Source organism: Rattus rattus, chromosome 7 (genome assembly GCF_011064425.1).
Source record: "Rattus rattus isolate New Zealand chromosome 7, Rrattus_CSIRO_v1, whole genome shotgun sequence".
Taxonomy (NCBI): Eukaryota; Metazoa; Chordata; class Mammalia; order Rodentia; family Muridae; genus Rattus; species Rattus rattus.
Genome location: NC_046160.1, coordinates 20,814,917 through 21,103,274, shown reverse-complemented (window position 1 = coordinate 21,103,274; position 288,358 = coordinate 20,814,917). Strand labels below are relative to the sequence as shown.

Here is a 288,358-nt window from a genome sequence, read left to right as displayed (position 1 = left end):
CTACATAGTCTTTAGCTCAACAAACATTTGAACATGAAGCTTAATTAAAGTGTTGGAGCTTTAGTCCTACTCATATGGCTAGATGGTGTTTCTGCCCCATCTTCCTACCTATACCCAGCTGACCTTCAGAAGCAAGTCAGAAGGGTATGCTAGAGGAGTATGGAGGAGCTCTGTAATTGATTGGAAGCCGGCTTCTACAAAAGAGTTCCAGAATGCTTTTCTAAATCCTTGCTCTCAGTGTTTCAGTGGTCTCTGCATATGGACAGCCTAGAAAACTCTTCCAAAGAGCCCAGTTTTTGTTGGTTACATTTTTGTCAACTTGACACAGCTAGGGTCATTAGGAAGAGGGAACCCCAGTCAAGAAAATACCTCCATCAGACTGGTCTGTAGGCAAGTCTCTGAGACATTTTCCTGATTAATGATTGATGTGGGAAAGCCTTGCTCACCATGGATATTGCAATCCAGGGGCTGGGTAAGTAGTCCAGGATTGTATAAGGCAGGCTAAGCAAGACATAGAGAGGAAGTCAAATAAACAGCATTCCTCCATGGTCTCTGCTTCAGTTTCTACCTTTAGGATCCTACCTTGAGTCCCTGCCCTGACCTCTCTACATTGTTTTGGGTCATGGTGCTTGTTACAGGAATAGAAAGAAAATTAGGACTCAAGGTCTTATTCTTACAAACCCCTGTCTAGTCAGGCTGGAACCAGGTCAATTTCCAGATTCTTTCTCAGATAGAAGATATTTTAAACACTATGCAATGGTAAGATTGGACGCAAATAACTGCTGTGAACCCATCATATCTGAGTACAGAAGGAAACAAAAGCAAAATTAAAAGTAAGTGAGTTATTGATGGCATGTCGTATGTCAGACTTTGGGAACTTTATTTCATTCAACCTCCATAATAATTCTTTGAAGTTGGTTTTATAGTTCCAGTCTTACAGATAGGATACAGAACCAAAGATTAATGAGGCCATGTCCAAGATAAAGAAAAACTTTCATGCACTTTCTCCCTGCCCAACCAGAAACTCTGAGTATCGCTAAGGTATTTTTTTTAACAGTGTAAGTTTGATAAGCTCTCATATGCTGCTCTCACCAAAAGCCTGTGTGGAAACCTAGCAGTATGCTTTGCTCATAGAAAATTTAATTTTTAAGCCCATAACCACATTGAATGTTGGTTCTCACAATGTTTATGTATGCACACACATGTGTGTGCATGTGTGCACACACACAGACACATACACTCACAACTTAGATTATGTCTAAATATATACATATAATGCTCTATCTATCTATCTATCTATCTATCTATCTATCTATCTATCTGTCTGTCTGTCTGTCTGTCTATCTATGCATTTGATGTCCAGAAGCAGCCTGGTAAGATCATCAATAATTTGATTAATTTGTTTTAAATTATCCCAGGAAAACATCTGCTCAATCACTTCCAGTACTTAACTTCACACATGCTATGCTGTTATCAGACACAGGAATTTTAAGCATTCTGTTAAGGGTGGAGTCGTTTATCATGTGTCCTTCCCAACATGCTGGGATAAGGATAACCACAAACCACTGCTTCTTGAATTTGCTGTTTTCTTCCAAGGAACTCTATATCCTTTATAGATACTGTATCAATCTTGCAAATGCCTTTGAAACAATCTTGAGGCATGAAATTTTCCTTGACCTCCAGAATGCATTGGAAAAAGCATACTGTTCCTGGCAGATTGAGCTGGGAGACTTCAGTAGTGTCTTCTGCAAGCAGACGTGGGTGACAGTGACTTCATTTCACAGATTGTGACCAAACAACTGAACCATAGCTGAAGCATCCATTAAGGTCGGGGCCTCCTGGTGCTGGAGAAAATCGCCAATAATAATAAAAGTTGCCAACAGTACTGACTGCTTACATTGTATGAGAGGCTGTGCTAAACTGAAAGTACAGTTACTACTCGGCCATCTTCTTTTATTAGCATCCCTCCTCTTAAGGAATAAAGTATCCACTGAAGCTGCACATCACCCCAGAATACCAGCTCTACCTCACTGAATTATCACCAGTCACGAGAAGCTATGGTTTTCCATTTTGATGGAAAGGAGAGTCACTTAGAAAATGCCTCCAAATATAAGTTCCATAATTTCATTTTTGATAGGTGTGAACTTCTGTCTAAAATCACGAGCATCTGCGAAACCTCCCAAAGGAGGCATTGTGAGTTCAGATTTTAATCGTCACCAATGCCAATGAACCAATGAACATTATTTTATCATTCTCAGTTGCACGCATGTGTGCCTTTATGGGGAGGATGTGCGCATAAGTGCAGGTGCTCTCAGAGGCTAGAGTTGTCATTGCCCCTGGAGCTGGAGTTAAAGTGGTTGTGAGACACCTGTTGAGAGTGATGGGGATTGAACTCTCATTCTCTGGGAGAACCACTGAGCCATGTCTTCAGTCCCATGAAGTCCATTCTTATTCTCTATTAGAACTTTCCCCTTTATTCACTCCTTACTCCCTCCTAACAAGATTTCAGGTTAAAGTCTCCAATTCCTTCACAAACACTCATACCTGAGGCATGTAACAGTCATCCCTCAGCAGGGATGTGAACAGTCATAGAGCCAGCCAAACTCACCCGATGTTTCCAGACTTCCAATAACACTATTCTGATACGTTTGGGGTGGGGGTAGCTAGAGATCCCATACTCTTAAAAGCATGAGTTCCTACCTCATCCTTAGAAGAAGAAGAAGAAAAAACTGCTGACTGGTCCAAAATGATTTCTTTAACAACATTTTGGCTAAAGTTGGCCATGGTCAGCTAATATGATACAAAACAAATGGTGTAGGAAGACAATTTCCTTTAAAATTTCAGAAGTTCCAGGTTGGGGATTTAGCTCAGTGGTAGAGCGCTTGCCTAGCAAGTGTAAGGCCCTGGGTTCGGTCCCCAGCTCCGAAAAAAAAAAAGAAAAAAAATTTCAGAAGTTCTGAGTTAAATTTCTGGAGATGGGAACTCTTGGGCATCCTTTCTGGAATTGCTATCTTGTAACAACTTTGAAACAGTACATATGAATGAATAAAATTACTAAATGGTAAACACGGAAAGTGGCCAACATGGAATGGCAGAAAGAAGAAATATATTGAATATGTTATAGCACATTTAAGCTAATGCATGTAGTATTTCCTCATGGTTTGTTTTGTACTTAAAAAAACAAAAAAACCAACCAAACAAAAAACTTGACACAGATTAGAGTTACCTGGGAAGATGAACCTCACTGGAGAGATCGCCTCCCTCAGATTGCTTTTAGGTGAGTCTAGCGCATTTTCTTTACTCATGTTTAACGTGGAAGGGTCCAGCTCACTGTGGGTGGTGTCAGCTCTGGGCAGATGGTTGTGAATTGTATAAAAAAGCAAGCTGAACAAGCCATGAGCAGCAAGCCAGTAAGCAGTGCTCCTCCATGGCCTCTGCTTGGGTGACGGCCTCCAGGTTCCTGTCCCACTTGAGTTCCTGTTCTGCCTTTCATCGTGATGGACTGGAAGCTGTGAGGTAAATAAACCCTCTCCTTTACAACTTGCTTTTGTTTGTTATCCCATCAGTGGAACCCTCACTGGAGAAGCATATAATCAAAGCAGATGAAAAGGGCTGACATTTACCCAAGTAGCAAACCTTTGGAAAAAGAAAAATACTTCAACAACTGTAAACACTTAAGCTTTTAAAAGTATTTATTTGGTTTTTTCTGGGTTGTTGGGAATTGAACTCAGGGTGTTGTATATGTGAGTAGTGTGCCACTGAGCTATACCTCCAACTCTGAACTTTCAAAACAAATAACTTTTATTTTCATATGTGTGGGTGTTTTGCCTGAAGGAGGGTACCATTTTCCATGGAACTGGAGTTACAGATGGTTGTGAGCTGCCATGAGGTTAGAACATTCTGCGACTCAAACCCAAGTCCTCTGGGAGAACAGCCAGTGCTCATAACCAAGCCTTCTCTAGCCCCTTGCAGTTGTTTTGAATCAAGAAAAAAGTTTCTTTTATCTCAATCACTATTATTTAGGCTTTAACAGCATTCATAACCGACAGAGAAGTGTAATCACTAAAACCCTTCGTGGTTTTGCAGAAGACAGTCTCAAAGAGAGTGCCCTGGTCAATGTTTTCCAGCAAGCAGCCGATGGTCCTGGAATTAGACTCAGACTGGCTGCCTCCAGATGCTGAGTCCGATCTGGTAATAAGGGCTGTGGTGACTGGCGTGCAGGAAAGCTGGAAGACCGTGAGTAGGGGTCAGGGACTCTTCTCTTTCTTCAACTAGAAGAACTCTTACTAGTCTACTTTTCAAGTTTGGCTTTCTTATGAGATAGGATTTAAAGACAATGCTCTAATGACTGATGAAAAGAACATTGTGTTCTACTGCTTTCTTCTTTTGTGGAAGGCAGAGCCAACAGAAATGACACAACAGTTGATCATTGTTCTTAGCATATGCCCGAGCTCAGGCCTCAAGGCCTAACACGAGCCATATGGAGAGGACATATTAGAGATGAACTAGAGCCTTTTAAAAGGAATGGCTACTGTATGCTACAATATGTCCCTAAAAAACACTGTTATAAAAGCAAATCATTATAAAATGATTCCTATTTCCCTGTGGGAATTATTTCATAAAAAGGGCTGTGCTCTTAGCCCAAAACTTAGGATCCAATTAATTATAACTATAGCCAGTAACAAGGCACAAACGCAAAATATAATATCATTTGAAATAGTAAAATTATGAACCAAGTCCTATAAATGGGAATAAATAGACTGAACATATTATAGCACATTTGGGCCTAGTGTAGAATCGAAGTAGTCATATAACATTATAAGCATGACATTCTCTGCCATAAATCTGACCTAAAACTAACATGCTAGCCATAATAAACCCAAAGCATGCAATGAGTGATAATTTTATTTGCTTTAGACCTTAGGTTGATTTTCAGAGGATAATTTAGATGTCCATTTCTCTTATCCACCTGGAATATCCAAAGAGTTAATAATAATAATTATTATTATTTGCTTCCTTGTTGTGGAATGATTCCTGCAGCAGGCTGATATATTTCAGATGCTCCATTACTCAAAATAGTAGGGAAAGTAATGTCCGTTGTGAAAGGACGCACAGTAGAAGGTATATTTGTTTTCTATACTTTTGAGATTGTAATTTAATTACGACAGTTCCTGCCTTCCCTCTCTCCCTGCTGATCCCTCTCACTCACCCCTCCCTGCTCTCCCTCAAACTCACTGCCTCTTGGCTCATCAGTTATTACTGATTGTGAAAGCCATCTGCCGCCTAATTCATTAGAAGATCCTCATGGAAGCTTCTAGATCACCCCACGGGGATCAAAAGCTAGAGGGACTTATCTCCTGATAAACACTAGAGAACTGGACATTTATGTAACTTACAAAGGTTAAGCCATTGGACAACAATTAAGTAGGGCCTTAGCTCTTAAAAGGACAAAAATAAAAGTGAGCCTTAAAATTTTCCTAAATTAGTGTCTGGGAGGAATTTCTAGGCGACATTATAATGAAAATAAAGCATGGGTATAGTGGATCCACCTCTCGTAGATGTCTCGGGAGGAAGACAGCTCTGCAGAGGAGTAGCCTGAAGTGTTCTCCTGAGCTTAAGTTATTACAGTCAAGGCTCTGAGTAATCTGCACCCCAGCTAGTCAGAGAGCAGACAGACCTATTAGTTGAGGGGTCGTTCAGTGAGCTATTGTGAGAGTCACGCTTTAAGAGTGGTAGGGTTAAATCAGTCACAGATTAAAGACCTACTGCAAACCTGGCAACAGTACACTTAAAAGCGAGTCACTCAGCATGTCAGAACGAAGTCAGCACTTTATGAGAACATAGCAGAAAGCTATGTTATATATATTCCTATATATAAAACCGTGGGATCTAGTAACCAACCAGAAATTACCAGGCATTTGAAGATCTGACATCAAATCAGAGGAAAAATCTGTCTGGAAACAGAACAAGAAGGGATAGAGAGATGAGAATTATTAGAACACTGTCCTAAGATGCCTATTTAAATATAGTCAACAGAATTGTATCAGCATCAGCGATGTGGGTCTACAAAGAGATAGAGTAAAAATATATAACTATTTTAGGGATTTTGCATTGTTTTCAGCAACTTAGTTCTTCTGTTATAGCATGGAAGCAGACACAGTAACTTACTGGCGAATGGCATAGTTCAAACAACAGTTTATTCATGTGAAGAGGTATCAGATTAAATAGCCCGCATATTGTTCTTTGCTGATCTGTGTATACCGGAAGATACAAACTTATCAAGGTAGAAATAAAAGACTTACAAAGCTCCAATAGACATTTGGTCATGTTTGCGTGTGATTTTCCTCGTAACTACTGGGAAAAAGTTACGGTTGGCCTCTAGCAGGTGGAGACACCATCTAAACCTCTGAATGTCGACAGAACCGTTCCCCTGACAAACACGTTATCTAACTCTGGATGCTCATGGTATCATTGTTGAGAAATTATGCTGCAGGGGAAATGATCAGATCTGAAGACAGAGTAATGGAAACTATTCTACCTGCAGCTGGAAGGAAAAGGACCGAAAACCTAATAGCATTCCACCATTAATACTAAACAATAGGATCCACAATACGCGCAACTGGAGTCTCAGAAACGGGATAGTGTCTGAAAAAAGTAACAAATTTATAAATTTGTTGAAAACTATAAATCAGGAAAAAACCTAAAAACAGAGATTGAATCCTATAAAAATCGATTTAAGATAAGGAAAGGGATATTAAAGTGTTCAAAGAAGTAAGATAAATAAGAATAAACATGGGCAGAGCAGCAGACTGCCAGAAACCACGCAAGCAGGAAGCAGTGGAGATGGAGAACTAAGGGAAAATACCAAGTTCAGATTCTATATGCATCGATATATCCTTTAAAATAATAATAAAAAAAGGGTTTCGTGAGAAATAGAAAACTTACAGAAACTTTCATTCTAAGAAATGGAGAAGGAAGTTCTTCAGAGAGAAGGAAAATATTCCAGATAGATATTGGGGTCTCCACAAAGGAATGGAATATGTTACTAATGGAAAATACCTAAGTAAATATTAAAAATATAATTTTGTCTCATTTAAAAATCCATTAAAAAGGCTTGACTGCTTAAAGCAAAAATAGTGGCCATGTAGTATTATGGGTCTCATGTAAAATTAAAAATATATGACGGCAGAAAGACCAAGGCTGGGAGAGATAGGAAATGTACTAATACTAGGATCCCATTACTATGTATGAAGTAATATTAGTTAAATGTAGATCGTAAGACATTGAAGATGAATACTAACATCCTTAGAACACCCAGTAAGGAACAAGAAAGAGAGAGAGAGAGAGAGAGAGAGAGAGAGAGAGAGAGAGAGAGAGAGAGACTTACAGGTGAATTTATAATTTAATTAGAAAACAAATCTTTAGTAATTAGTAATTCTATGATCCTGAGTCTCCTGGACATTATGTGGACATTGTTCTTTATTCTTCTCTAGGAATCCAAGCAAACACTGCCACAGACCTGGGGAAAATTATCTCCCCAAAGTGATTACATACTGACATGATAGTTTCAACTATCCTTTGTCTCTCACAGTTCACAACAAAACACACACCATCATATATACATATACTCACAATGGCACACATAAACACACTCATATTCATATACGCATATAATGACACATACCCACTCACTCATACGTACACATAGACACTCATGACATCACACACATTCACATGCATATGCAGGCGCACAGTCATATACAAGCACACAGTCACACAAGTGCATAATCTCTCTCACACACACACTCTTATACACACTCATAACACAGTCATACACATATCATCACATACATTCACCATGCACACACTCAGATGCTCAACACACTTTATTGGGACAATAAGTTCCTAACACATCTCATAAATGTCTGTGCAATTTTCAAAGAAATGTCAATATGGGTCATGGTACAAATCTATTTCGAAGTCTCATTTTAGAAAACTCACACAGTGTTTGTGATGAACACTTAACTTCTACTGTGTGGAGTCATTAAAGAGATCCTCTACTATTTTTCTCTATTTGTACCTATGATTCCATTTGCCTTAGGGCACTGTTTTCTTTCTTTTGATACAACTTTGCTCCAGGCCATCTATTTTGTTGTATTGTTATGAAACACGTTTCTACATGTTTGTTCTAAGGCTCACCCCCCCAAAACTTTATCAATTAATCACAAGTCAGTCACTCGATGCCTGGCTTGCAGACAGCTCCTCTCTGTTTGGATTACTGAAGCCACTAGACCGTATATTTTATAATATAATTTGAGTTTACACTTGATTGGAGAGTCATTTTTGATAGGTTATTGTGACGGCTTTAGTGGACATCTATAATTTTGTGTGATGTGTGGTGATCAACGCTCTTATCTTTTGGGGGAAGGGTTTCACATCTCCATTTAACTAGACTCTTGTAGAGCTGTGAACAGATTCTCCCCCTCAGTGTCTAAGCCTGGCAGCTCTCATTGCCCTCCCATACAATACTGAGTCATCTGTGCTCATGAACCAAGATGGGATGCTTACTTTTCTTTTAGCAGATGACCTGGATGCTGGTGGACCTCCTACCCCTACCTCTGGGGTTGTACATGACAAGAGCCACACTTAATGAGCTTCTAAGAACCATAGTTCTATAAAGAGTCTAAAAAGAGGTTCTTATAGGAGAGAGAGTTGAAGAATGGCAACAGAGGCCTCTTAATAGTAACTAACATATAGTTAATTTAAGATACATCACATACTTACTATGTATCTATGTAAAATATATTACATACTTACTATATATCTATGTAAAATATATCACATGCTTACAATGTATCTATATAAAATACATCACATACTTAATATGTATCTATGTAAAATATATCACATGCTTATTATGTATGCATGTGACAGATACTATATGCTGTTGAAGCCTTGGGCATATGACAGTGAAACACATTCTTTGGCTCATAACTTAGGGAATTCTTGAGCTCCATGGTATGGAAGACCATGAACTCCATTTCACAAGTTTAGGGTGTATGTTTTGAACCTGAGTGTCTCACAGAGGCCAATGTTTTAACTATTTGGCCCCTGGCTTATGGCACTATTTTAGGAGACTCTGGAATCTGTAGGAGATGAGGCAGAGTTGGCAGCAGTAGGCCCCAGCAGGTGAGCCTTCAAACTGTACACCCACCTCTACACGTCTGTGTCCCGTCCTCCACCGTGGAGGAACATATGCCATGACACATGACATGAATTCAGACATGCCTTTCCTCCCATGATGACCTAAAATCCTCCTGAAATAAGGAGCCAGAACTAAGTGTAAAGGGAATGAACAAACACGCAGGTTTTTCAGTTACGTGAGCCAACTGATTTTTTTTTAAACTTAAGTATTGCCGTCTCTTTACAACGATACCATTGGAAAGAGGCTGTTAACTCTAGATCAAAAAGCTAGAAGTCTGACTGAAAAGATGTGCCTCGATATCTCCATGTTCTTTCTGGTTTAAAACTTCCAAGTCCAGCTGGAGCAGTGCTTCCCAAAGTGTGGGACATGTAGGAGTTCAGAGAGCCTGTCAGGGCTTCTTCAAGGTCAAAGATATTTCCACCAAGACATCAATTAACCCTTTTAATATACATTCTTGCAAAAATATATAGTAGAATTTTCCAGAAGCTCTATAACTTCTATTTGGCCAGACATTAGGGAATTTCTAAAAAATGAACAAGTTGACATTCTAAGTTTGTTTTAGTTTGGGTACACATGACTGGTTTTCATTAAAACATATCATCCACATGAGCATATTCTATAAGAGATTTGTTACTATTTGTAAATAAATGGATATGCTTCAAACTTTCTCAATTTAACATCTAGTATAACAAAATCAATAGCCATGACTCACATTGGCAAAACTCTCTGGGATCCTCAGTAATTCTTCTTAGGATTGGAAAGAAGATGAAAAACTGTGAGACCTGCTGCCCTAGACCAATGCTAAGCACACAGGGGTGACAGGGGTCACAAGACCCAGAGTAGGACATTTGCTTGCAGGAGAAATGAGCACAATATAAGTTCATGAACAGAAATGTCTGAATGCTATTCTTTTAAATGACAAGTTCCTGCCTCTGATAGAGTTGGCATGAAACAAAGCACCATTTGTGTTAGGATGATGTCAGGTACCCATGTGGCTCAGAAGCTGCCAGTCCTAGTGAGGCCCTACGGGGTAGAAATGAGCATGTATGATTCTCGTCAGGAAGCCGCTCCTGCTGTCAAACCTGAGTGAAGGAGTGGATAGCTGGTCAATGAGGTAATGCAGCGATGGGTGCTCTGACCCAGGCCACATTGGCGTATACATCAGACCAACTTAAAGGATTAGTGCTATCAGTGATCGATAGCTATTGTCTCGTGCCAGATAGATTCTCAATGCAGAGCCCCAGATGTGACAGCTCCTGGGGAAGAACCAGTGGACCCAATAGTAAAGCAGCAGGTGGGTTTCAGATATTACAGTTTATATTACCCCGATACTCTGAGAGGGTTATCTCACTTTAACGTTGAGACCTGTGCTCAATTTCTTCCCTGTCAGAAATGTAGAGCTACTGGGCTTACTTAGTCCTTGTATGCTTTTACAAACTCTCCGTCTCCATGACAACCAAACTTCTCCTTACTCTTTCCCAATGCTGGTCCCCTTTCCGGCTCTATTAAAAACATTGTCCTTTTCTGCATTGAGTGTCCAGGGGCTTAGAGCGTTTGGGTCCTGTCTCGCCAACCATCACAGAAATGTTCTACTCCCCACTAGGTTCCCATAAGTTTCTCTTTCCTTCCAATCTTTCACTGAGGCTCCACAGTCATGTGTCACTCATTCATCACTGGATCAGAAGAAAGCATAGCTTCTCTGGGAAGATCACCATCCATAGTTTATAGAATTCAATGTAGTCTTACCCGAAAGCAGGCCCATGTGGCTGAAAAAACCAAGATTTCAAGAAAATAACAACAGGAAAATTATCCGGAACGTAAAGTCCATGTATTTAAAGAGTCAGTAAATCTAATTCCCAGTCTTAAGAGAAAACATTAAATAAGATTTTCTATGTTGATGGATGTTGTACAACTTTGAGAACAAAGGCTAACAGGACAGACAAGAAGGAAAACTGTGACTATTAGAAATAGCACACACAAAATAAGATCATTATTTTTTATACATTCATATAAGGATATATTAGTCAAGGAAACATACAAGAAATCTATTAAAAAAATTGTGGATTAAAAATGCCCGAATGAACCTGTCTAGAAGGATTACAGAGAGGTCCAAGGTGAGGGACCACTAGGAAATAGTTGGGATGAATCTCCTGCGGTGAGTGAACCTGTTTCCAAATGACTCCTGTCTACTTCAAGTTGTACAGTGGAGGCTACACACATTGTGAACCTGGACAAGCTTTCTCTACCATACTCTGTCCAGATTCCCAGCTCACATTATAGTGTGTGTGTGTGTGTGTGTGTGTGTGTGTGTGTGTGTGTGTGTGCATGTATCTGTGCATGTGTGTGTGTGTGCATGTATCTGTGCATGTGTGTGTGTGTGCATGTATCTGTGCATGCGTGTGTGTGTGTGTGTGTCTGTGTGCATGTGTGTGTGTGCATGTGTCTGTGCATGCGTGTGTGTGTGTGTGTGTGTGTGTGTGTGTGTGTGTGTGTGTATGATCCTTGCAAGTCCTACACTACAATAGTCAAAGCTATCTATGGAGTGGGATGGAAGTGCTAACAATTACCACTTATGTACACCCAACCCTGTCCTTGCCCAGTAGTTAGCTAAGGAAAGAAGAAAAGAAATAGCATTTGGAAAAGAAACATAAAACGAACAGAATGGAAAGTCCAAAGAAATCTATCAGCTTTTAGAATCAGTAAAGTCATTAACAGTCTAGTATGATCTTTGAGTTACAGTAAACCCATACCAAAGAAATATGTACTTTCAATGTGAGTCTCAAAGGAAAAACACATTTGGCAACTAATTTTCACAACTTTCTAATGTGTAACATTGTAGGAAAACCATGATGGTTTATATGATCCAGTACAATTACATTTTAAAATAATATTTCCACTTACTATTTAAAAACTTCAATATGATACATCTACCGCATAGAGAGGGGTTGTAAAATAAACCTGCATAAATCTTTGTGTTCTTATTCCCCCATTACTTATGAAATAAAAAGGTGTGTACTGTGAAAAAATAAATAACTTTTAGAAAATAATAACATACATAAAGAAGTCTACCAAAAATATGAGCAAAAACCTAAAAAAACCCACAAAATATCACGGTGAGGAGTGAAGGAATCTACATCTTTGACGTGCTGTATGAATCCTGTGCCGAGAAACCCCGAGACTCAGAACTGAGGAGAGCCACTTCTCCCAATTAATGTGTGTATAATACGGTCCAAAGAAAGAGCCCAGCAGAGTTTTTTTTTTTAACATAATTTATATGGTAATTACAAAAATATATACATAAATGCAAAGGCTATGCATGGCAGAGACAGTCTTGAAGATGAATGAATTTTGTGTAGTGACAGAACCAGATGTCAAGACATATTATAAAGCTACATTAATTAAGACAGAGGATTCGTTATAAATACAGACAAGAGCCACCTACTGAATTGAAGCCATAAAGAAAGCCACATTCGTCACCACCTCCTCACAGCACCCAGTGGGGACAGGATCATCTTTCCTACACTGTGCTGTGTCACTGGGGCCTCTCTAGTCTGAGCATCAGGGAACTGTGGACCCGAGCGTGGAAGAAACAGCGATAATCCTTCCAGAAACTAACATGAGAGAATCCATGTATGACAGAGAGGTTTCTTAGAGAGGCCACCAACCACATGAGACACACTGGGAAGTTCAAACGACAACAAATGACAGCAAACCAAGGACAAGCGGCAGCCAAGGAAAAACCATGTGCAACATCTACAGTGCAAGCATCTGGAATTGGACTTTTGTCCAGACGTGTGAGGAACCCATAGCATCAGTAAGAGAAATATAAAAACACCTTTAGCAAATGGTGAAAATCTATGTTTTACAAAAGAATTGCACAGTACAAAGGTGAGGAGTCCCGGAACATTACTCACCTGGGAATGGTAGATCAAAACCACAAGGAAAAACTATTTCACACATAAGCCTATAAAATCCATTAATTCTTTCCCTCCCTCCCTCCCCTATTCTCTCTCTCTCTCTCTCTCTGGTTCTATATATGTGTCACACTTTTCCCTTTTTCTTCCTCCCTTCCTCCCCCCGCCTCTCTCTCTCTCTCTCTCTCTCTCTCTCTCTCTCTCTCTCTCTCTCTCTCTCTCTCTCTCTCTCATTGAACCCAAGGCTTTTTATATGTCAGGTAAGTGCTCTCCCATTGACCTTTATTGCCAGAAGAGACGCATTCTCAGTGTGATGCCACAGGAAGTACCAGCTGGCCCAATCATTTTGACAGACTCCTTAGAAATAATTTCTAAAGATGACTAAATAGATATTTTCCTGTTTGTCCTCCTGTGCAAATATCCCAAGTAAGTACACCAAACATGCTCAGAACAACCCAATTCACCAGACAAATTGTAGTATTTTATACAATGGGATATTCTGCAACAAAAATACAAACAACATGCGATTGAATAGAAATCTCTCACAAAAATTGTTCAAGAGTGAGGGATGGCTTGGTAGTTTATAGAGGTTGCTGCCTGTCCAGAGGATCTGAGTTCAGCTCCCAACACCCATGTAGGGTGGCTCAGAACCACTTATAACTCCAGCTCCATGGGATCCAATTTCCCCTTTTCTGGCCTCTGTGGGCACTTACACACATGTGGCACACACACACACACACACACACACACACACACACACACACACAGAGTCTATATTTAATATCTATATATCCTTATATCTATGAATATCATCTATATATAAGTAAATGTAAAAACAATGTTCATGTTTATTTACATGGATTTATATGAAAATTTAAAATCAGAACAACTTTCTAGTGAGAACAGCTGAATAATGACTCTCCTTAAGGGCTATAACGGTGAAGGAGAGTACAGGACAGAATCCTAGATGCTGGAACGTTCCATATTTTGATCTTGGTAGCAGTTGTGTGAGTGATTTCATTCCGGGATAATTTGCCCAGTGAACTGTGCCTGTTAGTAGATGAGCTTTTAGTTTATGAAATGAGTTAGATGATGGAAAATGGAAACATCAAGGCAGACTGGTGCTTTTGGTGACAGTGATGACTCTGATTCAAGCATCACTCATGCATCTCAAGTTTATCAAATGCCTGAATGGCGGGTTCTATGCAAGAACGAAACATGAACCAGGTATGGAGGTGCATGCCTGCCATCCCAGCTCCTGGAAGAGAGCATGAAAAGAAAAAGAATCAAGGGGAAACATCTAGCCTCCCCACGGTGACCAAGTCTACAGTGACTAACTATATAGGACTATTTTTTTTCTTTGCCTCTGAAACACAATTGTGGATTCAAGAATACACTCTCCCTTCACAAGAGAGAACAGGAAGACATATACTCGCTTCGGAATTAATATTGGATTCCTTTGGATTTTGGGAAGTTTGGCTCAAGATAGGTTTCTGGTGGAGTGGAGTGGGCTGGTAGGGTCTTGATTCATCAGATGAAGCCGAAAGGCAAAGATCATAGAGCACGAAGCCGGAACTGATTATTTTATTTTATGTATGTGACTATACTGTATCTGTCTTTAGACACACCAGAAGGGGGCATCAGATCCCATTACAGATGGTTGTGAGCCACCCTGTGGGTGCTGGGAGTTGAACTCAGGACCTCTGGAAGAGCAGTCAGTGCTACTAACCACTGAGCCATCTCTCCAGCCCCCGGAACTGATTATTTACTCAAAGTGCATTGTCACTTGGTCCTGTCCACCAGGCCTGCCACTCACTTGTCAAGATGAGCTCTAAGAGCATTTTGAGGAGACACCATAGGGGACCCCTTGACGTTTCTGAAGAAGCTGCTGAGGGTTTTATGTCTGATCTGGAGTCTTCGCTCCTATGTTACTTCTTCTTATCTCCCTGACTTAGCCACTAGCTCTTCCTCTCTGGGGTCTGATCCTTCAACTTGCTTCCTGGACAAGCTTTACATGGTAACAGCCAGAGGAGATGAACAGGAGGCCAGAGGTCAACAGCCAGTCTCCATGCAGAACCAAGGTCATGTATCTGAGACACCCTAGGCCTCTGGAGCTTAAAGAAGGCATGGCAGATGCCTTCCCTTCATGGAACCATTATAGTAATATTACCCTCATCTGAGTGACAAGCAGAGGCAGGAAGAGGCTGCTGCTGAAGCACAGAGTGTGTTGGTGGCCGGTCTTCATCTCCCTCTCCCTCTGATTACTCTTTCCAAGGGGGTCTCCAATGAGCATACGGGCAACCACATAGGGGCATTCCTGGTCTTGTCTGTAGTTAGCTGAGTAAAGCTATGTGGGTCTAGTTCCTCCAAAATGGTACTAGCAGGCTTGGACAACCTGCAGCCTGTTGGTTGGTTGCATATAACCTAAGGTAGCTAGAACTGCAGCCCAACACAAAATCCCACTTACCTAAGGTATTATGAGATGTGGGTGGGTGGGGGAGTTGTGGGTATGTGAGCATTTCTGTGTGGGTGTAGGCCAAAGGTCAACATTAAGTATTGTCCTTGATTTCATTCTCTCTCTTAATTAATACAGAGGTCCTAGATTTGGATAGACTGTCTCTGTCTTAGCTAGGGTTTCTATTGCTCTAATGAAAAACCACAATTAATAGGTACTTGTAGAGAAGCTGGGGCAGGAACTCAAAGCAGGAACCTGGAAGCAAAAGCTGATGCAGAGGCCATGAAGGGATGCTGCTTGCTGGCTTGCTCCTCATGGCTTGCTCAGCCTGCTTCCTTATATCATCCAGTACCACCCACCAAGGAGTGGCACCACCCTATCAAATTGTCCCATACATACCAATTATCAGTCAAGAAAATACATCCCAGGCTTGCCCACAGGGCAGCCATTCTGGTGGGAGCATTTTCTCAATTGAGGTTCCCTCTTCCAAAATGACTCTAGCTTATGTCAAGTAGAAACAAAAACTAGCCCGTTACAGTGACCACATCTCCAGGGATTTGCTTGTCTCTGCCCTCAACTAGTGTTGGGATTACAGGTACACAGCGAAGTGTCTGGCTCTTTCTCCACTTTTTAATGTGGGTGCTGGGAGTCTGAGTGAACATCTTAAACACTTTACTCACTGAGCCATTTCCTTAACTCAAGTTGTGAGGTGAGAGAGAGAGAGAGAGAGAGAGAGAGAGAGAGAGAGAGAGAGACAGAGAGAGAGAGGAGAGAGAAGAGAGACAGAGAGAGACAGAGAGGGACAGAGACATCCTCTCTCTCTCCTCCCTCTCTCTCTCTCTCTCTCTCTCTCTCTCTCTCTCTGTCTGTCTCCCATAGTTTGTGCAGTTCTCCATAGTGAAGTTGTGAGATGACAATGTCACATCCTGTTGTCAAAAGCTTGGACACACCTGCTACAAAGAAGGCAGCTGCCACCGCGGTTACTTCACCTCAGGGAGACTGGGTAAATGTCGCTCTCTCTCTCTCCCTACAGTTATAAAGAAACCTCTCCCGGACCACTTTCTGCCTGGCCTAGCCTTTCAGTCAAAGGTCTGGGAAAAAAATGTGTCTGGAAATTTAAAAACCGCTGAAGGCACCGCTGGCTTCCATGGAGTAAAGGAGCACAGAGCTCCGGATAAAGACTCATTCATCTCAAGGAGCTTCACGCTTGAAAGGCGCTGAGCGCCTGAAGAGAAATTGTGCAAACTGACATCACAATAAACAGGGGAAGCATGTCTATAAAACCCCAGACAGGCGGCAGTGCAGCCGGTGACATCGAGTCCCACAACGGCTGTGAAATGAGTCTCAGTCATCCTGTGTAGGGACGCTTCAGACAGATGGGTAGACCCAGAGGCAACAGACCCGAGACAAGGAGCAAGCTCAGCCCAGCAGGGGTCGTTGTCCTGGGGGATGAGGAGAGATGGTCACAAGCCTCCCAGGGAGCACAGACAAGTTTGCTACCTGCCTTTCAGATTTGCTGAGTGAACCCAGGACCGAGTCTTTTGTTCCTTCCCGAAATCATTGGCTCCCCCACTCACTCATCCGATGCACAGTGAATGCTTCCTCGGTTCCCAGCTTAATATTGGAATCTGGATATAAACCAAAAACCAGACCTGTTTTCTGGTTTAATCCTAAAAGATCTACTATCAATTTTTTTTTCTCATTTGTAGAAGAAATTTTAGAAAGGTTATATTATAGGAATCGCATGAGAGCATCAAGAAGGAGATTTTGAAGACCACACAAAACCTCACTTCCCACCAGCAGTCACTGAATATTTATGACACCTTGGGTAGAGTGTCATGTGCCCATGTACCCGGTGCAGAGGGGGTGAGGGTGAGGAGACTGGAAGTACCAGGGGACTGGAGGATGAAGGAATTTGCCCCGAGATGAAGGGGCTCTTGGTGGCGGGTGAGGTGGGACTCCCCAGGAGAGAATACAGGAAGGAGTAGGAAAGCCTGGAGACAGAGGTTCAGGGTACCTAAAAGCACCCCGGGGCAGGAGAGCAGACAATAAGGCAGTCACAGAGCTCCCAGCTGGCAGCCATCTTGGATTCCACCCTGCGGCATTTCTCACAGCAGAAATGAACTGAGGTGTGCCAGCGATGTGTTGCTAATGACTTCTCGAGCATGACTGAATTGTTTTTTAACTGTGAACCACATCGGAGCAGACTCAGGTGGCTACTGTGATGCGCTTTAGTCTCAGCTACAATGCATTTGGATAAGCTTCACAGGAAGGTGAGAAGAAGCAGGACAAGGCAAGCAAGAATGGGTCTTTAACGCAGGGAAATGTCCACCACCCTTTCGCTGGCCTGACGAATTGCAAGTCCAACGGAGACTGAGCCCATCCAGTCTTGATGCCTGCCATAGCTCAAGCATAGCATTTGCATAGGAGAGTGCATGGGATTTGCGCATGCACGTAAGCAGTACTTACGGAACGCATACATATGTCTTGACAACCAACACACTTTGGTGAACAAACTTCCCTGTTGTCACAGTACTGCTAGGCCAGTCAAGGTGAGAGGGGCAGCTTCTAGACAAACAAAACGCACCCACAAATGCTCTGTGACAAATGGTCACAAATAAGGAAAGGGTAGTAGCCAAGGTCCTGCCATGAGGTTGGTTAATTAGACCACGAGCTGGGAGGAGATCCTTGGGGATTATATTCCCTTCCTTCCCAGAGGTACTAGAGGATACCAGACACCAAACCATCACCGAGTGGAAGCCATACTGTGCTTGTGCCCTTGCATGTGTGTCCTGCATGGGACTGACATTTGCTGGGGCAGAGCCTAGTTAGTGTGGCCAACAGCACTAACTTTAGAGATAAGATGGATATGATCTGACCTGTGTTCTAAGAAGACAGCGGCTGCCACTTTTGTGATCTTTTGAGGTGCTTTCTATAGTACCCAGAATGGGTCTAGATGGTCCATGAGAGCTCTCTAATTATCCCACTTAAAACTCTTGCCCAAACAACTACCCTGTCTTTAGGCAAAAGCAGCTAGTCACTATTGGTCTTCTTCATGCATATGGAGGCTAGAGGACAACTTTGATCATTCTACTACAGGTGCTGGCCATTTGGTTTCTGTGGAGGATCTCTCCCTGGCCTGGAGCTTGCTACATAGACTGGGCTGATTTGGCCAACAAGTCCCAAGGATCTGCTCATCTCTGCTTCCCCAGCGCCATGATTAAAATGATTATAAGCATGTGCTAACATGGTAGCTATTCCTTTTAGCTGGGTTCTGGGGATTAAACTCAGTTCGTCGTGCTTCATGCTTAAGCAAAAAGCCCTTTATAGACAGGCAGCACCATCTCCCCATCCCCAATGGCTACTCTTTCAGTTGTCCCTGAACAATTTCCAAGGGCCTCACCCTGATTCTTCTTGTGATCGAAGTGGTTTCCATAAAGTGAAATCGAAGAACAGTGTGACAGCTAATAAGGCACAATGCCATTGCTAGTCTGTCGATTAGTAAGGAGAAATAGTTAGGCCAAATAAATAAATGGCAGATGAGTGTCAGACAAGCAGAGGGGCCCAAGGCTGTAATGGGGTTCCATGAGTAAAGTTTCTTCTGGATCCTGTCTTCTGCCTATAGGAATTTACTTGGCTATGTGCTAGGGAGATGGGCTCTGTGTCAGTGGGATAGAGACTATAGGGAAGCCTTTGTTGGCCAGTATAGATTTGACACTACAAAGAACTATAAAGACTACCAGGGCTGAGGTGGTCATAGGCATGATGCCTGGAATGGAGAAGGGAACTGAGCAGAACAGTGTACATTGCCTTAGGGTTGCGTGTGACATACAGGGAGATGACTCCTGGTATAGAGAACATGAGAGGGTCACCGATGCTGGAATGAGCCAGGCAGTCTGAAGAAGAGATCCCTTTGTTAATAAGATGAGAGCCTTGGATCCACCTCCTTCCCCTACTAAGCAGCATCATCAGCTATGAGACGGATATCTGGGGCACTTTTATTTAGCCTTTCTGAGATTCCATTGTAAACAATGCCCTGCAATGCCTGGCTCTCTTGCTGGGACATTGTGAGATTGAAGCCTTGAGTCTGCCAGTCAAGTGCTCAGTGCGCTCAAGTGGACTTTCCTCTCCCAAAGAAGCAGGCCAGTGAGCCCTCACCTGCAGGTTTAGGCCTTTTGAGCCAACCCTTGACTGTAGTCTATGATCCTTCGTAAGTTCAAAGGCTCCAGGATTTTGAAGGTCACAGACCAAACCGAGTCCCAGTTTTGCTTGGTTGGGGACCACAGCTGTGCTGAATTGACAGATGGGTAACTGGCTGCCAGTTTCAGAGGTGCAATGGTGGCAGGCATCGGGTCTGGTGGAGTCAGAGGCATCAGGCCACATGGGCACTCTGGCCCTGGCTAGATGACCTAGGTCAGGCTGCTAACCTTGCGAACAATTGACAGGCAGGCAGAAAATGTGGGCTGACTGCTATTAAGAACCTGAAGACATGGGTCCTAGCTAGAGCTGCTGTGTGGAAACACATTGAAGAGGTGAGGCTAGCTGGCAGAATATTGATACTAAAAAGGCAACAACAACAACAAACCAAAAAAAAGAAGAGAGAGAGAGAGAGAAGAGAGAGAGAAAGCAAGAGCGAAGTACTATCTCCCAAGTCTTAGTTCAATATTGATAAGCTCTACAAAGTACTGTTCCTCTTGATACATGTTTCTGTATCCATAAAGATGAAGAAGAGACTCTCTCTTTCAGCTTCTTAGAACTCTCCAGGTTTCCTGCTTTGGGCTCCAGACCCAAAGGAAAGAAATATGAATATTAATCAAATCACCAATAGAATATGAATATAAACTATGCATGTGATTATAGAGATATGTATGAATACAGCCCTTGTCTCCCTCCTCCAGACTCCGGGAGGGGATAATTCATTCCATGTTCTGTTTAGAGTCAACATGTCCTCTTTTATGTATATATCATACGTGTATGTACAAAACAGCTTTCTCAGCTGTTATCTGCCGTGAGCCACAGGAAAGATAGTTAAATGCTGCCACCAGTGAGTGGGGGACAGAGGGTCTCTTCTTGTGGCCACTGTCTTCTCTCTACTCCATGGGCTGACCTTTAGGAAAACCCTGAAATAAAGGAGCACCCTTTCTCTGAGTTCCCTGCAGACCGATTGGGAAGTCCTGAATACCAGCAGAGGAAGTTCTTTAGGACAGATGCTCAGTGCGTATTTATGAAGAGCACTGAGAGTGTTCAAAAAAAGGGTCATTCAAGGTCAAGTGGCAGGAGAGGAGGCTTTAGAAGTGTCTAGGGATTTAAGATGGCTGCCGAAGGGACGGTTGGATCTGGAAAGATAAAGGTGGGAGTCCCAGCTTGCTGGAAGGACATGGGCAAGTGCATCTAGTCTGTGCACTTGGCTGTTACTCAGGCATTCCCCTAGAGACAGATCTGATATTAGAGCACTCATGAGAACTTTAGTTTCTGGACCTGAAACATACAGGATCCGAGACCAAGATGTTTGCGTAGGTGGACACCATCCAGCGAAGCTCTGCCCATAGCTCCCTGCCTCTTTAACAGAGTGTTAATGTCCTAGGCTGGTCTCTAAGAAAGGATGCTTAGCTAGTACGAATTTACCTAATCACATTACATTAACAGTACCATAGTGGAGAAGAAGGTGGTTTGTGAGAAAGCATGCTAAAACCTACGCTAACCCTGGGCTCCCTGCATATATCCCTGCAGCACACTCATCCTACTGCAGGCATGTCCACAGTTCTCTGGAGAAAGCTCCCACTCCGAGCGTCCTAGGCTTGCAGTTGGAGCAATCCATAGGTTCTGAGCTCTTAACCCTAGCTGAGCCCTTGGAACCCAGCTCAGTGACCAAGACCAAGGAGGAAGGAGGTTAGCAAGCTGGCTCAGGAACGCTTGAACATGGGGGGTCCAAATTCATTCCTTACCCATTCAGTGATTTTGGAATTAATTAAATATCCCATTTTACCCAAGCTTTAGGGTATTTTTGCTCTAGAAAGCATCTTTTCTCTTAACTAAATTGAGGCCCATAAATGAGAAATACAGTGCATGAAATCTCTGTGTGTCACGCCATAAATCTCGGGCATAGGCCTTTGCAAATCTCCCGTAGGATAAATTGTAGCAATAAAATGTTTGCATTTTCTCCTTGTAGTTGCTGGGTACATGGAGTTGAGACTTTCCCAGCCATGGGCACTTTGATTGAAGATCACGAGGCTATACAAGGGGATATGAGGCAGCTAGACGGTGGGCCCTGAGGGTGGCCAGTCCTCTGCTCCCTTGCCACCATTCAAAAAGTATAGACGCTCTGCTCTGGCAGTGACCTTGGAAGAAGTTAGGAAAATCTGGAGGAGAGGTTCATATCAGGTGGAAGAAGAGATAGGTTTAAAACTGGAAAGGGATACCGCGTTTCTAGGAATCTGATAACGATTTTTGATCCAAACTATTTTTAATCTATAACTAAAATTTGCTTGTGTGTGTATAAATACACATATGCACACACACATATATGTATATATACACACTATATATGCCCACACATATATATGCACTGTGTGTGTGTGTGTGTGTGTGTGTGTGTGTGTGTGTGTAGATGGATGGAGGAATTCATTTTTCATCCTAGTTTTTAAGATGGGGTCTCACACTGAACCTGGAATTCCCCAATTTGGCTCACCTGGCTGGACAGCAAGCACCATGGCTGCACTCATTCCTGCTCCCCGCCCAGGTCTGGAACTGCAGGTGTAAGTGTCACGCCGGGCTCTTCACATGGCTGCTGTGGATCTGAACTCGGGTCTTCAGGCTTGCGCAGTGAGCACATCATCAAACTGAGCCATTCCTCCAACCCCTCAAAATATTCTTTCTTACCAGTCTTCTTTGTTCCTTTCAACCTGTCTTCCAGTATTGTATTCATTCAATTAAAAATTAAAGAATAGTTTTTTAAAAAATGAATTAACAAAGTCTTATATCTCCGCACAAAAAATCAAAATGTAGAGTGAAAACAGAAGTTCCCCAAGCTATCTACATTATGAAAGCATGTGTGTGTGTGTGTGTGTGTGTGTGTGTGTGTGTGTGTGTGTGTGTGTGTGCGTGCTGTCCAGCAACATGTTCACGGACAGGAAAGGTATGACGTCATCGGTTGTGGAACAGCAACCAGAAATCTCAGAGGAGGGTGATGAAAGATGAAAGATGGGTGAAGACATATCTCAATCTATTAAGACAAGAAAAAGTCCAAAATATTTAGTGTAAAATATTAATGTTTACTAATTCTAGCAAATGAGTATGTGGGTACTTGTCATAGTATATTACCTTATAATCATAATATTTCATAAATAAATATATCTTTAAGGAATTACTATTATAACCCACTCCTTTTGGAGAGGTACTAAAAGGCATCGCTTCAGATTTCTAAGGGACTTGTTTATTCCAATCCGGATGGTCCTAGGAGACTGTGTTTATTGTGTCCCCTGGACCTTGAAGCATGTCGATGTTTCTTTCTATATCCACCCAACCTCGACACTTACTTTACCCAGCAACTGAGAGAAGAGGTTGGCTAGATATAGGAAGGGAAGAGCAGGGGCTGGTCTTGTTGGCCTGAGCCTGGTAGGCATTACTATCAGTACCTGGACAGATGCAAACACAAGAACTGGGAGAGCTCCAGGAAAAACTATTTAGCGTTAGAGAAACTGGATGGGGTGTTACACGTCAGTCATCTCAAACCTTAATGTGAGATTTCTGGATACTTTGTGTGGTGGTGTGAATGAGAATGCACCCCCCCATAGTGGCTCACAGAATTGAATGCTGGGTCACCAGGGAGTGCCATTATTTGAAGAGATTAGGAGGTGAGGCTTTGTTGGAGTAGGTGTGTTCTTGTTGGAAGAAGTGTGTCGGGGTTGGGGATTTAGCTCAGTGGTAGAGCGCTTGCCTAGCAAGCACAAGGCCCTGGGTTCGGTCCCCAGCTCCCAAAAAAAAAAAAAAAAAAAAAAAAAAAAAAGAAGTGTGTCACTGGGTATAGACTTTTAAGTTTCAATGGCCAAAACTAAGCCCTGTTTCTTCCTTTTTCCCACTGCCTGTGGATCCAGATAAAGAACTCTCACCTTCTCCAACGCCATGTCTGTGTGCTGCTGTGTACCCTGCTATGGCCACAATGGACCAAACCTCTGAAACTGTAAGCCAGCCCTAATCTTTTATAAGAGCTGCCACAGTTATGGTGTCTATTCACAGCAACAGAACACTGACTAAGTCACCTTGCAGATTCTGCCCAAGAAGGGTGAAACCTAAGACAAAACACCCAAGACAATCAGCGTGATATCACTGCTGTTGGTCCAGGGACTACACTTTGAGCAGAAAGATCCTAAAGAAGGGACAGGTGTGGAATATGTTTCTTTGCATTACCCTGTATATCTCATGGCATATTTCTCTAACAGGAGTTCATTCGCCTGTGCCTGAGGACCAGCTCAATGTAAAGGAGGAGAGGCCATGGTGAAGAACAGTGTAGCATATGGTCGTAGGGTTCCAGGCATTCTCCCAAGCCATAAAGCTACTCTGGGGCAGATCTGGACCTGTGTTTGGATTCTTGATCTACATACAATTCAATGGTTTAAATGAAAATAAATGCAATAGATAGGATTTACTAAATAGCCCGTGACTGTAACTTACAGCAACTTCTCACGGACTTATTCAGATTTAAACCAGAAAAGCAATGGAGACGGGAAGAAAATTATTATTCTTTCATTGTTAAATCATAGTGTTGCTACAAACTGTGAGCCCCTGTAACCGACTTCACATATAATTTGATTTTATCTGCATACTTTATTAGCACAGGTTGCACAAATAAAGGCTCACCTTGGCTGATTAATATGTCCCTGCCAGACTCCCAGTCTCTTTCTTGAGCTTCCTAGAATATCTGACTTTGACAATGTCCCTTCTCTAGGCTTCATTTTTTTGTCACCTAAAAATGGTGTTGGTCCCACTGTCTGTAAGGTCTTTTCAGTTTTAATAGTTTTCAAGTCCAAAGTTTTCTTCTTTGCAGACCTTAAATATGATTTTTCTGGACTCCTCTCTTCAGCTGTCATTTTCTCTTTACATGGTTCACAGCTTTCTTGCCCAGGAAAGTGATAAGTGAACAGAAGGACTATTGATATCATAGTTACTTTATATTCTGCAAAGAGGGTCAAGGTACTATTTAAAACTCAGCAACAGAATGGCTTTCTGTGTCATTCTCAAAGGCTCCCAAGCCCCAATTCTATGCACAAAGAAAGAAAGTAATTAATAGTCCCATGTCTTGCCTGCCTTAAAAGAAAGAACATGATCAAGTGTAGGGGCCTATCAGAGAGCAGAATCAAGTCAGTCTGTTTTTCCCCCTTTCTGCCCATGACCACAGACTTCAAATGGACAAAGCAGATTCCTCTAGTTTAACCCTGCAGGGTCCTTTCTGCCCAGGGACTTCATTCTTCCCTAGAGACAGGCTTGGTTTGAGACCAGTGCTGGAAATGAGAACCCTGCTAGCAATGGGTTCATAAAGACCCTCTCTTGGTTTGTGAGAGTATTGCTAGGGGTACGTGAGAGTGGGACCTACTATTGGGCAGCATGCCCGAGCTAATGAAAGTATTTTTGCCTTTCAGGCTCATGGTTTTACAAAGCGGAGTTGTTTGTCTATAAGATTTGTTGTCTCTTGAATTCTCTCATCATCGCAGGTTCTAGGACTCTGCATGGGGAAGTGAAACTGGAATACAACTACACTGATGGTTGGCAGAGCCAGGTTAAGTACATAGACGCTAACTAAACTATTCTATGTGCTTCTGTGTGGTAAAAATGTTTTTCAATAACAATCAAAATACTTAGGGTTCAGTAATCTTACAATTTCTCACATTTGTGTAGCAGTATAGTTTGCTATTTAGTAGTGTCTGGGCCAGAGATTCTCCATTTATGCAAAGCTCCAAGCTATTGTTACTGGTGCCCAGACTACACCTTGAGGAAGAGAGTTTCTTAAGCCTGAACACATGCTAGAGTTATCTTTAAAGAATTCCTGATGTCTGTGACCCTGAGGGATTCTGGGTTCATTCAGTCTGATGCACCTATTCCCCAAGCGATGCTTATGTGGAAATAGAGTTTGAAGTCACTGGACCAAAGCATTCTCTCAAAAGCATTCTTCTGCAGCTAAATCCCTGGGGAAGCAGATACTTTTCCAGGTCACACACCTTCAGGATGAGAACCTATTCTTATAACTCCTAACAACTCCTACCCCTTGACGCATATCTATCCAAGTACAAGTTCTACTAGCTTTTTCATGCCCGTACTGTGGTGGTTTGAATAAGAATGGCCTCCATAGCCTCAGGTATTTGAATGCTTGGTCATTAGGGAGTGGCATTACTTGAGAAGGATTAGGAGGTGTGGCCTTGTTTGAGTGGGTATAGCTTTATTAGAGGAAGTGTGTCACTAGGGGCGGGCTTTGGGGTTCCAAAAGCTCAAGCCAGGCCCTGAAGGCTCTTCCTTCAGCCTGTGGATCCAGAGGTAGAACTCTCAACTACTTTTCCAGCACTATGTCAGCCTTCAAGCTGCCATGCTCTCCTCCATGATGATTATGAGCTAAACCTCTGAAACTATAAGCCAGACCCAATTAAATGCTTCCTTTATAAAAGTCTCTCTGGTCATAGTGCCTCTTCATAGCAATAGATCAGTGACTAAGACACCTATCTTCTGGATTTCCTAGCCCAGAGCACAAGTTGCTCATTCACTCACCTTAACAACTGTACAAATGTATTCTGGTGAGAGAGACTGGACAGATCCTCAGCAGGCCTGTAAATGAAGGAAGGTTACCACTGACACTCTCCCATCACCCCCTTCCCTTCCAGAGCTCCTTCATGAACACACAGAAACTCTCTTGGGGGTTATTCCACAGATCTGAACAAACCATGAAGTCTTCATGGAAGACTCTAGACATGTTCCTTCTCTTCTCTCCCCTCCTGTCCCTCCCCTCCACCCTCTTCCCTCCCCTCCACTCTCTTCATTTCATCTTCTTTTGAAAGGATCTTATTATGTAGGTTAACCTGGCCTGGAACTCATGACCTTTCTGCCTCAGCCTCTCAAGCGCTCAGATTATAGGAACGTACAGGTATGTGTGCTCCGTCACTTTTGGCTAATGTTTTCTTTAGGGCTACATTTTTTGTAGCGTATGTCAAATCTGACAATTTAAAAAAAGTTGATCAAAGTTAAAATAAGAAAATAAATTTGACCTCTAAGTATATTTAGCTACACGTCACAAGTTGTGATTAGTGCTTTTATTGTGTCTTTCAATTCTATTTCCATTGCAACTGTCTCTTTGATGCATTAGTAATTTAAAAGGGCATTTTTATGTTCCCAAACATATGCCTTTATTGTTTTTAGCCATTTAAAAACACTATTAGTACTTTTGATTTAATTGCACTGTGGTCAGAGGACACTATTTCGAATAATTGGCCCTGGGAAGTACGACGTCCCTGGAATATAGAATGTGAGCGTGTTTTGTAAGTCTTGCACGTGATTATGGACTCACTGGGTTCATAGTAAATGCTGCATGCTGATTTTGTTTACATCTTCTGTAGCCTTGATAACCAATTTTCTGTTTAATCTTTACATTTTTTGATAGGGTTGCTTTATCAGTAACTGTGTTTTCTGTCAGCATCTATGCTACACACAACCAGTCTAAATCATTAAGTCTGTGAAAGCTTGCTGTCGCTAGACTTCCTACTAGATTTTTGCTCCTTTTTTCCTTCTTACTTTGTTGTAGCTCTTCCTTCATTAAAATTATAAATCTTTTTCTGTGGGGAGGGTGCCTTTTTTTCTTGGTATTGCTGGGAATAGAATTGGAGCCTATGCATGCATTCTAACACTAGACATATTACTAGCACCAATGCACGGTATTAAGGGACAGAGAATGCATCTGAGGTTTGCCTAAAATTCAAGATGACCTTGAACTCCTGAGCCTCCTGCCTTAGCCTGTTAAGTAACAAGTGCTGGGGTTACAGGCAGGAGTAACCACGACCAACACTATGCACTTTTAAGAAGGTCTATCAGAAGATATAAAAATCTCCTTTTAATCTGAAGAAACTTGATGCATGGACAATTTGATTCTTCAGCTTTCTTTCTTGGCCTATTTTTATATTTTAGGGTTTTGTACATGAAAGTTCGGCTTCCTCTGAGTGACAGGTAGTTGCTTATGTCTCCTTTCCTTTCCCAGGTGGGGTCCTGCCCAGTTGCACACACACACACACACACACACACACACATATTATACAAAAATATACATATATGCATATATACATATACAAATATACATATAACACACACACACACACACACACACACACACACACACACACACACGTTCTGCTTGCTCCTTTCTTAAGACTATAACTGTATTTAACCCATTGGGCATTTTGGTTTAGTTCCTGATCACAAACCATTGTCTCTAGGACTATGGCTTGTTACAAAATGGTAGCCTCATTGACAAGTTTTAGGCCCCATTTTTATGGTGACTGCATCCCATAAGCTGGCTATAAACACTAAGCTAGCTTCAGCCCTTCATCTTGACTGGTCACGTTTAAAACCCTTTACCACATGGAACATGAGCTCCAGTGCATCCACAGCTCAATGTGACCCTCCCTGGGCCTTTCCACGTCGTTCCCGTCTGGAGAGGTGGAGCCCGGATGTGCCTGTACTACTGAGCTCAACTGTGTCATTCCACGTTTGTCATTGTTCCCAATGGTAAAAATATACATTTTATACATGTAGAGCAGGATACCATGCACATATAGATGCCAGGGCAATAATGGAGGATGTTATTTCCTCAGAAGATGAAGGTTGGTATATATTATGACACATACACTCTTCCAGAACAGTAGCATTGAAAGGACAGGTACCATAGTTCTATTCTCACCCTGTGCAATTTCAGGACCCAGGAGACTCCCAAGATATGAGCACAGAGAAAGGGAAATGGATGTCTGAGCATTTTCAATCCCTCCTGATGATGTTCTTAGACTCCACTCCAAACACCTACCCCCTGGATCATAATATCAGTGGTGCGATAAAGTCAGCACATTTTCAGGATCAGGGACGACTTGAAGTTAGTGCACGTTTGAGCTGCTTAAGTGAGATATGAGTATGTCCTGCTTTATCACAAAGCAGCAACATGGGAAAACTATTCACCAAGAAATATGCCAACCACTAAATTAAAGGTGTTGTGTAAGTGCCTTCAAACTGCCGCCATGGTGTTTGTGTATCTTCCCCCTTTCATGCTATTTATGAGGGATAATTTGCTGATATTGTTGTTACCCTCAAATTATATACCAAAGGAAATTAAAAACCACCACAGAGGAGGAAATAATGAATAGTAGCATTTAATTAAATCCAAAGTGGGTCCAATCAATGACTGCCTAATACAATAATGAGCTTAATTTAATTTTCATTTAATGGAAAAAGTAAAGCTTTAATCAACTGCCTATGGAATTAAATGACAGCAACTTTTAAAATGTAAGGTTCTCCAAAGTAGAGTCCTAAAAGAATAACAGTGACAAACGACAAAAAACAAAGTCAGCCTCACTGGCCTATATTCACTTTCCAGGAGCGTAGAGGGAAGAGCTCCCCGACAGTAAGCGGAACTGAAGTTTGCACTTGTGGAAAGATGAATTAATTAAAAACCAATACACTAACTTCATGAACTTTAGAGTCATCAAAAAAGCAAAAGACAAAAATTGGATTTCTAAGAATTGCTGGTCTAGGGTTGTTGCTCAAAAAGAACTGAAATAAACAGATTTCCACATTGGGACTTTGGCTGGATATTTCCTTGAGGATCCTGACTGCTGGAAGGCCAGCAGCAGAGCGTAAGGAGAAAGCATGGTGTGGGAGAGACCTCCAGGACCTCCAGTTACCTGATCCGTGGCTCTGTGGCTCAGCACAGGATTTGGTTTAGACAGTGATGTGAAGCTACTTTCTCAATACCTCACTTTAAAAGCTTAATTTTTATTTATGGTTTTCTTATTGTGTGTGTGCATGTGCATGCAGACACACAGGCATGCATCTTCATGTGTTGCTTGTGGAGGTCAGAGCTCGACCTCAGGTGTCATTCCTTAGACGCCATTCACCTTGTCTTTTGAGACAGGATCTCTAACTGCAGCTTGAGGCTTGGTGATTAGGCTGGGCTGCTAAGCCCGTTTGCTCCGTGGCTCTGGATGGCTCTTTTACTCCAGGCTGGGTCTGAAAGCACCCGCCACCATTCCTGGCTTCTACGTGGGTTCTGAGAATCAAAGTGAATCTAGTGTGCCAAGCCCTTGACTGGCTGAGCTACCTCCCATCCTGACCCCAAGGCCCCAGTCTGTGAGAATACGCTATCGTATTTGTTAAGATTGAACTATTTGAGACCTCACACTTCCATGGAGGAAAAGACTGTACTTGAACTGGTTTATCCACGAAGATATAAAATGTGTGGCAATCCACCATAACATCCAGGCGGCAGACAGTGGCCAGTTCAGGGCCTGCAGCTTAGCAGCTCCATGGCATTGGGCCATTGGTTGGAGGCTCAAGTTCTCCACCTGAAAAACAGGTGCTGTCCATCTTGCCATTCCGAATCACACGATTTGGGGATGCTTCAGCTGATGGTGAAGAAACACTTTCTCAACATCCACCACATTCCAGTCAGCTTGTTCAATACTGCTTCATGAACCACATGACATTGTTCTGGGACATAATCAGAGCCACAAATACAGGGCCAGACCCAGCACTTACAGCTCCTGTATCTCTCCCATCCTCTGTCACCTTGTGTTTGTTTGTGGGGCTCATCCCATGGCTAAGGTGAAGGCTCTGAGTGGTTGGGAGTATTTCATCTTCTTTGTTCTGTTCATTTGCTTTTTACCTGTTGGTCTCTATAAAAGTTACGCATCATCTGCACACACAGACAAATACATACAGAGACATAGACATACACACACACACACACACACACACACACACACACACACACACACACACACTGACCCTTCACATTCTGCCTGCCTTATGGATGTCACCCCTACAGCAGCAACTATAACCAACCCATGAACAATCCTAGGTAACTCCAGGACAGGTCTTTGGAACAAAGCAGGTGCTATCAATATGGGCTACGTGAACAGTTACATTATCCCCTATCTCTTAGGCTGCTTTTCAGGCAACTGAAAAGTTCCTGGTTCTTGCTCTTTAATAGTCTGTCACTTGCTCCACTGGGTGCCTGGTTCCTGTTATATAAGTAGTATTTCATCAGCTACTGTATTCAGCAGGATGCTGGGGTCAATCCCTAACCCCCAAACTGAGACTGGAACACGAATGACTCACTAGCTCTCCTAAAAGTCTAATTAATCACAGCAGCGCCGGAGCAGAACAGCATTAGTTCAGGGTATGTCAAGCAGTTTCCTTGGTACGACTGATGACTTTGAAGCAGTGGGGTTGGCTTGGGCAAGACACTATTGGGAAGATTCCAGATAGCCTTCATGATCATATATCATATATTTCACTGAGGTTGCTTGGAAAGCCAAGAATGGAAAAACAATGATGTCTAACAATCTAACCCTCCATAATTTCCTCCACCTTAGCTTTGCTAACAGTGGTCTGTCGGAAGAACATTAAAGTGTTCAGTCACAGGAGAACTTTATAACTAGAGAGTAGCTTCGAAGGGAGCTTCGGATGCTGCAAATAGGAAGATTCGATAGATTCTGCAGAAGATAGAGTTGGTGGTGCACTTTAATCTCAGCCTGGCCTCCCTCTGTGTGAGAAGGCTGTTGTCTATGTAGGCCCATTAGTTTGATTGACTGAACAGAGCAGAGTAGAGGGTGCCACTTTAGCCAACTCAGCATTGATGATCTCTAGAATAGAAAGTGGGGCCCAGAACAGAAAACAGCAAAGGGGCTAAGGTTGATAAAAGAGAGCCCCAGACTGACCATCATTATTAGGTTTTGTAAAGGCTCTACTGAAGCAAAATTCAAGATGCCCTATTAACTGAAGCAGAACTATGTGAATGGATAGGCAAAAAGTAAAATAAATGGAGATGGAAATTATTTATTTATACATTTATATCATATTAGCGTGAGCATTTTAAAAACAAGGTCTGTTTTTTCGTTGGCTTTTGTTCTATTCTTGAAGCTTAGCATGATGCCTTGTGCTTAATAGATATGCAATGAATGATTAATTGAGTTCAACAGTCTCCAAGTGTATAAGCTTTTCCAAAGATGATATATTAATCTGATGCTTGTTCATATTCCAAATAGCCAAGCATGAAAAATGCGCTATCTTGAATGTAATAGGTTATGCCACAGTGAACTCTCTCCAGTAGGCTAACCAAGATGAGCTGAAACTTGGACCTCAGGTATTTACTCTAATATATAGGGCTGTCTTTGGTACCAAAACCGTGTGGAGTCTAATGAGAAAGATGTGGTATCTCAGGAACATTCAATAGATGGGTAGATGTGTGTTTACTCTGAAGGGAAAGCAGTCCTCAGAGAGGGGAAATAGATCAAAGAGAAGACATCAGCAAGCCATTCTCATAAACATACCAAGGTGGGAATTCTGTGAGTACTGGGACATGGTCATCGTCAAAGGTCCTCAGGGGTTGATTGTTGTCTAGTAGAAACTAGATTGGTTACAAACTCATCTACTTTGCAAAAGCAGGTATCCTCTGTGGGTGCACAGGAAAAGGGTTTGGAATTAAAAGGCACCGTGTGTGCCTAGATGCTAAATCACAGAATTGCCACTGTCAATTACTGGAGCTGTGGGTAGAGGGTTGGGGCTCAGCCTGCAGGCAGTAGGGTCGCATGACCTCGGTCAGGGTAGAAGAAGAGCTAAAACTCAGCAGGCACAGTTAGCACACTCAAATGGAATGGTAATGTGCCATTCCAGGTCCTCTGGGAGTATCCTCATGACATGTAAGTGCTCATGTGTCCAGCCCACAGAGAGAAGGACATTCAAAGACTTATTACTAAGTTCTCTGGTGAATGGCTCTGAGAGCTCTCAATCAGTAGCATCAGGCTCACCTGGAGACTGGCAGGGGTGCAAGGTATCAGGCCGTAATCCGATCTGCTGAATCAGAAATTTGGGAGGTGGAAAAGGGGCCAAGGAGCCAAAAATTTCTTCCCACAAACCCCTCAAGGGACCCTCAAATATGGTCAGGTGTGAAAAACACCAGAGAGGAACTGTGTCAGGCTTTCTTTTCTTTTGTGGATATCATGAACCAATTGGGCAGTCTAATGAGGCTGTAGGCTCTGTCTTAGATGAACATTTTTCAAGTATAGGGAATCACAAAGGAAACCAATCATACTGAAATACACTTATCCGAGAAGATGCTGAAATATGGCTATAAAAATGTTATGATGCGATAATATATATGATTCTTTATTAATGCATTAAATATCACCATCTCATGGAAGATCTAATAACATTTGTAATTTTGAAGTAGCAATGAAGTTAAGCAGTATTTCAAGATGCCTGTAACACCTGTCGTGTGATTTCCATTAATGACAAAAGCCACAGCTCTCTGCTGTTCAATAGCAGGTTTGCTGTCCACATTCACAATTGGAGAAGTGCTAACTTTGAATTAGAGAGGAAGCAATGCTGCATTTTTATCAATTAAGTTGATGGACTCCTCAATTCTATTCAGGCTCCTTTGAGGCTCTATGGGTGTGGGCTTAAGGCATTTGTCATAAGCATTTGACAACCATTAGTTTACATTGCTCTTTTGATAATGTTATTCTTCATGTGCCCATTGTATGGGTGAGGAAGTTAAGGCCCAGTGAATTGAGAAGACATATCCAGTGTGTTTTGCTGCTAGGATAAAGGCTCAGATCACATGTAGAATCATGGTTTGGGGTGGCGTGTGTGTGTGTGTGTGTGTGTGTGTGTGTGTGTGTGTATGTGTGTCTGTGTGTGTGTGTGTGTCTGTGTTCCATTGGTGTCTCCTCAGTGTCTAGAACAGTGGGGATCATGGTATGTGTCCACTTACTTGTTGAATAAGTAAATGAATGGGCTGAACTGGATGGAACAGAATGAGTTGTGATCACATATTCAGCAAGAAGTAACCAAAGAGAAGGTTTTGTGCCCCCATTAAGAAGTGTTGGTCTTTTGTGCCAGGGAAGATGTGGCTGTGTAGCATGATGCAGCTAGTCATGTGTCATGGTCAGTAAGGCATCAGAGAAGGAACACGAAGGGGGGCCTGGCTCTTATACCTACCCCTACCCTCTGCGACCTATTTCGTTCAGGGGAAGCAGCATTTTCTAAAAGGTTCCATGGTCATTTAAAACAGGGCAACCAGATGCAGATCTGGTATAAACATGATCCCACGGTGGGACTTACACATTCAAAGCACCACAAAGATAAGCCTGTCATTTCCTGTGTGTGCATGCGTGTGCATGTACACGTGCATGCGTGCATGCATGTGTGCGTTCCTGTATGTGTGTGTGCATGTGCGTGCATGTACACGTGCATGCATGCATGCATGCATGTGTGTGTTCCTGTATGTGTGTGTGCATGTGCGTGCGAGTGTGGGTGGGTAGACACCATGGGGTGTGTGCTGAGGTGATAGGACCACCTCAGGTATCCGTCTTCACTTTCCACTGAGTTTGAGACGATCTCTTCGTTGTTTTTCTGCTTTATTCACAGATCGCTGGCCCTTGAGCTTTAGATAATTCTCCTGTCTCTGCCTCTCATTTTGCTGTAGAAACACTAGGGTTACAGATATTCCTCCTACACTGTCTGACTCCTGGGTTCTTGGGATTTGAACTCAGGCCCTTATCCTTGTATAGCAAGCACGTTTGCTCACCATGCCATCTCCCAGCCCTATGCCGCTGAGAAACATAGAAATGGCCCTTATCCATCCTGCAGGCAGGGGAAGGAAACTTCACCCCTTTGATCTTCCAGAGCTGACAGCTGAGCTTTGATTTTAAATTTATGTTGAATATACATATCATAAACAACATTATTCCACCTGAATCAGGACGCAATTCAACAAATTGAGGAGTGGAACATCTCAGCATGGAGTGCAGGTCCCTCTGGCTTCCCTCAGAAGCAGTTGGGTTTGTTTATGAAACAGATTGTTACCTCACTCAACATGAGCCCTTCTTTAGCTGACTTAGTGCCAGCAGGAGAGGAAAGAAGATAGTGGCTAACTGGATGTGTGCAGGGAACCTAGAGAGAGCAGCACAGAAAGCCTCCTCCACTTCTGAATGATGCATACTCGTCTCAGGGGCTTTTCATAGGTGTCTAATGCCCTTCACGAACTACACTTAATTTAATTATCTTAAAGGTGAGTTGAATGCTGAAATTCATTTACATAACAGCAACGTTAATGCTTGTAAAATATACCATCAATTAAACCCTTAAGAAGAAATGTATAGGCTGTAAATGAAATATATAACCAGTAGGATTAATCAAAAGCTAATCATGTAAAAATATCACTCTTGGTCTAAGCGGAAGAATATGCTATTGTCGCCATTCCAAATTACAGTCTTGCAGAGCATGCTTAAATACTTAATCATATTAATCAGCAATCCTATATTTAATGTGTTTCCATAATTTCTTCCTTCTGACTCTGAAATTGTTTAGCTCTAGGCTGTTTCTTTTGGCAGCAACCTGTGATCAACGTTGTTATCATTGCAAAAAATATGTATTTGAGAATGTTTTCCATGGAAGACATGGGGCCAGCCAGTGGGAACACTATGAAAAAAAATAAATACATATAGTCCTTGTCTTTGAGGAGAGAAGAGATGTCAGGTTTGGACCAGAGTTTTTCAGTGAGAGAGAAAGAGGGAGAGAGGAGAGAGAGAGAGGGGGGGGAGGGGAGGGGAGGGGGGGGGAGGGGAGGGGAGAGGGGAGAGAGAGAGAGAGAGAGAGAGAGAGAGAGAGAGAGAGAGAGAGAGGTATTAGGGAGAGAAAAAAAAAGGGAGAAAAAAGAAAAAAAAAAGAAATAGGGTTCAAGGTAAAATCTATTGATCTACACTGGGCATTTCCAGTGCTTAGCACATAGTAGGCATTTAACCCAAATGTAATGATTTCGTTTGGAACAGTATTCTGCCTAAGAATGAACCCAAGAACATAGGAAGGAAATTGCTGTCAGTGAAGGTTCTTAAAGATGACATTCAAGAGCAGGTGTCCCATGAAGGCGTGCTTGCTTAAGCTAGGGAAATAACCTGCAGCTGTCTGACTATGTTAGTGTTGGCTGCAGAGCCCAGGTAGGTAAGTTCCTGATTTAAAACATCAACTTCACAGTGGGAACATTGGCATGGATCCTTGACCAAATTTAAATGCAGACTTCTAGCCAGATGGTTGGTGAACTTTTTTTTTTTTTTTCAAAGCATGCGGGGATCCCTGGAAAGCCAGGGCCAGTAAATGCAGACCCATCCTGTTCTCTATTCTAATACGCCTGGCACTTGGCAGGTTGGGGAATACAGTTGAGAGCATGCATCTCATTTCAGCTTTCGATGAAATCTCTCCTGCTCTCTGTTTGAGTAATAAGATAGATGGGGGCTAGTTGATAACGTTATTGAGTGGATTTGCAGTTACTGATCATTAACAGCGAGGAGTGTGGATTAATGTCTTTGTGTTTCCTTGCCCCTGTCCTGTCATACATACTTATCAGACAAAGCGACATGGCCAGGCAGTCTGACCCATCAAATTTTCACATGGCTCCCACTCAGTAGCTTAACTCAGAGGCTCTGGCATCTCCAGTTGCCTTGACAACTCTTTTGTTCCAAGCCTGGGTTTCCCTTCATCCTCTAACTCTGCTTCCCAATGCAGCCCCAGGCAAAGGCCTAAACATTAAACATCAGGCCATGCGGGTCCCATAACCCTATGAATTGTCTTGGGATGACAGCCCAAGTCCAAGGCCTTGCTGGAATGTTTCCAGGTCTCTGCATCAGAGAGAGGTTGAGACTGGTGATCTCCAAAGTTCCTCTGTGTTCTCTGACTGTCAGGGAGACATATGTAGCAAAAGAACAAAAGCTTTAAAAGTAGGACTGACTTCATTTCTACTCCCTGGATCAGCCTCAGTTTTCTAATCTGTATAATAGGAACAATTCCTACTTCTCAAACTATTGGGAAGAATTGATGTTCATTCCCTTCTAGACTCACAGCAACTATATCTAGAGTGGCACTTTCCAAATAGGCTGAAGGCTCTTTGGTAGGTACCATGGAAAGACCCAGGGATGTGGTTAGACATGGTCCACTAAGGGTCACAAGGCCATCATCAATAGGATAAACAGCACCAACCATGGCATAGGGGTTGTGTGCGGTCCTTCTACCCTTGAAAGTCCTAGTTTCTGACAGAGCAGAAAGGAGACAGAAGGACACATGGAGCCTCCCATTAACTTTTCCTGGACACTTAGGCAAGTGACCCAGTGTTCAGGGGAAGTGCTTCAGTGTCTTTCTGTGAGCCACAGACAGACTTTCCAACTTGGTGAACTGGGAGAAACTGGATGGAATGATTTGAGGTTTCCTGGGTCAGAGCTTGTCCTCAGAAGGTGCTGTCTTAAGAGTACACTCACCTTTGTCACCTCTGTAGCAATAGCCGTATCCAAGGATAACCTTGAGGTCTCCAGAGCTGGCATCAAGTCATGCCAGGGTCTCTGCTACAGGGGATGGGGGCAGGGGTTCAAAAAGGTCTTTGACAGAAACTCCAGGTAAAATCAGTAATGAAAAATTTGAGAATCTGAGAGTCTTTGATAAGTACTACAGTTATTGGTATAGCGTTTGTACTGAGTGGTATAGTACTTGTTGGCGTGTACTTGCTGTCTGAAAGGAGAGCCAAGACAGTGCTAGACAGGAGCAGGGGTCTAGAGGGAAGGCCAGTGTAGACATGGCTCCTACACATTCTCTTTTGTCATCACAGGCGCGGCACCTGGACTGTCAGGCCCCACTGCAGCTGCAGGTGACCCAGCCTGGAACATCGATCTTTGATTGACCCAGCTTCTCCTTCCAGGACAACCCAAACTTTAGTTTCCAGGTCTGCTTGGCTTTCAAGATGGCATTACAATGGGCCACTGTGGGAGGCTCAAGGACTTTTGTCTAGGGCTGAAGTCCTAGGGTTGACTCCCTACTGTTGCAAGAACACCGAAGCTGTCTAGAGACTACATGCGTGCACGTGCCTGCATTCTCAGGGCTCCGTGTTATTAGACCTCAGTCGGAACTATTTTTGCTCATGCATGTATTCATTCCACAAATATAATTTGCTCTCCTGCTATGATAGAGTGTTCTACATGCTGTGTTCCTCCAGGTTACTAGCATCTACCCCGAAACTAAGCCGAAAGTCCTATAGTCTATCTAACGCTTGACACTCTGAGAATTTTAATCAACCTTAATTAAGTCCACAGCACTGGTACAAAATTGGGGGTGTGCTCACTACTTCCTGCTTACCTCCCCCCAGCCCCCAATCTGCTGCTCTCTCACTGCTCTTCCCTTTGATGCAGGAGACCAGCTGCCTGTACAGAATGCATCATGGCTTTCTTATTTTCTGATTTCTAGCTAGGGATGGCCGAAGTGTGTGTGGTTGGGAATGAGAGGCGAGAGTGACGTTGGGGTATCATTTCCCCAGTCTCTTTACTGTGACCTTGTTTGGTGTGTCCCTGACCAAATGTCAGTGCTCCTCCTCAGGTAGCCACTTCTAAACACATCTCTCTCTCTCTTGGTTCTTATAAGCACGCTTGTCTCTCCAGGCCTGACCTAGTGATGGTCTATCCTAGGCTACCAGCCCTGGACAACTGCTCTCTGTTGGCAGTTTTCTCACCCAGCCCACACTATTCCTTTCAAAACCTCACCTTAAATTATTCCATCTGCCTGTGACATTTCTGTTCTCCTGGGTCCTCGAGTGATGAGGGTCATGCGGTCCAACTTCACCTTGACAGTAGAGAAATTCAAGAAGCTGCTCGCCCCATGTTACTCGGCTAGAGAGAAATCAGGGCTCTAATCAACAGAGCCTGTGATGACAGTATGGGAAATTGACCCAGTTTTTCCTGTTTTCTTGTGTTTAGCTTGTTTTTTTCTCCTCCAGTCCCAGGAAAATGCTGTCAGGGGGTTGCACGGTATAATTAATTATGCGGGCACATCCAATGAATGGAGCTATGATTTAGGATGCCTGCTGGAGAGGCTGATAAATTAAATAATGAAATGCACATTTCAGGTTCAGTTAAGAGAATCTAAGCCTAGCTGAGTAAAAGTGTATCAGCTCACGTTCTTTTTCAAAGGATGGAACTTTGTGTGATTCCCACACTGGGGTCTCTTCTCTCTGCCCAACTCTTCTTCCTCATGTCAGGTTTTGCTCCAGTTCTACATGTAGGAGTGAGGTAAAATAACATATGTGAAGGGTTTGAAGAGCGGAATGTACTTTGTAAAATATAAAACATTATAGTGACTCAATAGAGAGCCCATCTCTGATTTCAGGACATCATATATTCATTAACAGCCTTTCTGACCGTTACTTACTATATCAAATATAAATGCTTTTAGCAAAATTGTAAGATCTTGTAGACACTTACTTTTCTCTGAGACTTAATTTTTTTTTCATTAGGAATATACTGTGTAGACTGCCTGGTCTGGCCTTAGTGAGAGAAGACACACCTAACCCTTGAGAGACTTGAGGCTCAGGGAATGGGGGAACCTGGCAGGGTGGGGTGGGGACTTCCTATTGGAGACAGACAGTGGCGGGGGTGCGGGGGGAGAAAAATGGAATAAGGAATTGTTAGAGGTCGGACCAGGAGGGGGTAACTACTGGACTGAAAAAAAGATTAAAGTAATAATAATAATAATAATAATAAGATGATGATGATGATGATGATGATAATAATAATAATAATAGAGTATACTGTATGATACAATAGAGATTCAAAACCAGCTCTAAGCTTACCATGTATTCGAAGCCTGCACAGTGGTGCCGCATTTAAGGGATTTTCTTCTGAGTGACTGCAGATTTCGTGGCATTGAGACTGTTTTCCAGGATATGGTAGAAGGGTGGTTTGTTCTATTAAACTAAGTTAAGAACAACTTTACAACAAATGAAAGCCTTGCGTCTTGAAGAAGGACTACGTTCCCTAATACCGCAGGCCTTCTCTTAACTTTGTTTGTCTTTATAGACACGTCGGGGGTTTATCAGAAGCAAGTGTGTGGCTTACGAAAATTCTCTAACTGTAGTTTTCTGGTTGAGTCTCTAGGCATCCTTAAGGTAGAGATGGTAAGTCCTTGCCAGGGATCTTGCAATATACTCTGCTCATGGAAGACTTCAATAACCAACCCAGGAGCCTTTCCTGCCAAGTCTGGTGGCAATGCATCCTGTGTCGTGGCGTGATGGTCTCCATCAGCTAACACTGCCCAGAAGGGATGCCATGGGACCTGAGGGTTTCATTGTAAGATCAGTTTGCAAGATTTTCAAGGGATGGTGTAGGCTGAGATGGTCCGACTGTAAGGATGTGAAGCGTCCATGAGAGCTTCCTGCATCCCCTCCGTGTCACTATAAACCGTTTCCCTCGCTGCAGTACACAGCTCCCTCCTCTCCATCAACCTACGCTCCATCTTGATTCCTTGTAAAACATGAGCCTTGGTCTGTGCCAGGCACAGCACTCATCACAGCAGCTAAGCCTGGAGCTCCACTGACCTCAGCTCACTGGCCTTACTTCTCTATGAGCTCTGCACAGACCCAAGCTCTAATGCTTTCCACGAACCAGTCCTTGACAGCAATTCGTACATCTGTAAAACTCATCTTAATTCTTTTGTGTGTTAAGGCCCTGGACTCCTATCAAGAGAGAAAATCCCTTCAAAAGGGAATCTTTCTCTTCATTTTAAGTTCAATCGTCTGTTTGTGTAGGAAATCCACAAACCATATTGTTTTGGTCATGCAGGGGGCCTTGGAAAACAAGGCATGATCATTTGTTAGAACTAGTCCCTGGTCACCTTTCTCACCAGAGGCTAAGAAAATGAATATAGTCGTAAAATGATTATTGCTCTCTTGGTCCAGAAAGTGAATTTATTTTTTTTTCTTTCTTCCTAAGTCCAAAAACACAAAACTAATTGAGAGCTTCTTAAATCTCTATAATACTATCACTTATAATAAGTAATAATATTGAGTCAAAATGCAATTTCTTATGCTATTACTATTACCTTCTTTGGGATTCATTTCCCACCCACCCACCTCCTCATGTGGCCGAATGTATTTCAGTAAGTGCATATGAGAGCAGAGATGATGAAAAAGAATGATGGGTTTTGGCATTTATTCCATGCCTTCCTAATATTACAGCCATATTCTTTCCACATGAAATGGCATTTTGGCTGTGGGTGAAATGATTAATGTCCAAATATGGTTTGAGAAGCAAGAGAAGGAGGCACTGTGATAGAATTGGGTAGAGGGGAAGACATCCTTGGGGGAGACATCCTTCATTAAGTGTTAAGCTTTTGGGGCAGGAAGCACATTTAGGGATATAAATGGACAGAAATGAAAACAGAAGAGTTGAAATATGGCCTTTTCCAGGAATTGGAGCATATTGGATATGTGGCAGTGGGAGGGAGAACAGGGAACCTACTGAAGCTTTAGTGCTCTGGTTTCCACATCTGTAAAATGGGAACAGTATGCTGCTGTCTGTCAATCATCTTTCTGTAGTCATGAAGGCTGACATGAGACGCAGAGGCACCCGTGTGCAGCTTGGGTCCCACACAAGGACCCTCTGCAGGAGGAAGAAGGGCCCCAAATCAAGCCACCTAAACTCACCAAGTCAGGGACTCTTGATCATTTGTCTTTGCTCTTGACTGTTAAGAACTGGAGGATTTCTTTCCTAATTTGTAAGAAGGAGCTGTTTGCGCTCCCAGCTGCCCTGATTGAGATGAGTACATAGTGACATTATTATTCAGCTAAGTGCTTTTGCTTTTTCCTAATGAGTGCCTTTCCTCCCACCAACAGAGAGAATGCAGCTTTGGATCATCATTCTAATTGAACACGGGCAGAAACAGTTGCAGGACAAGGCTTTGGATGCAGATTCACCAGAGCGCGGATAGTTAGGAAGATCCCTTGTTTCAACCACTCCCATTCTGTAGCAAATGAGCCCAAGTCACAGGGTGAGATTCTCCTCCTCTGAGTAAAGAAAAGGCTCACTGCTGACTAACCAAGGCTCTGAAGCTGGCTGACAGAAGAGGACCATGGTATTCTGGCTGGCAGCTGTGCACGTCAGGAGCTCTCCCTCTGAGACATGAGCTAGTGACCCTGGTACCATGGCATTTGAGCATTCAACACTCAGGTGTCTTCCTAGCATCCTTGAGGGGCTTCTGAGTTCAGGCTAAGGCCAACTTGCTTCACAGACACCAAGTTCCGGTGAGTTTTGTCTCCACAAATGCTATTTTGATTCCAACCAGATCCTGACTCGTACCCCCAAGCAGCCATGCCACCAGGCTCTTCTGCACTGTTATTGTTCAGATCCCGAATGCTGGCTTCCCATTCCACCCTACGTTCCTCCATGGCTGTCTGTACTGTGCTCCACAGTGAACCCTCTTCTGGGAAAGTCCATTTCCCCTCCTTCTCTCCCTCCCTTCCTCCCCCCTCTCTCCCCCTCCCTCCTTCCCTCTCTCCCTTAGTCCCTCCACGTCCTGGTGCTTCATCCTGTCTTACCAACCATACCCTACCCACACTCTAGCTCCCTGCAAGCTCTTTCTCCTTTCTATGCAGACAAGTAAACATTCTTCTGACAGTCTCCACAGTTGCTGCTCTGAGTCATCTAACATCTGTCTCCACATCATCAGCTCTTGTTCTTGTCAGAAACAACTCAACCACCCTCAAAAGCAGAGGTCCTAGCAGTCCCTTGACTTAGCTCTGGATGGTGCTCCTTCCTCCCATCATGTCTTTGGACCTTGCCTCTGCCCAGAACCACTTTTCACACTGACTCTGAAGTAACTCCCTGCCTAGTGGTCCTCTCTTTCTTCTGGATCTAGTGCCTCACCCTCATCATGACTCGAGTCTGATTGCTTCAGACTTCAAGCTGTCTTGAATCCCAAGTTTCTGGGCATCCACCCAGACTTCATGTATGATGGTGTTATCTGTGTGGAAGCTTGTACCTTTCACCTGTGACTGACCTGCCTCACCCCCAATCAGGTAGATATTCCGTCTGTTCTCTTCCTCCTGGGCATTGGAAACCAAGCACTCCTTGTCTCAAGGCCTACTGCTCTTCTTACATAAGTGTTGTAACCTCAGAGGAGCCAGGGTTCCACTGACCTCTGATTCTTGTCCAGTGTACCCCATGTCCCTATCGCTAGGCACTCCAGACATTCTCTAGGACATCCTCCTTAGCATCAGGATTTAACCCTGATTCTCCCCATCCAGAGAGATGTCTATCCACTTGGAGTCCTTCAAGCCCTCCTATACACTTGACCTTCCCAGAAACCTCCTTCAGATGCAAAGGGACAGGACATTTAACCCTTCACATCTATGCCTTAAATGACCCTGCTGCTTTTGCGAGATGCGGCCATGCTTCCCTCCTTCTCCTTTGCTTGGAGGACACCCAAGAGGATGTCCACAGCTTTCCCCCACGCTTGCTTCTTCCTTTCCAAGGAAAGTTCAAGTTTCTTCAGTGCACTATGTCACAACAGCTAACAGTAAATACGTTCACATGGCCGTGTAACCATCACCACCACCCACTTCCCCTTCCAAGCCTGGACAGCCAACATTCTGATCTATTTCCTGGACTCTGAGTATAAGTACTTTTCAGAAGCAAAACCTCTCTCTCTCTCTCTCTCTCTCTCTCTCTCTCTCTCTCTCTCTCTCTCTCTCTCTCTCTCTCTCTCTCTCTCTCTCTCTCTGTCTCTGTCTCTGTGTGTGTGTGTGTGTGCATGTGTGTGTCTGTCTGTCTGTCTGTGGCCTATTTCTTAGTGTCTTCAAGGTTAATCCATATTACAGCTCCCATTACATATTTTTCCATGTTTTCTTCCTCCTTCCTAAGTTATTTTTTCCCTTTTAGAAGTTAAATAATGTTTGTATATTTGTATATTCCGTCTGTTCTCTTCCTCCTGGGCATTGGAAACCAAGCACTCCTTGTCTCAAGGCCTACTGCTCTTCTTACATAAGTGTTGTAACCTCAGAGGAGCCAGGGTTCCACTGACCTCTGATTCTTGTCCAGTGTACCCCATGTCCCTATCGCTAGGCACTCCAGACATTCTCTAGGACATCCTCCTTAGCATCAGGATTTAACCCTGATTCTCCCCAGGGTTTCTGTTTATCCATTTCTCTGTCAATAGACACCACTGAATAATTTTAATAACTTTTTGGCTAGTACTTATGATTATCATAGGTACAATATGAATATAATATGCAATGTGATATAATAAAATGTAATTCTCAATGCGATAATAAAACACTGAGTAGACTTTCTGCCTAAGTACTCAACAGCCTTGTCCCTAGCTCCCAAACAAGTCCTCGGAGGTATAGACCTTCCATGGATTTTTTTGGTAGCTTCCAAAACCCAAGCTCTTGGAACACCATTGTCCAGTAAAAAAATAATCATTAATGAGCAGATGAATGACTTCAGTAAGTAGTCACAGACAGATCAGCTTTATAAAGATATCACTGGAAATCCCACTCGGAGTTTTGTCCCCAGAGAGTGTTTGTGTAGGAGCAACCTCCAAAGTGTGGCTCACTTAAGTTTTTATTACTGAGAGGTTCCCATTACTCCATAAATCGTGAGCTCCCCCAATGTAAATCGCCATTGAACAAGCAGAACAATGACATGGGCATTCTTTTTATCAAAGACCTGGTATTAAGACAGATTAACTCCAAGGGAACGACACCAGCCTGGGTATTTGCCCCATCCCTCATTCTTATTGTGATTAATGAGATGGAGCACGTTTTTTTTTTCCCAACTCTGCCTGAAAACATATTGAGTTTATGCCTCATCCTACAATGTTAAATATTGTCTTAGAATTACATTATCTCTTACACAGATGGATGGCTGGGTGCTGTGTAGATTGCTGACAGCTCTCTTGAAGCGGGTCTAGAATGGCTGAGAGAACCACTCAGCCATGATCACAACTGGAAAGTAAGCTAAGAACTCCAGCAAAAACAGAACATGGTGGTACGAAGTGAATTCAACAGTAATGCATTTATCCAGAACCGCGTAGACTCTGCCCTCCAAGAACCAGGGCACTGAGAGGCAGGCATGTGGTCATGGTGGGCAACTGATTAGAAGTCAGGTTGAATCTAAGTAGAACCCCCATCTAAGTAGACACAGAGAACTGTGTCTTCAGATGTGTAACCTGCCTACCCTGTTACTTAATAATGACCCAAGACATAATTCTCAAGTGAGTACGTTCACATTTTTCCAACTACATTTTTCATTTACCATTTTATTATTGAACTCATCTTAGGAGATAGATATACACTAATTATTATTCCCATTTCAAAGATGAAGAAACTAAGACACGAATGGCATGAGTCAGGAGCCTTCTGCACTGGTTCATGGAATATATACCCAAGGGATTCTTTTCTACCTGTTCCTGTTAAGTCCTCTTTCTTCTTCTTTGGGGAGATGGGGTAGGGCAGGGCTCTAGTCTATCACAGAAAGCCTGACCCCGAATTTCTGCCAATTCATCTACTTGCCTCAGCCCGATGGAGTTGTAGGAGTTTGTTGGGCTAGCCTGTCCCAGTAGATTGTGTCCCGTTGGGTTGTGAGTGAAGGAGAGTGGGGAAGGGCAAAACATGGCCTCTTCCCTCATAGCTCACAGAAGATATGGATATGGTAACAATCTAGGAGCGGAATGAGGGTCTGGCTATTGGACCATGGCCCATTGTGCCCTGGGGACTATGGTTACTTAGGGAAGTACTTAATGACTAATATCTTTAGTTTCTAAGTACTGATACTACTCAAGGGAGCTTTGAAAAGAGATGACATTTCCATGGAAAGAGGAATATTTTTATAACAAGAAATAGTGGCTTCCACGTCAGGTGGCACACGCCTTTAACTCCAGCACTCCGGAGGCAGAGGCAGGCAGATCTCTGCAAGTTCGAGGCCAGCCTCGTCTATAGAGCTATTTTCAGGATAGCCAGGGCTATAGAGAAACCCTGTCTCAAAAGAGAAAGGAAGGAAGGAAGGAAAGAAAGAAAGAAGGAAGGGAGGGAGGGAGGGGGGGAGGGAGGGAAGAACAGGACAGGAAAGAAAAGTTTCAAGGCTCAGCCATAAAGTAAGTTGGCTCTCTAGAGCATTTCAGTGTCAGGCAATGAGCTGCACTGGATGCTCACAATCCTGTGGGTGTGATGAGATAGATAAGACCCTTGTTTGTCTGCCGCTTCTTTGTATCACGGGGATTCAGACACTAAACATGGAACGAAATATCCGTTAATTACAGACTGCTAGTAGCATTAAAAGGAGCCAAACGAAATGCTGAGGCAGAAAAACCAGGCGCAGCAAGCATTCCCGGGGTGGTGATCTTTCTTAGCTGAGATCCAAGTGACGGTCTACAGATGTCAGCATCAGGCTCCGTGTTGGGGAACAGTAAGTACAGAGGAACCGCCACTTAAAGATGGGCAGTTGGGAAGTGGAGGGAGGGACGTGGTCTGAGAGAGGAGCAGGGTAAGTGAAGCAGGGCTTAGGCTGAGATTTTCCTCTGAGACTAATAGAAAAGCACTGAGAGGTCCGATGGTAGAGTGGTGTGCTGACACATATCAATGACCTGATATTTCTTTCGTACCTCCCCGTAAGAGCCTTGTTGTCCCTCATATTTTAACAGGGCAGGACACCTGGATTGTCAGTAGGACACAGGCAGTCTGGGCTGTCTGCCTCATTTCTAGGCCATCACCTCTGCGAAGCATCGAGGTCATCCTGGCTGTTACTCTCTGGCCCCATGCTCCCTGCCTGGCTGTCAAAATGGCTATCTATAACACAGCCTAGCACATTACTCTATCACCACTCTGTGACTCCCCACTTCCCACAGGATCAAACCCATGAGTGCTGAGGAGCCTGAAGCTCTCCACTCTTAGCTGCCTTCCACACCATTTGACCATTATGAAAGGCTCTAATTCTCTTCTGTTTCCTCCTTAATTCCGCCATACACTGAGAAAACCATGTGCATTTCCTTTCTGAAGTATATACTCACTGATTACCTGCTGTACTAGCTGGTTTTCTTATCACCATAGCAAAAAAGAAAATCGAAGAGAAATGCACCAATAATGACTGCTTTGGACTCACAAGTTGTCTGTCCCCATGTGTCTATGGCAGAACATAACAGAGGAAGTATGTGGTAGGGAAGCTTCCTCCCCTCATGTCAGACAGGAAGTGGGGAGGGAAGCCATGGAAAAGATACCTGGAAAGACCTAACTATGGTGACTTATTTCCCAGAGCTAGGCTCTTCTTCTTATAGTTTCTAGGGCCTCCCAAAATAACACCATCAGCTGCAGACCGAGGCTCTAACACATAAGCTCATAGAAGACATTTCATATCATGTCATAATATCCGGTTTGTTCCCACCACTTGGTACAAGCCAGTGTCATGTTTCATTTGGTACAGCAGAAGCCTCCGAATTGGTCTCCCCGTATCCACTTTAGCTCTCTTCCAATTCATTCTTTACATAGCACCCACAGTAAATGCTAAACATTCTGGGGCCATTTTTTGTTCACTAAGGCCTCACTGGCATTAACTGCTTTGTACTTGAACCCTGAGGCCAGAGAGCCAAGGCCTTCTTTACTGAGTGAGGGTACCGCAATGGCAGTTCTCTGACCCCATGGATCACCCAGGCACCAAACAACTCTTTAGTGTGCCTTCCCAAGTTCCCTCGAGAGGGAAGACAGACTAGAGTTTTGCTCGTCCACCAATTCTGGGACATCTGCAGCAATAATCGAGCTCACCGAACTGTCTTTGATGACAATATTCATCCTATTTTTGTTATTACATTTTTATTGAATATTTTATGTATTTCTATTTCAAATGTTATCCCCTTCCTCCCCTCTCCTATCCCCTTCTCCCTGCTTCTATGAAGATGCTCCCACTCCCACCCACCCACTCCTACCTCAACACTCTGGCATTCCCCTACACTGGGGAAATGAGCCTTCCCAGGACCAAGGGCTTCTCTTCCTACTGATACCAGACAATGTCATCCTCTGCTCCACATGCGGCTGAAGCCACGGGTCCCTCCATGTGTATTCTTTGATTGATGGTTTAGTCCCTGGGAGCTCTGGGGTATCTGGTTGGTTAATATTGTTGTTCTTCCCATGGGGTTGCAAACCCCTTTGGCTCCTTCAGTCCTTTCTCTAACTCCTCCATTGGGGGTCCCCATGCTCAGTCTGATGGTTAGCTGCAAGCATCCTCATCTGCAAGCATCCTCATTAGTAAGACTCTGGCAGAACCTCTCAGGAGACATCCATATGTTCACATAGACCAAGAAATGCTAGACGAGGCCCTGCACACCAGACAGGAAGTTGTACTAAGACTCATAAGTATACCTTTCTGTTCCAAGCTTCCAGTTGCTCCTGGGGGTCCAGTGACTGCAGTGACATCATATCAATCCCAACTAGGGTGAAAGGGTTCAGAGGGCAAAGGCTGGTGGGCCTTAGGCTCTTTTAGACCCTGTGTGTGTGGTTGTAGGCTCCAGAGCTGTTCTATGCCAATCAGTGGGGACAAAGCAGCTTAGGAACCACAGTGGAAACTTATTCATCTGCACATTTGAGGACTGACAGAGACTCTGAGAGGCCAGTCCTGAGCAGTTGTTTCTGTAACATAAGGCAGCTGAGTGGTACCATAGCATCCCCAAAGAAAAGACAATGGGAAGAGGCTGACCAAATAAAGGGCAGTTTCATTTAGCTTGCACTCAGCAGCCGAAGGCTTCCCCACAGGGCCTCTGCAGGACATTCTCCACAGCAGGAAGGGGTGTAGAAGAAAGCTCAGCCTCATCTGCTCTGTGAGTGGCTGCAGAGTTGGAATAAAACCCACAAGGGCTGCAACAGCAATTCCCCGAACTAATGAATTCTGTTCTGCTGAAGGCTGTGTCTCACTCTCAAAGAGCATGTTCTCCCTAAGGAGGTATCCTTCCTTTCCAGATAATCTTCAGGGTCAGGGCTTTCCAAGGTGACTGTAGTCATGGGGATGACTACCAGCAGGCAGAGGTATTGTTCTAGGACAACAGGACTCCGTGTTTTCTCCACATACAATTTTCAGAATAGGGATCAGCCTTTAGTTATCGAATCCTTTAGCACATAATTCTCCATGCTTCTTGTTTTCCCTTATCTGATTCCACCCAAAAAGTCACAACAAACGCCAGTTGCTTTTACTGCTAGGGAAAGTACTGGTGGTTCCCAGGGTCAAGATACAGTCAGTGAGCTTCTCAGTGGCTGATGCATCCAACTTTTAGAAACGGTGGCTCTTCGGTTTGCAAGTTGAGATTTGGAAGGGGCAAAGAAGGCTAGAATGGTGTTTCCGGAGAGACCCGGGGACAATGGCCTAAGGTACAGAGTGAGGATGTGGAGATGTTGGAATCCATCCCTTCTGTTGCTAGAGGAAGCACGAATGATGGAGCAGCTTTTAAAACAATATGGCAGTGCCTTAAAAAGTTCAAAATAGAATCACCATTTGAGCCAGAAAGTTCTCTTCTGGGTACATATCCAAGAACATGGAAAACAGGATCTTAGAGGGATAATGTAGTTATGCTCATAGTCGCACATTATTCAAACCAATGAAAGGGTAGAAGGAACCTAAATGGTCAATATCCGAGTGGATAAAGCAAACAGTGTATCATTAAGAGATTCCTCTTAGTCATAAAATGGAAGGAAATTATGGCACACCCTACAATGTTATTGAGTTTATGCTAAACTAAATCAGCCAATCATAAAAGGGCACATAGTACATGACTCCACTGATGTGAGGCACTTAGAATAGTTTAATTTACATAGACAGAAATTAGAGTGGTTGCCAAGGGCCAGGGGAACAGGACCCAGGAATTATTATTTAATAGCTATGGAGTTTCAGTTTGGAATGCTGCGAAAGTTCTGGATACAGTGCTGATGGTTGCATAGAAGATAGATATGCTCAATGTCTCTGGACTATATATTTAAAAATGGCTGAGATAATAACTTTATTATGTACATTGAATCATTAAAAAATCAGTAAAAATATGGGAGGACACCTGAGTTTGTAGACTGGTGGCCTTGCTTGCACAAGTCCTAGGTTCGATCCCCAGCTCTGTGTAAACTGGCCATGGTAGCTCACACTTGTGTGCACTCCTCATGCACTCAGGAGGTAGAGGCAGGGGCATCAGGACCAGCTACATAGTGAGCTTGAGTCCAGCTTGGGATACAGGATACTGGAGACCTTGTATCAGAACAATAGCAATAAAATATAAAGGAATACAAAAAAATGATAAGGAAGAAGAAGAAGAAGAGGAGGAGGAAGAGAAAGGATGCTCTCTATACCCACTGGGCAGCAGGGTCAGACTTTCATGGTCTTTTCTGTGGACAGTGATCAGGGCTTTAGAGGACTTAGTGTTTGAAAGACCTGGTAGTGAGTTGACTCCAAGCATCGAGAGAGGCAGGATCTCCTCAGGCCTGCAGCAGGAATGGGCTGTCTTACAAGTCTTCACTTCAGTTAAGCCAGTGAGGCCACTTCAATGGCCAAGGAGGGCCACTCAGGTCACTTCTGGAACTCTGCTGGCTACTGATCGTTGTGACCTATTTTGGCTGTCCAGTGGCTCTCCTAAGCAACCAACAATAGGATTTCCAACAATTGTTCTGTCCTATTGAACATTTAAAAATCACATTCAAAAGCTTACCTGTCTTTCGTGGGTGTGTTTAGAGTGAGTCCTGAGCATGTCTGGGCCTGCAGAAACAGGAGGTCTGAAGTAGAATGTGCTGAGGTAAGTGCTCTGAGAAATAGCCACTGTGCAGCACCTCGCTAGCTTTTGGATGAGACTATCCTACCATCATCCAGCCAATGGCAAAAATGAAGGAAATTACATTCAACTCTTAGTTGTTCTGGTGTCTAACCTCAGCTAACTTCTGTGTGTACTGAGATGGTGTTTTCCCATGTAATGCTTGAGGCTGGGAGCTTGTTAGAAATCTAAAGTGCCAGCCCCATCCCTGACCCCCTCAATCGGGATGTGTATCCTGACTGATTCATAAGCACCGCAGACACTGCGCATCCCTGCCCGGTGTTATCTAAGTGTGCCACTCATGTGTGTCATCTGTGGTACTGTTCAGAGCACTGTTCAAGCTCCCCGTGTGGGTCTCAACTCGAGAGAACTTTTTCACTCGAATGAAAGGAGAAAGGAAGAGAAATGAGACATAAGTAAAGTAGTGACCCTGCCACCTGTGGACAGGCTGGGAAGTGGGAAACTCAAGGTCACTTGTTTCTGAGACACAAGGATACACATACACACATACACACACTCCACACACTCACACACATACATACTACATACTTACACACACACTACACATACACATCACCCACACACAGACACACACTACATACACACACACATCATATACTTACACACACCATATACTCACACATACACACACATACACACATACCACACACCACACACACACATATACACATACACACACACCACACACTCACACACACACACACCCACACACACACACACACACACACACACACACACACCCACATACACACACACACACACACACACACACACACACACCCACACTACACACACACACCTACACACACACACACACACATACACACACACACACACACACACACACACACACACACACACACACACACACACACACACGAGCATGGCCACATTGCTCAGACCTCCCCACATGGAAGCCTGTAGACTTAAAAGGCATGGATGCTGTGGATGTGTCTACGTAACCTGTAGTAGAGTGTGTGCACACTCAGTATTTAATCGTTTAGCTTTGACCTTTGAGCATCACTGGCTCGCTCATCTCCCATGGGAACATCTCTCACATAGTCCTGCTTTTTTACATTAAAAGAAGCTTATTTAAAAGGAAAAAAAATAATCCAGTCAAGGTAGAAAGGCTTAAGGAGAACAAGGTTCCCTCAAGCATGGAGGAGGCTGTTTTAAGACTAAATTAGATCCGTGAAAGCTCTTTGTACTCGCTTGTACAATTGCATTCCGTCTCTCCTTCCCTCGTGCTTTTTAATGAATATAAAGTCTGAAATCCGGGAGGAAAGAGCCTTTTTTTCTCTTCCACATAAGTATTTCAGTCTTGGTTTCTTGGAAACCCTTGACGGCCTTGATTCATCAATGAATCTTAGTCCCTCTCTCCTCCTGTTTGTGAAAAGACAGTGATTCACCTCAAATTATGCAAAAAATCAGGAACATGTAAACTGGAAGTCGAATTTCTTAGTACGCGTTTCTCTCCTTTTGTTCTCATTTATGCGTGGTAGAATGTTATTTCACAACAACTCAAAAGGGCTTTTAGGCACACTCTTAAAATGCAGACTTTGGGAACTTAAAGTGCTAGAAGAACCACACAGAGGTTTCTTAAAGGCAGCAATAGAGAGAGAGAGAGAGAGAGAGAGAGAGAGAGAGAGAGAGAGAGAGAGAGAGAGAGAGAGAGCGCCTTGCTAGCCAGATGGTGTAGTGGTGGTGGTATTTCTGCATAGCAATTGCTCTATGGATCAGGCCTGAGGCCTGCCTCATCACAATAAGGAGAAAGGCCAAACAGTGGTTCCAGGCTCTATTCCCCACCCCGGGGATCCTTCTTGGGTCATGGCTGTGATAGAAGGTCACGCACTGGGTCTGGACCAAGGTGACAGGCGAGATCGTCCAGAATGCCCCCACATTGTCATAGCTCCTTTTACAGGGAAGGGGAAGTGATGTCAGGAGATAAGGAAGGACAGCTAGGTGAGCGGAGACTAGGAAGCAAAGGCATCTCTCTTCCCATTTGGGTGCTGAGGAAAGCTTAAGGCTCCCGTTAATCCCTTCTGATCCAGCAAGGATGAAATGTCCTTAGTAACTGATATTTTTAAAGCCCCTTAAGAGTCCCTGGTGGCAGGTGATTGGTATTTTAAAGCACAGAATTTTAGTTAAGGGAATCAATCAATGAGTGAATCAATATTTGTCTAGGGTCTGCAATGTGCTTCACAGTATACTAGTTTGCCGTGGTGCACAAAGATTAAGTAGAACACATAGCTGCAAACAGGAAGAGGTTTTTTCCTGCAGTGCTTGTAAATAGCCCTTAGTGATCAAAGGATCTGAGTTCAAAACTACTTTGCCTTATTTCTCTAAGCCCTAGTTTTATTCCCTACATGTAAGTGTCAATCATATTTCATGGGGTTTTTTTCAAGTATTCAATACGTATGGTGTTTGTAACAAGTTTTGCTCATACAGAAAGCTTAATAGATAGCAGTAAAGAACACATCGTCTTAGGAAAAAGAGAAATCCTTATCAAATTTTAAATAAGGACAGCCCCGGAAGTTGACGGAACAACCAACAGTGTAGGCTAGAACCTTCAAAACACCGGGGTTATTTTTTCTGTCTAGATAGGTTTTGTTTTCGTGTATTCGTTAGTTTGGAATAGGGTCTCACTATGCACAGAGAAGAGGGCATGGGATCTCCTGGAACCACACAGTCAGCTGTGACCCTCCATGAGTTGGTTCTGAGGACCAAACTCAGGTTCTCTGAGAGAACATGTGCTCTTCATGCTGAATCTCCCCTCCAGCCTCTCTAGTTCTGAAGTTGAACCCGGGGTGAGCTACCATATTCTGGGAAGTCTTTCTGAGGGACATTACTCGTGAAGCAGGGACCTAAAAACCCCTGCTCTACCTTGTCTAGCCACACAGGTCAGACCGAAGGAGGGGAGTTGGGGGTTGTGGTGGGAGTGGGGGATCTGAGCTCTTCCCTACTCTAGCTGTCAGCTATTCCTTATCAGATCCTCCTCTTTAAACTCTTAAAACACCCACACACACCCTACCTCCTCCTCAGCTTCTGACTCCTCTCTTGGCTCTTAGTTCTTCCCACTTCATTCTGAGTACTTTTAAAATCACCTTCGTGAACTGCATAATTTATCTGCAACTGGTGCCGTCCATTTAAAGTGCAGAACTCGCTGGGAAGAAGGGACCAGCAGGAGACAGAAGAGGGCAGAAGACAAGGCCATGGGAGGATAATTGTAATCAAAGCTCATTATACGCACAAATTATAATATCATAACAAAACCCAATTATTTCGCACAATTAATAGACGCTAGCAATTTTTTTTGTTTAAAGGAAAAAGTGCATAATTTGATCATTTACCATAATCTTTTACAGTAGGAAACCACAAAATGCATTCGAAATGCAGGACCCTTCCATTATGTGCAGCCCTCCTGCTGTGTAACGCAAAGGCTCTCTTGTCTCTTTGCAGTCCACCTTCCTTCCCCATTTTCTGAAGAACCACTGTCCAGCTTCCTATGCGCTTAGCATGCCAGGTCGCATTTTCTGGCATTAATATACATTGAAGCATATTAAATGGCTTCTTTCTCTTGCCTGCGACTTGTAGCTTCATCTAGTTGTAGATTCAGTAAACAATGTACTCTCATTTATTTCATGTGCATGTGTGCAGCTATGTCTGTAGGGAGATGTGTGCTATAGCTCATGTGTGAAGGCCATCAAAGGTAGGGTAAATGGTTCTCTCTACCCTATGAGTGTCAGGGATTAATCTCAGGTCATCAGCTTGGAGGAACACTCATTAAATCATGCCCTTTTGTTTTGGACAGTGCTCTATAATCACGCAAACTAAAGTTCCCTTATCCACCTGTCCACAGAGGGACCGCTGGGTCATTTTCAGTTCTGGACTCTCATGAATAAAACTGCTCTACGTTTTAAAGTACAGGTTTGTGTGAACATTCGCTTTTATTTTCTCACATAAACACACAGCAGTGGACTAGCTGGTTGGTTCCACTATAGTTTTAAGAGAGATATTCAAAGTGTTTTCCAAAATGGAGACCCTATCTTCTCTTTGAAGCGGAAGTAATAACAGCTTTAGTTCTTTGTATACATGCCAGCATAGACTACAGTCTGCAGTGTGGTCCATCTTCCTAATTTAAGTAATGCCTCCAGCATCTTCCTGAGCTTCCTGGGCATTTGTCTATCTTCTTTCTTACTGAATCTATAAGAAATCTCTTCCCATTTCTTAACTCAATGGATAAAAGAACTTTATCGTATACAGCAAAGCTTTCTTCCATTTTGGAGTTTGGGTTTTCATGCTTTATTTTTTTTTTAATTTAAAATTTTTATTTTCTTCAAACTCATTGTCTAGCTGAGGATGGCCTTGAACTTGTGAGCCTCATGTCTGTACCTCGTTGAGTGCTGGACACACATCTCAGTGTGATATATTACAGGGGATTGAACCCAGAGCTTAGTGTGCGCTGGACAAACACTCTTAGCTGAGCTCTACAGGAATCCGATGTTATTTTTAAATGGAATCTTGTGGTGAAAAAAATTTTAAACTTTTGATAAATATTTAATGGTCAATATTAGTTTTCAGTGTTGTTTAAGATCTTTGTAGCGCTGAGAAAAATTTTGCTCACACAAATGTTCAAGGATTTTCTTTTAGAAATTTCCAGGGCTGAAGAGGTAGCTCAATGGTTAAGAAAGCTTACTGTTCTTGTGGAGGATGGCGGGTCAGTTTCCGGTACCTCAAAGTTGCTCCAGTTCCAGGATATTCTTTTTCTAGCCTTTGAATACACACACAGGAGAGAGAGAGAGAGAGAGAGAGAGAGAGAGAGAGAGACAGAGAGACAGAGAGACAGAGAGACAGAGAGACAGAGAGACAGAGAGACAGACAGAGACAGAGACAGAGAGAGACAGAGAGACAGAGAGACAGAGAGACAGAGAGACAGAGAGACAGAAAGAGACAGAGATAGATAGATGGATAGATAGACGGATGGACAGGTAGAGACAAACAGGCTGACGGAGACAGACACAGATAGACAGACAGACATATATAAATAGATAATCTTTACAGAAATACTTTCTTCTTGGAATGTTGAGCTCTGGAGTTTATGTTAGCTCTATGCCTCAGTGCGTTTGAGAGGAATCCTGTGTGCGCCTACAGCTGCAAAGCTATTCCCACACGCTAACAGCTCCTCGTTTCTTCCGGTGCAGATCTTTCCTCCAAAGTCCAGATTCATGTCTGCTTGGAAGCGTCTACACTCTGGAAACCTTAGCACTTCCAGAGAGAACTTTGTACTTTCTTTCCATACCTGAATCTCCCTTACCTGGCTTGCTTCAGTGAATGGCTCCATCTACTAAGCTCATCAAGAAGGAGAAGAGAAGAGAAGAGAAGAGAAGAGAGAGAGAGAAGTACACTCTGCTCATCTGAATCCAGATGTGCACATCCTTGATCGCCTTGACAAGATCCCCACATCTTTCCTTTCTGTGACTTCATGTGCCCTCTCCATCTCCTTGGGAGATTCTTGAACTAATCCCTCCTACTGGTCTTTGGTTCAAATATCACCTTCTTGGCAAAGGCTACCCTGATCCTTTGGCCTATGTCAGGCCCTTGTTATAAGAGTCCTATCCCGCTGGGCATCATTACAGTTCTTACAGGATGGTGTGTAGCATTACATCGTAATAGTCATTTCCCTCTCTAAAAGGCAGGCTCCATGAGGACCGCCTCCACTCGTTCCTGGCTCTGCCTCCATCCTTGGGTACATTTCTCTGCATGTAGGGGGGAATGAGCATCTAGTATATCAATACATGAATGCGTAAATGAAGACAAAGAGGGCTAACCCTGGGAAAGAGGTGGGGGTAGACCTTGGGGCAAGATCTGGGAAGACAGATAAGTCAAAATGACACCATGGGGTTGTGGGAAACAATTGTTGATTTTCTTTTTGAATTGAGAATCAATACACAATTTTCTCTCTCCCATCATGTAAGCAGACTATTAATTATAGCAAGCCTGGTGGGACTTACATTATTCTCATCAAAACCAACCTGTTTGTAACCAGCTTTCAAAGCATGTGGTAAAGCCGTTTCAGCACAAAAGATGCAGATGTAACTCTGAATTCCCTGACTGTAACTACTCCTGGTTTAAAAGCAATTATGTGCAGGCATCAAAGGGCACAAGCAAATGGAAAAAGTTCGATTAGAGGGAAACATTTTCATGAGCCAGTGGGAAAAAAAGAACTGTTTTCCCTTTTGCTCCGAAGGATCTGGAAGCACCCCCACCCCTTCCCACATGCAGCTGTGGAAGGGCCACCTCTGGCTTGGCTCCCTGGGGTTGGATGAGATCAGTGTCCTCAGATTTCAGAGACTTTAGTGAGGGCTCAGCCAGAGAGAAACATGGAGCCTGACTCGACATACAGAGGCGAGCATATGACTTGGTCATTTCTATAGCATCTCAGTTTATCCGATAATACATTATGTATGCAGTCGTCCTCTTAGTGGCTTGTTATTTAATTCTGACTATGAATAAAAATAAAGCAGCCTCTTTACTAAGTGCTCAGCTGGGGACAGTGGTGTGTAGATCAGACTCTGACTCCCGATCCTTATTCATCCATGTCCCGGGGATGCAGGGCTGGGTGAGTGGGAAACATCTTTCCTGACCACACTCAAAGCCTCTCATAGCTCTGCTTCTCTTTTTCTTTCCCCCAGATGGATGATGTGTCATCATTGTCCCTCCTGGAACTAGTGGTGGCTAAATGAAGGAGGCACAATGGCTAGGTGGCAGGGATGATATTGCACGGGGACATAGAGGAGATCTTTGGAATTTGCCTCTGCTACAGGACATGCCATCTGATTTTGATTGGGCAAATGCAGACTGCTTTCCTGGAGCTGGGGCACACTCCCCTGGGGACTGAACTCAGAGCTTTTCTTGGTTTAGGCAAGCACGTTACAATGGGGCCACATGCCTAGACCATGGTTTCTTATCTGCAGAGGTCACAGCGCATGCAGGGATCATGGACTCTGAGTCTGTGAGACCCCGTAGATTCAAATTCTACTTTTGGTCATTGCTAGCCTTGTGACTGAGGAAGTTCAGTTCTTCATCTACTAAGTGGGACTGGTGTGATGTGACATCACAGGACCATTGTGAAGACGAAATGGATAAACCTAGGTCAAGGCATGGAGAACAATGCCTGGTGGAGAGTAAGCATCGTACAGCAGGGATTCAGCCTTGTTTCCTGCCCCTGGACAAGGACCCACTGCTTTAGGCTTGTGGATAAGTGAAGCATGATGTCACTCTCATCATCAGTGTCAGCTCAGCTCACAAACCAGCATAGCACTCTGTCTATCTGCCTGCTGGCCTGGCTATCATCTATATCCATCCATCTATCTATCTATCTATCTATCTATCTATCTATCTATCTATCTATCCATCCATCCATCATCCATCCATCCATCCATCCATCCATCCATCCATCCATCTATCATCTTTTTGTCCTTTCTCACTTTATTTTGAGACAGAGTCTGTTTCTGGGACTATGGGGTCACTGATGCCCTTGGCCAGCGATCTCCACAGGTCTTCCCATTTCTTTCTCCCTTGGGATGATAAACATCTCTCTTCACACCTGGGTTTTTATGCGGGCTTTGAATTCAGGCCCTCACACTTACATACCAGGTCCTTTACCGACTGAGCCGTCTCTCCAGCCTGTTGATACCATTTGAAAGTTTTAGATTTTCAAAATTTATGGAATACCTTGTCTATGGCAGGTGCTGTTTTGGACTTGGGGCCCTGACATGAAAATGTAAGATATGCATGTCTTGACGAAGCTAAAGTACCAAAGAAAAACAGCAATGTGCAAGGCTGGTGAGCTAATGTAAACCTGGGGTACTTCAGAGGGCATAAAGAAGACACAACTGAGGCAAAGGAATGTTCTGGTGTACCTTCCTGAGAAAACACTTGTACACTGCTAATAGTTGTACACTTCAGGGCTGTAGGGTCTCTATCACACAACTGATCTTTATTTCTCTTGTGTATGTGTATAATGTATCACGATATCTGAAGCATATAATTAAAATGGACCAAATAGATTCCTCCAGCTTTTACTGAGGCACTGTGCTAAGAGCTTTCCCACACATTAAATCATTTAACCAATTCTCTGTGAGGACATCCAGATTTCTTCAGAAGCCTGCTTGCCAGATAGAATAATTTTTTGATGGATAGAGTCCATTACCAGTTTAGGCCATGAGCCCAGGTGATTGAAAAAGCATAAATCAGGCAATTGTTCTGGTGTTGCCCCTCGCTCCCATCTTTAAACCTCTTGCTACTAATGGAGATATTATCTGACTCTCCTGATGACAGAAGAATGAACCCACTGAATCACCACACGGCCCTCAGCTGTGCAGCATAGCTTCGCGCTCACACCAGTCCTAGAACACTGTTTAATTTTGAAATCAGAGCGATGACAGGTGCTATTTGCTGCTCGTGTTTGCTTTGTTTTACAGCCAAAGACTTCTGACTGTATGATCTCTACTTAAACGGGGTTTTGTATGTACATGAGGAATGACGAGGAAGAAAGTGAAGGCGGCATAGAATCTCTTCTCCCCTTCGTCTATGCTACCTACCTTTATTTTCGCTGTGAGCTCACCAAGTCAAACACAGTTTTGTCCATCAGACCCTTAAATCTGAGCTCTTCAAAGATATCACCTAGTTTAATTCTTCCAGAGAGAGAGAGAGAGAGAGAGAGAGAGAGAGAGAGAGAGAGAGAGAGAGAGAGAGAGCGAAGAGAGGGCTCCCAAGCCCCCATCTCTAGAGTCCAGCAGCAGGGAATGAGTCAGAATAGTGATGAGGTTGTCTCTCTGGCACTAACCTGGACCCATTTAAATAGCTCATCTGAATGTTAACGCACACTTGAGACAAGAGTGCAGCTTATATCCTTCTCAAATTGATTCATTTTGCATTGAGCCTGATGCAATTGACTCAGTATAAAAATGTCTTCGGCAATTAGGGGAACAAAGGGGCAGAGCTGGCAGGCCTGAGGGATGACAAATGAAGTGAGGTGACGTGCACATGGAGGCTGGAATTACATTTCTTTTTGAATCAGATGTTTCTGAGGAACGGGGATGGCAAACAAGAAAATCCTTCTTTTCCTGTGAGAGAAACTTGGGGAGTCTCCCCCTGGAAAGAAAAGATGCAATTGTCTAAGAAATGGTCCCTGTGAGATGCTCAGAAGCCTTCATTGCTCCTCACGGTGTCAACGTCAGTGTTGGCTGGGGCTCTGGGGCCAAGGCACAGCCAAGAAAACAGTGAGCTAAGCTTGGGCTACCTCAGTGGGAAGGGGTTCATTGGAAAAATCCTATCTGAGGGGAGGATGGAACTCTGGAAATGAGTTATAGAAAAAACTTAGACTACTGCAGAAGTCGGGGAGGCAAGATATGAAAGGTATTCTCAAAGGGATGACGAAGTCTGGTAGTAGGAGAAGTGGGCTTGCTTTACTTGATTCCAGGGGGCAAACAAAAGATCGATAAAACAGTAGGAGAACACAGGGAATTAATAGATACTGGTATTATCTTGGGGATTTTACATATATCACTATGGCACTCATTTATAGAAAAATCAAACTATTAAATGCAACCATATGCCTTGGTACCATGAATATGGTAAACAGCAAGTATGTGCTGGCTGTCATTGTTGGCAGTGATCTTATGAGATATTACCACTGCTGTATGGAAAAACACTGGAAGCTTAGAGGTATAGAAGCACTGGATGACCACGATCAAGCTTTTCCAAGGAGCTACAGCTGATCTGCAAAGAGGTGATCCATTTTACAACACGATTAGCAATCCACTGGCTGGGGCAAGTCAAAGCTGAACTTGGATAAGCACACTACTGGTTGAGGCCAGGTAAGTCAGAGCCTGGTTCTCGAAAAGGCTCTTCCAAGGTGGAATTCAATTACTTTCCTTCATGCCTCAAGATGCCACAACTGAAATACTCTTCAGGTTCTACTGTGCCTTGAACTCATATATAGTTACAAGAGAATGTGAGCTTGGAGAAGCTGCTGCAAGGTCAGGACCCAAGGGTTATGGAGATATATATATATATATATATATATATTCTGTATATACCATCAGTATTCTGGTTTGCCACTCACTGACTTTCTTGAATCACATGTCATAGACAGTTGCACTTGTTGCTGCCAGCTGTCCAAACTCTAGAGACCATCACCAAGCTGGAGCAGGTGACAGACAGTTGACCAAGAAAGATGACTGAGAAGTATGAATTTCTTCTCCTCTCCTCTCCTCCTCCCCCCCTCTCCCCTCCCCGCCCCTCCCCTCTCCTCTCCTCTCCTCCTCTCCTCTCCCCTCCCCTCCCCTCTCCTCTCCTTTCTTCCTTTTTGACATATAAACAACCCAGGTCTCTGAAGAGGATGACTAGGTAGGTATGGGGAGAGTCCTTGGGGAGGGTGAGTAAGTCAGCACAAAGAAGACCAGAAACTCAATACAGGGAAGACAGTCTGAGGTCTGTAGGTAAACATTTAATAGAATACTGATTATAATTTTATGCAGCCAGGGAGGAATTTTAGTCCTGGGAGAGAAAAACAAAATAATGAAGGGAATATTTAAGGAACAGCTGGAGAGAAGGTAATTGGAATTCAGCTTAGCTTGTCTGAAAAAAAAAGAAACCACTCAACAAGAGTTGGTGTGGTTAGATGGTTATGTAAAGACTAGTACAGTCAGGAACAGGAGAGAGGATGAGGGAGGGGAAGACTATCATGGAGATATGCCATTCCTGAACGGGAGAGTAGAAAATATACAGGAAATAACCCAGAGAACCGGAGGATGGAAGTGAGCACAGTGTAGTCGATTAGAGAGCACCCAGGGGATGTTAAGGATCCATTTCCACAGCTTACACAGGCCAGCATTGGCTTGCAGAGTGATATGGCCATGGTTACGGGCAGAGGTGATGCCGGAGAGCAGTCACCATGTTCACATCTGCCAACGCAATGTCTTGTCTCTGAGACAGAAGGAACTGAGTTTTCTTTTGTTCTGTTTTGTCCTTTGGTTTTTTGGTATTTTCTTAGAGAATAGAGACAAGATTTTGGTACATTCTATTTTCCTTAAAACCATGTTTTTATTCTCAAAGAGTTTCTGGTCCAATTAACTTAGGAATTTGTTGATTTAATAAGCGTTTTCTGAACACACACTGGGTTGAGCGCTGCACTAGAAGGATAAAGAGAAATAATGACCATCCTTTTCTGAAGGAGCCTAATGGATAAGGATAAATGTGGCCCAGTGCTGTGGGAACACTAAAAGAGATGTGGAATAGCTGGGAAATGTTCTCATAAAGGAAAGCACAATCAGTTCTACAGCTCTACAACTCTACAGCTACGTGCCATGTTTGGGTCTGAGGTCTCTAAAGAAGCTTTGCGGGAGAGGGGCTAAAATAGGTCTACTCGATGCAGGAGAAAGATTGCTCTCCTGAAGCTTTCTGTGCTTTCTGTGGGCAACACAGAGTGGTTTGATCTGGATGAACAGAGTCCAAGGACATGGGCTGAGCCAGGCTGGAGAGATGGGCGGCAGCCAGACCAAGGCTTTGGGTGCTGTGTTGATGAGAAGCTTGGATATGAGGCTGTGTTGGGCAGGTGTCCCCTGAGCAGTTGGGGGTAGATGAACGGGCAGCACCATTCACCTGCTCGGGTCCCACAACCTCCATTTGGTCCATTTAGAGACTTCCTGCAGGAGGAGTCTCTCAAGGTACGCTCAAGGACTTCAATTCTTGCCCTTTAGAGTTAACAGCAGGAGAGAATTCAGTCTGCTGTGACTTCCTTCTAGGGAACCTTTTAGGCAAAGAATTTATCTCAGCATCGGGAGGACCTGATTTGGATACCCACAGCCATGTAAATCTCTGAGCATGGCAGTATGTGCTTGTGATCCCAGCACAGTGGAGATAGAGACAGCCTGAATCTTAGGATTCACTGGCTGCCAAGCCTAGCCTAATTAATCGGTAGGTCACAGGCCATATTGTGAGGAGACTCTATCTTAAAAACAAACAAAACAAGGTGGATGGCTCCTGAGGAAAAATATTTGAGATTGACTTCTAGCCTTCGTATACATATGTGTACCTGCACACAGGAAAGTGGGCACACGGAGGGGGCAGAATGCAGACTGCTTTCCCTGGAGCAATTATACAGTGTGCATCTGAGCTGTGGCGCAGGAGGACCCAGCTCTTCCACAGCTTCTGACTCTCAGGAAGTCAGTTGATTGTAGTGACTCTCATGTCTGGAACCCAACCTAATCTCAAGAAGTCGTGACCTTCCCTGAGTGTCCTCCTGTCTCCGACCAAACCAAACCAAACCAAACCATCAAACAACAACCTTAGCGACAAGGAAGCCTTACCCACTGGCAAAGGCAGAAGATCAGTAATTTGAAAGCTGTAGGGATGCTCATTCACTGAGCTCAGTGATGTAAAATTCTCTCAGGAGTAAACACTGCACCAAATCTGTTTGCAGACTTTGTGAAGCCTTTTAAATTTGAAATCCCATGGTGGCTACAGCTTTTAACTAAGGCTCTGAACCATAAGAGAACGCATTTCTGCCAAAGCCTGGGGTTTAGTGAGGCATGCAGGCACAGGGCTCTAAACAAAGCAGAAGGGGAAAGAGCACCCAGGAGCAGGCCAGGCAATAAGAAACTGAGGTTTGCTTTGAGGCTGGGAATGAATGGTAAGGCCAGCCGGGCTACCATGTGGGCTGCGTCACTTTTTTTTTCAAACCCTGGAGCAATCACTACCAGTTGTCCAGACAGTTTGTTTCAAATCAAGAGAAGCCTGTGAGTCCATCATGCCATTTTGACAGGCTTGGCTTCTGAGAGATGAGGGCAACTACCCCAGTAGGAGCAAGGGAGCGGGGACCTGGTGTTGGCCCCACCTTGCCTCCAGAAGTACAGGCACCATGCTTGACAGTTTCTGTTCCTCAGTTTCCTGGCTCTCCCAAATCAGTTTCTGGTATGAGACAACTCTTGAATTTTGCCCTTTGCTTTGAAGAGAAAGGTTTGCATTTATACCATAGGGAGTATGCAAATAGTTTATTGTTGGTTATTGGGTGGTGTTGGGGGGGACACATAGGGTTGGGGCGTAAGCTCTTGCATTGGATGGTGTGGGGTCAACGTAGTCTTCATTCCTCTGCCATGCTGGGAAGATCTCTCAGCACCCTAACTGTAACGCTGGAGAATGGAGAATGATTACCAAGCAGTTCCATAGCCTCCTCCTCCATGGTCTCATCCTCCAATGGTTTTCTTTATGCAAATTAAGGAGAGAGCGCAGGATGGAAGAGGGCTGTCTCTTCAGGCTACAGGCGTTGGCTCTCTCTAGACCCTTTGTCCTTGCCAGATCCTTTATGCCTGAGAATTTAGAAGCCATCCGGAGAGAACACTGGGGACAGGTTAGTAACTGAGTGTGAGGATCTCCAGGCCACATGGTGCCTCTGGTACTCAATGGCATTTGGTAAACACTAAAAGACATTTTCAGAGAGAAGATATCGCACTAGGTACTGAAGAATGCATGCGATTCTCTGGTGCAAATAGGGTAAGGGTTGTCGAGCTATGAAAAATAACTCATTTTCCCCATTCCTGCCAAAGGGGGAAGGGAGGGACAGTGGGAATCTGTGTCAATCTTAACGAGGACAACAAAGGTGGTCTCTGTTCTGAGACCCATCTGCTTTATGGGGAGACATTCTTGTATTTGTGCATCATCCATCAGCACCTGAGTCCTCACTGGAAATGAAGGCAGCAGCAGAGAGGCTGTGAGAATAGCATCCAGACTGAAGGGTGGTCCTCTCTATTCGGCTTTGACCCCAGGGCATTTGCTCCAAGCACAGGCTGGGTGATTATGGGTCCAGCCAATATACTTTGCTCCTTAAGGTAGCCTTTGTGGGCAGCTCATCCCATGATGGAGTAAGAGCTCAGAGGGACTGAACAGGGAGTGGATGGAAGGTTTCTAAATGACAAACACAAAGGATGTCACAGCCTCAGCTTGTCATTGGTCTCCTCAATTTGCCTGTCCCCTTGTACAGACTTACTCTATATGCTAGATACTTCTCTTCAGTACCTAACCAGCCCCCTTCCCCTCTAGAGCAGGCTCTTTGGGTATCTTGCCAGGTGACCACCAGCACTCCCATGCCACCTATGTGAAACAGTCATCATAACCCTTCCCATAGCACTGTAATATCCACTCCTTCCCAACATCAAACAGCACTGTGAGACCCCAGGAACTGCAAGAGCTACCAGTATTGTGGTGATGCCAGTGGCTGAGGCTAAGAAAAACTCACAGACCTTTGTTGTCAGAATATATGAATGAACGAGAGAATCTCTTGCTCCCAATGGGCTGTCACCTAAATTCCTTGATTTATTCTAATATTCTTGTCCCTGCTGGGAAACGCTGAGCTTCAGTAAATACTTCTGAGGTGAGACGTGATTCTGTCAATCCATTTTGACTTCTCTTTGCATACAATGTCTACTTATCATTATGGGACTTGCCAAGATACTGTTCTGACAAGCTAGGGGTTACAAGTATTCACAACTCTCTCATCCTTCTGGTGTTCAGTCCATCAAATATTCAGGGCAGAGTAGAAAAAAACAAAAGCAGCAAGCTCAAAAGACCCTACTACAAGCCTTCAGCTGTCAAACCACAAAGGTCAAAGTCGGCAGAAATGGATGGTCTTCCCATTTATTTTATATATATATATATATATATATATATATAGATATATATATATAGATATATATATAGATATATATGACGCCTGCCAATAAAAGTGATCGTGAGTAAAAGTTCTATCTGCCAGGAAAGGAATTGTCCTTTGTACTTAGTGGCAACCTTCACAGTTGAGGAACACTTTGACAGCTGCCTCCTAGTCCCAGGGAGGAATACATATCTACCCTAAAGTGTAGGTGGAGGGTGGGGAGACATGACTTGTCATCATCCCATTGACTGAATATTCTTCTATGATCTCCAACAGAGCCTTAACATTAACTTTAGGTCCAAAGCACACGTTTAAAAACTGCTGCCTTGTGGAGCTACCTTGAAACTGATCTACAGAACTATCACCGAAGGCCTCCTATGTGTTAGTATTCTATCTAAGCTCCACTCCCACAGCTACCTGGGAACAGCCAGGTATGCTCCGCCCCACAGTTGCCTAGCAACAGCCGGCTGTGCCTGACTATAAAGGGGGCTAAGTGCCTCCTCCCTCCCTCTTACTCTCTTTGCTCTTCTTTTCTGCTCTTCCCTGTCCCTTCTCTCCCCATTCCCCGTTCCCGCCACATGCTCATGGCCGGCCTTTCCTCTCCTCTCTTCTTGTCTTCTCTCATTAAACCTCTCCAGGTGCAACCATGTTGGCTTGGTGTACTTTATCCGGGCGCGGGTCGAGATTTAAACAACCACACTATGTGCTACCCACTATGCCAGATGCTTGGGGAAGTAAAAGATCTACAAGCCAAGGTCTCTACTCTTAAGGCTGTGGCTCAGAATTAGATGAGTTTCTGTGAGAAGAGCTTTTCCTAATGGATGAGAACAGCTCTCTCTCTTTCCTCCGAGCGAGGCACGGGGCCAGGACTTAACTGCAAGGCCCTCTGGGGAGATAGCAAGACAAAAGAAAATGAACCCAGCAAACTGTATTCCCTGTGCTGTCCACGGCTAGAGACAAATCACAGCGCCTCTCTAGGTTCAGCTTACTCATCTATAAAATGAGAATAATGTGCAGGGTGGAAATCCTAGTGAAGAAGAAATGGGTTAGTGGATGCCGAAGCACCTGGTAAAACAAACAGGCACAGGTGCAGAAGATTGTCACTGTAACGATGAACTGTGTGCGTCTGCCTCCTACAAAGAGAACAGGGCAGTGCAGCTGGGACCCGATGAGGGTCAGCACACGGCATTCCGATATATGAAAAGGATGGATATACCAATAGATAAGTATTTACATGCATATAGGGAGAGATGGAGTAGTAACACACACACACACACACACACACACACACACACGGTTACATGGTAGATGGACAGATGTTTGGTATAGATAGTTATGGCTGGATAAATCCATGGAAGAGATTTTCTCTGACTCTAACAGGGACGGATTCCTTCTAATCTCTGCTGAATTCTCAGTTTCTTAGTGTCCTGTGCCTTTGAAAATCCTTCTGGAAGCATTTGTGTGTGTGGTGAAGACAAATCCCATACACAACTCAAGTGCATTCCAGCTCTCTCAGCTTGAGGGATGCACAGTCAAGCCTGGGCTGCAGTTGGAGAGTGTTATCTTTAGTCTGTCTGCCTGTGCGGAACAAGGACTTACACTAGTCCACCGCGCACTTCCCAGCTTTTTTTCTTTCCTCTGTAATGCTTAGTCAAGTGGTTATGTAAATCTAGCAGCTTATGTGATCAAGCAATTAAGCTGAGATGATAGCCATGATTCTTAATTTTTGATGTAGAGTGGAGTCCCCAATGAGCTTTCTAAAAATACACATGCTCATGCCCCATTCAAAGATGAATAAATCAGGTGAGTCACGGAGGAGAGGACTCAGATTTTGGAAAGGCATGGCCCTGATTTCTGCCATCCAAGTTTTAGATCTACCATGTTGGAGCACAGAACAGTTTCTACAGAGAATCTCAACATGCTGCAAATTGGCTCAATATTATTACCCAAAATGGTGAGAAATATGGTGTAGCCAGGCACAGAGAATTGGACTCTTGCTCCACCATAAATAGCCTAATCAGTCATGCTAAGGATGAGGAAAATCAATTCATATCTTAGATCTGATCATGTTTAGGTCCCATAACCATGGTGAGCCTGGAGCAGGAGCAGTCCTGGACCCCTTAGGAGGACAGACAGCTGCACAGATGCTAACAGTTTAGCATAGGTTCTACACGTCCTATTTGAGCTTCACGATGAGCCACAGGGTAAGGTAATTATTGTCATCTTATTAAGAAACTGAGATTCAATCAAGCTCCCTGTCGTGGGTGGACCGCAAGACTCAAGAATACTTAGACTCCATGTCCCATGAGCACCTGCGTTAGAGAACTCTGATCTCATGATTGTGACTAAGGTAGAGTATCCAGGAAATATGTCTCTGACAAGCCAGGGTGTGAGTTTTAAGGCTTTTAAAAATTATCTTTAAAGCCTTTGAATGGCTCTCTCTTTTTAGTGTAAATCACCCAGACATTAAAGCCCTTATTGTATATTTATTAGTGTGTTATTCAGACCAAGGGGAAAGAGAGGGAGGCTGACACCGTGAATGACTTTGAAAGTAAGAAAAAGCTGGGCCTGAAATTAAATCATTGTGACACTGCCACTCGAGGGCATCAATTGCAATAAATGATCACCTTTTTTTATTCCTGATCTCGTTTATCATGCAGGCAGGATTTGAGGGGAACATAGGTAGGATGTGGACTGCTAAGGGCTCTGAGAGGTCTGCGTTGGCCACACTTGGCACAGTGCCCTGGGAAGCCCGCAGTTAAACCCAGCACAACTCTGGAAAAGTAACCGTCTTCTGAAGCAAGGGCCCTGTTCACTTGAGTGCTTGCTTGAGAGCATCTCTCCCTCAGCTCGAAGGGACCATGCTGGCCTATCAACTTCCAGGAAAAGCTAAGGTTGTATGTGCTGTGTGAATGGGGAGGGAAGGCCCCCATGGGAAGGATATAAGAATTGCCCCTGTGGTAGCCAGGAGGGACCAATGGCAGAGAGATGAAGAGAACAACTGATTGTTGCCCAACAGTCTGGCGGTCTCTGGAGAAGGGGGTAATGGTACAGAATGGTTCTTGGAGGGTAGCAGAGGATCCCTGTGATGTCCTCCAGAGGAAGTCAGACACCAAAGCTGGAAAGAGCTGTGGTTACTCACGCTGCAAGCTGTGGAAGGCATTAGGGCTAAGAGCATGCCTCTCAATGACCATTTCTTTTTGTGTTCCATTACCCTGGTGCATCTTCTGGCTTGTATGACTCCAACTGTTTAAAGCTGAGGTCTTGGGTCAGAACCGATTTGCCTAAGCAAGAGTGGCCTCCAGCTTGGACCTGGGTCCATCTTCACTTGAGCAGGTATCTACAGATTTTCATTTGAGGGAAGTGGATTGGGGCATTTCCTGTCACAGCTATTCAGCCAGGAGATGGCGGAAAAGAACATGGAAGAGCTCCTGCATACATGTATGGAGGTGAGTCCTTATTCTGTCATAAGTGTGCAGTGTGACCTCTAATAGCACATCATGCAATTGGCTTCAGCTTCCCCACAGAGAAACTCATGGGAGATTCTGGGCTTCAGTGTCTTCTAGGCCTAGGGCTAATGTCTACAGAAAAGTGAGGTTTTGTGTAGAGGGCTATCTCAGAACTCTCCCATCTTCTACAACAGCCATGTTGGCACTGAGATGCTCCTGCCACATTTGCTGGACCCAAACCTCAATATCAACATATCTTTTAGATTTATGTCTTTCAAGTATTAGCAATTCAAGTGATTGGCAACTCTCATGCCCTCGGGGACCAATTGTTCCCTTCACACACTGTGGAGTTCTGGTCACACATAATAAAATCCCCAGATAGTCATGGCTGCCGGAGAAATCTGTGTGCTTAGAGAGGCAGGAGGACTCGAGAGGGATGTCTGAAAAAGAACCCAGGAAATTCTCTTCTGCAGCCTCCTACACCACAAACCCTTAAGTCTGTGTTCCAGAAACCAGGAGGGCACCGAGCTACGCACAGCCGATTGCCGCAGTGGGATCTATCATGCTAAAACACATCACCAGGGCAGCATGGTGCAGCAGGCAGCTCACCGGGCAGGACCTGGCTAAGCCTCTTACTATCTCTATGATATAGCCGTTGCCATTTGACTTGTCTTCATTCATGGGCTGGATGTTCCTTGAAAGCCATGGTCATGTGTTCTTTGGCTTTGCCACGTCACTTCTCACAGGAAAGGCACACATTCCACTGTTGGAAAACATAGTTATGCAGAAAAGGAGCTAGCATTATTGTGTGTCTCTTACAGTGGGGCATAATGTGAGCCATTTTTCTTATGCCATCTCACAACTCCCTTATATTCTTCCCGATCACGAGGACTTAGTGACCGCTCATGTGTAGCTTTATCGATGCACTCTACCTACTGGTAGTCAGCCAGACCTGAGCTGTTTGGACAGCCCTGGTTGTCTCTTTCCTTGCTTCTGTAGTCATTTTGGCTAGGTGCTAGCAGACTGGACCCTCATCTCTCTGTCACCCAGGAGACCCCTTCCGAAGCCGGGCAGTCTTGGCAGACTCTGCTGCTCATGTCCTACTGCTTTCCAGCTGAGTAGGAAAAGAGCAGTGACTGTGAGCCCCGGATGCCCTCTCCTCTGCCTCCCAGTGCTTCTAGGCAGACCACTGTCCCCTGAGCGGCCACTGTGGAAGCAGGACTCAAGGACCCGTGGGGACTTGGGAGGGTGTGGCTTTTCATTCTGCTCCTCTGAGTCTAGCTCTCCCCAGATCACTTCGTTCTTGTTATTCCCTCCACGGTGGCAGAAAACATTGAATATCACTTCCCAATGACTGGTCTCCAAACTACCATCTCCTCTTATGAGAAGGAGTCAGCCCCACTTGCAATCATCACAGTCAACACCGCCAAGTTGTCACTTATCCTCCTTGCTTCTCTGAGGGAGTGACCTTCCAGTGATATGAGCCACTGGCTTCTCCTGGAAGGAGCCCATAAGCTGAGACTAGATTAATCTCTATTAGAACAGACCATATTAGGGTATAAAACATAGCCCTCGACACTTGCATTATACTCAGTAGGCAGAAAGTCCCATCCTTGAAAGGAACCCACAGCAGCATGTGGACGGGGCCAGTAGCATCATTCCCTATGTACAGATGAGGAAATGAAGACTTAAGAAGACAGGATTTGCCTGAAGCCAGAACACTGTCCTCAGTGGGGTTAATCTTGTATATTCGTTGTAACCCCGACCTAACTTCCAAATACCCAGAGCTCTCTGATCATATGAATGCTGATCATCGAATAGCAAGATAGGATTTTAAACTCAGGATTTCTCATTCAGCACAGCAGCCGAACTATGATTTTCCTGCTGAACTGCCATGACCTGATTAAGCTCGTACAGCAATGGATGGAAATGCTCTGAAGTCTGGCTGCTGGGTTCAGAACACCGCCAAACTGCTCAGCCTTTGACTTCAGACAGGTTAATTGGCTTCACTGAATGTCTTCATTTGCAATATGAGAGATGACAGCAATAATGTATTTCATTGTGTTTTTATGAGTACAAAGTAACAAAACACATGTCAGGGGTACAGCAGTGATTGGTCAGGAGAGCTAGGAGGTGCTAAATAGATTTTAGCCCCAGCTCTGTTATTACTCAGTGATACAAACTAAGCTTAATATGTCATTGTAACCCATGACCAACCACAGTGACTGACACACTGTCATGAATGCAGGCCTCCAGACACTCAACTTGAGAAAATAGGTCTTGTGATATAACATGAAGTAGGTTTACTCATTCCCTGGCCGTGGTTACTACAGCTAGAAGTTGAGAAGTTTGAAACTAGACAAATCTTATAGTTTCTTTCTGCTCTACAGTGCTCCCATAACTGTACAGATGTCAATGCTTTCTAGAAGTGACTTGTTCTCAACATGGATGGTTTTACTGAGAGAGAACACTTAGAGAAATATCTGGGGGTGTTTTTGATTGGCACATCTGAGAGGGTTGCTAATGTTCTGATGACATCTAGTTTAGTAGAGGCCAGCGATACTTGTAGAAAAGGACACAGGACAGCCCCACCTAACAGAGAGAAGTCTTCTAGTCCAAATGTCAGTAACATGAAGCTGAGAGACTCTGATCTAACTTATAAACACACAGAGCTCTCTGATTTGCTGGACAAGGGTCTTGTGTCAAGTAGTTTGCTAAGATGCCCAGGAGAACAAACCTCCTCGATGCAGTAGAATGGGCTATTGATTGTCCTTTCTGCTGACACCTCATACCCTCATCATATTGATCTAGCTGGAAGTAAGAAGCTGGCCTAGGGCATCTTTAATTTAAAGTTGGAATCATTCCTGTACATCATTGAAGTCTACAATGGTTCTGTCAGAGATGGGGAGAACATCTCTTTGTGCGAGATTCTTCAGTTTAGGACAAAGTCTCTCTAGACATGGGGCTCCATATCACTACATCTGTCTCAGCACGACCCTTATTCCCCTCTCCTGTCTCAGATCATGCCTTGCAGAGGGCAGCTCCCTGGTGATCAGAGAGTTCACACTAGGCAATAGGGTGAATCTTGAGCTTGATGGCTACAGCTGCTGGAAGGAAATTCATGGTCCATCTACACAGGGTGGTTTCCCTGGCCTCATCATCAGCGAGGGGAAGGCTGCCCCTGAAGATACTCACATCACATGGTTCCAGGTTTGTTTGTCTTGAGGAAGGAGAGGATGGAAAGCAAATGTCTTTGGCAAGGTTCTGTTACCTTAGTTCTCTTTCTCAGCCTTCCTCACTCCTACTCTCCACTCAAATAGTCTCACTTTCCAGTGGGTTTTAGCTTTACTGGAAACACTACAAACTAGGGGGATGGGTGTAGTATCTGGTTCAGATAATACCACTTTCTGTTGCTTCTATCTTTGTGCATGTTCTCATGTGTTAAATTGGAATCCACTTAGCTATGATGAACATGGGAAGATTCTGAGGTAAATATGTCTTTTTGGTAGTCACCACAGAGGATCCACAATTATACTGGCACTGCTATGTGGGAGGTGTCAGTGTCCTCTCACACCCGTGGGTATCGTAGGCTTCTCTCACAGTGTGATCTCAAAATCTAGTCACCTATGACATCAGTGATTCTCTGCCTCAACCCACAGAACCCTAGGGGTTCATTGTTTGAATGTCCAGAAGCTTCAACATGCACTCTCTGGTGTCTGGCAAACTGCCTGAGGCTATGGTAAGTCAAATTAATCAACTCACAAGACTGGCATGTTCTGAGGTCACCACTGCTCCTGCTCTGCCAATGGATGGGAGGCCTTTCCCTTTGGGATTTCTACTAGGAAAGAACATGAGGATGAAAACAAAAGCCCAGGTGCCTGAGAACAGTTTGTCCAAAACAATGGGCAGCCAACACACCTGACACTCCTTATTTCTAGTGACTAGAATAGAGCAAGGGAACCGAAGAGTCACTTCAGAAGCAAAAAGATGGATGTGAGTTTAGCTATGGGATTAACATCCTTACTGGTATTAAATGTCAATACTAATTGAATGCCATGTGTCATGATCATATCTATCCTGCATCCCCTCCCTCCAAGTCCTCATAGACTCCTACCGATGCACATACCCTTCTCAGCACTTCTCTCTTTTCTCTCTGGTCTCTTTGGTTTCTCTGGTCTCTCTGGTTTCTCTCTCTCTCTCTCTCTCTCTCTCTCTCTCTCTCTCTCTCTCTCTCTCTCTCCCCCTCCCTCTCCCCCAGTCCAAATGGTACTGCCTATATGCACATAGGTGTTATGGGGCCATCTACTGCAACATGGGGACACCACACCCAAGTGAACATATCCCAAAGAGAAGTGATTCTTCTTCCCCTATAACTATCAACTGTCAATGACTCCTCACCCAGGGGTTGGGGTTCAGGAACCCCTCTCCCAGACATGCCAGGGGGTTAACTGCCATGATCAGGTGCATGTGATCACTGAACTCCTATGAATTCAGGTTTACAACACTCTCGTCATGTCCAATGAAAGAATAAATTAAACTAAGAAATACAAATAAAAGATTTCATTCCTCTTGGTGTTGCATGGTGTGGTCCTTCTAGATACAACTGAATACAGACGGATCCTTAGCATGGAATGAGAAACTAACTTCAAAGGAAGCACTGAATAAACCTTATAGCCTCGTTGGAAAAGTAATAGTCAAAATTCCATGTATGCACACCACAGGGACAGAGGATGGGTGACAGGCATCAGTCACAAGGGACTCTCCTCAAAAGTTGTCTTCTTTGGAGGAAGACGATCTGAACATAGTTCCAAAATCAGAATCTTTCTCTTCAAGCCATTGCCCTTGTTGACTGAAAAGTGGTCAAATATGTGGCAACTCAGAGCTGAGCCCTTGATAGACATTGATATATAATATCAATATGATATATTTATATGATATATAAAATTATAAAAGGAATGGAGAGAAAACAGTAGACAGAGCTGCTTAGTTCAAGTTTCTTTCCCATGCCATTCCTTGTAGAAGCCTGAGGGATCATGGAGCAAACAAGTTACACTTCCAGAATGGGTGCTGCAGGGTTGTGCACATCTGGAAAGTTCTAGTACAAAGCTCTCTTCTAATCTACGATTGTTAACAGTGGGATGTGTCCCTGACAAATCCCATTTTCAGGCCTCATGGTCTCATAGGATCTGCTTGGGTGGTTGCACTATTTTGTCTTTTCCCTTCCTTGCCCTTGCTCTGCTGATAAAACTTATTGCCTGGCATATTAAATTGATTTCATGGCTGCTGTTTAACATTCTCTTTAGCTGTTTGCTCCTTGGCTCCATCTGGACCTCAGGGCATGAATATCTTTAACATCCACACATTAAGTGCCCAGTCTGACAGCTGGTCCTCTGGCCTTTGGAAGGACCACTAGCCAGGGCAGTCTGGGGAACCCACAGATCAAGGCCTGAGGCATTACCTGGGGGATATTAGCAGTAATGGTTCAATCTGGACCTCCCCATTAAAGGACAATTGTGAGTCTTAAGTAGATGTCAGAGTCTGGAAATGTGCATTCCAAAGCCAAATCGCCTTCTAAAAAATCAATTTGGACCTTAGGAAAGACTTACCCATGTTTCCCCGGGGTAGGCACCAGAAGAATCTCTCTTCCCGCTTCATTGTGGGGTAGGAGCTGGGCAACATATCTCCCAGAAGGTTGTAGATGTCTGTGCACTGAGACAGCCAGCGTGCAGTGCTCACTACTGCTCCTCATCCAGGGGCTCAGAATGGTATGCTTGGAATCTGCAGAGGTGTTCAGGAGGAGGAAGGAGCCTGGAAAGAGAAAAGGAAACTGACTTTGAAAATTTATCCAAGCAGGAGGACGAGCAGCAGTTCCATGCAAAGGCAGGAAGACCAACGACAGAGAACTCGGAGATGCCCGGCTTTCTATGCTCACACCCAACCTCATTCTTTCCCTCCTAACGTTTCTTTGAAGGTAGTCAGTCCAGCCTGGAGGAGGTGGATGGTGACCAGGGACATGGCCTTGATAATCTCTGGGGACAGAATTCTAAGCTGTAGTAGTTTGAGTGAGAACATCTCCCATCGGCTCATAAATTTGAAGGCTTGGTCACCAGGCAGTCATTGTTTGAAAGGATTAGTAGGAGTGGTCTCATTAGAGGAAGGTCACTGGAAGTGAGCTTTGAGGTTATTAAACATCCAAGCCAGGCCCGGTGACTCTCTCTCTGTCTCTCTCTCTTCCTGCTGCCTGTGGATCTGAATACAGAAGTCTTAGCTACTTCCCCTGGACCATGTTTGCATGAGTGTTGCCATTCTCCTAGCCACAATGAGAATAGACTAAACCTTTGAAACTGTAACCCAGATCCAATGAAATGTTTTCCTTTATAAGAGTTGCCATGTTCACGGTGTCTTTTCACAGCCAGAGAACACTAAGACATAACCTTAGTGTTCCATGTTTAACTGGCTTTCTGTTCTTCGGTCATGGGGTAGTTTTGTTTGTTTGTTTTTATAATCTAGGAAACAGAAATCAAAGAATCTATTTCAAAGGACATCTCCCTTGCTTACTAGCTAAGTGGTTTTAGGCAGAAACAATAGCTTTCATAGTTTTCCATTTACAGAATGGGGTGGGAAGGTTTTGCTGAACTCAATAATCTCCTTGGCTCCATTTTGGATGGAGTCCTGTGAATGTGCAACTTTTTTCCACAAAGAAAGCCCCTACTGGTCCCACACTTGTAGTAGTTTCCTTCTGAGACAAGCTGGATTCTAGAGGCACAGGCCAGATGACCTACAAGAAGCAGTCGTTCCTGGGGATTACTGTCCACATAAAAATCACGGCTGGGTTTTATTGTTCCAGGGACTCTCTGCAATGCATTAATTTTGCTTGTAGCACTTCCGCATTGATGCTACAATGATGCTACAAGGTAGCTGCTGCTCCTTTTGCAGCAGAGATGCCTCACAACCCTGATTTCCCTTGTGGGAACAAGATAACGAGGGCTCAATCTTCTCAAACCATTCCTGGTACTTTGCAAGATTTTCTTCTGCACAATGCAATTTACCAATTCGGCAAGTGAACTAGTGGTCTGTTGTGAAGAACAGTGAAGAAGAAAGAGCAGAACCCTTACCAGGAACTAGCCATTTCTGAGGCTAACGGTGTTGCTCCATGAGAAAGTTGCAACATGTTAAAAGTAGATGAAAGTAATTTAAGGTTAAAATGGGGATGAAGTGTGTGTGAGGTTTTCTCTGAGACAGATCAAGGACCGGGCATCAGTGCTAGACTCAGTGCGCTGTATCTGTTGAACCATTTCAGCATGGCCTACGTGCATTTGGAAAAATGCTCTCTAACTCTCACTACATAATCTATATCTAAACCTCAATTTATAGCAAAGAAAAGAGATTGGAACCCCAGACTCAGAACTGGCCATGCCACATGATACAACCCTTTGCTTCTCAGGAGATGTAGACTGTCAAGATGGGGCACTGACGTGATGCCTTCAAAAGTGTCAAAAGTCAGAACCAGCTGCCAGGTCTCCAGACTCCTATGCAGTGTTCTCCCTGACACCTTCCTTAGCATTGTGGGGTCCTTCTCCTAAACTGTGGTCAGGAAAGCTTTGTCTGTGTCGTATAGGTCAGGTACCCAGAAGAGCCCTTAGCAGGCAGAGAAGCCAGGGAGGGCAGGCGGCTGGATCCTTAACTCACTTTGCACGGCCTCCAGATTCCTCGAACTGGCTGATTATTTTGTAATCATATAAGCACTGGTTCTCCCTTGGGCACATTAGCAGGAACAGGGCAGCAACCTGGTCTCTGAGTTACCAACTTGTAGCACACACATCACAAGGAGTAAAACACTTTGGGAAACCAGGGAGGGGGCTGGAGGTCCATGTAAGAAGAACCATAAAGAAAATGACCTTGACCTTAGGGACTAGAGAGATGGCTCAGCAGTTAAGAACACTTGCTGTTTTTCCAGAGGACCCAAGTTCTATTTCCAGCACCCATATGGCAGCTCACAATTGTTGGTAACTCCAGCTCCAGGGGATGTGACACCCTCTTCTGACCTCTGATAGTACCAGGTATGTGCTTGGTACACATACATTCATGCAGGCAATACCATACACTTAAAATGAACCAATCATTTTGAAAAGTTAGGAAAAGCTCTTGACCTTATATCTTCTTTTTTTTAAAAAAAAAATGTGTTTTATTTTTAAATTATGTGAGGGGGAGAGGAAAAGGGATGGGGGAGGGAGGGAGAGAGTGAGCACACTTTTGTGAAGATGAGTGCAGTGCCCATCACAACCAGAAGGTACCAGGGCCCTTGGAGCTGGACTTAGAAATAGTTTTGAGCTTCCCCAATAGGCGCTCAGAACTAAACACTGGCCCATTGTAAGAGCAGCCAGTGCCCGCACCTATTGAGCCACCTCTCCAGACACTAGACTCTGTGTCTTAAAGGGGGAGAAAAACCACTGGTAGAACCAGTATATATAAGTAAGAACATAAGTGCAGAAAAAATATTTGGCTGGAGTGTGGGAAACATGGAGAGAAGAAAGATGGATGGGGAAAATGGCTGCAGGGACACATAGCATATATCACTGGGTGAAGATTTCTACTGTTCTTTTGTGGCTAATGGAGAGCCATGTGGTTTGAGAAGGACTTCCAGAAGTCTTATCTGATTGGGCAGGAGGAGACCAGTATCAACCAGTATCCCCTCTCCCACTTGTCCACCTTAATACAAGAGCATGACTAAATTCAAGACATTTAATGGGTTGCTACGGTAAGGAAAGGTGTGGATTGGTATTGGGGAGGACTGAGGTCCTGTGTTGGGATCAGTGTCTTTGTCCGGACTGGGTGGGGCTCCTAGAGAGTCTCGATTGCATCGTCTCGCTCAGGACTCTTGGGGATACTTTCTGCTGTTAGAGTGAAGACTGCCCCATGTCTTGTGTGTTAATTCCCAAATAAAGGAGCAGTGGCTCTGTGCTGGCCTGAGTTGGTAGACAGTTGAGCTGCAAAGGAAAGAGTGGGTGAAATGAAGGCAGGGAACCCCCTTTTCCTGGAAAATGGCATGTATGTAGACACAAAGGAACCTCAAGAGTCCAGCAGAAACTGCTGGAGGAGTGTTGGATCTGAAGGCTCTCCTCATTACTGCTTCTCTTTCTGGGTGTGGGAGCACATGGGAAGCCTGCTCCCATATTTAGTAACGCAGTACCTCGATACTGGAGCTCCTCAAAATGCACTGGAGGATGGATTCTTTTTCCGATTCTAATATGAGAGATGATGTTTATATGAATTTTATTTTTTTGTGCAACTGGACTATCAATCAGAGACCCAGCTTAAAGTATTTTCAATCTCAATGAAACTCTGTAGCAGAGCGCTATCTTTTTGTTGGCAGTTTCCTCCACCCAAAAATGGAAAAATACATTTCATAAGCTCCTTGGGATGTTGTCTATATAAATCTTTTAAAGTCAGTGAAGATCTCTCTCTCTCTCTCTCTCTCTCTCTCTCTCTCTCTCTCTCTCTCTCTCTCTCTCTCTCCTCATTCCTGTTTATTTCATTCAGAATATCTTGGAGCTAAGAGGGAACCCCTGAGGTCCCTTCTAATTAAGAAAGATAGTCTGACCATACACAGGCTTTCACCTTGAGGGGCCACAGGGGAGCAGAGAAGTAGAGGGAAGGGCCTGGTCACACAGTGGCTGCCTCATGTTTCCTTTAATGTGGGTGATATTGATGGTTATCATTATTTTTCCTCATCACTAGTATAGGAGTTAACTCCTTAACTTCTCTTAACCAACAGGACATAAAGAATGAACTAGAAACCAAAGCCATGATCCCAAAACTTTAAAGGCCACTATGTAAGAGGTCAGATGGACTGTTGCTGACTCAGGCTCTACTTCTGCTAGTTATAGGCCTTGGGAAAATGATTTAAAGTCTCTCGGTCATTAGTTTGCCCATATTCAATATGGATATAATCTACTTTAAATATGGCTGCCTTGAGGATGCAATCAAACGGCAAGCACACATGACCAGGACGGTGCCTGACCCATAGTAGACATGTGAAAAATGCCGGTGCCCTGATTGGACCATGGTGTCTAAGTTTGGAAGTGTTGTTTGTTGGTTAATTGGAATATTGTTTATTTTATGTGAAAGGATGTTTTGTCTGTATGTTATTTTCTCTGTACCAGAGTGAGTGTGCCTAGTGTTCATAGAGGTCAGAGAGGACATCAGATCCCTCAGGACTGAAGTTTCATGTAGTTATGAGTTACCATGTGGGTTCTGAACCTAAGAGCAGACAGATCTCTGAGCTACCAAGTCATCTCTCCAGCCCTAGAGGGTTTTTGATCCAGCACTGAACTGGAATCAATTGGATGGACTGAGTTTCAGCCCTATTTCCATCAGGGTCAGGCTTTCTTTGTTTGTACAATAAAAGGTTGAGTCCTGTCTCTAAGGATCCCTTCAGCTTGAAACTCAGTAATTCTATCTGCCTGACTAGAATATTAGTAACCTAAAGGATCCAAGTCAAGTCTCTAAGCCCCCAAGACCTAAACACTTCTTCCCCTAATTCATCTCTCTGAGGGTTCTACACCAACAGTTTCAATCAATTGGTCAAATACACCATGAACGCTCTGCTGAGAGTGAACTTTGAATCTTGCCCTTGCCTTTATCTCTCCTTAAGAAGGGCTCCCAGCCTAGCATCTTGTGTCTTATGCTTCTACCCTGACACTGGCCTTACCTCAGCTTCTCTGATAATTAACACAGCACCACAACAGGTACTCGAGCAATGTTCTTAGGATATCAAAGCAATCTATACAACAACAAAGCAAGGAAGGGTAATTTATAATAATAATTTTTAGGGAATGGTCTCCAAATTCTGCTTCTCCAACCAAGTGCCACACCCTAAAAGGTGTATCTATGAGGATTTCTAATTTATTTCAGTGGCTGCCCACATTGTTCAAAATATGATCTTTTCACATTAATGATCTTGTAAGAGAGATGATAACACCTGCTTTCATTGTCTGATCTTTTATTTTTATTAGTTCTTTGAGAATTTCACAGTCAGTTTTGATTGTGTTCGCTTCCTCTTAACTACTCTCACATTCAACATCCCTTTCCCAATCATTCCATTCACGTCCCATGTCTTCTTTCCTCTGGTTTTTGTTTGTTTGTTTGGTTTTGGTTTTGGTTTTGGTTTGTTTTCTTTTCTCTTTTGAATCAAGTGCAATTTGGGCTGCACATATATTCTTCAATATTGTGGCCTTCCACTGGGGCTGGGTCTACTTACCAAGCCCAGCCCAACACTATTAAAGAAAACAGAACCTTCCTCTCACAGAAGCGATCAGTTGTTAACATGGCCTTAGCCAGGGGTGGGCCTCTGCGCCTACCTCCTGTCTCCACGATGGAATGTGGCCTGGCTTGAGTTTGCATAGGGCTTGTGTGTGCTGTCATGACCACTACTGATTCAGATGGGCAGCTTCCTTGCTGTGTCTGGAGGATACGCTTTCCTTATAGCCATCCATCCTCTGACTCTTATGGTCTTCCTACCTCCTCTTCTTCCTCAATGATCTCTGAGCCCTGAGAGGAGTGGATGCAATACCCAGGTCTCATTTAGGGCTGAACATCCCTCAGTCTCCTATTCTGTAAACCTCGGCCCCTGTTAGTCACCATCCACCACAGATAGCAGCTTCTCTGATAAGGTTGAGAGATGCATTACTCTATAAGTATAGCAATAAGCCATTATCAGTTTTTTAATTTTTTAATTTTTATTTAATTTTAGGTCTTGGGCTGTGCTGGGGAGCATGTCTAGGGCTTTGAGCTTTCGAGAAAAGCATCAGACCATTGAGCTGCACTCCCAGCCCTTGTATCGGTTTTAAAAACATCTTCTGTTTGTTTGCAATTGTTGACCATTTGAACTTTACAAGAGGTGGAGTTTTTTCTTTCTGCTTGTTCTGCAAGCTTCAGAGAATTACTGCCAGCCGGGTTATTAGTTACCTTGCTCTTGTCTTCCTGACTCATCCTACTACCATCCCGAGTCAGTTATATTTCTTCTTCACCTTGTCAAGGTTGTGTAAGAATGATTAAAGCTTTTCTGTTCTGTTTACGTGTTGATGCCAAACATCAAAAATCAATAAACAGGACTTTTACACTGATGCGTATTTATTTATTTATGTATTTATTTACTGCAGTGAATGAGAGTTATACTTCTGATCTCTATAGGTTTAGAAGATAACCTATGGCAAGGGAACTGCTTCAAGCATCAGTGGTATCGACTGAATTCTCTCCCTCCCTCTCTGTCTCTCTCTGTCTCTCTGTGTCTCTCTTACACACACACACACACACACACACACACACTCACACACACACTCACACACACAATCACTTGTCAAAATTGTGTCACCAATGGAATCGTGACTTCTTTGTGAAGTTCCAGGGCCCCAGGACCTTATTTGCTTCCCCCTTTAACTTGTTTTCTGTCTGCCTCTCCTTCCCCACGTCACCCACACCCCTGCTCTTCTCCCTGCAGATTCTGACTCCCTCCATGAATTCTGCATCCCAAGCCTCCAGTACAACGATAGTTCTGAAATGTCTTCCCACTCAGATTCTGCTAGTCACACTGTCTTTTTTAAAAAAATCAAATCAATTATTAAAAAATTTCACATATATGTATCATATTTATATATCCTTCTCTGCCTTCAAAGAACTTCTTTAGAGAGAGGTTTCCCTGAGAATCTTTGCGTATTTGACTTAATTTTTTATTTCAAGTTCAGACTGATAGGTCTGGTCCCCATATTAGAAAGCACACCCCTGAAAACGGAGGGCCTGGCTTTAGAATTTCCTAGAGCCCGTGAGACTGAAGGTAAGACCGATGCTTATTTTATTTGTAACTTCTCTGTACTTTCTTAACCTAGAGGTCTGAGATTTCAGTTCAACGCATCTAGATGCACAACTTTGTAAGAACCTCCGTAAGAACTTACTGGTGGCATTGGCTGGGCTTTCTAAACAGAACAATGCAAAGGTGCATCTTTTTCATTTCAGGCAAATATCTTGCCGTTTCTCTGATTTTTTTTTCCAATTACATGGTAGTCCTAGTCTTGGGTCCTTCTGAAGAGATAGCTTTCAAGTTAATTGTGTCACCTGACCTGTCTTCTTTCCTGTGTGAGCCCCTTTTCAACCTGCTGTGTTGTTGCTATATGGGTGATCCTTGATCAGCTCCTCATATTCAGACCAAGACTAGGAAGGCATGCTCATAGTTGGATCTTGTTCCTCACGTACCGAGACCCCTGACGGCCATTACCAGGGGCAGGCCATTTTGCAGGTGTCTCTTTCCCCAGTGCCACCATGAAGGATATGCCATTCTGGGCATTTCGGTCTCAGTCCACTTGGACTTTTTAGAGAGAATCCTGTTTTCTACCTACTCCATGAGTAGTTAAGTATCCTACTACCCCTTTTCCTGGAAAATGTGATTGCCAGCAGCATGGAGTAGATGCACAGACCTCATTCATCCTCTCACCCTGGCCCTCCTTCCAGAGATCTCCCTTCCTCTTCCTGATCTCAGCAGGTGTGTGGGGTGCCTTCCTTTGAGTACCCTGGGCCCTGCTACTCCTCCATCCATGGTTTCTATTTGCCTATAAGGAGCTACTGTGCCTCCTCTCCTGTTACAATGGTGATTCAGGATTTATTCCCTCTATCAAACTCTTAACGTATACTGTTAGGAAGACCTCAGGAAAGAAAGACACAAATGTGTGCTCGATCTATCTTGCTGAACAAGAAGCCTCTTAATCATAGTCTGTGAGTGAGAACACGAATAAACAAGTGCCTGGGTAGATGGATTTCTATCATAATCAGTCAAACACCATCCTGGATCATGGGTTAATTGTCCATAGTACAAAAAACTATTAATTTATTGTTGTAAGCCATAATTCATTCAGTGATCATGATGACAATGCTGTTATTGGTGTTATGTGGATATTAAGAATTAGTGGAGGGTTCACGGGTTGGGAAATGGATAGAAGCACTATGAGGTACATGCAGGCCCCAGCACCTGTGAATAATGTTACACCAACTCCCAGTGTGTCTTCACTAATAGCAGCCCTGTGGGATGTTTTGTTTGTTTACTTTTGTTTTGTTTTGTTTTGGCTTTTTGAGACAGTGTAGTCCTGGCTATCATGAAACTTGCTCTAAAGACCAGGCTGACCTAGAACTCACAGAGATTCATCTTCCTCTGCCTACCAAGTGCTTGGACTGAAGACATGGACCACTCCCACCTGACCACTCCCACCTATGGGGTTTTAATAGGCATTATGAGAAAGCTCTGTGAATCCAATGAGCCATGGGATTCTTGGAATTAACAAAAGTAACATAAAGGACCTTTCAGAACTCCAAGATGTCAATAACTCTTATGACTCTTCAGTAGTGGAATAAAAAAACAGCATTGACCAAACTCCTTACACTGTAGAATTCATGTTGGGCTGTGTGGCCTGTAGCATGAGGAGTGCTATGGAAAATCTTCTTGAGTCTAGTTTCATTCCAAAATCATTTGCAGAGAAAGGAGAAGAAGAAAAAAACCACAACATACAAGAAGGCAAGACAGAAGTGGATAATTTATTGGCATCCATGTCTGTATTTCTCTTTACTTCTGTATTGTCTATAATTTAATATCTCATCTCTTATGCCTTCCATCCTTGTCTGAGTTCCAGACCATCTTATAATGTACCAGAGCTCCATACAGCCAAAGCATGCCTGTGGAAGGCCTTCTTTGTACTGGCCTCCATTGGAGGAGACTCTTAATTTGACCCCATCTCTGACTTTGGGAATGTCATTTGAACTAAATATGGCGGTCAATAGGTTAATTGCTTGTTGTATTGGGGAAAATCTGTAAAGCACAGAAGTTCAAGACTTGCCCAAGGACTTATGCACAGTACTGGTGTACCTGGAATTCAGAACAAGGTTTTCAGATTGCTAACCAAACAATGCCAGGATACCCAGAATCAAGCTGTCCATGATAAGGGTCTATGAGGACTTTTTTGGCCAAGCTCTGTGCTTTGGTGTCTGTGTTTTCCACCATCCTCTTCCTCTGCACTCTCACAACGCTAAGGATCAGGCCCAGCCACCAATCTCAACCTTTCATTTGTCTTTCCCTGAGGTTACAAAGGCAGGTGGGGCCTAATTTTGAAATCATTTTTGGAGCTTAGAACGGCCCCTCACTGCTAGATAACATTTGGGAGTCTGTTCATGGGGCTCTATGAATTGGCCAAAGTAATAGTGCCCCTGGAAGAATATTCTTATTGTTTATTTTCCAAATCCAAATTTTCCTGCCCTTTGTACCCCTGATTCATGTGTTAAGATACAGAAGAGGAAATTGAAATTTAGGAGAGTAGGTAAGGTCATCTTCACTGGCATACTTTCTCAAGAGGGGTGTGGCAAACACACAAAGCATCCGAGGCCTAGAGGTTTCTAGAAAACATTGAGTTCACTCATCTCCTCGCATAGGAAGACAGCTCAGCACAGTGCTTGGCCACAGCTAAGCACTGCAGAAGGCAGCTGGGCAGTGTTAGCATCCTGCTCCATGAGCTTGCACTGGCTCACTCCCTTTCCCTGGGAGATATTTGGAATCACCTCTGTGTCCTTCCTCCTCTAGGACTTAAGTGGATTGCTATTCTCTGCTTTCACTTAGAGTAGAAGTATGTTGAAACGAAATTTAAGGCTGGTAAGGAAAATTAAAAAAAACTTTTCTTGCTGATATTATTATTCATAACACAGTGAGTCAAGTTGCAGCCCAGAAGTACTGGTGCAAGTGCACAGTTAATAAACTTCAATAAACTAGAAATGCAAAACAACCTCTAAGGTCCAAGTTAATTGAGGCAAAGTTTCTCTGGAAATGCTAAGATATATTCATGATTGTGTGCACAATGACGTAGATATTTTGGTATAGGTGGACAAATATGAAGAGAGATAAATGTACATATTTATATTCCCTCACATATCTATAGATGTATATCTACACATATATGAATATATATATATATATCCCTTCAGATCGCTGACCCTGTTATAAAGAACAAACTATTGTTAAACAGAGGCAGATGCTGTTTTCGTTTCAATCCACAGATTTTTCACTTAGGAAAAAGGAGAAAAGCCAATAACTTCTGCATACCGAATATGTGTCCTGGGAAGTCAGCAAGAAACGACAATAAAAACAAAGCAAATAAATGGGAGGAAACAGAAGCTAACGTGCTGAGAACCCTTTTTCTCCCCGAGAGCTCATTTCGGAAATCCTCGAGGAAGATGGAACAGCCCTCGATCTGACGAGGGGGAGAAAGAGGGACCGGATGGAAACGAAACAATTGATTTAACTCAATGAGAAAGCAGGAGGAAGGAGGGGAAAGGGCATCTGCTGCTGGACGCACGGGATGGAGTCAGGGACAGAGTGGCTCTCCACTTTGGCAAGAAAAGCAGAGTTTATTCTCAGCCCAGGAACCAGATTGTTTAATTTGTGCTTTAACTTCCTAGAGGTCAAGGGTAGAAGAATCCTCCATGTTAACTTGTTAGCAACGAGCTGGCTGACTTCCTTACGTTTGCTGTGCATTTCATTGATCATTTCCAGTAGAAATTTTAAAAGATTTTCTTTTTCTCTCCCCTCCCCTTTCTCATTCTCTGTCTGTCTCTCTCTGTCTCTGTCTCTCTCTGTCTGTCTCTGTCTCTCTCTCTTCTCTCCCCCCCCCCATAAGCGCTGAAGTTACAGGGAGTTCCGAGCTATCAGAAGGGTGCTGGGACCTGAACTCGGATCCTCTGCAAGAGCAGTATACCCTTCTGACCTCTGTGTCATCTCTGTAGACTCTCTCCCGCTCCCTCTCTCTCTCTCTCTCTCTCTCTCTCTCTCTCTCTCTCTCTCCCTATATATATATATATATATATATATATATATATATATACATATGTATATATGTGTGTGTGTGTGTGTGTGTGTGTGTGTGTGTGATTGTTTCTCTTTCCTTGCAGGATCCTCACAAGATCCCAGATCTACACTAAGGCATCCATTGTTCCGTGTTTCTCTAGTTTCCATGACAGCATACTCGACAATAAACAATTAAGAAGGAAGGGTTTCTCTTGGCTCACAGTTTGAGGCTCCATTCCGTGATAGCAGAGGGGTCCTGGCAGCAGGGGCTTGTGTAGCTGTTCACATTGTACGTAGTCAGGAAGCAGAGAGTGGCGAGTGCCTGTCTCAGATCCCTTTCTCCTTTCCCTTCAGTCTGGAATATTAGCCACTCACATTTAGCTGTGACTTCTTGCCCTAACAACAGAATCTAGACCCAGAAACAGACATGTCCAGAGGCTCACCTCCTAGGTGAATCCTGTTGATGATACTGATCATTGTGATTAGTAAGCCCTAGAGTTTCATGATTCCATGATTGGCTCTCAGAGGCTCTGCTGCTAGAGGAGGAGCATCTGCCATGAGCACAGCAAACCATGGAGCCCCAGTGTGAGGGAAAATGCAGCTGTGTGTCCTGTGTCATCTATGTGCCTTCTTGGGTCATTAGATGGCGCCCAGAGACCATCCACCAGCCTCTTCATTATTCAGAAGAGGAAATGTGCAAGGAAGAAGGGAGATCTTCTTCATATGGTGGGTAGAAGGTTCTAGAACAAAGGATCTTAACCTTCCTAATGCTGAGACCCTTTAATATGGTTCCTCATGTTGTGGTAACCACCTAACCATAAAATTATTTTTCCTTATTTCATAACTGTAATTTTGCTACTGTCATGAATAGTAATGTAAATATCTGATATGTAAGATATGTGATATGGGAACCCCCAAAGGGGTCATGACCCACAGGTTGAGAAACACTGTTCTAGAGTAACCCATGCTTTATTTAACCAATGTTTCCACTTAGTGTTTACCCATTGTCATATAACTGGGGAATACCAACTGCAGCCATCAGATTAAATAGAAATCACACATCACTCTCCTTACTTTAAACTCTTCAGCACTTCCCACCTGACCATATTTTAAAGCTGGAATTTCCTGGGGCTGGAGAGATGGTTTACTAGTGCTGCACAACCAAGAGGACCAGAATTCAGATCTCAGCGCCCAGGCAACAAGCCAACATTGTCTTGCACATGACGATGATCTCATTGGCTGGAAACTAGGAGATCATTGGAGCTGGCTGGCTGCCAGCTTATCCAAAATAAATAAATTAACAAATAAATAAATAAATACAAACTGAAACAAAACCAACCAAACAAACATCAAAACATAAACACCCAAACCAACCGATGAACCAGAATCTCCACATTCCCATATTGTCTAAAAGAAAACGTTGGAGAGGGATAAGGAATTCACCTGACACCTGCCCTGGCTTTGAGCCTGAGCACACGCATGCTTACCCACACCACACTTACACACTGACACACATGCTTACCCACACCACACTTACACACTGACACACATGCTTACCCACACCACACTTACACACTGACACATATGCTTACCCACACCACACTTACACATTGACATGCCTGTTTACCTACACCACACTTATGCACCGTACTGATATGCATGTACCACATTTACACACAAGCAAGCAAAAATACAAAAGAGGGAAAAAGAATTATAAAAGCAATTTTAAAAAATAGAATACCTTGAAATTTATGGTTTACAAATTGACCAATAGCAAGTGCCGCAGTTTAATCCCTTGACACCCCCCCATTTTCTCTTCTCTTGTCTTTCTCCTTTGCTGAGACTAGAAGTTGGAAAAGTGACTTAATTTAACCAGCTTTCTTTGCAACTGAGAGTGGTCAAGAGACAGTTGTGACCAGCATTCACATTAGCCATCAACTGCAGGTAACTGTGCTACAATTCACACACCCAAAGAAACTGGGTAATAAGGAGTGTCCAAGGGAGGATGTGTGGCTCTCCCTCAGAAGGGAGGTAGATGGAGAGAGGGAACTCCATGGAAGATGGGGTGAGGAGGTGGAGTTGCTACTTAACTCCTGCTCCAGATGGCTTGCCTGGCCTGTGTGTGTGTGTGTGAGTGTGTGTGTGTGTGTGTGTGTGTGTGTGTGTGTGTGTGTATTTGAATATGACCGAAGACTACCTGCCTTCGAATGGCACCACCCACAAGGCTAGGTCCTCCCCCACCCCCACCAATCACTAATTAAGAAAATTGCTACAGGCTTGCCTACAGCCTGGTCCCATGGAGGCTTTATCTCAACTGAGGTTCACTCTTCTCCTAGCTTATATCAAGTCGATTTAAAATTGGCCAACAAAGATGAGGATGTGGAGAAAGAGGAACACTCCTCCATTGTTGGTGGGATTGCAGACTGGTACAACCATTCTGGAAATCAGTCTGGAGGTTCCTCAGAAAATTGGACATTGAACTGCCTGAGGATCCAGCTATACCTCTCTTGGGCATATACCAAAAGATGCCCCAACATATAAAAAGGACACATGCTCCACTATGTTCATCGCAGCCTTATTTATAATAGCCAGAAGCTGGAAAGAACCCAGATACCCTTCAACAGAGGAATGGATACAGAAAATGTGGTACATCTACACAATGGAATATTACTCAGCTATCAAAAACAATGACTTTATGAAATTCATAGGCAAATGGAGGGAACTGGAAAATATCATCCTGAGTAAGGTAACCCAATCACAGAAAAACACACATGGTATGTACTCACTGATAAGTGGCTATTAGCCCAAATGCTCGAATTACCCTAGATGCACAGAACACATGAAAATCAAGAAGGATGACCAAAAGGATGACCCTTCTTTAAAAGGAGAACAAAGGGTTGGGATTTAGCTCAGTGGTAGAGCGCTTGTTTAGCAAATCAAGGCCCTGGGTTGGGTCCCCAGCTCTGAAAAAAAAAAAAAAAGAAAAAAAAAAAAGGAGAAGAATACCCTTGGAGGGGGATAGGAAAGGCAAAATTTAGAACAGAGGCAGAAGGAACACCATTGCCCCACATGTGGCCCATACATATACAGCCATCCAATTAGACAAGATGAGTGAAGCAAAGAAGTGCAGGCCGACAGGAACCGGATGTAGATCTCTCCTGAGAGACAAAGCTAGAATACAGCAAATACATAGGCGAATGCCAGCAGCAAACCACTGAACTGAGAACGGGACCCCTGTTGAAGGAATCAGAGAAAGAACTGGAAGAGCTTGAAGGGGCTTGAGGCCCCATATGAACAACAATGCCAACCAACCAGAGCTTCCAGGGACTAAGCCACTACCTAAAGACTATACATGGACTGACCCTGGACTCTGACCTCATAGGTAGCAATGAATATCCTAGTAAGAGCATCAGTGGAAGGGGAAGCCCTTTTCCTTTTAAGACTGAACCCCCAGGGAACGTTTTTGTTGGGGGAGGGCAGTAATGGGGGGAGGATGGGGAAGGGAAACCCATATAGAAAGGGAGGGGGAGGGGTTAGGGGATGTTGGCCAGGAAACCAGGAAAGGGAATAACAATTGAAATGCAAATAAGACGTACCCTAGTTAATAAAGATGGAGGAAAATAATTGGCCAGCAAAGATGTGATTTCAGATGAACCATGAACAATGTGGTTAGTACAGGCCTGGTATGGGGGTATGATAACACTAAAGCCACATTAACTGGACATTTTGTGCTTTATCTGATACGAGAGGGCTGGGTGAAAAGTTTCTTTTTCTGGTTCCTCTTCCTCCTCTTTTTCATTCCTTCTTCATCCTTGGAATATGGACATAGTTCCTGGAGGTGTAGTCCCTGCCTTGTGACCATGAAGTGGTATGGACTAGAAGGTATAGTAGAGAGATAACAGAAGCTGAGTCACAGTGGTGATGTGGGACATACACACTAGGTCTCAACTGCCTGTACCAGATATTCTTGCTGCTCTCCCTTTCCCTTCTTAATCGGCCATCTTATTTCTTTTTATAAGTTAGCATGCCAAACAATGGGGTTTGAGATTTTCATACATAGATACGATTGTCCTTGCTCTCTCCGCCACTCTCCCAATCTCTCCCCTCTTCTTTTATTTTCTGTCTGTATAAAAATCTAGATTCCACGTATGAGAGAGAATGTGATATGTGTCTTTCTATCCCTGGCTTATTTTACTTAACAAGATGATCTGCAGTTCAATCCAGGATTCTGCAAATAACATAATTCCATCCTTCTTTATGGTTGAATAAATTTAATATGTATACATTTACATTTATATAATCACATTTATATCCATTTTCCTGCTAACGAATATCTCCACTACCTCCGTACCTTAGACAATAGGAATAAAGCAGGGTTTCTATGTTGGGCTCACTTAGGCTTCCTAGCCATGAGCCTGCAAAGGCTATAGCTGGATGTAGGTAGGGTCCGTTTTTAGTTTTTTGATTTTTGATTTCCATGGTGGCTTTACCCTAAGTTTACACTGCCACCAATAATGTCTAAAGAGTTTGGTTTTCCTATAAACTTTCCAGTATTTGCCGGTTGTTTTTTGGATGATTACTACTCTGACTAGGGTGAGATGGAGTTTCCAGTGCCCAGCTAAGCCCGGCAGAGAGAATGTTCTTTGTGTTACAGATGCAGCGCAGTGCAGAGATGTCCATCTCTGGCTGGCCACCAGCACCCACTCCAAGGCCAGGATTAAGCTCCCCCCACAAACATTTACTGCGTAGATAAAGAAATGATACTGAAGCAAAACAGATAATTCATTTATTTTTCTATATCTTATCTAAAATAGAGTCAGACTTCATTTTTATGTTGGAGAGGATGCTTTTCCCCTATTGAACTGAATGAATGGCAACAGAAATGTTATTTATTACACAAAACAAATCAATTGTTGAGATGCCTGGAAGTTTGGGCTCTTAAGTTCAGTGTTTTTCAAATTGTAGTTTGTAACCCATTAGTGAGCCATGAAATCAATTTAATGGGTCATGACCAGTATTAAATACAAAGTGGGAGGAGGGGCATAGCAAGAGGAAGAAGCAGATGAAATTTAGAAATATCTTATTGTAAATCTCCTTTGAAAAATTATGCTTCTCATTCTTCTGCATGTAGATGCCCACTGGAGCGCGCGCGCGCGCACACACACACACACACACACACACACACACACACACACACACACACTGTAGTTTGTGTGTCTCATGTTGTTTTGTAAAATGCATTTGGTAAATGGATTGTCCTTTTGAGATAACAAAAGCTGGTCTCAGGATGAGTATTGTTCATTTGCAGAAATGCCATTGGTCCAGTGTGGGGCGGTGGACACCTCTCATTCCCTGGAGGGCTGGGAAGGAGAAGTCATCGATTTGGGTTGTTTTCTGAGATTCAGCAGTTTCCCTCATGCGAACAATCTCATCACAGCAAAGAGAAACACAAACACTCTTCAGACATTAGCCAAATGGAGGAGTGGGGAGTTAAGCTGTGGCTGAGAAAGGCTGGTAACTGAGGCTGTGGAGGGGCTGAGGTGGGAAACTGCTTCCCAGCCCAAGACTGATGACATAGTTTTCACAATGGGTCTTTCCAGAACCAGGTGTCCCTGGTCTTTGAATCAGGGAAAGAGAGACAGGAGCCTGGTGGCATCTGCTTCCCAGCCAGTCTAAGCAAAGTGAGCTCAAGGTTCAGCGTGACACTCAAAAGAAAGACAGGATCCAATTAAGAAAGACACTGATTTCTCTCCTCTGCACACATGCTCACACATGCACACATGTACGTGTGTACCCAAACACATATGCGTACATGCAGAGAATTGTGAAACTAAGTTCTCTATCTTTATTTTAATTAATCTGAACTTTAAAAATAGACACTTGATTCTGCTATTATAAAACTATGGAACAATCTGGGTATGTGATTCTAATTTTTTGAAATATATATATTTTTGAAATACAGATGAAACACTTCAGTCAAAATTTTAGCTTCAAATTAAATGCGACGTCAGTATAAAAGGCACACTGATAAAAGAATATATGACACCTTGCTAATAATTTTATACTTCTTACATGTTGAAATGATAACACTATGTATATTGGGCTAAGTAAAACTGATCTTAAGTTCTTTTGTTTTGTCATACTGTGTGTAATGTTGTTTCTACAGAATTCAAAAGAGAGTTTTGGATTCCAATTGTTTTGCTACTGGACGGTCCTGCTGTAGGGAAGAGCCTAGCCTGCCTCAGGCCATTGGATAAGAGGGTTCTTCAATCTCTATTACAGCCTAGATCACTTGACTCCAAATCAGAGGCTCCTCCCCCTGAGCTAAAGCAATTCACACTTCCCAGGTCTCAACACAGCTTATCTGAGAAGACAGAACAAACCAGGGACGATGGCAGCCTTAACGATAGCTAACATTTATCCACTGCCTTCCATACCCAGATCATTACATTAACATTTTACCAAGCCCTCTGCATTTGGTTCTGCAGCAGCCCTGTGAGGTTGGGTGGTATGAATGCTAGGCCCGGTCTTCAGATGAAAGAGAAATGAGGCTCAGAGAACAATTAAAATTCCTGTCAGCTCAAGGGAGTACAGACTGGAAAGCTCAGAGCTGGGAGATCCACGCAGGTGAGTGACAGTGAGGGCCTGTGTCTGGGTTACAGCCCTGCCCAATAGCTGGGCTCTGATTGGGAGCAGGCTACTGTATCTCTCGAGTCCTCTGAGATTAATTTCCTCTGGGAAATAACGGTTGCCTGATCTTGCTACCGACGGCCACACGGTGAGGGAAGAGTCTCCAAGCTCCACAGACTCTGGATATACAGATAAGGCCCAAGAAGATGACTTTGTGTCCGAAAAATGTTGCACCAGAAAATTGAAATGTGGGGTTCACTCTTACGGGCACTTACTTAAGAATTGCATACAATGTGAGGCTAAATGTCAGTAATAACATTTACATATGGGAAGAAACTATACTTTCCCAAGAAAATCACCATCTTTGGATAAAGAGATTATTTATTCTGATTGAATACAGTCTAGAACAAAACATAAGAGAATAAAATTACCTGCCTTTATGCCACTCAAACAGCCTACATTTATCTGGAGCTTTGTTCTTCCACATTCATAGGACTTAAAAAAATTAATATCTTTACTAAATGTAACTTTGTCCCATGATCTTCCAAACTGACATCACGGCATGAACACTTTCTAGGTTTTCATGTAGACTTTGCAAGCATGTTTATAAATACTGATCAATGAAGATAAGCAGGCAACATATGGGATGTTTAGTTTAAGCCACTCAATTATTCCAATTAAGTTGCTATTATACATAAAGTTTATGCCCTGTGCCTGTAACTATTACATTCTGGAGGGCGCATCCACCCCTCCACACTACACACTTTACCTATGCTTGTAATTTGGTCCAACAATTCTCTTTCCAAGAACTTTTTTGAAATAGGTAGTTTATTAAAAGCTTCTTTGGGAGTTCAGAGTGTTGTTCCGTTGGTGACTGAGTGCCACGAAGCCCTGACTTTGGTCCCCAGTCCCAGATAAACTGGGGGTGATGGAACGCTCCAGTACTTGGGAAATTAAGGAAGGAAGACGAGGAGTTCGAAGGTTATCTTTGTCTGTGTAGAAGTTGCTGAGGAAGTTTTCCCACTGTTACATGTGTGAACAAATACTTATAAATAATAAGTGTTCAAAATATAATATTCATTAAACAAAGTGTATGGCACATCTATGCAATTAAGTGCTCGGGAGGCCATTAAAATATTGTCTTTGCGCATAGGTCAGGCTTGTTAAATATTAATAGCAATGGCTTTTCTTTTATTGAGTACTGAGCACTGTGTTATTTAGGATATAATTTAAGTCTTAATAATGTATGTGCTTGATATTATTCTCATCTCCTTTGTAAAGATTAGGAAACAGGCCTAAGGTTAGGTGACTCCTGGGGCCAAAGAGCTGGCAGTGAAATAAATGATGGGAACCAAGTCCCAAAGCTTGGCGTCTCTCTCCATAACAGACATTCTCTGTGACCATGCTGTAACTCTAGATGTTCGCAGTTACCATTGGAACTTGAAGTATTCCCCATAGACTCATATATTTTGGATCCTGCTCGGTGGAGCTTTGGGGGAAAGTCCAGGAACCTTTTGGAGAAAGTGGATCATGGTAAGGAGGATTTGAGCCACACAGCCTAGCCCCGCTTTCTGGTCTCTTTCTGTTTTCTGAGTTTGATGCAATGTGACTGACTTTTATGCCTTTATACCTTCTGTCCTAGTCAGCAGTCAGTGTGACACAGCCTAGAGACAGCTAAGAGTCTGAACTGGGTGTCTTCCCCGATCAGAATGGCCTATGGTTATGTCTATGGGTAACTGTCATGACTGTTGGTTGATGTGGGTGATACCATCCCTAGGCAAGGCGATTCTGCAAATAAGAAAGCAAACTAAATGTGGACCAGAGAGCAAGCCAGTAAGCAGTCTCCCTCCAGGTTCCTTTCTTGAATCCATGCCCTGACTTCCATCAAGGATAGACTGTGTAAAGATGAAATAACCCTTTCCTCCCCACATTGCTTTTGGTCATGAATTTTATCACAGAATAGAGAAGCATACTAGGACATCTTCCTACCCCTTCCCATGCCTTCTCTGCCATGGTGGACTATATCCTCTGGAACTGAGGGCTTAAATAAACCCTGTCTCTTGTATATTGCTATCCTTAGGGTATTTCATCATAGCAACAGAATGGAAATGAATGCAACAGTTTATCACTAGACAGAAAAGTTAGTTTCAAAACACCAGGGATGGTTCGGGTCCAGTTGTGTAAGATATGATAAATGGATAAATATATTTATAGCCAAATGAAATATAAATATATACACACATATACATATATAAACATAAACATATACACACATATACATATATACACATAAACATATACACACATACACAGATATAGATTGATAGATATATGAGCATATGCATATATATGATTTTCTAAAACATCTGTTACTTTAAAAATTTTAGAGTAAGATATAAAACATAACAAAAACCCTCCACTAACCCATTAAACAACAATGCTGTCCTAGTAGCTCTGTCTGGCGCCAGTGTCTGATACTCCACTTTTGGTCTCTGTGACTTACCTAGTCTAGATACCTTGTGTCATAGAGTCACAGAGTATTTATTTTGCATTTGACTTTTTCACTCACTATAATGTTTTCACACACATCCACTTTGCACCATGTATGAGAATTTCACCTAAGGCAAGGTACTATTCTATTGCATTTATATACCATGTTTTGCTTATCTATGGATCTGTTGATGGCATCTAGGCTGTGTCTACCCTTTGACCACTATGAACACCATTGCCATGACCCTGATGTACAAGTCTGTTTGACGTTTGCTTGTCCTCCTTTGGAGTAAATACGTAGGGATAGCACTGCATGGTCATGTGATGATTCATGGTATCTGATGGTGGTCTTGACATGCATTTCACTGAAGACAAGCACGAACATCACTTCCTATGGTTATTGCCTCTGTGTTCTCGCTGGTGTCCACTGACACCCTTTCCCACTATTACAGTTCGAATCTGAGATGTCTCCCATATTTCAAATGCTTGGTCCCTAGATTCTGGTGGTATTTTGAAGGCTATGAAGCCATGAGGAGGTGAGGCCTTGGAATGCTACACCCACCCCCAATTCACATCTAGTTCTCTCTGCTTCCTGGTCTCTTACAATGAGAGGAGTCTGTACTTCATGATCCCACTATCTTGGATGAAGCCATTTTTACCACAGTTGTCTTCACTGATGGGTGGAGACGGCGAATCCAAAGAACCCTGTCCTCCTTTGTTTCTGTCAGGAATTGGACTGTAGCATAAGAGTAGCTGATACACCTATTTAAATTTATTTTGGATTGTTTTCATTTACTCTACTTGTTAAATTAGAAAACCTTACTGATGCATGATTTAAGAAAAATGCGCACCTGATTGAACCTGTTCCCTGCTTCCATATCTCAAACTGTCTCTGGGATAAAGTTCTCTCTCCCAGAGCACAGGCTAGACCCTGTGACTCCTCCTCCAGCTCTTGTCCCACACCTGATGCTACAGAAATTCTAACGGAGGCGTCCATAGTTGACATTTCCTTTCTTTTTGAAGGGATTTTGCCTTTGTCGATGCTCTGCCTCACACTGAAATGGCCTCTTTCTCTCCCCTCTCCCCTCTCCTTGCTTTTCTTCAGCTTCATAAACTCTAATCCCCTGTCACATTCAGCTCAGGATCATTTCCTCAAGCAGAATGGCTATGATTTGAATGTATCTACCCCAGCCAGAGTTTATGTTGATATTTAATCTCCATTGCAGTACTGTAATAACGGGAAATAAAGGAAGTCCTTTAAGGAAGTGATTTAGCCCACGCGCGCTCTGCCCCCATGCATGGGTTGGTGCATTATTATTGGGCTGGGGGAACTAGTTAAATCTCCTCTGTCCTTCCATGCCTTCTTCCACACAATAACAATGTTCCGTCTTGAAGCAGACAGTAGCCTTGTGGAACACTAACTCTATTGACACATTGATTTTGAACTTCCCAGCCTCTAGAACCATAAGAGATAAATTTTTATTGCTTAATAATTACTCAGCCCCAGGTATTTTGTTATAGCAGCACAAATGGATTAAGACACCTTCTAACCCCTTCAGACTAGTCTGGTTTTGACCAGACATTTTTTTGTATTCTGTTGATACCATGGTTATTTCTCTGTTTAAATAATGTGGTTACTTCTGTCTGCTTCCCACAGGGGACACAGAGAATGTGTCACTCCTTGAGGGTAGGTGTGGACCTTGCTCATTTTGGAGCCAATCAATGTCTATTACATAAAACAAGAGCTTGACATTGCTTACCTGAAACGAAGTCCTTATTTACACCATTAAGTTGCTGAAGAAATCAAAGCTTTGGATTTTTTATCTCTCAGTGATGTGTACCAGTTATGCTGAACCTTTGTCTGAACTGGGAATTGTAACATTCATGGTTTTAACTTGTATGGCTTTAATTACTAGCAATGTTGAGTCATTTCCCCATGCGCTCTTTAACTGGTTGATTCTCTTCTTTTGTTTGTGAATTGTCTATTAAAATTTCTTTTGTTTAATTATCTGTTGGAAGCATGTTTTTCCCCAATGATTTGTAAGAGCTTAAAACTAAGCCACCATTAACCCTTTGTTGTATTTGCCACGAGAGATATGTCTGTTCTTTCCCGCTTATTGTAAAATATGTGAATAGTTTTAAACTATTAAATCATACACACACATATATATTTACATATATATATATATGCTTATCAACTTGCCTTCTTATATTTATGAACTTGAGTATTCCATAATGACTTTCTATGGTATCACTTTCAATAATATTGGATAAGAATAATCACATTAAGGGCTTATCGATTGCTCTATGAGTCTTTGAGTCCTTGACTAGAAATCTTAAGCATAATTATGTTCACAGAAAACATATAAGTAGGTGGGAAATAAAGGAAAACACCAAAGCTAAGTGAAAAGTCATGAAATTTGCCTTGTAAACACATTTCCTCAGAACTTCCTTCCCTAATATTATGGAGAGACTAAAGGCTCAAATTTCAAGTGAATTTGAAATTACAAAATCATAGTCTGGAAGAAGAAATGAAGAAGAACACAGCTTATGAAGTGGTAGCCCCGAGCACACATGAAGAAGAACACAGCTTATGGAGTGCTAGCCCCGAGCACACATGAAGAAGAACACAGCTTATGGAGTGCTAGCCCCGAGCACACATGATTCACAGGTAAGTGTAGTCTTGATCCACACTGGCGTTTCATGGATCGTTTATCAGTGTCTAACTGTCCAGACGTGACCTTTATGGCAACACCCAGCTAACTGGCTGCTCTCATTTGGGAGGAAATAGAGGAACACCTGGACATGCCTGACCAGGTCTGGGTGCAGCAACTGACCAGCTCTGACCACCTACTTACCTCTCCGAAGGGCCCATGCCTCCCATGAATTTCCCAGGCCTCATCATGCCTAGTGGCCTGGTCTCTGAAGTCACTGGTTTTCTCCATCTGACAGGTTTCCTTGGGCTTTGGAGTTGGTGTAGGGCATCAGGCTTGGCTGCTCAAACATGTGAGCTCTTCAATCATGGAGCCACGAGAGAAAGCCAAGTTCAGGTTTTCTGAACCATGTTTGGTTAATTTTTTTGGTATTTGAGAAGTGCCTATCTATAGGTGGGTATGAGAAGTCTGCTTCCCATCCCTGCAAATTACCTGTTTCTCTGCCCCTGGACTGGATAGAATTGATAAGGTTTATATTGATTTCAGAAGTTCTGTGAGCATAGCTGTCAGACACAGCAGTGGATGAAATGACCCCAGTGAGAAGCCGCAGCCAGAGTCACGGATGTTGCACCCTCATAGGCATAAGTTAGAGTGGGAACTGAATAGGAAGGGGCCTTTTATTTCTTTGGATGGGAGGAATGCTTTCAGGGTCTAAAAACCAGAGGGAAAAAGTTAAGGATATAGAGAGAGCAGTTAAGGTTTAGGGCTGAAGAAAAAGGTAACTCAAATATTTAGAGATATACTTTAAAAGTCAAAATGGTTGCAGGAGAAAAAGAAATTGCCTTTTTGTGGTGCTGGAGGTGTAATGTGCAGAGAGAAACCACTTGAAATATCAGGTGAGGGATGAAGAGAGATCTCAGTGGGCAAAATGCATGCCTTGCAGGCAGGAGAACCTGTGTTCAAGCCTTGGAACCCAACGCTGGTCAGGGGAAAAATGACAGGCCTGGTGATGGGCTGTCCCATTCCAGAATGTGCTGTCGTGGAAGGCTGGCCAGCCTAGGCTAATTGGAGGGATCCAGGCCTTTATTTTTATCTTTAAAAGTAAAAATAAAAATAAAAATAAATAAATAAATAGGCTGGATGGCACAGGTTGTCCTCTGTGCCACACACACACACAGACACACACACACACACACACACATGTGCACACACACACACACACACACACACACAGAGAGAGAGAGAGAGAGAGAGAGAGAGAGAGAGAGAGAGAGAGAGAGAGAGATCCTTATATCCTTATATCCTTATATAGGAGAGAGTTATATATGAGAGAGTGGGAGCAGTTGCTACTTGAAGAGATGACCAAAATGGGCCCCAAGAAAAACTTGACTTTGTACCTGAGATGGCTTAACGGGCACCCGCCATAGCTGTCCTGTGGTGTTGCAGTGCAGGTGCTGCTAGGGCTCAGGAAATGGGAAGCGAGGCCATTAAAGCACGTACTTTTACATTCTGAGAGCTTTGAACAAAAGATCCCTGTTCCTACTTTTCTTGCTCTCTTTCCTTTCTCCCCCTTCCTTCCTGAATTGCAAGAAAGGAATTTTCTTCAAGTTTCTCCTGTGTGCCTGAAGGACAGAGCCTCAAGAGAATACACACACACACACACTTGATTTCACACCTAGAACCCAGAGCCCAGGTAAACTTTGTCCCAAGCTGTTGTCCATTCCTTAGGCCCATTTATTTCCCTCCACAAGCATTTTCTTTCCCTTTAAATTGTCTGCACTCCCACTTTCCTCTCCACGAAGAAAAACATGAATATTTCTAAATGTCATTGGATTTGTGGACTCATTTTCCAATGATGGTCTCATGCACGTGACCTATTGCCCACTTAGCAGACTGAGTGCTGAACCTCCGGGGGCAAAGGTAAACTTCCCTAAGTTTCTATGGTGGCTATTGCCCCAAAGCTGCAATTTGGCCCTGCTCTTATCTGCTGTGTGGACTCACTATAAGAAAACTCATGGGGTTTCTGCAACATCTACAAAATCAAAAGGTGATGGGACCCCTCTTAGCAAGTTTTTGGAGAGAAAACATTGGAAAAACACGTCCACATGTTTAGCGTAGAGTCTGGCGTTCAGCAGTCTCAATAACTGTCCGCTCTCGTTATAGCATCACCATTTTTGCTGCAAACAAACTGTCCTAAGTAATTGTCTGATGTCAAGGCAAATTTCAATGATGAAGGATACAGGAAATGCAACAGGAACCAGTTCTCAAGGTCACAGCCACCAGATAGAGACACAGCAAGGGACATAGGAAGGTAATCAGTGTGATTTCTGAGATCCACTCTTGTTTAATCGCAAAGGCTATTATTAAGAAGTCTTAGGCATTGCTAGTGATTTTTGTGGGGCTTTTGAGAACTATCCAGGTTTCATTTAAAGCAGAAGCTACATTCAGCTTAGGGTTCCCTGATCAATATTCTGCCTACACTGGCTTATACCGATGACATTTCCTAGGTTTCTCAAGGCTTGTTAAACCAGGCCTCAGGGGACAGGGGTAGCCTCTACCTGGAGTTTATAAGCTCACGCTGCTTAGTCTCTGCTTACGAGCTGTAAATATCTCTCCTCCAGACAATTCATAGTAAATTACATTTCCATATTTTGATTTCTTTCTTCTTTCCATTCTAACTAGTTAAATCCAAACTATCTCTACAAATGCGTTGGTTTTATGACCTGCCTTCCACTGTGCAGTGTTTCATAAAGCATGGAGTCTATTCCACAGATAGAAACATTTGTCACACAAATGTGTAATAAAATCATATATTTTCTCCCCTAAGTTCTGTGTGGGTCCTAACCAGGTAGACGCTCACTGACTGATTGATGGCTGAGCAAAGCAAATCCAAGTTATTTTTTTAATAGAAAAAAGATGAAATAAAGGAACCACGCACTGCCCTGGAATTGAGACTCATCCTTTTAAATGTTGCTCGTAAGTCGCCTAGAGCAGGCTCGCAACACATTTGGAAGCACAAAGGTATATTGAGGGTGCTGGGTTCTCAGGACCCAAATGGCCATCAGGATACAGTATTTCCTCTTGGGTGAAGATGGTCACATCCTCTTAGAGAACTGCCTTGCAATCCTTCCAGCCGAATCCTCTGTCTCAGGGCTCAGTGTCTGCTGAGAGATACCTGGGCTCTCAGCAGAAGACACATGAATGCTTCCAGTTTGGGAGCAGGTAGCAGAAGTCAGCTGGTACCCCTTGCTGACAGCACAAGACTAAACTCAAAATCAAGGGTTCTTGAGGGAAGTCCTTTATCTGAGACATATACTGATAAATCAAGAAATAGATTTCAACCACCCCTAGATACATTATACCACCTGAAGGACATAAAGGGGCATATCATATACTTTCTCTGTCTCCTCAGGGAAAGCCAAGTAAGAAAAATATAAATAAAAGCACTAAGAGCACAGAAGCAGATTCCTTAAGTATAAACGAGACTGGGATTTTAAGTTGGACATTGGCAAATATTTGGTCTCCTGCCTACTCTCATCCCACTGGACCCCAAGAAGACTGAAATTCCTCCAACTGTTTTTGTTTTTCTGTTTTTTTCCCTGTGGCAGGGATCTTCTAAGCCAAGAGTCTCCAACCTCCTTTCAAGAGGAGAAGCAGGGATGCTTAGCTGCCTTCCTCATTGGACTCCTATTACTTCAAATATTCTCCTTTCTTGCATGATTTTCTTTATCTACAGGCTGCCTTTCATTCACTTCAAACATACTGGTGGCTGAAGGAACATGAAATCGTCACAGACTCAGAAACATCACTAGCCATTTCTAGTTCTACATTGACACAATTCTGCTCACTGCATGGTTGGCCCTTGGTTAAATGACTTCACTGCCACTTCTCTTAGCTTCTGCAGCTCTTAGTTTGCTTATGGAATCAAGCCAAAGTCTTTAGCCTTGCCCAACACTCGATTTATATCTCCTTTCCTTCCGACCTTTTACTTTACTTGGTGACCCTTTTCTAACTGGAAGGACCAGCATAGACAATGGAAAGTATCATTTTCCTCAAGGCCATTGGGTCTTTTCAGACGCCTACCCCTTTGATGTCCCTCTCCTATTGTACTGACTCTTCCAGGGGTCCCTCCTCTGGGTTGACTTTTCCAATTCCCTCAAGAGAAGCTGGTCTTGTTCCACTTTCTACTGGTGGCAGTTTCATGTGCAATATTCCCTCAAGCTCAATGAATTATCACTGCCTACCCTTATTTCCAGGCAAGGACCACATTAACTCTCCCCAGCATTCATTTTACTCCTAGCACATAGCAGATGCCCATAAACAACTTCTCAATAGCATTGAAAGGGAACACAGGTTTGGGGTTGTGAAGGAACTCATAAATTTACATAATAGTTTAAATTTGAATATCTAAGAGGATAGTATATACTTTTCTGTCCATAAACAGTCCCACCATGTACAACGTGGGCAGGGTATATTTATAGTCCATATGTATCAAGTACTTAGCAATACACCTTGAAGAGTTCAGAGAAAGTGACCCTATTACTTCAAATATTCTCCTTTCTTGCATGACTTTCTTTATCTACAGGCTGCCTTTCATTCACTTCAAACATACTGGTTGCTGAAGGAACATGAAATCGTCACAGACTCAGAAACATCACTAGCCATTTCTAGTTCTACATTGACACAAGTCTGCAGCCAACGAGAGTTCCTGAAAGCTGGACTGGCCAGATGTAGCTGTTTGAAATAGTGTTGAAGTCCCCATTGGAATGTCAACAACTTCTTCAGCAATCTTCAGAGTCCCTTCTGACTTTTATGACCTCACTCATTAGGTAGTTAGGGAGACCCAAGAGACAAATGGTCTAGATTTTAGATGAGAGTGGTTTTAAATAAGTGGATAAGAGACAAGGTCCCCAACTCCTGCACGGTGGTGATACACAGCACGAAAACAGCATCCTGGGCATACAATAGAGATCTAGAATTAGGACACAATACTAATATGTTCTGCTTCCTAATCTTTGTTGTCTCTCTACATGCTTAATATTTGCGATCAAGCCTTAATGAGGTTCTATATCTTCATTTTGTGGGGTATATTTCCGTTAATTTATCACCTTCAATCCCAGGAGAAATGTGTTTCAGTGAGACATGGATAAATTATTGTAAAGTACATTTATTTAGCACAATCTAATTATCGCATCATTCAGTAAAAGCGAATGAATAAATCACAGATGAAGAGTAATGGTGGTGGAATTGTCAAGCACATGTTTATGGTGCGGGAAAAGAGGTGGGGGCCCGGGTACACATGTATGAATGTGTATATGTTGGGTTTCAAAACATGTTCTTCTCGTGTGGCTTTTGATTCCATATGGGCTGTCTGGACAGGGATGTTGGTGATGTCTAACGCAGTCATCCTAAGGTGAGATAAGGCTATTAAATCTTTTCAATGTGGCTGGTCACAATTCAGGAGTGTTATAGATATCATGAGTATGCCGTATTTAGAAGAGTCACTTTTCTAGTTAAAATAGAACATATTTCTTTGTCTAGAGAGCAGTTGTGCAGTTTATTAAAATACTAACTATGAAGTCAGCATGTGTCAATCACCTACATTCTTATGGCAGAGAACTGGTAACTTAGGTCTGCACAAGCATTTGCACATGGATGGAGAGTGGTTTCATGTAGGTAATAGCCAAAGGGTGGAAACAAAGTCAACTGTCTTAATCGGTGAGTGTGTAAACAAATGGTGATACATCCATGCAACAGAACATTACGCAGGACTTAAAAAGTAACATGGCTGATATTAGAGCCACACAGAGATCTCCATCTTGGGGTCAGCCTCTGTCTTAAGAGAAATTTGACCAATAGCTGAACCCAGGCTGCACCCAAGTACCAGGAAGGACCCCATGGCTTGTCCTTGGCCCATACCCCAGAGTTATGCCCTAGCTACATCCTAGCAACAGTCAAAGATTAGTCTGACTGTTTCAGACATACTTTCAGACTGTTTGTGCTTGTTTATGGTTTTGATTCAGAGCACCCACCTGTCGGCTTACAATAGTCAAACCACTAGATGCTCGCCAGGCTGAAACCCCCTCACTTGCTCACCATTTCCTATAAAGCCTTGTCCTGCTGAGACCTCAGGGCTACACCCTCTTATTCTGTTGCATCAAAAATGGCTGTGGGGCCCAGATCGAGCTTCTGAATAAAGACCCTAGTATGATTACCTCAGGGTCAGCACCTTGGTGGTCCTTTGGAATACACAAACATTTTCTGGCCCAACAATATGTGCTACAACATAAATAAATATAAAATTAGTATGTGGAGTGAAAGAAACTGAGCATAAAAGATCACATATTTTATGATTAACTTTATAACTAAATAGGCAAAAACAGATTAATGTTTTCCTGAATCTGGGGATGGGACCCAGAAATGACTACAAGGAAACTTGATGTTTCCTTTGGGAATAATGGAACAATTTTTATTTTTTTTAAGAAAAAAAATCACTTAACCATGTACAATATCATCATTAGTATGTAATAAATTTAAATGTGATTTTAAAGTGCCAGTTCTCGTCGGCATATACTAATTCTTAAATAATTTTAGTGAAATGATTTTAATATTTTACATGTTGAAGTAGTACCATTGTAGATGTGCTGGGCTAAATAAAATATATTATGGATAATATCACCTGTTTACTTTCACTGTAATAATGAGGCTATTAAATCACTTTAAATTACGTATGCAGTTTACATAACAGCTCTGTTGGACAACATAGCTTCAGAAGGCCATATACTATAGAGAGAATGTATCTTCCAAAAGATTCTGAAAGATGACAGAGACACCCCTACCACGGATTCTCTAGGTCTTGATGAGACAGTAGTATCCTGGTGACTGCATGAGAGGGGCGGGGCAAGGTGTGGATGAAGGGGCCAGCTCTTGTCTGGGGAGGAACAGGAGAAGGAAGATCACATTTAATGTCTGAAAACAGATCATGCACTTCAGACAACATACAGTCTTTATATGTGTGGCTGTTGGTGTTATCTGTTAAAATAAATGTATAAGCGTAAACATGCCCAGAAGAATCTAACTTTAAATGCTAATAACTTACTGAGACAAATAAGCTTGCTTTTCAAAAGTATCCTGGAAGATAGCCATCACATCCAGGCAGCCAGATCAAAGGCTAATGTTTTTGGGAACTGCATGAGGGGTGTGTGGCTCTTAAAGAACATGGATACATGGGCCCTACTCGCTGATACTGAGTTGAGGTGGTCTGGGGCGGGGTCTGTGCAGTGATATATATATATATAGGATTTCAAGTAGATGCCAGTGGGAATCACCAATCCTGGGCCTTGTTCACCCAATGCTTCATAATGGACCTAAAGTATGCAATAGTGGACTTAAAAATGGACAAGGAGGAGACACAAAGTCCCACTGGCCAAGCCAACTCTACAAACCTCCTCCCAGGCAGGGCCAGGATCCCTTCTCCTCCCTGAGTTGTCATCTGCCTTTTGCAGGATGCCAAGGGTGGACGCTGCCTGTGCAGACACAGTTTCTTCTGTTAGAAGTTGCTATAACTGTTGGCCTGTCTTTCCCAATCCATGCTCAGTCTTGCCACTTGCAATGTCTACCCATGAGTTTTGATTTTGCCATCTGGTCAAGAGTAAAGAAGTCTGCCCTGTCTCCACATTAGAGACCTCTCTGAGGTTGAAAGAAGTAAACAGGGCCCCTTGACCCACTCCTCCCTTTACCTCACAATTCCTCGATCTGTTCACTGAATGCTTCCTATTTCTAGGCCTGCGAGTGGCTCTCGGTACTAGTTTAACAATTTCCCCTTAGAGTTGCGAGGCCTCGCAGTGTTCATCCTCCAGATGGTGTCAGCCCAGGGCCAGTACAGCAGGGCAATTACATTCCTTGATAAGGCTATTACAGTCCCAGTAATGTAGCCACCACAGTGCATTGGCTCAATCGCAGAACAATTGGAAAGAGAAGAGAGAAGAAAGGGGGAAAAAATCCAAAAGCTAGATCCTAAAATTTCTCATCTATAAACTCTTAGCGTTTGAGTATAGCACTCCACAAGCTACTCATCCAAGGGAACGTGGATCCAATTTGCTAGAATGGAGACACTGTCAGCAGAATGGAATCCTCATTGTTCCAACTTATCTATGAGCTATTAATCTTCCATCAAGTGTTTCAGTGGCTGAAGATTGGGAAGAATGGCAAAAAAAGGCACTATGCAGCAAAGGGCTTAGCAGACAGGAAGTGGAATTTACATGGGTGGGGTACTAACCTAGTTAGCTCTGTCAACTTGACACGCCCTAGGTTTCCTGGGAAGGGATTCTCAATTGAGAGCTTGTTCAAATCAAACTGGCCTTCGAGCATGTCTGACAGACATTGTCTTGCTTGTCGATGGATGGGGGGGCTTTAGCCCTCTGTGGGTAACATCATTTTCCAAACAGGTTGTCTCGGGCTGGTTAAGAAAGCTAACTAAGTGAGCCAGGAAACAGTATTCCTTCATGGTTTCTGCTTCAGGCTCCTTCCTGAGTTTCCATCCTGACTTTTTTCAGTGATAGACTGTAACTTGTAAGGGGAAATAAACCCTGCTCCCTCCTAGATTGCTTTTAGTTAGAATGTTTTATCATAGCCATAGAGATGAAACTAGAATAAATACATTCTACTTGGGGAAAGGTTTTGGTTCCCAGAGATAAACTAAGGTCAGGAGCAAACCTCACCTCATCGCCATGTGATGAGTCCATTTAAATTCCAGGCTGTGGATTGAAGCTGGGCCTTACATGACTTTGATCACTAAAACATGGGCTCCCAGAGCACAGTGGCCATGTTGGACTCCTCTCTGCTGCTGGCACAGGGCCCAGATTGTGAAAGCATACATTTGTTTCTTAGTCAGCCCAATTACCTTCAACTCTCTCTAAAGAATTCATTTCAAATTCAACTTACATATATTAAATACTCATTATCTGAGCTGGGTACGTAGGTGGAGTGACTCTACATATAGTTTATTACATAAATATGTTCTGGGTGTTGTTGTAATCAGGTAACCTGGGTTTTGAAATAGAAAAGAAACACTGATTGCTATTCAGAAAGGGTCACTCGACTCTAGAAGGATAAAGGGTTGATGTCGGATAGGAAAGGGACTAAGAAAATATCAGAAAACCTCAGGAATGGTCCCCTTCTGCCTGGTCTTGGGGACAGTCATTGAAAAGGATCATTTTCAAGGTTTCATTATTTCCATAGAAGTATTGATCATGTGGGTTGTGCCTACATCAGAAATAGACTAAATTCTATAGTCAGGAGAGGCTGAAAGAACTGTGGAGAAGGAGGGGAGGTCAGTGTCTAATTTTTGTGGCACAGAAACAAATAGCCCCTTTCTTTTTTTTTTTTTCCGGAGCTGGGGACCGAACCCAGGGCCTAGGGCTTGCTAGGCAAGCGCTCTACCACTGAGCTAAATCCCCAACCCAAATAGCCCCTTTCTAATGTAAGCAGTTGGCTCCCACAGACTCCTTTGCTCCTGCACTTTGTATGTTGACCTTTTCAACTTAGACCCTCAATCCATCGAACTCAATGGACAAGAGGCAACTTACTTGACTTCTTTAATGTCTAACCATCAAAATCTAAACACAAAATAGTGGAAGAGCAGACATTACCCAATGAACTTCCTGATAAAAAGGGAAAATATTCTGCTTCTGAGCTCTAGCAAAGCTGTGGGAAGATGCCTACCTCCTAGAGAATTTCTTTTGACCTGTGGTCATTTTGAAGAGACACCTCACACTGGCTTAGTCAGCCTGTCCCCCAACTTACTTCTTTCCTTCCCCCCTTCCTCTTAAGAAGTGAATAAAAGCAACAGAAATCACTTGCATTTAAGCAGTCCTGGGATGTCAGAACTCAAGGGATCGCTGCAAATATGGTGAAGAAGGACTCAGAGGGCCCATAACAGAGGAAACACTTAAGGCTCCAGTCTGACTCAGAGATTAGCTGAGCCATGCATGAATCATTTGGGGGTTGCTTATCTTAATTTATGATTTGTTTCTGTGGATGTTACTTGGGTTTTCATGGTTACTTTCTAGAGTTTAAAGTTAGAGGACCCCTCTTTGTTCTATTCCTTGATTACAGAGAGACCAGAGCAAGACAAAGGTAGAATTGATTGGCTTTTGTTTATTTTCTTTCAATACTCTGACTATGGAATCAACAAGGTACCACCCCTACCCCCACAGTTCTCAGAGAAATGATAGCTTAGGTACTGATTAGGTATTGTGTGTAGGGTAGTGGTTGGGCTGCTCTTTAGAAGAGAAATAGCTGTATCCTGATGAAGCAAGTAAAACATACCCAGTAGTGAGTTTTCCAACATGCTGATGGGGAAAGGGGAGCCATGGTAGACTAGGTGGTGGCCTTCATGAGCCTCACTTAGACTTGAGGTTGATGTTGTACCTCCTCAACCTTTTTATCCAGCTCAGATTGAGATAACGCTTTACAAAGTGGTCTGCTATGAGGACCGCCTTGGAGTTTAACACTAAATGCCGGTGTCATATGCTTGAGAATATTGTGATCTGGAAGGCATGGTACCTGAGCTTTGAAATTAAATAAAAAGAAAACTTCTAGGAAATTCTAGGGTAAGGGTAAGGGTGGGGGCTGCTCAGGTGAGCTGTCTGGACACCTGTTTTTAGAAGAGATCCAGATCAAACCCACAGTTTGATGGTTAGATCCATTCTAGACGCTCACAATTCATTTAGACCCAAGCACTGGGTGAAGCTGAGTTACCTGCTTCAGTGGTCATAAGTAAGGGAACCCATTTCTGCTCACAGGGATAGCATTTCTGTCTACAGGATTCTTCTTCCTGAACAATAACCTCATGCAGGGCCCTCAGGAGCAATCTGTGTCTTTGTCTTCATGCCTTTCCTTCATGGATCTTTCTGGATGGGTCAGAGCCAACCTTTTACTGGGCCTCCAGACTCACAAGCCAGTTATTTGCAGGAATCTCTCATGGGGTCTAATAGGAACACTGGGGACTATTTTCAGAAAGAAGTTGGGATTTGTCATCATCTCAGGAATATTACCCATAGCTCCCCTTTTTATCACTTCTGTGTGGCCACTACACAACACAATTCTTAATGACAGTGGATGCCTATGTCCTCTTCCGTGACTACAGAGAGACCAGAGCAGTGCCTTCTCATGCCAGCTGTGTCTGGGGCAGCTGATCTGATATTTTTTTCCTCAGTGAACCCTTGCATAATTTCTAGGAGAGTAAAAAGTAAGTTCCAAATCCAAAGACTCTCAGTGGACCAGAGGTTAGAACCCAGATGTTACCGTTTTCATTAGCGATTCCATTTGTCACTGCAGGTGAACAAATATCATTTTCTGGGAAGAAGAAATTGTCTTAGCTCACAGTTCGGAGGGATGCAGTCAATCATGGTGGAAAAGACATAAGGTCTCTGTCCATGATGCCACCCAAGAAGCAGAAAGAGTGGAATGCCAATGTTCATTTAGGTTTTGTTCCCCCTACTTTTTACTCTTTATAGGGCCCCAGCTTAGGGAGTCATAGCACTCAGTAGGTCTCCCTTCCTCAGTTAAACCTCTCTGAAGACATCCATACAGACTATGTTTGATAATGCTTGGTTTTTCTAAACCAATCATTACAATTGAAAGTAACCATCACACTAGCAAGCAGCTCCATGCTAGAAAGCTTGCTGGGCACAGGCAAAGTTATGGGAAGGGTACAGTCATGAGGGTGGGAAACACAATGGGAAAGCATAGAATATTTGGAATCAGGCATCAAGAAGGTAGATTGTGGAAAAGACATGTTTATTAGCCACTGAAGAGAACCTGAGGAAACAAGAATTCATGGCCTCTAGCTCTCAGAGTACTCAGTAGAGGCTCTCAATCACCAGCTGTCCTCATCTCCAGCAGTCAGCCTTCCCCAGTTTTGGCTTATCCCATGGGAGAGCAGGTGATACTGCAAAGGAAGCCTTGCTTCACCCAGGCTCTACTGTACAGCAGCAATTTAATATTGCCTTGCAAAATTGATAGATTGTTATTCTCAACATAAACTCTGTTTTATTCCTGAGAGGATTTTATTACCTCTCACGAATGAGTTTGATATTGGCGAGATTAAATTAGAGCAGTTATAAAAAGAAGGAGGAACTGAAGAAGAAAAGAGAAAAAAAAATCTATGACTAGGTGGGAAGGGCTACCATTAACACCCAGTACTTTATGTGATAGAAGCAATCCCATCTTCGACACCCTGGATGGCTCATTACAGTATTAGCTGACATTGCCCTCCATGGCAAATTATCTCTAGATGAGCTGTAAGCTTTCAGTGAGAAGAACTAGGCCTAGAAACCAGATGAAAGTTATACTGTGTGTTAGCCCATCCCAGATGGTGCCTTGCCTGGATCACTTCACTAGCGCATGCAGTTCATTCCAACCTGTTGATGGTGGCCACTAACCAGGGATAAATTCTCATGAGTCATTGATGGACTTGACTGGCCACATCCTGTACCCCTGAACCCCTTATATCACATGGAGTTTTCTAGAGCTTCAAAGAAGAATTACTAGTGAGTTTCATTGTGTTCAAGACATCAACAATAGTAACAAAATCAAGTCCCATAGAAGAAAAAAGATATTCTGGGTTCACTAAGCCCTGTCCTAATGGAACTTTGATAGTATTCGGGGGCAGGTTCTCCCAGAAAGTGAACCATTGTTGTGTCTGGTGGCTTAGGTATACAATCTCAGCTACTTCAGAAGCTGAGGCAGGAGATTACAAGTTCAAGGCTATCTTGGCAACTTCGTAAGAGTCTATCTCAACATAGAAATTATAAAAAGCAGAAGAAATAGAGAAGAGATAACTCTGTGGTAAAGTACGTAAGGGCCAAGGTTCAAATCTCAGGACTAAAATCCCAAATCAAACAAAACAAAGAAGTGAACTCTTGAGAGACAAGGAAACCAAGAGAAACAAATTACCGCATACATTGTTGGTAGAATTGTAAATTAGTGGAAGATTTCTAGGGGGAAATATGCCAACAATCTTAACACTTGACAAAGATTTTATGCCAGAAATTCAAAGTTTGCCTAATGGAAATGATTTGGGGAGTGAGTAAAATGTACATTTCAGAATATTCTAAAATAGAATATATTGGTTCCAATGGCAAAAGTAATGGGGAGAGTTAACGAGGAATTTAGTTAAATGGAAGAGTTCATATATACAACCAGAGTGAGGAAGGAGGCTGAAGGTCAGGAGCAAATGACTCAGAAGGTCACCATGGTATACTTCTACTGAACAGAGAACCCTAAGCACTACTACAGAGGGACAGTACATGATGTATGTGAAAATATGCAAAGAGAAGCAAGAGCTTTTCATCAGAAGTCGGGGACAACTTTCTAATTATTAATTCTCTCCATAACTATGTAGCTTTTGATCAGACTGACTTATGTATGTGTTCCTGTGACCACTTAGTCAAAGCAGCCTGTTAAAGAGCCAGCGACAACACTTAAGGAGCAAAGGTAGCAGAAGTCAGGTCACACCGCCCCCTAGCTTCCTTACTGGGAACTACCCTCTCGCAGAATTAAACTGATTATTGTCCAACCATCTTTGCAGTCTGGTTACCTATGGCTGACTGACAATGAGTTCAAAGGACCAGACCCCAGAAAGCCTGACTTTTCCAAGACCCAACTATCAGGATCACCTGACTGTATCTCATTCGAGTACCTCAAGACCAGCCAAGGACTGAACTCGTGCTCGTCCCTGTACCCAGTACCTGCCTGAGCCTGACACACAGTAGGTACTCGTGTATGCCCCGTGGGTTGATACAGTTTTGTCTGCTGTGTTTCTATTAGGAAAATCTTTGAAAGACTCTCATCCCCAAAGGTGTCTTCAGAAGGCTATTTCACAGGCATACCACGTCATAAAACATTCCCGGGGCAAGTCTGGCCGGCTTTGTGTATTCCGAGAGGAGAGGAAAAGATGGGCAATTATCTAGAGAGTTCAGGTAAAATGTCACCTTTCTTGTGAATCTCCTTTCCAGTCTAAATCCCATTCTATTTCTAAGAAAAGCATTTTCCCGATTCAGTTACATTTTGCTCAATTCCTGCTTCATTTTTTTTTAAGAGGTTCAGCCGATAAGAATTAAGCAGCGGACTTGGGCATGTGCGTACCTTCTGCCATTTCTTGGAGGAATATTTTACCATGAAAAATGGGCTTTAATAACAGGATGTTAAGAAAGATGACACAGGGATGATTTAGCAACATATATATTGTGACATATTAAATCGTAGACAGTTTGGGTGAGACCGAGCCTTAAATGAAACATTCAATATTGGCTTCAGCCCACAGCCAAAGGAACAGGGAAAAAACAAAACCACAGAAACATCCATATGTCACTGGGATCGCTCCCCAGCCCGCCTCTCAGCCCTCCTCAGAAATGGCTCTGCAGTGGGTTGATGCCTAGCTGCAGAGCAGTGGACTGAAAAAGTGGTTAATTAATGAAAAACTTAAAATTCAGCAATGAAATTACCTTGCGCGGTGACTGACAAAGGCAGTATAAATAATTCAGTCTCCCTCACAGTTGATTGAACAGAGCGCTTTTTCTCTTTTGTCAACAGCATAGAGACATTTTCCCCCCCTCACCACTACATTCTGTAGAGGCTACAAGTGTCACTGCCCAAGAGACAGTGGCTGGGGAAAGGAGAGGGGGGAAAAGAAAAATCCAATTGAGACCTGCCCAGAGTGAGGAATTCCTTGTGGGTAGTGAGGTTTTCAGGGGGAGGGGCTACTCCAAGTGTCGGTTGTGAGATTATTGTTCAGTGGTCTCTGGGCAGGCCACAGATGCTCTGCAGAGAAGAGCCAGGCTGCAAACAGTCCCCCAGAAGTGCATCGCTCTACACTGATCTCATAGCCACTGAAGGGAGGAAGACTTCCTGTGGGTGGGTGGGTGGGATGCTGGTTAGAAAAGAAGATGGGGGTGGGTAAGCCTTGACCCTGAAGGATGCACTGTTCTCTCTCATCTGAGAAGCTAGCTTGCTGGTTATCTTCTCAGTGGGGCTCAGTGGGAAAAGCCATCAATGGGCAGTGTTGTGACTGTGCACACATCTTTAAGATGACCCTCGTGTGGCCTCTGCTTCCGGGACCTGCAGTTCACACTTCACAATTATGCTGGATCCCTGCAGTTCTTCTCATGGAGAGAAAGGGAGTTTTACATTTTTTGTTTCAGGCTCCCTCATTCCATCTGAGGAAGACTGAGGTCCCAGGGGTGTCACCGTTTTTAATCTGAGCAAGTCGTGTGGTCACTGTCTGTTTAGCTAAGCCTGTTTGTGGCTTACATGCCTTGATAGTTTCTTCTGTTCAGCCTAAGAGAATCAAACAACCTACTCTTCTGCAGCCACAGTGCCAGCAATGGCTTCCTTCTACTGAGCTGCTCAAGGGCTGCTCAAGTGCCTTTGATTACGATTAAGTCCCCTATCACCATCTCTCCCATTTAGCAGCTGTCTTACCTTGGTAAGTCACCTACCATCTACTAAGTCTACTTTCCTATCTATAAAGTGGAACCACTATGAAAATAGACCATGGAGGTACAGACTTAACAATGCATAGACCTGGTGCCGGATGCCACTCACTGTACCTGTTTAATAGATATGACTTTCTTTCCCTTTCTCCCCTAAATAGGAGAGAGAAAGATGGGAGAAGGAAACGGGAGAATGAGATGGAGAAGAGGGAGAGAAGAGAGGGAGGGAGAGGAGAGACAGACAAATGGAAGAGGAGGAAGATCTACAGATAAGGATGTAGAGGCCTCAGAATGCTAGTCGAGTATTTTCAGGATCATTCAGTCAGGGGCATAAAGGGCTCCAGGGAACTAAACACCTAAACATTAACTTATCACACGGTGATGGCGGCTTTCCACATGCAGTCTTTGATGGACTTTTAGAAGGCCCTAGAAGGATACGGTACAACCTTAGGCTGCTGTCCAGGAGGTTCAGTTGGTAGAGCTGCATATATGAGGCCCTGGGTTTGATCCCTAACACTGCAACAAACATGGCAAAAGTGACCCTGGACCTGACGGAATCGCCCCATCTAACTGGGAGAACCCGACACATCACCACTCTTAGCAGATCTCCTTAGTGCTGGAGACTCTGGATAGAATTTATCCTTCATTACTCCAGGAGGCTGCTTAGAATTATTTATTTCTCATTACACTCTCAAGGGCATGCTAAGAACTGCACAATTAAACTCCTGATATCAAAGGAAAAACTATTAAAACCTAGGACTCCAACAGATTCTGCAGAGAAAGGAGGCAAACAACCAGGAGTGATCAATACTCAAGATAACACACAGGCCCTGAGCCTGCAGGATAATGTAGGCGAAGAGTTGATGCACACACATGATGTCACCATTGCATAGGAAGCTTGTTTAATTCTTAGAGATTCTTCCCCGTGGTAGCTTGGTAACTTTGCTCTAATGTCTAAGACTGTGGGAATTATGGGAGGATTTTACATGAGGAGGAGAGAAGACACAGGGTTGCCAGAGATCCTTAGAGTATGTAAGCCATGGTGCCACACAGTGAGAAAGACCCCTGAACCAACTGTGCTCTAAGGACTCAGCCCTTGGAGAAATCTATTCTAGAACTTGGAAAACTCCAGCTCAAGGCTAAGGGTCATTGTAGCCACTGTTAGGTACAGTTTGCCTCTTTTAGACTCTACCCATTCAGCACTAGGACTGGCTGTGCAGGGATGAGATGCGTGGAGCAGACTTCCTAGGTAAGGCTTTCCTTGGGCCGAGAGCAAACACTGAACATTATAGGGGTCTATGCTGCTGGGTGCCTATTCAGAGAGGTCTCACCCACAAATAAAAACTCAAATGACTCGAAACTTTTATTTACCTGATTCTTAACATGAGGAATGCAATACTGTTCTCCCCACAGTCTTTTGAGTCAGAGACAGGAAACATAAAATTCTTTCAAATACGTATAACAAAATAATAAAAGTCTTCTGTTTACAGTATGGATAATTACTGAGCAGAGACACAGGGGGAGGAGGAAGAAAAGGAAGGGAAAGAGGCCATTGGAGGATTGAGAAGGAGAAATAAGGGACCCAGAGAAAGAGCCTGTGTGCTCAGAGGGAGGAGAGCAGGACCTTCCGGACATGCTCCCCTTCCCTGATAAACATTTAAATGAACAGCTCTTCTGGAGGAACAAAGGAGTTAGAAACAAAGGCTCAGAGCCCCCAGAGAAACACAGAGAAAGGCACAGCCACACACAGAGGCAGCTTATGAACAAGAATACCTGTACATGCAGGCAAATCTCACCAAAGACCAAGCAGTCCTTACCAGACTGAGCCCATGTTGGGGGGAATTATCTCCTGTTGTTATGACACAGAGAACATCCCCCCACCCTCCACCCCCACTTCTCTCATTTTTAAGTTGTAGGGGGGAAAAAAGCCAACAAAAGAACATGCCAAGCCATGTAAAACTATGGATTTAACGTCCACTATCTGCCAATGAAATTCTAGTAGAAAGCACACCCGTTCATAAGCGTGTCACCGCAGGGTGCTTTCATGTTTCCACAGCAAAGATGAGTTGTGACAGGAAGCGCATGGCCTAAAACACCTCTCATATTTACTATCCAGCCCTTTACTGAAACACTGACCTCCAGTCTAGACATAGAGGAGTAAAGCGGCAGACAAAATCTTGGCTTTCATGACTGGTCTTGGTAAGGGAGACAGACGCACAAATAAAAAAGCAAACAAACAGTAGAGAAAGAGGAGAGGAATAGACCTGATGGCCTTGCATGCTGATCATGCTGATATTGGAGCAGCACTTGGGGATCTTCATAGGAGGGAGTCATGAGTATCGGGGGGGACAATCTCAAGTGAGGTGAACACCAAGAACAAATACCCACAAGAGCAAGAGTCCTTGGCAGATACCTCCCATTTGAAAATTTTCCTTACAGTGTGCATCGCTGTGGGAGCATGGCCAGCCACCTCCTATGTCTGTAGGGTGCACAGGTGGGAGTCCCTAGCACACGACAGTTAGCACTGAGCCTTGATGCTTCAAGACCTGTGTTTGCACAAAAGCTCTTCTAGAAGCCCTACTCTCCTGCTGTAGCCTCTTGAACCTGAACCCACTTCCTTGTAAATTCCTTTTCTCATACTGCTCCCAGATGCGAGCACGATCTGAAATGTAGACGCTCCTGTGAAACTGGTCCATACATAAAAGGTTGAGTTTCCTTATACTGGACACCTCCCTTCCCACCTGTGATGCTGTCCTCTGCTTTTGATCTTAACGTCCCTGTGGGTTGACTGCGATTTATCTTGAATTGTCTGGCACAGCTTTGGCTGCATACAGTTGGTCTTGCTGGCCCTATAAACCACTGCAATGTCTCAGGAAGTCTTGTATTTCTACTTCCAAACTCCATCTCCCTGCAAACTTCTTGGCAGGACCTTGCTAATGAAGATTTGGTGAGGAAAGCCTGACTTCTGGCCATGGGGATTGAAACGGTAAAATCTTTGAATGGCTCAGACACAAGGTTTCCTGGAAGGGTAGTGTTTTCTATAGGTTTGCTTTGGGGATGGACACATGGCCCTAGATTCCTCTCAGCTGCTGTTCTGGTCCTGTGGAGAGGATTCTTAGACCTGTCTTTGCTTTGCTGGAGGCAAGCTAGTCATGCACTCACACATTCCCTTCAAGAAAGGACGCCTTAAAGATGCAGGGGAGTTGTCTGAAGCTTTGATGCTTGAGAGACGCCTGCCAGACACTGACACGTGAGAGCCAAGGTTGTTCATTATTAATTCTTGTTCCACTGCAACTTCAGACGGTTCGGGCACGTGCCAGTGGCACTGCAGGCTTCCACAGGGGTCTGTTTCCTCCTGCAGATCCCATCTTGGACTCTCCCCCTCCAACAATTTCTGGTGGGCTGAACCGTGCTGACTGATGAACTCTGATTCATGAAGTGACTACTTTGGGTGAAAAATTTTCATAGGACTCAAGGCAAATTGATTGTGGGTCTGTTTAAGAGTGAATGGGAGGGAGATGGACATCCTTGAAAAGACCTCAGTCATGGAAAAATATTTCTTAAGGACAGAGTCTGAGCAATCAGGAGAGTGAGAGCCCCAAGTCTGAGGGCCTGAGTTCGGATCCCCATAGCTCAAGTGCCTTAGGTAGGGGTTCTATTGTTATGACAAAACACTGTGACCAAAAAGCGAATTGGGGAGGAAAGAGTTTATTTGGCTTACATTCCATATTGTTGTTCATCATCAAAGGAAGTCAGGTGTGGAACCCAACTAGGGCAGTGACTTGGAGACAAGAAGGCCATGGGGGGAATGCTGCTCACTGGTTTGCTTCCCCTGGCCTGTTCGGCCTGCTTTCTTATAGCACCCAGGACCATCAGGCAAGGGATGGTTCTGCCCATAATGGACTGGACCCTCCCATCTATCAATACTTAAGAAAATGCCTTTTAGCCAGATCTCATGGATGCCTTTTATCAATTGAAGTTTCCTCCTTTCAGATCACTCTAGGTTGTGTTTCAAATTGACATAGACTATCCGCAACTGATGGGAGTTCGCAGGTGGGGGCATCTCCAGAACAAGACAGAAACCTGGGATAAGGCAGGCACCCAAGAATCAACAGGGGTGAGCTTAGCTCTGACTCACAACATTGAGCATATGAAACCCGAAGAGGCCACCTCCTGAAGGCAGGCAGGAAAACTGGTCGAGCGATAAAGACACCAATAGACCTATACAACTTTTCACCCAAAACTTATCCCGTTGACAAGAAATGCAGGGACAAGGGATGGAGCAGAGACTGAGGGAATGGCCAACCAACACCTGGCCCACTTGAGACCCATCCCATGGGCAAATACCAATCCCTGACATTATTAATGACCGTCTGTTGTGCTTGTAGACAGGAGTCTAGCATGGCTGTCCTCTGAGAGGCTCCACCCAGCAGCTGATTCAGATGGATGCAGACCCCTACAGCCAAACAATGAATGGAGTTTGGGGACTCTTATGGAAGAATAGAAGGAAGGATTGAGGGCCCCAAAGGGAATAGGAACCCACAGGACTACCAACAGAACTAACCTGGACCCTTGAGGCTCTCAGAGTCTGAACCACCAACCAAAGAACATACATGGGCTGGACCTAGGCCTCCCCGCAGATGTGAAACTTGATCTTCATGCAGGTCCTGAACAACTGGAATGTGGTCTGTCCCAAAAGCTGTTGCCAGTATGTGGAATATGTTCTTCTAGCTGGGCTGTCTTGTCTGGCCTTAGTGGGAGAGGATGTGCCTAGCCCTGTAGAGTTTGATTTGCCAGGGTTGGGGGATATCTAGGGGTCCCTACCTACTCGGAGATGAAGGGGACGGGGAATGGGAGGAAGAATTGTGGGATGGAGTGACTGGGATGGAGGCAGTGAGAGGGATGTAAAGTGAGTACAGTGGCATAGCTGTATGCTCCCAGAGATGGAGATAAGGGAGGAAGGAGCTTCTAGGTCTGGACAGCTACCCTGGCCCTACGTGTGAAGTTCCAGGCCAATGAGAGACTCTGTCTCAAATAATATGTAGAATGCACCTGATAAATGGCACTCAGAAATGTCCTACGACCTCTGCAAGTGTGCCATGACTACAATGTTTTCCATGAGCAAGCACATATACACACATGCATTAAAAGGTACGTAGCATAATTAAATATTTTTAAAACTGCCCAAATAAAGCCTTTTATTGTTGCACAGTCTAATCAACACCTCTTGCCTACAGTCTTGTTTAATGGCAATCTGTGAATGTTTTAACTGGTTTTATCATTCTCTTGTCTCCTTTGTCATCTAAGTAGGACCGCAGCCGATTATGAGAGCATATGAAAGGTCCCCATCTCCCCGAGCACCCCAGCCCCCATCTGACCACATCTAAAGGATTGCTGTGGCTCCGTGACATTTTAATTTGCTAGAATGAGACAGAATGTAAGCAGGCAGGCTCAGGTCTCTGCATTCATCTTGCTTGGGGGAAATTAGTGCTGGCTCGAGAGCACACCCACTGTATACACCAATGAAAAAACACAATTCAATTTGTGTTGGCAGCTTTAGGAGAGCAGGGCAGCCATTTGTTAAGTGCAGGGTAATTCAGCGCCTGTTTTTGCAGAGAAGCAGCGCTGAATCCCCAGGTTGGCAATTTTTGCCACTAGATAAGTGAGTTCCCAGTCCTTTGCAAAGTTTCTGGACAATCACTCCTTCGCAGTGTAGGGGCCAGGAATGGTGTTTCTGTGGGCCACACCTGCTCGGTTCACCAAATAGGTAACAGCATCCTCACATACGTCCAGGGATCCTCACATCAGGTCCCTAATTGGAGGCCTTGTGGAGAGACAACATAGACGTCCAGAGTGGTGCAGCGGGGTAGGTGTTCGTTCTTGAGAACTTCCTGTACACTTAGCTCGATTTGCCTGTGGGCTCCTGCTTGTCCTGCATCTAAGCAGAATGAATGAGAATTTCAGGAAAGAGACTGAAGCAGTTCTCTTTCACCTGGAGAGGATGACATGGTGGTGAGGGCAGTCAGGGACTGAGGCTGACTTGCTCTTCAAGGCGGCATGAACTGCCATAGGGGTTTTATTTTTGAGACTGCTGGATGAGTGACAAGGGGAAGTCTGCACTGCAAATCACATTCTCAAATAACCACAACACATTGCCCAAGTCACAGTGTGCTTTGCCCCAAACTCACCAGCCCTGTAGAGCCCTCGAAAGAGCAGGAGCCAAATTTCAACTCCTCTTCCTGCTTGCTCTAGGTCTGGCCAGCCAGCCCTCGAGGGTACAGATCCCTCATTCTCCTTTCTCTGCTTCCTTCCTGAAAACACACAGTAAACGTCCCATCCCCCACCTACACACAAGCCTGGCTGCTCCCCACATCAATTGCCATTTGCCAATTTAGTGAGGCCAAGGGCTTATGTTCTCAGCTGAAGCTGTGTTGGCATCTGTCCCTCCCTGTGGAGACTGTGTCTCTGCCTGCCAAGTGCCCTGGGTGAGCCACCTGTTGATTGATGAAGCCCTAAACAGCTTCTCCTAACAGGTGGTACAGGGGCTTTCTACCCGCTTCTGGGATCCCAGGGTTTTATCTGTGTTCCTGGAGAAAGTAATATTGGAAGTCTGTGCTAAATTCTCGTTGTGTTTGTGTTTGGGCATTGGACTCATCTGAGATCCCAGTGAGTCCTTTCCCACCCACCCCACGCATCCTCCGTTAGTTTATTTGTGAATAAATAAAGATACCACTCCAGAAGAGCTTACAGCAGAGGTTGTTTGCCATGGTCCTGGAATGCCCTGCTGTGACTCCCAGCAGTCACTGTATAAACTACACTTTCCTGCTTCCCTCCAGCGTGACAAAAGTCAGCCACATGACCCCAGTCCAATGTTAGAAACATGTCCAGTCGCTTTAAACAACATGGGTAACAGCGGTGGATGCACAGGGCTGCATGGAGCTGCTGAGTTCACATAGATATCAATGGAATCATGGACTTAACTGGGGCGGCGACAGTGAGGGATTAGTGAAGAGAAAGAAAGGAGACAAGGTCTGGTCCGAGGCGATGCTGCTGCTGCATGCTTCGCAGATCATCACAGGGCCCTCCTTCTAGCATGAAATCCCCATGGCTCTGAAGCAGCTTCTCATCTTGTGTCCCAGGGGCCTGGAACTCACCTGAGAACGGATCACATGCTTGGCGAGTCTGACCTACTTCTCATGTAGAATGAACTGTTGTGTGTGTGTGTGTGGGGGGGTCTTTTCTAGCTATCTTAACAGCCTAACCCACATCTCAAGGTAACCAAGACGTCTCTTTGGGTTGGAGCAGGCCTGCCATCCTTAAATCAGAGGTAAGTTGGGAGAAAGAGGCACATGCAGACCGTGGTAATGCCTCTGCTGCACTGGGCTCTTTGCCATGGGAGAAAGGGATCAGGGAGATTCTTAGCCTCTAAGAGTTCAGTGAAGGGTCTCGTGGGTTTGTGCTACACAGTGTCACTTTAGATACCAGGGCTACAAACCACTGGAGAGGGGTTTAGAGAAGGATCTCGGCCACCAGAACTGCCCACTATGACCGATTCTTTATTTCACTGGGATACAGGACTCTCATGAAGCCAAGGAAGAATTGCCACAAAAGCCAATGAGTGGTTGATTCCAGGCCCACATTCCATAATGGAGGAGCCCGACACCATGTCTGAAGTCATCTAGCCTCTGGACCACACAGATCTCAGACTGACTTCACTTCACCTGGGTCCTTTTATCCTGCCTGCCCTTGACACAGTCTCAGAGAGTCCCCATGCCTTCCCGTCGGAGGGTCTTTGCAAGCACTCTTGCCCTTAAATTGCTGAATCCATAGGCAGATTATGGTTAGCAATTTCTTCTGGTTTGGAATTCCCTGCCTTTAAAAGTACCCCATCCTGCTCCGAGGACTGTATTTTATGTCAGCTTGCCATAGAAAACCAGTATCTGCCTCCCCTCTCCAGCCCACACTCTTTGGGTGCTTTCAAGATCCCTGTGACTTCTTTATTTTGATCTTTAACAAGGGAGCATGCTTGTTCCCACGGAAATGACATAAAACAGATGACATCCAGCCAGACACTGATGATCATGTGTACTATCAAGACCCTCCAGCCTGCCGCTATACCCCTCTCCCCTCCCTGATAGTCTCTCTCACGCTGTTGGCAGTTATTTCTTTCCCTCTCTGCCCCACAAGTGAACTCAGCCTCTTTGAACTAGCCTGGGGCTTTTCCAAGAGTACCCATCATGCATTAGGCTAGGAAAATAACTTCATAAAAGTGACTCATGGAACCTAAGAAACAGGTGCTCCGAGGTCCTGGGGAGCCTCCTGGGAGTAGAGCCTGTGTTGCAGCTCACGAAGGCAAAGGTTACCAGACCCCCCAGCGAAGACTTTGGTTCTGACCAAACTAGGCACGTGGATATATTGCTCCCAGAGAGAGCATAATTCTAGGAGTCAACAGCTTCAAGTTCTTCACCCACCACAGCCCAAATTCATTGTAGGGAAAGCCATGATTCATGCCGAAGCTCCAGAACGGTATTAAATTACTTGTCCATTACTGTGTGATTTATGCTGGGTTTGGGCTGAGAGGTCCCTGCCTTGCTTTCTCCTCCTCACCCCACCCACCCCAGTTTCAGCCACTGCCCAAATACCAGCAGTATTTATAACAGGGAAATTGGCTCAGGGACCCAGAATGATGGCATTTTCTCCTCACCCATCCCCCATCCCCACCCCTCAACCTTTTATTTATTTTTTTTCCTGTTTTGTTACCATTTGGTTGTATGCATGTGTCCAGAGGATTCTTATATTAAGCCACAGGAACAATTCAATTTGTTTGTTTGTTTGTTTTTATGAAAGTCCAACTGTTGCCCTGCCAGTCAAATCCATTTATTTCACTGAGGGTGGATGGCTCATGTCAAGCCGTGATTACCGAACGCTACCTCCACAACAGCCTGCTGATTACCCCAACATCTGAAAAGCTGCCTTTCGTAAATTACATTGCAACTAATGAAGCCCAGATGCATCCTCTTCACTGTCCTCTCTCACAAGGTCTCCTGCTGGCTCTCTGTCACATACAGGAGCCAAACCACAAGGCCAGTGCTGGCATCCAAAAGTCATCATTCCCAAAGCCTAGGGCTACAGTCTCGGCTACTGCAAAGGCCTCCTTTCATGCTGTGACTGCATAAAAAAAAGATCAGATCTGCAGAAATCCCCTCTCATCTGCTATGCCTTCTCCCAAAGTTTGATTGAGAGTCAGATTAAGGTTCCATTATTCCAGGGGACACAGAAAAATCCAGTTACCAGAGCGTATTTTAATTTGGGACAATATGGAAGATAAAGAACACGTGGTCCCTATCGGGTAGGTGCAAGGGCTGTGATTTTCAAATTACACCAAACAGATGTGGAGGGGAAGGTGGCCATCCATGGAACAGTTTAGTTCAACTTGAACAAAGACAGTCCCTGATGCAATTTGGGGCTATTGATGCTGCCCAGTCACGAGGACTTAAAGAAGCAGAGCAGGAAGCCTATTCCTGGGCCCGGTGATAACCAGGTCTGGTGCTGGCCAGTTTTGATGACTGGCAGTTTGTGTGCTTCCTCTGGTGTGGTATTCTCATGTCTCCTACAGAATGAAAGAAATGTCAAAGGCATAATCTTGGAGAGCACGTGGTGTCTCTTTTGATGATTTTGTCAGATATGTCTCTTTTACATATGTCTTAAGTTGTTGCTAATAACATCATGGACCAGAGCCTGCCCATTACAACCCTTTGAAAGAAAAGTTAAACTGTAGCTCCGTTGCCAAAAGAACATACTGTTACGCCCACTTCCCTGTGAGACTCTCTGGAGAAGAGAGATTTGGGAAGCAGAGGGATGACCCAGTGTACCCTGAGGACGTGCTTGTGGCTCATGGTTAGAGACATGGGAATCCCAACTTGTACCAAGACCCAAGTCCCTAAGAAAGGATGATCGCCTTAGTTAACGAGGGCAGTGAGGGAGGAGTGAGGGATTCCAGCCTTCTGAGTCTCCGAGTGAGAGAGGCTGTGTGGCATCCTTTTTCTCTCCAAACTAGAACAATTCCTGAAAAAGACTAGATCGTTGGCTCGGCTGAGTTTCTTTTTAAATTTTGATTTTTTTTAAAGAAATGGATTAAATGTCCATACTGCCTCACTTCCATATACACTAGGCAGAGTCAAGGGAGTGGAAAAGCCAAGACAGAAAGAGGAGTGTCCGTGGGTGAGGTATGGTGGTTCCAAAGCATGGGCAGGAGGGTGGCGCTTACTGCAGAGTCCTTTCTCTCTCCCATCCACATGTGCAGGGTCAGTTGGACATTCACTCGACCAGAGCTTTCTGGGTCCTCCCTATGTAAGGCAGGAGTTCTGTGCCGACACGAGGATCTCTCCCATTAGTCCCCAGCCTGTTTTCCACTTTTCTTAGAGAGAATGGCTGCTGAGGCAGAGCCACATCTGGGGGATAGAAGGGGATGAGTACCTGGAAGTCTTAGAAGCCAAACACCAGAACAGGACAGCCCAGGGAAACAGCCTCCTCGCCGAAGCAATCACAAAGGAAAGAAGGTTTGGTAGACTCTGGTAACTCTAGTCCAGATCCGGGAAGAGCAAACATTGTACTTTCAAGATTGTTTTATTGTCGGTGTTGTTTTCCTAAATTAAAAAAGTCCCATATTTTGCTATTGGAGCCTGGAAAGAGAGTGTGAGGCAGGAACTTATGAGTCTGGTTCCTAGGAACTAAAATTGGCTCCTTGAATGTGATAGATTGCTCAGACACGCCGTCCTGGATGCTCTCACCTGCCTGGACCTGCTAGGCTTCTGAAGGGCATTTGTAAATTAAAGGGTCACTGTGGTGCCACCTCAATTAGTTAGTATCTAGAGAAGTTTGTGCTGTACACATAATTATGTGGAACAGGATTTTCCCAAACCTGGCATCAAAACCAAAATCCTCTTCTAAGACATGACCACACTTGTTCTCGAGATAGAAAGATAGATAGATAGATAGATAGATAGATAGATAGATAGATAGATAGAAAGAAAGAATAAAACATAGAAGCAAAGAGAGACAGACACTGACTCAGAGGAGACTTGTATTTCTTTCCAATGTCACTGCATAAAGAAAGAAGGCTGAATTTAAACCCAGAGAAAGCATTTTATACTCCCCCTTGCTTTTGTCTTCCTAACCATCCCTATTGCCGTGAAGAAACACCAAATGCAACCTCAGGGAGAACGGGAATAGTTTAGCTCATAGTTCAAAGGTGTCAGGGAGGTCTTGGTCACAGGGTCTATGGTTATAAGCAGGCAATGGTTGATGATAGGCTTGGCTCACTGTCTCATGTTGTGTAGCCCAGGAACCTGGACTATAACGGTACCCTGTCTTAGGGTTCTATTCCTGCACAAACATCATGACCAAGAAGCAAGTTGGGGAAGAAAGGGTCTATTCAGCTTACACTTCCACATTGCTGTTCATCACCAAAGGAAGTCAGGGCTGGAACTCAAGCAGGTCAGGAAGCAGGAGCTGATGCAGAGGCCATGGAGGGATGTTTCTTACTGGCTTGCTTCCCCTGGCTTGCTCAGCTTGCTCTCTTATAGAACCCAAGACCACCAGCCCAGGGACAGCACCACCCACAATGGACTGGGTCCTCCCGCCTTGATCACTGGTTGAGAAAATGCCTTACAGCTGGGTCTCATGAAGGCCTTTCCACAACTGAGGCTCCTTTTCTGTGATAACTCCGGCTTGTGTCAAGTACATACCTTCATAGTTAAGATGGGTCTTCCCAATTCACTTAACCTAATGAAGAGCATCCCTCACAGCATGGCCAAAACCTTGGTTCTTAGGTAATTTAGAGCCTGTCAAGTGGACAACTGATGTTACCCATCACGGTTTTCATCTGTTACCTATATATTAAAGCACCAATAAACATTGACATTATTACTCAACTTATGTGTTTGTACGCGTGTGTACATGTTTTCAACCTTCATGTGTTCGTACATGTTTGGAGGGTGGAGATCAGGCACAGTGTCATTCTTCAGGTGCTATTTGCCTTGTTTTTAGAGAGGACCTTCCTTGGCCTAGAGCTTGCCTTGTGAGTGAGACTAGCTAACCAATGAGTCCCAGGTATCTGCTGGCCTATGCACCCTCAGTTCTGGGATTACAAGTGCACACCACTATGGTTTTCTGTTGTGGTGGTTTCGTTGGTTAGTTGGTTGGTTTGGCTTGGTTTTGGTGTTTTACCTTGGCGCTGTAGACCTAACTCAGCTCAGGCTTTGGACTGTAAGTACTTTACAGAGCACATTTTCTCTATGGCGCATGCCCCGTGCATCATATTTACAAAGACTTTCTTTCCCCAGTACTGATTCAGTTTAGACAAAGAGGGTGACTTTATAGAGACAGGAGGTAAGTCGCCCAAGGCTACTTCTGGTCAGTGGGTGCTCTAGACCGTGCTCCATTAATCCAAGAAAATTTCCATTGATCTTTCTGCCTCTCTGATAGGTGCCAGTCAAAGCAGAGCACTCCCCAGCAAGAACACAGACCAGATGTATCTTTAATCTATCATTAACTTTTTTTTTTGATCCCATTAAATTTTAACATCCAAACCTCTATGTTCTGTTCTTTCATGGTCCAATCACCACAAGGAACTTACTTCCTTTCTCTGTAAAAACCCTATCCTGGGAGCTGCTCTCTGGTGGCTTCCGTGGTCATGTATGGAAGAACAGTCCTCCACTTCTCGTGCAATGTCTCTCATCACTGAACTTGTAAAATTGGATAAACTTTCTGTAGCAAGCATGGACTGCTATCAGGCTCAAAGGCTGCATCTGCCTCTGGGGTGCTGTACAGCCTCCAGCTGAAATCTCATTATCTGCCTAAATTTGTTTACTAAATAAATGAGACAACCTATTTATTTATTATGTAGATTTAATTAGACGTTGATTTATTTACATGTCTATCAACACTCACCATCCTCTCTAACTCAGCATCCAAGCCGGCCTCTCTGACTATAGCATGACACAATAAGAAACTAGCTTCCGTCTTCACAGATCTCAGAGTATCAGTGGGCAGAATGCTAAAGGCAAAGCCAGATGGACTGGGGTGGGAGCGGCAAAAGTTCAAAGGAGAAAGAACAAAAACCCCCAAACCCTGGGATAATAATTCCACTAAGACTAAGCTTAGGCCACAGGAAAATGAGTCTCTGTGAACCATCCCTCAGTCAAATCTAACAGAAAGAAAGACAAGAGGAACAGTAAGGCAGACTGAAAGACTGGGCATGGTGAGAGTGCTTGGAATCCTAGTACTCAGGAGACAGAAGAGAGAGGGCCACCAGAAGTTGGAGCTAGCATGGACTACACAGTGAGTTCCAGGCCAGCTAGGGCTGCATAGCAAGACTATCAAAATGGAGAGGAGATGGGGAAAAGGAGGGAGGGGAAAGGGGAGGAAGGAAGGGCTGAATGGAGAATAAGGATAAAGAAGAGGAAGAGGAGAGGGATGGAGGAGAGAGAGAGAGAGAGAGAGAGAGAGAGAGAGAGAGAGAGAGAACAAGCAAGTAATCAAGTAGACATCGTAGTAAATCTAAGTATAGACTTTCCATGAGATGTTTCCTCTTTTACTGCTTGTTAAGTGATACTCTATTTTCTGTCTATCTTTTCTGTGTATAAGGATTGAACTTCGTGAGGTGCTGTGCATGCTAGACAGCACTCTTATCACGAAACAACATCCTCAGCCCTACTAATTTGAAAGATGGGATTTCCTCGTGAGTTTTTTCTGAAGTAAAATCTGAGAAAAGGTGGTGGCTGCCTCATTTGGATTTCAACAGAATCTTGCAAAAAATTGGCCAATATTTTATATTCAGGCAAACCTGGGTTAAAGACCATTAGAGTTGGTAGCATTGGCTCTGGCTTTCTGGAGAGATGTAGCACACATCCTGCCACTGAGTGGCCACAGAAAATAGCACAATTAGGGGTTCTCAGAACAAACTCTAGAAGAGGGGATTTTAGGGCTGGAGGTACAGCTTACGGGCAGAGTGTGTGGCTAGCAGGGCTGGTTTCCTTTCCCTAGAGCCCACCTTACACATAGCTGGACAATCAGGTTACTTTTCTGATTAGCCCTTTGCATGGAGACAGCAGCCCACATGTCAAGGCCACTGTAAGTAACAGCACCTCAAACATATCCCATAGCACTGCACTATAAAGGGCCAGATCTCTTCGGGCATTAATATAAAATGTTACTTGCTGGTCATAGTTTCAGACCACACACATTTTAAAGCAACTGGTTAGATTTGGGGTAGGTACATTGTGGATTTTGTAACTGAAAGCATTCCACGTTTTCTGTGTGCAATGAGGAAAAATTACAGCCAAGTGTATACGTTTGTCTATCATCTGCATCATAGTACGTGACACGGCTTGGGAACTTAGAAGCTACAGGAGAACTATTATTATTTTAGTCATGTTTTCTCCTCTATATTTCCCAAGTATCTTTATTTTACTCAATTATTCACATTTTAAATATTAAGATTTTAATGTGCATGAACATATAATTTTAAATGTTTAGAAGTAGGCTGGAAGATTTGCCTCATCAGCTAAAGTGCTTGCTGCTACGCCTGACGACCCAAGTTTGATCTCTGGAACCTAAGTGGTAGAAGGGGAGGGTGGAATCCTGTAATTTGTCCTCTGACCTCCATGTGCATGCTGTGATGCACGTGTGTATACATGTACACGCACACATACTCACACATGAGTAAATATAATATTCTAATGTTTAAACATCGTTCATTTATTTATTTTTGAAACAAGGTCTCATGTGTTCCAAGCTGGAATTTGCTGTGTCCCTGAGGATCTCCTTGAACTTCGAATCCTCCTGCTTTCCCTTCCCAAATTCTAAAATTATAAGTCAAATTACTATATCTCACATATTCAGTGCTGGGGATGGAAACCAGGACTTTGTGTATCCTAGGAAGGCACTGTACCAATTTAACTACATCTCTAGTCACTAAATGTTCATTGTGAATTATGGTATAAAACAAAAAAAACAAACAAACCCAAAAAACCAAAAAACCTAAGAATCAATTGTGATTTCAACACCTGGAAAAGAACAGTAAGAAATAGTAACAAAATAATAATACCTATTCCTAGTTTATTTTTATGACTACTTTATTATTATTACTATTTTATTATGCAGTTGTTTTTGCAAAATTGAAATTAAAAGTACGGGAAAGTTTGTTTTATATTTCTTTAAATCATTTAAGATGGTTAATTGTGTGCTTGTGTCTGTACATAGGTGGGTGCACATGAGTTCATGTGCTCACACAGGCAGAGAGAGCATCAAAACGGATCCATTGGAGCTAGAGTTATAGGCAGTTGTGAGCTTCCCAGTATGGTTCCTGAGAACTGAACTTGCATTCTCTGTGAGAATAATTTTAGTTCTTAATCTCAAGCCATCTCTCTGGTCCCTTATTTCATAGTTATGTACCCCCAATAGATTCATGAGCATTTTCTGATACCATTTTATATATTAGTATTTTGATTGGGGGCTTGAAGTACATTTCCAGGCTCTCCTTTTCCTGCTTATTTTGGGTTAGTTTGCTATTAGCAATATTGTTGTTAAAAATAGTTCCAAAATTTCCTTTTAGCGTCTAATCATTATTTTAGAATAAATTCCTAAGAGTCACTTAATTGGCATCAGTGATGTTCTGGGGCTTTCCGTGGGCATTACATGAGTCTAGCAGCATAAGTAGTTTGCCTGCTTTATTTGTATCCTCACTGGATTTATTGTGTTATCACTAAAATACTGATAATTTTGTAGCTGAAAATGGGTTGTTTTGTAATTAGCAGTTTTGATGACCAGCCATCTCAATGAATTTCCATCCCCCGTCATTGCCTTTGACGATTTTCTCCTTTGAATTGTTGCTTTCTATTGGTGTCCATTTTTCTTTGGGAGATATTAATGTCTCTTTCTTATTTACTTGAAGCTTTTTATGTGAATTCAACTACATCAATTATTTTTCTATTAGTTTTGAGAAATACATTTGTGTTTCCATTATGTTATAATTTCTGGATCACAGGATTTTAATCCTTATATAACCATCTCAATAGATTTGTTCAGTGTAATTCTTATCTACATCTGAGGATAACTATCTACATACACATCCCAAAACTGCTTTGGTCTTTTAGATTTAACTATGTAAATTCAGCTAAAAATCCACAATTAACCTTGGTGGGTCTAGGCATTTGTCAAAGGCTCAGGACAGGGACTCGAAATAACACACTCATTTTCTCGACATCCTCTGGGCCAGTTCTCTAGCCCCAGAAACAGACCCATTTGCAGCATTTGTTTAGAGAGGTTTCTTTGGAAGGCAGGCAACAGCCCGAGTGAATCTGGAAGACAAGTCTCCCCACTGTTACGTCCCCAAAATCATACAACCTTTTAACATCCAAGGCCGGTGTCTAGACTCACCGCTGTGAGTGTAGCGCTCAAACAAAAAGCAGAGGGTGAGAGGTAAATCCTTAAGTTGTTCCTGGAGTTTAGAATAAGAATTTCACAAGACTTTTGGCGAGTTCCAGACTCAACAGGGACCTGGAAGAGCCTTAGACTGAGGGGACCCATGAATGAGGTAGGTGCACCCTTACTTGCCCAGGAGAGTGGGATCAGGCTCACTTGTGTCCATCCACCTTTCTCTGATGCTGCTCTTCCTACCATGACAGCCTTGTCTTATCAGGAGTCTTCCTCTACGTGATACCCCAAGACAACTGAAGTAGCTGTAACTAACCCCAAAGGGAGTGGATAGAATTGTTCTATTTCTCGGCCCTGGACACAGACACTGAGTCCCTGATCTTCCAGTGTAGCAAGCAGATCAATGTGTTCTGGCTGCTGCCTGATGTATGGTACACCTGTCTTCCATAACCGATTTCAGCCTGGTGCTGCTTATTTTTCAGCACAACTCAAAGCATTGATTTCACAATGAAGGATAAAGCCAAGATGATGTGGAGCCTGCTTTTCTGAGCAATCGCTCCTCCTTGTGCCCCTATGAAAGCAAATCATGTATCTAGTAGATTGTGTCATCTCCTCCCCCTCCTCCTCCCCTCTTCCCCCCTCCTCCTCCTCTTTGTCCTCTTCCTCCTCTTCCTTCCCCTCTTCTTCCTCCTCCACCTCCACCTGTCTTCCCTCTCCTCCTCTTCTGTTGTACTGAGGTCTAACTCTGTGCTGGGGCCCAGCATTGGTGCCTCCCACATGCCAATGTGAGAGAAAGTCAGGAAGAGAGATCTTTGGTCTACATTTCCTCTCAGGGCATCTATATCTCAGGTAGGAAGTGGAAGACACAGCCCAAGACAAACAGGGTCCAGCAAGTTGAGAGAGTGCTAGTGCCAAGAATACTGGAGGGCTGGAGGAGAGAAAGCCCTCTTAGAGAGTATTAGGTGTGGCTCTTTAAGATGAAGGCTTGTCCCGTGTTGATCATTAATGAAGCAGCTCTCTGAGATGACCCATGTTTTTTCCTATTGCTTTATTTGATGGTAGATGTGAATGCATATGTTTTATTCAAAGTGAGCCAGGGATTATATACCTCATGGGGGGAAGGAATACTCAGGAAGGGAAGGTCATTGGCTAAAGGTTCAAGGCTGTCTAGATACCTCATTAGCATGGAGAAAAACTCTGGGTGTTATGCTACGTGACTGACTACCCATGGTCCTTAGAGGAATGTCATGGTTACCTCTTCCAGAGCAGCTACAGAGACAGGGAGGAAGCAGCTCCTCTCCTGTCTTTCTCAAATTCCTGAGATTCTTAAGGTTTGACCTTAATCAACCTCACCGGTTCTTATGCCTCTCTGGTAGCATGATCCCACATGCCCCATGTTCTTCCTCCTCCTCTTCCTCTTCCTCCTCTTCCTGCCTTCCTCCTCCTCCTCTTCCAAGAACAAAGGAGTTAGAGAAGGCTCTGGAAACCATTTCTTTTTCAGTTGAGCCTCATGCTCAGCCATGAATTCTCTGGCCTTGTGCAACAAACAAACAAACAAACAAACAAACAATGTTACCTGCTTGGTTTTCTGGAAACACAGAACTGTCAGAAGCGTCATCTATTTCTTCCTTTGACATCTTTCGTTCCCAATCTTCCATACAAATAAAGAAACTGAGTAATGGGCATGGTTTTGGTCAACTTCAAAAACAAAGGTGTCTATGTTGCGGTCAATACTTTTTCATGTGCTAAAAATAAAAGATTTTGAAGAGTGTATTCCTCCCAAAGCAAGAATTTATAGCAATATCAAAATATTGATAAGATGGAGGGCATGGGACAGAGAAAAGAGTAAGCAGGCAGAAAAAAGTTCTGCAGTGTATGAAGAGGTTTATTATCTCTGAATCCAGCCCTTTCTCCATCATTAGCCTAAGAGATGCAATGCATGAATCCAGCAGTATTTGGACCAGTGCGTTAGTGGGCACTAGGACTGCTCACACTAAAGATGTTAAGTAGGGACGAGGGTCTCTTTGCATGCACTGTATCCCCACTTGATCTCAGGAAAGGGTCAACCAGGACAGTAAGTTACTCGGTTGTTGCCCTGGTTATTCATGTTGACGATGAAGAAGGATTGAAGCAAGTTGAGTCCCAAGCTATTCCAGAAGCTGGCAATCCTCTCCTGGAAAGGACCAGATAGTAAATATTTTGGGCCTTGCAGACCAGATGGCCTCTGTTTTAACTACTCAGCTCAGCTGTTGCAGGGAAAGTGGCCACAGACAATATTAAACCAATGAGCTTGGCCGCATGCCAACTGAATTTCATAGGCACAGAAATTTGATTCCATGTAATTTTCACTTGTCACAAAGCAGGTCTTTTCTTTTGATTTTGCTTCAGTTGTTGAAAGTGTCAAAACCAGTCTTAACCCACGAGTTGGCTTGGGCTGCAGGTTGTCCCTGTGGTAATCTAGCTCCTTCATGAACACACTAGGTGCTGAGACGTGGCCTGGTAGGTCTTTTTCTATGAAGCGCTGGCCTTTATTCACATTTAAAGCTACAGAAGACTGGGTTCTCTCACTGTAACAATGCTATTCTCCTTCGCTAGCATCTTGACCCACTTTCTGGAAATCATAGAGGGGGGCCGTTGCAAGATGAGTGTGAACATCCCAGGCAAGACAAACCATCCTGATATCCCAGAGTTGCCTGATGAGAGGAGATAGTCAAGTTGGCAGAACAAGATTCATAGATTCACAGCTTTACCAAGGAAGCCTCTTTTGAAAAGTCTCAGAAACCCCGAGTCCTCTGTCCTCAAACTGTGACTGTAAATATGTCCTAAGGGTTGTCTATCCCTGACATACGGCATTCAGTTGGGCTCTCTTCATGACCCAGACAGCAGCACATCCTCATATGATGGGTGACAGAATGTATATTTAAGATATCATTGCCTAGATCAAAGGGTCTGATCACCATGCAGAGAACCCATATATAAAGTATGTCCATGTATTAAAACTGGCCACCAGGGAACAGACAGCCTTCCACCACGTACAAGCACTTTGGCAGAATAGGAAACAAATAGCAAAGTGCCCTTCAGTAAGCTTGTCAACCTGCCAGTCTGAAAGGGCTTTGGGGGTCACCATGTTAAAAGCTCCATGTATGGGGAATAAGACATAATTAAACAAGTCACCCCCAGAATGTCACCTGACCAGACCAGTTTGCCTGGCTTTTCACCAAAAGGGCTTTTTAAAAATTTGCCAACAATTGGAAACTGGAACATAGGATTCTGACCTGGAGGCATTCCAAGGACAAATACATTCTTAATCATAAAAAACAATTGAATTATCTTGAATATGACACTACCAGTAGTTTTATTAAACAGTAACCCCTCAAAGACCAGTCACCAATTCGAATTGTACTAAGTAGTCAATAACATTTACCTTGCCTCGTGGCGATTTGTTTTCACTTGGACATATTCAAAGTTATTTTTTAAACCCAAACTCATTTCATGCTCAACTAACAAATACTTTCTTTGACCAACCTTGTCAAACTCATAAAAGTTCTACTAGCACATCTGTGTACTTCTTTGTAAAATCCAGCTCTAGTAAGGACCTTGATCATCTAGCTTGCTGAAATACTTTCCCCTAAATATGGTCAAGTTGGGATCTTGCCCTTCCTCATCCACTGTCCCCATACGATATCAGCTGGCCCTGGTCTAGCTTTAGCAAACCCCCTGTACTCTAATGTTTAGATTCATCATATTGTACCCATTGACCTGCTTTTTGGGTAGCTACACTACACCAAGCCATGTTATATTGTGTGTTAGCCCAACTTCTCTCTTATACACTGCAAGATACCATTGCAGCAGTCTCTGTTCCTGTCCTTAATAAAAGCTGCCCCACTGTGCTTGAACAAAATGTCATTGGATAATTTATATGATGCAGTAGCCCCCAAATATAATCAAAATTCCAAAGTAATGTAAAATAAGATCACTGCTCAAGGCACTTGGAGTTACTCACTCTGACATCCTAAATTCTTTAATCTCTAGTACTTTTTAAAGTATCACTAGTAAGTGTCATATATTCGACCCTTGAACTTGGGACCTCGAAAGCCACTGGCATGTATCTTGGCAGCTGGCTTGGATAAACGATGGTAATCTCCCAGAAGGAATTCAGAAGAATCAGGTGGGAGGGCTGGAGAGAGGCAAGAGTGAGCAACCACCTCCTCAATTACACTTCCAAGCTGTGGAACGGGACTGTTGATGGCTAGAAAGAGTGAAGAATGTGAAAAGCTCGAGGCACCCAGGTGAAGGCTGGGCTCTGCCGGAATGCAAAGAGATGATAATAAAAATCCCAGCATTCCAAAGCAACACCACAGAGACTGTGCTGGACTGCGCTTCAAATATTTCTTACAAAAGGTCAGAGAGAAGAGGGAGTTAGGGACCTGAGGAAGAGAAATGGAAGAGAGACACAGAACAGAAAGAAAGAGAGGGGACACACACACACACACACACACACACACACACACACACACACACACACACACACCACACTTCTTCAACCAGTGTACCAGAAGGGAACCTATTTTGAAGATAGGGTCTTTGCAGATGTGATTAGGGTTATCTAGACACAAATAAAAAGTAGAACACCTATAAGAAATAAAAACATAGATTGGAATCACATCAACCCATGTAAGAAGGCACATGAAAGAGGTAGAAGTTGGGGTCCTGCTGTCCCAAACCTTGGGTTCCAAGGACTGCTGGAAGTAGAAGTGGCAAGAACAGACTCTACACCAGGGTTTCTCAAGGGAATGTGCTGTTACTCACCTTGACCTTGGAGTCATGGCCTCTAGAACCATGAGATGATCCTTTCTGTTTGTGGTAGTCAATTTGCAGTAATTGATGGTGGCAACCGTTAGAAACTAGAAATGCCCTTTCTGTAACACATATTAGGACAGAGGGCTGTGAATTGGCACTCAGAGGTCTGATCCAAACTGACTGATAGGTTACTTTACCCCTGCATTTGGTTTTACTTGTCCAGTGGAGACTTCGGATGAAGCAAAGGGAAATTTGGTCTGTGAAGGGTAATGGGAAAAGTAAGCTATGGTGTCAGGATGTCAGAGTAGAGCCAGAAAGGAAGATGGATGAGGAGGATATCAGCCGCTGCTGATGGCTGAGAGGAGAATCAAACAGTCGGGTGGCCTGGGGCTTCTTGCCTAAGGAACATTTCTGTGTGTGGTGTGTGTATTTATGTGTCTGTAGTGTATGTGACGGTGTGTGATGTGTGTAGGATGTGTGTGGTATGTGTGTGGTGTTGCTGTTTGTATGTGTGTAGTGTGTATTGGTGTGGGGTGGGTGTGTATGTAGTGTGTGTGATATGAGTGTTGTGTGTTGGTGTGTGTTTTTTGTGTGTGTTGCTTTATATGTATATAATGTGTGTGATGTGCATGTATGTTATATTGTGTTATATGTGTCATGTGGTATGTGTATGGTATGTGTAATGTGTGTATGGGTGTTGTATACCTGTTTGTGTGTCTTTAGTGTGTGTTGATGTGTGTGTGTGTGTGTGTGTGTGTGTGTGTGTGTTGATATGTGTGGTGTGTGTGGGGATGTTCTTCGCCTTAAAGGCCACTCATCCCTGTTTCTCCAGCCACTGTCTGCCCCTCTGATGCTTGCTTTTTTCAGAAAGGACATGAGGACCTACAAGAGCTCCCTCCCCTGGACAGAGCAGAAAGTCACATCTGTCTGAGAAGGAGCTTAGGGCTGTGGACTTTGGGAATAATAAAATAGTCAACATTCTTGTTAAAGGAAATAAAACCAAAAACTCAGTGACGGAAAAGGATGGCACTGGGTTAATTTGCAAGAAACCAGGCTCAGATGTAAGAAACAGAAAGTTCAGGGTGGGTGATTGTGGTTTTCTCTTTTCAGTTCCTCTCATGCATCATGTGTCTTTGACAAGATATTCCACTCTCAAAACCAGATTCTAGGCCATGGAGTGATGGGCATGGTGGGCCTGGCAGGACCAGCTTTCAGAGCAGACTTAGAATTCTGACAAGTTGTGGTGTAGCCTCTATCAAAATTAAAATATTCATACTTAAATAAAATCTATGTTTCTTACTAGGAGTGATTAGATCCTAGGGGACATGAAGTGATATCTACAGATGTTGGACAGCTTTCCTGTTGTTGTGCTGGAGTGCTACCAGTTCTTCCTGGGTGAGTAGACACCTCATAATCCCTGAGCAGACTCCCACAACAAAGAATTATCCATCTTAAAAGGCCAACAGTTCTAAAGTTGAAAAGTTCTGAATTAAATCTGTTATATGCACTGAAATGAAGGCAATAATTCACTCATTAATTACAGAATAACTATTTGCTAGTATTTCTGCTTGGAGGTTATAATTGGCTTCAGATCATCATATGTATTGAGTCTGTCTTGTGGAAATGCTATAGAAGGGTATGAACTGTATATGCCTCCACATTCAGTAAAGCCGTGTCAATGGCTTGAAGGTGGTCATGGGAGAATTATCTTGGAAAAGGGCAAACACTATAAATAAGGCTTCCTTAACATGTTACAAATTTAGTCATTAAACTTTTCCTTCTTCGGGGATACAGGATAGAGTGTTTCTATAGGAGTGTGTGATTTTCCATCTTTTACTTCTCTTGGGAAAATGCAGTAAAACCAAGATCTGGTGTTTCTCTGAACAGGGAATAAAGCCAAAGAAAGCCTGGAAAAATGAAACCCCTGTTAAAATACAAAAAAAGAGGGTGCAAAAGGAATAGGGCATTTACAAGTAGTAATTATGAATGGAATGGAAGCCACACATCTAAATCTATCTCTTTAAACTATTCAAACATCTGGATGGAAAAGGAAAAAAATCAGTCCTTCACCCAGATGTCTGTTCTTTGTGATGCCGAGTAGATGAATTCTTGAATATTTAGGTTATGTGAAGCATAATAGCTCAGTACCAGGAACCATCAAGATGGTTTTTCAGTTTTCACTTTAGGCTCGGATATTTGAAAACAATTCCACTTTTGATAAAGTAGCGCTTGGTCTTAGAGGGATCTAAGCGGGAAGCCAGGTCACCATATGGGAGCTACCACGTGTGCATTTGCTTGTTTGTCATTTATAGAATTTGAAACCACTCTGGGATGCAGAAAAGGATACACCACATGGGGTAAAGGGGGAGTGGGGAAAGCAGAGAAGGGAAGAGAGACAGACTTAAATAAAAGAAACTTTATTAAAAATTTTAACTACATGGGTGGAGTCAATCTGAAAAGACAAAGTAGCAACTTAGAAGAAAGCACAGGAAGTGTTTTCTGTAGTTGAGTGAGTTCTAGGGGAAGGGAAGAAGGATGGGAGACCTAGAGGATGCCGGGAGATGGAGATTGTGTACTGTGAGCACAGCCTCCTCCTGCAGAAGGCAGAGGTGAGCAGGGAGAGTCAGCCCCAGGCTTCTCCGTTTGTGGTCTACCATGAACAGTCTAATTAGCCTCATCTTGGAAAGCTGCATTCAAAACTGGTATCTTAGGAACAAACCAAACCTAGAAAGAACGATCCAAAGTCACAAGGTGGCATTGCCATGAGCTGGAGTTTCTATTTTCTTCTTAGCATTGTTCGGTATTTAAAAATAGTCCACACACAGGAGCTAATTTACAATGGGGAAGAACAAAAGGCTAGTTACATTCTTTAAAAAGTATTTACCTACTATTTTTAAATTTGTATGCATGTGTAGTCTGAAATAAACTTATGTGCACTAGGTGCATAGAGGTGTCAATGGAGGACAGGGGGCCTCAGATCCCCTGGGGCTGGAGTTACGGGCAGTTGTAAACCACTTGATGTGGGTGCTGGAACCAAACCCAGATCCTCTGAAAAGCAGTAAGTGCTAATAAGTGCTGACCCATCCCCCAGCATCCCCAAAGGTAAGTGTGTGTGTGTGTGTGTGTGTGTAATATATATATACATATATATATACATATACATATATATATGTAATATATATAGTCAGAGGTAGAGTCCCAGGACTGAGACAGGTAATGGTGAGAGTAGGATGGGCTACAATCTGAGATATGATTATGAAAACAGAAATAAAAAAATCAAAGTAGGAAACCAATGCCAGCAAGTATAACACACATGCGCACAAAGACACACACCACACATATCACCACACACACATATACACATTCACATACATACATACATACATACATACATACATACATACACACACGCACACACAACACATCAACACACACTAAAGACACACAAACAGGTATACAACACCCATACACAACATACACATACCATACACATACCACTTGACACATTTAACACAATATAACACACATGCACATCACACACATTACATACATACAAGACAACACACACAAAACCCACATACCACACACTAAAACACGACACTCATATCACACACACCACATACACACCCACCCCACACCAACACACATACTACACATACACAAACAGCTACATCACACACATACCACACACATACCACATACATCATACACATCAACACATACACTACAGACACATAGATACATACACCTACATATATACATACATTACACACACCACACACAATACACACACCACATGACACATAATACGCATGCATGTCACATGCTACATACATACATACCAACATACACACCACACCTACAACACTCATATCACACACATACCAAATACACATACACACATACCACACAACACACACACATATACCACACACACACACACACACACACCATATACAGCACACACACACACATACTCACACACACTCACATACACACATGCACCATACCAAACACACATACACATACACACATACACACACACACTCACACACTCACACACTCACACACACACTCACACACACATGCACCATACCAAACACACACACACACCACATTCACAGACACACACACACTGCACCACACACACACACACACTCACACACACCACACACACACATGCACCATACCAACACACACACACACCACATTCACAGACACACACACACATGCACCATATACAACACACACACACACACACACACACACACACACACACACACACACACACACACAGAGAGAGAGAGAGAGAGAGAGAGAGAGAGAGAGAGAGAGAGAGAGAGATATCATTCCTCAAGCATGATCTGCAATGATCAACCTCAAACCGAGCACAGCACCATCACTGTAGCCATCTGGACTGTATATTGGCTTCTGCTAGCTTGTTTTGGTTTTGTTTTCTAGTTGCATCGACACTCTGTCTGGCTATTGATGTCTCAGATATTTAGCGGGGATTCGGCCTCACATCTCTTTGATTGGACCACCTCAGAGAAGAGCAATTTAGACCCGCAATTCTCAGGATTCTCTGCCTCAGCTCTCTGATCCAACAGCAGCTTGACATGGCTTAGACTCAAAATGAAACTACATTTGGCTGCTCACTTTGTATCAGGGATTTCAGAATGCTATTTTTACTTCTGTTACTTTTTGAAATCTGATCTTAGTATTAACTGCCTAACTCTATCCGAGTCCCCAGTAAGGCAATGTCTCGAGTTCTGACTCAATGCAACAAATGATTTCATTTCTTTATAAGACAAATATATATTTAATATCTACTATTGAGGCACTATCCTGTGTATATGACATAAAGAAAACACTTTAAAAGGCAACATTTCTACCCAAATAGCATTATGCTAGGTACATACATTTCTTTAAAAAGTCACAGTATTGAAATTACTGATCCTGGAGTTAGATGACCAAAATCTTCAATAATGTTCGTTTTCTCTTTCTCTCTCTCTCTCTCTCTCTCTCTCTCTCTCTCTCTCTCTCTCTCTCTCTCTCTCTCTCTCTCTCTCTCTCTCACACACACACACACACACACACACACAAATGATATAACGAAGAACAAAACTTCTGTATTTCTAGCACAGTTCCTTTTCTATTATCCACCAAAGACAATAAATACCTTTTTAAAAAGTACTAGACCTGGGCTAGAGAGATGGCTCAGTGGTTAAGAGCACCGGCTGCTCTTCCAGCGGTTCTGAGTTCAAATCCCAGCAACCAGATGGTGGCTCACAGCCATCTGTAATGAGATCTGATGCCCTCTTCTTGTGTATCTGAAGTCAGCTAAGGTGTACTTACATAAAATAAATAAATCTTTAAAAAAAAAGAATAAAGTAAGATAAAATTAAAAAAGTACTAGACCTATATACAAAACAACAAAAAATAATTCAGCATATTATATTTATGTATTGGTTTGAGTATGAATGCGGGGTGTGTGTGTGTGTGTGTGTGTGTGTGTGTATGTGTGTGTGTGTTTAGCGATAAAAATCCAAGAAAATGAGGCCATCAATGTGAGAGTGGGCAGGGATACAGAGGTTGAGGGAAGGTACACGGGAGGGACCAGAGGGAGGAAGCGGGAGAAGTGACGTGATCTCGTTAGAGTCTAATTAAGAATCTATTTAAAACAGAAGTATACATTTTTTGAGAAAAGTACCAGAGCACATTTCAACAGTGCCTTGTCTGCCAATGGTCATCAATGATTTCCTTTAGGTAGGGTCAGTGAGTTCTCTCGGCCTTCTTCCTGTCAATCTCGGGGTGGGGATGGGGGGATGTGCTGGCGAGAACTCAATCTCTCTGCCAGTACTCCAGCTACTTGGGTGTAAATCACATAATGCAGTGTGGCCACTTGCTCATTGCTGTTTCCTACTCTAATTCCCAATCACACATGGCTGTGACTTTCCCTGCTTCCTTGGCTTCCCTGCTGTTGGACCATTCTGCTGCATTGTTCTTACCTCAACCTTTGCAAAAGTTCTGTTTGGCGCACGATGGACTCTTCCCTAAATTCCCACCACACATCTAGCTAGACTCCCTGAACATGAGAACTGGCTTGACAGCCAAGGTTCTAATGTCATTATTTCCACATCTTTCCAGACTATCCACATTATTTCCAGACTATAAGCTGCTGAAACATTTTGCTGTTACCTTTACATAACACATCAAAGCAATTCAGCATTTCTGTCCCCGAGCGATCTTCCTTTACCTGAAGACTTAAGAACAAGAGGCTAGCAAAGACACATAGAGAAGTGACACCCAAAAGGGAGGGGGTGAAGAAAGGAAAGGCTGGAGTGATGGGTGAGTTAGATGCCAAGGACTCAGAGCCAGGTTAGTGATGTGTGGCCCTATTCCAAAACCGCCCGGGAACCCTGACTGAAAAGGACTGGCTGTATACAGAAGGAGCATTGAGAACACACGGGACCCTCCGGGAACGGAGTTACATGCTTGATGCTATTTGCTGTATTAGGTCACACTTTGTAAAGTGGTCCGGGAGGCGGGGCTTCCTTCACCGATCTCTGTGATGGGGCCCGGCAAAGGAGCCTGGGCCGGCACTAAGTTCCTTTCCAGAGAGAACGTTTCAATCTGAAGTGTTGTGTCTTTAGTCTGTATAGCTGGGGGTTGGGGATTTAGCCCAGTGGTAGAGCGCTTGCCTCGCAAGTGCAAGGCCCTGGGTTCGGTCCTCAGCTCCGGGGGAAAAAAAAAGTCTGTATAGCTGTAGGGCGGTCATCACCCATATTTCTTAACAGCACCCACTTCAAAATAGACCCGGGTAGGAGGTGGCAAGGCAATTTAGCATTTCTGTCCCCAAGCGATCTTTCTTTCCCTGAAAGTCTTCCAGGCGTGGAAAAAAACCTGAAGACTTGAGGGCAAGAGGCCAGAAAAGACACACAGATCAGTGACACCCCAAAGAACAAGACGGCATGGAGGAAATGGACATGATCAGAGTGCATTATATAAATGAATGACAGTGTCATAATCAAACTCTTATTTGTGCAATTCATATACTCTAATAAAAAGTTGGCAAGTGTACAAAACTATGCAAACATTTGTTTTAAAGCTATTTTCAACCATTACACGAGCAAAAATGTTGGAACGGTTATTTGGGCCTATTGTGTGAGCAAGGCTTATTATAACAGATTAGAATGATTTGATAAAGAGGACAACATAGACTACTAGTTCAGAGGGCACAGTAAGAGGTGTGCCATGATTCTAAAGACAAAATATACAGGGTGTTTATTGTGAACGTCTGCACCCTGACTCATAGCATATCTATCTTTGTATGACAGAAACTGTACATGACACCAGAGAGACAGAAAAGACTGGAGCACAGTCCTCCCCATGCAACTGAGGTGAAATAGCCCAGGAAAAGCTTTAAGAAGACTTAAATAAGGACAAACAGGTAACGCGGAAAGACCATAGCCTCAAGGGTGGCAAAAAGAGGCACAAAATTTAATACATATTTGTTCACTGAAACTCCACAAGTTTCTATAAAGTGAAAATACAATAAACAGCATCTCTTGATAGGGGCACAATGTTATTTTTTTAAAAAAATAACAATTTCACATTCAATAGAAAATAAAAACAAAGTAATCTTTCCTATGTGACTAAAAAGCCCCATTGCTTCACAGGAAAAGGAATTAGAAAGTTAAGCCACGAAGTTTCTAATAAACAACAAACACTACATATCAGACACCAGTGGCTATAATTAAAGCAATAATCAAAAGGAAATATACGATTTTATATATTTATATCTACTTTGAAGTTTTTGGTTCATTTGATTTGTGTTGAGCTGAAAATGAGGTTTTCAAGTCTCCCATTTCCTTTAAACTTGTCTCCTCTTCTGCTTTGAATTGTAAATTTAAATATAATAAAATTAGAGCTAATTTAGAAAAATATATAACTCACCAGTGAATTTACTATGAATATCCTTGTGGCAAAGTCAAGGATGAAATCTGAGGGATAAAATGTGGCTTGACATAAACATAATTTTGTTATGGTATCCCATAGAAAAACAACGCCGTTTGTTAATGGGATTATAATGGTTCATCATTATCAATAAAACGTTAAGTATCTCAAACCGTTAGAAGAAAAAGGACATATAAAATACTGCCCATTCCAAGACTGTGGAGAAGATAGTGCGCTCGCTGGCTGAAGACCCCAGAGATGCCTGAGGGGAACTGTGAGATTAGTCTAAAATGCTGAGTGGAAAACAGAGAAAGAAAAGTGAAATTCCAGTCCGTGATGGGCAGTGGCAGAGGCAGCAATGGTTGTGGTAGTGGACAGGGAACCTGGACAGCCTCACGTATCAGGTTCCACTTACACAGCCACTGTCAACAGGACGGCAAGCCAGAAGAGCTTCCGGGCTCACTCTCTCAGCCACCATGCCCACTGAAAGCATGAGGAAGATGACCACTCGTGTACGAATGAGTGCTGGCAACCCCAATTTGACATGACGTCTTTCCATTTGCCACGGAGTCCTCAGGAGCTCCCCCGACAAAGCTAGCTTCCCCTTTCTTGGGTCACACAACCAACCGAACAATACATTCCTTAACTCCTAACAAGGAAAGTGACTCATAAAGATTTTGCATTAAAGTTTAAAAAAAAATCTGGAAGCCAAGATGTTTCAACTGATCCTGAAGTTCTGATGAGTAATTCTGTCATTACAGGACGATGCAGCTTCCTGACAGAGACGGAACCTTCCCAGTGGTTTAAACCCAAGTTTGAATACATACTGCTGCTCTCCGGCATCGTACTTTATCACAACTTTGAAAGCCTGAGGAGGGCTCCATCTTAGCTCTGGAGGTGTAGGGGGGCTGGGGCAGAGACAAAAGGCAAGGGGTGCAGAGATGGGAAGGAGAGAGCTTTGTGAGGATGGGGAGGAGAGTGTGGTATTGATGCTTCCCGAGGGAGAGAGCCAGCTAAGCTGGGGTTTGCCTCCTACTCTAGCTCCCCATCCTACTGAGAAGACAGAGCTCACAGTGGACATTTAAAAAGTGAACATGAAGGATCCTCCTGTGGTATCCTTCGGACGCAAGCTCCCCAGATGTTCCACATCTGTGACCATTTTATGACGGAGAAATTTCTACTCTATGCCAGGTACTTTAAATAGGTATGTAAGTCAAACATTTACTGATGACAAATCACGAGGAAAATTTAAAATGGTTTCTCTTCTGCAATTATAGTTATATCATTTCCCCCTTTGCCTCCTGGAAAATTTGTAAAAGAAATTCTTCACTGTGCATATAGTTTACTATTTATTAAAGATTAAATCAAATTTGTTTACTAATGAGATAAATATGATTATTTACTTTATGTAAAGAATTAAATGTTGGCTGAATATTTAGTAGGGCAGGTGGTAGGCATCTTCAATGTTTTCTAGAACTGACCAATATTTTGATTTTACTCATCAATGCTGAGAACATGGCTTCACATAATCGTGCTGTACAAAATGGCAGAAGTTTGTTTAGGGCCATTTCAGAAATTGTGAGAAACTTTATCCTAATCCTAGGCCAAAATTCATTGAGGAATTCTGTTTTCATGATATGAAAGTCGGCAATTCAAACAGCAATTTTAAAACTCAAACATTCTAACACAGTGCAATCCAATGGTATACTAATTTGATATTTACATACTGAGAGATGACGGTCGGAACATATTGGAAGTCTTTGTTTTCGGTAATTAAACCAGCATGTTTCTAAGAACAGAAAGCTTTGTACAATAAAAACTTTGCGTTTTATGCGTTCAATAAATCTGAGCCAAGGTGTCTTGGGCAACATGTGCTGAAGTAGTGTGGTGTGAGGGCCCACCCAGGGCAAAGTGTGCATATTGAGTGTTCAGGACCAAGGTCAGCAGCGAAGTCACCTGATAAAATGGGGTGCGTGCGGCCAGAAGCAACAGACTGCTTTATACTTGGTTACCTTCAAAAACAGTTTTGGTCATTGTGTATTGAGGAATATTTTGCTTGTGCCAATGTTTTCACGACCAGTACATTTCCTACGGGGTCTGCAAGCCACAGTTTGAGACGCTGGGGACAAATGTAACAGAATCTATCTAGAAAACAAGGGGCAACACCAAGGTCTCGCATGATCTCATAGCAAATTGTTTCATCCTAACACCTTTTATTAGTGGTGCCTGGAGAGCTGGTGGTGTCACATAAATTACGTTGGTAAACTGTCATGTGTCGTTGAAGCTCCCTGAGAATGAGCGGGAGCGAGAAGGGCTCTCTTATTCCAGACTCCAGCGTGTTTATTTCACGAGTCTTCCAGGACCCCACCCCCACCCCTGTTCTGGGACAGGCTGGCCCTCCGACCCTGTAGCAGTGAGAAAGGAACAGCAAAGAGCTAAGGGCATGAGAAACATTATGCCCTTGAGAACAGTGAGAGGAAGAAACCATTGCCAACAGAGGCTACTATTGTTTACCTTATGGTAGAACAATGCCCGTTGTAGGGACCAGACTGAAGTTCATGCATGGAGAGAACACCGTGCCTGCAGACTACCAGGAGCTCCTGTATGACTGTGTCAGCTGGCTTCCCCGCCATTCCTGCTGGATGTCATAAATGCCAATTTGATGATACTTTTCTCTGCTCTCCATTAGGTTCCTCCTCCATCTGTTTGATGTTGTAAGCACTTGACTTGATGACATATGACGGTCTATCTGCTATTTAGTGTGCTTGGACATTTGCTTGCCACATACTTAATAAATCCACTCATTTGAGACTGAAACTATGGCTATATCATATCATTCTTCTTGTAGTACACATGGCCTCCTTGTTTTATAAGGGAGGACGGGGACAGCAAATGAGTGCAGAGGGCTAAGGTCACTGGCCCTGGTTTTCCAAGTGCATGATACAGCGAGGTTGAAGAGGTGGCTTGGTGGCTAAGAACACTGGCTGCTGGTGATAGTTTTATGTCAATTTGACGCAAGCCAGAATGATCTAGAAAGAGGGAATCTCAACTGAGTAAATTCCCCTACCAGGTTGTTCTGTAGGCAAGCCTGCAGTATATTTTCTTAAGTAGTGATTGATGTGGGAGGGCCCCGCCCATTGTGGGTGGTGCCACCATCAGACAGGCGGTCCTGGTCTGAGCAATCCTGGAACAGCAAGCGAGTAAGGAGTGTTTTTCCACTGCCTCTGCATCAGTTCCTGCCCCCAGCTAACCACGACACTGATCTGCCAGAGGACCCGAATTCAGTTCTCAGCACCCATACATCCCCTAAAGATAGTCTGTAACTCCAATTCCAGAGGATCCAGTGCCCTCTTCTGGCCTCCAGGGGCACTGCACGCACATGGTACGTAGGCTTTCATGTAGGTTAAAGACCCACACATATAAATATTAATTATTTTAAAATTGCATGGAACACCATAAAAATGGTGGACTAGAAAACTATTTGCAATCAGATTCCAAATAAAGAGTGCGCTACATGTATGTACGCTCACATGCGTAGAGAAAAGGGCAGAAGAAAGTATTCCAAAATATTGATTATGATTGGAAGCCATTGGATTGGATTATGAATACATTCTATTTTCTTAGTTTATAAGACTATGTGTCTGATGAGTACTCTGCACGAGGCATGAATTGCTCTTATACCTGAGGAAAAACATTTTATATGTAGAACTTATAAAAAAATTAAACGTTTTACTTTACAAAGTACTTTCAGCTACCTCTTTCGTTCCTTCTTACAAAATAACGAATGCCTCAGACTACATAGAAAATAAGTGTAGGGAATCACAGACCAAGAAAAAAAATGCCCCTACCTTGAAGTGACGGTGTCCAGGCACTTAAACTGTATGGTGTGGAACACCGTAAAAATATACAGCTGTGTCATCAATAGACAAGTTACCCTCAGAGGTGGCGACGAGTTGGGCTGGCTTTACAATGACTACAAAGAAAACCTGACAGTAAAATCACCTTAAATATCTGACTCTGCAAAAAAGATATTACCCCCTGTCCTAGAGGAGCGCGATGTAATTGAAAAGCCCATGGCATAACTAGCACATCCTCAGTGTGAGGGACAGCCCCGGATGCGATAAACCAAGATGGGGAGAGCTGGAGCACATTTAAATGCCGCAAAGTCAATGGCTGCCAGGAGTGGGATGGTGACTCTCATTTGTTAACACATTGTAAGTTGGAATAAAAAAAAAACCAAAAAAACTCCTGTGGGAGAGGTGGAGTTGTAATTAGGGTAGCTAGAGACTGGGACTGGGGGAGCTTTTAAATCAAGTCGCTGAGTGAATGGAAGGATGTGACCAGGGCATCATCTGCTGGCCTTGTAGTAACATGTGGGTTCTCACGGACCAACCAGGATGGGGAGAAGCACACTTGAACTTGAATTTGAACATTCTGTTCTGGATATAACAAGCTGAGCATAAACTGACGCTTCGATTTCTTTTTTTTTCACACCTAGCACTGAGAAGGCCACGACAGGATTTAAGTGTAGCTCAGGTGACCAAGCACACGGCCACAGTCCGAGGCAAGAAAGACCCATCTCAGGACAGAAATGGCGGATTCTTTACATTTCCAAACATCATGACCCCAAAGGGAGCCCAATGTGGACATGATGGTGTAAATATGCTTGATCGTAGAGAGTGGTGCTACTAAGAAATGGGGCCTTGTTGAAGTAAGTGTGGCCTTGCTGTAGAAAGTGCATCACTGCGGGTGTGGGCCTTGAGGTCTCCTTCTATGCTCAGCCTCTGCCCAGTGTGGATGGTAGATAGTCTTCTCCCGGCTACCTGCAGACCAAGATGCAGATAGAGCTCTTGGCTCCTCTAGCACCAAGTCTGCCTGAACACCACCATGTTTCCCACCAAGATGTTAATAGACTAAACCTCTAAAGCTGTAAGTTAGCCCCAACTAAATATTTGCCTTTATAAGAATTGCCGTGGTGATGGTGTCTCTTCACAGCAGTGAAACCCTTACTAAGAAAATGGGCAATAGAGCCAATGTTTTCTGCTTGAGTTGGGCTCAGGTCAACCTCACAAAACTGGGAGCTAAGTGACCATGTGTCTTAGTTAGGTTTTCTGTTGCTGTGATAAAGCATAACCAAAAGCAACTTGGAGAGGAAAGGATTTATTTGGCTTATACTTCCGTATCACTGTTCATTATTGAAAGAAGTCAGGACAGGAATTCAAACAAGGCAGGAACCTGCAGGCAGGAACTGATGCAGAGGCCATGGATGGGTACTGCTTACTGGCTTGCTCCATGTGACTTGCTCAGCCTGCTTTTTTATGGGACCCAGAACCACCAGCCCAAAGATGGCACCACCCACAATGATCTGGACCCTCCACCACTAATCACCAATTACTAAAATGCCCTATAGGCTTGCCTGCAATCTTGTGGGGGTATTTTCTTAATTGAGGTTCCTTCCTCTCAGGAGAATTTAGCTTGTATCAAGTTGACATAAAAATAGCTAGCACACCATACTCATGGTTGACAAAGAGCAAAGTGTGAGCTCTGTCCAGTGATGTATGTGATGTTAAGCTCATGTGTCTAAGCAATGACGCACGACACCAAATCGCACTGAGAGGAGAAAGCTTGCAATCACATCATCCATCCAAAGATAGGCCAAAGCATCCACACAGGCCTGGATAACACCAAGTCTTCACACTATCAGTGGAGAAAGGTAAATACTAATCTAGCTACAAACTCTTTGATCTACAACTGTGATCCACCAGATACACTGGTCCTAACGTGGCACAAAGCTTATTGGAGCAACCAACCAATATCTGATTTGCGTTAGGGCCCACTCCAACACATGACTAAGCACAGCATGGGTGGTGGACATAATAACTCAGAGACTGTGGCAGCATGCACTGGGCTGCACAGGTCTACACCAGAGGGCATCCTAGCACCGAAAGGCAGCAAAGTGTAGACATGGCCCCATCCTTAACCTAGATGCAATGTCCAATTAATAGTCACTTTCAAGGAAAAAAATTAGTTTTCTCCGAGGGACTCTTCCTAGGGAAACAACCATTCTTAAGGGCAGTCCCATGCCCAGTAGTAGACGGCCAACACAAAATAAACTCAACAGCATCCTTGGAGGTGCTTGGTCTCAACGTTAAGCCAGGGCATTGGTTTTAAACCTTACAGGTTACCGGGGCTTCCGGTTTTGTGGTTTAATGAAATCTCTGTGTGTGCAAATGTGTATGTCTGTATCCATATGTATTTCTTATGGTTTTTCTTTCGCTCTCTTTCTTGTTTGTTCATTTTGTCCTTTTCCGATTTGTTTGTTTTTATCTTGTTTTATTTTTATTCCCTAGATGCCTGTTTGTTTTCTAAGGAGAGGCTGAAGGAGGACGTGGGAAGGAATTGGGATAAGTACAGGGAGGAGAAAGCACAACCAGAATATATTATATGAAAAAAAAAACTTTATTTTCAGCAAAAGAATATAATAAAGAGAAACTTGGCAGATGGGGGAGGAGATGAGCTTTCAACCTCTTCAAGCTTATATAGGAGAGAGACACCACGGGACAGAGTACACAAAACTCCCATGGGGAAACAGTGGTAACAGAAGGACAAGAAGAGGGATAACATGAATATGATTTAAAAATACTTTCAATTTCTGCTCTCTCTCTCTCTCTCTCTCTCTCTCTCTCTCTCTCTCTCTCTGTATGTGTGTATATGTGTGTTATAAATGCATGTGTTGTATACATGTTGGCATGTGTGGGAGCAGGCATGGTATATAAATCTGTGTTTGTGAAGACCTGAGGTGGACATGGGGCATTTTCCTCAATGGCTCCCTTCTTTATTATGGCTCCAGGGTCTCTTGCCTAAGGGAGAGTTCCCCAATTCTGTTGAGTACAGCACCCCCAGCTAGCTCCAACTTTGTTCTCTGCTACTGGGGGCTAGGATTACAGGCAGTTACATGCCTGGTAGACTTTGACTCAAAGAGGCTATGTAGACCTGAGGTTGACCTCTCTGTCTACCTGTCTGTCCATTTCTGTTCACCTGTCTGTCTTTCTCTCTCTCTCTCTCTGTCTGTCTCTGTCTCTGTCTCTGTCTCTGTCTCTGTCTCTCTCTCTCTCACACACACACACACACACAAAAGAGGTAAATTGATACAAGGAAAATAACTGAGAGTTATGAATGGAGCGTTGGTAGTTTTCAAAAAGTTATCAACCAGGGTATTTAAAAACAAAGTCTGTAGATAGGAGAAATGTAATCACTGTTAAAAAAACAAAAAGGCTGAGCTAAAACCATAGCAAGAGAAACTAACGAAAGAAAGACTGAAGCATGCTGGGAGATGGAGAGGAAAAGTCAGCACTCTGAAGCTGGCAGCTGCCCACATCCTACCTATGAACTGCTGGCCTGGCGTGCAGTGCTGGTCTCATAACGGGGATAGTCCTGACAGCTCAGGGGCTTCGGGCTGTGCTGAACATTGTGGGAGCTGGAGAGAGGATGAGATAATTTCACCAGAGAGACCAGAGCACTTTAAGAGCTGGGGTAGCAAACACGCCACAAATCAGAATAAACAGAGCAGAAGAGGTATGGACAGTCTCTGGCTATATATTTAGAAGCAGGCAGCTTAGCCTGCTCACTAAGAAAGGGCTCGGTATCTCTATTTAGGCTTAATGGACAATTTCTTAACAGCTACGCCCAGTGGGATATCTGCCTAGGTGGAGAGGGGAGGACTGTAGGGGTCACCAACTATATTGGGTTAAAGGTTTCAGAATTGGGTTTGTGGCTTATTCTGTAATTCCTTTCTGGAGCTCAAATTCACCATAAAACAGCTCAAAACACCCAGAATCGTATTTGCACAAAGCTCTACCTATATGTAGAGAATTTACTCTCTGGATACCCAGTCTAAAGTCATCTCAAATTAGAGCTTTGCAGACTGCTTCTGTATACAGTATAAACACCTGGGGAATCAGGAATTGGAGCCTCACTTTAGAAGTATCTACTGAATACTTCAGAAATGAGGTTCAAGTTACAGCTTGAGTCTCTGTTTAATGACGTCATCCTGACGTATCAGTTTCTCGTGGACCATGACGGCCCCTCTACCTCTCTATTAGGGCTATGATGGGTACCAGATGCAAGGCTTTGACTCTGTTGACTATGATAGGGTAACAGGAGAGCCAAGGCGCAGCCAGTGGAAGCAGGCACACTATGCAACCTGGCTTCTCATGAATGCTTATATTGGTGGAGTGTCAAGAGGCCTGGTGGTGTTTTCTCAATGTGGCGCCCAGTTAGAGGCCATCGGGCAGAGGATTATGGTGCTCACTGAGCTTCTGAGTGTCCCACAAGAGAGCTGTGTGCTGTGAGAAGAGAGCCCCTTACGTGACGGACAGCAGGCAGTATGATTGGTCATGGAGCACCTTAGTAGAGGGAATGCTGGTTTGGAGTGATTCAGAAACACTGGGCGGAGTCTACAAGGGAGGTTTAGAATTTTGCCTCACTCCTTACTAGCCCAGGGGCTGAAGCTTCCTGTCCAGCAGGATTGAACTGGACGCGCAGAGGGAAGGCAGTTTAAGCTGGAGAGGGGTTGGCGTGCTGCGGGACTGCCTCAGGGGATGCACGAAGGTGGGGAGGCTGGGAAACAGCTTGGCTCAGCATCCTGAAGACGTAAGAGCCTCAGGGTAAAATGCTGATTTACTGGTGAGGCAAAGGGCTGCCACCTACGAGTTCGTGTCACTAATTGCCTACAGCTCCGCTGAGGTAACAGAAAGCTCAACAACTTTAATAGAAACTATTTAAGGAATTTTTTCTAGTTATTCTGCCATCAGCATAGCATGTGTTGTTGTTGCCATTATTATTATTATTGTGGTGGTGGTGGTGGTAGTGGTTGTTGTTGTTGTTGTTGAGAGAATGGCTTGAGTTTCCTTGACTATCATGGCTCAGGGAGATGGGATGGTCATGACCATGCCCATAGTACATTTTCCTCAGTAAGACTAAAGATCTGCCTAAGGACCCTACAGAAACAGACTTGGAGAGGGGACAGTATCCACAATGTCACAAAGGACTCAGCCTGCAGAAATCCCAGGTATCATTAAGTCTAACGAGCTTTATGTACACTTCTAATCCCAGCCCTCAAGAATGTTGAGGTAGAAGGATTAAAAGTTTGAGGTAATCATGGGCTATATAGAGACTCTCCCTATAAGTAAATAAACAAATAATTTCCCATATTTAAAACAGATGCATGAAGTAGAGCATGGTGGTACACACTTGTGGTTGTAGCATTAGGAAGGCTGAGATAGTAGCAATGAGGTGTTAGGGCTAGCCTGGGCTACATTACTGTTTGGGGCTAGCCTATGCTACATAATGAGACTTTCCGGACCACCTACCCGGATACACTTGGTGTGTAAAATCACTTCAGTTCAAGAAAGGGTATGAGGTATGACTGGGATTATAAAATACAGTGAGGTGAGTATTCATCTGGGACCCAGGTTACCTTAAGTCCAGTCTCACAAAGTCCCAGTTTGCTATATAATACTACTCCTCCATACCTTGCTTACATGGGAAAGAGCAACAGCTCTAGAGAACAGGGCCATCATCTGTCTATGAAAATGCAGAAGGATACCAAGGAAGGAAGGGGAAAATGTCCATTCATGAATTGAACAGAATCCCTGCTGTACTCTCCCTTCCTCCCTCAGGCTGGGTACTATGATGAGTCTGGAAACATCCCAGAGCACCGCCCACAAGACTGTGGAGAGGGAAACACACTGTGGGTGGAACAATCTGTGATACCACTCTGCCTGGAGCTCTTCAGTGTTTGTCAACACTTTCCTGGATCAAACCTTCAGCCCCTTCTCCCATTGACTCCCAACATGCCCAATTCAAACAGAGTTTCTGTTATACTTCTCAAGCACACTATTTTCCTTGCTACACAATTCCTGGTTATGTGAGCAATTCCTGGCTATGTGAAAGCTGTGCAAATGATTTATGTCCATTTCTTTCAAAAGTGCCACATAACTAGGATGGGTTCATCATGGTCACCTATGTATCCAGAATATCACAGTAGTTGGCAAACTGTAGTCTATGAGCTAACTCTGATCATCTGAATGTTTCTCTAAGGACCTAGACTTGAAAATGGTTTCTCAATATTTTCAAACTGTTGGAAAAAAATCAATCAAAAGACTGTTTCATGACGTGTGAAAACTGTATAAAATTCAGATTTCAGCGTTCATAAATAAAGTTTTATTGGCTCATAGCTGTTCATTTATGTATCATCTGCTTATGGTGCCTTCCTGTTGCCATGGTAAAAATGAGCAGTTATGACTGTGCAAAGGGCAGAGAAGGGTCATTTGAAGGTTCACAGATATGTCAAGGATTAAATTCAGATCTTTTAAACTCCTGCAGGAATATTCTTTACTTGTTGAATTTCTCTAAAATGGCAAAAGAAAAATGACTGTAAAAAATCATGACCCGGAATCTAACCTGACCCCGCACACCCACCGTAGTTTTTCTAGATATCCTTGCTAGATAAATATCCCAAGGACCCATGATAAAAGATGCTTTGTTAAAAATCACTTTGTACACCTCCTGGAGAAAAGACACTTTAAGGGGTAAAAGCATTTCAACTGCAAAGAGTCCAATATGCCCCGTCTATTCCCCAGCTGCATTTGGTTTCCATTCTGTTATCAAATGCAATAGCCTCAGGAATTGTGAATCCCATCCCGGTGTCACATGACTCTGCTCTAGGCCTCTGCTTTTGTTCATGTTCACATTCCCAGCATGGGAACAAAGCCAGGGACCTGAGGTGACAATTGTCCCTGGATTAGCTGGATCTGCTCCAAGCAGAGCTGTACTAGGATGAAAATACCTGTTCATTCCACTCTCTTGAAACGCAGTGAATCTCCCCTTCAATCACGGCTGTTGGGGTATTCTGACATATTTCACTTCGACTAATGAATACGTGGAGTGTGTCAGACAATCAGTAGGCTTGAGCGGGGTTGTAGCAGGAAACTATAGAGAAAATAATCTAGAGTCCAAACAAAACAGCTACACTTGAGTTGGTAGTTTTAATCTTATAAACATTCAAGGGCCTTTAGGTGCTATGAATTGGGTTTTCTGTATTACTTCAAAACCTACACAGTGGACCCCCCACCCCAATGTGCTGCAACCTGAAAGTGGGATATGAGGGAGATGATTAGGTTTAGATGAGGCCACAGAGATGGGGTACCAGTGAAGTAATTAGGACCTTTATAAGCTAAGATGAGAGACCAGGACACACACATTTTTTGTCTACAAGCCAGGGGGAGGTCCTTCTGCAGTTCTGCTCTCAGATCCCAGACATCCTGGTTTCCAGAACTCCAGGAAGTCAATGTCTGCTGTTTAAGCTATCTAGGCTGTGGTGCTTTGTCACAGCTGAGACACGCCCACACACCAGAATTCTAAGTCACTTTTATAGCCACTCTTTGAATGCTTTTGAGATGCTACCTCCCTGCCCCACTGGCAAATTAAGACTTCTGATGATGCTTTGAAATCCATTCCCAGGGAGTCCACCTTGGTAATTTGGGTTCCATTCTTTGGGTCCAGGAGTGGAAATTCATCTTCCTTTCCACTGCATGCTTCCCCCACCCTCCATTGTCCCTTCTTAGTCACCTCCCTAGACAGACTTCCAGACCCAAGTAAGCTCATACTTCCCAGCCATTCTTCTGATTTTTCCACCAACACTTTTGACAAAGAGAACAAATGGTGGACACTTACCTTATCTCTCCTCCTCATCTATCAGAGAGAGAGAGAGAGAGAGCTGGAAGATGTAAGTAAAAACCTCCCAGATAAGTAAAGCCAGGATAAGTAAAAGTTCTTTTCAGTTGGGATTCATACAGTTGCCTCTCAGAAATGTCAAAAAGGATGTTTGTTACTTTGGGGTTAACAGTAAGAAAAGGGAGAGGGCAGAAACCTTGGAAGGAAATAGGAGTTTAGTTGAATCATCCTCAGTCTTGGGCCTCCTTGATATGTTTGAAACGTTTTAAGTCTGTGTGAGCATGAATTCCTTGGTAATTGTGGTGAGAATTCCTCGTGGGTAAAACTAGATACAGCTGAAAGAAAAACGATCTCATCTCTTAAGATAGTTCGGGTTGGGGATTTAGCTCAGTGGTAGAGCGCTTGCCTAGGGAAGCGCAAGGCCCTGGGTTCGGTCCCCAGCTCTGAAAAAAAAAAAAAAAAAGAACCAAAAAAAAAAAAAAAAAAAAAAGATAGTTCAGTCCTTGTGACAGAGACCCGCCATGCCTGGGCTACATGCAGTCTGGACTTCAACAGGAAAATCCACCCACCCCTCCTCTAGTTTAACGTTTCCTGCTCTGTACGTCTGTGACACTCCCCCAAGTGTGTTGTGAGTGATTCTTCACACCAGACCCCCTCCCCGTTAGAAGCTCGCAATGCTCCACGGTCTCCAACAAGGCCCACAGCACTGCTTCGTTTAGCTCAGCATCCCTCCAGCTCGCTTGACCCTATCAGCATTCTGTGGAGCGTAAGGAGCACACCGGGCAAAGCACCAATCTCGTGGCTTATTACTGTTCTTTGAATTGATTTTCTTTTTGTTTTTTTCTAAGCCGGTAGACAAACCTTGCTTAGATTTTCCAGCCCGGTGACGGCTTTGCTCAAGACATCTGAGGAAAGAGTCGTTGCTTTCCTCTTAGGCCCTGGTCGTGGAGAGGAACGCAGCCCCCTCCGTAAGGAGGTAGTCACAGTAGGAGTTGGGGGGCACTCTCAGTAGGTAGAGATGTTGCCTCTAGTGTCATCTGACTGTCCCTTTCTAATTGGACTATCTGTACATGCAGAGAAATACCAAGCCCATCTTAAAAAAAAAAAAAAGACATAACTGGAACCCTATTGCAGTGACATTTAGAATTCCTCTAAGTGGCCTGTATACCCATTTCCTACAGCGCCCACTTCTTACTCTCTCTTAAATCCTCTGATCCTGTGATCTCATCCACTACCCTCTTGAAACTATCTTCTGTCAATATCACTATGACCTCCCAGGACTAAGTCCAATAGTCAAAGCTCATAGTTTGTTGTACTTCCAGTATCTGCAGCACTCCACAGAGTTGACTTTCTCTTCCTCTAAGATGCCCTTCCCTTGGCTTCCAGGCTACCCTGTCTCTTGACTCTCTTCTTGGATCCTTCTGCTGCCGGGCTCCTTCACTCCTCACCTTAGCTTGGAGCCCTTTAAGCCCTTGCTCCCAGACTTTTCTAGACTATACCTTTTCACACTGCCTTAAATACCAAGTGGATACTGATCACACCTACATTTATGCTCCCATCTTTTGTCTGGAATGTTATCTCTATAAATCCACTTGGCTAACGTCATCAGTGAGGCCCACCTGGACCACTCTCTATATGTGTTTATATAAATCACGCCCATCCCTGGTCCCTGCTGCTTAGGGTCATCTGCCTTGACTTCTGTTTTCCCCCAGCACTTAGCGCCACCTGGCACCCTCTGCATCTGCTTGGGTAGGATCAGATGTCTGTCTTCTCCTCCTTGGAGCACATGCTTCATGAAGGCTTGGGAGGCTGTGTTGCTTATTTAGAAATGTATATGTCACAGAGCAGTGGTCCTATAAATTTAGCTCTCATGGTGTTTTTGCTGTTAACAACTAACTTTTAATGGAAAATGATCACTGGCTCCTTGGTGCCAGGCCAGGCTCTTTGCAACTCCTCTTATTTCTGACATTATGAAATCCCATTACAACTAGAAAAACACATACATTAATTTTTTAAGAGATATATTACTAGGGAACTCAGTCTGGCCTTAAACTCACGACCCTCCTTCAACTTCCCACATTCTGGAATTACAAATATGCATCACCTTGTTTATCCTAAGATGCTTGTTCTTCAACTGGCAACACTCTCTCCTGAGGCCTGATCTTCAAGGAGTCTTTTCTTTAACCACCATAACCCTTATATGGAAGGCATCTTGCTCACCTCCCTGCACTACAATTGCTAAGAAGTGGCTATTTGAGGAGTTTGGGAAGTATCCTAACTAATAACTACCGGCTGCATCTTCTGTAGTGGCATGTCTAGGTTTTAATACCCATGCTTTCTCTGGGTGAACAGTTCTATTTCAGCCCACTAGTGGTGGAACCCAGTCCAAATCACTATAAAAATTCTACGTCGAGCAAATATCATTGCACAGCAGCAAGCAGAGAGTGCAGGGCCCACAGATGATGCAAGTTATAACGATGTTTTTTAGAGCTTCGTTCCCTCACTCTTTTATTACCAAAAATGAATAATATTTTAGAGTACAGAATCCTGAACTTGAATGTCATCTTTTTTTCTTTTATTGGACTTTTTTATTTACATTTCAAATGTTATTTCTGGTTTCCCCTCCAGAAGCTTGCTATCCCATCCTCCCGCCACCTGCTTCTATGAGGGTGCTCTCCCATCCACCCACTCCCTCCCACCTCCCTACCCTGACATTCCTCTACACTGGGGCATGGAGCCTTGACCGACCGAGGGACTCTCCTCCCATTGATGCCTGACAAAGCCATCCTCTGCTACATATGCGGCTGGGGCCATAGGTCCATCCCTATGTACTCTTTGGATGGTGGTTTAGTCCCTGGGAACTCTGGGGGAGGAGTTCTGGCTGGTTGATATTTTTGTTCTCTTATGGGGTTGCAAACCTCTTCAGCTCCTCCAGTCCTTTCTCTAACTTCTCCAATGGGGACCCCATTCTCACTTCAATGGTTGTCTGTGAGCATCCACCTCTGTATTGTCAGGTTCTAGCAGAGCCTCTCAGGAGAGCTATATCAGGCTCCTGTCAGTGTGTACTTCTTGGCATCTGCAACATTGTCTGGGTTTGGTGACTGTATATGGGATGGATCCTCAGGTGGGACAGTCTCTGGATGGCCTTTCCTTCAGTCTCTGCTCCATACTTTGTTTCCATGTTTCCTTGAAATGGCATCTTAAACATCATTTCATCCTATCATTTTGTATCAATGCATCAGCCCCTAAAATATTCGTGACAGATAGGTCACCTTCAGTGAGCCCCGTTATTATCAGAATGCATATTTTCTCATACACGACTATACCAAAACTAGCCTTGCTCGATGTTCTACACAGCAGCCCTGGTTTTGCCTGGACACATTTTCTGAGTTATTCCCATCTTGCCTTTACTTGTCAGGTCTGCAAATATGCCCATGCATGTAGGAAGCAGATTTATTCTGTGTATTCATGTTGCCTGAGATACGAGCATAACTTCAGTGCCTATTACAGCAAACATAGGATAGTAAACCATGGCTATTGATTCCACAGGCTGCAAAAGGGATCTGGAGCACAGTGACAACACCAGGCTACGGATGGGGAAACCAAGGCCCGTGGATGCCAGATGACTCACTGATGACACAGTGGACAATTGATTGGAGGCTGCTTGTCCTTGGCTCTGACTTGGTCTCCCTAATGTGTTGCACACTCCAGACAAAGCTATCACGCTAACGACTCCAAAAACATTAGAATTCCCATTATTGAGAAAGATGTATTTTCATTTAAAGGGTTCCATTCTCCTTAGATGAGTTCTACTTTCTGCTTTCTTTTCATTTGAACCCTGTGTTTATTATTTCCACTCCATTGCTGGGCTGATAAAGCTAAAATTTCACTCACACCAGCCAGCCAGCTGCCTTCCAGGCAGTGGGGAGACGGAAGCATTTGGCTGGTTGCAGATAAAGCTTGCTCTCCCATTTGGTCAGCAAACTGTATTTAAACTGACAAGAGCATAGCTCTACAAAAATAAGATCTATTAATTGTCCTGTAGAAGGAAAAGGTCATCGGGCAAATGTTGCCCTGTATCTCATTTCACAGGCAGAGTCTGGGCATCAACATCAAATCATCTCTCTGTAACTAGATTCTGACTCTCAACAATAATTAAAAAAATGACTCTGGATAAAAATCATACTGTAGTTCTGCTTGTGAATTTTGTTACTTGAATATATTTCACGTATTGGAAATAAGCCTGGTGTTGCTGACGCTGTACTTTCTCCAGGACCCTGCTGAAAAATTTATTTGAGGTGTCTGGGATCATTAATTGATTCTTCCATATTCCCTTTGGACCCTATTCCTCGGGCTATAGCTCGTAATGTCGAGTGCAACTTTCCTTAACGGGACAGCTGCAGGTGAGAGACATGGAGAGGCTGCCCATCAGAGCCAATGCAATTCAGATGAAGCCTTCTGGACGAAGGGTGGGGCTGCAGAGGGATGGCTACAAGATGCTCCAAGGTCAGAATGACAGGGGTAGATGAGGAAGGTTGAAGGCAATCTATCAGAGAAGGGGGTCACCTAAGTTCTCTAGCTCTCTAGAAAGTGCAAAAGCAGAACCTTTGGCAGGTAGAGGCACACCTGATTTGGCAAACATTTACTGCTTATGTGTTATGTGCCTGTCAGAAAGTAAACATTTTTTATACATGTGAAGGCTCATGCTTGGAATCTCAGAACTTGAAAAGCAGAGGCAGGAGGATAGTGAGTTTAAGGCCAGCCTAGGCTGTACAGCAAGACCTCGTCTCATAACCTTTGAGACAAGTAGAGCTTTAATTTACTGTTTGGTTTTTTTTATTTGTTCCTGTGTTGGCTGTTAGCGCTTTGAATAGATGGTTATGCGTCTTTTTAAGACTTACTCCGAAGAAGAAGGCAGAGTTTAGATTGATGTATAAGCAACAGACAGCCTAATAGAGTCTTCAACTCTAGTGTCAGTTTTGGGCTATTTACTTAAAGCCACAAGACAATGGAGCAACAGAGGAGGGCATGACACCAAGGTGGAAACTGGGAAGCATGCGTCCTCCTTGCCATAGTTGAATATATGCCATAGGCTCATGTGTTAAACATATGGCCCTCAGTTGATGGAACTCTTTGTAAAGCCTCGCTGGAGAAATATAGTCACTGGGGCTCTGAGAATTTACAGCTTTGCCCTACTTCTCTGGTTCAGGGTCTCTACTTCCTGTGTGAGGTTAAGATGTGATCTCTCAGCTTCCTGCCGCCTCCATGCATTTCTTGCGCCTCCATGTATTTCTTGCCTTTATAGGCACCTTGATCTCTAGAACCAGAGGCCAAGTAAACTCTCCTATAAGTTGTTCTTGGTCATGAGGCTCCATCACAGCAACAAAAGAGCAACACCTATCCTTCTCATTTCCTCTTCCTTCTGTTCAATACCTTTATGCTCCTGATGCCTTTATAGCCATTTCTTCCCTAGAATGACACTTTGACCTACTATACCTAATGGTTCATCTGCCTTTAAAAATGAAGGCGGTTTTAAAGTTAAGCTTTTACTAACATGCTCTGTACCTTTCCCCTTCATTTATCATTCTGAGTCTGTGTGTAATTGGTCTCATACCTATCTGGGTGATTAGGACAGTCCTTGGTAAGCTTCATTCCTCTCAGATCTCCTGGTCTGGCTCATCTTGGTGGCTGTGTTCACATTTCTAGGGTCCACAGACAGATGTAGAGTCTCAACTGACACATGGGCAATAACACCCTGGTTCCCTAAGTCCATATGACTTCATGGAGCCAGCTGATGGAGAACCATCCTTATCCTGTGATCATCCTCCTGCCAACCCTACTTCCAGAGTTCCCAGCTTCCAACTGAACTGATCCTTTTACTACAGTCTAAAGGATTACTCTACTGTAGCGTTGTCTGTGATAGCAATGCCTCCTGATTCCCACCAGGGAATGAATGGGGCCATGAAAGTGGGAATGGGAGGTACATGGGGTTCAGCGAGGAGCTGAACTCGATGTTAACAAGGAGGAAGGTATAGCATAAAGAAGCAAATGCCTTCCTAGCCAGCACTTTTGCCGTGGATGCAGAGAGTTCTATGCTACACACTCCCTCAGCAGGTCAGCAGATCTTGGAGGGAAAGGACTCAGAACAAACATAAAGCCTAGTAGAGAACAAGACCTCCTTCCCTGCTGGCATACACAGATAGTGGGTGGCCAGAGCTTAAATGGAGATGTGATATCAAACAGGAGCTCCAGACAGGGCAGGGCCAACAGCAAAGGAGTGAATTCTCATTCTTTTGACATTTCCAGCCTCATGCTAACTGTTTAGTCTAACGTGTTCCTTCATGACTATGGTCATCAGTAGTTTTCTGTAAATGAACCTAAAAAACTTTATTAACCCAAATTATTTTGTTGAATGCCTGAGCCACAAAGAGGCCTGGAGCTAAACACAGCGCTCAAATGCAATAATAAATTTATCCCAGATGCCTGGCATTTCTCATCCTCTCTTCCTTTTAATTAGTTCTGGCTGCCTTTCCATTTTTAATTGTCCAGGTTTATTTGAGATTTAACATAATAAACTACCTCAATCCCTTTCACATTTCTCCTCAAGAAATCAAATTAGCTAACACGTTCAGTTGCTGACACTTCCTTTCAAGGCATAAGCTTTTCTTTGGGGGAAAACTGCTTTGAAAAACAAAAGTGTAAATGAAAACACAGTTCCCTGGTTCAGGCACTCTTTCTTTAGGTGCCAGTTGACACATAATCTTCAGTTGGGGCACATGTCACACGGGTACACAAGTACCTGACACTGTGATAACTCCACCACCAAGACCATAGCATTTTCCGTGAGTGGAGATATTGAACACTAAACAGAGTGCCCAGGAGTTCAGTGATTTTCCACAATAAATAAACAGCATTTTTTTTAAAGCACAAAATGAATTTGTACTGTCTGAGCACAATGGCTTCGGATCCTGCCAAATGTGATTATCTTGATTGATTTACTCCTGCCCTGCGGTAACCTGGTTACTTAGCTTTGCAGATCTGGCTGGACTTGCTTTTCCCTCTGGCTAAGTAGAGACAGATCCACTTCTAGCAAGTCAGGCAAATAGTAAGTACTACATTTTGAATGGCAACGCAACAGGAGCCAGTGTTTCCCTCCTGACTCCATTTTGTTCTAACTACAGTTGATCCTGTCCAGGAAGCCCAACATTGCAACTGACTTCCAGGTTCTGATAATGAGGATCTAGGGGCAGAGACGCTGTTCTTACCTTTCTGTGGCCTTTCCTCCACACCTGTGTCCTGCTGCCCTTGGGCTACCAGGCCCTCAGGTATCTGCTGATTATGGTGGGTTCCCTCCAGACTTTCTTGGTCATGATGATGGCAGCAGATTCCAGTGGGTGCCAGAATCATTGAGGCTTGATTTATAATCTTAGTTCGGCCCTCTATCATTTCTGCCTCACCTTACCCCTAGGCAGTTCTGTTTGCTCCATAGGAGAATCCTCGCTCCCTTGACACTAAACACTAAACTGTTTAATCTATTCCTGGTGCCCACCACAATGGCGGCTATCAGCTAAGGCTTCGTGGCCATTTGTCCAGCCCCACCCCTTCTCTACAGTCTCACCTAGCTCATCTCTTTCCTTCTGGGTTCTCCTCTTCATGGCCAGAAAGCAGGCTCTACCTTGCACAAATGATCTAGAGACTGACCAACATTCAACTGGTCAGTCATTTGCCAGCTTCCTCAGAACCCAGGCAAGTCCCATCCTCCAATCTGTCTCCCACAAGCCCGATTTTAGCAAAAGGCCTATTTAAGATGACTCACCTAGAGCACTCTAATCCAATATCTCTATCGCATACCAAACATCTCACCACCTCTATCCATCCTGTCTTCAGCAAGATTCCTAGGAGGTCAGGTAATCAAGAACTCCCCTCTCCCTGTCAATGGTCTCTGTAGCAGTTTTCCATCCACAGATAGCCTCTGTCTCTACAATTCAATTCATCATTATTATAATTGGTAATTATTTTTGTCAGAATTCTTCTTTCACCTCATAATTACTATTGTCATCAACACCCTGTATCTTGTCCCTGTTCCTAATCTCCATTCTAGCTCCTTATAGACTAGGGGGCTTCCTAACATCAGGGTTAGGTTTTGTTTATATTTGTACTTTTCTTTCTGTTTAGCAAGGCCAGGGCACACAATAGGTACTGGGTTCCTGTGCTGTTGACTTGTGAGTCTGATGAAGGATTCACAGAAAGTGTGTATGTATGTGTTGAGGTTTGAAGTGCATCACAAGGCAGCTTGTTTTAACATAGTCTCTAAGCAGTACTTGAACTGCCAACAATACCTTTGGCATTTCACCTTAGGAAGCCAATGTAGTTAACAGTGAAAAAGATAAGACCCACACTTTTAATCACTCTAGCATTTAGGAACACAAGGTTCCATGTGGTATATGCAGCATCCCCTATGCAAAAGAGGCACCATTAAATGACTTCTCTTGACAATACTTCATTAGACAGAGATGAAGAGACCTAGACACTAATATAAACCTTATAGAGTCACAGTCTAGTATGTTATGTCTCAAGATGTGGCCAGAAAGAAGGGACATGGGGGTTCTGAGGCAGGAGACTGAGTTCCTACTTGGAATTCTTAGGAGGTTTACTGCAAGTGTTGACACTTGAGTTGGAATCTGAAGACTGACAGGATCTGCTGTTGGGATCAGGGGGAGGCAGCCTACTATGGAGGCAGGCATCAATGATTAAGGAGAAAAGAGAGAAAGGATTGTTGTTCTTTTTGCTTGTCTATTGAGGAATTAAACTGAGCTTTTAAACATTCGTGGTGCTCACACTGTCATGGAGGAAGTTGTATAATCCAGGCAACAAGGGAGAAAATATAAGGTGAGGAAATTATATGATCCTCTTCTTCCTGCCTGTGTGGGCCATTCTAGTCATGTACCTTCCCTTTGCATAAATACCTCTGTGAGAAGAGCAAGTCTTCATGAGGTACCTGGAAATAGTATGTGATGGGAATAAGTCAGGCTTCAGAATCATGAAAGCCTGCGTTCATACCCAAGTCTAACATCTGCACGGCTATAGGCCCTGGGAAAGAGCAAACCTTTCCTTGATTTCCCATTTTATCACATTGAAATCAGCCTTCTTACCACATAATATGGTGTGATGGTTACATTTCAATGTGCACATCCCGATGCTTAGCACCCATGGGACCCTCAGTGCTCACAGAGGATCTCTTTGTCCAAATATAAGTCCAGTTTCTTAGAGTTCTTTACTTGACTTTGGCCTACATGCCATGTTTAGCCTGTCTAGCCTACTTGGATTAAGTTAGCAAGAGTCCCCTCACTCTTTAGCCATTCAGTTTCTCATTTACTTACAGACCCTCACTAGTCCTTGGGTTTTTGTTTGGTCTTTGTTTTGTTTATTTGATTTTTTTGTCTTTGTTTTTTTTTTTTTTTAAGTTGAAATGGAATTTTTACCCCAGTGACAATTTGACTGGGTAATTATTACCTATATCTTCCCTCCCTTCCAGAGTTTAAAGATGGTGGTGTGTGTACCTGTTTCTGGTTGAAACAGACTCATGTTCATAGCCAAGTGAGAATTCTTCTTTACTGGTTCCACAGTTGGGCCGGAGAGAATTCTGTGGTAATCATGTGGTGAATCCAATCTAAGATGGCACTCTGGGATCCAGTGAGGAGGGAAAGTTGCAGGATCGACCTCAGCACTTGTCTTAATTCCTTACCTTGGGGTCAACATGGCAAACTGCAAGGTGGGGCTTAAGTCAGAATGGAGAAGCTCCTTAGCTCCTGATCAACATTCCACCCATTTCTGAGCAACCAAATCAGCCTTTGTCGAGGGAAAGACCTCATTCTGGGAAATTGAAGCTTCTGATCTAAGGTCAACCTCAAAATCAAATCCAGAAGCAATTACAGTAGTGCATTAAGAACCAAAGTTCAGCTTCAAAGTCTTGCTTTTTCCTTTTCTTTTCTCTCCCCCTCCCCCGAAACAACTGGCCTCTATCCCTTGACAAACAAGGTTGGTCTTAGATGAAGATAATGCAATTTTAAGACTCAGGGATCCTTTCAAGTTGTCATCAGTTTGTCAGACATCAATTTGTTTTGTTGAAAAGTCAAGGTAAGCAGGCATGAACCCAACATCTTCCACTTCCACTTATGTATGTGTGTGTGCACACACATGAACATAGGAAGCCCACAGGTCTATCTTGGCTTGTTCCTCGAGTGCCATCTACCTTGCTTTTAGAGTCAGGTTCTCTCACCTGACCTGGATTCATCCATTAGGTAAAGCCATTGAGCCCTAGGGATCTGCCTATCTCTGCCTCCACAGACAGGACTTAAAAGCACGTAGCATCTCCCCTGGCTTTTTCATATGGGTTCTGGGAGGGGAACTCAGGTCCCCATGCTTCCATGCCATGTCCTTTACTGACTAAGCCATGTTCCCAACACCCTTTACCATCCGCTAGTGTTACTTTATCTCTGAGCCTACTCCCCATGATGGAGGAAGATGTCCTCCTTTGCACCCCAGAGCAGACTTTCCCCAACTTGACTGTAGTCTCACCCTCTCAGAGTTTGTAGACATTCTCTGTGTTCCACTTCTGGTCTCCCCATCAGCTGTCTTTTCTATGAATTGGTTATCTATGGATTGGTTGTTTCTACCTGTGAGGTGCAAGTTGCTTAGAAAGTCTAACACCCTAAAATAGTTATGCATTTGTTTGAATCTGTATTAGGAAATCAATTCCAAAATTTTGTGGATATTAGTGCTTAAAAGAGTTAAGTATTTAGATTTTTAAAAAGTCAACTGGCCTATAGTAGTAACAAGCATAACAGCAAGGAGGAGTTATGGCCTGGGAAATGGTGGTTGAAGTTTGTATGATGAGTGTGCTGGGCTTGGCCTAGGGCTCTTCTGCAACTCACCCACTGTATCGCCTAGGAATCACAACTTCCTTACTTCCTGCCTCAGTCTTTCAATGTGGATTAGTGGCAAACATTACACTTCTGGAGGCCACACCTGAAACATCTAGACATCATCATGAAGGCTGGATCTCCAAGACCTTCCTGGCATTGTGAATGGATGGTTCCATACCCCCCTGACATTTTGTACAGTTGCCTGTGTCCAAAGCTCTTCCTTTCAGGATATAGCACAACCAGTTAGGGGTGCACCCTTCCCTGTATCTTAACAAATTATATTTGTAAACTCTATTTTATGACTGAGAGCCTATTCTGAGTTCCTGGGGGAGAGGACTTCACAGTGACAGGGGGTGCGAGCAGTCTTGGAGAGCTGAACAAGGCCTTCATCAGCATGTTAAACACAGCTCTGACACTGGGTGTAGAACTTGGCCTCCCCGTTTCCTTCTCTGGTCTCAGACTTCTTGCCTCTCACTTTGAGGGTCAGACTCAATTCAGTCCTGAGGTCCTCTTTTAAACTCTAAGAGCCACATCTTCATCATGGAACTGAACTGGATCCGCATGTTTGCAAAGCCTTTACAACTTCTCACATGGAGATCTAGTGTCTCAACTGTGAGATAACAATCCCCAAGCCTCAGCACAAAGAGTTTATATAAATTTAGAGTGGTCTTCAAATATTATCTCATTAATCCTCGCAAATCCCCAGTGAAGAAGCATCGTCGAAGAGCAAACTGACAGTTGTGCTATAATCTGGTCAAGTGAAAGAACAATATCTCAGACGAGATAATAGCAGACACATCCGCCACAAGGGAAGGCTGACAGGCAAAGCGAGAGAGTGGGAAACAAATAGAAATTTTTATCTCAGGTGTCTTTGAAATAGGGGTTGAGAATGAGGCTCTGGCTGCCATCCGGGCCTTCTTGAAGTCAGGAGGGAGATTTACAAGCAGGCTGGCTGGAAACACATGCATCATTCATGCCTTCTAATTTTTCATGCATAAATGTTTGAGTTGATATTTAAGATCTAGGAAATCTGCTGGGAAGGAATTATAATGTTTTCCGGAGGTGAAGGGAGAAAAAAAAAGCGAGAAAGAAAGAAAGCACTGTCCTAGATGAAATTTTTTCTACCCAGGTAGCTGAAGTCCTTGTTTATCAGCAATAAAAGAAGGTAGATATGCTTGACGGGACTGGCCACTCATCATCCTCCCAGACACTGACCAGTGGCCAGGTCCAACCAGCATCCAGGGACAGCTGAGGATGAAGCAGAGCCATCCTGGAGCACTAGTCATGCTATGTGCCAGTGACAAGATGAATCAAGGAAGCAATCTCAGGTTGGAAGCCAATTTGCCTGTGACCTTGCTTGAAGGTTCTTTGCCATAATACACTTTGGGAGGTCAAAGGGGCATTTCCTGCCCAGCCTTGGGTGACCCCTTAACCTGCTAACCTTGTACCTGAAATCCCCCCTCTGGAGATTATCCAGGTAGCATGAATATCTATCCCTGAGTGACAATATCTAAAACTCACATGCTCCTGGGAAGGTGAGGGCCAGACCCCTTAACCACCAGCCTCATTACCACGGATACCTTCCCCTTACCCCCTTTTCCCTGGTGTCTTAGGGAGGTTTAGAGAGAAATTTGGCTGGATAGGGCTTCAAAACTTTGGTATGAAAAGGAAAAGGTAGAGGGGGAAAGATAGGGGAGCCAAGGGGTTGGAAGGTACCGAAGACTTACTTCATCATACAGTCAGGCAAGCAGATGAGCCTCATTTGGACGCATGCTAGAGCAACAGGCTATGCAAAACTGCAACGTGCTTGGTAAACGTGCCCACACGCAGTCAGAAATTCCCTTGTAAGACTCTGCTGAGGCTTGTTTTTAACAAACCAACCAGCCACCAACCAACTAACCAACCAACCAACCAACAACCAACTAATCAACCAACCAAACCAACTAACCAACCACCAACCAACTAACCAACCACCAACCAACTAACCAACCACCAACCAACCAACTAACCAACCAACCAACCAACCAACCAACCAACCAATTAAGCAGTGAAATAACCAATAAATGGCAACCTTTACAGACATTGACTTTCCAGCTAGCAAGGCTGTACCTTTGGTGGAGCACTCCTCATGCAAGAGGGAGGACCTGAGCTCCATTCCAAGCACCCATGAAAAATGCTAGGTGTGGTGGCAATCATAGTACTTGGAACATGAAGACTAGGTCCTTGAACCTTGATGGCCAGTCAGTCTAGCCATAAAAAGGGGGCCCTGTACCAGCAAGAGACCCTGTCTGAGGAGCAGCATGTGAAGCCTGAGGCTTGTCATCTGGTCTCCATATAACATGCACATATGTGTAGGAACACCTGTGTGTTTGCATACACATGCATATATACAGAGACACACACACACACAAACACACACACACACACACAGAAAGAGAAAGAGAGAGAGAGAGAGAGAGAGAGAGAGAGGCACGCACCTGCACATATAGATACACATACATGCACACACACACATACACATATACACACACACAGTTCTTATAAACATAAGTACACACATATGAAACACAATTTACAAAATGATTCTAACTTTTAAAGACCCCTACTGTGTCACCTGCCCTGGTCTCTATTCTCAATATGCCTTCAAATCTGTCTAAATATAGTCTGTCTTAGTTAGGATTTTATGGCTGTGCTAAAACAACAGTCCATCTGGGCAGGAACTCAAGTGTGGCAGGAAATTGGGGGCTGGAACCTACGCAGAGGCCATGAAGGAACAGTGCTTACTGGCTCGCTCAGCCTGCTTCCTTACAGCATCCAGAACCACTTGCCCAGGAGTGCTACTGCCCACAGTGAGCTGGACCCAGCCACATTCATCACCAATCAAGAAAATGTCTCAGAGCTGGCCCAAAGGCCAGTCTGGTGGAGTAATTTTCTCAGTTGAGGTTTCCTCTTCCAAAATGACTCTAGTTTGTGTCACATTGACCTAAAACTTGTCAGTACAAATTCCTACTAATGTGCCCTCTCCTTACCCCCACCAGACACTATCTCCCTCAGTCCTCCACATGTTCTGTTCTCTCATTGTGGTACAAACCTCTACCTCCCACCCCCACTACTCACTCATCTACCCTCCCTCCTTCATCCAAAACCAGACTCAAGTTTGTCCCTTCCAGGAAGCCTTCCTAGACCTCCACAGTGGGTTACATCCCTCTCCTGTGCCTAGCAATACATAAAAGACAGCTTATAACCATTAGTTTCTGGTTTCTACCGTACAGCCAGACCAAGAGGCCCTGACTCAGCACCCACAGTGTGAGACCTAGTCCCCAGCATGTTGGAAGTAGTGAACATGTTTACTGTGAAGGAATGATTCTTTTACCTGCCAAAGGCTGGTAATTACAAGGAAAAACAAAAACAAACAGAACTCAGTTCTTTTGAGAGGAAACTGAGGCACACACACTTCCTGCTCTGGTGGAAACATAAATTCATCCAAGGTACTTGAAAAGTCACTTGGCAAGACGCATTAGAGGAGTGTCGGACACAGTCACTTTATAACCTTTCACTCCAGTATTCCTCTTTGGAAATCTATCCCAAACAAGGTCACATGGTCTTAACGATGGTGGTAACAGAGTGTTGCTTAAAATAAAAATGGCCAGAACACATTTAATGAAAGGCTCCTGATTTCCCTGGTGTTTGAGTTGCAGGTGGTTGGAAAGGTGCCTAATATGGGTTCTAAGAAGTGAACTCGGGTTCTAGCGAAGAACAGGTGGCATCACTGAGCTGTTGCCCCAGCCCCTTCTGTAAGTCCTTGAAATATTTTCACTGCAGTCTTATACTTCCCAGGATGGTTTCAAATTTGAGGCCACAAGTGACCTCCTGCCTTGGCCTCCAAGGTAGCTAGGATTGTAACTGAATGCCTGGCTTGAGTCATTTACATCTAAACACACATGCTATGCAGCCAGCGGGCACTCTGGTACCTCCATTTTGTAGCAGATGAAGCAGAGACACAGAGAGGCTAAGTCAGGTGCCCTAAATCACATAAGTGATGGGGACTGGATCCGAACCCAAGAAAAGCTATTTCTTGTCACTGTGTTAGCAAAATTCAAGAGTTTGAAAGAAAATAGAATCAAGTGCTATTGCTTTTTAAGGCTGTAAAAATGTAAGTGGATTTCTTTTCATATATCTAAAATTTTCTATAAATGGCCTTATACCATTTTAATAAAAATTTTAAAACTTTAATCATATAGACATCTTCAGCTGTTTTCTTGAGACGCATGTTTGTCACAGCAGTTGGTTTACAAATTCTGGAACTGTCTTCAAAGGCAGTGTTTAAATACTAAGTTACCTGATGTACTCGCGGACACATAAAACTAAAATTGTATTTCTGTTCATGTACTTTCTCCTTTTCAATAATGCGTATTCACAGCAGCGCGCGGCCTATGGGATTTGGTGTTTATTCTCTATAACATTCTCCACAGAAAGACACCAGCCCACCACTCAGGAAAGAAAGAATCAACAAAATAAACAAACAAAAAATAAACAAACAAAACAAGAACCTCCCCTTTGTCTAGCTTTCCAGCCTATGAAATATGATTGCTGTGGGCTGGAGAGTTGGGGGTGTGCTGTGAAGGGAAAGGGGACACACTGAAGGCCCCTCCTCTGCTCAGAGCGCTCCACTATTGTTGCTGGTAGAAAGGACCCCCACCCACAGCTTGGGCTGTGCTCTGTAGCTATTTTCTTGCAACTGAAACTCCCTACTGGAGGGAAAAGCATGGGAGGGGAGAATCTAAGCAAACCTCCAAGGCTCTGGAAGCTTAGAAAATCACAAGATTCAAGATGCGCCTCTGTCAAGGTTAGGTAAGTAATACACAGTTATGGGAGAAGGGAGACTTCTGAGGACTGGCCTGGGAGATGAGGAGGGAGCTCCAGGTATGGAGCATTCGTGAGTTGTTGCCCCTGGAATAGTGGTGGGATAGCCTCTCCCATGACCAACTACCTTTGAGCCTCCCCCAATGTGCTCACTGGTTCACTAAACTAGATGTGGGTGGAATCATTTCTTTGGTCTGTCATCAGTGCCCTGTCTGGGATGAACAGGCATTTGTTCACATGACTCCAGGAAAAGCCATATGGCAGGGGAATGTCTGGGCAGCGGCTGAGGGGAAGTCTGGTGGTGTCTTTATGAGGTATAAGGAAAGGTATCCTTCATCTTGTGCTGAGTTAATTGAATTTGAAGTCTCTGTAAACTAAACCCAAGCCCTCCCGGAAGCCCTGAGCTCTCATTCAAGAAGTTTTAATGCCCCAGAGAAGGTTTACTGTCATGGCATGAGCCATGAGAGAAATCTCAGGAGTGCAGGAAGACCACCCTTGCAGCCTTCCTCAGGCTTGGGGACAGAAGGGCAGCACATGGCTGGAGTCACTGCAGAGAGAAGGTAGTGCGGTCACTTTGGTTCTAAACCTAAAGACTCTCTTTCTCTGTCCCCTACCCAAAAGAGCATAAATGAAGACAGTCGTCCAAGTGATGGTTACTTGGGAAACATTGACAGTGGCGAGCCCTGGTTGGGGCTAGATGTTTTAGAAATCTCCAGGATAGGAGAGGACACACAATTCATGCCCAGAGCAAAGATAATAGATAATCCCTCAGTGTATGATCCTTTGTTAGCGTAAGTGGGAAGGGTAGGAGGAAGGACACAGAATGAGAGGCACAGGAAGGGTATTGGGTCTACACTGGTGCTGTGTCAGATGGAGTAGACACAGGAAATGAGGAGACTCAGCCATCCCCGGCATAGCAAACACTGCTCTGGCAGGCCTATTCCCTCTGCCTTGATAAACACCGCTAGATTACATTCTTAAAGCTAACCAAGGTCTATTCCTTTATTTGGCCACTTCCACCTTCTGAGGTTGATTACCAAGGTCCAGCTATCAAAGTATTGAAGTCCAACAACCAAGACCCTCCTTGTGGCTACCCTAATTAACCTGGCCAATTAAAATGAAAGCACCTCATCCTGACAGGAGGTTTTCCCTTTTGCCTTTATAAACTGCCATTTGCTTATGGACCAGGTCTGCCTCCTCTCTATCCAGAGAGGTATTTGTCCTCTGGGACAAATACCCCTCCCTCTCTTCTGTTCCCCTCCCCTTCCTCTTTGCCCCTCTGGGGCAAACAAATCTGCTTTGTGCTGAGAACCTGGTCTTGGAGTATCTTGTGGGGATACAAGTCCCTTCAGGAGTGAGCATCTGGGCTGGAGGTGTAGTCAGTAGATTACTTCCTGCCTAGCATGCAGGAAACTCTGGCATCGTGACAAACATGTATGGTAGTGTATGATTATAAACCTAGCACTTGGGGTGTAGAGGCAGGAGGATCAAGAGTTCAACATTACCCTACACTATGTGGCCAGCTTGAGACCAATCTGGCTAGAAGATGCTGTTTCAAAACAAACAGAAAAATCCAAACAATGAAAACAGCAGCTTAAACAAAAGAAAAGAACACAGCATCTATAGTAATGCCCCAGACAGTTTCCACTATTTTCTTAATTTTATAAATACAAAATTAAAGATTAAAAATTAACTAAAGAAGGCTATAGTTGAACTTACAAATTAATTCTCCTTGCCTTCCAAACCCTACAGACAACAAGAAGGAAGGAAAGTCTTCCAACATTTTGAAACCATATTTGACCATGTACCAAGCTCCTTGCCTGCACGTTTCACTGGAGTCTCTCAATAGCCTGCAAAGTGGCAATTACGATTACTTCAATTTCACAGACCAGAAAACTGATAACCATGGACTGTGAGAGACAAATAAGTTGGTAAGTGGCTAAAGAAACCATGAATGCTCTTTTTTGAGGGTTCAACCCATGCCAGCTGCCCTCTCTGGATATCAGTCACTTACCCTGATTGCTACTGCCAGGACCCGACTCTTGGAGAAATACTAGGGTTTGAGATTCCTCTCTTGTCCCCTGAAGAGAAGGCATGGAGTTTTTGTGTGCCATCTAAGAGGGAGCTGGTATGGTTATGTGCTAGGGAGCTAGGGCTTAACTGGAGGAAGTTTTAAGAACCCCTAAAGCTGCATCAAGATAGGGTAAGGCATTTCCTGCCAGCAGAACACCCCTTGCAGTGGCTGCATGGGTCTCTGGGAGCTGTAGAATCTAGACCGAAGGTTTGTGCATCCCCACATTCCCAGGTTAAAGTCCTAACCCCTTGTGTAATGATGTTTGGAGATGAGACCCTTGGGAAGTTGCTGAGTTTAAGATGAAGTCAGAGAGTGGGTACTCCAGGATAAACCAGCATCCTCATAAAGAAAGAAATTGATCCACAAGGGACCAAGGAGAACTGAATTATCTGTGATCCAGGAAGAACCTTCAAGAGGAACCAAAGCATCTGTGTCTTGGACTTCTCAGCTCCCAGAAGTCTATTGGCCTGTTGTTTATAGTTTCGTCTCTGGTGTTTTGTCATAGCAGCCCCAGCAGAGAGACTGCTGTCTTCGCTGTTCATGTCACCTTCTCTATCTCTTCAGAGACAATCCAAAGGCAAAGAGTCCCCCCCTCCCATAATGATGCCTAATGCCAGGTACCACCAGATGCACAGCTCAGCAGAGTGACATATGGGCTCCACTGGTTAAGAAACTCTCTGCTTGGAAAGCAGCAGCCTTGTCCAAACCTTAATGGTTTCTCTTTTGTCCTTCTTTTCTCTTGCCCAATTATAATACAAAACTCTCCTCTCCTCTCTGGCCCTGGCTGCCCCTGCACTGTCCCCAGTGAGGGAGTCAAAATCATGAAGATTTGCCTGCCTGCCCTCACCTCCCCACCACTTGCCGCCACAAAATGTACCACTTACCGTGGATGCTGCAAACCGCTGCATTAGATAGCTACTAGCCCATTTCCACACCCGCATAGAGCACATGAGGATGATTATTGTATTTTGTGTGAACAGCAAAGGGGCCAGGGAATTAAGATGCTCTGATCTGTCCAACTTAAAAGTCTCTGCCTGCTTTACTAAGTCCCTCACAGCAGGGAGCTAAAGGGGAGCAGGACTCCTCCCCTCGACCTCCCCCCTTGACCTCCACCACCACCTTGACCCTCACCCTCCACCTCAACCAACCCCCACCCCCTCCCACACCCCATGTGCTGCACCAAAATGTGTCCCAGGACTGTTCTGTAGAAAACAGAAGTAGAATGATGAAAGCTTAGAATTCTTTGACTCAAATATGAATTGAACTGTCATCTGGGCTTTAAGTTTGGGGCGTGTTAAACAATTCATCTTCCTGTCGGGAGGGAGAAAGCAATTTACTCATTACCATTTAAGCAAGCAGAGAGCTTCGTGTCTATGGACAGAAAAGTTTAGCATGCCCCACGTTCGATGACACTGCAAAGGACTCAACTTGAAAGAAACTGCTGGAGAGGAGGAAGGGTGAAGTGAGCTTGGGAACATCAGACCTTGATTTGGCTTGGGAAATGTCATTAATTCTCTTTTACAATCCAGCTGAGGAATCAACCACACTCATTTTGAGAAGTCTTTAGATGAAGAATTGGTAAATTCAATAAAGCTTGATCTTATTCCTTAGATCTCGTTTGGTCCCCAAACGGCTATGTGTAGAGTTAAATGTGTATGTTAAGCTACATTCTTTTCCCTTTGACTTCCATTACGATCTCACAGATATGTTTCCTTGAGACCCTGAAATACAATAAAACCACTATTTAGGCTTCTTATGATTCTCAGCAAGCATTTTACCTTTGTCAACACGAAATCCATTATGATTAAATCCTCCCACACACCCACAAGTAAAATTTACAAATTCTCTCCATCATCCTTGCATATCCAGAAGGAATCGCACGAACTCGCCATTAAAACATGGTATATAGCTCATTTTCATTTTAGCGTGATTTTTTCTTGGGTCTGTGGGACCATGGGACTGAGTGCATAAGCAGCCACAGTTACCAGGAGACTGCTTTAGTGTTTCAGCTGAACTCAGGAGCTGGAAGAACCATATGGAGGCGATGTGGTTTGATAGGAGGAGAAAACATTCAGTAGTTCCTCTCACATGTATACTGACCTCTGCTCATTGTTGCATGACATATACTGTGTAGTAGTCTAAAGACACTGGTACTACTTAACTCTATTTTAAAACGTAGCCGCATTCTGTTTGAAATGCTTGAGTCAGAAAATATCTTGCTCTCTTAATAATTAAAACCAAATCTTTGGCAGAAACTGGATTGGACAAACTGTTTGCAATAGTCCAGATAAAGTGCAAACATTTCAACTCAAATAAATCTCACACTAAGTAAACCTTAAAGGAGAAGCTACTGAAAAACCAAACCAAAAAAATATCTGCAGAATATAGAACACAATAAAAAGAGTTACACAGCACAGATTTTCAATGGCAAAAACTGTGACTTTTTTGTCCTAAGCACAGGGACAAGTCATTCTTCCTAATGTAGAGAAGATGTAAAGACCTGTGTGAGGTTTCTTCTCAGGGTGACCAAAATATACGTGTAAGAACAAATTAAAGGCAGAAGAACGTACTTGTAGTACTTGTTATTATTGTTAAAATTTGTTACATTTATGTATTATCTCTGCCTATCTCCTCCAATCAACCGTGTGTGTGTGTGTGTGTGTGTGTGTGTGTGTGTGTGTGTGTGCGTGTGTGTGTGTGTTGTATACATCATGGCCTGAACATGGAAGGCAGAAGGCCATTTTCTGAAGTCAGCTTTCATTCTACCATGTGGGTCTGGGGGACGGAACTTAGGCAATCAGTCTTGGTAATAAATACCTTTAGCCTCTGAGCAATCCTGATGGCCCAGGAAAAACTGATTTTGCTCATAGTTTTAGAGCATTCAGTTCCCAGTTTATTAGCTCCATGTGGTGGGTCAAGCATGCTGGTGGTGGAGGTATGTTGTCGGACAGTCTTCAACTCACAGGGTGCAGGAAGCAAAGAAAGGAGATATGTCTGGTGACCAAGTCTAATCTTCAAGAGTATTTTCTCTAGCTGATCCAGTTCCTCCACCTTAAGGTCTCTACTACCTCCCAAATAGAGCCACCAGTTGAGGGGTAAGCATTCAGCACATGAGCCTGTGGAAGAGTCATTCTCATGTTCAAACTGCAATGGAATCAAAGTGAAAATGTTATCCAAGGTAGCCATGTAAATGTTTAGAAGGAAAACTGTTCACTTCCTTTGATGAGCTGCATGGCGTCATTTGGAGAAGGCATCTATTGCCTATCTGGCTATGTCACTGCTAAAGCAATGACACTCGAGTTAGGCTTTTAGGAAGAGTTTCTCCTTCACACATGCCTCTGTATGCTTAAGAAGCTCTATATGCAAAGACAACCTTCAGGGACACTGTGCATTCAGTATAATTAAAATAAGCTGTCATAATAATATGGAAGCTCTGTACCTTACACAGCATCCCTCTGTACAAATGCTAGCAAAACTTCAGATACTAAGAGGGAAAAATGACACAAGTAGAAACTTGTGTTTCTGAGCACAGGTGTCCCTACAGGCAGCTCATGGAAGAGCCCACAGACTGGCAATGGCCTACCTCAGTTTTATTTGCTTGCATTGTTCTTAGAATGGGGTATGCAATTTCCTCCCAGGGTCCTTGGACTTTCCTATGTTTAAAGCTGAGGCTCATGGGAGAGTCTCATCCTGAATACTCTACAATTGCTCTTGCAATTTTTTCTCTTACATTAAGTACAGCTTCCAAGAAACCATCATCCCAGTCATTTTTCTCTGCACTTAGCAACTGTTCTCTGTCCTTCAATAATGACGATGGCAGTAATAGTAATATCTAGCATGACTGAGTTGCTAGGCCCTCTTGCTCAGTGTTTTTACATACACCACCCTGGTTAATCCTGACAACCTTCCATTTTGGATATTATTACTACTTCTATTTTACAGATGCAGGCATTAATCACACTAGAGTAAAAAAAATCAATGCATGTTTGTTTGTCTCCACATCCATAGTTTAATCATTAAGCTACTGGGTAAGGTATTGACTCTGTATGGCTTGCCTTTACAGACCAAACCCTGTGAAATGATAGGTATGTTCCAGAAACAATAGACTACCAACCAGACAGTTACAAGTCTACTCCTTGCCCTCACCTTTCATGTCCCATGAATGTGTTTTGATAGAGAATAGGAAGACTCTATTTCATGTTACTTTGTGTCTGTTGTTGGTGTGCTGAAGGCACTCCAAGAACAACCAGAATCTTGACAGAACTTGCACATCAACCACCAGATTAAAATGTTGGGAACTAATATTGGACAGGGTGAGGTAAGACACTTGGTGGATGCCCAGGGAGCTTGATAAATGAGTGGTGACATTTTATTCTCTTTCAGCTCCTTCCAAAGCCACTGTGGGAAAAAAGACAAGTTTCTGCAAAGAAATAGGAGGGTAAGGAAAGAGTTAAAAGGTAAACTTCAGGATACCTTGGTGTTAACAGAAATGTCAGTGTGTGTGTGTGTGTGTGTGTGTGTGTGTGTGTGTGCATGTATCTCTAATTCTATATTACATAGTAGCCACCTACATGAGTTTTTCCCAAAGGCAGGCTGTATGAGTTCTGGTGTCATTCTGATCACCATGAACCAAAGACCACTACTAATCTTTCCAAAGATGTGTTTAGACATAATCTGTATAACAAATGATTTCTAGTTTTTAGTGTCACAAAAGCAAAAATATCTAGAAATGTAAATGTGTGAGATATTCAAATAAAGTTAATGTGGTGAATCTACACTAAAGATTGACCGTAAATAAAAATGTAAACTAACACCAATCTGACAGTTCAACATGCAACTGTGAGATTCAGCAATAATTTGTACAGTCATGATGTCATAGGTTTTCTTCCGCAAGATTCCTTAGAGAAAATGATTCATTCGCACATGTTCTTCACAAGGGGCAATCTGGAGCATATCTATGATGAGGGAGACGCTGTCTAAGTAAAATTGTGACAAATCAAAGGAAGTTTTGGTCTTTATCATCACAGTAGGGAGGAACTATGCTCAAATTCTACATAGTCCAGGGCAATGTTGACAACTCCAAGCTGTCCCATAGCACGGCTGGGCTACATGGATCTGAGTAAGAAAGGGGACAGGTCTCTCCAGACTATGCTCTCCTGGTGCTGGTGGGAGGGGTTGGGAATAAAGAATTAGTGTTAGAACCCACAGATCTGCTAGGTACCAAATTTGTAACCTTAATAATTTAGCTAATGTCTTTTAAAACATGTTTTTAATGCATTAAACAGTATCTTCTCCATGTAATAAAGAGTTGTGTAGCAAATGAAATGGATATGAAAGCTTTCTGGAAGGTGTAAGGCAGTTATGCACTGAACTTCACGCTGAACCTATCTTGAGAATTAATATTGGATCTAGGAATGTAGCTCCCAAGGTCCTGTGTCATCTGGCCCTGTCCCCCATTCTGATGCCCACTGCAGGACCAACAATAGTTCACCATCCCCAACCCCATTGAGAATCAAGCACTCACTACACATTACTGTGCTCCACTTTGTATCTCATAATTATATCATTTGATTATGGCAACACTGGTAGGCAGAGGACAGAAGAAGAGTCCTCATTCCATTGAGAGATGAAAATCAAGTGGCTCGCACAGACTCCACGTAGGAACTGGGGAAGCCAGGATGCAGGCTCATAAATGTACTTAGTACTTGTACAAATACTGATGTATCGGTACTTACACGTCATACTTAGTCTCATGTAGCCTTCTGCAGCCAGTTGTGGTGAACCCAGCAGGGCTGAGACTCCCTGTCTAGCTATCTGCATATAGCTTTGCACAGAGTGTGAAATCAGTAAAAGGAAGTGATCCGGTGCTGAACCTATGAGAGTTGAGAGGGAGCCAGGTTTCCTAAAGGTAGTGGGTGTACTGGTGCTATGGACTGAATAGTTCTCCGTCCCTCAAATTCATCTGCTGAATCCCTTAAACCACAATGTGATCATATTTGGAAACATGGCTTTTAGGAAGGAATTAAGGAAGACAAAAGGAAAGAGTTCAGAGAGACTAACCCTCCCCCACACCAATGGCAGGATTCAGAGAGAATAACTCATCCCCACACCACTGGCAGGAGTGCAGAAATAGCACAGTCATTCTAGAAAACAGTTCTTAGAAACTTAAACATCCAGTTAAGCAGAAGACTTGGCAATTGCCCATCTGAGAATCTGTCCCTGAGAACTGAAGATAACTTCATATGAACACTTGTGCATGAATGTTTAGAATATGTCTATTCATAAAAACTCCAATCTGGAAACCTGGGTGTTCTTCAGCAACTGGATGGATAAGCAGATGGCAGCATCTTCATACCATGGGGTATTATTACCCAACAATAAAAGAATTAAACCAATGGCATAGAAGGGAAAACTGGGAGGATCTATAGAGAATTTGCGGAGAATGGAAAAAGGCAAAAAAGGCAAGCCTCAAAAGTTATTTATGTAGAGTCCATTCTTAAAATTATATATATATATAGTTAGATAGATTATAGATATAGATATAGATATAGATATAGATATAGATATAGATATAGATATAGATATAGATATTCAAAGACTATATGGAGATCAGGCAGGGACGAAGTTGGAGAGAAGTAGATGCGAATGTAATAGGGACTCCCTGAGGTACTAAGAATGTTGTATATCTTAATTCTGCTGTAGTAATATTACTCTTGAGGTTTTCATGATACTAGTATTGATGGAAGCTAGTGAAAGAAACCTGGCATCTGCGGTGTTATTTGGTGTGTGAATCTATAAATCAATAAAATTATATTTTGTTGCCAAAAAGCTTAAGGTGGGAATTAAATTTCACATTTGATAGTGAAAGAAACTTGGAAAGTAAAAGGTAGGTGCATGCCAGTGAAATGAGCAGGAGGGCTCTGTGTGCAACGCTGAGCTTTGAGGAGATGTGTGGAATTGATTCTGTCCCGACTCCTTCAACTTCATAGTCACAGGGTTCTGCTGTCGTGTCAGCAATGATGGGAGGCAGAGACAGGTAGCTGGGGAACCAGCACTGCTCATAGCCCGAGAATGGGTGACTTCTAAGATGACAATGCTTCCTGTCTTAGCTGTTATGAAGTTTAAGTGAGACCATGCTCTGAAGAGCTCAGAACATGACCATACCCTAACATATACCAGCCTTCAGGGATTAGTGGTTTGAATGAGAATGTTCCCCATAGTCTTGGGCATTTGTATACTTGGTCCCCAGTGTCACTGTTTGGGGAGATTTGGGTGGTACCACCGTGTTGGAGGAAGCACATCCTTGGGAATAGTCTTCGAGATGAAGAAGCCTGGCTTACTTTCAGTTTGCACCGACCCCATCCCAGGCACCGTACTCCTACTTGAATATGTGAGCTCCTGCCCTGCTCCTGTCACCAGGCCTGCTATTTGATGTCATGGTGGACTCTTCTATTTCTCTGGAACTGTAAGCTCAAATAAAGTCTCCTCTAAGTTGCCTTGCTTATGGTATTTTATCACAGTCACCGAAAAGTGACTAATACAGTGTCCACCTTAGACCTAACTCACTTCCCACCTCATCATCTCAGAAGGATGCTTGGACAGTAATTTTTATTCTGTTTGTAGTGACAGGGATATGCATATGCAGGAAAGCCTACATTCCAGAGGATGTGCATTTGCCTGTAGCCATGCCAACCGGCAGGGAGACGGCTGTGGTCTAGCGGAGGCCCTTTTACTTCTGCTTGCCTCTGACTTCTCTACCTTATCAGTGGAGCATCCTCTTTCTTTCCAGTCTCTCGTGGGCTATGGAACTGGCACAGCTCAGTCCTCCGTGCTGTCAGGAGATCTGGATCGAACTTTGGCATTACCTCTCATTAGCAAACGACCCCAGGAAACTCTTTGGCTGAGACTTCCATTTTCTATATATAACATACAAATCCCACTTCACAGGGTAGCTATGGAAATTAAATTGGCCTCTGTGGTGCATATATGTAGCCTCTGTCATATAGCCCATATGGAGTCCTGCTTGCTCCTAAATCCCTTTAGGACACAGGTGAATGTCAGCTTCTTAAATCAAGGTTTCCATGGACACCCAAGGTGAGTTGAAAAATGTCTGAAAGTATAGTTTTGCCTACAGAAATACTCAAATTCTGACCGCATAACAGATAACCACATCTCAGGGGGTTGGGGGTGGGAAAAGGTGGCTTTCATACAGAATCCAGCACCAATTACAGAGTTCCTCTATTGAGCCATCTGCAGAGGAGAGTCAGACTGTAAACAGGATACTCAGACTCTGGGCCTCTTGGGATAGCTTCAGCAAGAGACAGGAACAAATTCACTTCCACGTGCTGTTCCAGAAGGATCCTTGTCCTGCAAAACCTACTGTGTCCATGTGTTGAGGCACACCCTTACCAACCACTGTCTCTCTGCCCCTCACTCCTACCAGTGCTGCCCACAGGAAGGAATCTCCACACTTTAAAGAGAATGTGTCTTGGAGCTTCATGAATTTATTTCTTTCATATATCCCCTGCTACATTCTACCAAGGGCCCGTGAAGGCTTTACAAGACTTGGCGTTCTCAAATAAGAAGCTGTAAATAATGTAACAAATCAAGACCAGAGAAAACAACATATTGAGGATAGGAAATCAAGACCAAGAAAAAGTAATATTGCCCAGAGTATGAGCCATGGGCTTCAACGGTTACAGAGACGAGCTGAGAATGTGGCACTGAGCGTCCTGGAAACCAAAAGTGAGAGAGAAGAGTCATATACGAATTCAGCAAGCATAAGAAAACACTGGGGTCTGACATATCCCTGTTTTGCTGCCTGGAGCCATCTTAAATTCATTTCCACAATGTACTAAGCATCTTCTATGGGCCACATACATGTTAGACAATGAGCAATTAGCTTTGCAAGCAGTCCTACTTTGGGAGGGGGGATCCTCATTTTTGGAGGGAAAGAACTGTCCAGCGGGCACCCCTTGCTACGGGTGCAGACACTGTTATCATGGAGGAAGTCCCAGGTGTTGCCAAAGGTGTTGTCTTGAGGTCAAGGAAGGCTCTGTGAGAAATTAAAATTGAAACTGATGTCTGGAAGAGGAAGAAGGGAGGAGCAGGAGAAAGAGGAGGAGGACGATCACAAGGAGGAAGAAGAACTAGCCATAGAAAGAACCTTATAAGCAGGAAGAAAAGTATGTTCAGCTCTTCCAAATGAATGGGGTCAGAACCTCCCAGACAGTATAGTAAGTCAAAGAAAAGTGGTTGAGAATGAAGAAAGCCCCAGCCTAGCTCCCCAGTGGTCCTGGTAGGCTTGATAAAAATTTGAATTTTTTTCTAAAAGAAAAAGGAGTGATTTACAAGCTATAAGTAAAATAATTACAGTCTTCCTGGGATTGTGAGCCAAAAAGATGGAATGACAGGAAATGAGAAAAAAGGGGAACAGGTATGCCTAACGTCAGGTGGATTGAGTGCAAGGGATTTAAACAAACTTAAATGACTCTCTGGTCAGTTCCAGAACAAACCAAAGCAAACAAACAAACAAAACCCGAAAACACTGGCTTCTTCAAGCCACCGAACAGCCTGTGAGTTGAGCACGGTGAGTACGGTACACTATGAATCATATCTGCAGCGTGCACTACCCCCTGGGAGAGACAGGGGGCCTGAGACAGACCCTAATATCAATGCAAAGTCACTCATGCTTTTATTGTTCAATTAGAATGAGTCCACTCATGTTGGTAATAATAATAATGATGTGTTTGATTAACGTAATTGCTTAATAGCCATTCCTTACCACTACCACCATCACCCCCTACCCCAGGAGGGAACGGTAATAATAATCTACAGCATTTATCACTGTAAAAGAGGCAGAAACAATCGGTCTTCTGTGCCAGTAGCTTTTAAAAATATAAATCACACACAAGACTGGGTATTTCTGAGACTTTAAAGGGGATTTGGCTGGGAGAGATGGCTGTTAAGAGCACTGACTGCTCTTCAGAGGTCCTGAGTTCAAATCCAGCAACCACATGGTGGCTCACAACCATCTGTAATGGGATCTGATGCCCCCTTCTGTGTGTCTGAAGACAGCTACAGTGTACTTATATATAATAAATAAATAAATCTTTTAAAAACCAAAACAAAAACATTCTTCTAAAAAAAAAAAGGGCTGAGAGATGGCTCAGTGGTTAAGAGCACCCAACTGCTCTTCCAGAGGTCCTGAGTTCAATTCCCAGCAACCACATGGTGGCTCACAACCATCTGTAAAGAGATCCAATTCCCTCTTCTGGTGTATCTGAAGACAGCTACAGTGTACTTATATATATATAAAGGGGGATTTCATTCCGGTTAGCAAAATGCACAAAAGTTGTTCTTTCAGGAAAACCACTCTCAACCAATAGGATCTTCCCTTGTGGAATTCAAGTGGCTTTTGGGCATTACTTTTGACACTCCCTCATAGGGGATCTGGCAAATATGTGGTCACCTAACCCAGGTGCAAAACAGATTGATCTAGGGAGCATCTTAAAAAGTCACCTACTGGGGCTGGAGAAGTAGCTCAGTGGTTAACAGCACTTGCTACTCTTGCAGAGGACTTAGGTTTGGTTCCAAGTACCCACCTAGGGTAGCTCATAGTTGTCTATAACTCTGGTTCTACAGGATCCAATCTGTCTTTTGTCCTTTCCAGGCACCCATATGCATGTGCGCGCGCGCGCGCGCACACACACACACACACACACACACACACAAAGTAAAAATAAAAATTTACCTAATGGGGGCCCTGGATGACTCTGAGGTAGGGGTGTGCTCTCGTGTGACTATTGGTCAGCCAGAGCTGTGAACCCCAGGCTTGGATGAACATCTGATTTCCTTCTGTCTCCAAATGTCCAGGACTGTGCTGAGCAGCGTGGGCTTTTTAAGAACAACTTCGACACACAGAATCGCATGTAGCAAGACTCCTAGGAAGGTCTGCACGCACATCACGTATGTGAGCCACTGTAGTCTGGGATGCTACCTTTTACACATGGCCCTGGCTTCCCTTGGTTCATAAAAAATGATCCTGTGGGAAAGTAACCAACTTTCTGAAAGTCTCACTGAAGCTTGCTGGCTGAGCCTGGGATGTAGTCCTGTTGTCCTTTATCAGCGGCGACACAATGCCTCTCTCCTGGCCGTAAATAAGTTCCGAGAAAAGAAGCTGACTCAGCAAAGGTAAATCAAGTCTGGTATTGTGCTGGCTCATGCATATGTTGGGAGATAAACAAAAAAAGCAAGCACTGAAATCGTTGCATATTTCTTTTAAATATATAAGTAGTAGGTAATCAGAGGTTGACTCCACATCTGGATCTGCATAAATTTTAGTACTATATATCCTCTTTGCTCTCTTCTTATTTTTCATTTTTCTTCTGCTAGGGACAGAGCCCAAGGTCTCACAAATGCCAGGCAAATGCTCGACCACAAAGATATACTCCCAAGTCCTAGGCCTCCTCAACTTCCCAAATCCTTCTCGTCTTGGACCATGTTCTGCAGCTTCTTTCCATCCAACATCTTTGTCTTGCCTTTACCTCTACTCCCCAAAGCAAAACAAAACAAAGAAAAAAAATACAGTAGCAAAAATGTGTTGTGATGGGTAACTTTTGGATCATTCATTCCCTCTACTTCTATCAGTTCAGTTTGCCTGCTTTTTTTGGTAACATTCACTTTAGTCATTCAGCCAACTAATATTTAATGAGTACTCATGTAGCATGACAACCCGAGTGTTACAAAAAGAGATGTTAGACATCTTCTTGGAGCTCATAGTTTATGTTGGATCTAATCTCCAGGAAAAACAGCCCTAACTGAAAGGAAGAAGTGAATTGACAGACAAGCACAGAGCGGGAAAGCCCATGAAGAGAATTTGTGTGTGGCGCTGGGGATTGAGCCGAAGGCTTCAGGCATTCTAGGTAGGCTTTCTACTGCCTAGGGCACCCCTCTTTATTTTATTTTGAGATATCTATGACAAGAATATGCCACCACATCCAGGTGCATCATGCTTACGGGGTCATCTTTCTTAGATAGCAAGCACTTTACAGACACAGCTCTCAGCCTAACTGCAAGATAATCTTTTCTGATGGGAAATTAATGAAGGTGTCTTGATGGTCATAGTAGGTTGAATGGTACTGGAAAGTGAAAATAATATGGTTATTATGTGTTCAATTTTCCAGAGCTGTCCCTGAAAGAAAGGTACATTAGTACTAAGGATACAGTGTGTGCAAACACAAAGTGGTCACTGTATATACAGTACTTTTACATCCACACATAGCGAGATAGATTTCAGTAGCCCTTGCATGGAGATACATTTATATATACATCATATATATATATATACATATACATATATATATATGCGAATGATGATTGGAAGATTATGGAGGATCCTAAATTATAGGCTAAGGAATCTGAACTGTACTCAGTAATAAGTAGGAACTACCAAAATTGTCCTCAATGAGGAAGTGATATACTTGAGTCTGAGCTGGCCAACAAAATTACTGGCAAAAGCCTGTTGACGCAGAGACTCAGGGGAACCAGAGAGTCCATTAGTTGTTCTTCTCATTGCTGTGATCAAATGCCCTGCAAGAAGCAACTTAAAGGAGGAATGGCGAGTTCGGGCTCATAGCACGAGAGTACACACAGTCCATCATGGAGGAGAAGGCCAGGTGGTTGTGGTGGCTTTCAGCAGAAAGGCTGTTTGCTCATGTCTGAATAGGTCTGAAAGTCAAGAAAGAGGAACGCCAGTGCTCAACCGATTCCTTGTTTCCTTTTTCATTTAACCCAGGACTCTAGTCTATAGGATGGCTCTACCTGTGTCCCCTGCTTTGTTAATCCTCTCTAGACATGTCTGGGGGTGTCTTCTGATTTTAGATCCAGGCAAACTGACTACGAAGGGTAATTATTAACAAAGTCCATCTCAACAGCCTTGGAGAGGGCAGTGAGAGCCTGGATCAGGAATGGTATGGAGGGAGAGAAGATGTGGAAAAGGGAGGCCACAATGACAAATGAAATTACACATCAGCAATGATTGCCAGGGAAGAGAAAGAAGTAAAAGTAATGCTCAATGCTTAGATCAGGATTCCTGGGAAGTCGATGGTAGTCAAGGAATCGGGAAATGCATTTTGCAGTAGAGGTACGATATCCAATTTGGACATTGTTATACTAAGGTGCCAGGAGGAATTAAAGAGGAAATGCTTAGTTGCAAACTGGAAATATATACTTGGAACCTGGTTGAGGCATTGATTTGAGGAATGATCAATCTAAAGACAAGGATGAAACAAAGCAAAAGAAAACAAAATGCCAGATTGTGTAAGCAAGGAGAACAAGGAGGAAGAACGCACCCACAGTTGGTTGCTCTGACATCAGTGTGAATGGAAATTTCCTTGTCATCTCTACTCTACCCCAATCATCCTTCACAGTGGCTTCCTTCCATCTCATTCAGGAAGATCCCTGAAGCCTTAACTCTTCAGAACAGGTTTGAAGATGTTGCCAAGGCACTGGCAAGAACACAGTCTGATTATTCAGGGAGCTAGACTATGCTCTGGGCTGTCTGGTAACTCTCCCGAACCTGGACAGTCAATTCCACAACTCTCACGTTGAGTTTGTATCCAAGGTGGAGGGGAAGGGATCATAAGACATCGGCCTGACTCCATGGGTCTGACTGTTCTCACACAGATGAGAGAGACGATGAAGACTGGGCATTGTGCTCTTCGCATCCCTCCACCAGGCCAGAAGATCTCAATGCCAGGTGGATGCTGGCCATTCCACACCTGTGCCACCAATTGCACCTGTTCTGCCCACTGCTTTGACAAAGATAATTCCGGGCTCCCAGTGGCTTTTTATTCCTTTTCATAGCAAATTATAAACTTGAATAGTAGTAAGAATAGCTCTCCAGCACCAGTTGTTTCCCAGTCATTTACTCTCATTCTCTGCCATGGTTAGCAAAATTGCCACCTTCAATATCAAGTACTACAATTTTAAACGCTTATATACAATGATTTGAAAAATAAATATCCAGGGAACTTATCCTACTAAGAGATCTTGAATTCATGTCATATTTGATCAATTCTTTTCATTGAGAAAAACCCCACATACTCCTTATCACCACAGTTTGATTTAGTATTGGAGTCTTAGGGTCATTCGGGACAGTAAAGACTCCTAGAGGGAAATGTCTTTTTTACTTGATGGCATTCATTGCTGCAGCTGTCTTATAGCTTGGGTACTCTTCTCTGAGGAGGCTCAGAAGTCTCCAGTCAGGAGAATGGGAGGTAGAAATGCTACTGGGCTGGAATCTTGGTTTCTTTTTCACTCCTCCAAGCTGCTTCTGGCCTCTCCTGTCATTTCAGAAATATGGGGACATGATTTACAACAGTGTGTCTTTATAAGAGGAGAATAGAGCCTATATATTTCTTTCAAATTAAAGGTATTTATTTTTCTCCTCTCCAGGAAAAGTAGAGCCTAAACTATTTGTGTAGGAATCCAATTGCTAGCCATTATGCTTCTGGGTAATTCAAGTTCACACCCTTAACAACCAGATATGCTCACAGTTTGACACAAAGGAAAGACTAACAAAAGCCTCATGTCCTATTTTCTAAACTTGTTCAAAAGGTAAAATTTTAATGACAATTCTTACAAAGACCACTCCTAAATAAAGAGTGAGATGTGTTCAGAAAACCATTCGTTATGACCACCTTGGTCTGCATGCTTCACTCAGTCAGGAAAATCTGGCAAGTACTTGGTGAGTCTGGATTTACGTTTCGTTGGTTTTAGATTTCAGGGCTCAGAGCACGTCTGGTGATGGTTTTCCACAGAGCTCCTCCAGTCTCAAGGTCGTGGAGGCTTTAAGATGTCTCAAGGTCAAGATTGACAGGGAACAACCACATCCAAGCTTTGGACGTGAAGAACTGAAGGAAGGAACTTGGGCTTTCTCCACTTTACTCTGTTTTGTAATATTTTTGCTACCACCAGGTGGTAGTAGGGATGTAAACGCATCCACAGAAAAGGTAGAGCTATCCGAGTATAAAGAAGGCTTAGATTGGGGAAATTACCAAAGCAAACTCTATTTAATGAGACTCTGGAAACTTTAATTAAATAGGATCAATATTGCACACGGAGCAAAAACAAAAATACAGATAGAAATTAGATGCCTTTCCTGTGGGGAAAATGCCTCTCTCTCTCTCTCTCTCTCTCTCTCTCTCTCTCTCTCTCTCTCTCTCTCTCTCTCTTCCTGCCCCACCCCCTGCCAGCAAATTTCAGATTTCAAATACCTATGTGACATCAGTTCCTCAAAAAGGATAAAATCATAATGAGACCTTGAAATTTTAGAGCTACATGGTGGCATTAGGAGGCCTTAGTTCAAATCTTCCACTGTGTAAAGGAGGACAGTGACTTGGGGGGAGCTGTGTGCTTTACCGGGATGCCCAGTGGGACAATGCCTGGACCAGAATCCAGTAGTCAGAGTTGCTTACCTCATCTACCTTCCACCTCAGCTGTTGCTATCCAGGCGTTTTGTGAGCATCTTCAGCTTTTAGTCACAACTGGTGGCTCCTCTGTCACACTTTCCAGATGACACAGAACTCCTGTTTTTCTTCTCCAACAACTCCATCCCCTCTCTCTGCCCTCATATGTTCATCTTCCCAGCTTAATGTTGAAGTTCACTGCAGCTCAGTCCTTGGAAACCACTGCCAGCTATGGTCACTTCCTTAGAAACCATAGCTCGTCACATTGATTTATGCACTATCTCCCCAGTGGCAGCCTCGCCATTGAGTCTTCAGCTAAGGCCACTCCTCTGACTCTGGAACTTTCTTACATCTTTACTTGGACACTATTAAGGATTGTGCATCTCAAATTTTCTAAGTTTAAAAAAAAAATCTAAATATGTGATCTCCTTAAAAAAAAACCTAATATACCTGTAGTTCCTCCTAAACTCAACCATTTGCCACCCCAGCCTTCCAGATCCGAATTCTTGGAATCAGTGTGTATCCCTCCCTCCCTCCATCTTCCCTCCTTCCCTCTGTACCCCTCCCTCCCTCCCTCTGTCCCTCCTACATCCCTCCTTCCCTTTCTCTGTTCTCTCCCCTCTCTTGTACATCCAAATCACTGGCTCTGTCTCAAGTCTGATTTTTTCTTACCACCTAGCATCTGACTCACTGCCTTTTTTCTCCAGCTTAAACTCCTGAAAATGCTTCCTAAATATCTAAGTCTCAAGCTGTATCACATCATCATCTGACAGCTAAAAGGGTCTTTTTAAAACAAGAATCAAACAGAAGCCATTTGCTTCCATTTCTCTAACAGTACAAGCAAAAGGCCTTACAGTCTTCCCCTAAGGCTTCCTGGGCCTTCTTATCCACCGCTTTCCTATTACTTTAAGGATAGTCACACTATCCTTCTCACTGTTTCTGGAATATTCTAGGCAATTTGCATTTCTACTTCCTGTGCCCTCTGCTTGGATGTTCTTCCCCAAGAAAGGGGTATATCCTATTAGTCCAACTTCTTCAGATCTGCTCAAATGTCACCTTCACACAGGCTTTAACTGACCACCTCTTTAAAACTGCACCCACCATTCCTTGCTTTCTGGTTCTTTCTAATACTCACTTGTTCCCAGAACAGTGTATTCTTTATGCACTTTTTTTCTTTATTGTTCTATGAACATATAAGTGCCAGGACCATGGGGATTGATATTTGTTCTTCTCATTGATGTGTCTCCTGTGTAAAAGGCTGTCAGTCTTCAAGTAGCAGTACTAAACAGGTAACTGTTGGGTAGATGGATGGGTAGACAGACAGATGGCTTTAAGTCCTATTTTCTTTATTGTACCACACTTGGGAAAACCAGGTTTTAAAATCACTGCACTTAACAATGTAAGAAATGTTGACAATAATCCTCTACCACCGCCTCCGTATCTGGGTGTGTGGAACCTGTCCTCACAGGTTCTCTGTAAAAAGTTGTACTTCCAGCTATGATGAGATGCTTCAAGTAGAACCCTGGGCCTTCAGTTAAAGGCTCTGGATCCCATGGCTTCTCGCTTCCTAATTTTCTCTAGGCCTGGTCCACCTCACTGTCTCTTAGACAACTCACAGCATCAGCTCAGCTGCTCTATTCCCCTCAGTCTTCCCGCTCCTACTTCTCTGCAAGACTCAATGATCTCTTTCTGTGGCCTGGAATCTTCTATGCTCTGTGGTTATTTTTTTAATCATTGGCAGAATCATATAGAACACGGCATCTCTACTTGTGGTTCTCTCTCTCTCTCTACCTCTTCTTCCTCCTCCTTTTCTTCCTCCTCCTCCTCTTCCTCCTCTTCCTCCCCTTTCTTCCCCTCATTTCTCTCCTTAGCTTCCTGAACTCAAGACACTGCAGAACACAACTCACAACCTCCTGATAAGGCAAGTACACTGTCTTAGCTGGGTGCTTCCTCCCCTACCCCACTATCTAGGGACAATATTTGTCTGAAGAGTGTGTCCTCTGCCTTGGTCATCCATGAATGTCTTTCATAAATTAAATTTTTTCCTCTCCCTGAAGAAGTGATTTTAGTTACTGTATAATTATTGAATAAAACAATGGTTTTCATGGCATTTTTGCCTATATATACTTTGTTCATTGCCAACTCTCCATAGTCACCCTTTATCATCCCACTCTCATGCCCCCCCTTCTTAAATATGCCCTTTCTACTTCCATGTCTTATATTTATCTTTAAATAGAGATCTTACATATGAGCGAATATCATCATCTTCCTGACTCTGGCTTATTTTATTTGACATGATGATCCCTGGTTCCCCTATTTTCCTGAAAATGGCATAATTTCATTTTTTTTCTTTCTGATAAATAAATTTCAGTCTGTACATGTACCACACTTTCATCATCTATTCATCTGAGGATGGGTATTTAGTGACTCAATAACTAAGCTACTGACACTAGCACTGAGACACGTGAGTGTGCATACATCTCTGTTACAGTGGCTTAGATCCCCCAGGTACACACCCAAAGCTGATTGTAGGGTAATATTGCTTTAACTCCACAATATTTTGCCATAGTTATTGTGCCCTTAATGTTTTTCCTTTCAAAATTACCCTGCATGTCTATATCAACATTGAGTTTAAGGACTCTAAAGTGTGACTATCGTCGAGGATGTCGAGAATCAAATTCACCTGTAATTATGATCCTCTCTGTGTAAAACAGCAGCCTAGAGCACAAACTGCTTGCCCCTCTACGCAGATTGTTCAAGTCTCTCCAGGAATACGGAACTTCTCAAGGTTCCCTTCATCCGGTCCACCTCCCGAGGACAGCTGTGTAATTCAGTTCCCTTTGCCTGACAGGCCCAACACAATTCATCTTCCTTTTTTTTATTTCTAACTTTTACTCAACTGTTCCTCATACATAATTTTAAATAATGTTTTTATTTATTCCTTGAGTGTTTTACTCAATTTATTATGTTCATATTTATCCCCCTCTGTCTCTTCCAAGATACTCCCTGCCCCTCACTTACCAAACCACCTAACTTCATCTCCCCATCCCCCAAAAAAGAAATTCAATGGAGTCTAGTTTGTGTGGGACCTGCCTCAGCGTGTGATTCTTGTATCAAATGTCACTCCATTGAAGGAAGCAGACTTTCCCTTGCTCAGAAGCAAACAGGCTCTTGGTTAGGGGTGGGAACCTACTTCCCCTCTTCCACTCCACTCTGGGATTTTGTTTGGCTTGCAAGAGTTCAATCTGTGCTGGCACAATCTCTGTGACGTCATAGCCCATCTGCCTTATTGTGTCTAGACAATGTTTATGTGACGTCACCCACCACCTCTTCCTCTCACAGACTTTCCACCTGCTCTTCTGTAGTGTTCCTGAACCCTGAGAAAATCCCTTTTAGGGCTGAGCATTTCAAAAAGGGGGAATATCGTGTCCCCTTGTCAATGTTTAAGCTTCAGTAGGCTTGCCAGATGTGTAACAAAAAACAAGTGCCCTTCCTTTCTGACTCCAAACCTCCTGAGCAAACACTTTCACTTTTATAATGATAAGCACCAATTTTTATTATTTTAACCACACTTAAGTCCACAGCTCTGTGCCACTAAGGGAACTCACAGTGCCATGGAGTAGCATTCCTACCTCCATATCAGTCAACTGCCCAGACGGATCCTATCCACACTAATCATTCAGTCTCTCAATCCCAGTACCTGATGGCCACTATTCTAGTTCTGTCTCTAAGATTCAATGACCTCATATAAATGAAAAATCATAGTGTTTGTGCTTTGGGGCCTACTTATTTCATTTATGATTTCAAATTTCAGCTACATCATAGCATGCCATTCTTCTGATTCCCTCCAGGATATCTACTCCCCATCATGCTGTTATCTTATATTCTCTTCTGAGATAGATCCTTTGATTCTGCATCCTATCTTTTTAAAGATTTATTTACTCGTTATGTATACAGTGTTCTGCCTGCATGTATGCCTGCATGCCAGAAAAGGGCACCCAGATCTCATTATAGACGGTTGTGAGCCAACATGTCATCACTGGGAATTGAACTCGGGACCTCTGGGAGAACAGCCATCGCTCTTTACCTCTGAGCCATCTCTCCAGCTCTAGATCCCATCTTTCATTATCCTATTTTATTTCCTCATTTGGATGTGGCATGTGGCCTGTCTCCTCCACTCCCCCTCTTGTCGTGTGTGTGTGTGTGTGTGTGTGTGATGTGTATGCTTGCACATGTGCGCATGTTGAGGTCTAAGGGTGATGTCAGATGCTTTTCTTGAATATTCTTCACCATATATATTGGGGCAGGGTCCACTGAACCCGAAGCTCCTTGCTTTGACTAGTCTAGCCAGCCAGCTCGTCCAGGGATTCCATCTTCTTTTCTGGATAGAGGCTGGGATTGCAGAAGGGCTGCAATGCCCATCTGGCTTTTCCTTTTTCATGGGTTCTGGGGATCTAAAATTCTGGTCTGCATGTCTGTGTGGAAAGCACATTCCCCACTAAGACAACCTCCTAGTCTTCCTTAAACATTGCCTATTGATCAGGTATCACTCAGTTCTTACCCGAGAAGCTTCTTCTCAAAGTAGATGGTAATTAACAGAGACCCATGACTGCACGATGCGCATAAAACAAGAGACGTTGGAGTGAAAGACGCAGCCCTAAATGGGATGTCTTTATCAAGCCCCTTCCCTCAAGGCTGAGGGATCTATGAGGAAGAGGAAGCAGAAAGATTCTAAGGGCCAGAGATGGTGAGTGGCTCCAAGGAAACAGCAGCCCCCAGACACAACAGAGATGATGCACATGGGAACTCATAGAAACTATGACAGTAGGCACAAGACCTGCCCAAATTCAAACCAGAAGCTATTTGCAATTGATACCTTTAGGAAAGAGAAAATCAGTGTTCTCCAATGAGGTGTTATCTGAGTACATCGACCACACTTCAAGGCAGATCCCACACTCTGGAGCAGTTGGCCAACACAAAATAGCTGTCATATTTTAAATGTATGACTGCTTTTTGTTTCTGTCTGATTGGTTTTTGTTTATTTTTATGTTCATTCTTTTGAGAGAGAGAGAGAGAGAGAGAGAGAGAGAGAGAGAGAGAGAGAAAGAGAGAGAAAGAGAGAGAGAAAGAACATGAAGTCAGGTGGGTAGGGAGGTAGAAAGGATCTTGGAGAAGTTGGAGAGAAGAAAGAATATGATTAAAATATACTGTAGGAAAAAGAAGAAAGAAATTACAATGTTGAGACTATGAATACATGGAAATATTGTTCTTCATAATTAATGATAGTTTGGTTGGGTATAGAATCTTAGGTTGTAAGTCATGAATGTATTTATCAGCAGCTTCTAGATCTGTTAAGACAGACAGTACTTTCTAATATTTGTGAGCTATATATTTTTCTCTGAAAGATATATAGTCTTTTCTTATTCTCTAGTGTTCCACATTTTTGCAATTATGTGTTATTACATCTTTCCTATTTTATAATTAAATAACTCTTGATAATTTCTGGGTTCACTTTGTGTATGTATGCATCTGAAAAGTTTATTTCAGGCTGGAAACATGGCTCAGCTGTTAAAGGCTAGGCTCACAATCAAAAATATAAAAGTTTATTTCTCTGTACTCAGAAATTGCCAAATGTCTAGTGAATTTTTGGGTTATCCTAGTTTATATAAGATTGAAACAAATGATATATTAGTTAAAACCAGTTTGTGGATGAAGATTGTTGCCTTATAAGCTCCATAGATGGATTATTGGAAAGGGGCATAACCATTATAAGAAATTTTCTCATGCTAACATTAATAGATCGCTCTTAAAGCTTCCTGGTTTCTCTAAGGAATGACACTATTTCCTTCCTAGGGAGAAGATATAAGCCTAACTCTCATTTTTCTATGGCCTGGGGAAGGAAGAAATCGTGGGAATCCCACTGGTCTTTCTTGACTTCACAGTGCTGAGTATTCTGCACACCTACCTCCCCACTCTGCTTTCTCTTAGACTCAATCCTCATATTCTATTTTGGGTCCCTCTACTCTTTCCCCCAGTAGATCCACTGCTACCCTATCTTTTTTCATGGTCTGGGATTCTTCACTATAAGCCCTTATTTAATATATATCTATATTTCTATATCTCTATATCTATCTATCTATCTATCTATCTATCCCATCTATCTAATTTTTCATGAACTCCTTATTCTTAGCTCTCATCTATGCACAAAACTGAGACCCTCTGGAAATCAAATCATACATTCTTATAATCACAAGGAAGGAAAATGTGTTAGCTTCTTAGTGTGGTGGTAAAATATCCAAGGTAAACTATGTAAAGGAGAAAAGGATTGTGATTGGCCTGCAGTTCTGAAGTATTAGTCCTTGGTCATCTGCTTCTGCTGCTTCCAGACACCTGATAATACAAGCAGAATGAGATGGAACAAAGAGTCTCAGCTTCTGTGGCTAGGAGGGAGAAAAGAGGAGGGGAGAGGGAGAAGGGGAAATGAGGCAAGAGAAGGAGGATCGATGGGATCAAGACCAAGCTAGGAACAAATTACATTTCCCCAAAGGCATACTCCTTCCTCACAGCAGATAGCTCCCTCCAACTAGACATGATGCCTAGAATGTTTGTAACACCCCAATAGGGCCATGACCCAGGGAGCAGATTCACAACCTATAAACATTGAGAAGACATATAATCTAAGCTCTAGCCGAGAAGAAGGCTAGTGTTCAACCTGTGCTTTCCGGAGCTTGAGACTTCTGACTGGAAGATGCCAAATAATAAATTATAAGATGCTAGCTGAGGCTGGAGCAGGCCTTCAAGTGATCAAATGACCCATTGGAGATACTCCACTGACACACACCAAAATAGACTAATTATATGGGGAGGGTAGAGCCTATGTGGCTAGTTATTATAATTGGAATATGAGGGCAGGGACTTTTAGATATATGTGTGCTTTCCTTGTACTTTTGGGGGTCATGTTGCCTCATTTCTTAATCTTATTGGGCATAACTCCCTAAGATGCTCCAAATAGGGCTTTCAGGTTTCTGTGTATTTCGGTATCGGGATATGTCTGGCTCACTTAAGGGCTTTCATCTAGTGACAGTAACCATACACAATGAGGTCTCCAAGCTAACAGGGCTTAAATGTCTGCTAACCCCTCAGGCTCTTCGGGTGATGATTCAACCAAAGAGAAAATGGGAAGTGAAACTTTGCACCCCCTCCCCTCTGACTCCAGCGCATTGCAATGGGGCTACTTTTAATGTGCTTAGGAACAATTAGCTCTTGAAGCTGCAACAGCTGCACAATGCTGATGCTCTCCAGATGCAGCAAACGAATTAAATCATGCGATAATTCAATTGGAAAATTGGGTACAATTATGGAGAATACAGGATCTGCTAGCCGCCTCATGGTGACTTGGAGTCCTTAAACAACAGTTGTGTGGGCTGCTCAGGGAGTTTGTGGCCCACTCCAAAACTGATTTGGGTGTTTTCAGGAGCCCCTGTCCCATTTCTGCCGATGGTGGTATATTAGCTACTTTTTTGCTGCAATAAAATACAATGATCAAAAGCAACTTACAGTAGAGTTTGTCCTTCTCATACAGTTTCAGAGGGATAAGAGGCCATCATGTCTGTGGAGGAGTGGCAGGCAGCCAGGGCAGGAAGCTGAGAGATCACATCTCTAATGCCAAGCATGTATCAGAAAGCAGGTAGAACCAGTAAACCCTCTAAGCCTCTCCTCAGGAATATGCATCTTCCAGCAAGGTTGTCCCCCCTCATAACATCCCTCAAAGAACACCATCAACTGGGAAGCAAGTGTTCAAATACCTGAGTCTTTGGGGGACATTTCTCATTCAAACTATCACAGATGACATTACCTAGCCATGTACTCAGTAAAGAAATAACTGGATGTCACCTAGGACAACAGCAACGACAAAGTTCCCTTATACCTTCATGACTTTACCTATCTGAATCCTTTGACTATTGCTGGCTCAGCCACATGGTAACATTGACCACAAGTACAAGGAACAAGATGGAGTAACGTTACACAAGCACAACGTGAGTTCCTCAGACTACTGGGTGACTAAGAAAATCATAAACTAGTAGACAAGCATTTTATTTTATCTACCAAATTTCAACATGGGTACTACACACCAACATTTTGATTTAGGGCCAAGTGCAAGGCTTATGTCCCTTGCACGTGTGTCACTTTTCTTATCTTTACCATGATCTTAATCATGCTTGTGATTTCCAGCTGGAGCTTATGTAAAGAGAACTACAAATCCAAAATAGTAAATTTGAGATCATTTTCAACGGAGTCTTCTTGGAGGTCTTTCTTTGTTCTTTCCTTCTCCATCTCTAACTTTCACCGCTATCCCATATCCTATCAAGGGCTTGTGTGTATACACACTGTTCTTCAGTCACACCCACACTGGAGGACATGTCATTTATGAGAGCTCCTGGACAGGCTACAGAGCTGTTCTCAGATGACGTTACCTCACCCAGCAGTAACTTCCCTCTTAATGGTTTACTTTTCTTGAATCTTCCCAAAGCATTCACATGGATTTTCAGAGAAATCATAGCTCTCATCTTGCTTTGCAATTGGATTTTGTAATTACCATAAATATCTTTTATAATAAATACCAGGGACTCTCAGGAAGCTAACATCGTAAGCATCGGGAGCCGCATGTGCACTGTGTTACAGCGTGCCTGTGACCTCCAGAGTATGGGTTGTTGTAGACATCAATCAAGATGCTTTATAAAGAAACAGCTAATGCAATGACTTGGTAAAGCAAAGGTTAATTAAGAGAGCATCCAGTGCCCTATAAATTTAGTGCTGTTCTTAAATGAATTTGTATTTTACTCGCTATTATATGTATGCCTAAAAAATACAACACCTAGAGGAATCACAGATCTTTTTCACCCACAGATTAATTTGGACTTTCCTTATTGTAGCTCCCACATTTATCAGGCATGGTCAAGGTGGAAACCCCTGGCTTAGGGTTTTAGACCCATAGTGTCATAAAACAATGATTGAGGTTTGCTAATGAATTGGTAAGAAGTTCTCTTCATATAACAATTTAAAGACAGAGGAGGGAATGATGGGAAGGTCCACCGAGAGCCACATTCTTCTCTAACAAAAGGTCTTGAACAGTTTGAAAGCTACAAGATACACAAATACTAACGAAGGCTGTCACCTTTAACCAGACTCTCATTCTTACTTTGGCTGTTATAGAGTTCATCACTTATGAGGGATTTCAGAGCTGGGAAATATTCTAGTGTAGTGGTAGGTCTGCCCAAACTAGGCATGAGCTTGTACTCATATTTATTGAGTTGTGTATTCTTTGAGCGGGCATATACGGGTTGGAGAGGTTACTGGAACACATCACACTTTAGTTTGACCTAATAGTCAACTTTGAGACTTCTTGAAGGACAATGACCTAGAATCAGTCTTTAGCTTAAATTATGAGGTGCATATAACTTACCTAATTTAAACAGTCAGTAGATAGATAATTGTGTTTCGTCTATAAATGGGTTCTGGTCATAAGTGACCCACGAAAATGTTATTCAATATCCCAGATATGGGGCCAGACATGGAGGAGTTCTTAATAAATGGTTAGCAAATAAAAAGTTATCTAAAGTTTTATCAGAACATAAAATCCCTGGGAGCAATACATAAGGTTGAGAAATAGATGATGCAAAATGAACAGAAAAGGAATAAGAGAAGGAATAGTAACAATAGGTAAAATTTTATAGTTGAAGTGCTTCTGTGCTTAGAATATCACTAGCATCTTCTAATAGCCCTCTGAAACACATTGGGCAGCTGCCCTCATATTCAAGAGGGGGAAACTGAGGCTCACAAATTAGGACTTGACTTAGATGAGCAGCATTAGGCCTAGACACAATGTGTCTGTCTTTCCACCCAGCACTTTGCTTATGAGTCACGTAATCGTTGCTTCTGTCTTTACCACCGTCTTAGGAACTCTTTGATAGATCCCATATTCTGTAAACATACTTTGGTCCGTGAACAAATGGGATGAGTCATCGGTGGTCAGGGAAGATGATTAGACTCTTGGATGTGCAAAACTAAAAATGTTTTAAAGTAAAACAATGATGGGAGGAATCCACGAAGAAGAAAGCTTGGGTCCTGAGCTTGATGGGTGGAAGAGCACATGAATACTGAACACAGACATTACCCACTGAGGTCAGGAGCTAGTGAAAGGTAATGCCATGAGTCCTGTGTTGTTTAACAGTGGGCAGAACACTACAGGAAGTGGTATGTTTTGAGAATGAAAGTTTCAAAGGTCTAATGGAACACTCCGGGCATATTAAAAGACATCATTTCCATATCCTTCTTGAGTAATCAATCACACCATAGCAGATTAAGAGTTCTTATTTTTAGCACTATTAGTTACACAATGATAATGAAAATTGATTATAGTCAGATTCTATCCTTAAGACATTGTCAGTAAATGAACTGAAATGCCCCAGAATCAATCCATTTAAAAAATATACTGGAGGTTGAAGAAAAAAGGCTTCATCAATTACTCTGACATCTGTTAATAAAGAAAAGATGATAAACTGGCCGCTCTGTCATGGCTAGCTCACTATGGGCCCTTTTGTTCCATCCACAAGAGAGCTCTTTACAACCCGAGTGGATCTGAGCTGCCAAAGACCAGCTATTGGCTTCCAGGAACAGAAATCAGAGAAATGCACAAAAATACTATCAGGAGAATGCAAACACCACCAACAAAGAACCATGTCAGTCTCTCATTTACAAATCTCCAAGATTTACACAGATCCTGGTGACACCAAGATCCCACAGTTCCCTGTAGATGGAAACTTGGTGGTGCACAGATGCTACTGAAATGCCCATGAATCATAAATGACTGCTCGCATAAACTAGGACTTTGGAGAAGCTTGGAACTAAACATTTTGAAGATCTGATTGCAAAGTCTAAGCGATTTGATTTAAGAACAACCAAAATATGCAGTTCAATAAAGTGCCGAAAGGTGGGCTTCCTGTGGAAGCTTCTCCAAGCCATGTACTTGGTCAGTAAGAAAGTTAGTGATGTCAGTTTCTAATGAGCTCACATATTATCAATGACATCATTCTGTGAAGATTCCATGGAATTTGTTCAGTGCTTGAGGCCTCAGATTAAACCCAAGCTGAGTCCAGACTGTGCTAGGAAAACTCCCTAGTGAGTACACAAGGTAGGAGGATCACCCTCTGGTCCTCAGTCTGAGGGACTCTGTCACTCTCAGGAGGAGTCTCAACCAAGTCTCAACTTATTTCAAAGTTAAAGAAAGAGGGATAAATAACTCTAAGGATGTTTGGTAATGTATAAATATTCATATGTACTTATATGCATTATATGTTTACATGTATATATGCAGGTGTGTGTGTGTGTGTGTGTGTGTGTGTGTGCACCTGTATTTTAAGTAAAGTGTGCCACTTGGACTGAAAACACTCCCCATAAGAGCCATGGACTAACAAAAGTCCAAGTAACAGGCATGAGAAACCTTTGTTCAAGTTGTTGGTCAGGGTTGTCCAAATGACCCCAAAATTATGTAGGCTGTTGCTATTGTCCTTGGTGGCTTCTCAGAGAGGTTACAGGTAAGTCCCTATTGGGGACAACACCATATACTTCAGACACAGAACTTGGAGGGTTCAAGCTGTATCTAACCTGCAAACCTCCTTCCTTCAGTCCAGTTTTCATTGTACCAGAAGATTCTATGTCAGCTGCTTATCTACCTGTGATAACCACAGTAATGACCAGCAGAACAAGATTCCCCTAAAGACACAATAGTGGCACTGGTAATTTGGTGCTAACCAATGGTGTCTAATAAGCCTCAACAGGAGGGAAAATCGTATCTGGCATTAGCAATCTAGATAACTACCTGAAACTAATGAAGCCGTGGCTCTTAGAGGAGAACCTACCATTACTACCTTACTATAGCACTATCACATTTAACTGCGTTGTAAAATGTATCATTGCATACATCCATTAAGTAGAGCTTTCACCCTAGTCAAAGAATCTTCTCTTTGAAGCAAAAGGAGACAATCACACAAACTCACAATTGGTCATAATACAGAAATCAACTGGCCATGAGGAGCCAGCCCCACTGAATGGATCTAAAACATAACTCCTAGACCCAAGACTCAGGGAATGTTACAGAAGACGAGACGGTAAAATTGTAAGAGCCAGAGGACGAGGAAATCTACTGTGAGATTGGATGGTCTCCTAGAAATGACAGGGAAAATGCACCCATTCCACCCCAATAATACAGCTGCCGTAATAAGGCCTGAACAATGACAACATTGTCAATAGACATGCTGACTTGGAAGAGGGAAATCGCCAAAGAACTACAGATAACTAATGACTGTTGAAAGAAGAGAGGTAGCTTCTCCCAGGGATGAGCCTCTTAATTGGACACCCACTACACAGTGGGTAACCTAAAATATCACACACACACACACACACACACACACACACACACACACACACACACACACACACATCAGCAACAGAAAACAGATTCAGCAGGTTTTATTTATATAACTCTCCACATGTCTATATGCATAATGGATGTAACAATAATAAAGAGAAAGTGGCTATCAACTTGAAAAGGTGTGAAGGGAGATGTGGAAGGGGTTGGAGGGAGGAAAGGAAGCAGAAAGTGATGTTACTATACTTTAATTAAAATTTAAAAGTAAGTTGACAAACACTACTTTTGAACGATTGTAAAGTTTTAAATGCATTACGTAAGAGAAGAAAAGGTGATTAAGTATAGAGATTCAGTAGCCTGTTCTAAAACATCGTGTTTAAGCAACTTGGAGGGAAAGCTGAGCTAAATCTCAGATTTATCAACATTTCACGATTTGGCCATGTCCTGATATAAGTTAATGTGCTAGCAAAGACCACTGCCATACCAGTAAATGTCTCTCTCTCTCTCTCTCTCTCTCTCTCTCTCTCTCTCTCTCTCTCTCTCTCTCTGTCTCTCTCTCTCTCTCTCTCTCTCTCTCTCTCTCTCTCTCTCTCCATGTGTAACATGGTGTCTACTTCACTTGCTCCTCACTTTCTCGTTCTCCACTAAGTATTTACAGAGAGCTAGGACGTCAGTTGGTCAGCTAAAGCCTAAAGGAAGATCTGTGAAATTACAGTGGGGATGAGCCAGTGTTCAGGTGCTTTAACACCTTCCTGCCCCTCCATCCACGGGTTGGTGGATTTAAGATAATCATAAGCTAGGCCTCAAATGATAAAATAGCAACAGCGAGGATGATGCAACATATAGACTGGCAGATAATATGGCAGAGCAAAAGGACTGTTAGGGTTGTATCAGAGAAGGTAGCTTATTCAGAGCTGAAGGTCCTGGTCATACATGTGTGTGTGCTTGCATGTATGTGTGTGGATGCACCCTTGCATGTGTGCCAGACACGTATAGAAGGAATCTTCCTCAATAGTTTTCCACACTATATTCTGAGATGGGATCTAGGAACCTGGAGTTCACTGATTTGCAGAGATTGGCTGGGCAGCAAGCTCTTCTGCTTCCTGACATGTGTGACTACATGCGGCTTCTCACATGGGGTCTTCATGTTTGAGCAGCATGTGTTTCACTGACTGAGCCTTCTCCTCAGCCTCAGTTGTAACCTTTAATAAATGCGTGGCTCTAAGTATGGCGGTTTCATTAGCTTCCTAGACCTTATGTGGGAAACAGGGAGAGTACAGTAGGACTGTTGCGAAGCCCAGAGACGTGCCTATGAAGCAGATGGACCTACATGAAGCACACCAGAGCTAGAATTAAAATGAGAAACCACCGCGCATAGGCACAAACACACAAATAAACTAGGGAAGTTGGGAGTAGAGTCATGGGGTAGACATGATGGTTTTCTTACCCATAAATGCCTGAGCCATGGACACAAAATAGCTCTTCTGCCAACCAACATAGGACAAAGCAGTGGGTGTGTGAGTAGGTATATTTGAAAGTCATTTCAGAAAGAGACATTACAGAAAAGATGAGGAATGTCAGGGGGAGAGAGAAACTCTTCCCTGGGAGACAATGAAAGATGACAAGTTAGGTCACGGTGGCTGAAAAGGAGACAATGATTGGTTGTCTGACTCTCTGGCCATGATGGGCCTGTAACTAATGAGGCTGTTCTGGTTACAAAGGAAGCATTCAGCCTGCTAATGAAAAACTCTTTGGCAACTGGTGTTAGAGAAGGAAAACACAAACCAGCAGCTCATTATTAGTTCCACAGCAAGTTAATTAATTTTTGCCAGTCACTTCAGGTCAGTTGCTGGGCTGAGCATCTGTCTCGGTTGGCTGAACAGCTGGAGGGATGACCGGTGTCTCTGTAGGCCATAAGTGTGTCCTATTCTGGGAAATAGCAAGGGAGGCCAACTACAAAGCTGTATAGGAAAAAAAAATGAAAAGAATGTGTTTCCAGAACATTTTGCTCTTCTCTTGTCCACCCTGCAAGCCAGGATAAAAACCAGAAAATTTACAGCAACAATAATAGCAAGAAGATGCAATTGTTTCAAAGTAGAATGCCTCAGCTTCTGTGCACAAAGAGCAGAGTGGTCAGCTACTGTGACACCGTATTGCAGACTTGGCAAGTTCTAGACGAGGCTCAGATAGCTATCTATTGCATTGACCCTCTCTCAGCTGGCTTGTAGAATTTCCCAACCTCTCTGGGCTCACATGAATTGCCCATCTCTGCAAAAAAAACGTGCCCATTTGGGATTCTTTGTTCTATTGGGAAATTTTAGTCACTAAGTACGTCCTGCTGTGTTCCAGTTTGGATCTGAAATGTTCTCAAAGGCCCATGCTTACAAGCTTGGTTTCCAGCTGGGCATTACTGAAAGGTCTAGAAACTTTAATGGGTGGGGCTAGTGGGGTCACCTCAAGGGAATTGTAGGATATCCCTCAACCCACATACATTCTAGTCATAAGGCAAATGGTTTTGTTCAACTGCCCCCTATCAGCTGCCCCACCCCAGATCCAAAACAATGGGGTGGAGGTGGGGGAGTCAACCAATCAAGGACTGACACTCCCCAAAGTGTGAGCACTAATGAACATTATGTCTCTATAAACTGATGTGCCTCAACTATTTAAAATAGTAACAAGAAGCTAACATAGCTTTCTTGGAGAAATACAAACATTTGCCAGATAGTATTGAATAATCCTTTCGGAAAGACTACAGTGGCCTGGAACAGTCCTTGTTGAAAGATGAGAGAGTTAAATCTAAAAATGTGCTTGAATAAAACACACACAAAGTTGACCTGGTCTTAAGGAATAACAGCCCTTTGTAAAGACAGGCATTATATGCAAGTTGAATGGAGACCATTTGTTTAGCATTCATATTAGTGCTGGTATATTTACTTTCTAAGGAAGATTAAGTGATACAAATTTTCCTAATTACCCGGGTACATAATACACAATGCACATATGTAATATTTATTACGTGGTCACCCCTGGAATAGGCCAAGATAAAGAAGCTCATAAACAACATGTAAGCATGAACCATATGTTTAATCCTCTTCTTGGGCCAGTTTTATGGTGTTGTTTGGCTGTTTTGGTTTGTTAATTTTTTTGTATTTTATCCCGAATTATAGAGGTTTTCACAAATTGGGGGAAGAGTTCATTATCTTAAGTGACATACAAATGTCTCTGGTTCTTTAGAATAGCCTCTCCTTTCTCTTAAGTGCTTGACAAGAAACAGTGAAATTGGAATCAGAGTTTGAATGCCTGGCCATGACTTGTGATTGTGTGTTTCCTGTTCCCTCCTCCCTCAATGCTCATGTTCACCGTAATTCTGATGTTAATAGTTAACAGTGATTGGGACGCTCAAAACCCACTCACACAAGAGAATTAGTGGCTGATGGGAACAATGTCGCTTAATGAAATAAATGTGGCATTTATAGACAGCCTTTCAGATCTATGGCAAATCAGGAGGTAAGGCTTCCAGCAAGCAAGAATCAACTACTGACACCTATGCTCCCAGGAGGAGTGGGCTCCTCTGCCGAGGAAAAGTGGGCTGCGAGATGGGTTAGGATCTCCATGGTGAGCCTTTCCACTGAGACTCAGAACTGCCAAGAACTTGGACACATTGTTTATGAGCAACCCCTAAGGGGTTAGTGGGCTGGAGAGCTGACATTCAGAGAAAGGAAGGGAACCAGTTAGATTCTTATGGATGAGACCAGACCCCAGATATTAAACAAGTCAGCAGAGGATCCTACCTGTCAATCCTATAAGCCAGCCCATCTGTTATGTCTTGAATATGAAGTCTCACTCATAGGTTCATGTTTTTAATGCTCGCTTTCCAGCTTGCTCTGCTATTTTAAAGGCTGCGGGGCCTTTAGAAAGTAGGCTCTGGCTGGTCAGAGTGGATCACTAGGGGAGCACCTTTGAAGGTAATACCCTTCATACCATCCAGTGCTTTCTAGTTCACGAAGACTCGATACTACTACACATGCTTGCAATGGACTGAACCACCTTGGTGGGCTGCCTCCCTTACAGCGATGAACTGAGATGCCCCTGAAATGTTGTAACCCATTAACCCTCACCAAGTTAGCAGCACATATGGAATGAAGACCTCATTTTGACATATATACTATCTGAAGGGATTTCTGGGGCTGCACTCTAGAACACTTACATGGGCAATGTACTAGTTTTAAAGCATGCACATACAGATGTGTGTGTGTGTGTGTGTGTGTGTGTGTGTATGTGTGTAAATTTGTTTGGGAGCTTTGGCTCCATTACATAAAATGGTAACATAAGCAATGTAACAACCGTACAGACACCCTTCCCACCCCAGTTTCTCTTCCTTTTCGTTGCATATCTGTTCTTTCCCACCTTCCCTTGTGGCCTCTTGTATTGTGTATGACATGTCTCTGCCCATGTGTCTTCTTTGTACACATATTTTCTATTATTACTGTTATAGGAAGAATCCATCTTTTAACATATTGGAAAAGCCTTCAAACTGTTTATCAAGTGGACCAGTTACGCTTTGGGAAAATGGAGATGTGGAGAATTGGCCCAGGATGCTCCCCATGGGGGCCTGAGATCCAACCAGGACTCTGCCCACAGGTTCCCAGTTATAAGGGGAGTGATTATACACTGATCTAGAAGACGCAGTGCGAGCTAAGCTAGGTAAGTTTGCAGATGAGCTGTTAACTGAGATGAAGAAGAGATTGAAGCCTGTGTCACCTGTGCTCAGTTTCTTCAGGAGACCAGGGAACACATATTTCAAGAGGAGCAATAAGGTGATGTGACTCTGGAGAATGCTCAACTTCTCTTCTGCAAGCTGCTCCCTTTACGAGTAATCTTGAAGATCCGGACTAGCTTTGAAGGCTCGTCACCCAGCTGCCAGCTCTCAGGTCAAAGCTTAAGTTGTTTCCCCTTTTCATGACCAGAGAGGAGCAGTGGAGATGAGATGAGAAGGACCAAAGGTGCAGGAGAAAACAGCAGGGAAAAAAAATCAAATAAAGACAGATATCAGGAGGCCAGAGAATCCTAGAAACCCTTCTCTTAAGAAAGGGTCCTCAGGGGTGCACCAAAGTGCCCTACTTCCTTCCTTTGGGGTCTTCTGGGATTCCATTATTTCCATGTTTCATGTCTGTCCCTGAAAGCCAGTGCCCAGCCCCTCCACAGGCCTTACCCTGTAGTTCTGTTTTCACCTTCGAGGTGGATAAGCAGATCATATACTGCTCTCATGGAAACTGATGCTCACCCCATTTCTCCTTTTGACTTCTCCCATGAAATATGCATGTTTGGTGGCTTCCTGAGTAATCAGATGCTCTTAACTGCCCTCTATTCTTCTCTGGCTCCTTGCGCTAGTTAGGCGATAAGATGGAAAAACTGATGTTTATTGTGTGTCGAATATTTCCCCAGGAATTTTGTAGAGTTCAGTCAGTAAGTGCTTGCTGAGCAAACATGCAGCCCTGGGAAGGTAGAGATAGGAGGGTCCCTAGTGTTTGCTGGTGAGACACTCAAGATGAATTTTTGAGCTATAGGTTCAAGGAGACACCCTGACTCAAAAACTAAGATAGAGATAGAAGATATTCAACATTGGCCTCTGGCCCTCACATGTGTGTGTGCATACACACACACACACACACACACACACACACACACAACACATAAACACAACATCTCTCTCTGTGTGTGTTTCTCTGTCTCTTTGTGTTCTCTCACTCTCACACAAACATTCTCTGTGTGTGTCTTCATTCTTTCCTCCTCTCTCTCTCTCTCTCTCTCTCTCTCTCTCTCTCTCTCTCTCTCTCTCTATGTGTGTGTGTGTGTGTGTGTGTGTTTGTTTCTTTCTCTCTCCTCCAGTAAGCTATTATTCTTGTTTCACAGAGAAAAAATACCTAAGAACCTGAGGAATATCTTGACAAGATCATTCAACTGCAGGGAGCAGAGTGAGATGGAACTGATTTTATTCTTCAGCACATCAAGCTAACCCTCCTGCTTATTCTTTCCCCCTAGTTAGAAGCCTGTTAATAAGCAGAGGATAAGGAGATTGAGGCAATGTAATTTTGTGCTGATTCTGTGATTGGCATACCCCCAGCATCCGACACTGTCTGCTTCATTACGTTTTCATTGAATGAATAAATAAATGTTTCCACTTCTATGATTGGGATAAGAATAGTTTACGGCAGTATTGTGAGGACACACGAGTGTGAAATTACTTTGGATCCTAACAAGAAGATGAATAACGATTGTTTGGATCTTGTAGGTGCTTGTATTTGGGTTGACAAGAATTAATCATTTAACCCTCTCAGGATTAATTATTTAATCTTCACTATTTTATAAGGGAAGGCTCTTTATTTACATTGCACAGATAAGAGACTATTTTTGCAAAGGTCACACTGAGTACATACAGAGGCAATATATGAATTCAAGCAGTCTGACTGCATGGGTCTTCATAGCAACTGTGTATTCCATTCATACACTATTGAAGTGGGTAGCCTGTTCATTTAGGAAACTAAAAAGCAGAAAACTTGAGGTCCAACAGTGGTCAGCATAAGGACTATTTCTAACTGCTGAAGTCTTCCATATGTAGGAGAAATCTTCTGATATCTTTCAATACAAATGTAACTCAAGAGTCAATAGTGGCTGCTTTCATGCCCTTTCGATGCCTACAGGATAAGTTTGAACCTCTAATTCTGTATCTCAAGGAAGTCTGATTCCCACTTAGATGTCTGCAGTTTCTTTGTCTTCACCAGTGGATTGTCTCACATGTGTCATTTTCATGGATGTCCCATGCAATCTGACTCTGAAGTGAAATCTGACCATCTCTTTGAGCTCTACCATAAAGCCTACTTATGCAAATTAATCTGTGTGTTTAGTACAAGAATTGTGGAAAGTGGGAGAAAGAACAGAGGAATTTAGATGAGAGAAATACAAAGAATGTCAATGTGAGTATTCAGTGTGTCTTCTGTACTTACAACCATCTCTTCAGGAAGCAATATCAAAGATGGCCTCTCTCTTTACTGGTCCTCTCTCTTCTGCCTCTCCTCATTTCCATGCACTTTAACTCACATGGACACACACACACACACACACACACACACACACACACGATTTCAGCTCTGTTTACACTCCAAACAATCCATATAAAGTTATTTTTCCAAATAAAGATAATTCTCCCTAGAGGGGCAGTTGTATGTCTACTTTTCTGATAGATTTTAACCTCTGTACATGCATTAGTTACCTTTCTTATTGCTGTCAGAAAATACTTAAAAATGCAACTTAAGGGGAAAAGGATTTATATTCGGGATCACACTTTAAGAAGGTACGGTTCATCATGGTAGAGAAACCAGGTGAATCCAGCTGGGGCAGCAAGAGTGTAAGACAGACAGTAGATGACATTGCAGAAATGGTCAAGAATCAGAGAGCTGGGGCTGGCATTAGGGCTAGTCTACAATCTAGTCTCCACCCCTTCACTCTGTCTGTCAGCTAGGCTTCCCTCATAGCTAAAAGATTGTATAGTGTTCTAGAACAGCGCTACCAGGTAAGGACCAACTGTTTAAACACGTGGGGCATGTTTGATACTCAAACTACACTTTTGTATTTTTAATAATGAAAGTATAAGGTACCTGGAAGAAGTATCAGGTCTTTCACTGCTGTGTCTATCCCTCCAGGCTAAGAAGTGTCTAATAGCCAGTAACACTGTTTGGAGATTGACAAGAAACCAGAAATCCAGTGAACTAATACTCCCTCCAGTGAGTACACTGCATAGAGCACCAAATCCTCACAAACCTACAGTCATCTACCACTGTACTTTCTTAAAGGGCAATTCATAAATCAGAACAGACTAAACCATGGCCTTAATTTCCCATTGAAACTCCTAATATTCATCTTACTAAACAGCTATAAAACATGACTCCAAAATGACCTAGCGATTATGTCCTGGGGACACTGAAAAAAAGTTTAAGTAAAAAAATTGTCTTGATTGTGCTGACAGAAAATTCTTTCATGATTTTTTATTATTATCAATAGTACTCTTATTAATCATTGCAGGTGGGTCAAAATATACACAGTCAATCAAAGCTTTAAAGGAAGAGTCAGGAAGGAAATTCTAGTTCAAAGATGATTGTTCTCTCTCTATTTCTTCTTTTCATCATCTTCCCTCTTATCATCCCCCATATCCTCACTAACCTTTACCCAAGAAAGGCTAACAGCAGTGACACATGCCTGAGACACATGTAATTTCCTTCCATTGAGCTTAACCTCCTGGGCATCATTTCAAGAGGACCAGATTCTGTTTTGGGTGACTCAGAGTTTGTTATATATCTAAGGCACAATGACTATCTTCTTGCAACAGGCGATGAATCAGGCAGTGCGCCCATCGAGATTTTACTCTCCTTTACTCAGTGTTTAAAAGAAAACAACAAAAATCAAACATCTAGTTTTGGGCATTGGAGGTTGTGAAAATTTCAATGTTGTTCTGCACTACAACACAGCAAGACAGTTTATAGGTCTCGCCTGCCTCCCAACATGCTTAAGGTCAGGACGCTTGCAATACCTCTCTCTAGTGTTCGAAGACACATTTGGCTTCATTTTGAAACCACCCTGACATCTGGGTAAAGTCTTCTTCATTATGTGGAAACAATGAAATGAGAAAAAAAGAAGGGAAGATGGTACTGTTTGTGGGAAAACCCTGCACTCGTTTCTTGATCTCTAATTTCTTACTTTCTGATTGGAACATCTTTCCCAATTCTTCTCCATGTAAAAACCTCTCAAGATGTTTCCCCCCACAATCTTCTTCCCATGTTGCTAGTTTCTTCAAGACCCAGAAGTAGCATGTACGGTCTGTTGATGTCTCATATCTCCAAGGGTTATAGCCTGTTGACATTATAACCTATCTCACATCTACAAGCAGAAGTGGCAATGGTGACATTCTAACCATCATTTGAGGTTCACTTTGCCTGTGTATGTTTGCTAGGGCTTATTAATTTTGTCCAACTTCTCAATTTGCTGCTTCTGTTATTGGGTTCCCCTCCTTAGATAGCAATGTTACTGAATACCATTTGCCCATCTTATACAGTTAGGCTCAGATAAATTCCCTTTTCTTTAGCCATAGAACTAACTGGCTTCTATCTGTCCCACTTCTATCTGAGACTGGGTTTTCTCTTCATCTGTCACTTGAGTAAACTCTTGCCTGGCCTCCTTTTCCTTTTCATTCTTCCTCCATCATAGACCGAGTGATCCCAGTGAAACAAGATCCAACTGAAATATCTATCCTCTCATCATCTACATGATAGAGTTTGAATTCCTTTATGTGGACCACAGCTAATCCCCCACCATCAGCAGTGGCAGAATGGTGGCGGGCAAATGGGTAAGGGTATAGGATCCCTTCTTTGTGCTCAGCTGTCTCTATACTGTAGACAACCCCCACTCTGTCCTCATATCATTTAGGACATCCACTGTTGTGTCTTCCAGATCTTCACGATCATTAACACAGATTAGAACTTGTTTGAGGCTTCCCACTAGCTTCCACCCTCTGGCTAAGTTTCCTTCCTGTTAGCCATCCTATAAAAAGTTCTGCCTATCCCTTAAGTCCCTGACCAAGTAGCATTTCCCCTTTGTAGCTTCAGGGACTTTCGACTCTCTTAAACTCTCCGTCTTCTCTTCTATTCCTTTGAGCTTTCTCTGCTTTCCCACAGAACATTCATTCAAATGTGACCACAGCAATGACCACTGCCAGCTTAACATACTTACTACTCTAAACCACAAGACATCTTTTATGGTCTATATACTTATGACATCCATCACCTATCCTTTGGGCCAGAGACATGGTGACTAGTGAACAGTTGAATGCAGCATAAAGTGTTTCTCTGAGGTGTCAGGTGGTTTTGCTATACTAGGGTTGCAAGGAGACCCCATACAGAATGAGAGCATGGCGATAAGAATAAGCTTTGGGTCTCAAAACACTTATCCCTCTGCCATCACTAATAGAGCCTAGTGGTTTGGTACAGTGTGCATGCTAACGCTTCTCTTGGGACCCAGAATGAGGCTCCACCTGGGACTGAAAGCTACGTGGACTGCTGGCTTTCAGTGGCTTCTTTTCAATAAAGAGCACAGATAAGACCTACTATGAATTCCACTCACGTAAGAGCAGCCTATTTCTCTTCCTGAAAAGTAATGAAATAATTAAATAGGACTGACCCCTGACTCAGGACTCACTGTCCCACATCTCCCCGTGACTCCTTTCCTTCTACAGCTCGGCCACATGTGAGGTTCATGCAACAGTGCTCATCTCTGGGCCATTTTCAATTAATTTCCTGAGTAAAATTTCATGAGACACTATCAAACCTTTTGCTAAAATCAAGATATATTACATCTACTCTATTCCCTTAGTCTACTAATCAAAAAAGCAATCAACTTTGTCTGGCATGATTTGTTCTTTTAAAACCCATAATGCTTATTGCTCATAATTCCATTATCCTAGATAGTATTTTTTTCCTCTTAATATTTGTTCCACTATATTAGCAGGGATTGAATTACTAGATGATTTCTAGGATCACTTTTTTTTTCTCTTGCCCCTCACTGCTTTGCAAATTTGCTACCTAATTGGAAACTCTCAACAAAACGATATTTCCCTACTCTGCTGAATTGCAGAAGACTAAGGAAAAGACTTCCAGGTTTCTTGGTCAGTTCCTGTTTCCTCCCAAGGCACAGGTGACCTTTCTGAACTGATCTGGATCTCTGCCCAATATTTAGTGTTTCCCACATGGAAGATTGCTAACTGTATCAGTGATCCGTGACCCCGTGCTCAGGTTATTCTGAGGGAAAAATAGAATACAGTGGGAAGGCATAGGGCTGAGTTCAAATATCGGCCATTTGATCCTTCTGTGAGTTTAAGATAGTTTGTCCTAATGGAGAATAAATAAGAGATTTTAAATAAATGCATTTTAAATGTTACATCTATTTTTCCTTAGTTTTTAGTTGCAGAAGAAAAATGTTAAAAAAGAAAAACTCTAACTGTGCAATATATATATCCCTCCAGGGTCTTCAACTGAACTCTACTCTCGGAAGTATGGCAAACAATTTGATACATGTTCCCAGGATATTTTATAAACCTAAATAACATACATATACTGAAATGGGCTATAATGTGCATACTGCTTTACAATTTATGCACGTCACTTGGAGAAGCACATGCAACCTTATGTTAATGCTGGTGAAGAAGATGGGGGCCTGAGGAAGAGAGAAAACAGGAGAGGAGAGGGCAATGGGGGTTGATGCAAATAAACAGGAATATGGTTGAAGCGAATGGTATACTTGTATGCAAATGTAGCAAAACCCACCACCCTGAGCAGTGGGCATTGGCTAACACTCATTTAATTTTCCTATGAGTTTGCATGCATGCATGCATGCATGCATGTATGTATGTCTGTGTGTGAAGGTGGCAAAATGCTTGACACAATCTGCATGAGTAAGTCAGAGATCAGCTGGATGTCTACTTTCACCTTTGATCTTTGGAGAACATAGTTCATGGTTCACTGCTGTGTGAGCTCAGCTAGCTGGTCTGTGAGTTTCTGGGTATCTCCTGTCTCTATTGTCCTTATTAGTACAGGGGCTAGCATTACAGATGTGCCTCTCCATGCCTGGCTTTATGTGGGCTGTGGGGATATGAACTCAGGTCTTTAGGCTTGAACCACAAACACATCTCCCTGTGTTTCATGTGTTTAATTGTCTAGTTTTGTGCAACGCATTATTTTTATAATCAAGTGTGTCAGAGATAAATCCTAATTAATCTGGCCAGTTCCCTGTTGACAGATACTTAAAGAAGTTACATGTTTGCCTGGATTTCAAGTAACACTGATAATGAACTATTAATGTAATAGTGTTTAAGCCGTTAGGGAAAATCAAGAGGGAGGGCAGGAATTCGGGGACCAAGAGGATTGCTTGTTGAGGTAGGGTGCTCCCACTCCTCTTCTGCCCTAACACCCCTTATGGAAGAGGGATGCTGAGGGAGGCCACAGCTCTCCTCACTTTGAAGATGACCAGGGAGGCAGCTCTTACTCAGTCCGTAGGAAGCCCACCTGCGACATGTTCTAATCCTGCTTGGCCACTTCAAGATATGGCTGTCCGTGGACAAGGCGGCTTCTGCCCTGAGTGTCCTTAAGGCCACTTGTCCACCTGCCATGATCCTTATTCACAGAGTGTGTGCAACACCTCTGAGTACAATGTTACTGTCACTTAGCAAGTCTTTACAGCACAGCAGACGTGGCCGATGAAAGCTCCCACACAGCATATTATCCTAATTCTGATTAAATCCTTTTGAGTTAAGTGGTATAAATCTTATTTTTAAATTAGGGTATTAGTCTTATTATTGAAATGTAAGACTTATTTATAATCTGTGTACAGTTCTTTTATTATGATACATGATTTGCAAATGTTTTCATCTAGGTTTTTTCAAGTTGTTAACAGTGTCCTTCGAAGCATGGAAAATTTGACTCAGATAAAAATAATTTATTAATTCTATAATGACTCTAGATTTTAGTGTTGTGTCTACTAACTTTTGCTAACTCAAAGCCACAAAGATTTTATGTTATTAACCTAGAGAGCTTGTAATTTTAAGTCCTGCATTTGAACCTGTGATCCATGTTAATTTTCATGTATGATGTGTGGGAATGGTTAGGGCTTTGTATTGGTATGCGAATTTCCAACACCCACCAATTTTACAAAGAATGTCTTTTCCCTACTACTGGATTATCATGATGATATTGCTACAAATCTCCTGGCCATAAGTTAAGGACTGCTTTCCTCATTCAGTTCATCTGCTGTCTTCATTATGTTTATGGGTATGTATATACATGCACACATATATGCATATTGATATGTGAATGAGGCTATATCTATTTGTATATATGCATATATATTATACATACACAACTCTATGTATATATTATTTAACCATAAATTCCTCCAGTTTTTTCCTTTACAATGAATGTTATTTCTATTTTAGATTCTATGAACTTCTACACACATTTAAACCACAAAAAGTATACAAGGAACTATTGGAGTTTTGATTAGGTATCACAATGAATTTATAAATCAATTTAGAGAGAAGAGTTGTAGAAACTACTGATAGTTCTAATTTTTTTAAATTAAAAGTAATTTTGTTTCATGTGTATGGGTATTTTGTCAACATGTATGTTTAGAAACTGACACATTGGACTAACTTCTCATTCCTGACTTCTTGTGCTGGTGGACGTCGGTGGACTTTTCACTTTGATCTCAGAACTTTCTCACTTAAGACCTTTTCATTTGTTCTTATAAATGTGTTTATTCAGTCAACTTCTCAGTTCCTAGTTACTGTTGATAACTGACTTATAATTTACTTCAATCCCTAAACATTTTAATTTTTCTTTTAACATATTTACAATATCTAATTTTAAGTCTTTGTATTTCTAACCGAGTAAACAAGGTTATTCGAAGCTATCTCTGTTGATTTCTTTAACAATGTCTTTCTGTTTCTTTTGATGTATTCTAGGTTTGGGTAAAATTTTGGTATTTTAGACACTCTAGTGCAGCAACTTCAAAGTCTGCTTTTCTCCTTAAAGATTGTTGTGGGTTGTCATGGGCTCTCTTTGTCTCCATTGTTGCTTAGCAACTGGAACAAGCCTATCTATGAGCTCCTTCCTTGCAATGAATCTTTGTGGATTCTTTGTCATGTGCTCATTTTCTTTCTAAGGCTCTTTACTGCTTCTCCTTGTGCAGTTAGTGGTCTACAAACACTGAGGCAGAGACTATGTTTGAACACTAAACACCAGCCCAGCTATGTATAGGTAAAGGACAGTATTCAGTGCTAAGGCTAGGAAGGGTTTCCATGTCTTTTGCACATACGCAAAGCCCTACAGTTTAGCTCGGAAGCTGTGGTTAACTTGGCCTTTGTCCCCCACCCACTGAGAACATACAAAACTTCTCTGCAGAGTCCAGGACCAGAACCTGTGACTGGCAAATGTCTTTCCCTCCTCTGTATGCTTTACCTCTGCTATGAGTCATCTTCAGCTCAGACATTGCTTAGCACGGACACCCCCAGATCTCTGTGCCCATTCAAATCAAATTCACTCCTTCTGACTGTGGTAGAGACACTGTTGATCCTCCTTGTCTGCTCTGGTGGTTGTCCGTGTTGATGGAGTTGAGTGGGCAAGAGGGGCACCAGGTTATAACCCTATTGACTGTGAGTCCTCTTACCTGGACATCAACATTTCTAAAGCATACATGCATCTCCGAGTGCTTTACATCTGATCAATTTTAGAACAATGAAATGGTTGTTTCCATTGATTTTGTCCAGAATTATAGTTGATTTGGGGAGAGAGAATTTTCCAATCTCTTTATTTGGCCATAGCTGGAAGCTCTGTTCAGCTTTATCCCTTCAATAAATGCATGAGGCTTTTCATTTGTATCATTCATTCTTCATTTTCACAGGTTTCTAGAATTAGCTATACTCTCTTATCAATTTAGGCAACTAAGCCTGCTTTTCTGATGAGCAAGGTTTCCTTAATATACCTTTCTCTATATGCCACACAAAAGGCAAACGTGAGTCTGATTTTGCCATTGTTATCCAGGGAAGTCCTGGAAGACTGAGTGACAGCCAATCCTGTTTGCCAGGCCTCTTCTGCCCCAATGCTTTCAGCTTTAACAAGGGAGGCAAGGAAAGAGTTGGGCACACTTTATGAGTCCTGAACCTAGGTGGTATTCATCTAGGAGAGGTGTCCTTTCCTAAGTTCTCCAACTAGAGACAACGAGGTGGTCTGTCTGTTTTTCCTAATTCACACAAGTCTAGTTGTGTGCCTGAACCTCTGGTTATCACTCCCTCCCCTCTCTTCAAATACCTCTCGATGTTCCCGCTACAGTGCAGACAGTTTACCTGAGAAGACCCCACGCAGTCACACAAAGAATCTTTATCCATCTCAAACTCAGGGGGCAGGGGTGCAGAGAGAATATCAACAGATAGCAAAGAAAAAGAGTGAAGCATCATGGGAAGGCCAAATGATTTTGTTGATTTTTATCTAAAACACTGGGGTTTATGGCCTTTCCCAAGATCCTCATTCTGCAAGTATTAATTACTCTCAGGGTTCTGTTCTTTATACTACCCTTGGCGATCTTTATCAAATCCGTACATAATGGTGCCCAGTGCAGCATAATCTGTGGTATGCACTTAGACATGGGAGAGACAGCAGTGGCCACACTGAACTCTGCACTCTTCAAGGACACACCACTAAAACACGGAAGCTTGTAGGATATAAACATTTCATGGTAACAAGTGAAGAAAAGATAAAGAAAAAATTACAGTAAATGGGAAAGGCACATTAATCTAAGGAATATATGCAATACTTTATATTAATGTAGCAATATTAGAAACAGAAGGCTCTAACAGAGCACATAGAATTGACACAGAAGTGAATTTAATGTTTGTCTACTATATTGTGATGATAACATACAGCCAACATTCTATCATCACCATGAGTGCCTTGCTATAATTCCTTATTCCCAGAATATTTCTGTTCTCTCTTCTGAAGCCTTCTGATGTAGAGTGTTGACTTCATCAGAGAGGAGAAATTTGCCCAAAAGAGCACAGGGCAGGTTAGAATCCTTGAGAACTGAGACACAGGATGCTGCCCCATGACATATGCCAATGGTTTCATTAACAAGCAAAGAAATGACACTCAACAAATGCACTTTGATGAAACATGATCCAAGTCAGTGCTATGAATCTTAAAGAAGCAGAAGGTGCCAGCATAGACTGGCATCATTTGGACAAGAATAATCGAGGCCACAATCAGGATACTTTGCAGGCAGTGACAGACCCTGAGATCTGTTTGTGTGCCTAAGTTTGTATGGTGTGCACACGTGAATGTGTGCACACATACACATGTATGCATTTGTTTGCAGAGACCAGAAATCTAGATCAAATATCTTCTTCCATAGCTCTACACACACCCCTTTTGTGAGACAAGTCTCTCACTGAACCTAGACCTATGCTAGTTGGCTGGCCAGGAAACTCCAGGACTCCCCTTGCCTCCACCTCCACAATGGTGGGACTAAAAGCATGGGCATTTTTATACAGGTGCTAGAGATCAGACTCAGGTCCCCACGCTTGCATGATAAGCTTTTTGCTGACCGAGCCACCTTCTGATTGGCTGTGCTTTCTTTAGAACCTGCTACAGTTCCACTTCTAAAAGGAGTCTTGCTTTTTCTGGTTGGAGAAATTAGGAAAAGATAATGCTCCTGGGTGAAAGCCACCTAGTGCCAATACTCATGAAAGGTTGCTATCGCAGGTGCAGGTTCATTCTTAGCACACTCTTTGCCACATCCATAAAGTCGTGCGTGTAAGAATACACATAGACAATGTTTCATATGGACACCTGGACCCATCACGCCTCTTGCTTTATAGTGCGCGATTCTCACCTGAGGAAGAGCATTACCAAGAGTTTCAGGCTGCTGAGTTTGGAATAACTCTTATCACCTTGGCCCACATGTTATTCTCCTGTGCCATTTTCCTGTTTACAGAATGGTTTCTTGCACATTATTTTGATTGATTTTTTTCTAACAAGTCAGAAAGGAGACCCAAAGAGATAAAATGACCCCCAGATCTCTCTTCGACTAGCATTGAACCAGTCTTTCTCTGTCTTGAATGAGGAACGATTATCTCTCCGCTCTAAGTAGAATTATACCATAGTCATCCCATCCAAGAGGATTTTATTTTATTCTTTCTTGCAAGGTCTTGGCTTTCTTTCACACCTCTTCAGGCATAAATTTGGAGTGGTTCATGGCTTTTCTTAAACAGAGCTCATATTTCTTTAGGATGTATCTTATCTGAAGCACTTGATATATAGAAACCAGTGAGGCTAAAAATTCCAGATAACATTAATAAAAGCTTCATTATAAGAGGAAGAGGGAAAATAAGAGAGAGCTCCATTGACTTTTATAGATCATCTGGCCCCACCCACAAAATTCACCAACTGAGGAGCTAAACTGGCCAGCTACTCCTGTTCATTGACAAGGTTCCTTCCACTTTTAAAAGGCCGGAAGTACTGTGAACAGCTTAACTGGTCACAGGGACCTTTACCCTTTCCAAAGGGATTACATTGCCTGGTGGCTAGGTGACATGCATGCGCGCACACACATGCACCAACCAAAAACAAGCAAAGAAAACTGACAAACTGTCCATAACACTGCAGTTTAAGATCTGACTGCTGTCCACCGTACAACTATAGTTCAAAAATTATTGAATATGTGTTTCATACTGGGCCTTGAGCCAGTCTCTTGAGATGTAACGAACAAGAGAAAGCCAGTCACCTCTACAGTTTACTTTCTAGCCTCGGTTTACCAACACTTATGTCAGGATAATAGGTTTGTGCTGTGTTGTGATAATCAAGGTTGATGCTAGATGGAAAAACATGTTATAGACTATAGCTCTCGTTTGTTTCATTTGGCCTAGGACCTGGGACTAACTTCTAGGGCCAATTAGAAGCTTACTAAAGGCTTTGTGTGTGTGTGTGTGTGTGTGTGTGTGTGTTATGCACACGTGTGCACATGTGTGTTTGTATGGCTTGTATGTATTTGCCTATCACTCCTGTATTAAGCATTCTATTGCTATTCCTTTCCAGGTTCCCAAGCCAGAAGGAGCTCACCTGGCAAGCTCAGCCGCTGGAAGACCCCTCCTTGCTCCCTCTAGGGTGCTGCATTGATTATTTTTTTTTATGAGAAACATATCCCAGAGTCCCAAGAGTAGCCAGAGGCACAGGATGTTCAGATTCTAGAAACTGGCCAACATGGAGACTGTCATCTCCCGACTGGTGGGGTTTCTGTGCCTAGGATTTGTGCAGTATTTAGTTGTCCTCATATTGGAAATGCATAATCCTTATCTTAAAGGGGTAAAAAGGAGCTTTGGTCATCTAAGCTAGCATTTTACCTTACAGATGAAGACCCTGGGCCTGCAGAGATGGCCGTCAGTAAAGTGCTTACCTTGCAGTCAGGAAGCCCTGAATGCCACAGCCAGAAGTCTCATGAAAACAAACAAAACAAAACAAAACAAACACATAAAATATCAACAACAACAAACAAGGCAGGCATGATGGAGCATATGGTCACAAAGCTATACTGCCAAGCACAGACAGGAAGACCCCTGGAGCTTGCTGGTCAGTCAATTCAGACTAATTGGGGAGCCAAAGGCAACAATGAGATAACTTGACTCAAAACAAAACAAACAAACAAAAAGGTAGATGATGGTATCTAGGAACAATACCTGTCATTTTCCTCTGACACCATGTACACATAGGTACACACACACACACACACACACACACACACACACACACACACACACACACACACACACACCAAAAATGAAACTGAAGACTCAACAGAGGAAAGCAATACTCCAAATGGCAGACCTGAGACCACAGCCCAACCTCTTCCCTCTAACTCCTGCCCTCCTTTCCTTACTTCTGACAACTACCTCCCCTGCTGGAGTCTGAACATAAAGTGTGCCTACAGGTTTACCTGTTTGAACCAGGACCTCAGCGGGATGCTTTGAAAAATTATGTAACCATCAAGCTGGAGGTGGGGGCCTCGCTGGAGAAACTGGGTCTCTAGTGGGAGGTACTTAAAGGTTTCTATCAGTTACGTTAAAACATCATAGCCAAAAGCAACTTGGAGAAGAAAGAGTTTATGTTGGTTTATAGTTCCAGAGGGGGAGGCCATAATGACAAGGAAGGCATGGTGACAGGTGACTAAAACGGGAAGCTGGCTGCTCCCATTTCAGCAACACAAAGGAAGCAGAGAGTGAGCTGGAGGTGGGACAAGGCTATAAAATCTCAAAGGCCACCCCTGGTAATGTACTTCCTCCAGCGAGGCTCTGCGTCTTAATTGTCTAACTCCCAGGGGTGGATCTTATTTAAATCACCATTTTTGATGCTCTCCCTCCAGCCCCATCTCACCTGCTTGCTCTTTTATTTATCCTCTTGCTCCTGTTCCTCTCCCTCTCTCCTCAGTCTTTCTTTCTCCCTTTTTCTTTCCTCTTAGCCCACCAAGACGGAAACCCATGACAAACTCCCTGCAGCCATGGATACATGCTGGGCCTCTTCACTAGAAAACTGTGAGTCTAAATGAATTCTTGCTGTCTCTCAGACATCCTGTTACAATGAAGAGAAAGAAAACTAACATATTCCCCATTGCCCTCTGGACAGAATTATTTCATACCATCAAGAAAGGACACGAGGTCCAGGAGATGTTCAGAAGCTCCCATCCCAGCTCCAGCGGCCAGACTGGTACCAGAATCCCAGTAGGATGAAGCACAAATCACAAGCCATTGATGTGACTGCTCAAGGGTCAGGACCCAAGACTCAAGGTCATCACAGCTCAAGAGATGAGGGACACATTTCTATGAATAACCCAAACAACTAATGTGAATTCAATAGAGGCAAGAACAAGGGGCTACATGTCTACTCTGTGATAGTAGCTTGATAGGGAATCTTGCTACATGGAAAAGTGACCATCCACAGCCCTTCTGGTACATCTGTACGGTCAAGGATAAAAACGAAGGGGATGTGTGCATCACTTCTGCTTAAATGCTGCACTTGGTCCCTTGGTGTGTTCTTCTTGAGCTCATTGCTCATTTAATTTCACAGCTATTTTGGTCCACCCATCAAAGATGAATTGAGCCAATATCTGGTAGATGTAGGAATGTTCTGGATTTGTGAGCTGATACTGACAGTACGCTATACTCTCCATCTGCAAAGGGAAAAACAACCTACTTAACCATCTGCTTGTCTACCTTACCCCAGCTGGTGGCGCTGTCACTTTGGGACTCTGTGGAATAAAGCAATTAATACCACCACCTCCTCAAAAGTCCGAGACAAATTCAGTAGAATACTGTCTTAGGTAGGGTTTCTGTTGCTGTGAAGAGACACCATGACCACAGCAACTCTTGTAAAGGGAAACATTTAATTGGGGCTGGCTTACAGTTCAGAGGTTTAACCCATTATCATGGTGGGAAACATGGTAGAGAGTAGGCAGACATGGTGCTGGAGAGGGGCTGAGAGTTCTACATCTAGAAAGAAAGAGAGAGCCACCGGGCCTAGGTTGGGCTTCCGAAACCTCAAGGCCCAGCCCTTGTGACTCACTTACTCCAACAGGCCACACCTACTTCAATAAGGCCACACCTCCTAATAATGCCACGCTCTATGAGCCTATGGAGGCCATTTTTATTCAAACCACCATAAATATCTATCTCCTTGGATTAGAAAGCAACACTGTATCAATTGTATTATGAAAGCAATGTAGTACCCAGGTTCAAATCCTAATACCGACTAAACAGCCCAAAAAAGAGTTACTGCTGACGGAGTCACCTGGAAGTAACTTTTACGGATAGGCTGCTCTATTTCCTTAAAGACCGCTTTGCCTTTGTGAATGAGTACAGATTGTTTTCCCCTTTACAAAACAATTTCTCTTGTGAATAGTATTGAACCTAGTATGTATTATTTTCCAACTTAATATTCTTCTTATTCTTATTCTTCCTCTTCCTCTTCCTCCTCCTCTTCCTTGCTTATGTGTGCACATGTGTATTGAGGTGCTGTTAGAGGTCAGAGGCATCTTCCTCCTCCTCCTCCTTGTCCTCCTCCTCCTCGTCCTCCTCATCCTCCTCTTCCTCCTCCTCCTCCTCCTCCTTGCTTGTGTGTGCACATGCATATCGAGGTGCTGTTAGAGGTCAGAGGCATCGGATGCCCCTGGAACTGAAGTCACACGTACTGTTGAGCTGCCTCATGTGGATGCTGAGAGGTGAATCCAGGTTCTCAGAAAGAGCAGTACATGCTCTTAACTGCTATATAATTCACATAGTATAAATATAACAGCACAACAGTTTGGGCATCCTATATATTACTTAACTAATTCCTAATTGTTGGGTCCTTAAAATATTTCTGCTTTTTCACCCTTATAAGTAATTTCTAGATAAGCCAATAGTCTTTGTATTGTAATCCTGTTCCTTAGGTCTAAGAATTACATTGAGGGAAAATGCCTTGTGGCTTTAGAGAATCGTTATGTTAATAGCACTCAGTCTAGATGCTATTTCTTGCCCTACCCCACCCCCATGCCACCTTCGTCCCCCCGCCCCCCAATATAGATACTCGGAAAGAGTCTCTGGTCAGTAGGCTATGGGAAGTAAGGGAGCAGAGGGAAACCTGGACTAAGTGACCCCTTTAGAAGAAGGAAGGCCCGGAGCAGTCAGTAACCATGGCACCAGGGTGAGCTGACCTAGGAGAGCAGGAAGTCTCTCTCTCCATTGAAGCAGGGAAGTGGCCTCAGTGTGGCTACAATTATACTTCTTTTCATCTTAAAAAGAAACCAATTCAACCCTGCCAACGGTATTACACAACTGAGTATATGTATAAGATAAATGTACACACAAGTACATGCTCACGACTGCTTTAGATCACGAAGGGGCAGGAAATACATCAAAGCCTGGAGTCACTGCCTGAAAGTTGAAACCACGGGAGGCTGAGGCAGAAGCCTGGGATGGCAGCTCAGGGAGCAGGAACTTGTGACTACTCACATGGACAGTCCAATACCACCTAAAGTCAGTAAAAACAAAGGACATTTTTCTGTTCAGATCCCTCCTCTGCAGATCACACATTCTCTTCATTGCATTTTTCTTTTATTCCAGGTGGCTTATCACCCCTGACCACTCCTATTGGTTCAACATCCTTCTAAAACCAGAGGTCTTTGATAAAAGCCGCTCACATACAGAAGGTGAGTTATGCAAGTATTGACTCTCATTAACCAAGTGACCTTAGGGGCAAACACGGAGCCCTGTAGGTTGTAACTGCCAGACCTACAGTCTGTACTAGGACATGCCACCATTGGGGAAGGAATGAATGGATTCCTTCCTGGGATAAAGCACCATGATTCACCAGCCTTAGATCTCTGCATCTGTCTTGTTGGCAGCCTGTCCTATCCACTGGAGACATCTCCTCTTTTTGTTCCTATGTGGAACTTGCCCTTTAGAAAGAGCAAACATGAACTCGTGTAGGGCTCTATGGCTGAGGGGGTCACTGGTGAGGTGCCAGTCAATCAGCAAATGGAGGCTGAAGGCAGAGATGATGAACATCACTGGATGAGGGGACCAGGCAGACTTCTTTATTCATAAGCAAAGCATCAAGAGTCAGGACATGCAACACACAGCAGTTCAGCTCCCTGGCTAGCAAGAGTGGCTGGACCGTGAGGGGTGGGTGTGGGGCTGAAACAGAGACAGGGGATCACTACACAGCTCAGGCACACAGTAACTTGTAATCCTCCTGTCTCAGTGTCCCAAGGATCTGAGAGTTCAAATATTTACCACTGCAGTCTTCTGAGGTTTCTTTGAGGACTTTTAAAACCTTGTAGATAGGGAAATGAATTAAAGGAAAAATGAGAAATTGTGTTACTAACTAGTGTCTTCTGAATCTGCCTCATTAGGTGTCCTGAAGGTTTGAGAACTCAGGCCATGGGTGCAGAGAAAAAGACATGGGGTCTATGCCAACTTAGATATGAGAAGAAAACCCCAAGCTCTAATACCTATGAAAGTGAAGGCACTTAGAAACATTTTGTGTTTGTTTTTTGCAGATTTAATTAAGAATCCTGAAAATCATGCTGTATTTAAGGCAGGTCCTACATCCAAGGACCCATATCCCTAACTCAGACAAACAGAGACAAATAGAGACTGGCATGGTCCAACGACAGGCTAGAGAATGTCCCTGGCCCTCAGCCACCACCAAAAGTCAGGACAGAGACAGGATGAAGTCTCCTTCAGAGACCTGTCAGTGACTTGTTGTCCAGCTCTTGGCTTCCATATTTAGGACAGGAGCCATTTCTGGATTTGTTCTGTACCAGTTTCTTACACATCTGTTCGGGTAATCATGTGTAGTTAACAGGCAAACGGTGTGGACTGGCTGGCTGAGAGGCTCCCACTCAGGTGTTAGAGAACTCTGGTCATGTTCAGAAGCTTTCCTGGCCTCGGGATGGGGTGGATCAACCATTTGAAAACTAAGCTGAGGAGAAGACTGAGTTATCCAGAGCTGGGCTGCCTCCATGACAGACTGTAAACTGGCAGCTTGGGAGACTAGACCTAACCCATGGTCAACCAACTACAGCTGCAGGAAGCCAGAGTAGGTCTTGCCACCCTAGAAAGTCCCCAGATCCTTAGCCAATCACAAAGGCACCATGCCCCGGGAGATAGAGCCAACCAACCAAGAGAAAGAAAGATAAAAGTCACCCAGTCCTATCCTAACAGGCTTTAAATTGACCCTGCAGAGCACACACCAGGATCTCCATTCCAAATGGGGAGCTCTCTGCATGCAGGAGATTTTGCTCAATAAATGCTCTTTGCTTCTGCATACTATTTGAGTCTGGGTTCTTCCTTCAGCGATGATCAGACCCGTACACTGCCTTTTTGGAAAAATAGAAGAATTTTACCAGCAGTTTCCCATCTAGGCTACCACCACAAATAAGACAAAGGTAAATCTTAAGACTCAGAATTCCAGGAAAGACTCATGATTAAACTCATTCTTCATTTGTATGCAGGAAGCCATGGAGCAAAGGAGGGGGCACTTAGGAATGGCTGATAAGGTGGCGTACATTTTTAATCTAGAGTTCATAACAGAGACCAAAAGGAAGTGTTGCTGGAAGAAGGAAAACTACATTCTGTAACACTGGAAGTACAGAAGTAGATTTGCATTAAAACATGCCCCAGGCATTTGAAGTCACACGACACCTCAACCTGATGATTCCTTGAGAGTTTATTAATTTATAAATATTGTGTCCTATCAAAATGATCGCTTTTATTATCTTACTGGTCTAAATTGTATGTCCCATATCCTTCTCAGTTACAGGGACCATAAATTAAAGTCATTTAAAATTTATACTCTTAAGAGTTCATTACCTGTGATTGTTATTACTTCCCTACCTTTGGCTGGCCCATCTTTATCCCTGACAAGAAATATTGCAACATAATCTAAATACCATCCAACTAATAAATGTTCAGTTAGAAAAAGATCAAACCCTAAAGGGCACCCCATTACTCCTTGTCATCAAGCATGCTCCCTCTAACAGCTGAAAAACAGAGACATTGAGGATCAGAGTATTGGGACTGCAGTGCTGGTCCAGACTGGAAAAGTTATCCACTCTCTGTACCTTGAAGAGCGAGAGATTTTACCAGCCCACTTCAGTGAATTGCCTTGAAAAGTAAAGAGGCATACATGGTTGGAAAAATCTGAGCAGAAATCCCATAGCAAAGGGATGGTGATCCTCCTTTTTTCTATGACTGGTCTTGACTGGCCTGCTGTTTTAGTAGACTCTGGTAGTTAATCTTGGTTGTCAACTTGACATTCTGTAATGAGTTAAAACCCAAAACCCAAACCCCTGAGCACTTCCGTACTTCTGTGAGGGATTTTCTTGACTGAATCGTTTGAGGTGGGAAGACCCATCTCAAATCTGGGCCATATTTGCTGGTTCCAGTCCAAATAAAAGAATATAGAAGAAGAATCTCTCTCTCTCTCTCTCTCTCTCTCTCTCTCTCTCTCTCTCTCTCTCTCTCTCTCTCTCTCTCCTCCCTCTCCCTCTCCCTCCCTCCCATCTGTTCTGCTATTTTAGAGAGCCCTGACTAATACAGTCACCTTCATTTGGAACAGAAAACAAGTATTTTCTGACAGTAGGGAAATTCCCTTACAGTGCGTTGCAACATCTGCATGCACAGAAGAGTCTGATAAAGCAGACAGGTACACACACAATGGCTTTTATTGTTGTTGTTTGTATCACAGACTTTATGGGTACTGCACACCGCCACATTGTACAAATGACAGCTTTTTAGAGAAACTGAAATTGACAAACATGTACTTAAAAATGTGTATTCCAATCCTGGCTGAGTCATCTAATGCATATCTCTTTGCATTCCCTGCATGCACTGACCTCTGGGATCAATCTTCATAAAAGTATAAAGGCATCTGCTATGTGTCCCAATACTGAGATTTCTCTCTCTCCCCTCAACTCCTCATTTAGTTTCTCATAGTCTTCTGTATGACTCGCACAGGCCAGAGGTCATGAGAAGAAGAAAGAGGAAGAGAAGCAGGTCAGAGGTCATCAGTGCACAATTTATTGCCATAGTTTAAACCATGTAAAAGGTCCCAACTTGCAGACACACCGTGACATCACCAAGTCTGTGGAATTCACGCAGTGTCCAGCTGTTCTCTAAATCATTGCATTGTGATCCAGTCAATCCTGAAATATAACCGTTTTATAAAAATCTATAGTGATTAAAAATAAGTACTTTAAGAAATTTGTGTTCTTGTTAGGATCTCTATTGCTATGTTAAAACTCAACAACCAAAAGTCGTTGAAAGGAAAGGGTTTATTTCACCAGAACCTTCCCATCACAGTCCATCACTGAGAGAAATTAAGGCAGAAACTCAAGGCAAGAATCTGGAGGCAGGATCTGAAGCAAAAGCCATGGAGGAATGCTGCTTACTGGCTTGCTCCTCATGGCTTGCTCAGTCTTTCTTATAGACCCTAGGACCACCCAGGGATGGCACAGCACACATAGAGCTAAGCATTCCTATATCAATCACCAACTAAGAAAATGTTCCTTAGGCTTCTTAGACACAGGTTAATCTGGTAGAGGCATTTTAAGTTCCTTCTTCCCAAGTAACTCTAGTCTATGTCAACTTGATGTAAGACTAGCCAGCCCAGTTGGTTTTACAGTCCAGAGTAACCACAGTAGTGGCTATGAATCAGAGTAAACCCAGAAGGATGGCCTAGGTCAACAGTACACAGGTGAAGGTGTGACTTATAATCATCTAAGAAATATACTCAAAATATTTGAGGAATTCCTTTGAGGATCAGGGACAGCTCAGTTGGTAAACTGGTTGTTACACACCCATGAGACCCTCAAGGTGATCCTCAGAAAGCCAGATACAGCACCACACCTATGACCTTAGCTTGGACAGGGGTAGGAGGATCCTGGGGGCTGAAATTAATGAGAGATACTGTTTCAAAAAGTAAAGATGGAAGGGCTCCTTCACCTTCCAAAGATGGCTCAGCGGTTAAGAATACTTGCCACTGGTTCTTTTAGAGAACCAGAGTTCAGTTCCCAGCACCACATAAGGCAACTCACAACCTCCTGGAACTCCAACTCTAGGAGACCCAACACCCTCTTCTGGCTTTTGTGGGAACTGACACACATATGTATGTACGCACCCACCCACCCACACAAACACACACAAATAAATCTTGAGGAAAAAAACTAAGCTGGGAAACAACTGAGGAAAGACTCTGGATGTCAACTGCTGTACCCCAACCACTTACATACATGTACACATATGCACATACAAATTTAGGAGATTCCTATGAAAATTTAAACTGCAGTGAAATACTATCTCATCTGCTAGATGCACATGAATGACAAAGTCTGACAATACTAATAATTAGTGAGGATGAAGGTCACAGGGTGGGAGAGTCACTCATCACAAGTGGGAGGGTGTAAGTTGGTATAACCACTCTGGCAAATAGATCTACATTACCTAATGAAATGCAAGATGCATCCAAGATACACCCTATCAATTCCATCTTTGTTAAATGTTACAAAGAGTCTCAGACAGGTGCACCAAGAGATCTGCAAAAATGCTTACAATAGTGTTATTGGTAATTATAAAAGCCTGGAGGTAGCCCAAATATTCAATGGCCGAAAAGAGAAAAGAAACTTACCTTCGTGCAATCAATTCAACAGAGCAATAGACCAAAGATACATGTATCAGAGTGAGCAGGTTACAGAATGATGGAATGATTCCATTTATATTAAAAGACTTCAGATCTAATAAATGCTTTGTAGGGGGGGGAGGCTCACACTTAGGTGGCAAGGCCTTAAAGAAGGATAAATGAATGATTAGCATACTAGCAATATGTTACTGTTACAGCAGTAGTTACTTCCAAGGGTAGAGAGATGTCTGTGGACTAAGTTGGAACCAAGAGACTACCAAAGGGAAGACAACATTTCAATTCTTTGGCTTGGTGGGGAGAACTTGAGCATTGCTTAGCCTGTCGTCTGTAATTTGTACATATGTATTATAGCTATGTTTTGTACATGCCAAATTTCATAATATAAAATGTTAAAGTTGCTAGGCCTCTGCTCAGATATCTTGACTTGTCATCTTTAACAGCACTTTCTATAATTTATAAACCCCTGTACATTGCCCAGTGAAGAGCAATTTACCTCCACATGAGACATCGACATCCAGGCAAGGGTCGCTGAAAGCGTGGATCAACTTCAAGCAATCTCAAAAGGGGCACAAAAGCAGAAAGGGGAGCCCAGAAGACCGTGCAGAAGGGGACAGTACCTACTAGGCTTTTTGTGGTGATAAGGTTGGAGGATGGTGTGTAACTCATCCAAAAGCATTGTCTATTATGTCACCTCCTTCAGCCCACATGAGCTCTGTCCCTGATAGGCCCTGTGGATGTATGAGCCCATGAGAGCCATTCTTAAGAACTTGGTTACAGTACAGTCTCTGGTGGTGGCTTTTGCTACAGACAGACACAGGAAGGAAAGAGCCCTTGCCTGGACCTAATCATGGCAGGCATGTAGACCTGCACATGAAACCCCAAGCTGTGAGTTGGTTCCAGTCCCTCCCCTCCTCAGAGTTCTGGCTTTTCCCTCACTAACTTTGAATCCAACAGGACAGTAAAGGATGACAAGTCCCACTAATGTCCAGAAAATCCATTCCGATTTCAGTTCTCATTGCTTCCTGAAAGCCTGAAACCCACACTTTGGATTTAGGGAACCACCACACTTTCTGTGTCTAAGGAATTGGAAGTCTTGTGGTTTGGCATGGAACAGATCAGAAGGCTGGAGTGAGGCTTAATGTTTTCACATCTCCCTGTAAATCTCTCCAAATATGTAACCAGTACCATGAGTCAGTGTCTACTCTTCAGGTCCTGGAAATTTGGCAGGCAATATTCATAAAGAGCTCAGGACTGCTGAAAGCATCATACAAAACAAGCATGCGGCTTGAATATTCATGAGTGAGCACGAAACACACATTCAACCCAGTTGCACAGCGCCTTTCCAGTGAAGATTGGCAGATTCAGCAAATAAAAATGCAGAACACCTTGAAGTTTTCCATGAGGTTAGAATAGGTTTCAGTGTCTGTTCTGAGCATCACCTGAGACATTAAAAAAAAATCTTCTTCAGAAATTCATATTGAACTGAGTGACTTGTGTTTTTCTTGGCAACCTCATTCCAGATAGACAAACAGATCAACATGTTATTCAGTTATTATATTACCTTGGGAACTCTATGTTGAGTTCTAGAATCCTACTTCTATTAATTGGTAACTGTAAAGGGTTGGATTCATCTTAAAATTAGACTCATGTGTCCCGTTGTACATGGGCCAAGGAGCCATGGAGAAACAGAGATATTCAAAGCCCATTTCCAAGGAGCCAAGGGTGTGTGCAGGGCTGGGAAAACCTCTTCATTTCAAAGGAATTGGGTCTCCAATCCTGGTCCTGGCCTACCCAGGACACAGTCCCTTACCTCTGGGCATCTCTTTCAAATGCTCTGCCTCTGGCCCATCCAGCAAGTTCAACCTCGCGGCCTCCTCAGAGGGCACACGGCGCCAGGACCAGCTCTGGTTCCCATGGTTGTGGAGGGGAGGGGAGTATTCCAGCTCGCAGGGAAAATCAAAGCTGCACTCCAGACCTGTAATGACAGCAAACGTCAGTGAGACAAGCTGTTCCCCAAACATGAGCCCCGCCCTCCACAATGCCAGCCTTCGCCTCAACCTCCATCTCTGCCTATCCAGGAGAGGCAAGATGCAATTCTCCCAGCGCCCCAGGCTGCTAACAGTAAAGGAAATATATGATATGACAGTGAAAACCTGGGTGTGCTGGAGCTCCTGGGAAGAGTGAGATGTCTTCACTGTGGGTGAGCACAGCTGGTCTGAGCAAGTTATGTCTGAATTTGAGTCTGCCTCTGGTATTTACCAGCTCTCTGGCTTTCCATTCCCTCCTCCCCGTTCACTGAGAGTGATACAAGAAGCCTTAAGAAGGTGCGTTCAGGCCCTGCCCTGTAGTGTCTGACTGAGAAGTCCCAGATTGAAGCAAATCTGTTGGTTACCCCAGCCTTGCTTTCTGTCCTGCTCCCTTCACCTCTACCTCTGTGGTCACTAACAGGGACACACTGTGGGGGCCTGGCTTACTCTCTCCTGAGAGAGCATGAGAATCAGCCACTGAGTATAGAGACACAGGGGAGGGCAGGAGGATAAAGCCTGACCCTGAGACAATTGTGTGCCATGTGGGCTTGTGTGTGAGTAATTCCCATCTACATGGCCACACTATCAAAGTTAGAAGGGAAAAACTCTCCATTACACCCATTCTGTGCTAAGCAGTGTATACTTCTATTCAGGGCACAGAGCCTCTCGGCTTCTCTTTTCTCTCCTTATTCACTGTCTAGAGTCTCACATGGCTGAAGTGCTTTGTACAGGGCAGGCTCTCAAGAGCATGCTGATGGATTCACAGAGCATGTCCGTAAATAGACCTCATTCAGCCACCTGCTTCTGACCCTCCTTACCCACCCGTGAGGCTATGAAGAAAGAGAGAAAGTTGCATGTAGAAAGGACGGAACACTGGACAAGGAATGTTGGTTCCCACAGTCCAGGCTGGGCTAGTCGCTTCTCAGGTGTAGATTTCATTTTCTTTATCAGTATAACAAAGGGTTTGCAGATGACTCTAGAAGTAAGCACCGAGTGAAACTGGCACTCCACCACTGTTACTGATTTGCTGGCGACCTTCAAGAAGTCATTTACCCTCTCTGGGCCTCCAATTCCTCAAAGAGAAGATCTTGGCCAGATGTTTTCCAAAATTCTTTCTCGATTTAACTTTTGTAAGATTCCAAAGTCCTTGCTCTTGGAAGGGTTATTGCTAATTTAATCAATCAATCTCTGGCCACACTAATGGGTGCTAGCTCCCAATTAACATTGGTGCTTTCAAACAGCTGCTTCTGGGGCCACTGCTTCTATCTCCAAAATAAGCCTGCTACTGGGGATTTCAGAACTTAGCTGAGGAGAGGAGTCGATTCTGGCACAAGCAGCCAGTCGCTGGAAGGTCCTATAATCATATCCACGGGCAGCTGGCCCTTCCCCGGAGTGGGACTGAAGTCATTCCCATCGACACAGCCAAACTATCTAAGTTAGAGGGGAAAAAAACTCTCAATTACACTTCTATTAAGTATCTTTCTGCTCCTGGGCAATAGAGATTTATGTTTTATGTTTCCCAGTGGCTCTGCAGGAGCTGTCTCCTCTGGTTCTAAGGTTAATACTGCTTGCCCTTTCATGGCGCAGACAATTCCCTTTATAATGTGGAGATGGGGCCTTGCTTGTATTGACATGCCACTTGATGCCTTGGTATCTTATCAGCACTGAAGACGTTCAGCCTGACTCTGAGGGCTGCCATGACGCTGTGCCTAGTGTGTGTGGTGGAATCGCTCCTTTTGTTAATCTATCTTTCTCTCCATGTCTCTCTCTCTCCCTCCCTCTCCTATCTCTCTTGACAGGGTCTCTTGCATCCCACATTGGCTTCCAACTTGCTTATATAATTGAGGATGATCTGGAACCCCTATCCTCCTGTTTCTACCTCCTGCGTGTCCAGACTATGGGTGTATGTCACAGCTCTGTGTTTATGAGGTGCTGGTGAGCAAACCTAGGGCTTCGTGCATCCTAGGCAAGCACTGAATCAACTGAGCCTCATCCCTACCCCCTTATACTGCCTTGCCAGGCAATTTGCCTGGTGTCAGAATACCAGGGGAAAACTAGTACTGCGTTTGGTCCTTTGCAATACCAAAATGGCCCTCAAAATGGAAAGCGTGACAATAACTCCCGGCTTCAACAGAGAGGACCCAAAATTTCCATCCACATTCATGAATGTGAAAGAACGGGAGGAAGGGAGAGGGGCCGCCTACCCAACAGTGACAATTACTGATGCCTTTTTCCAAAGCTTCAATCTCCACAACTGTCATCTACTGCATCTACTCTTCTCCAAATAAAGATGTCCTATTTCTATTTGAGACAGAGGTGTATTGTGCCAAATAAGACGCTGCCTGGCAAGTGTGGCTGCGTACATATTAGGCAAACAGACCACAGACTGATCACCATGACTTCTGGGATGTCTGGCCTCTAGGGAGTGTGTTAATCCACTGTGTGGGGGTCAAACCCTGCCTAGTCAAGCAGGTTATGCAAATGTCCCATCATTCAATGAGTTTGTTTTGAAAGGCTTGCTTGGAGGCAGGCCCACTTTAACTATCACAGCTGTACTTCCTGGCTTTAAATAGGAACGGAGTTAATATTGCGCTCATTTTGAGGTGAAACTGAATTGGATTTTTCTACATTCTGATTTAATCTCTTATAAAACATTGAGAAGCAGGTTGTTGTTATTTTTTTTCTTTGCTCCTAAACCACCTTTAATATCTTTAGGCAATAATATCATTTTCTCTAACAATATTAGGAAAAACTCAGAAACTTGAGCCTTTTCAAAGGTTCTACATAGAGGGTGCTTCTTAAAGACCTCTCTTTTGCCCTCTTCTGACTCAGGGCCTATGAAGCAGGAGCTATAACCTCTCACAGTATTTAGAGTGATCAATGGATTCAACAAGTGCTCAGCCTTTCCCTGGCCAAGACTGGGTCACACCCAAAGGAGGAGACACCCAGTGCGTGTCCCTCGGGTTATCTGCTAGGGACCATTCAAAGTACATTTCTTTTTCTGTCATTGTTTTAAATCTACAGGGCAATGCTAAGAAGTAGGTGGTGTTCTCTCCTCCACAGACGAGGAAACTGAAGCTCAGGGCATTCACTTTTACTAGGATGACAAGACCCACCCGCCCACTCCTAGGGAGAGCCAGGAGACACAATACTGGAGCATGATGTAGATCCAGGGTTTTGCCTTTCCCCTCCATAGCTTCAGTATCAAAATCCATGGGCAAAAAGACCAAATTAAATAACTTTTGAATGTGCTGGCTGATTTCAGTTGTTGGCTTATCACAATAAACAGCAATTAGGGTATTAACGAGGCACACATGTGGGTGTGTCTACGCGGGTGATCGCAGAGGGGAATGCTGAGAAGAAAGACACATTTAGTGAGGGCAGCACATGTACTGGGGTCGTTGACTGAAAGGAAAGGAGGAATCCAGCAGAGCAACAGCATTCATCTCTCTTTGCTTCATGATCAGATTACAGTGTGACCAGTCACCTCAAGTGACGGTGGCCGCCATGTTTTTACTTCCATGATATTCCCCTAAACCCACGAGCCCAAGCAAATCTTCTCTCCTTCCATCACATCTCATCAAGTGTTTTTGGTCACAGCATAGAGGAAAGTAAGTATGTGGAGATGACTGTTCTTTGACACAAGCTCTGTCAACAGTTCACGTCTTCAGAGACTTCTGCACCACCCTCAGGAAACAGATCTATTGCTCCTCAGTGTCAGGTCCCTTTACAGTGACTGCAACCTTCAGAAGGGTCAAGAGATCTCAGATCTCGGTCTTACTGCATATACCCAGTTGGTCTATGAGAAGATGACTATTTAAAAATGACAAGCAATTATCATGTGCCAATTAAAACTAGGAAAGAAAGACAGCTACCATTCCAAACTGCTGAGTGTGCAGCTACACTCAATCACTATTGCTGATACTGGACTCTCTTATCAATCCACTCATAAAGAAAGACAATAGAATCTTCTAGAAATGATCTGACTGCTGAAAGGGGCACAAAGCAGGATAAAATAAGTCTTTGGTAGGGCATAGTCATGATGGCTCTTGGACCTGCAGACTGTGTTCTCTAAACCTGCATTTCTGCATTTGAAACTGTAAGGAAAAGGAACATCCTATCCCTGAAGCCCTTGTCATTTTTGGGTCCACAGACTCTCCTGGACCACAGTTGCAGCTCCTCCTGGTCTCACAGCCAAACCAAAGGACCTACAGATATCAGTCACAAGCACTGGAAGGGGCTACCAGTATGTGATATTTAAAGTAGGCCTTTACCTTTCCCAGATTCTTAAATACTCATTAAAGCAGCCTCAAGCAAGTTGTACAACTGGTCAAGAATGAGCTTCTCTCTCTCTCTCTCTCTCTCTCTCTCTCTCTCTCTCTCTCTCTCTCTCTCTGTGTGTGTGTGTGTGTGTATGTGTGTATGTGTGTGTGCGTGCGCGCGCGCGCATGCGTGTGTGTCCTGAACTTGCCAGGATAGGGCCACATTTCAAACCCCTAATAATCTAACAGTAACCTCAAAACAATGCTTCAGTGTGAAATGTTCTCATGCAGGAAAATGTAGGATAACTGATCCGAGCCGTGCTGTAGAATGGATAACTGGAGGGATTGACAATGGCAGCCTATTTGAACAGTCTTATCTGAGGGTGGAATTCTGGTCTCTAGCAACGTGTGAAACTAACAACAGCAATAGCAATGCCTGAGGTCTTGCCTCAGACATCGGCAACTGAGGTGGAAATGGGGCTTCCTACCCAAGCCACAAACCAGGAAAAGAGAATCACGGAGCAGGGTTCCTGTGAAGTCTATAACAACACCACAGAATGGCAACAAGGAGACTTGGTGCCTTTAGACACTGGATTTCCCCTTGGTTGGGCTTAGAAAATCCATCAGTCCTCCTTTGTATCCTGATGGCCCTGAGGACCCCTCAATGGTCCTTTGTGTCTCCTAAATCTTCAAAGTGTTAACCCAGAGATGTACCAAAGGCATTCTAAACCTCCTAAATCTAAGTCAGTTTCCAGGCAGGGAACAAACAAACAACTACCCTTAGTTTTCAAGACATTATCTCAAAATCAGCCATTTTCTAGGTGACCTTGGGCATATTGGGAGCTTTAGAGAGCAATTGCACCACAAAGTTAAACAAATATTGTAGAATGAACAAGAAGAGACAATGTCAAGCTTGTGGGCCCCATGTCACTGACCCTTCCTCTCTATCAAGAGTGTTTCAAACTCAAGTTAGCAGTTGCTCTCGGGTCTTGTCTCTAGCACAAGTTGTCAACAGACTTTGGAAGATTGCTAATTTGAATTGCCAGACCCATCTTAATACAGATTTCAGTTTATCAGTGAGGAATAGTCTTTATGTGGGGATCTAGACACAAGGCTGAAGGAGTTAGTGACAGACAGCCCCTTTTAGTATTATCTCTTATAGGATATTGCAGGTGATTTTGCTTTTAGTAACAATCCCAGAGACTGTTGGAACACAGAGTGAATGACATTTGAGGTCAAAACCTTTTCCTTCATTGGACAAACCCTTAGACCCATGCAAGGGAAAAGCTTACCCAGAGTCATGTATGGTACTAGTCAGAGTCCTCCACACAATACAAAAGCATTTCCCCTGCTTGAGTGAGGGCCTTTTGAATGGCACATCCCTAGGGAGTACTAACCTGGAGCTAGCTGAATGCCAGAGCAAGTGACCACCAGTTCTTCCTTCTCCTGGATCCACTTGTTGGGACATCTATCTGGGCTCGCTTACTCTATGGCATAGACATCCCAGTGTGTTCCTGATAAGTCTGCTTCTGTGTATTTCATAGGAAACCACATGAGGTGTCAGGCATGTGTGGTGATGCTCTTGCCATTGGCCTTTAGAAACATCTGCATCCCAAGTGACAGTTCACTAAGCAGGTCAAGAGAAACTAGCATTCTTAAACTATCAGTCTTTAGGACTGTGCCCAGAGCAAGGAAACTCCCCCAGCAGCTGCCAATCTTGGGACATAAGCCAAGGTCTTATATCCTCAAGAGATCTGTCAGAACTTCTCAACTGTAGACCCTAAGAGTCACTGAGGACTTTGGAGTCCATCTAAGATGAAGAAACTGAGGCCAGAAACATTGTGGATGTTTCTGTGTGCCAAAGGATGCACAGTGGGTAGGTTGCAGAAATGGCACTAAAACCCTCTGGCTTTTATTACAATTACTTAAAGCCTTGGGTAACAAACAAACAAAGCAATAACTTATACAATTAGGAAAATTCTCAAAAATCCACTGGTGTTTGTTGTTGTTTCTGGAATACGCTGGCAAAACCACACATGGCTAGGTTTCAAATATCTCCCAATGATCGAATGGCTCAATTCATCTCCACGAAGGCTTTTAGGGTTCTCTCAAACTAGATGTGCTCCTCTGCCAATAGACTGCTCTTTGATGATTGCTGGAAGCTCCCTGCTGGTGAGAAGGTCTGTTCATAGGCCAGAAGCTACAGTGAGATTGGGCTGAGAGAATGCACTGGGCTAGGAGGAAAGGGGAAAGAGCACCAGAGAGTTCCTGGAAAGTCTTCCAGCACTGTAACAATTGGTCTTGTGCTTTTAGGCAAGTCATTTAACCACTTGAGGCTTGGTTCCCTTATCTGTGCCTAGGGGAGCACATTACCGTGAATGATGACGATTAAATACTGTATCTCCTGTGAACTCTATGAGCTCATATACGGTAATGAACAAAGGATATATACCTTTTCACCCATGTGTGTTTATGTGTGTGTGCCCACTCATGCACAAGCCCACATACACATATATGTGTGTACATGCACACACATGCATACCAATATATGTGCATATGAATGTTCAAGATTGATGCTTGAAATGATCCTCTATTTCATACCTTAGTCAATGTGGCAGGATCTCTTAAACCCACCACTCATAGATATGACTAACCTCAGCTTGCTGCCTGCCTTCTGTGGTTGGAATTACAGGTGGGTTGTCATAGCCATTTGGCATTTACATTGGTTCTAGTTTCCTAAATCAGGTCCTCATGATTGTGTGCCAAATGCTCAACCACTAAGCTATCCGCTCACTCTGGGACATCCTTTCTTAGCTGCATGGCAAGTGATCCTACTACCTTGAATTCTGTAGTGATATATAGAAATATCACTTTGTCCTCCTTGGAGATGAACTGAGCTGACTTGACTTGCAGGACTCAAGACGACGCTGACTACACTGGGAGCCCCTTCCTCTCTCCCTGTTTTTTTATCAACACTCGTGGGTAGGAGGCTCCAAGGAGTCTAGGGAAGTAAGACAAGAGTCCTTCAAGGCACATGCAAATTTAAAACTTATCTTTGCTACTTGCTAGCTATGTCAGAGAAAACCATTTACTATCATTGTTCTTGACTCTACAAAATGGTGATCAAATAGAGATGATGTCATGGAATTTTCATGAGGAAGCATATATTCAATAAGCATACTGGATATCTGATATAGTGATGTGGACATAGTTTGACTTTACATAATAGTGGGCATTACTTTGGCTATGGATAAAGCAGATTCATGTGTGCATGCACACACAAGTATGTACACAGGCATGTGGAAGCCCAAGGTTAGTGTTGGGGATCGCTCTCCACCACTCTTGTACCAATTCATTGAGACAGCGTCTGTCAATCAAGCAGAGCTTGCTGCCATGGCTAGTTTTAGGTGGGCACAGTGGTCAGCTGTAGGTAGCAATGGATGCAGAGTGCTGAGGGCAAGGTTCTGTCAAACCTTGTTTCACTCAGAAGCGAGACGGGAAGAGTGATGAAAGAGCTCATCACTCAACGCTTCCTCTGGAGACCTTAACAGAGATCATGCAACACCGTGCCCTCCATTTAATCTGCAGAGAGCTCTGTTTCCTGATCAGGAAATGGAGTGGTGAAATAAACAATTTCAATTTTCTTCTATAACTACCATGCTAAGCCTAATCGCCCCCTTTGGGAAGGTGGCCAAAGCAAGTCCACTAACATGCCTTTCACCAGCTGGGCATCTTGAAGCTAGGAGTTCTTCCTTCCACCCCAGGCTTAGCTGATTAAGAGTTGCTACTTCCTCTTCCTGGGTAATTTCCTAAAGGGACACTTGGCCCACCAGTCACCTTTGGTATTAATCCACCAGCTGTCATCAACATCTGGCGACTCACTTCATAACACTAAATACCCAACCTGGCCCCTCTCCACCCCTCACTCACACCCACTATTCATTTGTCATGGGGCCCGGGAATTTGAAATCACCCACTTCCTTCGCATCACCCCATGCCCTGGAATGCATCTGAGAAATGATCACCCAATCCAAGACATCTGTTCTGCTCACAATCAAGTGCAGAGAAGAAGGGCCAAGTCTCCTTTAATAAATCAATTATAGAAACACAGTCTTGGAGGGGGGAGGTGTGCAAGTGTGAGCCCACAGAGTGTCTGTGTACAGGCACAGAAAGCTTAATTCTTATTTCTCTCATCTGTGGTCATCATACTGTTTCAATCTACACCATCTGTAGGTAGCAAAATGAGATTCTGTCCTTCATCTCAGAAAAAAAAATTGCAATTAAAAATTACAGGTATTCTAAGAATCACAAGTCCAGTTTCCTCATTTTATAAAGGGAAACTGAGGCATAGGACAGACAGTCAAGTGACTCATGAACTTCAGTCAGTCTAGGAAAGTAAGAAGGCTGAGGCTTGAGCCCATATTGGACCTCCAGTGATCTTGCAGTTTCTAGGAATAGTTCCTTGTGCTCTCATGCTTGCATTCTGGGAGTGCGGATGTGGGTGGAGTGGCAGGTCTCAGACAGAATAAACAGGAGTTCACAGGACATGGTGAAACCTAGCATCCTGAGCCGCCAGTCAATATGGATCTTTGTAACTGAGATGCTTGGGATGAGAACCTCAGAGAAAACCTCTGAGCCGTGTGGCATCCGTGGCAACAGGAGGAAGTTGGTGGACAAGGGGGACCTGAGAAGATACGACATGCATCAACCACTCTCTGCTGTGTCTCTGGGAAGGCACTGTCTGCTGAGTGTGGCAACCAAACCTGAGGTGTGCTAGCTAAACACCAGGCTGCCCTAGCTACTCTACCTGTCACATACCCACAGCCCACCAGATAAGATGGACTCGCCAATATCTCTTAAAGTAGGCAGACTCAGTACAGGCATGGGGACACACAAGAAACCCGGGCAATATGTGCATAGCATCTGCAAGACTGATAAAATTTCCACATATAGTAATGGAATTATTGGGAGGGTTGCTAAGAATAAGGGATAGAACAAGATTTGGGCCAGACAGGGAACTATCATGGCCTAGCAGTGTATTTGTGTGAGTTTTGAAACCATATTACATCAGATAGTATCATGAGTCAAGATAGAAATACTTTCAGGCTGTGGGAGGCAAAACTAGACATTCATGAGTTTTAAACACAAAGCTTCTGACAGATGTGCCTGTAACACCAAACCCCAGGCTCTTGCTCTCACAGAATGGGGGTCAGAAAGCATTAAGGATGCACCCGTTCTCTGAGCACATTCAAATCATTCCTCACAATAGCCACAATAGGGCTATCCCTAGGAATGGTGAACAGTGACACTGTTTTAAATGTTTAACATTTCTGAGCACTTTATACATGGGCACTGCATCTACATGACCCCCTTGCTCCCTCTTCCTTGAGCGCCTCTCATTCCTCCCAAATTAATAATCTTTTATTTAATTATTATTGTTTCAGGTATATACACACGTGTATGTATATGCATGCATGGGTGCAAACATGCATATACATATACATGGGTGCCGACTTCTTGGGATTGAGATCTACATAGGATCTCATCTGGTTCTCCCTCTCCCAAATGACATGGGCCACCTGTTCCTCTCCACCTAGGGGGAAAAGAAACAGAAAGACCAAGAGTGAAAGAAAGAGAACTCATAAGAATAGGAGCCGAGATACAAGTGACTTCCCTTTCCCCACTGCTCTCTACTTTACCTTCGGATGGATGCTGGGGGACCAGTGGGATGACTACAGAAAGGGTTAGAGCAGGCAATGTGGAGGCAAAGTAAAGGCCATTGACTCTCAAGCTTAATTGCCAGTGTGGTGACCCCTCTGGAGTCTAGCTAGAATTTTATGTGCCCTAGGTGGCTATGAGGCACCTACGTTAAGTCTGGCAAGAAGCTCATCTCCATAAGGAGGTTACTGTGGCACACTGTAGGTGGTCTTGGGACAACACAACTCTTCTGGGCTGGCAGACACTCATGATGCCCAGATAATGAGACAAATAAAGCAATTGCTGGAGCCAATGCTTGAGGAATTCCAGGTGAATGAAAACACCAAAAGAGCCACAGCAGTGCCTCTGCTGTAGAGAGGTAAGGTGCAGGCTTTTCCAAGAGGCAGCCTAGGTTTCAATCTCCACTTTGCCACTGTCCTGTGGATAATACAGTCACCTCTGGGCCTCCCCATCTATATCTGAAAGATGAAGCTATTCAACCAGACAGCCGTGGGCCCTGACGGCCCACAATTCCTATGAATTTCTCACTGATGAAATTATTCTAGTCATCTTTCTAAATGGACTGGCTAAAGTCCTACACAGGAGAGGTCTCTTCTGATGTGTGGATTTGCATCTGAGGTCACTCCTGACAAAATATTTCATTTTAAGAGGGCTGTCTCTCATGTCCATCAGTCATTTTTCTGCATATGTTTTGGGCACTTACCTTTCTGGGTTGGTTAGAAATGATCTGTATACTATAGCTCAGGTGTCCCAAAGCTGTCAAAACAAAACTGCTCCTAACTTGTGGCTGCTGAATGTAATTCTTATAGCTTGAGAAGAGGGGAAAAGGATTTCCTAACTCTCCACTGGCTATTTACTCCTGGACATCCTGTGGTTCCTTTAAATGTAACTTGTCCAACACGGACTTCACCATCTGCTCCCTTTCTCTTGATGCTTTGGTCATCGCTCTTATTACTAAATGTTTTCCTTCTCTTTTTAGTTAATGGCATCTCTCAACTCAATCACTCAATTTGGTGATCCAGAATAGGCCTCCTTGTTATGATCAAGCTGTGACCAGAATCTCCCTGATACACCTCTGTCTTAGCCACTGTTCTATTGTTGTGAAGAGACACCATGACCAAGGCAGCTCTTCTAAAAGAAAGCATTTCATAGAAGCTTGTCTGTAGTTTCAGAGGTTTAGCCCATTGTCATCATGGCAGGGGACAGGGCAGACAAGTGCTGGAACAGCAGCTAAGAGCTACATCATGATCCATAGGCAAAGGTACACTGGGCTTGGCATGGGTTTTTGAAACTTCAAAGCCTACCCTCAGTGACACACTTTCTACAACAAGGCCACGCCTCTTAATCCTTCTAATCCTCTCAAATAGTGCACATCTCTAGTGACTACGCATTCAAATATATGAGCCTATGAGGACTATTCTTATTCAAACCACCACACCCTCTTTATATGTGCTGTCAAAGGGGGGCTCAAGTCTAAACCCTTAGCATACACAGAAGCAGCTATTTCCCTGTCCTTGTCCCTGCTTTCCCTTCCCAGTTCATCTATACTCCCATCACAGAGCTGAACCTGGTCATGCATATGATTTACAGCTGTGTGTGTCTTCCTTACCCAGAACGCTCTCATCATGGATTTCTTCATTGTTCCTGGAGCCCAAGGCTTGGAACTTAGTTGTCCTCATCTGAACAATGTCTACCCCTCCTAATCCTCTACAAAACTGGATCTTTTGACACTGTGTCCCAGGGTGATTTGAACATGCCTCCACAGCTGCTCTTATCATAGAACAAGTAGGATACCTCTTCCTCCTGAGCCCCATTTGACCTCATCGGTGACCTTTGAAGCATATTGAACACAATAGAATCTTCATAATCATTCCCTGTGTGCTGGAGACACATTAAGTAGAAGAAATGATCTAAGCCACATAAAGATACAACAATAATCCTCGAGAGAATGACCAAGATTGAGATGAGTCTTAGGGGCTTCATATTCAGGGTGGACAGCTGAAACCATGCTAGCAGGACAAAGAATGTGTGACAATATGACAATAAGAGATCAGTTGGCCATAGTGATTCTTCCCCTCCCCTACTGTTTCTCTGTCTGTAACCTGTTTTTTCAGTGGCTTTCTCAGGACCCACTTTTCCCATATTTATTCCAGTTAGTCAATTCTCTTCTCTTTTATTCATCTGTTTTTCCCTTTCTGACTCTCCTTTGCTTGGTGCACCTCTAACATAAAATGTTCATTCATATTTATTCACTGCCTTTATGCATCTTCATTATAATGGCATATGACTGAGAAGGGCATCTTAAACATGCTTCTTCTCAGCCAGCTGCTTTCTATTGAATTTTTGTGGATTGATTCCATTGGCTCCCAGCAGGTCATGGCCTGGAGGTGACATATGGTCCATGTTCTTGGGTCGTGTATGACTGCTAGCACTATTGTTCCCTCTGGGACTCAAAGGTTTCGGTGGATGCATTCAGAGACCTTTTGCTTGCCATCTTGCAGATAAAAATACAGATGCATGAGCTAAGAAATAACTTGATTTTTCAGCTCAGTGGAACAGGACTGAGTGAGGAACACAAAAGGCTCTCCTGGACAGGGCAGAGGAGTCACTAAGGAAGCTTTCAGCCTTGACATTGGTCCATGGGGGAGTCTGGGGGCTGCCTTTCAGTGACGCCAGGCTCCTGAAGGCCAGAATGTCTGACCGTGGGCAGCCATATTAAATATGTGATTCCAGAAATGCGATCAAACTGACTTCCTACTAGAGTTGCAAAGTAATTCCTACAGAAAGGGAGATGGAACATCCTTTGGTTATCCATTTTTGAGTCTATGTTAGGTTAATATTTTTTGAGAGATAAATTTAATTTACTCAGTCTTTTCAATCAAAGAAACTGATACGTTAACAGGTTGAACAGTGGTGATAGCAGGAGGGAAAGTAATTAAAAAGTCTAATTTTTCTCTCCAAGAACACCAGCCCTGCAATTATATAGATCTCTCTGGTCCCAAAAGAAGACAAAGTTTCAATAGAACTTTTATTCAAATCCTAACAAAGTCTTCTGTATTCTCAGATGTCTGAAAGCATATTTCATTTTTTTGAGAGTCAAAGTTGTAGATTTGAGTGGTGGGGGGTGGGGATAGATGGATGATGGTTTGTGTTTAATTTTTAGGGGTGCCATAACAAAACCCATCAAACTGGACTCCATAACATAAGAAAACGCTATTCTCCTGTGGTTCTGGGCAAGTTGTTTGAAATCAAGCTTCTGTCAAGGCCACGTCACCCCTAAAGCTCTGGAGGAGATTCTGGTCTACGACTTTCTTTAAGCTACTATTATGGCCATAATACTTGGTGCTCCGTTGAAGTGGAAACTTGTAGGTTTCTGTGGAAAGTCAGTTATGTCAAATGATGGTTCGCTGGGGCACACAGGTGAAAGAATGTTTTGCTGAAGCAGACATGGGTGAAAGGATGTTTTTTTCTATAGCAGACACATGAAAGGACATGTGATGTTCAGAAAGGATATAAATATGACCCCACCAACAGTGGGAGCTTGAGTGCTTGTTTACTTTGCTCTGACTCATTAGTCTTCGCTGAGAACACACATGTATTGGTTTGCCTTATACTGTGTTGCTCGTGGCCATGTCCCAGCAGCTGAACTTAATTTTAAGTGTCTGGGCTTTTCATCTGCATGTGTGTATGTATGCCTTGTGTGTGCCTGATGCCCATAGAGGCCAGAAAAGGGAGCGTTGGATCCCCTGGAACTGGAATTAAGTGATAGTTGTGATTCCCCACTGTTGGTGCTGGGAACAGAACCCTGGTCCTCTGCAAGAGCAGCAAGTGCTCCTAACCATTGAACCATTTCCACGACCCTGTTTAGCCCTTGCAGGTTCAAGAAGTTGTAAGAAGCACACGCCTGTTTCAGCTGATTGCTCGAGAGCCCTTTTAGCCTGCTCTTGTACTCCTGGCTCTCAGATTCCTGCATCTGATGTCCAGCTTTGACATTTCCTCTGCCTTTTCCGATTAGACACAGAAGCCTTCCTCTTGAACCCTGGCTATCCGCTTGCTCCATATTTCTTTAGCATCCCCTGCTGTCAGTTCTAGCTCTGGATGTGTGTGAGGCCCATGTGCCAGCCTAGTCCAAGGTGCTCTCAAGTAAAACACAACAATAATTATACATTTTGTCTTGAGCCCGATGATGGCTAGCTTTGACTGTCAACGTGACACAGACCAGGCAGCTTTCACCTTCTATTGACATTTCTGTAAACATGGAATATAAAATAATTTTCATCCATTATAATTTCACAATACGACTTAAATGAGAAAATGTATGACAGAAGGTTTTGTAAAGTACCACGTTTTTAAAAAGTGAATGGAAATTCACTTTTGTCTTGGTCACCTGGGGAATAATCTCTAATTATTCTATTTAAAATATTGATCCTGGGTTGAAGTATAGTTCAATTCGTAAGATTCTTGCCTTGCAAGTATGAAGAGCCAAGGAGAATGCCAGCATGATAAAGCTTATGCTCATAATACCAAAGCTAGGGATGTGGAGACAAGATGGTTATTGGTACCCACTGGCCAAGCATCCTAGTCTAACTGGAGAGCTCTCGACCAATGAAAGAGCCTATCTTAAAGGAGGTAGACAGTGTTCATAGGTATGAAACCCAAGCTTATCCTCTGACACTGACCGACATATACTTGCACACATATACTTGTGTACAAAACACACATGTGCACATAAACATACCTACAAAATGATAATAAAATAGCAATCTGATTCCTCAGCTCCAGAGTGAGTAAACATGAGAGTTAAAGCTATGAAGAATACTATCTGTTTCTTTGGTTCTAGAACCCAAGGTGATCAGACTCCATTTTGCACCCCCAACAGCTATATTCTGGAAGCATCCAGCAGGACCTGATGGAGGACATTTGTATCTGGGTGCCTACTCAGAGCCCAGTCCTTCAGCCAAGCCTATAACTACATTCATAGGCATAAGAGTCAATGATGAAAAGAAAATATGTGGGGAGAGCTTGCTTCATATGCCACCTTTCAAAGCCTTGCTCTATTTTCAAAGGCTTGGGGAGGGATGTGTAGCTCTGAGCTCCCCATGATGAAATTATCTATCGTCGTTCAAGACAGAGGCCAGAGAGAGCTGGAATCTGATACTGAATGGCACTGAAGAGAATATATTTTATACAACATAAAAGGTCCCGACGTAAATTAGAAGAAATATTGGGAGCCTTCAAAAAGGTAGGTCAAACTTTTTCCTCAAGCAGATAATTACAGGCTGGGGGTGAGTAAATCTTATTAGCCTCTTTCTACCTCGTCTCTTCTCATAAAACACCAGCAAGAAGAAAGCCACTCTCCATGCAGAGTGGACAGCTTGCCTGAGAGAGGAATGGCCTGTGGCTGTCAATCATGTCACCTGTGGCTGGGTTGTGGATGTTGCCTTCATCACCCCACCTGTCCCACCAGGATGAGGCTTAAGCCGGTCAACCAAATATAAAGCTCCATACTAGGCCGGCCAAGATGCCATGATGTCTCCCAATTTGAAGAACTACCCCTTTAGGCGTCAATTTCCCAGTTAAATTTCTCTGCCCTTGTTTGAGGACTTAAAATTAATGAAGTTGTTAACATTTCTTAAAATGTCTTTCCTGGCAGGTGAAAGGTATGGATTTATTACTCATGAGCCTTCTGGCCTCTTTGATTCATAGTCATGTAGGCTGAGTCCCACAAAACACTCTTAGGAGATAGGAGACTGGCCCTAAATCTGCCATTAGCCATCTCTGTGCTGGGTCTCAGGGTGAGTCCTCAGTGTCACTCACTGGCAATGGGCTCAGCTGCTAGCAGGATTCTTTCTGTAGCCTATGACCTCTGAGAAGCATGGACCCAGCCTTATTCATCCTTGAGTTTGCATCAGGTCCAGAATCTGGCATGGGAATAGCCATGCGATAGACACACTGATGTGGACACAGAAATGGAGGTGTTGATGGTGATCATGCAGTCTCAACAGTCCCCCCAGAACTAAACATGGCAAGAAGATAGAAAGACTCTGAAAGCATCACTGTACTTCATCAAGGAGCTGTCAATCCTGGCCCTAACCATCATTTATGATAGAGCTGATGCTGGCACCATGGTCCAGCACTTGGGCACTATCTGGCTAATAGTTTGAATCTGACCAACAAAGAATGGAAATTATGAGCTTCTGGGACATGAGAACAGTTTGAGGGGGACTGTAGAAAACTACTTGATCTATTTTTTGCCCCAGGTATTCCAGTCTTCCAGTTTACTGACAAGGAAGGTGGGGCTCAGAGAAAGGAAATGGATCTACTGAGTGCAAGTGGTGGATAAGATGTCTCTTACTAAACTCCAAAGGCTTTCTGCCTTTGATCTTCAACCTCCCTCAATGTCCTCTATAGGGAACCAATAGTTGCTGTCTGTGTCACATGAGATAGCCTTTTAGACATTCTACAGTGTATAAAAGTTGTCCTCTAGAAATAACCAATGACTTTGAAAAACAACTTTACATGTTAATAAAACATGTTTACATGTTGCATAAAACATCTGGTTACAAAGCATCAACCATACAAAAGACAAATTCCCAATTATTTATAAATATTTTGTCCTATCTATCTTAAGATGCTATTCTGTGTCTGGTTTAAGTAAAATCAAGAAGTAATTCTCATCTGGAATCTCCCAAGAACCACTGTGCCCTCTCTCCCTCTGGGGATACTCAGGAGTGGCAAATAGCATCTCAGCTCAGAGTAGAATCCTAAACTGCTTAAGGGGGTTTTATGCATTTCTTTCTTTCAATTTGAAATGAAAGGTGCCTTTAATACAAACCAAGACTAACTGTGTAATAAATGAGGGATGGCAGGCTTCTAGCTGGAGCTTTTCTACAGCGAGTGGAACGTCTCTGTTAGGTGTACTTTAAATAGGTTAGGCCCAAGGGCAGAGACTGAGAAGCAGGAATAGGTAAATATGCCCAGAAGGGCATCTAGAACTCAGCACTGTACTGGGTTCATAAATACTTAATTGAATTAGGTCTGATGAGAGAATTCTATATTGGGAAGCCTTCTGCTTTCATTCATCATGCATAAGCCTTTTGCAGCATCTTCCAGGGAAGGAATAAAACAGGAAGTGAACATAGCATTGTACCTGTCCTCAGGGGGAATACTCCCAAGAAGATGAAGAAATGAAGGTGCTCCCTGAAAAAGTGCCAACTCTCTCCTAACCCTGATGTTCCAAGAGCGGAGTCCCTGCTACTGTGAGCTTTTAGGCTGAGCACCGAGAGTGAATAATTGTATACCTTGTCAATACAACTTCCTGAGGATTCACTGGACAGCAGCTCACAGGTAGAGCTGGTGGCCTCCAGGGAGAACCAGAACTATAGGAAAACAATAGCAACTCTGTGGTTAGTGGGCCCACTTGGATACTGTTAAGCTTAGTTCTGCATCTATACAAACTGGAATTGAACCAGCTCTCTTGACCTCTGAGGCTGTTGGACAATCAAATGAGCAGAGAATATGACAGGTAACCTGTTTGAGAACAGAAGTTAGCCAAATATAACAGAGTCACTGAAGGGGCCCTGGAAGACCTGTGCCCTCCCTAATGACTAACAACCCACTCTTGAAGATCCTGGTCTATAGAAATGCTAAAGAGCTTTAAATCCCCAAAATCACAATCAAATACAAATAAACACCACATCGAAAAAACAGTGAAGAGAACCAGGGTTCCATGTACTGGGAAGGCTGGGAGGATGGAATTTGTGTACCAGAAAGCCCTTAGCTTTCTCTAGGATTCACAATGCAACATCTCAGTTAGGATGGTCTGGTGATCAATGGCACTTGAGTACCCTTGGGGGGGCAGAGGGTACAGTAATATGTTTTTGCTTTAGGGGACTGAGGGATTCCTGGATTACTAGTGATCACAGTGGCGACTCAGAGATTCCTCAATTAAAAGACAGTTGAAGATGGGTCACAGTATAATTGTCGAAAATGCACTTACCATATCGACTGCGGTGGGAAAGGAAAGGGAAGGAGTCTTTCATTGTCCAGGTGAGATTCCATAGAAAGTTACCAGGAGGAGAAGACATTTCTGAGGGTGACTCCAAGGACCTGTGACCTGGACACAAGCAAAGGAAAGAACATTGATTCCTGTGCTTAGGATGGGTCTTCTAGTTGTTATGCAATGTCACTGAAAATGAAAGTTCATAGAAGGCGTTCTGGATACTCAACGAGAAGCTGAGCCAGAGGACTGAGGCACGAATGGACTGAGTGGATCTCAGGCCCGTGGTGTACATTTTTCTATCAAGGGGAGCCATAGCTGAGAAGTCTGAATACTGTGAGCGAGTCTGTGCAGAGGCTCTCTGGAAGATGAACTAGAAGCCAGGCAGCTTAATGGCTCCGTCTAATAGCCCTATCCAAAGTCTATTCTGCTGGTGAGCATTTGTGCAACTTTATAGAGAACTTCGATTCATCTCATTCAAATAATGCCTCTACCCCTACACTCAGGCTTTGTAGCGTCGTCATCCGATGCTGTTTGCTTGGGTTATTGCCTTATCAATGAGAGGGTTGAAATTGCACTCAGAAGTTACGAGTACTTGACAATTATGTTATTTTCAGGGAGGAGGGGAGCTACATTATGGGTTTCCCATATCCAAGAGGCTACAGAGCCAGAGAGGACAAATGTTTCTGATTTGCATGAGTGCAAAAAGAGGGGGGCTGAGAGAAAAGAGCAGAATGGCATTAGCTCTTTATTTAACAGAACCTCAAGTGGGTTTTGTAGTGAAAGGCCATTATTATCTATCTACAAAGCAAATGAGCGCTCTACATGCTCAAACCCTGCTCTTCCCTGAAAATCCCCAAATCTATCACTATTCGATGAGGTTTTATGGTGGGCCAAGCTTTTTTTCTGTCATAAAGGAAGGGTTTGAGAATTAGTTGCTTAGCAGCTATGGACTATGTGATGAGGAAGGGAAGGAGGAGAGAAGGGAACCAGGGTTTCTTCTGCAGTTTCCTTGGTGCAAACTCCTGACCCATCCTTTAGTCCTGTTACAGGATGGCTACAGATGAAAGGGAGGAATCCGCAGCCATAGGAGGCCAAAGCAATTTCCCAGCTTCTGCCTCACAGCCTCTTAGACACCTTCTGGAGCAGCAGCAATTCAGGACTACAGGCTATCTCAAAAAGCAAGGAGACACAAACAAGGTTGGGAAGATGGCTCAATCAACAGAGCGCTGGCCATGTGTGGTGGTCTGAATGTGATGGCCATCCTCACTGCTTTCAGACTCAATCCCACACCATGCACTTGGAAAATGTCTAGCTGGGATGCCCAAAGCAGTTTTCTGAGGTTACATCCCTCCACCCTTTCTATTGGCACTTGGGTAAAGCTGACAACATGACCTCATATTACTTCAGTTCTAACTGGTAAGAAATGATCCCTGTCCTTCTCCCATACATCTGAGGTGAAGCATTGACTCTTGAGTGCCCAGGAAGGGACCTTTACTCTCTTCTCTGGAGAAATTGAAGAAATTAGTTCTGGTCTGTAGAAATTAGAAGTGAATTTGGAGTTACATTTTCCTGTAGCATTTCTACGAAATGGTTCAGAAAGTGCATGGTAAAGGCACAGGAGTTATGCAAGCAAGCTCTGGGGTGTATCTATTTCATCCCTGCTGCTTTAGGGAGAGACGATGAGACTCAGGCAAGGGAACTCAAGAGTACACGAGTTTTCTTGGGTAGACTGAGACATTTTAAAAATCAATAATATGACTGTATGTGACAGCATCCTCTGTAACACCAGCACTTGGGATGCTAAGGCAGAAGGGTTATGAACTTGGGGCCAGAATAGGTGTTATAGCAAGACTATCTTCAAGACAGAAACATCAATAAATCAGGCTTAAAGATAGCTCATTCAATAATAAAGTACTTGCTACACAAGGATACGGGCCTGAGTTCAATCTCCAGAACCAATACATCCCCATCCCTATCCCCATCCCCATCCCCATCCCCATCCCCATCCCCATCCCCATCCCCATCCCCATCCCCATCCCCATCCCCATCCCCATCCCCATCCCCATCCCCATCCATACACACATATATATGTATATATATATATGCTTATTTTAGTTTTTGTTTGGTTTGGTTTGGCTTTTGTCTTATTTTGTTTTGTTTTGAGATAGGGTTTCTCTATGCAGCCCTGGTTGGACTGGTACTTGCAATGTAGACCAGGCTGGCCTCAAACTTAGAGAATTCTACCAGCATCTGCTTCCTATATCTGGGATTTAAGGGCTAAGCTACTACTCCCAGCCAGTAGCACATGTGTATAATCCTGACACTGGGGAGGCAGAGACAGATGGCTCCCAGGGCCTCACCTACTCAGTCAGATGCATACTGTCGAGAGATTGGTGTTTTGAGAAACAAGGCGGGCAGCTACTGAGGAACAGAGTGGTGTTTCTGGACTCTATGGGCATCTTCAACACTTACACATGTACCCATACCCATACACACACAAATAAAAAATAGAATTAGAGAAAATATGAATTAAGCAGAAGTTACCTAGGAACTACACTAAATATTTTAAATATATGATTTCATTTACTTCTTACGGCATAATGAGATGAGACACCTTTATTGAAAACACAGATGGTGGGCAGGGCCTCAAAGTGCCAATTGGCGAAGTCAGCCTGATGCTAATGCCACAGGGATCCCCACATACTGTCGCCAAGTAGACACTGGCTCTCTACAATGCCTGCCAGGGCTCCATAAGTGGCATTCAAGGTCAGAGGTTATTGCCAAGCATGGCCACTGTGTGGGGTCACCATAACATGAGGAACTGTATTCAAGGGTCTGAGTGTGAGGAAGGTTGAGAAGCACTGCCATAGGATGTCCCTGGATCAGTTGAGCATAGTGATTAGCCAGATGAAGTTGGTGGGATAGCCAATGAGAAATCAGCAAAAGGACACCCCACACCCTGCCTGCATGCCTGAAAAGGTGACTACCAAGGAGAACTCAGTCTACAAAATGAACTTACTTGCCAAAGGCATTGGGACAAGAGCAAATGCTAATCATAGCTCATCGAATGTGCATCACTTTAGAACACACAGACTTAAGGTACCTCACTTCACAGTGCAGAGTAAAGGGGCTACATGCTCCCTTCAGAGTTCTGTCCCCTTCCTATCTTCATTCCTGCTGGGAAAGAAGCCTTTGAGCATAAAGGAAAACTATGTAATAAGAAGCAAGCCATTTAATGAAGAGAAGCATGGTGGGAGGGTGGATGCTAAGCCCAAAGACTTGAGGAGAAAGACTGCCAACCCAAACTGTCATGGACACATTAATTAAGGCAAGCAATTAATGCATGCAATTAATTAAAACACAGTTTTAAAAATTCATGTACATGGGCTGCATCCTCCTAAGACTGGGTTCAGAAGGTCAGCATTGGACATGGGTATGTTTGGGTTTTTATAGCTCAGAGGTAGAGGGTTTCCAAATGGAGAATTTGTCAGGCAAATAGGCAGAATTACAGGAGCCAAAAAACAAAGTAGTCATGACTTTCTGAAACAAAGGTAGGGTTGCAAGATGGTCATAACAACTTTTTGAAACAAAGCCATGGTTGCCGTTTTCTTGAAGAGTCAGTACAGAGCCATGTGTTAGTTAAGGTTATAGGTGGGGCATAGCCCAATCCCAGTGAAGCTGATATTTACTCAAAATCAAGAATGAATCTAGTTTGTCTTTATTGGAAGATGACGTTCAAGCTTAAGATGGAGGAAGGCTGGATTATCAGGTGTCTTTGGACTTTTACTGTGGAAATATGAAGCCGAGGAATTAACAGAGCCTTGGCAGCACACATTAAACAAAGGTTTATGGTTGGGAAGATGTGGACTAAGCTACTGGCTAAAACAGGATGAGTCTTGGACTCCAGGGAATGAAGAGTGGAAAGGAAAGAGAGGAGGGTGGGCAGGAGATGAGCTTCCCGATACCCAAGTGAGCAGCACTGGTGGCCTAAGGAGTCAAATGGAAAGAAACATCCCCTGGACTGGGGTCCTATTGACTGAATACTGTAAGATCTTCCTCTTCTAATGATTCACTGAATCCTCCTTGGGCTCTACAGGGACCCGATGCATTGTAAAGACATCGAGCTCTTGCCCTGTTCTCTTTTTCTGCCCCCTACCTCCATGCCGTCTTTAGCTTAGATTCCAGCTCCATCTCTCTATAGACATCCCTGTCCCCACCATCTCAATGGCTTTGCCTCTTGCTCCTTCACAGTAGTTTTAAAGCAGCTGGATGTGGTGCTGAGGAGGAGGGAAAGAGGAATACACAATGAAGTTGATAAATCTTACTTTAAATGCACCACCAGGAATGCCCAGGACTGCTTAGAAATCCCACTCTATCCCCCAAATCATTCTAGCATGGCTATTTCCAGCTTTAGATTGTCAAAGCTTCAATTTCACTCATCTCTTCAGTCAACAGCCTTGTTTCTTAGTTCACCGAGGAAACTGAAATATCTGTACTCATGACCAGGAATTAGAACCTGGCGTCACTCCTATTCGAAGGATCTACTGTTTATCCTCTTCAGTAGTATCAACCCCTTCTCGGGGTGCTAATCTTATTCTCAAGTAGTCTACTGTTATAATGGACCCCCCGCCAGCCCCAGTATCAATGATTTTTCCCCTTCACAAAGTACAAGACTGAACTAAACCACAGAAAGCATGAACCTTCTTCAGACTCTTTAGCCACTAACACCATGGCAACTTTCCTCTAAAGCCAAATCTCTTCAGGAGTTTGTCTCTCCATTCTTTCTGCCGCCTTGCCTAAAATAAAGTAAAAAGGAAGGATTGTGTGATTTCTGGTCACTGCCAACCCTAAACTTGATCTTACAAACTCTGCACAGTGTTTGATCCAGCTGACACATCCCTATTTCTTGACCTTCTCATAACACAGTTGGTCACACAGTCCTAACACTGGTGGTAGGTCCTGTTCATTCTTCTTTGCCAGAAAGTCCATGATAAACAGGAAAACGTCTCCATTTCTTGCTAACCCTTGTCTGGGAAATTTTATAGCTATGCATTGTACTGTGTCACACTGGTTCTGACCAACTAGCAGTGACCAATGACCAAGAAGTTCAAGGTATCCTAGGACCTAACTGAGAACTCTTGGCTGACCAACAAAAAGACTGATTTTAAAGAAACTCACAGCAGTCTAGATCCCCACATTCATTCACGTGTACATTAGCACCTTCAAAAACTCAAGATGTTTCTTTGTCCTTAGAGAACCACTCAGTGAATTTCTCCTTGCCTAGCATGAAAATAAGCTCAACTTTAAAGAAAAAAAATCTGTGGGATATTCGCCTTCCCTTTTGAGACTTTTTTAAGTGTTGAGAACCATGGGTGTTCTTTTCAACTAAACTCACTTCCAGGAACATCTCCTACAGTTGCACAGTAAAATACAGTTAAATACCACCTCTATGCCAATGCTACAAGATTTATATCTCCATGCCCATTCCCTCATCGAAGAATCAGAATATATCTGCTCACCTACATCAGATCTTCGTTTCATTGTCTTTCCATTTTCTTGCCTGATAAGTGTTTCAGACGTAACATGGGCAAAGACAACCTCTTTATACCTTCTACCTAAACCTGATTTCAGAATCTTAGTTAATACTAACGCTCAGTTGCTTGGGCCAAATCTGAGAAGCAGTCTCACACTTCCTGTCAATCCATCCACAATTCTCGATGGCTCCACTTGAACTGTATGCTTTCTCCCCATCACCTCTCAGCCTGACTACTGCTGTCTGTGGAAACCCAGCAGGTTTCCCTGCAATCTGTCCTTCACACATCAGTTAGATTGACAATCCACCCCTGGAAGTTTCTTTCTATTGCCTAGCTTCAAAGGACTCCATATGATCTGACCCTGAGTTCGTGCTCTGATTTCATTTCTAACCATTTTCCCTTCCCTGTGAGTTCAGGCTTATAGGACGCCTTGCTGTTCCTCAAATTCATCGGGGGCACTCTCATCCCAGGGCTCTGGAAGGACCATTCTCTAACCTCGTCTCAGAAACATGTGGCTACTCCTTCCCTTCTCCCCTGTACAGTTGTCTACCCTGTATTTCCTTAGAAAAAATTTCCCTGATCACTCTGAGGATCCAACATTCATTATAAACCACTTTTCCCCTCTTCACCCTATCTTCTATTATTTTTCTATACATATGTTTTATATATGTGTGTATACACACACACACACACACACTCACATATGTACATTGACTTGCTTTTTTTTTCTTTTCTTTTCTTTTTTTGTTTCTTTTTTCGGACCAAACCCAGGGCCTTGTGCTTGCTAGGCAAGCGCTCTCCCACTGAGCTAAATCCTTGACTTGCTTTTTGTATACTTCTGGAACTAGTCATTACTGTTAGCAGACTTGGCACATAGTAGGCACTCAACAAGCACTTGTCCAATGAATGAAAGAAAGTCCCTGGAGAATATTAGTAATTTTGAAACCATTTAGATAGTTATTTAACTTCAGGTTCAGGACATACTTGGAGGAATATCAATTGTATGAAAGTGATGAAAGTAGGAATAAAACTTGTGGAGCTAGAGAGGTGGCTCAGCGGTTAAGAGCACTGGCTGCTCTTCCGGAGGACCCACGTTCAATTCCCAGCAAACACATGGTGGCTCACAACCATCTGTAATGGGACCCGATGCCCTCTTCTGGTGTGTCTGACAGCTACAGTGTGCTCATATAAATATAACAAAATAAATCTTTTTTAAAAAAGGAATAAAACATGTTCTAAAATCTCCCAGGTTTTAGTAGAGGCAAAACAAGACAAAATGTGAGTGATGTACTATTTAAATACTGACCATGCCACTCTGTGTGTGAGTGTAGCCGAGTGTTTGTGCACGCCCATGTGTGCTTGACCGCATGTATTTGTTTGTCTGGAGGCCAAAGATACTTCAAGTACCTTCTGTTGCCTTCTTTCCTGAGACAGGGTCCCTTCACTGAACCTCGAGCTCACCGGTTTGCTAGACTATCTGGCTAGCAAGAGCACACATCTGGTGTTGCAGGGCTATAACACCACACCTAACTTTCACACAAGCTTTAAAACAGATGTTTAAGCTCAGGTCTCCCAGGCTAGTGTAGCATTTTCCAACTGAGCTCTCTCTCCAGCCTCCTATGTCTTAATGTCTTACGCTTCTATCTCCATTAGAGAGTACAAGTCCCTTTCCAATATGGAGGAGATTCTGTATAATAAATACAATGTCTAAAAATTAAAGTGCTTGTCCAGAGTACTCTTCTGTTATTCACTAGCTGACTGTTGACTTGGCACATTGTCAACTACCTTGAATAAGCGAATTTCAGCCAATAGGTTATGTCTGTACTTCAGATCTTCATTTTTGTGTATCTTGCAGTGTGTCCATTAATCTAAGCCAAGATGCATAATATAGTGGATTTATCATATGTGTGTCAGTAGGAGTAATAACAAGATATGCATGTGAGCCAGGGATTTACATGACTACCCTAGGTTCCCTCTGAACCATGGTTTATAAACCCACATCAATAAAATGTAACAAGAGCCTCTATTTGAAACACTCCTGGAGTGCTCTCGTCATCCTGGTCCACGTTTTACTTATTTGTTTCCCTTCCAACGATAAAACAATCACTAACAGCTTGCTGATTATGCCCCCTCATTTGAAAACACACTTAATAATGCATTATTTTACAATGATTTTGTGTCACACAAGACAAAGCCTAATGTGGTGAAATAAATACCCATCCGGATGTCAAACTCCAGTAAGCAGGCAGGGTTCTACAAAGAGCACAGGGCAGGCCTCATGTGGGGACTGGCAGTAAGGAAAATGGTTTGCTCTTTCCTGAGCTAGCCCACACCTGTTCCTGGAGAGGAACACTCTTGGTGAAGTCACCCAGCCGTTAAGTGTTACCGGTGATGATGGAGTTTTGCAACAGGCAGCGAATCGAGTCTAAAAAGCAGAGATGTGATTTTCTTTTTTTAAGAGAAAGGAAAAGAGGGAGATGGCAGATGTACTCTTTATCTTAAAGACCCAGACCTCCCACACCTCTTCTGGGCTGGACAAAGAGGGGGTTGAACTAGCTTCTTGCTAACAACCCCTCTGGTTCGTGCATATTTGCTTTTCTATACTCTGAGCTCTCACGGTTTTCATCCAGCTGGCTCATTCAGAGAGGAGCTATTAGTGTCACGGGTGGAATCTGAATGGAATGAAACAGCCCTCCCCCACCCCTGCTCCTGCACACCTTTCTCTAAGTTCCTCTCCTTCCTGCCAGAAACATGTATGCTCTTTCTTTGGAGCGCAAGTCCTAAAGCAAAAATTACTCTCATAATAGTCTCCTGTACCATTGAAAGTCGGCTCCAACACATGTTTCTTGCCTTTCCCCATGTCCCAAGAGACCCTGTTTATAACTGTGGAGTTCATTCAGTGGTGAAGCACATCTGTCAGCCTGCAAAAGCAGGTACTCCTTTCAGGGCACGACATTAAAAAACACCACAGAACACAAAGAAAATCGCTAGTGTGGCCCGTGCCCTCACAGGGTTGATTATCCAAAATAACTACTACCAAGGAAGATAGAGATACACCAGGAAGGGAATCCTGTATACAAGTACAAATACACACATGACCGAAGCATGCAAATCTGAAGCCTAATACTTTGACTGCTTTTGACCTTCATGGTGGTTTGGATGAGAATGACAACCCCTATGCTCATGTATCTGGTTGCTTGGTCCCCAGTTGGTGGAACTGTTTGGGAAGGATTAGGAGCTGTGATTTGGAGCAGCTGTATCACTGGGAGTAGACTCTGATGTTTAAAAAGTCTCCCTCTCCCCCTTCCCCTCTCCCCCTCTCCCTCCCCCTCCCCTTGGCCCTCTCCCCCTCTCCCTTCTCTCTCTCTGCATGCTACTTATGGACCAGATGTAAGCGCTCAGATACTGCCTGCCTGCTCCCGTGCTCTTCACCATGATGATCATGGACTCTCACCCCCTTGAACTGTGAGTACCAATAAAGGTTTTCCTTTAGGAGCTGAAGAGATGGCTCTGTGGTCAAAAGCATTGCCTGCTCTTCCAGATGTCCCAAGTTTAATTCCTACCAACCATATGGTCCATCTGTAATGGGATCCGATGCCCTCTTCTGGTGTGTCTGAAGTCAGCTTTAGTGTACTCATATATATAAAATAAATGAATAAATCTTTAAAAACAGGCTTTCCTTTGCAAGTTACATTGGTCACGATCTCTTATTATAGCAATAGACAACTTTTCTATGCTTTTCCCCATTCATCGCCTGTCACATGTTCTACAATCTTGTTATTAGTCTCTGAGCTTTTGTCCAATCTAATATACCTAGAATATCTCTCTCACCTCTGCCTCCCTATAGGATTTTTCTCTTTTTACTCTATTCTCTTTCGCTTTTCTTTTACTTTTTCTAAGGCAGAATCTTGTTACAGAGCCCAGGCTGGTTTTCTGGAACTATATATGTGCCATCACCTAGGAGATCCTCTTTTAAATGGTCAACCAAATCCATGTCCCTTAAGGTCCCCATCCTCTCTCAGCTGGACCCCCATCAAGACAGTTGATCTAGGATTCATCTTGTGCCAAGCAAATCTTGAACTTGGTCTTTGCCTGCTTGACCATTAAGGCTGCCCAAGGACGGGCATTTAGACTACTCTTCAGACAGGTAATATCAGCTACCTTGGATGTTTATGATCATGCATTACAATAGCCATTGACTTTATTCACAAATCCTAGCCTTCAGATCTGTTTTTCATGTTGGATTTCATTTTTCTTTACCTTCCTTCCTTTCTTCCTTTATTTTGTTTCTTATAAGGCTAGAGGAAAATATTAGAAAAAATTTTCATGGAGGAGGCCTTTGTTTTGACTCATGTAGAATAGACTGCTCAGTCAGTGTCAGGGGCAAAGTCAGATAAGGGCATAGACCTATTTCATCAGATGAAATACCACATTTCTGTAGGTAATTCACAGTTCATAGCCAAAGTCAAATCATGAAGACTGTTGCACTTCATGCCCTCTTCAAAATTTATCTCTCTCTTTAGCCAATCCTATGCCATGACATTTTGTCTTAACTAGAGATGACCTCATTCTCCCAAGCTAGCAGCTCCTGACCTGCCTGTGAGATGTCTTCTCTTGCTCTTGATATGCTTGGTCACTACCAATCCTCCCTAACCTAGATTTCAGTTGGTGTAGGAAATTAACTAACATGTTTACTAACCTGAGAGAAGAATAGAAAGTATATGACTCTCTAGGTGACCTGATTTGTAACACATACTTCCCATGCCAACACCTGTGCCCACATCACAAGAGCCTCCATTAGCAGGGCACCACTGCCCACTCTAGGTCTGTTTCTGTGGCTTGCTTATCCACCACTCTTTATGACATTCACTCCACTGTGATCTCAAACCTATTTTCTCCCCCGAAAACATGTTGACTAGAATAATAATCAAAAGAAAGACTTTGAACTGCCACTAGGCCTTTCATCTTGTGATCTCAGAGAGCTTTACCAGGCACTAAATAATTAATGTCCTGAAAGTGACACAAAGATGGGCCAGCCTGCAAAATCAAGTCCATCAACAAAAGGCCTTTCTCTTTTGGAGCAAGGGAGTAGTTATAGGGATAATCACCCACTGTGAGTCCAGCAGTCTCCAGGGAGGTGGACAAGAGGCTATAAACCATTCAAGAACAATTGGCTCTTCTCTTGACCTGTTTTGAGTTTAAAAGTGACAGTTACCAGGGTAACCACTGGGATAGTGCAGCAAACACTCTGGAAAGGGCATCAGCCACTTTCAGGAAGGGATCTTCAACAGGGAAAAGTGGACAGTAACTACTGTACATTGACCATGACATGTCCTCCAGTGACATCCACTCTATGATATTACAATGACCCTGTTAGTTAACCTCTTTTTAGATATTTAGAGATTAGAGCTCAGAAAACACAACTACCCTATACCAGGTCAGTGTACTACTCTTCTGTTTGCTGTGAAGAAAAATAAAAGCCAACAGGAGCAACTTCAGGGAAGAAAGGGTTATTGTAGCTCCATCATGGTAGGAAGGCTTAGTGTTAGGATCATGGGGTGACTAATCACATTATATCAATAGGCAGGATCCAGAGAAAGAGAGAGGAGGGGTATGGGGAGAAGAGAGAGAGAGAGAGAGAGAGAGAGAGAGAGAGAGAGAGAGAGAGAGAGAGAGAGAGAGAAAGAGAGAGAGATGAATGCTAGCACTCAGCTTTATGCTTCTCCCTTTTCATTGAGTTTTGAACCCAAACTCATAGAGTAGTGAAGTAGACCTTTTCTTGCTTAAACCTCTCTGTAAGCACACCCATTGATGTGTACAAATTCAGTAAAGTTAACAAGGAAGATGAGCTATTAAAACTTATCTAAAAAAAAAGAAACAGTATTTGGATAGAGCACGTACCTGCTATTCATGGATTTGTGGACCAGCCAGGCATATCCCTCTGTAACCTAAGTCCCTACACATGGCAATTCCCTCAAAGAACTGGGACACTTAATTCAATACCATTGGAGATGGATCAGATCACACATGCTTCCAGTGTTCTCCAAAATGAAGACAGACATTTGGGTCAGCCAGGAAGGTGACCCCGAAACCTTCAGTCATGGCAGCAGGCTCTTCATAGCCTCGGGCTCATGCAGCACTGTTTCCACGGCAACTACCATAAGTTTGATGCCCTGGGCTCTTGAGATAGGGCATTGACTTGTTCATGAGGATTCTTGGGGTAAGGGATGGAAAAGGCACAGAGCATTTTCTAAGAACCTCGAATCCTTTCTGTCATTCTTCATGTACTTAATACCCATCTCAGTTCAGGAAAAAAAGAGTCTGTTCAGGAGACCAGAATCTAGATTCTCTCAGGCCCATCCTCCAGAGATCAGAAGCAGAGCTCTCACAGACAAGTATGCTTGACAGAACCCAGGTTCTGAGTGCAAGGACGCTCCTGCGTGATCTTGTGAAGCTGTTTAACCTTTGCTGAAGCTTAGTTTCACTGCATAGAAAAGGGAACTCATCATGGTCTCCTACCCAACTTTACAGAAGCTCTGAGAATTAATGAGACAGCATACACAAAGCCCTTAGGCTCTTCTGAACAAAAGTCTCCCAGAAATCCTTGTGCTCTTACTAAGGGGCATTGTCATGATGATACATTTTCAAGTAGTCTTCACCTGTATTACTAAAATAAACTTGGCTTGGATTAAAACTGATAGGCCAACAAACTAATTTGCTTTGCCCTTCCCAGATACTCCATCACCCTCTGCTTCCATCCATCTTGTCCTGTGAACAGCAGTGGTCACTGGTACCCTTGACCCCTATTGCAGAGCTTCGGAGTGAGAGTTGGAAGGGACCATAAAGGCAATTTGTCTATGTCTTCCCATCACATATACAAGGCGGCTGAAGCACGGCGAGGGACACGCTTTACCCAAGGTCACCTCACAAGCAAAGAATGAGAAAGCTGATCTCTCTATCCTCTGTTTCTCTATTTTGTGTCCCCCTTAACCATGGAAATAGTGAAGAAAACAGGAAGGGAAAGAAACAGGGACGTGTGTTTCTAAGCTTCAAAACTTTTAGTGCTTTCCATAATGCTCTGGAGTGAAAAGTCAAAATCAAAATCAAAACAAAACAAACAAAACAAACCCCTAAACTAAACTAAGAAAACATTAAGAAGAAATTCTCTCTCTCTCTCTCTCTCTCTCTCTCTCTCTCTCTCTCTCTCTCTCTCTCTCTCTCTGTGTGTGTGTGTGTGTGTGTGTGTGGTTGGCACAGGATGTCCCCATGCCAGGCTCCTGTGAAGTGTCTTATTACTCCCAATAATAAGACTCAAAGAGACTGAGTAACATTTGAAGCCTAGGAAGTAAAACATATACATGTGAGATGTATTCATTCAATTATCAGATCCTGAACAGCTCTTAGGTGTCTGTCTCTGTTCTTGGAACCTAAGCTGCCTTTATTAGCAGAAGCAAATACTGTGCTTGCCTTGGTTCCTCTTCTATTGCTATGAGAAAATGCCCTGACCAAGGCAACCCAAGGGAGTTTGGCTAATAGTTTCAGGGGACACCCCATCATGATGTGGAAGCCACAGCATTAGGAGCTGAGGGAAGTGACTGCAGTGTCCACAGTTAGGGAGCAGAGACTGATGAACAATGATGCTCAGTTTCCTCTCTTTCTATTCAGTCTAGGAATTCTCTTTGTGAAATGGCTCACGTTAATGGCGGGTTTTCCTATCCCCTATCTGGCTAATCTAGATACCCACTCCCCAAGATACTTTCCTAGCTGATTGTAGGTGCTGCCAAATTGACAACTGAAATCATCACAGCCCTATTGGAGCTTAGGGTAAAGAAGCTCAGAGTGTGAAGTGGAATGAAGGGTTGAAGCCTTAAGCATTAGAATAAAGGCAGGTGACTGCAAGTAGCTTGTGTTCTCATGCTAATTATGTTACCCAAAAACCTGTTTACAGTATCCCATGTGTAGGACTAAAGGAAGCCCATCCTCATTTGTTTTTTACTGGCCAATAAAGTTAGCAGTGGCCAATGGCTGGGCAGGGAGATAGAGGTGTCACTTTTAGGATTCCCAGAAGGAAAGAAGAAGACGGGATGCTACTATGATGAGAGCATAAGAGACAGATAGACATTGGACATAGAGACCACACTGGAAAGATATAGGAGGGAGAGACAGCAGACATGTGGGTGCAGGGGAAAAGCAGTCTCAGGAGGGCTGTCCAGCAGGGTCCAAGGCAGCAAAGATGAAATATAGATTTAATAAGCATTAACTCAGGAATATTGGAGGGGTGTGTGTTAGCCACATGGAGTAAGAGAGTGGCCCAACTGTTGAGATGCTTAGAGCATCTTAAAAATAAGTGTATGTGTGTGTGTGTGCGTGTGTGTGTCTATGTGTGTGTGTGTGTGTGTGTGTGTGTCTATGTGTGTGTGTCTGTGTGTCTGTGTGTGTGTGTGTGTGTGTGTGTGTCTATGTGTGTGTCTGTGTGTGTCTGTGTGTTTCTGTATCTGTCTGTGTGTGTGTCTGTGTGTGTCTGTGTGTGTGTCTGTGTGTGTGTCTGTATGTGTGTGTCTGTGTGTGTGTGTGTCTGTATGTGTGTGTGTGTGTGTGTGTGTCTGTGTGTGTGTGTCTGTGTGTGTGTGTGTGTGTGTGTGTCTATGTGTGTGTGTGTGTCTGTGTGTGTATTTCATTTGTGAATCCAATACCAGGCAGTTTAGAGCAGATTAACATATCACTGCTACACTTCTACAAAGCCTTGTCCTGTGTGTTGTGAAGGAAAGGATGGATGTGCAGCTCTTGGATGCAGAAAGAGGAGGACTATGCCTTTATGGTCCCTTCCAACTCTCACTCCGAAGCTCTGTCACAGGGGTCAAGAGTACCAGTGACCACTGCTGTTCACAGGACAAGATGGAAAGTTCAACTTGATTAGGAAGGCTAGGAGAAGATACCTGAAAAGCTGATGGTACAGATGAGAATTAGTGTGGATGGCTGGAGTGAAGCAGTTCGAGAGAGTAGGTTAGTGTTGGCGGTTACAGGAGGCCGGCGTCTATTCAAACCCACATATCTCTCAGTCTATAGCATCTATTCCATTCCTTAGGTTGCTCATGCTGCTTCTAGCCCAGGACTCTTTGGGCATCATGTCAACTGTCTTGAATTAAACACAGCAGGAAGACACTGACAGGATATGGCTGCCTGTAACATTCTCCTGAGAATGGCAGATCAGCCAGGAATGACTTGGCAAGTCTTATCTGTCTTTTCAGGCGACCTCTGAGTGCCCTCTGTTTGACACTATTACCAAGTTTCCTACAGTGAGAGCACCTGGAACTTAGGGACCAGACCCTTGTGCTGTGCTTGGCTTTGAAACGTGAAATTCCCTCCGGAAAAGAGAAGGGTTGCAGCTTTCCCTGGAACTTGGAGCCATCTAGCTCCTGCCAGATCTGGATCTGCACACTCTCTTCATGACAGTGTGGGCTGACAGTGTGGGAGCCTGGCTTTGACAAGTATAGTTTATTTTCCCTTCGAGGATTAGGAAGTGAGACTAAAGGAGAAGAACAAAAGAACGAGAAGGAAAATGAGAGGGGAGAAGGTGAGGGAGAGACAGCAGGTTAGGGACTAGCAATGTGGGGACAGGTCTAACACAAAGGAGCGAAGCAAAGTGAAGGGGAACTGATCTGAGATTTTTCACTGTTTGGAAGTTACACAGAGAAAGTTATTCACAGCGCTGCTGTAAAAAGGCTATAAAATACCTTGGGGAAAACACAAAAGTCACACCACCACCATACAGATGAGCACCCTGGAATTAGCTGCCAGAGAAATGCCTGAAGAGAGGGAACTCAATGGCCCTGGTGGTGGCCTCCTCCCTTTCCCCTCCAGGCTCCCATCCCCGTCCAAATAGCCTGGCTCTGCAAGTAGAGGCAGTAATTTGAAGCCAGCGAGTGTGAAGGAATGTGGGGACAGCCATTTGCCTTCACGCAGTACATCTTCAGTGTGTCTGTTAGGAATATAATTTAAAATATACTTCAGCTTTGCTATAGGAAGTCTGAAGAAAAAAAAGAAGGAAAAAAAACCCAGGAAGGTCTACAGAAAAAAATAAAAAAAAAAAAAAACAGTCACATCTCCAGCTTCCAGGGAGCTTGGTGTTAATATTTTACAATGTAGTTTCACAACTTGGTTTTCTCTCACTAACAATGTAGCATTCGACTGGGAAGTGGCTGAGAAACCCCTCTCCAACTGTTAGGTCTGCCTACCATGCTGAGAGTAGAAGTTACCCTTCTCGACCACCTAGGGACGCAGCATCAGTCAGCTTACACCCTGATTTGGATGCTGAAGCCGTGGAAACCTAAAGTCTTCTCAGCCCCAGGCAAAGGCCTGACTTTAAAGGTTCTGAGACAACAAGGCTAGCCCTTAGCAGGAAGGGCACTTGGATGTGTAGGCAGGACGAAACAGATGCCCTGTGGTGTGCCTCCCCAGAACGAGTGGGCACAGGGGTCAGTACCTTTGCTCTGACGGGCATCTTTCAGAATTCTTAAGAGAAGACTAGAAAATGTGTTGTGCTGGTTCTTGGACCTAATGGTAGGCATAGCACATTGGTTTTGTGATTCAGAAAGAATGAAAACACTGGATCTCCATCTTCCTCTCCAAGGAACAACCAATGGGAGTGAACTAGAAATAGAGTCCTAAGTCAGTAGCCAGTTCAAAGAAGCTCCCAAAGACCCTTCATCCAACCCTTTGGGCTCTATAATAGTTTTTACAAGATAAGAAAATATATTCCAACTCACAGAAGAAGAAGAAAAATATCAAGGCAGGTAAATCACTACTTTCCAACCCTCTTTCAATTCACTCATTAAAAACAATAAATGATAATGTTGCTACAGCAACATTACTAGGGCAGACAGAAGAAGATGGCCACAGTGAAAATACTTGACTGAAGGGCCTCCAGCATTCTCGGTCTGGCTGGCTCTGCCTCCTTGAGTACTGGGGGACTTAATGCTTGAGAGTTCTTGTACGTCTACTGGCGACTGAAGCTCAGGAATGACCCTGGACCACAAGCTCTAGACATGGGCACTAGTAACTAGAGAGAAGTGATAGTACTCCATTCCTCTCCATCATCTCCAAAGACATCTGCAAATAGCAGCAGAGACGCTGGTCCCAGAGTATTCTCCGGGCAGGTATAGAGGTTTCAGAAGCTCAGGTCAGGCCCATTGTCATTTACCTCCGGCTGCCTGCAGATCTGAATGTAGACCTCTTAGCTGCCTCTCCAGCACCACGTCTGTCTGTATGCCAGCATGCTTTCTGCCATGACAGTGGACTAAACCTCTGAACTGTAAGCCGCCCCCAATTACATACTTTTCTTTATAAGAGTTGCCACGGTCATGTGTCCCTTCACAGCAATAGAAGCCCGAACTAAGACACTAAACTTTGAGAAATCGCTTTGAAGAGTGGTTTCTAAAATAATGAACTCTTTGTCTGCAAGGGGCAATCTACCTTCCCGAGACTTCTCAGGTCTTGCTGTCCTTGGAGAGTCCTGGCAGCAGCAGACACCATGGCTGCTGACATCAGGTATAAAAGAAGCTAACCCCCGAGCCTGCTGAATAAATGATTATATTGGATCTAGGTAGGTCACACTCACAGAGGGTATATGCAATATTAAAAGTTTGGACGGAAAATGAAAATATTTCTTTAAATCCCCTATTATCTATAGATGCAAACCCAAGATTTCCATTTTATCAGGATGTGAGAGGAATCTAGTCCAAGAAAAGCAGCTGTGGCTCTACAGTGAAAGTATTTGGAGCAGGAGAATGAAACACGGGCTAATTGGAGAATACTAGCTCTGTTGCTTTTTTCTGTGCATTGGAAACCGTTCGGATTCCTAGGGGATTGCTGCCACTGACCTGTAGAGCTGCTATAGGGAAGGAACGTCATTTCCCTGCCTATCGCTTATACTCTGCAGCAGGACCAGAAAGGAGCCTCTCTCCTCTGGCTGCCATGCACACAGGGTAACCCTTGGTATTTGTGCAGGATGAATCCAGAGACTTCTGAAATCCCCACATTCACGAGTCCCGCTGCAGCCTATCATCACCGCCATAAAAATGCATTATCATAATAGGCAGAAAACAACAAATCTCTCACCGTCTAAGTGACTCCCAACCACACCCCAACCTAAGAGCATGGCATTTTCAAAGTCCTATCTCAGCAAAATGACAATTTATTACAGAGAGTGTAATTTGGGTTTGCTTGCAAATAGTCGAACAGTAACCATTAAATCGGCCACTGCTGAGAACCTGCTGGAGTTAGACTATGAGAAGGGCTAAAGACAGACGCCCAATCTGCTTTTCCACCTCTGCTGAGGTCACACACTCTGAAATGGGCAGGGGAGGCAAGAAATGTGGGACATTTCAGACTGTCAACCTGACTGCCTCACTATCCACGCATGAAGGTCTGTCAGCACTAAGGCTTGAGGTCAGTGACAATAACATTCATATTAACTTCAGTGACCTTGAAACAGTTGAGGGAGGCATAGTGATGGGTTGCTAGTTGGTATGGTGCTAAGGACTTACTCTTTGTGTTTCTCAACTCCAAATCTATAGGTTGAAATTAAGGGGCATGTATACAAATAATATATACAAGTAGAGATCTCCCATATCAATAAACTAGAAAGTGGGCTCTCACCAGGCATAACATCTGTCAATGCCTAAATTGTAGTTCTTCAACTTCCAGAAATATTAGAAATAAACTTCCATTGTTTCTAAGATCCCTGGCCTCCAGCGATTTTTTTTTTATAGCACCCAGAACAGTCTAAGCTTGGAGGTCCTAAAGACGAAGACATTGAGTGTTTGACCTTCAAGAAGGGATGCAAGTAAGCTGAATATAAAGGATAAAAAAATTACTAGAATGTGATGTGCTTTTCAGAAAGGGCAGGGTGGAAGCTAAGATCTGAGTAAAAAGAAGTTTGCTATGAAAGCATGTAGGAGGGGCAGACACTAAAGAGAGTCACACAATGGGCTGGCAAGGCTCTCACCCTGCAAAGGCAGCCCTGCAGGAGAGAAAACAACCACCTTATTGATAAGCCTCATCACCTAACAATTAGAGACAGAACCAGGGAGAATGTAGGGCAACAACATGGGGAATCTCAGATTATTCCCTGTCTAATCTGAGTGAATGAGCTCAGACATCAGGCTACCTGAACACAACTCAGAGCTCTACCATTTACTAGGACCTGTGTGACCTCAAGTCAGCTACTCAGCCTCTCTGGGCCAAACCCTCTCTGATCATCTTGATGATGTCATTAGAAAGTGATTAAGGACCACTTAGCACAATGATGCCTTCTATAGAGTAAATATTCAGCAGGCACTCTCCATATTATTATAATTTATCATAATTGCTATGGCAAGTAAAGGAAATGTTGGGCAAAATCAGGGGCTGGTTGTTAAACAGTCTGAGGTCTAAAATGTCCAGAAGAATGATGTACTCTCTAGGAGGAAAAAGGTTAGCTTGCATTAGCGTACATGGAAACCTGTCATCCAGAAACACATGGGGATGCCCAGATCCCCTGGGTTAATCAATAACCAGAAAGGCTGGCAGACTGTCTCAGGAAACTTGGACTTCTTACTCTGTGGCCTTCAGATCCTGGCACACCAATGGCACACCAACAGAGGGGACAATGGCAGACATTCTCAACTGGAGTTGTGGTACCCACAAAGGAGAGAGCAAGGCTGGTAGACTGTGATTCTAGGAGCCCATGAGGCACGAACAGATTATCAAGGGTAGAACCTGGGCATGGAAAACAAGTCAGGGACCCAGCTAGGGGACAAGAGAAAAAGCAAGGAGACAAGGACATAGAATCAACACATCCCATGTCACAGCCTCTTTCTATATGTGCTCAACTCGCTGACTCGGTGACTGAATCAGTGATGTTTCCCAGTTTAGAGGAGAGGCTCTGTAGATGACTCTGTCACCCACTGACGTCCTGGGAACTTCAGGAGATGGCTTGTTGTAGGAGAATGGCCAATGATTTTAGGATTTTATAATTTAAGAAAAGAGATATGTTTCAGGACTGACAGACTCATAAGCTTAACGATGCTGTCCAGCAACATTCTTAAATGGATAATTAACCAGGTGGCAGGGAAGCCTGAGAAACTGTGAGCACAGGGATACAAAACAAGTTCAAGACCAAGACACAGACTAACAGGCCTCAGTCTCTTTCGTTTCTTATTTTTTTCTCTTGAGCCTCACTCCCTGTCTCTCTCACACAGAGAACTACAAACAAATATCAAATATTTGGACTGTAGGACTAGCTCCCAAACAGCAAATGGAAACACCAAAGTACTTTCCTTTGGTGAGATCATAAAAAGAAATTTCCTTTAAATAAATGTACATTTGAACCATGTTTTTAAATAATTATGCTTGACAGTAATGAGGAGCAGTTGAGAGTGATCGCTTCCTATATTCTTAGTGGGAGCATAATTATTATTTTACTACTAATAATTAACGGCAAGGGGTTACCATATATACATTTTCATATATGTAGATAATTTTACTTAACGGCCACAATGATCAGTTGAGCTCTTCATTTGGCATATGAAAAAAAGTAAGATGGTAAAAAGTTAGAAATGACCCAGAAAGGTGTTTTGGGGAGCAGAAAGATGGGCATAGCCAAAAAAAGGAGGTAGCAAGAGATGACAATGCCACAGAGCTGGTCCCGATTTGGATCGATCCACTTCCCTGTTTAGAATAACAGCATTGAGCTGTACTGGAAATATAGACAGGTGCCTGTTCTGGCAATAGACAGAGCCTTGGGGTGCTCATATTTATGATTCTGTTTCTTGAGTAAATATTCTAAAGATGAACACGTGTCTGTGAACAATTACAGTCGTCAGTGGTTTTAAATAATGTCACCTGGTGGGAAACAAAACCTACCCATAGGTAGAAGAAATAGTAGAAGTAGTTTACTGCAAGCTCAGTATAAACTATGCTCATAATTAAGCTTTACTGAAATTATTTCATGCATGGCTTATAGAACTCGTATGGTCCAAAACCGTAGTTATCCCTATTTGCACGAAAGAAAGCCGAGTCGCAGAGAAGCAGAGAACCTTGCCTGAGACAGACACCATCCAACAGCAGCATCCGAGTTAGAGCCCAGGAGGCTTTACTCTGGAGCCTTCACTATTAATCACCATATTTTATATATTTAATTCATTTCCATAATTCCATATTACGGAGCCATTTGAGATAATGTTTTCAAAGGCATTTTGATAACATAGAGAAATGTTTACATTATATGCTTGGGAAATTGCGTATGTACTGTGATCTCAGTTTTGTGAAAAATATACAAAGAAGATGCCTGGAAGGAAGCACACCAATTAACAGTAATTGTCTTTGAATGGTCTGGTTATGAGTCATTTGTTTTCTTCTTTATATTTTTCTGATTTTTCTAATTTGCTAAAATACGCATGTGTCATTTTTTTTCTTTTTGGAAAAAAATCTAGGGGGGAAAACATGTAAGTCATGTTTGTTCCGAATTATCCTTATTTTCATCTTGACGGTATATTTTAAAATTTGAAAAAGTAGCTAATATTTTGGAGCATAAAGAAATAAAAACAAAGAAAGAAGTCTAAGAAAGCTCTGGAAGTCTTTATCAATAGGGTCGTGCTTCCTGTATTAGGTAAATAAAAGAAGACAAAGTTTGTGATGTGGAAGATGGTCCTGGCTGGTATAATCTTGAATTTCTCCTCCCAGGGCTCAACTCTGGTGAGTGCTTTACATCCTGTTAACTCTTGGCAAGCATCTGTATAATGAGTGATCTTATCTTGTTCAATGTCTTCTTTTTTAAAAATGACAAGACGGGGAGGACATGCTGAAATCTTTGCAAAAATAATACTCCAAAGAAAAGAGTCAAGATTTGAAATTATCCATGCAATATAGCACAGGAAATTTAATCAACCCTAACATTCCTAGACAGTCAATGTTTTGTGTTCTAAAAGTCTCTTAAACTTTTAAAAAATCAATTAAATTGCTGAGGTAGATTCTAGAAATATCTCAGGGAAATAGGCATGCAAGAACACAAAGATTCGACTTCAATGTTGGTGTTTCTCCCCAGTAACACCAATCATTAGCCAGAAGTAGGTGGGCAGAAGTAGACTGAATGAGTGTGTGTCCCGTAAATGTAATATCAACCTTTAAGACAATACCATAAAAATTTACTGGTGTAGAAATATCTTATAATATAGTAAGTTTAAAAGCACAGGGAAAAAAACAATATAAAGTATTACCCCAGGTAGTTGAAATATGTAGGCTGCTAGCTAGAGACAAATGTATGTACGGCATATAGATTAGAAGTCTACGTATCAAAATATGAGAGCTACATATCTTTGCATGATGTAATTTTGGGTGGCTGAGAGTATTTGTATTTTTCCTTAGGCACCAATAAATGTAAAATACTTTTGAAAAAAAAAAGAATGTTCTCTATCCAGTCATAGACTGGATAGGGAGTGGGTATTGTAGGTGGCTGGTTTTACATTTTCTGTACAAAACAATCAGGGTCTAAATGTCTGACAGCCCCAAGCTCTGTGTAACTAGTGGTGCAGCAAGGGACCTAAAAAGACGATGATTATCCCCAGCCTTCGTGACTGAACTAAAAGCAAAAGCTCCAGACAATGGGCAGCAGGACCCCCTGGGACTCCACGCTGCACAGTACATTGATAATATTGCTTCTCACTCTTCTACTGGTTTGGGGAAAGAATGGACAAGCCAGAAACTGCACAGCACAGCTAGCAGTCAGAAGAGGCATCTGCCACGAACAGGGTTTGCCCAGAAAAGGAGAGCCGTTGCCTTTGCCGTCCTGCCCATCCTGATGTCTCTACCACTCACTCTCCACAAAGATCTCCCACGGGGAAATCCTTGATGCTTTCCCAGAATAATGCCATACCCCCACCCCCACAAGGAGACTGGAGCATGGCTTAAGTCAGGGTTAAACTCAAAGGTTATAAGTCATATCCAACTCCTGATAGGGAAGTACCTGAACCAAGATGAGGGAGAAAGATGGCTTCAACGGGGCACAAAGAGACAAAATGCAAGGCTGGTGTGTGAGAGAAGGCCTGAGAGTACAGATCATATCAGAAAGCATTTAGAAGGGCAGACAGAGGGGGTTGGGGATTTGGCTCAGTGGTAGAGTGCTTGCCTAGGAAGCGCAAGGCCCTGGATTCGGTCCCCAGCCCCGAAAAGAAAAAAAAAAAAAAAGGGCAGACAGAGTACACCAGCTAGACACCTTCGTCTGACACATTGAATATGCTCACGTCAGGAAGAAAATCCCATTACCTTGTCCTGATGCATGATCTGTGTCTGTGCTGTAACTAGGTTCTCTACCCAGATACACAAAGCTTAGTGTCACACAAGCCACCCAGGGCTCAGAGTTGTCAATGGATAAGATGGTCAAATGGATTCTAGTGAGAAGTAAATGGAACCTCAGAAATCTGCACGCGGGTTCTTGCCCCCTCAGAAGAAACACGGCCACATTATATGTGTCATTACCGCTCATCATGCAACCGTCTTCTACATTTAGATCTCGATGGCATAATTGAGCTCATGAGCCCACTGGGTAAATGCTGTAATGTACACAGCCATCTCTTTCCCTGTTGTCGCTTCAGAACTACGGGGTATTGACAGCACAGACTGTGAAGAAATATCTGTCCATATTTACAGGAGGCTGTCAGGTTTTGAAGAGAGAGAACGCTGAGTCACACTGCGATTCTATAGACCTCAGGGGTTTCTGATGTGGGGAGAGGTTGTCAAATGAGGGAGTGAAGAATTAGTGAGTTTAGCAGCCAACCAGTGAACTGAGACCTGTGTCCCCAATGGAGGATTTAGAGAAGGGACTGAAGGAGCTGAAGGGATTTGCAACCCCATAAAAAGAACAACAATATCAACCAACCAGACCCCCTGAGCTCCCGGGGACTAAACCACCATCCAAGAGAACACAGGAATGGACCTGTGGCTCTATCTGCATATGTAGCAGAGGATGGCCTTCCAGGCATCAATGAGAGGAGAGGCCCTTGGTCCTGTCAAGGCTCAATGCCCCAGTGTAGGGGAGTGTCAGGGCGGGGAAGTGGGAGGGAGTGGGTGGGTGACAGAGCACCCTCATAGAAGCTGGGGGAGGGGGAGGGGATAGCGGATTTCTGGAGAGGAAACTAGGAAAGGGGATAACATTTAAAGCGTAAATAAAAAAATATTCAATAAAACTAAATGATTAAAAAAGAATAAGGCAGATTCGCTTGTCCTCCATAGAGATCCAATCTATCTGGGCAGCTTCGACTTAAAGCCGAGACCTGGTAGAGGGACCTTGAGCATTTGTCTCACATGGCAATGTAAAGCTTCATGCTTAATGTTTTGGGATTTTTTTTAATCAATGAAATCTGTTTCTTGACAGTTTCATGCATACATGGAACCTGTACTGACTGTTCTCACCACCAACTTTCCCATCCTCCTACTATCCTTCATTCATCCTCTCATTCATACAAATCTCTTTCTCACACTTCACATCTGTCCATTTGATTTTGTGAAGCAGCACCTTTCTCCGGGGCTGTTTCTGTGACCGTAGGTCTGGGGCTGTCCACTGAGCTCAGCAGTGAGCATGTCAGGGAAGATGATGATTCTCTGTTAGAACTATCAATAACTAAACAGCAGGGAGGCATGGGGCTCTATGAGTCCCTTCTGAATCCACGACCGTTGACAAGGCCAGTCTTGTGAAAGCCCAGGACAGGTCCCAGTGGCTGCTGAGTTACTGATTGCAATGGTTATGTCACTGTAGAAGGCCACATTCCACAGACTCCATCCTGTCATCATAGTTTTACAAGACCCAGAATTCCCACAAAGTTCCCTAAGCCATAGACGAGGTACTCCAAATGCCTTGTCTAGAGCAGATCCGTACACTGGTTCTACTCCTAGGGCTACTCAAGGTGCTGAAAATATGACTAATGTTTTACGACTCAAAATGGAGACTATGTTAAAATATTTGAGCATATTTAGTACTGATAACAAAACAAAAGAAAAAAATCAGGGCTCAGTTGGTTTAAAAAAAAAAGTTTGCCTTGCAAAGAAGCGGACCTGTGTTCAATCACCAGACTGGATGTAAGAGAGGTGCATGCAGGTCCTGCATTGGTAATCCCAGTGCTGAGGGACAGACACTGCCTGTTCCTCTAGTGCTCATTGGTCAGACAGCCTTGGCTACTTCACAAGCTCTAGACCAGTAAGAGAGCCCATCTCACACTTATTAAAAGAAGTGGGTGGTACCCAAGGTTGTCATCTGACCTCCACATGCATGTGCGCACAAGTGAGTGTATACTTATACACATAGGCACACACACACAGACATAGACACACACACATGCATACACACATACACATACACACACATACACACACATGAATACACACACATACACACGCATACACACACATCACATGCATAAATACACACACACACTCACACATACACATGGGCACAGGCATGCAGTCACACACGAAGGCACACAGCACTCAGGCACACACACACAGCAAAGCAGCAATTCTTGTGACAAATAATTTCTTATGTGTGTAGAAAAGTAGAAAGCCATGCCTAGATGGTTTATAAGTTTTGATAAACCTGGATTTCAATTTTTATCCTACTATTTACTAGGTATAAAATTGAGGTAGACTATATATTTGAGTCTCACTTTTCTCATCTGTTACAAAATGTGATGAGAAAGACGATTTCGCCTTATGTGATGGTTAACGATTTCATGAGATGCGTATAGTAACCAAAAGTCACATTCCAGCGGCTGTTTTAAAACGAGTTCACTTTCCATATTAGAATCCAATAAGCGAAGGCAAGTTCAGGCCCTCACGCTGCAGCTACCGATTCATAACATGGCCTCAGCGTAGGGAACTCTATCAGAGGAGCCAGGCTCTGGGACTGCAGCTAGAGATGGAGACAAAATGTCAAAAAAACCTTCCAGCGCATGTAATGAAGTTTTTAAAAATGTATTTGGTAATGTCATTTTTATCATTTTTACTGCATTCAATTCAACAAACAGTTATTGGATGCGGGCCATACATATTCATTCTCTCCTGCAGTAGAACTTCAAAGCACTATTGCGTTTTGATGGGAGGTCAGAGGCTGCTCTCCCTCTTCAGGTCTGGGTTTTGACATTGAGAAGTTTTCTGTCTCCAACGATGCACAGTCGGCTTGCCTGCCCATTGCCCGCTACCACCCTCGTACAAAGGAGTGAGGCCAGCTTCGTGAATTAACAGAAGGTAATCTTTTATTCCAACTCGTCAGAGAGCAAATAGACATTTGATGATGAAAAGAAAAAGAAGAGAGAGAAGAAGGGAGGCCGGTGAGAGGAGGAGAGCGTGAGTCAGAAAGACAGAAAAAACTCACACAGACCCACAAGGGGACAGTTAGAGCCATAAAGACAAATAGACAGAGAGACACTGTCTTTTTAATCTTCTTGTTCTCTCATGTTTTAGTCATGAAATTCTTACCTGCTTCACGGGGCTACTGAAATGAGCAAATTAAAAAAACGAGAGAAAATATTAGACCTAAATGGTAATGAATGGTGCCAATATTAAGTGCTAAGTAAAGCAGGCACGTTCTATTAACAGAAGTCTATTTGATTTTTAAAAACTCCTATAATCGGGGTGCCATTTGAGAATGGAGTATTACTCAGCATTAAAATGCAACAGTGAGTCATGAAAAAACACAGAGGAATGTCGGCGCACAGCGCTAAGTGAGACGTACTCTTGAAAGAGACCACGGCCTGCCTGACTCCACCCATATGCCTCTAGAATGGGAAATCATGAAGGCACCTGCCTCAGAGATCAATGGTTGCGGTGATCTGGGGTGAGGGATGGGATGGATGTGAAGTTTACTTGCTACTATAACAGTGTATACGTCATCAGACATTTCCCCAAGTCGCCAGAGTCTATGCCTAAGGTGCACTGATATAAACACGATTGATTCTGCTTGACAATGACACGTCAGTGTGGTTATCAGTTGTAACAAGGTAACAAATGCACCACTCTGGTAAGGGGTGCTGGCAGCAGGAGAGGCTGTACTCACCTGAAGGAAAGGGGTATATGGGAAACTCACAACCCTGATGATGCCCAGCTTCGTTTTGGACCTAAGACTGCTCTGAAAAATCAAGCCTACTGTATTATAATTAAAAATTCACAATCCTATAAACAGTATATTGAAGTAAATACATGTTCACCAAAATGTTTACAAAAGTTTCAGGTAGCCTTGGGTCTTCCTATGACATCCAGTACGTAGCTAACAGCAGGCAAGGCCTGCAGTGACAGGACTGAGGTCTAGACATGGTTTGGAATAGGAGGTAGAGTGGGAGGCAACAAGGAAGGGGTGTTCCTCACAGCACGTTCTGGACAGAGGACAGTTTGGTCATCCATAAAAAAGACCTCAATTGCTTCAGCAACACGACCTGAAGTCTGCCTCCCATATCACTGAGCACACTGGCCACTCGAATGAGCAACAGTGAACAGGGCTCCCCTGAGATGTGGAAACAACCTCCAGCACATGACAGGGTCTTTGGTTCCATTGCACCTCACCTTAGACAGGGCTTGAAAGAGAATGGATGAACTAAAGAGGGTGATTTGGTTTGCCCATGGTTGAAGTGAGAACGCTGGGCCTGTGCTCATTATGGTAGGTGTCAGGTGCTCATTATGGTGCCAGGTGCCCTCTGTCATCTGATGTAGTGATGCTAACAAATACCCACAGGGGAAACATTCTAAATTGCTCCCCACCCCCACTCCCACCCACCCCATCCCATCCCCGCAGAAGATAGGAACTAGTAGTGAGAATCTCTCCCCCTCTGGTCACTACTATAATCAAGAGTCTGGGATTTCTAGGCTATTTGATCTAGCCTGGGCCCTGAACTAGAATCAGAAGAGGCAGCCAGCCCCAACTCTGACAGGCTGTGTAGGCAAAGCACTTGACTACTGCTGGCTCAAATCTCTACATTTATCATAGAAAGAGATCGATAACCTGATTATCAGAGCCCTTCCTGATTTTCTCCATACCGTATATCCATAAGTTAGGTCCTCTACCCAGATACCTCCCTAAGGACCCAATACTAGACACTGATCTATTAGCCTGGTATTCTAGTCAGCAGAAGTCAGCCACCACAGTTTGGGATCTGGATCTTCCAAGAAGGAGACCTCGGGGATGTCAAACCTCACCACTCTTCCTCTCCAGGGGTGAATCAAGAACACTTTCTTTGGCCGTCTTAACTGAGATGCCACCCCAGAGGCTCAGTGCCTCCTTTTCCCATGTTCTAAGACAATTAGATCAGCCTTGAGTGAGGCCTCCCCCACACCACTGCAGTGCTCATGGAGGGAACAGCTGTGAAGCCCATGGATGAAAAGGGTCCAGGGCATGCTGGCTGCCCTTCAGCCAGTGACTCATCACCACAAATGTCTCTTGTGCTTTGGCACCATCTCAGCCAAATATCACAATATGCCCAAGCTCCAGGCAGCAGAGAGAGAGAAAACCCAATAGCCTAGCAATCTAATCCAATCTCAGCAGCCTTAAACAGACCAAGAAAAACAAGCTGTGTTCTTGCTGGGCTCTTGGCATTAACTTTTTCTGACGCAGGGTTTTCTAATTCGCCTATCCATGGGTAGGGCTGGGGGGTGGAGAAACAAGAAATCCATCTTTGCATATTGATATTCTGTAAGCTTGCTGAGATCCCTGAAGTCTGTACTGTGTCTAGAAGTTTCCCTTAATGAGAAGAATTTCCTGTTTCATTTGGATGTGTGCTGTTGAACTTGGAAATGAGGTTTCCAGAACAATCTTTCTCTGAGGCTGGCTTTTGTTCATCAGAGAAGTCCACCCCAGGACAGCCCATGACGTACTCTAGACAGAGCGAGACTTGCCTCAGTGATATGAAATTAAAGAAGAAATGAAGGAGGCAATAAACTTCAATGGAAAAGTCAGTGCCTCAGCAAAAGGGAGGGGGAGGAGGTGCGAACATGGATTTGTGGAATAGCCAGCTTCTCTTCCTACCAGTCATTAGCGAGCCCCCGAGGACCAATTCCTGTTTGACTTGGAACCTGCAGTTTTGACAAAGTCCCTGAACATGACCTCTAAATTGATTTTAAATCCCTCTTCAGAAGAAACTTAAATGATAAAACACACATAAAACCCTTTAGACACTATGCCAAAAACCATCCAACAGATGGGGTCTTACAGCTCAGCCAACCTGCAACACGACAGCTTTTGTTTAAACTTAGAGATAAAGTGCAGGTATTAAAGGGACCCCCAGGACTCCAGGCCCCTACATGGCACAGGTTCTCGTGATAACCCCATGAAGACTGCCAAGCGAATAGACCAGGGCAGGCATGGGAGTCTCCAGCCAAGCCTACTTCATCCTTCATATGGAGAGGTCAAGGCACCAAAAGTCTCCATCTCAAATCAGAGGCATGGATGCCATGTTTTCTTTAATCAAAAATTGTACAGAGAAGGCATAATAGAGAACACTGGGTTTCTATACCATTGTATGCTAAATTTAGACTTACAATATAAACTACTGAAATATTTTCCCATGTCCACCTTGTGAAGGAAAAAGAAGGATGAAGAACGAGGTACCACAGGCCCCTGTGACTTCTCAAAGAGCCTTGATCTGTTGTATACTGCATTAGATCTAAGATGGCTCCCGGAACACCAGGCTAGGGTGGTGGCTGCTTTCTGCTTTCCCTGTCTTCACAAAAATTCTAACAGGTGACAATGCTCCCTCCCCATCCTCCCAGCCCCCACTCCCTTACTATCTGCTCCTTCTGAGTTACCATGTCAGGCAGGGCTTTCACTGGGGCATGGTGACAGTGCAGTGAGATGACTGACAGGATTTAGGAGTTTTGGATTGGCTCAAACACTGTACCTAAGCTTATGTGCTTCGTAATAAACTCAGATCTGCACCCTGACCCTGGTCTCTGGAGTCTGATTTCCAGGAGTTTGTCACGAGACTCTGTCGCCTCCTCACCACCCTCCCCCAATCTTCAGTCCTGTTTCTGCATACATCTGTTCCTTATATGGCCTTGGGACAAGCAGATACCTGGACATCTAATATCCGAGGGCCACAGGAGAGGAACTATTTGCCCAACATATTGCAAGGCATGGCTGTAAGAAGAAAATCCCATTACATTGCAGGGCCCTTATCGTTACTACTCTGGGCCCAGGGTGTCACTATTGTAAGAGTGACACCAAGACAGGGAAGTAGTCTACTTATCTGTTGCTAAGTAGTCAATCACCTCACTATTTAGGGCTTACAACAATGACTACATGTATTTGGGTCACAACTCGGAAGCTTTGGCAAAGCTTGGTAAAGATGATTCATCTCTGCTCCACGTAGGATCTGTTGCATATCAGGCTGGGGTCTGTAGACAACTGAGTGTACTTTCACTCTATGGCTGATGGCTGATGGCTGGGACTCCATGTAAGGCTGTAGTTGAAGTACCTGTATGTGGTGTTTCCACATTGCTGTTGGCTTTATCAGAGTATGGCGGGTGGGTTCCCAGAATGGGCATACAGAGAGAGAGCCAAGGGAAATTTCACATTCCCAACTTAGTCTCAGAAGACACTCAAGAGTCGTGTCCACTGAGATGGGCTGCTTGAGAGTGAATCACCCAGGCAAGGCCACAATCAAGCCGAGGAGAATTAGATTTTCCTTTGACAAAGATACCAAAGAGACTGCAGGCACAAATTTTTAGAACACAACATACACCACAGAATTCTCCTACCCAGCATGAAGTGGAAAATAGGGGCTAGGTTTCCATCATTCCTGTGCCTTCCCACCTGATGGGTGTACACTGCATGCTTTGCCGGTAGCATCTCATTTTAAGTTCAGTCCTGACAACACATGTCATGTCCACATTTCACCATAAGACCAAGGCCAAGAAAACAGCTGGTATGCCTTGCTAACCACACTCATCTTGGAAGGAACAAAGTAACAACTTCTACCCAATGAGTGGCTCTTTACGTCATTGTCGTATAACAAGTTCTACCTCCACGGTGGCGAGCAGGAACTATATCCTAATGATGATGTCTAAGTTTGTATGACTGGACCCTCTACCCTTGGAGGTAAGATTAGGAGAGGCTTCTAGCTATCTGGTAAGCTCTCCTTCTTAGATGAAAAGAAGCCTGAGACTCTGACCTGAATAAGAGTACTCATGCTGAAGGTGTGTGTACCCCCTTTGTGAATGGAAGAACCCACAAGATATTTTTCATGGTCTAGGCAAGGCTGAAGCATCACCCCATAAAGAGTCCTCAAACATCCTATGAAAGTTTGTTTCACCATCCCTGACTACTGTTTGCCTCCTTCTCCCAGCGTGTAATTATGTGCCTATTTAGTCTTCCTCTCAAATGTCTGACCCCTGCTGTAGTGTCTGACAGAAAGGTACTAAACAAGTATATGTATGTGGTTTGAACAAAGTCCATCGCAAATGAATGTGGAAATGGTCCAAAATTGTGGAATATTTAGAACTTTGGCTTTTGACCTCTGAATGCTAGAGACACAGGTTCACATTTGAAGGCCCTACATGGAAGAATCCCAGTGAGCCTCATGAAGGAATTACTGTGAGCTTGGTGGTTTCCAGCAGGTTATGGAATCCTCAGTCACCCAGTGGTACAGACACTAGAATTAGGCCCATTTTATAGATGAGAAAAATGACATTCTGATGGGACAGACACATACACAACTAACCTTAGAACCTATTTTTTAAGCATGTGTTCCAGTTAGCTCTGTCAACTTAGCGCAGCCTAGAGTTGGGCTCTCTGAATTCTCAGTTGAAGGATTGCTCAGAACTGATTGGCCTACGGGCATATCTATGAGAGGGTATTTTGATTCTTAATTGGTGGAGGAGGCTCCAGCCCACTATGGGCAGAACCATTCCAGGGCAGGTGGCCTTGGGCTGAATAAACAAACTAGGTATGCATGGCCGTCAAGGGAGCCAGCAAACAGCACTCCTCTGTGGTTTCTGCTTTCCTCGACGACAGAGTGGAATGTGAAATAAATCCTTTCTGTCACTAAGAGTTTTCGGTCATGGTCTTTGACACATTGACAGAATAAAACTAGAACAGCATGCAGAGTTAAGACTCTTGCTGAGGGCTGTCTGACTTCGCAGCCCCCTCTCTCAGCTAATAGACAATAGTTCCAACACTAGGCTTCTTTAAAGTTTTAACCACAAGAACAAAAAACCAGATGAAGACCAATTTGAAAGACTTTGAAATGAGGGTTGCATCCTCAAGTCTCTGTCAACATATTCCTGGCATTAAGTTAGTATCTAGACCAGGTCTCTGCATGTTGGCGATAGAGCCCGTTGAATGTTAACTCATCAGAAGAAGGGAAGTGGCACAACAGGATCCAACTTGGCTTGACCTCTTAAAATAAGGAAATCACTAGATCTGATTTTTTTCTGAGCTCTCAGCTTCCCATCTAGGGACTGCTTTAACGCAGCATTTGGTCCTGAGCCTCTCTCAGCGCCATCCCTTTCTACTTGTTATAACAACCCAGGTTCCCTGGAGACAAACTAGTGAGAAGCCCAATGTGGACCTGCCTCTTCCATACTCTGGTCTTTAAGCTAATTTAGAAGAGAAAGAGCTTGTAAATTTTTTAAATCGATAGCTTTGAGATATTTGAAATACTCAGGAGGGGCCCTCACGGTTTTTGTTAGTCTCTTGCATTAGCGTTATACTGTAAGGTTATTTTTACTTGGAGAAGCTGAGAATTTAACATGCTCTCTGCTCTCTCTCTCTCTCTCTCTCTCTCTCTCTCTCTCTCTCTCTCTCTCTCTCTCTCCAGTTGATGTCTACGTAGAAGCATGATGGAATGAAACTGGTGGACCTTAGACCAGAAATTTCATGTATTCTCATCCTTCTTTCAGAATCTCAAGGCTGGAAGAAAACTGAGGAAGGTACCAAGTCCACAGCTTTTCTCGAAGTGTTTAGACCAGTGGTTCTCAACCTTCTGAATGCTGCAAACTTTTAATTCAGTTCTTCGTGCTGTGGTGAACCTAATCATAAGATTATTTTGTTACCACTTCATAAGTGCAATTTTGCTACTGCTATGAATCGTTATGCAAATATCTGACATGTGATCCCCAAATGAGTTGGGACCCACAGTTTGAGAGCCACTATTTTAGACCATACTCTTGATCTTTTCTATACCAGTCTCACGCATTGTGGGGTGAGGTAACTCTAGTTCATGAGTGCCCAGTGATGACTGATTTTTTTTCAAGTCTTCCTTATTTAGAATTAATCTGACAACTTTGTATTATCCTTTGGGGAACTGGAAGGAAAAGAGATTGTTCCCTCCCTGTAATCAGTGCTCTATTCACAGCATGTTCCAACTAGTTGGGATTAAAAAAAAAATACTTATCTTGGAACAGGTTCTTTTAAGAAAGACTGCTACAGGAGTTGGGGATTTAGCTCAGGGGTAGAGTGTTTGCCTAGCAAGCACAAGGCCCTGGGTTCAGTCCTCAGCTCTGGGGAAAAAAAAAGAAAGATTGTTACCATACTTGAACCCAAAAACAAATTTCATAAATTTTATTTATCTATAGGTATTGGCTACTACACTCACTTCTTCAATAAATAAACTGAGATATAAATGCCTGCAACTGCATGTGGCAGTGCAATCCCACCATGAGGGAGATGTAGGTAGGAGGACCCAAAGCTCAAAGCCAGTCTAGGCTACATCATAAGATGGGGACCAGCCTGGTCTTCAAAAGACCCTGTCTCAAAAAGGCAAACTTAAAATACATGCTTGAATGAATGAGTTTCTACACACCAATAAAACCGGAAGTGTCCTGCTTCCAGAACCCACCCCAGCCTGGAAGACCAGAAGGGTATTATGAGAGTATGCTGTGTGAATTTGTGTCTGTGTCCTTCCTTACCTACCTAAGACATTCTCTGATTGGCTTAAATAAACATCTGGTGTCGAATTACCTGAGCAGGAAGTGGAAGGTGGAACTTCCTGGAAGGAAGAAAGGAACTCTGGGAAGAAAAAGATAGAGGAATGGCTTTTTTTGTCAGGAGACATGAGGGGAGATGGGCATAGCATGGAAGATATAGCTAGCTATATGGCTGGATGGGGCTAGGTGTTCAGATTAATTTAGATGAGCTAGTGACCGTCTTCCCAGGTAAGACCTAAGCTTTAAAATATCTCTATGTGGTTATTGGAATAACTAGCTGGTTAAGGAATAACTGCCACTGTATTAACTTCCAAAATCAATTAATATATACAGAATATTAATAATCTTTTTTAGCAAGGTATCACTTTATATTTTTTTACCAGCCTAATGTTCTACAAGGAGCCTAGCACAACCAAAATTCTCAGTAAATAACACAAAGAATGCTCAGCAGAGGAATCGCCTTAGAGACCCTCAGAATAATTGCTTTCTTCTCAGAATATAAAACAGAAGCAAACTAGACTATTCAGAAGTTAGGTCCAGGTACTTTGGACCTGAGCTCTGGAGTTCTGTATGTTCTTTACCTGAACCCCAGGCCCATCACTGTGTCTTTTCATCTATTTTTGCCTATAGCTCCTTTGAAAGAAGTCAAGAGCATGTTACAGATCATAATGCCAAGCCTTTCAGCCTTAAGTGGTAAGATTAAAAGAAAAGCTAAATTATTATCAACTTATACTAAGGTGTAAAGGACTCTCAGGAAAGCCACATTAAACTAACAAGACAGGAATTAATAATGGGAATCCTGTTTGGATGCTTTCCTGAGCAAGGCCATGTCTATACACTAACAAGACTGACCACCTCTCTCCTTTGGGAAAGACAATATGATGAGGATTTTCCAGGATACTCCTCCAAGTACAAATGTGTGTGTGTGTGTGTGTGTGTGTGTGTGTGTGTTACACATGTGTTCATGTATGCACATATACATGTGAAGGCTAGAGGTCAATCTCAAGAGTCTTCCTCAATCACAGCCTACCCTATTGTTTGAGATAGTCTTCCATTGAACTTAGAGCTCAATGATCCATACAGACTGGCCATCAGGCTATAAGAAGCTGACTGTCTCTACCTCCCAGGACTGGAATTAGAGGAGTCTACCACTAAACATAGTTTCTTACATGGATAATAAGGATCCAAAGGCAAGTCTTCATGCTGACATGGCCAACAGTTTACTGACTGAGTCATTTTTTCTTCCCATGGAATTCTCTTCTCAAAGGATATATAAGACCCATAATAAAAGTTCTATATGGTATCCTTCAGTTGACACTCATTTGTGGACCAGCTCTTTGGAGTTTTGCAATGAATCCATTATACTGTTAACTACATCCTATGAGAACCTCAAAAAGTCTGAGTCAGGACCCTAGAGACACTGATACTTTTTGAAGGGCTGTTGGTCTCTCCTAAAATGACACTTTCCACTTAAAACTGTGTTGAATAAACAATGAATCAACTGCCCACACACAGCAGATGCTTCGGGCATATGGTCCAAAGCAATGCTTCTTAAATGTGAGTGTGTATATGAATCACCTAGGGACTGTGCAGAAAATGCAGATTCTTATTAAGTCTGGGGGAGGGGCTGGTAGTCAGCCTTTATAACAAGTATTCAGAGAATGAAGGAGCTGGAATAATGAAGTACATCTCCAAATGTATTCAACATAAGGAGTTCCTTGGAAGCATGATGAACAGGCATAACCTTGCGCCACTTAACCTCAGAGGACATGACAGATAAACCTCTGATCCCTTAAAGATGAGACTAATCAGAGTTTGCTGACCTAGCATACGCAATCCCCATCAGCCCCAAACCTGGACATGGAAATTGAGGAAAATGAGGTGGACTTTTTGGACAGACCTCTCCATTTTTATGGTCCTTTCCAGAGATAGGACCATATAGGTTTAGGGGAGGAAGAGGGGTCAGTAAATCAGGTAAATAGGAAAGGCTGGCTAGAAAAAGGCCTTTAAGGCTTTCAATTTTATGCCTGCTCACACCTCCACTGTATGTACACTCCATTCTCTATTTATGACAGCATACACTGTATATGTCCTCTAGGTATACGTCTTCATGGAGAAGAGAGGGAAGCTCATATTGGCCTTGACTCAATGTTGATCAACAAAGGTCACAATGGTCTCAGTTCTGGTCCCCACTCAAGTAGGGGTAGGAACAGCCACTGCAACTGCCTTAGGCATCTCAGCCTTGGTTGTTGGGGATGATCCCAGGATTTACAACCTGAGTTGAAAGAACAACATGTTGATAATATTTCAAAATAATTTTTTGCCATGGCTCTGTCCAGTTTTATTGACAAAAGAGCTTCAAGAGGCAGGAACCCTACTGGGTGACTGTGCAGGGCTCTGAATATTCCCCTAGAGGCCTCTTAGATTCTATGCACAGGAAGTGAACCTGCTTAGAGGAGGTAAGCCAATGCCTGGTCCAAGTTTGACTTTCAGCAGGTTTTGTTGGGGCTATGCTCCCTGTTGCTCTAAGGTAGAAATCAGAGATGAGGAAGATCTTGTGGGAGGTGGCTGCCAGTGACATAGAGTATATGCAGGGGCAACTGCTTTAAGCAGGGGAAGGAAAGTAGTGGGTGATGATGAATAAACGAAGGTAGAGAGAGAAAGGATAGGAAGGAGAAAGGGGGAAAGAGAGGAAAGAAAACACTTCAAAGAAAAAGAAAGAAAAAAAGAAAACAGGTCTCTGTTTACCTGGTCCCTATGGCTGAACAACTCACTGACAGCATTGGCTGGACCTGTTGTTTCTTACCCTGGTCATTGGGACCCTGCATCCTCAACTGCATGGTCAACTAAATCAAGTAGAGAATCAACTCATTTAAGTTACTGGTCCTTAGGACCAACTGTGCCCCCAGAAAACAAAATGAGTCAATGATTTCCCTTATGCCTATAGAACCAGTAGGGAATGTAACCAGTCAAGACAGTCAAGGGCTTCCTCCATCTTGTATCTTTGCTGGGGCCATTCCAGGTTTAAGTAGAATTTGATCTCCTTGATAAAGAATCCCATGAAAAATTGCCCAACTGTGTTCTAGGAATCCAAGGTCAGGATGGCCCAGTTAACTTCTCCAGGCTTTTGTTAAACTTCTTGTTTGCGTGGCTCCTCTCCAGCTAATTGATTGTTTTAGCTTCATTAAACCTTTGCTTTTTTGAAGCCTGCCCCCAACCCCCACTGCAGCTGCTGAGCAAGATGCCAGGATTTGAATTCAGCCTTTAAAAATATGCTCTGGACACTTGGGGCCACATCTAGGTCCCCAAATATCTGGCAGAATATTTGGGTGTGGTTCCACACATTGGCTATGAACGGTATCTGAGTTGTCATCTCTGATGGGCTTCCCCTAACTAGTTCACAGAAATAACTCATTTAGCATCCATTGCTCCAGACTACCTAGGACCCTGACTTAGACTTTAAATGACATCAACGTGTTAAAACGCAAAGTGGTAACGCCATGCCATTCTGATTCAGTAGGATGGATGAGATTGAGAGGGGAAGGATTAGATCCAGTGGGTGGGATGGGATCTAGTACGAGGGTTGGATACAATGGGTGGGGTGGAACCAAGGTTTTTACACAGATACTACATTTTCAAATGATGTTGACCTTGCCCTTGAGAAAGATAAACTTTGACAATCTGCTCTAGGGGATGGGTAATCGTTTTTTGAATTGCCAGAGGAGCTATTCAGCCCACCTTCATTAAGATGGGCCTTAGGGGTCCGGGGCTGGCAGCTCTTTTAAATCAGTTCCTAGGGCTAAACATCCCCCACAGAGAACAAACACACCACAGAAAAATGGTCTCTTGATGCAAAATAAATAATAGAGTTAAATAAATATAGCCCCAGGATACTGAAATTCTCCTGGGATTGCTAACCAAACAGGTATGTGAGTGTTTGTGGGAGAGCAACAGGTTGTGCCTTCTTGAAGAAATTCTCAGACTCTAATCCAATAAAAGGCTTTGCTGGAGAGCTGAGATGGTGGGAATGAAGCTCTGAGTTACACTTTACTTTCTGTTTCTGTGATAGAACACCTATTAAAAGCAATCTGGGAAGGAAACGTGAAGGCAGGAGGAACCTGGAGGCAGGAACTAAAGCAGAGACCATGGAGGAGTGCTGCTTGCTGGCTTACTCCTCCTGGCTTGCTCGGCTTGCTTTCTTATATGGTCCAGGACCATGACCAAGGAACAGTACTGCCCACAGTGAGCTGGGTGCTCTAACATCAACTACCAATTAAGAAAATGTCCCACAGAGACCCCACAGGCCAATCTGATGAAAGCAATTCCCCAGTTGAGGTTTCTTTTCCAGGTGACATGTTTGTGTCAAGTTGACTTGGCAAAATTTCACCCAACTTCCCAGTTCCAAAGAAAAGAAGGTCCTGGCTTCTTCCACGGTCCATAAACATTCCAAGCAGGTGAGTACAATCTGTAATTAGCAAATGCAAAGAAGTAACAGCCTCCTTTTCACGGAAAGCCCACATCAAGCTCTGCACAGAATGCTAAGGATATGTGGCCTTGACACAGAGATCTAGAAGTTTTATCTAGGTTCATCCTGCCCTTGGTGGAAGTGAGGGCATTAAAAGCCATGACTGCTGGGTGCGTGCCTCCCTGCTGTCTCCTTAGTCCTAATAAAGACTGTGCATTCTGCTCCTTTCCTCTTTGGCCCATCTGAGTCACTCGAGTGTATCAGGTGACTGGTTCTTGTGACAGCCTAGAATCCCAGTCCCTAGGTTATACAAAGCCTTGCCTCTCCAACTGTTACAGTCACTTCTGAGGCCATAATTACTTTTTGGGCAAGGTAGAGGCAGAATTGGTGCCCTGTGTCTTCCTGTTTTGTTTATTTGACACACTTTGCAGCTCAAATATGCAGTTCTATTGCCTAAGCATCAGGGCCATTCTTTGATGATTAAAAGATACATAAACTCTACCTGTTTGGGATTGGTTCGAATGCTTTGCATTAATCCAGCCCCCAAAATCAGGAGCCTGTGCAACCAAATGCTGGAGGTCCTTGTTCACAACTGGGTTTTGATCGATCAATAAGGAGCAAACAGCTAATGGTTGGCCAGGTAGACTGAGGCAGAACTTTGAAATTTGTGTAGGCTAGGAACTGGGAAGAGGAAGGAAGCAGAGACAATCGTGATGAGGAAGAAGAAAGACCAAACCTAAAGGCTCACTGACATATGAGAATCAAGGAAAGTGGCCACACGGGTCACATTCCAATTGTGTTTGGGGTAGCAGAGATGAAATAAAGATTTCGAAAGATGTTAATACAGGAGTGCTAGAGGGGAGTGTTTGCAAGCAGTGGAAAGAATTAGAAACACTCAGCTAGTCAATGGATAGTAAAATTAACTGGTGTGTGTGTGTGTGTGTGTGTGTGTGTGTGTGTGTGTGTGTGTGTGTGTGTGCTGTGTCTTTCTTTTGCCAATCAGATAGCTCTTGTGCAGGTATGTACATGCGACCATTGGGAGCACAGAGCAGGCTAACCAAATACCACAGAACTACCAATTTTCATCAGTAGCTATTTAAAAATAACCATGATGCACAGTCGTTAACATTTTTTAGACTAGAGTAATGTAGATAGTTAGCTCCACTTTAGTGGTAAAGAAAATGAGGCTTTAAAAGCTCAGGTAACGTAGAGCAACAGTGGAAACTGTTGATGGTGACATTCCATAGCATGATTAAGGGAACGGTTTTTACTGTAGGAGAGAGAGAGAGAGAGAGAGAGAGAGAGAGAGAGAGAGAGAGAGAGAGAGAACAGCCAGAGGGATCTGGAGGAGTCTAGAGCAGGGAGAGAGAGTAGAATGTAGAATAAACATGGCTTGGGGAGGGGGTAGAGAGAAAAGGGTTGATAGGGAGACCATGGGAAAGAACACAGCTAAAATAACAGGGTTATGGGGAGAAGAGAAGTGAGAGGGGGAGGAGACTGGGAGCCTGTGAGCAGGAAGGAGCTTAGTGTAGGGGAAGAAGTGAGAAGAGTCATGGGCTTTGAAATGTGCAGCAGGTACTTATGATGCTGATGGAGCCTGGAGGCCAGCTTGCATATTGGTAAGCTGATAGGCACCACAGATAGCCATTGGTCCCTTTTGCCTCTTGAAACTTGGAGAACGAGTTTTCTTTGGATAAAACAGCAACCACTATTTGAAGAGGGGTGTCACTAAGGACATTTATTCTGTGTAGTCTGTTGCTTCTGGCTTCACTACCACATCAATACTGAGGAATATCCCTGAAGGTAGGAAGGAGGAAAAGAAGCTTCTAGAGCTAACTTCCTAGAGGCATGTGAGACACACCTAAGGCTGAGTACTCTTAAGACTCAGGACTAGCAGAAGGGGTAGGGATCTTGGTGGGTGGATGAATACCTTTCAGCAGCAGATAACTGGGGGTCTTCAACAGGAGCCAGATGGTTACTCTCTGGGACACACACACACACACACACACACACACACACACACACACCACAAACACTTGAGACCAGATGGAATGGGGCAGCATACCCCATCTCTCTTGTTCTTCATCTCCAAATCAAGTGTCTCTCTCTTGCTAAAGCCATTTCTCCTGTCTACATCCTGCTGATTGTCTGTGAACTCAGAAAGAGCCTTTGATGCTAACATGGTTATGCCCATGGCAGACACATACAGAGGAAAGAGAAAACAGGTCGGGGATGTCAGAGTGTATAATAAAACAAAGACCCTCTCGAATGTTCCCAGCACTGAAGCATTACAATAAAGTCATTTGACAATTATTTGCCTGGATTGAGAAAGTGGAGTCATTTCAGAGATGCCACCAATCTTTAAAAAAAAAAAATAACAAGTGTGATTTGATCCGAGAGAGGAACCAAGACACTTGAAGATTTCTCTGCCTTAGGCTCTGCACTTTCATGAGGTATCGACAAAGACCAGAGGGTGAGTTATGGGGGAGTGGCGTGCGACCACTGTGAGCATTTGCAGAGGTAGAAGGAGCTGGCTAAGTTAAGATCAATGATTACCTTGATTGCCTGGCTTTCTCCTCTCCTAAACCCGGTCTCCAGCTACATTTCTATTCCTATCGGCCAGAAAAAATAAAGATTGTTTACAGAGCTGAAATAACACCTGCTTGGTTTATCTTATTTTAGAAACAATAAAAGCCAGGGAGTTGGAGGGATTAAGGAGGAAAAAAATCAATTGTGTTCTTTCATGTTGGAAACATTAAAAAATAAGTCACCCTGCTACCTACTCTAAGGCCCAATTTGGCTCTCCATTACCCAGGGCGATTTCCAATTTCTTCCTGTAACTTCCCAAGGTTTAAACTCAACAGAGCCATAACTGGGTGCCCTTTACGGACTTCAAGAAAGTTTTTTTCTGGTTGGTTTCTGACAATTTCTGTCATAGCTCTGATGCTACCCATGCAGAGAGAAAGAGAAATGTCCCCTTGGCCACGGACATGAAAACATAGTCTGAACCTGGACAAATTGCTTTATGTTTTCAGAAGTGCCTTACCTCGTGTCATTTTGTATCCTCCCTGTAAGGGCGGCGAGATGCTTTTTAATACATCGTATAGAGCCATCATGCAGAACCAAAACAAACACAAACAATGCTCAATCATGACCGTGACTACAGAGGTCAAAGGGGGTGCCTAGCACCAAAGAACTGACTTCAAAGATCCGCCAGCCCTGTAGCTGGAAAGCACAGAGTGAAGGCAGCTTGGCTAGCTCCTTTGCTGACTCCCTATCATTTAGAGCAGTGCTTCTCGGCAATTAGTAATGATAAACTATGCCCAAGGCAACACAGTATGGCGAATGTCTCCGCTGATTCCTGATGGTCATCTCTTGTACCTTGAACTGAAATGGGAGGCTTCCAGCCAAAACATAGGCCTGAAGCCAACCTGGTCCTCAAATCCAGGCCATACCTCGGTGAGCATGGACTAGCTGAGCAGGATATGGAACACAGCATCCTTTCTCATCTGGTTGCATTTCCGTTCCAAAAGAGAGCCGGAGGAGGGCAGGGAAGATTCCAGGAGGATGACTCTATCACACTGGATCACAGCCTCTATCCTGTTTGTACTGACTAAAGGCACAAAACCAGCTCCTCCCTGGCTCTAATTATTCATTAGTGGTGAGTAAATACTACATTTTCTAAAGCAGTGTTCCAAATCCATCTGGGAAGGAAAATCTCTTTTTAAGCTAAATACCTTTGCCAACCCATGCATGTTGGCAGTTCTGACTTATTAGCACTATTATTTATCAATAAGAAGAACTTTTTTCACTGAGTTTGCATGCTTTAAAGCATAATCACTTCGAAATCCATGTACGAAAAAGTAGCATAGAAGTATAAATTACCAGGAGATACTGAGTTCCTCCATGCATATAGAGAGGAAGCCCGCCTCTGTAAGACCTCAGCCCTAGAAGCGTCCGTGAAAGGACAACTATATGAAGTAGAGCCACAAAGATCCAGCCTCCAACAGTCTCCCGCAATGGTGCATTTTTTATCCTACAAGCTTGTGACCAACTCCACGGGCTGTGTGCTATTTGTTTCCTGTCCTTGTTTCCTCCAGAGACACAGCCCTCTTCGTGAGCCCTTTACCCTGTACC

General features: G+C 43.4%; 1 protein-coding gene across 1 annotated transcript; it reads right to left on the bottom strand.

Moving 5' to 3' along the window:
* Positions 1-66,223: 66,223 nt before the first annotated feature.
* LOC116905630 (ALK tyrosine kinase receptor-like) lies at positions 66,224-254,677 on the bottom strand. Its single transcript, XM_032908612.1, has 5 exons — positions 254,614-254,677; positions 246,281-246,397; positions 228,085-228,249; positions 74,233-74,434; positions 66,224-66,242 (listed from the first exon to the last, which is right to left on the bottom strand). The coding sequence occupies exons 1-5, from the start codon at positions 254,675-254,677 to the stop codon at positions 66,224-66,226; spliced, it is 567 nt and encodes a 188-aa protein (XP_032764503.1).
* Between the last annotated feature and the right edge of the window lie 33,681 nt (positions 254,678-288,358).

Coding starts and splice junctions, on each gene's coding strand:
- LOC116905630 (XM_032908612.1), bottom strand. CDS start 254,677: ATGGGGAAAGGCAAGAAACATGTGTTGGAGCCGACTTTCAATGGTACA. Junction 228,250..246,280: donor TTCCCACCGCAGTCGATATG/GTAAGTGCATTT, acceptor CTGTCATTACAG/GTCTGGAGTGCAGCTTTGAT. Junction 74,435..228,084: donor TTTGAAAGAGATGCCCAGAG/GTAAGGGACTGT, acceptor TTCTCTTTCCAG/GCTCCTTCCTCCTCCTGAAC.